The sequence below is a fragment of the Crinia signifera genome, chromosome 6 (genome assembly GCF_055691185.1).
Source record: "Crinia signifera chromosome 6, ASM5569118v1, whole genome shotgun sequence".
Classification (NCBI taxonomy): Eukaryota; Metazoa; Chordata; class Amphibia; order Anura; family Myobatrachidae; genus Crinia; species Crinia signifera.
In genome coordinates, this window is record NC_139222.1 from 250877067 (window position 1) to 251165424 (window position 288358).

The following is a 288358-nucleotide window of genomic DNA, read 5'->3' on the forward strand; positions in this document are numbered from 1 at the left end:
TCATGGTACTTGGTTGCAATTACCTCGCCTGATGAAAGCGGCTCTATCTGTACATAAGTACCTTTCACCCAACAATTTTTTGGATATCCAAGAACCTTTACACACTCTAGTGGAGTCGGCACAGCATGTGCAGGCCTGCTCCGTATTTACAGCAAGAATGTGGTCATATCCCCTTACACACTTGCAGTGACCTCCTTGACATTTTCTTCTGGATTCTCCCCTTGCTGTAGGGCTATGCCAAGGACTCACATATTGTCCAAGATTTGTCATTGGCTGAAATAAGCTAATTAACATATTACTGGTAGTTCTAAGTGAAGAAACCAAACATAATCAGTTTTTCCCTCCCTGATGGCTGTAAAATAAATGATTCAAATGTGTTAGCAATAGAAACCTTTATATAATATATCTATAGTCTACATTCCAGGGAAAGCTGCGGGAGATTTTTCAGGTAGTCCCTCGTACACCCGGTTGAGTAGACTAATCTATCGCATCCTACCCACTTCCTAGTGGAGCGGGCAGGATGTGGAGATTATAATAGGAATAACAGAAAATGAATAGGTCCCAAATAAAAAAAACTACACTGTTTGTAGTGATAAAAAACTGGTTCTGTCCTGAAAGTGTTACATGACTTAACCCACAATTCATTATATGGATAATTACATGTTGCTAAGATGCAGCAGACATTCTAATCTTTCCAGATGGATTTTAGTATCACAAATATCATAGACAGCAGTTATAACCAAAGATGGGTCAAAAGCTCAAACTGTAAGCCAGGCATGTCCAACGTTGGCCCTCCAGATGTTGTGAAACTACACATCCCAGCATGCTTTGCCACAGTTTTGCTATTAGAGAATGCTAAAGCTATTGCACAGCATCCTGGGGGATGTGTAGTTTCACAACATCTGGAGGGCCAACGTTGGACATGCCTGCTGTAAAGCATAACATGCTCAAGTATGCAGTACAACCACACTGGTCATGCTCATGTGTGTTATAAATGTATGTGTAGCATTTCTTCCAAGGAGACTGCGGAGTATAGCACAACAAAGGGAGAATTCTTAATTTCAGTCAGCCCAAAGATCTGTCAGAGCACTGTACTTGAGGGCACAAGATTGTTCCAGTTGCCCATATTGGGGCTCTCTTTATATGATACAGGGGACAAGGTCATTAGGGCGGAATGAAAAAGTTGGAATTAAGATATTCAAAATCAGCTAGTGTGGAAAAGTTGTGACTTGACCTGAATAAGAAACGTGCAAAAGCGTTTTGCTCTAAGTCCATGTCTTCTGTTCCGGCAAGACACCTAAAGTTTTACGTTTTAGATGAATATAAAAAAATGAATGTAGAAGCTCCAATCTAGTTAAAATAATGTCAGGAGTGTTTCATTAATATACTTTAGCATAGTGAAAAAGAGTACAAGTTAAAATAATAAAAAAGAAAGAATAAAACTGTTTTTCAGACCAATTCATGTTTAAAGTAAACTGCCACAATTAAAGACAATAAACAGAAGTGTTTAAAATACTGCACCTATATAACAGAGCATAATGCATTTAGGTGTCTTGCTGGAACAGAAGATATTGACTTATTCAGGTCAAGTCAACTTTTCAAAACTAGACGATTTTGAATATCTCAATATCAACTTTTTCACTCCACCCTAATGGTCATGCTATCTTGGCATCATGGCTATCAACAGTATAGGCATGGCTACACCCACTGAAGGCCCAGTGTACATGACCAATGAAGAGCCCACTAGTCAGTCCATGTTCCGTACACTACAACCTCCTATACTCCCCTAATGACAGCCTTACTTCGTTTTATCTGATTGGAGATGGGAATTCTTTAGAAGATGGGATGTTCCCATAGCAGCCAATAAGATTATATCTATTATCTTCTATAAGGTGCAAAATAAATAAAAAGTCAACTCTGATTGGTTGCTATGGGCAACACCCTACTTTCAATAGAATTTCCAATTGAGTAAATTTACCCCTGAGTCTTTTAAGATAAGTTCTGTATAGAATAATGGACCTAACATAAATAAAAATCATATCAAGTACAAAGCTTGCTTGGCATAAAATAAGAGCTAAATAGATTGATATTAATAATTCTGTTGGCGGAACTCCTTACAATATATGAACCGATTCTACCATTCATATTAATGTACAAAGTGCTTCACAGTTTATTACTATATCAGAATACCTGTACTAACAACATTTAATAAAATTGTAACTAAAAGCAGATATTTTTTAAAGATCGCAATATAATATTGATCGGTAAATATACAAAATTAGTTGCTTTAACATTTATAGACATTTTCATATGAAACCTTTCCGTTTTATTGTTAACATAGCAAAGATGAGTTATTTATCAAAGTTTCAAACAATTTCTACTGCACAAGGCCTAGGTAAGTCTCTATACACGCTATTATAAAAAACACCAACAAAAGGTAGACTTATTAGAATAATGCATGTATACAGAAGATCAATATTTACACTATGAAGGGAAAGAACGGTTGCGTTTTGGGTTCCGTGTTTGCTTACAAGGTTTATCAAATGTATCTTTGCGATTGATCTTATGGCCTTGTTCACTACAAAGAAGCCCATTGTGTTTTTCTTCAAAATCGTTCTTCATCGGCTCCGTATAAGGTTGTAAATGCTTCTTGTTTTTAATTCACAGCTTAGCATTTTGTAAAGTTTCATTGGTCTAACACAGTAAAATGTGGTTAGTGCCAGTCAAAGGACTGGTTAACCATTCTGTAGAACCTGTCATTGTGTTCTCTGAAGTAAGAGTACAATTGCTGGAGGACTGTTTCGTTCACGACAGGGTGGGGGCGCCCTTTGGACTCATGTAAGCACCTCTCTCTCCCATCACTTCGAATGCAGTAAAATCCCTTGGTTTGATTAAAGTAAAAGTTTGAAGACACAATTCGAGGTGGGAGGTCCAAGAACCTCTCCACCTTTTGCAGTTCCGTCAAGGGTGTTCTTATTAAAGTGTTACCATCCACTATGTGAATTTGATCTAAACTAAAATATCTCAGCCATCTTTCCATGTGGACATCATACAAGCTCCGTTGGATGGCCTTATATTTGGTATTAAGGGCACCATTTTTTATTACTATACCCTCAAAGGTTTGAACTGGCTTGTGATTTTCAAGCCTATTGTAGTATACTTGAGTGTAATCGGATATGACCCTCTCAGTCGGGTCTCTCAGAATAAGAAGTAATTTAATCGAGCTATTCATACCATGGATCCTTTCCGGTGCCTGCAATGATGTGAAATAGCCAGGCGTCTTCTCAATAGTAATTTGTTGTTCATAGGAGAACGGCATAAGATTCCTGTACCAGTCAATCCCTTTGATGTAATTTTCATCCCAGTCAAAAAAATGTACTTCCGTTGCAGCTACCACAATGTTTGGGTGAATGTCCAACATCTCCAGTAGCGCCCTGGTCCCACCTTTCCGAACTCCAACAATGATTGTCTGAGGGGTGCGACGAATTGTACCGGGAGGCTGGGGAGAGGAGTCTTCACTTGTGTTGATGAGTTCTCCAAATTCAAATTTAAAAGCCTCCGAAAGGGAAGAATTTTCAAGAGGTGGGTAGTCAACAGGAGCCGCCTGACACTGGGTCAGTAGGAGGAGCACGGAGACCAAATATACGGCCATGTAGAGGGAAATCGAGACGTCAGTTCCAAAAAATGCAAAATCCAGTGACTGAGCTCATGTGTGCAATGGAAATGTAGGAAGAGAAGAGCGGAGGACTGGAAATGTTGTCCAAATGCATCTATTAAGGAAACAAAAAATAAACATACATATTAAAATGTATTGTTTTAAAAATGCCAGAAGATAAGAATACGAAGAATACAGAGTCTCATTTATGTTCATGAATTGTTCAGAAGATTTATTTATCTTAGAAACAAATAAAGAACTCCTTCAAAAAGTCCAGAATTAACTACATTTTGTGAGACATACAATGTTAAAATACAAACTTGACCTATAACTGACCATTCTATCTTACAGTTACAATCAACCACAACTGACACCTGTATTCTGTGTGCAATTTTCATTCCACCACCAATTGCATATGGAGAACAGTTGAAGTTATAGTGGATCTAGGAATTGTAGTTCTAACAGCATATTTCATCTCAAAGTTTAGAGAATTTGGCAACTGGAAATTTTTAGTGCATCCACTTCACAGCTGTATGTACTGCCCGTCACAAATATAAAGTGTTTTGTTGTAGTGTTTATAAAATGCATTTCCTACTAATGCTGGGCATACATTATACAACCACACACCCTACACCCATAATTACACTTACCTCTCTGGAGTCCAGAGCAGCAGAAAATCACTGTGAAAATGGCAATGCCACCATGTTCCCAGTGATTTGGGAATGCGCAATAGGGATGTTACCAGGAATCAATGTGGCGCAGGAACCATGTTCCCGGAGACCAATTAATGTGTAGTAGACTATGGCACAAAGCGTCACATGACCCACATGATTAAAGTGGCCCTGCCTCAAGTTCTGTAGAGCAAGTTGAATAAATAAAAATTCTACTATAAATCATGGCTTCTTCTTTAAGGATAGGGGGAGGAAGAAGGAAAAAGGAAGAAGGAAGAAAAAGAAGCGGAAAAAATAAGGAGGAGGTGGAAGAGGAAGAGAAGAGTAGGAAGAAGGAGGACGAGGACTTACAATTGTATTAGTAATATTTTTATTATTAATTCATTATGAATTTTAACACTCCACTAGTGAAAAGATCTACAGATAGTATACAATTGCTTCTCCAATGAAATAATTTATTTTGGCAATTTGAATTGGAGTAAGAGACAGCGGGTAATAAATTGGACCATAGAAAAAAAAACATTGCCATGTGAAGTGTTTTTTTTTTTTTTTTAAAGTCCAATTTCTTAACATCTTTCGCTTATTCTAATTCAAACTGTTAAATTAAATTCACAAGATTGATACTGCCCCTAATAATATGCAAAGCGATTGGCACGGAGGTCAGTTTCTGACTTTGATTTGTTCTCAAATGGTTCAAGGGTTATTTTCAACATCAATTAGTCTCACTTAAACTATTTCTTCAGTAAAACAACCGTGCTGTTTGGTTTAAGTAGCTTGACATTTAGCCAGATATTGCTCTTTCACAGCATCTTCAGAGGTCTGCCGACCACTTGCTACATTTTCAAGTGGTGCCACAGCCAAAAGTTAATGAATAAAATGAAACATCGCCAATCGCTAATGAATTTTTCTTTATTTGAGAAGAGGACTGATTACCAACTGTTATATAGAAAGTCTAAAATAGGATATTTTCCTCATTCCTAATACTTTATGGATTCCTTATCTAACATACTTGTGGAAAGATCTGATATGCTAATGAAGAGTCGAACATATTTTTAGATGTTAAATTTTATTTCATTTTATTTTGATCTCCGAACAGTGAGAACTTTGGAACAGAGCACAACGTAATCGGCAGCATTGTAAGGGTAAATCTCAGCGCTGTTCTAGTAGAGAACGATTCCACCCTGACTTGTTTTATGCAGGGAGAGGAACTATTATGTGCTGTCAATCCCTTTCTCAGAGGAAACTGTCCGTTTTCTCTCACCAACCTGCCTAACCGTAGCGGTTTGTCAATCAAACTGATAAACTGTGAGAGAAAAACGATTCTAGGTGCGGAAATAAAAAATTCAGCACACACAATATTTATATTGTCCACGGTCTTCCTTACAACGGAAATATCTTGCTAAACCTTTATGTTAATGTATGTGTTCTGATTTTGTCTGAAACAAGTGACTAGGTTCTGTTGTATCTAATGGTCACTATTTCAAATATAAACCATTCAAATTATACACCATTCACCTCCATCTCTGGCCCCCAACAAGAAGAGAGACAGAAGGGGCTCCTTTTAGAGTCCTTTTAGAGTTTTGAGGTATGTAAGAGAGATTTGACCTATCTATTAACATTGCTAAGAAGTATACATTTGATTGGGCAGTAGTGGTGTATATGTGAGGATCCGAGCCAATACCTGCTACAGACAACAAATGGCAGTGCACCATCAACCCTGACTCTACACGTTTGGTTTATTTTACTGTAGTCAGTAGTAGTAGAAAGGTCAAGTCATCGACCATTAAGAGACCGCTATGTAGCTTTTCTAAAGGCCTTCACTCCTACCAATCTTTGCACAAGTAAACTTGTCCATCGAGTAGCCCAACCTCTGGACTGCAGCATCCTGCGTTCAGTATGGAGGTTGGGTGGGGTGCAGACAGCAGCGGAGCCGGGGAGGAGGTGAGTGGATGCCTGTGTGCGGCATCCATTCACCTCGTGAATGGGGGCTAGGAGTGCACTGAGGGTGGAGGTAAGACCAGCAGCTAACCTTGGTGCTGGGTTTGCCCCCAGCTAGGCAATTGGCGGTCCCAGCCCGGCAATTGGTGGTCCCAGCACTCTGAGATGATTTCATCTCCAAGCACTACCCCGGTTTACACTGCAGGTCGGCACCACAGTGTTAACAGCGCAAATCCCACATCCGACCCGGTTTGGAACCGTATTCCAAATACCGGGTCGGATCAGGGATTTTGGTGTAAAAGAGGTATAAGTTTGTTTACCGGTGTATAACCTTTGTATTTAACTGTCTCTGTTCTACATACTCCAAACCAATCAATGTCAGCTTTATCCCTCCTGACTCTTCACCTTTGCCCTCATGACACATCCGTTCAGGACTATGCATATTGGCCACTTTTGGTGCATATCTGATATCTACTCCAGCCAAGTGGTCTCCCCAGGGAGCAACCAGTACCATGACAGTATGCTGCTGTCTCTGTGATCTGTCTACCTTCTGTTCAACGTTCTGAGGGAAAAGGAAAAGAGCCAGATACTTGCAAAGAAAATGAGGAATGATGCAGAAAAGATGTGAAAAAACAGAAGATTTTTTATATCTCCCAACCCTATCAAGTTTTCTTGTAGAGTATTTATATGCCCCCTACCAAAGTCCAATCATATCAATGACTTCTATGTAAGCATTTGTCACCCTCACTTTACTTTCTTCAAAACTGAAGAAGAAAAACATAGAAAGAAACCAGTATAGAAAAGTAAAGTCCCTGTGCTTCGGCTACCCCTACCATGAGGTAAAGTCCGAAACCGAGGCACAATGCTACAATGGCAGAGGTGAGGTTCGCCTCAGCTTCTGACAACTAGCTTGGCTCTCTGCAAATTATCCCAGTGCTACTCTTCTGCATTGCAGCCGGGAGCTTAGCGGAACACCAGGAGAGTAGCAGAAACATGAGAAAGGAAGGATGTAATCTCCCTCAGGAGTGACCGGAGTATGCAGGAGGCCATAGTACAAGTTTCGCCTCGGTTGAGAAACTGTACAAGAGTGTGCATTCTAATGAGCCCAAATTGTGTTCCCTCTTGTCCTTGTAATTAATAATTGTAACTTTAAATATTTAAATTTGTAAGTAGGGAATACAAGGTTAAAGTATTATATGTAATCGGAAGAAACATTTTTTTATGCGAGTTTCCTGTAAATAATATAAGTAATTGTAGAGCACAAAAACATACAGACACTGTAATTCCTTTCATGTGCCGCATACCATTGGTGTTTCTATAATGGGTGTAATGTGTGCAGTGCGCATGGGCCCACACCACACTCCTGTTATATTACTTTTCCGGAGTCCCATGTTGGAGCTGCAGACGCGGTTTAAAAAAAAATCGCCTGCAAAATGACTGCTGCACATGCGCAGTGCATGCACAGTAGACTCTGGTCTACCCGGAGTCTGCACACTTTGTAGTGTATGATGTCACGGAATGAGACCTGTTCTAGAGATTATCCGCTACTGCATCATCTCTCACTGATGAATGAGTCTCGGAAGCGCACCCTCTGCTTGTCCTGAACAAGCCTGAAAGCCAAGAAAGGCTACAAAATTCTATGCATTCACAATTCTCCAACAATGTGGTCAGCCAAGGAGGGACATATGCACGCGCCTCATGGTAAGGAGGCATGGCCCTTGATCGTAGCACTCCTGCAAGGCCATGCCCCCATTTTCACATTTTCACCATGGGGGGGGGGGGGGGGGGGCATGGCCAGTGCTCTGTGAGCTGCTGGCCATGCCCGCAGATCCACTTTCAGAATAAGTAGACATATGCGCACAGCATCTATTCCCTGCGGCCCCCCACCCCCACAAGGGGCACTGATGACCATGGGTGGGGCGCGGGACAGTCCCAAAAATAGGGGACTGTCCCACAAACATTGGGACAGTTGGGAGGTATGCATTCATAAAGCTCTATCCATGATAAACAACATGCATTGCCTCAACATTAGCCTCTTTCTGCAGACTGCAAACCTCTGCTAGTCCGGCCCCTTCCCTCTCTGTCTCATGTCTGTAGCTTCTCCATCAATCTCGTGGGCTCTTGTTCTGTTTTCAGCAATTTTGCATGACTTGCACAGTTTTGAGACACCACACAAATGAATGATCTTATAAATATGATGATTGGCATGACACGTTCATCCTGAGAGACAATCATTTCCGATCAATCACATTTGTGTCATGGGGATTGCAATACACCAGTGGTATGCCCAAATCTGCTGATCTTAGCAATTGCTTCATTTTGTTACAAATGTTTGCATATTTCACTGGTGAAATCTGGTGTCAATGACTCCCAATCCTACCCCAGCCAGCCACACTTCACAACACAAAGGTTTGATAATCATTTTCCCAGTTATATTCACTGAATATTTTGGTCACATGTGCTGCACTCTCTGCTCTAACAAGCTCCCCCCACTGCGCCAAAGGCATGGCCACTCCTACAGTTATGACCTAGCCTAAGAGGCGTGGCCTCAAAGGGATCTTTGTTTTGTCACTTTGGGGGCTTGTCCAGTGCTCGGAAGATGCTGGCTGCCCACAGAGACTCTGGGCTGTATGGAGCCAGCTCTTCCTCTGAACAGGAGTCGAGTGCTGTAGAAGAGTACTACTGGCATTTTGGTGTCACCTCTTCCAAGGGTGACACCTGGGGAACGGATGGCAGTGGCACCCCCTGCACCCAGCTTATGATACCACTGTATTTTGCCAAAAATTCACATTTGCAAAGCTGTATTTTTCATGGCAAAATGTGGAATGTGCTTTCATATAAACTGGAAGGCTGAAAGGTTTCAGGTGTGCAGTGAGGGAGGACCCCCGATACTTAAAGGTTTGATGTAAAGTTTAGAACCTGGGACTTCATCAAGGACTGTTTTCAGCATGACATAATGGGGGACATTTGCTAAGATGGGAGATCTATTTCAGATGGGATGTTGCTACCAATCAGATACTTTCTATTATCTTCTAGAAGGTGCTAAATAAATAGGATGTACATTCTGATTGGTTGCCCTTAGCAACATCACATGTGAAATAAAATTCCCATCTTAGTAAATGTCCCCCATGTGTGTGCCATCATGGAACTTGTCTAGCAAAGAAGGGGATTCATATCTTCATTCTGCTACAGAACACTCAATTAAAAGGTGATATACCAGGATCTCTAATCACTCTCCAGGTTACTCCGTTGTGGTCTGGAAATGTTTGACACTTGGAGAGTTGAAAGCTTTGTTCTAATGCATATAATCAGGAATAAGTATAGTACATAGGGGTCAGTCTGGAATTCCTCATTGATAATATTGGGGATTGCGGTCTGCAGCGCTAATTAGAACTCTGCAGGAGATTACTTTGACATCCCCTGCACTTAACTTTTAGAACGTATGCACCAACTGTATTTCTGTATTATTTTATGGAAACGAAAAACTGATAAATAAGCCCCTAAATCTCGTAACCACAATAAATAAGTAACTTCTTCTGAGTACATTCAGAATGTACATAGTCAGCCATTTAATGCCAACTGTTAAGCATAGGAAGGGTGCAGCTGTGTACCTATATTTGGGCAAGGTGTAATGGATACCCGGGTCCAGGTAGCTCCCCCCTACCCCCCCCCCCCCCCCGACGCCCCCCTCTCCTTCAATAAAGTGTTCACCCTAGGCTGTTTTAGCATGGTGCTGCATCCTACCCATTTAACAGCGCCCTGCTAAAACAGCCGGGCCCATGGGTTCCCGTCACCATGTGAATAGATGCTATGCAGGGCCGTCTTAACAGCAGCACAGGCCCCTGGGCAAAACAATTCAGGCCCCTTCTAAAAATCTACTGGCTACATCTGTAACTGGCACTACTAGGGAAATTATATGTAACTGGCACTACTAGGGAAATTATATGTAACTGGCACTAAATACGTGCAAGGACATGATTGCTTGGCATTCAAATTCAGTGTCTGAGATAGTACCCTGTACTACACAAACTTTGTTTTATGTTTTAAAGCCTTGTTTCATGCACAACTAAAATATATCCATGTCATTTGCATGTGTTTGATGTGTTTATACAACAAAAATGCAAGATACCTCATTCAAATATAAAAATATTCCAAAGTACGGAATAATGCGTTGTCCAAAATTCTTCTGGTCCCAAGCATTTTAGATAAGGGATGCTCAACCTGTACTGTAATTAGAACCCTATAACAATAGGTGTTCTTAAATTCTCTTAAACTCTTTGAAATGTAATCTACTCCATTTATGATTACAGTTCCCCCAGTATCCCCCCCTTGATGTATTCAAAGCGATATTTTGGGGGGTCCAATTATTTTTATCATGTATGTTGTTTTTTTTACACAAAGAAATCCTCTGACAATTTATTACAAGAAATCAGAACTGCAGCACTTTTCTATTTCTTTTGTAAACAATATATATGTAGTAGGAGATCTGTGCCTTAACATCAAAAAGGTAAGTTGTTTGATCAATATTAGCTGGACGCGCTACATAAAAATGTTGTAATATAGTCATCAATCCTTCTCAAGCTGCTTCGTCTAGGATGATAAGTGATGTATTTTCGTCTTGATTTTTAACTTTATCAGTTCAAAATATTTTTTGCTGCAAAGGTTTTTAAGATATTTATTGATTTCTTTAAAAAGTTCAAAGAATTTAGCTGGCCTAAACATTAAGTCCTTTTTGTCTGAGGCTGATTTAATCCTCGGTAAACTAGCAATCTGAAAGCCTATAAATGCATCTTTCAAATCTGTTTTGTATGCTTAAATGTGGAACATGGTATGAGACTAGAATGTTAACAGTAATGGGTGTTGTATGATTAGATATAATTAGAGGCAGACACATTGAAATTGCCTCAAATTTGTATTATTTATGGCACCATTTAGAATTTTTTTTGTCTACTTGTCTCCATTTATTAATGTATAATATTGTGTTGTATGTTTATTAAATGTTAATTGCTGTACAGTAAGTAGCCTCCTAATTGTCTGATTTTGAGCTGATGATATGTATACTTCTTAATATTTGTACTATGTTGAAGTACAGTATAATCATTTTTCTATTACTAATTCATAGATGATTTTACTACTTCCCATGTGATAGGTTTCTTTTGACAAAATGACACTATTATAACATAGAATACATATGACTAATGTGAGGAAGAACTAACTATAGCTCATTCAAGATAGTGCAAAGATGATTCTTGCTATCAGATCTTCTTAAGCACCTACATGGCAAACACATCGGGCCATGCGAGAGGACGTGTACACTTATGCAATGTCCATGTCGACATATGTCAACATAGACACCAAAAAACTTATGTGGACCTCGTGAGTGTTGACCTTAAGCTTGTATCAACCTTCTGGCAATGTCAAACTATGGTCTGTCGACCATTTTTAGATCTCAATCTACTCACAAGCCTTAGTGGTCAACCTAGTGGCTGTCCACCTAGACATTGTCTAACCCCTATACCAGGGCTGGGAAATTGCGGCCCTCCAGATGTTGATGAACTACACATCCCAGCATGCCTTGCATCAGTTTCAGCATGGCCACATAGCAAAACTAATGCAAAGCATCCTGGGATGTGTAGTTCATCAACATCTGGAGGGCCGCAATTGCCCAGCCCTACCCTATACCATCACCGGCCTAGACTGGCAGAACCGGAACCTCTGCTCATGACCAGAGTGCTGTGTACTAATATTGTAGTCTTTAGCTACGCTGAAGTACTGCTAAGTACTCCTGCTGTGACATTTCAGATCACTTGGTACTCTAGATTCTAAAATAGGCGATACCTTGTGACCCAATTTCTCATCGGGCACTATATTCGGAGTGTGCTTGACAGCTTAAGAGGAAAAGGCGGACAGCTTTTATTCTGAGAAATCCTACCTGACAGCAGCTAGACGATAGACACGTGCAGCTTGCCGCCACACATCTGTGTAAGGAGACGTCTAAACAACGAAGTCAAAGTGGGTTAAGCAGCATTTATTGAAAAGTGAGCAACAGTTTGTAAGTAGCTGTATACCAAAGTCAGTGTCCAGATGATAGGTCGACAGGCCTTTGCTTGACTTGGTCAAAAGGACAGCCTACGTTTGAAGGCAGTTTTTGTAATTTTTGTTACATGTTTTAGAGTTTTGAAATGTGACAATTGATGATACACAGCACACCTGGAACACCTGACCTGTGTGAGGTCCTGAGGACCGAAGTTGAGAACCACTCAATATGAATATGAATATGATAGGTCAACTCTATTTGGTCAACATGGTGAAATGGTCAACACAAGTTTTTTGAGCGATTTTTATGCACTTTTCCCCCTTTTTTTCCTCCATGTGGACTAGGACCGGGAATGGAAATCCGCTCAAAGAATGGCAAGCCTAGTAAGTCATGTGAGGGATGCCGTTCACAACACATATTGAAATGTACATTCTTGTGAATATAACATGTCCTTGTGAATATGTTTTATAATGTTTCTCTTTTACCAATTGCTGCTGCCTTATATTCTTCAAGTGTTTTGATATTTGTATTCTATGTGGGAGATTGACTAGCGGTTGCAGCAGCAGACCCCCTGGTCAGGAGGTTCGTTGCTAGGAGACCTTTGCTAGTGTCTCCCTGGTGATTCCGTCAGCATGGTGACACATGGATGTGTACGCCGTCGCGTAGTGATGACGTCACGTTCAGACGACGCCGGCGGTGGTGCAGGACGGGAGAACACATGTGTATTATATTCGGTATGTATAAAATGTCTTTCATTGTAATGTAATATTTGTCCTGATGAAGAAGCCAGATTAAAAGCTTTGAAACGTTGACTATATAGCCGTTTCCTAAATCATTTCTTACGGTGTGCCCCCATCTTGTGGAATGCTAGGAGTATCTAGGAGGGCACCGGCACCTATAACCTGTTTTGGTGTGCTGCTCCATGTTGGACACTTGGCGGTAGGGAGTGGAAACTCTGCCTGTCTCCGCTTCAGGGAGAAGGGCAGGGATAGGGGGGGGGGGGTGCGGGGAGGTGGCGGGGACCGACGGGAGGCGGCGAAGAGCTCCGTCGGAATGAGGCACATGAGCATCTTGTGCGTGCGCGCCCCCTTCCGGCGGCTGGTGGGGTCTGCCGGAGGCTGGCGGCTCTATCGCCGGCCGGCGGCTGAATGAGCGGTGCTACTTCTGAACCTTGTGATTGCCTCTGTGTTTCTGGATATGTGATTGCCTCTGTGTGTCTGTATGTGTGAAAGAGAAGGAGATGTCGTTTCACTCGCTGCCAGCAGATAGTAGTGTTTCGGTTATCCACTACCTTTATCCATAGGGAGATTTACTTCCTCCCTACAGGGCAGCTACTAAATCCATACCCCATTGGAGCTATGCCATCCACCAGTATTTCCAGTGCCACTTGAGACACTTGTCTATTAATCTTGTGCATAGAGCCTTGTTTAAAATATCAGACCTATTTGTGTCTACAGTATGTTGACTTTCATGAACTGAGCTTTGTTCCTGAAAAGCACATATCAAACGCAGAGACACATTAACGTCACTGAACTGAACACAGCTACAAAAGACACTTCACCCACTAGCGTAATACTTCTTAAAAAGAAAAATGCTTTGGTGTTCCTCTCTTTCAAGGAATTTCTTGGCTTATACTATAAACTGGATGTGCTAAAATTGTATACATATGAAAGTGAATTAACGTTCCAAATTTGTGTGTCTTTTCCAGATCCCTTATTTGCATGTAAATAACTCGTATTTTGCATAGACTAAGTATACCGCTGAAATTAGCATTTATAATCATAACATCAACTATTTATAAAAGCATTAATAATTAAATTCCAACATGGCACATTCATCTGCTGAGCCAGGAAGCGCAAAGAGTTCTGTCTGAAATGAATACAAACAAGTATTCTGCAATTGCCGAATTCTAGGGATATAGGTCCCCCCAAGGCTCTGAAACTGAGAGCTCAAATACAGTATCTGATTATTTAATCAAAAGTATATATAATCAGCAAAATCGTATTTATATTAATTTATTCCGATTTTAAATAGCAGCATATTTTAACGACGGCCTTGTTTTGTTAGTGCTGCATACTATTTAGTAATAAATGCTAATCTTTGAAAAACAAAGTAAATCCTAGATGTAGCGATTAACAATATCCAATCTGTGCCATCTTGTTTACTATTTTTTAATTAGTTTCCAGCGTCATTGTTGTAACCTTTCATTGCACTTTGTAGAGGGCAAAAAAAGTCTGTTTCTATCATACTTGCCTACCCCCAAATTGGGTCCCCCTCCCACCCCCCCACCCCTACCGCAGACCCCGCTTCCCCCTTTCCACGCTGTATAAAATCTGGAATTTGGCGGGGCCTGAGGGGAGGGGCTAAAATGACGCGAATCATGTAATTTTGCATAATTTTAGCCCCTCCCCCAATCTGCGGCCCCGCAAATTAACACAGCTAGTTGTCCTGGGGGAGGGGCTTAGTGACATCAGCCTCACTCCGCTCCCCACACGTAGCCTCACCCCGCCCCCCCCTTTCACCTGCCTACTTTTATAAAAAGTAGGCAGGTATCATTAATGAAAATGGTAAAGATCATCAATTTGACACCTTTTAAGCACCTTCAGTACTTTCCATAGGGCCGTTAACAGCATTTTATACTGTCCTGCATGGTTTTCTCACCTTTGCTTGCCCTTTATCTAGAAGATTCATGCAATCCTGCCACAAATCCTACAAATCTCTAGGTTTGATCTCTCATCTCTCGGGTGTGTGCATTCACGTGACGTGTGCAAGTGTTATGATGAAAATGCTTTTGCAAATTAAAACCTAATAGCAGGACACCTTTTGGAAACACGGTTTTCTTTGCCTAGATGTGCTTAGTACAATGGGTTACATGCATAGTTTATATCATCCAATTATGCAACAAAAGTAAGCAAATGTAGTTTACATAAGTCTGTTTACTGGCTCCCCTCTCCTGCATCTGTAGATTGCTGGACAAGGTTGCCCATGACGTTATAAATCTCCTACCCTGTGTTCCTAGACAATACATTTAGCGCCTGTACTGTGATAGGGTTGTCAAACATGAATAAGACTGACAGGGGTTTGGGAGAAGATAAGGGGATTATGGGAGAAAGGAAAATATTGGATCTGTGACCAAGGCAAACTCTTTTACCTCTGTGTTGTTAACACGATTATAAAAACTAGGATAATACCTTCAATGCTAGTGGTCTACAAGCATTTTATTTTAAACAATAGCTTACATGACACATAAGTAACAGCATGTCCACAATGTATTTTTACGAACTGAATACATAACTAAAGATAATAAACAATAAAAGACTTTTATTGAAATGAGAAACTATTATGGCTTAAAATGCCAAAAGGAGGTTTGGCGGAGAAAGGTACGGTAATTGGGAAGGTGGTGGTGGCGGTGGTGGTGGGGTATATTAGGTGTAATCATAGCCAAGAGCTGTAGTATGTATAGTGGGTTCAAGATGTGCGGTTCACATGAGCCCGGGCATACTTGCCTACTTTTGAAAACTAGTTTCAGGGAGATTATAGTTAGTAATATAATTTTGCACAGCGCCCCACTGAGGGGGCGTGTCATGTTACACCCAAAGGGCGTGTGTAGTTCTATATATGGAGAGATTGTGAAAAGAGATTGTGAACGTGGCACCTAGAAGCGTGGGTGTGTACTGCTACATCTGAGAGGAATCTTTTATAATGACTTATATCCAAATGTAGGGAAGCCCCAAAGCAGTTAGTAAGAGCTTCTATACTTGGTAAAATGCTGGGAAATGGTGCAGATGATTCAATGTAAATGTATCTATCTCTCATTCCTTTTTTCCCCAAAAATGTAACAGTGTAATGTTGGCTAGGTGACATGAGGGAGATTGGTAGACTAATGAGGGAGAGAGGGAGATTGCTTCTATTTCAAGGAGTCTCCTGCAGAATGCAGGAGGGGAGGCAACTATTCCCCAGGGGTATGCAGGGGACTCGTGTTGCACACAGAATAAACCTAGATATTTACTTATATATGTTCCCCATGTATACATGCTGTCGGTGGCCATCTTTGGTGTGATATATTCGAGAACATGGCAACGCTACTGGAGATAGTAAAGACACTAGCACTGCACCAGAGCAGATGCCATTATCCGCACGTGCATAATTTCTCTGAAAAGATCTCCTGAGAGAAGGCCATTGGCAGAGAGCATGGGGGGAGGGGTTAATTCACCTCCGGATAAGTGGCGCTATTGTATGTATTTCAAAAATACCTGTAATGAAGCGTTTATTTACTAAAGGGGGTTTTACAAACTGCTGATTTTTGGCAGGATTTAAAGTGGCATATTTTTTTTTAAATGCAATACCAAGCATTTGGGCTGATTCTGATATGGAAGAAAATAAAAAAAGCAAGTAAGTTAGTGAGAGATGTATGAATGTGTGCATAACTTTGCTTGTGTGAACCTGCTTTGCCCATTTAGTGTGACGAACCACATCGAGACATTGCTGGCATGTATTATTGCTTGTTTTTACAAAGACGGACAGTGTTAATTCACCTGTCCGGCAATTTTCATTCTGTCTGATTCGGCAAGTAAACTGTTGCTCAGAAAAACTCCTCCCAGCAGAACCTGTGGTATTATTGGAAAAAATATGTAAATATACTCTTTCTGGCTGTGGGAAACAACAGTGCTGTACATGTCACAATGACAGTTCTAGATGTCCGTCAGTGTCACTAGCCATTCATACATTGGCAATCACATAGGTGCCACTGAATTATCTATAGCTGGGGCAGTGGGTGAGGTCCGGGGGGACCCACACGGCATACCTGGCTGCACCTATTTATTTTAGATTCTTTGTGGATTATTTAATAAAGTAATCCAAAGAGCAATAAGAAGCAGCATCACATGGAACCTTGTTGGCCAAAAAACAAATTGGTGAAGGCCTTGTGGGCTCCGAGATGTTGCTCAGCCAAGGATCCCAAATTTGATTACATTTATATCCTGTACTAAGTAGATATTGGGTGATTTTCAAACTCCCATTTTCAATAGAATGTTCATCATAGTAAAGTTACCCCTAAGAACCCAATGAGAATTCAGTGCGTTGACCAGGGCTGGATTTCCTATGGGTGGCACCTGAAAGGGGAAGCAAGGCATCCCCTGGCTCCTCACTGGTGAAGATTTGCTGGAAGAGGGAGGGGGTCACGAATCACAGAAGGGAGGGAAGGGCAGGGTCTGGCTCCTTCGCTGGCCCTCAGCCTTCTTCTCACCCATCCTGGACCTCTCCTGCTCAGTGGCTGTGGTGGCTCACGGTGCAGTGACCTGCCAGAAGCAGGTGGAACACACTGGAAGGTACACTCTGTGCTGCAGAGCTGCTGGCACGCACAGGACAGCCAAGTGCACAGCTTCCCATCCACATTGCATGGGGGGAGGGGGGGGGGAGGTGGTTTACTGGCAGGCAATGAACGGCAGTAATGCTGGTGGCTGTGGCAGCTTCTCTCTATCCCCCACTCCACAGGGGGAGGGGCAGCAAAAAAAAGTGGTGCTTAGGGGCAGACAGACACTTAATCCACCCCTGGTGCTGATCACTGCAATACACATTGATGGAGAAGATCAAACCCTAATGATACGCTCTTAAATGTGGCCGGAGGTTGGCCAGCCATTAGCAAGGATGCAGGAAGTCCATGCGGTATTGTGTCTATAGTCTGTTATTATATCAATGAATGACATTATACTGAAAATAGGCAAATCAAATGATGTTGTTCTATCATATGCGAGGCGTATCCTAGCTTGTCATAGAAAATATCCTATTGTTAAGCTTTTGATCTTGATGCGTTAATTAGAACACTACAGTGCACTTGTTTTTATCTGCGTCCCATAATCCCCTTATCTCCTCCCAAAACTTAATGAAAATCTTATTTAGGTGAGATTAGATGCTTAAATCACAATAGCTTGGGGTCGTGTCCTACAGATCCGGTGTAGCACGTGACATTAGGGGTGAGGCTCAATATCATTACTAGTTCTGGATGGGGCCAACTTTTCATAAAGCAAATAAAAAAGATGACAGAGGCAATCATACATATTTTTGAAGTTAGGGCTGATTCAGATCTGTTCGCCGACCATCGAATTAGTTCTTTCACCTTTGGTGAAAATCAGGTCCCCCTCCTGGCCCCCCGGAAAGGTGGGCAACCTTCCCAGATAATGGGGCCCCCCGCATCTCCCCTGTGGCAGCGTTAATTTCCCGCGATTCATGACTTTATGGGGGGAGGGACAGGGCAAAATATGCAAATCACATCAAGCCCCCCTCTCTAGGCAACCTGCTTTTATTCCCGCTGCAGATCGCTGAAAAGGGGGCGCATCATAATCGCCATGCTGTGTTCCCAGGGGAACGCCCATAAAACGCTAGGAGTCCCCTTGCTCCTCTGCCCTTCCCCTCCCCTCTTCGAGCGAACAGCTTGGCGAGTGTGTAACTTGCCAAAGCTGTTCGCTTCCGGGGTATTCGCAAATGCACATGAGCAGAACATGAACATCGGCGAAGGGGCCTAATTCGGACCCAACCGAACAAATCTCCACAGAATCCTTAGTGGCCAGACATAGAACCAGTTGACATGCACTTGATACTATGAAGTGATTAAAAGGTTTGAGGTTAGAATATGCTTTAGTGTCGCACATAACAGCACATGACTGGTTTTCGCTGCATTGTAAACTACATTTCCTGCCCCATTAACAAGCTCTGTGCTAATTAGGAAGCCAGCTTTTTATAGTGCAAACAACGTGAGATTGCAGCTCTGCGTGAGTACAGCAGGTGCAGAACCAGTGGCTGGCGAGATGTAGAGAGATTTGTATAGAAAATGTCAGTGCATAGAATCCCTCATCTGTTATTTAGGGAAGGTTACATTTTCCATTTCTGCAGGTCATGTAAAGGTTCCAATATAAGTGAACAGCGAAGGTGGACGACATGATGGAGGGTTTGCTGTCATGAGGTCGCACTATCAGGACACCAACTGTCCTCTACTAAAGAGCTACAAGAACACAAGTTTATATGTGCAGAACATATCTGCAGCTTGTACTATCAGAACCCATATAGCCGGAAACATTGCAAAGCGCTTATATCGGCCATGTTTGTGGTGATTTTATGATGCTCCCTTATCGTTTTGGTTTGTACAGAGAACATCTGCGACGGTGGCACCGATTCCAATTATTATAAAGGGAACAATGAAAGTAAGGAGTATATTTTGACTAGTAAAGCAAAATCAAATTATATGTCTTCTAAATCTTACATAATTAAAGGCGAATGCTGCTCCCAACCTCTATGGGGGGGATTCAAAGTAGTGTGTGTGTCGGCATTTTGCTCCATTCGACATGTGCTGACATAACAGTTAAGTTGTTCTAATATTTTTACCCGCTGATAACGAGTATAAATATATATGCTTAGCATTTCAGCTGTGTATCTGCTATTACTAATAGTGAGGAAAGGATATTTCGATCAACAATGTTCTAAATATTAAATCCCTTTCCCATTTAGCCTTACGACCAGGATTTTTTGCTCATCCCGGGTCTCAGCTACAGTATGTGTGAACAGATCACCTGCAATGGGAGCGGTATTACCTGGGTCATGCGTAAAAGGAGCTGATTGGTGGGCACAGTAGCTCTTGGTGATGAAAGCATGATCTTGAAGCGAGTCACTAGAAGATCCTATGTGAATGGTAATGTGTCACTGGGGATGAGTACTGAAACCTGGCTTTAACCAATGCTCACTGCCTGGGCCCAAGCTGGATAAAGCCGGGGTTTATGTGTGAAAAGAGCATTAGACAAATTACTATATACAGAAAAATGAATTAATATAGGTCTGCATAGTAGAATGGGCACTATGATAGGTAAGTCCTGGTTAACTGTAATAAGTATATTAGAGACCCATCTAATGAGGTTCCCCTGGACATGGTAGGTGGGCTCACCTCGTTAGCCAAATGTGCTAAGAACCATATTTATACTCCATGTTAATTGTGCAGGCTATCATAATTGTTCTGCTTCTCAGTATTCTTAGTGCTAAAAGTATGCACTTGCATTTTATTTTGTTTTAGAGCACTACAAGTCTCAGCATGGTAGCATTAAATTAGGGTGTGCAGTCCAGTCCAACCCACCCCCCTCCACCCACCTCACCCCCCCACACTCACCAGGCACGGTGGCAGGACAGTGGTGTGCGGCGGGTGGGTACAGGAGGCGACAGGAGGGTTCAAGAGGTACTGGGAGGGTACAGAAGGTGACGGACAGGAGGATGACTGCTACTGCTCACCCGGTGCGGTCCTCCCTGCCTCAATCCGACATCTTTTCAAGTCAGATTGAGGTTGGTGGAAACATGGCCAAAAACTTTTGGTTTTGGCTGTGTTTCCGTCAAAAGCAGGTGGATAAATCGGCTATTCCGTCAATCCGCCTGGTTTTCGGCAGGATGAAACATTTCAACCTGCCAAAAAAAAAAAGCACTGAACAGATTGGAATACCTTCCGATCTATTCCTGCCGAATACTGCCATCTTTTCGGCAAGAAGGCAGTTTCGACATCATTTGAATATACCCCGTAGTCTACTTCAAGGTTAAGGATGGGCATTAGTGGTGGATTCCTTAGCTCATTCTAATGATCATGTAGGAATTTAAAAAAATGAATTTAGGGGCAGATTTATTAAGCTCGGTGAAGTGATAAAGTGTCTGGTTTTTATCACCGGCCAATTGCCTCCTAACTGTGAAGTTACCGGCTTGGTTTGAAAAATGACAGGTAGGCGCTGATTGGCCGGTGATAAAAACCAGACACTTTATCACTTCACAGAGCTTAATAAATCTGCCCCACAGTTTCTTATGGGATTTGAAATTCTGTTTGTAAAGGAATGTAGATGAAATATTGGAATTTATATGTTTTATAGATAATCACCTTTAATTATGTTTAGAGTGTGCATATGGAATGTGGCACATTTAAAAAAAAAATGATAATATACAATAGGAAATTAGCTTCCTCTTATTTATAAATAATTGAGCAATATTGATTTGAATAGTGTGTGCGTGGTTATGAAGTTTAAAAATGTATACAGAATTTTACGCAATCAGAAAGCTTCCTTATAAATCAATGATTAACCACAATCTTTGCCATTAATCAACACTGGGCCAGTTTCTCCTGGGGGGGGGCTTTATATTGGGAACAGATTCTTTAGGTTGACGATATTAAGGTCGACATGCATTGGGTCAACTACTGAAGTTCGACATGCCTTAGGATGAAACCTCAATTAGGTCAAGATGGGTAAGGTTGAAAGAGCCGGAAGGTCGACACAAGCACTAGCTCAACAATGGGAAGGTCGGCATGAGTTGTTCACAATTTTTTCAGCCGACGTGCCGACAGGCGGTATTTCATGCCCTACCATCCACTACGGCGTGGTGGGAGAATAAAATAGCTTGCCCGGGCGCGTCATGCGAGGGGACATGGTACATTGTGACGGTGTCCATGTCAACTGTGTCGACATTTGGGACAAAATATTATGAAAAACTCATGTTGACCTTTTGATTGTCGACCTAATGCTTGAGTCAACCTTCCAACCCTGTCAACCTTACCCATGTCGACCTATTCCAGGTGTCGTTCTAATGCCTGATGACCTTCACTGGTCGACCCAATGCAATGCATGTCGACCTTATTTGGGTCAACCTAATGGCCCATACCCTTGTGCATCCCTGGGCTCCTCAGCCTAAGACTGGTTAGCATTGGGGCAAGGGAACCCAATTGGCTCAGAAATAGTGGCAGAAAGTGAATACCCCCCTGTATACCTAATTTCATTACAATGTTGGTACCAATGCCTTACCCGTTTGACCTAGAACATACGAGGAAACAATAGGCAGCTTTCTCACGTGCTAACTAGAATTTAATTATTTGCATATTACTCTATAAGCAGAAATAGTGATCAGTAGATTGTATCTGTGTGTTGGATAAATTGTATCTCGTGCAGAGTGAATTCGATGCACTCCATATGTAGCAAATTGAGAGAGATCTTGCCAGACTCAGACAGCTATATTACAATAAAGGAAATAGAGTGAACAAATTGCTAGCCCACAAGATTACAGGTTTGCAAAGCAGATCTGGAATATCACATATATTTACCTCTATGGGAACTAAAAAGAAAAACATATCCAACTTTGATAGCAGACTGTATTTCATAGTATTATTCATCTATTTTAAATCTAAACGAAGACCCCATCCAGTGGCATAATTATCGTGCAGCAGACCACACGGTGGCTTGGAGAAGCCGGTGCAGATGGGGTCTGCAGGGTGCGCTCCCTGACTTGCCTTCTCTGCTGCTTTGTGTGCACTGCCAGGTGCCGGGGTGCAGGATAACAGAGGATGCTGGAGTCACAGAGCTGCCCTGATTTCTTCTTTCTTCTGTCTCCCATGTCCTCCTCTCAGGTCTGCTAGAGTTCACACTGGATTAAGGGACATTCTGTAAATATTTGCCACTTTACAAGTGTATTCAAACACTCTTGATTACACTTGTAAAGTAGCAAGTTTGCAGACTGTCACTTACTCCCAGAGTGACCCGTGAGACTTGGCTTACAGAGAGAATGTACATAGTGAAGTGGACTCTGGAGCCTGCCGCAGCATGGAGCATGCTAACGGGCGTTTCAGAGGGGGTGAGTGTCACTGTCACACAGCGGCGTAGCTTTGTTTGGGGCACCCCCCCGCCGTTAATAGGGGGGCGCCCCCCCTCCCCGTCCGCCCGTCCGGCGTGCCCCCCGTGCCCCCTCCCCCCATTGCCGCATGCTTACCTGTCCGCGCGTCCCGGCTCCCCTCCTGGCTTCAATAAATTCTATGCAGACGGACCACAATAAAATGGCCGCCCCCATATCGCAGACAGTTTCAGAGAACAGTCTGCTTTATGGGGCGGCCATTTTATCGTGGTCCGTCTCCATAGCATTGATTGAAGCCAGGAGGGGAGCCGGGACATGCGGACAGGTAAGCATGTGGGGGATGGGGGGCGGGGGGATTACTATAGCACCGCAGCCCCCCCGGCGCCCCCATATGCACAGCACCCCCCCCCCCCCCCGCGACCGCGGTGGCTGCGGTGCTATAGTTACGCCACTGCTGTCACAGGTATCTGTGTGTGTATCCCTTGTTAACTATGCAAATACATAATATTCATATATATAGATATCTATATACAGTTTGTGCTCATAAATTTACATACCCTAGCATAATTTGGGATTTTCTGGCCATTTGTCAGAGAATATGAATGATAACTCACAAACTTTTCTTTCACTCATGGTTAGTGGTTGGGTGAAGCCATTTATTGTCATACAACTGTGGTTACTCTTTTTAAATCGTAATGACAACAGAAACTACCCAAATGTCCCTGATCAAAAGTTTACATACCCCAGTTCTTAATACCGTGTATTGCCCCCTTTAACATCAATGACAGCTTGAAGTCTTTTGTGGCAGTTGTGGATGAGGCTCTTTATTTTCTCAGACGGTAAAGCTGCCTATATATATTATATATATATTGTACATGCGGACTGGGTGACAGTGAGCGATGAGCGTTTTTCAGCCCATCGGTTTTCCCTATAATCGTTATCCTTACACGTTGGGCAAAATCGCCCAGTGTGTATGGACCTTAACCTTTCCCTGTTAATGCCTAAACTGAATCCCGGAATCGGTATGCTGGCTGCCCCCATCTATATCTATCTATCTATCTATCTAATTTTTTATTTATTTTTTTATTTCATTTTTTTTTTATTTCCCTGTTTCGAGATAAGGGGGGGGGGGGGGGTGCTACAATGCTACAAACTTTCTTGGCAGGGAGGGGAAAATTTTATAGTTGCGCCACTGACCCCAACACCTCTTATTCTGCAGAAAATATAACAATAAATTCCTCTATATTAACTAAAATAAATAAATGCCAAATTCATAAATATAAATTTAATTAATGATATAAGCCAGTCTTGGCTTATATAATTAATTTGATTACATTTATATTTATGAATTTGGCATTTATTTATTTTAGCTTTTCGGTTCCCAGCGCTACTGTTAGTGTCTCCTTTTTTTATTGTCTTTAGGGATTGGTTATACCGCATAGTTAGCATCTGGAACCGACTGATCTTAGCGCTCATTATCTGTCGTTGTCTTTCTCTATATTAATTGTTTACACTTATCCGATACCTTCAGTAACAAAACCCAGTGCTCCATGCCTAACATAATGTAACTGCTTCTATAATTCCACTTTTTAAACTGGCCATACACTTGTGTGACTTCACACCCCTGAGCCACCCACGTGCAATGTATAGTATGTAGCATAGCCAGATTAAGGGGGAGGTGCAGAGCATACTGTACCCCAGGTCCCCCTTTTTCAAGGCCCCCCAGCCAGAGTATGACTAGATCAATAGCTGTCCCTCTTATGCAGCAGCAGAACCAGGCAGTTAGAATATGAGCAGGACAGAGGACCTTATTCTGGTGCACACGCAAAGCTGGGAATTTTGCATTTTGTGTGGATGAAACACCACCCACCATCTGCACGGCTGACCACCCCTCCCTCGCTCGCCGAATTACCCTGCATGGCTGCAAATGGATGTTTAGCGTAAACATCCATTTGCATCCTTGGGTGCAGATGCTAATTCATATGATGGTCGCCATTGAATGATTTGGAAGATGCGCGCAAATCTAAGACACTCTCTGGTGTCTTAGATATGCGTGCTCCCTGGACGGGAAGTGGGCAGGCAGCTGGCATCCGCTGACGTTAGCTGCCTGCCCCCCGCATCCACATCACGGCTGTATTAGCATGGGAACGTCCAGCGTTTTCATGGTAACACACATGAAACGCTAGGCGTTCCCATGGACGCAGCACGTCGCCGCCACCCCATGCCCCCCGCCCGCACTGCGCGGTGCGAATGGGATTGCAAACTAGAAGTTCGCCTTCGCCATGCCCGCTTGCACTCAACATCTGCCCATGCGCTTAAATGTGACTACCCCCTCCTAGCAGGACAATAGATGTCACACTCTTTATTTTAAACATAACATATATAACATACCTGCATACACACATGCATACATAGATTTATATAAAGTGCTGTGTGTGTGATGTGTGTGTGTGTGGTGTGGGGGGGCACCAATATTTATCTTGCCTCCGGGCAACTGGGATGAACTACGCCACTGCCGCCAACTGCTCTGATAGTCTCACACTTTAAATTTATGTGAGAGCGTTGCTAATAGATTACAAACAATTATCCCACAACTGATCCTTAAGGTTAAGTTGGTCTTATTTATGGCACACAAGGTCTTGGCAATACCAGTGGAATAATCAATTTAATCCGCATCCGCCTTTATCTACTAATGTATCTGGTTGCTGAAAAGACAGTTAATCTTCTTAATTGGTCCTACATTATCTTACATAGTCTAGAAATTAATGTTTGAGGGGTATCCTATGGTTCTACAACTGCAACATTACCATCTAAAGATAACTGGTAGTGGTGGTGGTGGTGAAGGGGGGGGGGGGGGGGCCTTCACGTTCACAATTGCACAATCTTTATCACTTAGGGCAGGGATGGGGAACCTTTGGCCCTCCAGCCGTGTTTGTACACATGTGCGGCTGCGGAATTGCTAGCTATCGTGATTGAAGCTGCCTCCCCCCAAAAAAAGAGCCAACACAAGTCCTCAGCAATTGCATACACGTAGGCAGCACTGACTCAGCAATGAGTCTCATCAGCTCCCCAAGTCCATGGTCACGCAGTGGTATTTCTATAATGGGTGCACTATTTGAGGTGCACATGGGCACCTGACTTACAAAATGGCTGTGAGTGCGCAGTAAAGATTTTTCTCTAAACATGAGGGCGCCATTTTTCCAGAGTCCTGCAAAGACGCAGTAGACTCTGGCATGATACCAGTGTCTACTGCATTGTGAAGAATGGGGGCTTCACCCAGAGTCTGCACACAGGCCCCTGTCATGTTTCTTTGCGTACATGATTGCAGCTGAAGGTAGATACACACCCTGAAAATGACCGTAACATAGATGCCAACTGTAACTTCCCATATAACCACGTTCTCATTATTAACAGTATGACATAGTGGTGCCCCTTGTCTACTACAATATTTATCTTATTGATGGTTCAGAAGCATTTAGATCAATCTAGGCTATTAAAGATCACGTGATCCATGGCAATGATCATAAAATATTTTTATTTGCTTGTCCCTAATTGATCCCAGAGCCTATCTGGCAGCGATACCTCTGCCACAGATAATTCTCCTACTGACACAAACAAAAGAGAGGTTTTCCCTATTCAGATTTCCGCAACAATATCACAGACACGAGCATGCGAAAAGTGGATCTTTTAAATAATAGAGAAAAACACCTGCCCCAAACATTCTGACACTGGTCTGATTGCTTCTAGAGCATTTAAAAAAAATGTGGGTCTGCAGAACAGTTCAAAATTCAAATAGGGGAGCCACACCCACGGCCAGTGATTCCGTTTCGAATATCAGTTGGTGGCAGTTGCTGGGGCTCCCCTATTTGAATTTTGAACTAGGCTGCAGCCCCTCCTATAGAGCCTCCCCTGTATTTAACCATATATTTTAACTTTCAAATATTATCAGAAACATATTTGTATCTCACCGCTATATTACACAGAGAACATCTGTCATTCACAACAGTCCCAGCCTCATTGGAGCTTACAGTCTAAGACAGGGGTTCTCAACCACAGTTCTCAAGGCGCACTAACAGTCCTGGTTTTAAGGATAGCCAAACTTTAGCACAGGTGACTTACAGTATTAGTAGCTCATTCAATTTGATTTAACAAACTGTGTTTGAGCATGGATATTGCTTAATCCTGGATGGTTACTGTGCCTAGTGTAGTTGGAAAAGACTCTCTGACATACAACAAGTGTATACACACACTAGGATTTCTTTTATTATTTTATTTTAATCCAGCGAACCAACAAGTATGTTTTTAAAAAGTGTGGGAAGAAACTGTAGAACCTGGAGGAATCCTAAGTACCCATGAGAATGATTTACAATCTCAGCCTAGCTAGGGCTTTGGTAGTGACTCTGTGAGGCAGCAATGCTAAGTACTGTGCCATCCTACTAATTTCTGTAGCTAAGACTACAACAATCACTGGCTTTTCCTCGATCATTGGTAGACACTATCACTCACCTTCTTTTCCAATGTTATTTTCTGACTGTTATGACTCAAAGGCAGGGCTTTTCTGGCCAAACACAAACAAACTTTGCCATTTACGCACTTGCATCAGTGCACGAACAGTAGCCATCAAATGGTTTACAGACAATGGCAACATGTCATTACAACAATGGCTGCAAAATATATGAATATGTTTCCACAATTAGGATGACTAGCACTACTCAGAGTGGAGGTGTCAGAATGATCTTCAGATTCACACCAACCCAACAACTGCCTTAACCCCAGCTCTCCTCCATAGGCTGCCAACATTTTGATGCAGTACTTTATACTGATTAGGCAATCATGTAATGTTCACCAAATTTCAAATAGGGGAGCCATGCCAACTGCCAGTGAGTTAATGTCAGAGGTTTGAATGGCAGTTGGTGTGGTTCCCCTATTTGAGATTTGGACTGTCTGGAGCTGCCACTGTTCACCACTATTGCCTCAATAGCTTAGAAACAGAAAGGCTCCTTTCGCCTCCTTCCTTCCTTTATGTGCCTCTATTATAAACAAAAAATTGAGTACATTGTAAATATCAATCACACCAATAAGCAACAAATGTCTGATGCATCTTTAATGCAACGGGGAGAATTAAATGTACCTCTTAAGCCCTATACACACTAGACTATGAGTTTGCCCAGGCACATCCTTAACGATATTGAGCATACACACTAAGCGATTTTTAAAGTATCTTTAAAAAAAAATTATCTAGTGTGTATGGGGCTGAAGTATCAAACGTAGGAACATGGGGTGGTCTATTCTTTATCCTTCCCATCTCCCCTTTTCTATTATTCAGTATCCCTTTTATAAGCATTCATTAACCATATAAAGGATCACTTATTTTTGAGATAACATAACAGAGAAGGTTTAACATGAGAATGTATTCTCTCTCTCTCTCTCTTTCTCTCTCTCTCTCTCTCTCTCTCTCTCTCTCTCTCTCTCTCTCAGCAGTTTAGAGTCCTTGAACTCATTCTATCATTCTCTCAAAGATTAAATTAAAAACTTGTATAAACCATTTGCTGCATTGTACAAATAAATTTACTTCCAGACAAGCATATCAGAATGAGGCGCGTTGAATTATTTATCACCCAAATAAATATGTATATGTGCTTTTATTAGGATGGGTTCAAGATCACGGCAAGGATCTTGCAGAATGCAGCTTATAAATAGTTAAAATCACTTCTGTCCTCTCCTAATGCAGCGGTTGACTATAGACAGGACTAAATCATTCATCATCTTATTCCGCCTACAGTGTACCAACACTGTATTATTCGGATGCAGGGCGCCCCCGAGGCACGGTATCATTTAGCAGTATTCCTACATATAGGTCAACATGGAATTCAAAAAACATCTACTTTGTCAGTAGCTATTATTGACCACTGCGGCAGAAAGGCTTCCGGCACCCAACTATTCTAGCACTTCCCAAATAACGCTCCAACACTTTCTAGTAAGTCTAATGGCTGTAGGGGCTCGTCATAACAGCACAGAACCGCATTCCCAATAAGCAGGGGATTTATAATTGAAACGGAAAAGTTGCCCAAATGTGGGTTTGTACATTACGGCTTCCTTGTCCCTGAGCTACTGTACACACAACTTAAAATAGGTACCCCATCAAAGGTACGGTACAGAGTCATACGGAATCATACGGAGCATGATATGCAGTTGCCATGGTGATCAGCCCGAATGCTTCTGCGGTTACATCCTGAAATGTCTGTTAGGGAATGTTAGTCAGTCAGATTTGGCACGAGATGCAAATTTACGCAGCGCAAACGTAATTGCATTCAGTTTTAAATTACCGCCTTGTGTATACACCTTATACACAAGAGGTGTGCGATAAACATCAAAACAAAAGCAGGGAGAAACTTAATATATCACTATGAGGTGAACTAAATTGTGAAATGTTTCAAAGGAGCAAGTTATTTAACAAAGGTGCAGCGAATAGGCAATTCTGTGCTGTATTTGTATTATTATTCTATGGGTTGAGCCTACGGTACTGTAATTCATACTGGCCTACTCTGCCGGGTCCTGCCGAGATCCTGAGAACATTCAGAGAGAATTTTTCTCAACTCTAATAAATTATACAGGTCTACCATTACACAGTCCTCAGTACTCTATGGTATGTTTTTTTATTTGCCGCTATAAAACATAGGGCATAATTCAGACCAGTGCCCATGTGCAGTCCCCCTGTGTGAATGCCTTCAGCAAGTATCACACTTGCTGAGGCATTCGTACGGGCAGGGGAGGGAAAGGGGTGTAGAGTGGGCTGATGCAGAGGAACGGCCAGTGTTTTATGGGCGTTACCATGAAAACCCTGGGCATTCCCCTGGAAACGCAGGTGGGTCATACATAGTAACCAAAAAATCCTGAAAAAGTCCCGACCACCATGTGTTTCTCCACCATGGCTCCACCGATCAGCAGCCGGTGTCTAACTAGCGTTACTGCCGCACTAGCGACTATCTTTACGTGTCTAACTAAGCGTGGTGGACTATAACACGGTCGTTCTAAACCCCCTGCCGACTCGATGTCCGGGTGCATGTAATTGCAATACTTAAGTAGACACATCTTTATACTGTATATACCAGTGGTTCCCAAGCTTCCATGACCAGGGCGCCCTAGAATATCAGCATTTGTTCAAGGCTCCCCTAGAAAAATAAAGTTAACTGTGCATAACGGTCACCCTTAGGTTCAGTTATGTGGTGGGGAGCATCGCTGTGGTTCTCATTGTCCATACGATTGGCAGCCTCCAGTATTGGTTTGGCCTATCACTTTGAGCTTAAATATTTTTTTTTCGGTCATGGACCCCTGAAACCCGAGGCACCCTTGCAAACTTCCAAAGGCACCCCAGGGTGCCTAGGCACATAGGGGCAGATGTATTAAGCCTTAATAAGAGTGATAAGGAGAGATAAACGTCCAGCCAATCAGCTCCTTACTGACTTTTTTCAAACACAGGCTGTAACATGGCAGTTAGCAGGTAATTGGCTGGACGTTTAACTCTCCTTATCACCCTTGGATTTATCTCTTGTTAAAGCTTAATACATCTGCCCCATAGTTTGGGAACCAATGGTATATGCAATATATGTGCGGTGTGCTGATGAAGCTATAAGAGCAGGGCCTATATTGTGGGACACTAGGGCAATTAACGCGGTGGTCCACGCCAGCTGTATAATATGCTAAAATACTAGAAACGTCAGCAGCTGTTAAGGAGCATATATGAAAAGTCAGTTCCATCTCTTGCCCTGATTTCAACGCATTTATTAGAACACCATCTTCAAAGCAGATTTTCATTATTTCATTTTGTTGCTATAAGTTACGACAAAAATGAGCCTGTCGGCAGTTGACGTTCTCCTTTAAGTCACCATATAGCTAGCTATTAAAATGACGATGAAAACATTTCCTCTGTAATAGACTGATTCCGAGGACTAACACATTAGTGTATAACACAGGCAATCAGCAGGCATGGATAACATCCCAGCATGTTGCCTTCAGGAGATGTCAGAGAGATCAAAGAAATCTGTATCACATGCTGTCCTGCAGGTTCAATGCTACCCCTTTAAAATATTATCTGCATATTGAAGCGACTTGGCCAGGACTAGACTGGGCAGCGTTTGCCGTCCCTGTCGTATGTTGTGTTGCACATTTTCCCTTCTCCCTGAACTCGCAGCACCGGAGGCGTACATCTGCTGACCCGCATCTGCAATCTGTACTTTTATCTGTGATCTACTAGACACGAGGCGCTGTGCACATAATGAGAAACAGTCAGCAGTCTGCAGCCAGGGCTCATGTAAAGTTATATGCTCACTATATACCGTGGAGACTGCAGACAGACCCATAAGGACAGTACTACTACTGCATAAGATAAGTGTGGCACCCCACTGCCGTGGTGCCCCTTGTGTCGTGCCCCCAAGTGGAATTTACCCGACAGAAACTGTTTTCCTGCCTAGCAGGCACGGAGGGGGTTAATGAGCCCAGTAAGCGCCCAGCTCCTGTTCACGTGCAAGGAGCCTGCCTGGTGCTGGATTGGCTGTAAGAATCGGCGCGAAGGACTGGGGGTCAGAGGTGAGCCCCGTGGTGCAGGGGAACGGCAAGCCAGCGTGAGGAAGAAGAGGGGCGTGGAAGAGAGACCTGAGAGCAGAGTGGAGGAGCGGCAGCGGAAGCGTGACTGTCGGGTAGAGCGGCGTGAGGAGAACTGAAGACCGCGCGGCACCCAGCCTGAAGTCTCCGGCGGTGATTGACAGCGGGCGCCCGGCGGCTTTGTAGAAGAGGGAGACGCGTCGCAGCAGCAGAGACAGCAGGGGGAGGTGGCGGAGCCCCGGCAAGGAGGACGAACAGCGAAGACCTGGGGTCACCCTGCACGGACAGAGCAGCAGCAGCCAGGACAGAGGGAGCCAGTCGACGGCGCTGAGAGAGGAAGCCAGAATCGTGACCAGCAGGAGCTGGCAGCGGCAGCTGACCCAGGTACCCTATGCCATCCTGCCTGCACCCCTGACACTCCATCCTGCCTGCACCCCTGACACTCCATCCTGCCTGCACCCCTGACAACCCAGACCCTAGGGCACCCTTCATTAAGCTGCAGCCGGCTGCCTTAGGCCGTCCAGAACTCGCCCCCCCTGCCACTGGTACCTACCCCAGGGCCCATTACCCCACGGCAAGGACTGCCTGTTGTGATTTGGGGTCTAAGAACTCCCCATGCTCCCTGGCTTCTCAGTAGGCTCAGGGCCCAGCTGAAAGGGGCACGTGCTTGTGCCATTGACCCCATCGCAGTAGCTACTGCAGTGATAAGCCCACTTGGAGTAACCAGTTGCTATAGTGCTAGCAGGGGGTTGCCCCTGACAACGGGAGCCCGCCTGTACCCTTTTCAAGGGATTGTTAACCTGTTCTATACCCTGAGGATTTAACACCGTGGGACCTGTATTTCAGTTCAAATGCCCTGTCTTACATCAGAGACTGTAATGTAAGGTATATGGCGCCCTCTGGTGAACGTTCTTTATTGAAGCAGTTCAGCATCCTTTTGTAATATCCATCTTTATTATAGCTCTTTTATTTCTAGTTTAATTGTCGCATTCTTCTAACTGTCATTATCGTTGTTGTGATTTGATGTGTTATCCCTTAGCCTTACGGTACCGTAATTAGAATTGCTCATGACCAAAGCAGTCTGACCTTTGATACGGATTGAGGTGGTCATTGGTTCCTAGAGTGTTTTGCAGGGATATTTATTCATTCATCTGTGTAGTCTGTACTGTAAGTGTGATGTTATTATATTTCATTGAGAAAGCCGCAGCAACCGTGCAGTATTTTTCCATTTAATAAATATCAGTTGCTGCTAGCTGTGGTTGTTCTGTGCTTTTGGTGGGTTCTCCCCCGGGTGTTCCATCCCCTGCCACAGGTGCGTCTTCATCAGCGGAAAGGGCCGTGAAGACTCCCAAGTGTATAGCCGTCGTCGGATCCAGGTACGCTGATATCCAATAGTTCCAGGGGCACCTGTCACAACTTGGCGTCTACGAACAGGATTGTCAAAGACCCCTGTGAACGGTGAAGATGTTGCAGCCACAGAACGCAGCGGACGCAGGAGACCAACAGCAGGTTGACCAACAGCAGGGCGACCAACAACAGCTCGACCAGCAACAACCTAATCAGCAACAGCCGGCAGAACAAGTACAAGGCAGGAGAAGGCTGCCAGATACACCGATGGCTCCAGCGGCTCAAATCACCATGCCCTACTTCTTTGGGGCACCGTGGATGCCAACATATTCCGGAGACTCCCGCACGCCTGGAACCAGCTCCTTCAGAGAGTTCAAGGAGGGGTTAATGAACACATTCCTGATGTACAGCCCCAGCGAAGAACAGAAGGCGGGAATGGTAATTGGACAGCTGAAAGGGGCGGCGCGACGAGAGGTCCGGTCATGGTCGGCGGAGGAAAGGAAGTCAGCTGACGGCATACTGAAGAAGCTGGCCGGCATCTTCAACGCACAATCCGCTGCAGAATTGAAACGGCGACTGTATGCTCGGAAACAGCAGCCTCAAGAGACCCTGCGGGACTTCGCCATAGGACTGCAGGAAGCGATGCGGGCCATTCAAGCGAGAACCCCACAAGACGTTACTCCAGTGGATGAGACGCTGATCGACATTTTCATTGAAGGAGCCCGAGGAGAGGCAATTAGGTCACAGCTGAGAATGTGGAGGCGACAGAAACCCGACTGCACCTTCCCGGAGTTTAAAGAAACCACCTTGACCATCCTGGGGTTAAATCAGAATGTCGATGAAGAAGGTGGAGCTGCGTCAGCGGGAATGGAGGATGATGAGGTGGAACAAGCCCAGTTCTTCCCAAGATTTAAACCCAGAAAGACCAAGCCCACAGTAACACAACAAGCCCAGGCGACTTCGAATCAAATGGAAACCCTCACCACGGCAGTCACAGAAATGATGAGAGAGCTACGGGACATGCGAAAGGAACAGAATGAAACCCGTCAAGGAGGATGGCAACGTGACTCAGGCGGAAGAGGCAGACGACAGTGGGACATCCCACGAAGGTCGGGCAGGCGCTCCACAGATCAGTTTGATGCCCAAGGAAGGCCTATCTGCCGCCGATGTAAACTCAGCGGGCATGTCGAACGAGAGTGTGACAAACAGCCTTTAAACGACTCAACCCCGAGGCCAGGGACCGACCCTCGGGAGGAACCTCGCCAGTAGGTCCGCCAACCCAAGAGTGGTGGCCACAGTTCGTTGGCAAGTGCCCCCACTTGAAGATCAAGGTGAACGGAGTGGAAATGGCAGCTCTCTTGGACACCGGGTCCCAGGTGACAACGATACAACTGGATGCGTTTCAACGCTATTGGAGAGAGGAAGAGATAGTGTCACCCCCGACCCCGTGGCTTAGTCTGCTGGCCAGTAACGGACAGCCAATTGAGTTCAGCGGCTATTGGGAAGCAGATCTCAACATTGGAGATGCCCGACTAGAACGTCAGGGCTGCTTGGTCACGTCCACCTGCAACGAACATCTACCCCCGGTCATCCTGGGAATGAACGTCCTGAAAAATTGCCCAGACGAGCTGGTGGAAGCTCTCCGGATCGAGATGCGGGCTGCCGCCCCGAAGGAGCGAAGAGCCATGCAGCAGACAGTGCGCCTGATCGAAGGGCACAAGCGCTTCACCAACTCACAAGGGGAAGTGGGCAAGGCGAGGATCACCGACCGACAACCCATCCTTCTGCGGCCCAATGCCGAACACGTGATCTGGTGCAAGGCCAGGATTGGCCCAGGTGGGCGAGACTATGATGCCGTCATTGAACCATGTGACCTCGAGGGACAGCAGCCTTTTGCCGTGGCCAGGACGTTAGCCAGAGTGGAGCGTGGGAGAGTCCCCGTCCGCGTGCTGAACCCGCACAGCTATCCGGTGCGGCTGTTCCGACACTGCACAGTGGCGAACGTGGTCCTGGTTGATTTCCAGGATATCCTTGGAGAGTCTTTGCCGAAAGCCCAACCAGAAGCCGTGGTGGGTCAGTCGAGCCTGATCACAACTGAAACCGCGTGGTGGAAGGAGATACAGGTTGGCGACTCCAATACCCCAACAGAACAGCGTGAGGGCGTCCTTCAGGTTGTCTGCCGGAATGCCAGCGCGTTCAGCCAACACCCGGCCGACTTCGGACGTGCAGAAGGGGTGCAGCATCATATTCCCACCGGATCCAGCCCACCCATTAAGGAAAGACACCGGCCGCTTCCACCGGCCATGTACCAGCCAGTGAGGACCATGCTCGGGGAAATGCAGGAGGCCGGTGTGATCAAGGAGTCACAGCCCATGGGCCGCCCCGCTGGTCATAGTCAAGAAGAAGGACGGCAGCCTTCGCTTCTGTGTCGACTACAGGAAGCTAAACGCAGTCACCCACAAGGACGCGTACCCTCTGCCCAGGATCGAAGAGTCGCTGACGGCCCTGAAGACCGCCGTCTACTTCTCCACCTTGGATCTGACCAGCGGGTACTGGCAAATCCCGATGGCCCCCGAAGACCGGGAAAAGACAGCATTCACCACCCCCATGGGCCTCTTTGAATTCGACCGGATGCCCTTTGGGCTTTGCAACGCCCCTGCTACATTTCAAAGGGTCATGGAGCACTGTTTGGGCCACAGGAATTTTGAGATGGTCCTCCTGTATCTGGATGACGTCATCATCTTTTCCAAGACGTATGAGGACCATCTGAAGAATCTTGAAGAAGTCTTTGTGCAGCTGACGCGATGTGGCCTAAAGTTGAAACCGTCCAAGTGTCACCTCCTGAAGCCTCAAGTGCAGTACCTTGGACACATAGTCGGTGCTGAAGGAGTGAAGCCGGATCCCGAGAAGATCTGCGCGGTTCAAGACTGGCCATCACCCAGGACTGTCAAGGACGTGCGGAGCTTCTTGGGATTCGTTGGCTATTACAGACGCTTCATCGAACACTTCGCCAAGGTGGCCGCGCCCCTCCATGAACTACTCCGGGGCAAGTCGGGTCAAGAGAGAAGGAGCACGTCCGTGGTCTCCTGGACAAGTGAACACCAGGCGTCCTTTGCCCAGCTCAAGCAGGCCCTGCTTGAAGCGCCCCTCCTGGCCTATCCTGACTACGAGAAGCCCTTCCGGGTCTACACTGATGCCAGCCACCGAGGCCTGGGAGCTGTGCTCTCGCAAGTCCAGGACGGTAGGGAGAGGGTGATTGCCTACGCCAGCAGGGGCCTCAGGAAGACGGAGCGGAACAGCGAGAACTACTCCACCTTCAAGCTCGAGCTACTCGCCCTGATCTGGGCAGTGACAGAGAAGTTCAAAAACTATCTGGTCGCCACCCCCTTCGAGATAGTCACCGACAATAACCCCCTGGCCCACCTGTCGACAGCTCGCCTGGGAGCACTGGAGCAGCGATGGATGGCCCGGCTAGCCAACTTCCGTTATACTGTGGTGTACCGAAGCGGAAAATCCAATGGCAACGCAGATGCCCTGTCCCGCCTGCCCACCGAAGACCTTGAAGAAGAGGGGTACGATCGGTCTGAAGACATCGAGACCCCGGTGTTCAGAACACGAAAAGGGGACAGAGTTGTGGTCACCTCCGAACCCGTAGTGGTCACTGGGGATGCTTCCCCCAAGCCGCGTCCAGATGATCAGTTGGGATTTGATTGGAAGCGGATACAAGAAGAAAGCTTGGTGCTCAAAGACCTGAGAGACCTCCTCCGCCAGCAGAAGCAGCTCACCAAAACACAGAGGGCCATGGCTGACCCCGAACTGGTCAAACTTCTGCGACATCGTGACCGCCTGAATCTCCAACAGGGACTTGTTGTGCGCACCAGCTTGGATCCTGGGACCCACCAGCCTATCCACCAAATTGTGGTGCCAAGAGAGCGAGCCACCTTTCTACTCACCGCCTATCATAACCAGTCTGGCCACTTTGGCACCCAGAAGACGGAAGCCACCTTGCGGAAGCGGTACTTCTGGATTGGGATGCGCACGGATATTGAGAAATGGTGTCGGGGCTGTCCGAGTTGCAGCCTGAAGCGTCCTGCCGAACCTTCTCAGAGGGACCCGTTACATCCGATCCTCAGCAGCCGGCCCTGTGAACTCGTGGTACTGGACCATGTCAAGTTAGAGCCCAGTCCCAGTGGGTTCCAATATGCCCTCACCATTATGGACCACTACAGCCGTTTCCTCGTGGTGGTCCCAGCCCGTGACCTGACTGCTAAGACCACAGCCGACCTGTTTATGAAGCACTTTGCCCATCAGTATGGATATCCTGACCGGATCCTGACAGATCAGGGTCCGGCATTCGAATCCCAGCTTTTCCATGAATTGTGCCACCTGTATGGATGTCGGAAGCTGAGGACTACGGCCTACCATCCCCAGGGGAACGGCCTCTGTGAGAGGGCCAACCAGACCGTGATTGGAATGCTACGAAGCCTCTCTGCCGAGAATCGGGCCCAGTGGCCCCGTCTTCTTCCAGACCTGGCCTATTTGTACAACAACATAGAGCACTGTTCGACTGGGTTCACACCCTTCTTTCTGATGTTCGGTCGGCAAGGCAAGTTACCAAAAGATCTAGAACTGGGCACTGAACTTGACGGGCCCAACACCCCGTCCGTCGAATGGGTGCAAGAACATCGGCACCGCATCGAGATGGCTCGGCAAGTTGTTGAAAAACGCCTGGAAGTAGTTCATGCTCGTCAAGAACGGAATTACAATGCAGATGCCCGGCCCGTACCATTACAAGTGGGTGACAAGGTTTGGAAGAAGAAAAGTCGTCGGACCAGCAAGCTGGATGCGATGTGGGAAGATACGCCATACACTCTCATGACAGTTCCATCCGGCGAGTCCTATACCTATCAAATTCAAGCGAAAGACGGCCGAATCATCACCGTACCTCGTGACCAGCTGAAACCTTGTACCTCCGCGGAAGAAGAATCCACCCAGCAGGAGACAAGGAACCCTGTGGCGGGGGAGTGGGATCCCTGGGGTGGTATACCACATAGTGACCCATTCAATCTGCTGATGTTCTTGGGAAACGTTGTTCCTAACCTCAGGGTCAGGAGCGTCACTCCAGAGTTGTCAGCTGACGAACCTATTGTTGCGGAACCAAATCCTGTGCCAAATGTTGAAATGGTTGCTCACGCAGAAATTGCACCCGATGTAATCGGTGTCAGGAGGTCAGAGCGCCGCACCAGAGGCGTTCTGCCCTCGCGCTACCGAGAATAATTCGATACTGTTCGTTGAATGTACGTATTTCTTCGTGTTCTCTTATTTATCATTAAGTATTTATAATGGACATTGAAAGGACTTTGTTTTGGACTCAACGTTCCTGTCTTGGTGCGTGCGGACACGCATTGTTCCAGCAAGGGGATGTGTGGCACCCCACTGCCGTGGTGCCCCTTGTGTCGTGCCCCCAAGTGGAATTTACCCGACAGAAACTGTTTTCCTGCCTAGCAGGCACGGAGGGGGTTAATGAGCCCAGTAAGCGCCCAGCTCCTGTTCACGTGCAAGGAGCCTGCCTGGTGCTGGATTGGCTGTAAGAATCGGCGCGAAGGACTGGGGGTCAGAGGTGAGCCCCGTGGTGCAGGGGAACGGCAAGCCAGCGTGAGGAAGAAGAGGGGCGTGGAAGAGAGACCTGAGAGCAGAGTGGAGGAGCGGCAGCGGAAGCGTGACTGTCGGGTAGAGCGGCGTGAGGAGAACTGAAGACCGCGCGGCACCCAGCCTGAAGTCTCCGGCGGTGATTGACAGCGGGCGCCCGGCGGCTTTGTAGAAGAGGGAGACGCGTCGCAGCAGCAGAGACAGCAGGGGGAGGTGGCGGAGCCCCGGCAAGGAGGACGAACAGCGAAGACCTGGGGTCACCCTGCACGGACAGAGCAGCAGCAGCCAGGACAGAGGGAGCCAGTCGACGGCGCTGAGAGAGGAAGCCAGAATCGTGACCAGCAGGAGCTGGCAGCGGCAGCTGACCCAGGTACCCTATGCCATCCTGCCTGCACCCCTGACACTCCATCCTGCCTGCACCCCTGACACTCCATCCTGCCTGCACCCCTGACAACCCAGACCCTAGGGCACCCTTCATTAAGCTGCAGCCGGCTGCCTTAGGCCGTCCAGAACTCGCCCCCCCTGCCACTGGTACCTACCCCAGGGCCCATTACCCCACGGCAAGGACTGCCTGTTGTGATTTGGGGTCTAAGAACTCCCCATGCTCCCTGGCTTCTCAGTAGGCTCAGGGCCCAGCTGAAAGGGGCACGTGCTTGTGCCATTGACCCCATCGCAGTAGCTACTGCAGTGATAAGCCCACTTGGAGTAACCAGTTGCTATAGTGCTAGCAGGGGGTTGCCCCTGACAACGGGAGCCCGCCTGTACCCTTTTCAAGGGATTGTTAACCTGTTCTATACCCTGAGGATTTAACACCGTGGGACCTGTATTTCAGTTCAAATGCCCTGTCTTACATCAGAGACTGTAATGTAAGGTATATGGCGCCCTCTGGTGAACGTTCTTTATTGAAGCAGTTCAGCATCCTTTTGTAATATCCATCTTTATTATAGCTCTTTTATTTCTAGTTTAATTGTCGCATTCTTCTAACTGTCATTATCGTTGTTGTGATTTGATGTGTTATCCCTTAGCCTTACGGTACCGTAATTAGAATTGCTCATGACCAAAGCAGTCTGACCTTTGATACGGATTGAGGTGGTCATTGGTTCCTAGAGTGTTTTGCAGGGATATTTATTCATTCATCTGTGTAGTCTGTACTGTAAGTGTGATGTTATTATATTTCATTGAGAAAGCCGCAGCAACCGTGCAGTATTTTTCCATTTAATAAATATCAGTTGCTGCTAGCTGTGGTTGTTCTGTGCTTTTGGTGGGTTCTCCCCCGGGTGTTCCATCCCCTGCCACAGGTGCGTCTTCATCAGCGGAAAGGGCCGTGAAGACTCCCAAGTGTATAGCCGTCGTCGGATCCAGGTACGCTGATATCCAATAGTTCCAGGGGCACCTGTCACATAAGGACTTTAAGTTTTGATGAAATTAAAAGGGAAAAGAGAAGATGTAAAACACAGACTTAATTGAATCTGTACAGAGATGTAATTGCTATGCATATCTGCAGCTATTACCAGAAGTCACTATGCTTGTTAAGAGGAGATAAAATTAAAAGCATAATCAGATGATGAAAATACTCATTTTTGTTTTAGTTTTTTTTTATTGCCTATAGATCATTGCACTTTGTTGTTGTTGTTTTTTTTATTTTTATAATCGCAGTGGGTGAAGATAGTGCCGTTCCGCGCCCTATTGTCACTAATGCCACTTTCAGATACAAATCCTGGCCAGTTGCTGTTGGGCTGCAGCAACTGGCCAGCAGTTGGTGGCAGTTGAAACCGCTTCAAGTGCCACCAACTGCCAATCCAAAATGACTCACTGGCAGTTGCTGTGGATCACCTATTTGAATTTTGAACTGTGCTGCTGCCCCTCCTCTGGAACCGCCACTGGGCCTGACCCGAGACGTACCTGTGTTAAGCCCCATATCACACTAGAGCAGTGGTTCTCAAACCCGGTCCCACACTGTTCATGTTTTCCAGGTCACTCAGCAGGTGCACAGGTGCACGCATTACTCACTGACAAATTTGAAAAGATCCACAGGTGAAGCTAATTATTTCACTTTTGTTTCTGTGAGGAGACCTGCAAAACATGCACTGTGTGGGCTCCCGAGGGCCGATTTTGAGAACCTGTGCACTAGAGGATATAGTGAAAGATATCGCTCAGAAAGGTCTTTCTGGGCAATATTGTTCACTATATTGTCTAGTGCAGGGCTGGGCAACACCGGCCCTCCAGATGTTGATGAACTACACATCCCAGCATGCCTTGCATCAGTTTCAGCATGGCCACATAGCAAAACTAATGCAAAGCATCCTGGGATGTGTAGTTCATCAACATCTGGAGGGCCAGTGTTGCCCAGCCCTGGTCTAGTGTATACACTCAATATCATTAACGATCCGCCTTTATAGTCAGTGCTGCTATAACCCTTGTTTATTTCCTCATCCTGCCCATTTCAATATGAAGCATGGGGGATATGCCGTGCTGGCGGCGTCTGGGGGACTTGCAAGTCAACCAGAATAACCCCCAATGTGTAAGGGGCACTGCTACTGTGGGCATTGTTTAAATGCAACACTACTATGTCGCAGACATGTATAAGGAGTATTACTGTGTAGCATAACATGAATAAGGACACTACTAAATGACGTTCTGTAATGTGAATAAGGGGCACTATTTTGTGGTTTTAATATGAATAAGGGCCACTACATGCGTGATCAATGTCCCTTTACCAAAAATCCTGGAACTGGGACAGACTGGCATAGTTGAGGGCGGTGGGGAAAAGACAGACAGCGGCAGGTGCAATTTGTTCCACCACCTCTCCAGTACCACTTTAAGCCCCGGGGATGTGGAAGAGATGGCCACTCTTCTATGGGTGTGGGGGACTGCCTGAAAAATCAGGAGTTAGCAAGTATCTTGTCCATGTAACTGGGAATTATAGACTGTAAGCCCAACTGGGGCAGGAGCTCATGTGAATGGCCAGATGTTCTCTGTAAAGCGCTGTGGGCTATGTGTGCCCTATATAAATAACTGGCAATAAATAAATAACAATACATAGCAAGCTCCTAGGGTCACCCAGGAATATTAGATGTAGTCAGGCGTGTTGTGATGATGATACATTTGCCGTGTATATGCCATAAGGGTCATTTAGTATTCTCAATAAAACTTTTATCATTTCCACTGCTTAGGGGAATGAAGCCACTTTGCTCTGCAATTTCTATAGTTCTAATGAATCAAAAAGATATTCCATAAAGTGCGTATTGTGAGCAAAAATTTGGTATCATCATTCTACTAATATGCAAGCCTGCATCTGCCATCTGCTTGTAATGCGCTCAGCTATTGTGGATATCCCAGTTGGTATCAAATGTTGCCTGTTGTGAAAACAAATTAACCTACTTCAGAGGCCTGTTTGTCGGCAGCGCATCTATATTTTATACTATATGGACTGTATCTGTCTGTCCTGGCCTCCATACATCGTACCGTGTATCACACATTCATTATATTTTGCACAATTAATAGATGGGGCATGTATGATATAACCGGTCACTTCGCTGCTTATTACCTGCGCAGTGCGCTAAATTATGCTGTCCGCTTGGTGGTAAACCCTATTTATTAAAAGATCTGCATTATATTTAAATAGCAACACATTATATATGGAGCCGATGTGCTTTAATGTACAATATTAAAAGTTTTTATATAGCACCAGCAAAGACCATTGTTATTATTATTATTTATGTAATTATTTATGTGGCGCCACAAGGGTTCTGCAGCGTACTTGCAGACTTTGTCTGCCCCCTCCAGGCACCAGGCCGTCACGGGGCCAGATGTATTAAGCTTCGAACATGATAAAATGGAGAGTGATAAACCACCAGCCAATCAGCTCCTACCTGCCATGTCACAGGTTGTGTTTTAAAAATGTCAGGCAGGAGCTGATTGGCTGGTGCAGGGGCGTAACTAGATATTCACAGGCCCCATAGCAAAAGTTTGTAAGGGCCCCTATATACCAAATATTGATGATAAATATATATAGAAAATATAACTTATACAGTAAAGATGGGCCCCCTTCAGCTCTGGGCCCCATAGCAGCTGCACCCCTTGTACCTATGGTAGTTACGCCTTTGGGCTGGTGGTTTATCACTCTCCATTTTATCTCTTTTAAAGCTTAGTCCATCTGGCCCCCTGGATGCAACTCAGAGAAGCGGCGACAGTGCTCCTTCCAAGGGATAATGCGACCTGTGGGTGGGACAGCTGGACAGTCCCTAAAAATAAGGTAGGTATAAGTGTATGCGGGCCACATTGTAACGTTACTTCATACTTACCTACTTTTAGTTTCACCTTCCGGGAGAAGCCCAGAGAGGCAACACGTCAGGGGGGCGGGAGCAAGTCTGACATCACTTGGCCCCGTTCCCCATGGCGTAAAACTCTGTGATTCGCCGGCCGCGGAGAGGGGACGGGGCTTAAATGACGCAAAATGCAGAAAACACATCATTTTAGCCCCGCCCCCTCTCCACGGACCTGCAATTTCAGGTAATTACACCTGCGGGCAAGGGGGGGGGGGGGGGCAGGGGCTATCTCCAGAAAGCAGGAGACTTGCCCACCTTCCCGGGGGACCGGGAGAAGGACCCAATTTCCAGGAGGCTCCCAGCCATTCCGGGAGGGTAGGCAAGCCTGCGTTATTTGCATTGCCAGCTCCTGCAAAAAGACTGATCCTGGGGACAGCCGCATCTCCAAGACCCTGGAGTGATGAAAACGTGGGTCAAGACCATTCCCACTGAGAGGACGCGTGTCATACTTGCGAGGTCACACACCCGTTTCACACCTCCATCAGGTGTCACCTAAGGTACTGATGCTATTGGGTAGGAGTGTTGTACCAAAACTTGCAGAAAGCTACATTGGAGACACATAAAGTATCAACTAGTTAGCTTTTAACTGTCATTTTACAGGTTGTGTTTGAGAAATGCCAGTTAGATGCTAAGTGGTTGTTGTTTTATCTTAATACACTTTCGCCAAGGTTTAAACCATCTCCCCTTAGGGGGAGTATGGATCACAAGGTCACCAAGTTTTAGGTCCACAGCCATTAAGTCGACCACTATTGGTCAGCAGGTCGACACAGGAAAAAGGTTGACATGCATTAAGTTGACAGGTTCAAAAGTTTTTTTGGAAACAAAAATGTGAATCGTGTTGACCTTTTTCACATCGACCCTTTTCATGTCGACCCTACACATGTCAACATTTTGCTTGGATCGACCTTGACCATGTCAATCGTCTCTCTCTCTTTGACCATGTTTATTGTCTCTCTCTGTCTTTTATCGGACAGTGGGCCTTATTCAGATCTGTTCGCTAGGCTTGCAGCAAACAGGTCAGCACATGTGCAGACCCCAACCATCGGAAATGGGGACAAATACGGCCCGTCGGATGCTGTCTGAATTAGGCCCAGTAGGTGGGCACTGACTATATAGCCCGTATGTGAAGAATGTTAAGTTCACTACTAAAACGCTGAAATTTCCAAAAATAAGATTACCCCCCAGGGAGCACGTCACTGGGGAAAAGAGCAGAGGAAATAGTATTAGCAGAATTCCCCTGTATCAGCCATCACATTTTTCAAAAAATATTAGACTTTCTATGGTCAAAGTTTAAATCAAAGTCAACATTTATATCACATTATTTTACAGACAAATGCAAAAAGAGCTTCACACCAGATACTCGCTCTCCTGTCAATCTGATATCAGTGCTCTGCTCCAGCTCCGCAGAGCCATGCAGTGTGCCTCGGGCATGGGAAATTAAAAGCAAATCTATGTCACCTTACAAACTAGTAACATAAGTTACCATGACAGCCTGGAAGCACTTATTGTAGCACGATAGCATTTCCAGAAGCCAGAACTCTATATTTCACATCAGCATCTGTCCTGATAATAATATATATGGACAAGAATGACCACTGCAGCTTAATGAAGGCCAAAGCATGCAAAGCATTGGCCGTTCCCCTGCTCCAGACCGCTACCCGCCCCCCCTTCCCTCCCTTCACAAAGCGAACACCGCCCATCTCCACCGGTTACCACATTCTTACTGATAGCATATGCGATTAGTAACACAAGGGACAGCTCTTGCAATAAGAGCTGTCCCTTCCGATGCAGCGCTGTCCCTGGGCTTCCGGGTCCCGCCCGTGGGGCATGCTGGGAGTGATCCATGACTAATCTGTGGAGAGAAGCCCATCAGAATCTCTCTACTAGCCAACCCTTTTGTGTGATGTGTATAGTATTATAAGTAGCCTAGCGAATTATGTTGCTTGTAAATCTAACCTTATCAGTCACTGGCCTAGAAATAACTTCACACAGACACAACGGGGGAAATTTACTATAGGAAATTTGTAAAAAATAGGTGTATTTGTATCCAGAAATACACTTATTTTTGACATTTACTATCCCGAAAATACGGCAATTCGTATTCGTATTGATAGCACATCAATACGACTACGAATTGCCGTATTTTCGGGATAGTAAATGTCAAAAATAGGTGTATTTCTGGATACAAATACACCTATTTTTTTACAAATTTCCTTTAGTAAATTTCCCCCAACTTATCTAAAAATAAAGACGCAACACCAATAGCTCAGTTTAAACGGTCATAGTTATTTATTTAAGACCAAGAAAAACTGGTATGACCCCTTTAAAGGGGATGGCAAGGGCCAGGCACCTGAGACCGAAGACCGTTCAGGGGTGTTGCCCAGGGCAACGACCAGGTCGCTCCCAACCTCCTAAACACCCCTTACCAAAGGCACAGCCCGCCCTACGCGGACATCCCCCCGCCTCTAAGGCCTGACGTGAACATATCCGCCTAAATGTTCATCGCCCACCGCGTTGAGTCGAGGCTCGTCCGCCCTCCTGGCAAGGAGAGGGGTAATACCGCGCAGGGACCACCTGACGCCCTTCTAGAATCCTGGTCGAGGGTGCCGACCCGCCAATTCTGTTATTGCCAATTAGATCAAATTTTTTAAGGCTAACGCCTTAATGTGTAAGGGAAGGGAGGGTGGGGATCAAAACTCAAAGAGGGATAGTATACCCTACAACCCTGGTTATATACCCTTGCTCAAGGGTGCCACCCCCCAGGACTCCCATTGGTGGGGCTTCCCGCCCTGAATAACCCCTCCTTCTATGCCTAGTCATTTTTAAACAACTTTATTTAAAACAAGCTCAAATTCGCAGTCTCTTAACTACACTTGGGCTTATACAGCCCTCGTTCCACCTAAGTAGCCTAGCGAATTATGTTGCTTGTAAATCTAACCTTATCAGTCACTGGCCTAGAAATAACTTCACACAGACACAACTTATCTAAAAATAAAGACGCAACACCAATAGCTCAGTTTAAACGGTCATAGTTATTTATTTAAGACCAAGAAAAACTGGTATGACCCCTTTAAAGGGGATGGCAAGGACCAGGCACCTGAGACCGAAGACCGTTCAGGGGTGTTGCCCAGGGCAACAACCAGGTCGCTCCCAACCTCCTAAACACCCCTTACCAAAGGCACAGCCCGCCCTGCGCGGACATCCCCCCGCCTCTAAGGCCTGACGAGAACATATCCGCCTAAATGTTCATCGCCCACCGCGTTGAGTCGAGGCTCGTCCGCCCTCCTGGCAAGGAGAGGGGTAATACCGCGCAGGGACCACCTGACGCCCTTCTAGAATCCTGGTCGAGGGTGCCGACCCGCCACAGCAAATGGCACCCTAAACCTACTCAACGCTCTGTGCCAATTGCCCCGCCATCCCCTAACAATTCTATTAACAAGAACAACTGCTAGGCTAATCTTTTAAGGATTCCCCTCAAGAAGATAGCCATTCCTTCCTCTGATAGGTGCACCCCGTCAGGCCTGTATAGGCCCGGATTTTCCATTGTAATCTCGGGGTGCCTAACAGCAACTCCCCCTTGCCTCACAACGAACCTGCTTAAAGCGTGGTTTAGCTTTCTCCTAGCCCTCTCTATTGCTTCAACGTTCTGGGCTCCTCTCCAGCAGAACCGAGGAACAATATCTGACCATACAAGCCGAAGACCCTGCCAACTCTTCAACAAAGCTGATAGGTCTTTTTCCATCCTAATTCTCAATGCTATGCCGGTAGTCTTTGCTAGGTCATTACCTCCCAAGTGTATTACCAAAACATCGGGCCTATCCCCATTGCTGGCTTCCTTCTCTAAAAGGCCTGCCAAGTTCTTCCATGGAAGGCCCCTTATTCCAATCCATCTAACTGCTTTTGCAGTAGCCAGCACGGGCGAACTTCTAGCTACCAAATGCTTCTCAGCCCAGAATATGTAGGAATGCCCTACTATCCAAACTACACCCAAGGGACCGAAGGGAGGGGATGGGGCTGCAAAGGAAGCAAAAACCTAATGGTTAGTATTCAAACTTATACTCTATCAACTAAAAGCTTTAAAGTAACATATGGCTAGGGCCCAAGTGGAGGTGAAAAACTTAAAAAAAACCCAGAAAGGCTTGTAATTGTGGGGCCAGATTGAATTAAGCACCTTCTGGAGGAAAAATCAAAAAATTCACTCCACACCTCCGATTACGGAACGCTAATCATTTCCTAACCGTTTGTAAACTCAACGTTTTTGGACCCGCGCAACAGGCGCATACTACACTCAAACTAATACTTAAAATCTAAATACTCTACATTAAAGCATGTCAATTCTCACATATTTCTTAAAGCTGTCTGACTTCCACCTGCCAACGGCCTTGACAGCCTCTGGCGGCAAACCTGCCACCGCTGCTGAAGTGGCTGCGCCGATCCGGAAGGAATGGGTTCCAAAATCTTCTGGACGCAGCCCTAAAGCCGCTAAGCCCTTCTTCATAACCGCAGCAAATTGAAATTTTGTGAGCGGTGACCCGTTAGCGTGCGCCAAAAATTGAGATGCCTCGCTAGGCCTCACAGCGGCATATTCCTGTGTTAACGCAACTGGGCAAATGGTTTTGTTAGCGTGTGGCTTTAGCGTAATCCAGGTGCCCCTGCCTTGCTGGTCAGTTTTTGACCTCCTCAGCCTGCATAGCACCTGCTCCTTGCTTACCACCACATCATCCTTAAGAATCCCGAGTTAACCCTTTTATTACGCGCTGTTAACTCGCTAACTCTGAAGGCCCCGTGAAAAGCCCAAGCGAAAGCCACCCTAAACAGCGCTACCTCCGCTCCAGTCTCCGCAACTTTAGCTAACACAGATAATAGGTCTTCTAACTTGGCTTCATCCAATGGCCGCCTATTATCCGGTTGGACCGGCTGCACTCGCGACCAACCCTTCATTGCTTTACTGATGAGAAATGCTTTAGTAGGGTCTGGCACTCTGCGCAATTTGCTGTGAAATGCTATCCCAGCCAAAGCCGCCGCCATAGCCGACTTGGACCGTCCGTTATTAAAATGTTCCCATACAAAAGCTAGGAGGCAGTCATCCACTGACTTACCCCTGGATTCCGGCTGCTGCTGATATCTACACCAATCCTCCCATGCCTTTCCATAAGATCTGCGAGTAGCAGGCGCTAATGACCGACACGCTAGCTCTGTCATGCCGGCTCTACTACCTGCCAGACAGATTTGGGACAGCTTAGGCCTATCTCTGCTGCTGCTGGCGCCAATTCGCGGAACCTATTAAACTGAAATCGCGACAAAGCGTCCGCGATATTGTTTTCGACGCCTGGTACATGTCTGGCCCTGAAATTGATGTTGTTCTTCAAGCAAACCAGAATAAGGTGCCGCAACAATCTTAGTGCCTCTGGAGAAGAAGCCCTTTGATTGTTAACTGAATGCACAACCCCTAGGTTGTCGCACCAAAAAACTATGCTCCTGTTCGCTAGCTGTCCTGACCATAGCACCACAGCCACGATGATGGGGAAAAGTTCCAACAATAACATGTTTCCAGTGAATCCCCTGTCTATCCAAGATTGAGGCCATCTCTTACAGCACCATTCTCCCTCAAAGTAAGCTTCAAAACCTAATGACCCTGCTGCGTCTGTGAACAGCTGCAGCTCCCTATTCGAGGCAGCCTCAGCTTGCCAAATCAGGTTCTGATTGAACTGACTCAAAAAATCATGCCATACCCTCAAATCGTCCTTAATTTCTCTACCCAGGCGAATTGAGTGGTGAGGGTTCCTTACCCCGGCTGTGGCCCTTTCCAGTTTCCTACAGAAAACCCTACCCATAGGAATAACCCTACAAGCAAAGTTAAAGGAACCTAGCAAGGACTGGACGGTCCGCAGCTGTACCCTGCTCCGGGCCATACAGTCCTGAATGAACCCCTGCAGTCTCTGCACCTTATCTGCTGGGAGCCTGCAGCACCCAGCCCCAGTATCAATTTCGATACCCAGGTAAGATAAGACTGTTACAGGCCCTTCTGTCTTCTCGTGGGCTATGGGTACGCCCAATGACTCAAAAACCCTTAGTGCTATGCCTAGCATCTCCCCACAGGCAGCCTCGCCCCCTGGTCCCACAATGAGAAAATCATCAAGATAGTGAGCAACCCCTTTGGATTTTGCCTCACTTTGAATGCACCATTGCAAGAATGTGCTGAATTTCTCAAAGTACGAACAGGAAATCGAGCAACCCATGGGCAGACACCTGCCAATATAAAAAGCCCCTTCCAGCTTGAAACCCATAAACTTGAAAGAATCGGGATGTAATGGTAGGAGTCTAAAGGCTGACTCTATGTCTAGCTTGGCCATCAGAGCCCTAGGGCCAAAACTCTTGACTAAACTCAAAACTTCATCAAACAACTGATAACGCACGCTCGCCAATTCTTCTGGAATGGCGTCGTTCACGGAATTGCCGGGGGGGTAAGACAGGTGCTGTATTAGGCGAAATTTTCCCGGGTCTTTCTTTGGCACAACCCCTAGTGGGGATATGCATAAATCCGGTATAGGCGTGACCTCAAAAGGCCCTGCCATCCTGCCTAGCCTAACTTCCAATTGCACCTTTTCCTTAACCACTCCCGGCAATTCCCTGGCCGATTTAAGGTTCCTATTTGTGGACGTAAAGAACTTGTCGGGAATGGGAAGGCGGAAACCAAAAGAGAAACCCTCTAACAAAAACTTAACATCTAACTTATTGGGGTATTCTCTTAAATAAGACTCCAGCTGCCTTACATTAATAGGGGAATCAGCCTTACTTAGCGCCAGATGTGCCTTCTCCCGCGTCGGCTGTTTTGCCGCTCCTGCAGGATTTGGCCGGGTGACCCGCTCCGCATATTTTGCATTCGTGCTTGAATCGGCACTTTGCACCCCTGTCACATTTCCCATCGTTAAAGGCGAAACATCGCCCCTTCCCCCCAGATTTACCCGACGTTTTACCACCTTGAAAGGACTTCTTCCCAGCTGACTCTGTCATGGGCTGACTCTTTCCTATCACCTCCCACCAAATCTCAACGTGTTTGGAACCCATGGGTATGATGGGTGTACCCTCATGACACAGCCGGAATTTTTCATCATATTCCCTCCATGCCGGACCTTTATAATTCATGAACGTCTCGTTAATAAGATGAAGGTACCTAATGACGTTCAGGTATTCTGTCGGCCTGATAGTGAGGTAACATGATGTAAATGTCAGAAACCCCTTCAACCAATTGTGAAATCCCTTGAAAGAAGCTTCGCCACTGGGCGAAGCTTTTTTAACTTTGTCAAAATCTTTCTTCATCTCTGTGGTAATTGTGAAAAGGTCCACAAACTTGCCTTTTCTAATCTTCTCCTTGACCCCTTTTCTAAGCCCCCTAGCTACTGCTGTGTTGGAACAATGTGATGTATCGCCCGTTGTTCCCCCTGACGCCACAGGGCTACTCTTTCGCCTGCGCTTCTTGCCTCTAACCTCCTTTGCCACTTGCTTAGCTACTAGTTTGGCAAGCTTGCGCGGCCTTTTCTCAGCGCCAGACTCATCACTATCGCCTGATGAAGCAGAAGACACTGACTCACCCGAAGAAGATTCCTCCTCGTCGCCAACAACTTCCAGGGATGCAGCACCCCCTTCATCGACAGCTGCCTCCCTCTCGGGGACCTTCTCCCTTTCAAGCGCTCCGCTCTCCTTCCCAGTCGTCTGGGAAACTGGCGTGACTTCCTCTGGCGTAGATTGTGTTATATGAGCCGATGCAGATGTTTCGGCCGACGTCCCTTCCCTCCGCAGCCGCGGTGATGTGGGACGTGTCTCAAAAACTGGAATGACAGAACCTTCATTAATGGACTGACTGGTTACTGACGCTGCTTGCGCTTGCCTTTCCTGTGCGTCTGACGCTACGTGTGAAACCACGGAAGGAGCCCTTGATCTCTGAGGCTCCCCCACCCTTTCATTCTGTCTAAATGGAAGGCTGTGACCTATTGCGGGACCCTCACGTGGCGTCGGAGCCCAGCCCCCATACGGCTGTATCGAATAATGTGGAGGATTGTAGGGCCCTTGTGGTGTGGAATGACTATAATGATTCATCCCCTGGTTAACGGAATGGCCGGGCCCCGAGCCCCAATAAGGGTATTGGGGCCCGCCGTAATTCCCAAAAGCTGGTGCCTGATTGGGCCACTGACCCTGCCCCTGTTGACCCCACGGGAAATGCTGTGGGAATGGATTAACCATGCCTCCTGATGTAGTGTTGAAGTACGGGCCTGGTGGTAATAGAGGTTGTGCCTGTCCCCCGTATCCCTGAGCCCAGGGTGGGAAAACACCGCTCTGTACCTGCCCTCGCTGACCCATCATGGGGTGATCATAGAAGCGCTCACCTGTCTGATGGTGGGTTGCCCCTTGCCTATAGGCCCCAGCTACTTCGTGTGCCATCTGCCTGTCCCATGGCCTGTACCCACCATCACTGCTACCACCATACTGGGGACCGCCTGTGATTTGAATGAGCGGGCTCGTCCCCCTGCCCTGACGCGCATGCCCCACATCCCCGTGTGTCTGTCTGGACGACTCACCCGATGTATTAACATTGGGCACACTTGTCCCCCTGTCTGACTCTACAATTCGCTGAAACCCAGCCACTGAGGGGTTACTGCCAGCGGGTGGGGGTGCTCCGCTCTCATCCTGGATGCTATATGATGCGCTGGGACCTCCACCGCTCTGCAGAACGGGTGTCCCAGCGCGTGCAGCGTGCCCAGCTCCCTGTGGTGGCTCCATCGTTACTTCGATGGGCGCCGCCTGTAACGCGCTGACGACATCGCCGCCCGCCACTGCCCCCGCTGCCGTATACTCAGCAGCGTCTCTAAGCGCAGGCACGGAGAGGGGAGGGAGCGCCTCTACAGCCTCCCCGCCCCCCGCGTCACGACCCGACGCGCTCTCCCCGGTGCCTGGCGATCCATGCGATATGGAGCCAGGCGCCTCCTCAAGACCTGCTGCAGTAGCGTGAGGGGGGGCAAGCCTGCCCGCCTCCTCGCTGACCTGAGTGCTCGCCCCGGATCCACCGCTCCCGGCTGGCGAGCCAGGCCGCGATCACGCCGACATGACGCCAGAGGACACGGGCCTGTAAGCTCCGCCGCCCCCGCGACCAGGGACATGGCTGAGCGGGCACGCTGCATCTGCCAGCCAGCGGGGCGGTGGAGCGGACCTCTTAGGGCGACCAGACATTATTGCAGGTAATCAATTAACAAGCGCGCTGACACTTATCCTCTGAGAACACAGATCCCACGCAGATCAAAACTCAAAGAGGGATAGTATACCCTACAACCCTGGTTATATACCCTTGCTCAAGGGTGCCACCCCCCAGGACTCCCATTGGTGGGGCTTCCCGCCCTGAATAACCCCTCCTTCTATGCCTAGTCATTTTTAAACAACTTTATTTAAAACAAGCTCAAATTCGCAGTCTCTTAACTACACTTGGGCTTATACAGCCCTCGTTCCACCTTATACAGAAGTTCAAACAATAACTATAATACTTTTTCTGCTTGGTTACAGTAATAAAGCAAAAAATGCCTCCCTACTGGCTGATATACTTAATGTTAATAAAAATGTTGGAAAGCAAACTGGGAAATGTTTGTGGAGCAAATGTTCAATACAGGAATTATCTTTTAATTAAGAACACTGCCTGGGGCCTGATACAATTAATGAGGGTCGTTTAATGCTGTACAAACTGCAGGCACCATATAATGGTTTTAAAATGTGTTTCTTGGTGAGTGAGAGACGGCAGGTTGTGCTCAAATGTAGGTATAATGTAGAAATCGGGGATCCTTAACTTGTGGGTCATCATCTAAAAGGAATTGGCATCCACAACTTCCAATCGACTCCATGGTGTTTTTTTGAGGATGGGATGTTGCAGATAGCAACCAATCAGATTTTACTTCTTTTTTGTTTAGCACCTTCTAGAAGATAATAAATAGAATTGGATTGGTTGCTATGGGCAACATTCAATCTTCAATAGAACTCCCTTCTTAGTAAAATTACCCCCATGTGTCCTTTTATATGTACTAAATTAATATGATAATGAACCTAACCTAAAGCATGCTTCTTGCGCCTCTTGGATCATCACGTTTTGGGGAGTCATTGAAGACCCCTGAGATAGCCGTGCACCTACCTGTAACCCACTCACTTCCCTATTAAAGTGGATGGGACAAGGACTTCTGTGATGGAACACAATTTGCCACACTGCACAGTGATACTGGGGCCATGAATATATTAATGCATCACCCTACCCTCTCTAGCCAATATCTAGTGTCCAATCAATCATGCTTACAGACCCATCCTTGGTATCTCCCGCCCATATGGGTGCCGGACGGCTCCCCGACAGTCGGGATTCTGACAGTCATGTAAAGGCTCATGAGCAGGACCCTTTCTACTCAGAAGTTCCTGCTTATACTATGCTTTACACCTCCCACACATTACCATTACCTTATGTCTGCTTCTAAGGTGGCCATACACTACTGCCATGTATCGTAGCAGTGTATGGCCATCCGCCCCTCCCTGAACCGCTAAGGACTGCATGTGATACATCGCATGAGGTCCTTCCACATGAGATGTATCCCATGTGACCCCTGTTCCCCACTGCCGGACCCGAGGCAACATCAATGGCATCTGTCGGGAACAAGTGAAATAGGCCCAAATTGCTGTAGTGTATGGGGGCCTTAAATCTCCCCCCCCCCCCAATCTCTTGACCATTATATTGTGCCCATTGTTCTGGGTACACACTTGCATGCTCTTTTTAATTCTTCCCCTCCTGTATTATGTAACTTCTTACTGTCTGGTCATTGTGTGTGTTCTATAAGCGGATTCGGTATGAAATCCCGACGGTCAAATACCGACAGCTATTGATCAACAGTCAAAATCCCGACATGGTCAAAATACAGACAGCTATTGACCAACGGTCAAAACCCCGACATGGTCAAAATACCGACATTTAAAATCCCGACAAGGTCAAAATACCGACATTTAAAATCCTGACAAGGTCAAAATACCGACATATAGAATGTAGACAGGTGAAAAAGTCAACATGACTTTCGGTGGACAGGTTGCGAGGTCGACATTGGCTTTTTCACAGTTTTTTGACCCGAATGTCGACACAGTCGACATGGACACAGTTGGAAGTCAACTGCAGCCCCTTGCATCACTCGCAATGCTTCGAGCACGGTGCCTCGCTGCATTCGGCACACTATTGGATGGTAGGGCATGAAATACCGCCTGTCAGCACATGTCGGGTCGGTATTTTGACCTTGTCAGTATTTTGACCTTGTCGGGATTTTAAATGTCGGTATTTTGACCTTGTCTGGATTTTGTCCGTCGGTCAATGGTTGTCGGTATTTGGACCGTCGGGATTTTGACCATCGGGATTTTGACTGCATCCCCTATAAGCGTTATCTGATGAAAACCATCCAGTTATACAGTGTTGCAGAATCTCTGCAGTGCCTTATAAATAAATTAGGGCACTCAAAATAATTCTGCTTGGTACAAAATATCCATATAGTTTATCATCAGTGGGGAAAACGATTGGAGCAATCATTACGATGCCATCACCCCACCAGAAACTATTCTGACCTGCCCACTGCTGCTTGCCGTTATATAGGAGCGCAGTAGTACATAAGGCAGGGAGAGAGCAGATACTGGGCTGGGAGTATCTTGGGAGGCTTCGGCCAATCAGACCATGAGAACACCACTTCTGATGTAGACAGGAAGGTGTTGAATGGATACTATTCTGCTCAGTGATACATAACCTTGGTTTATAGTATTTACAAATGGTGGTTTGACTTGCTGTTAAAATATTCCCATAACTCAACTGTATATGAAGTAAGTGGTTGGAGTCTTGGAATTTATGTATGTAGTTTGAGAAATTTCAGCGTATTTTTTCAGCATAATTGTAAAATCCGATATCTTGTGAGTTATGGGAAGACGTTATTCATGCAACCTCAGCCATATCTTGCAGCGGAGAGATTGATGGGAAATATATGCACATGTAAATGCCTGTTTTGAAATCTGTGCCATCGATCATACCCAACAAACCCAGTTTCTCCTTTTTGCCACAATATTTTGTCATTTTAATGTAAGCTGTTAGGTACAAAAATACCATGCATTAACATTGCAGATAAGGGCCGTGAGCAATCTGTTTACTCGGTTACAGAGTGATGTCATCTACAGTTTTACTGCACAAAGTACTTTTGAAATATTGGTCGATTGATGGATCATTAATCCTATGCATTTGCAAATGTTCTCTTATGGCAGCAATAAAAAAAAAAAAGACTTTTCAAATAAACTTGGTTTTCTTTTTAAGTTCATTCGGCTTTCCATTACCAACATAAAAGTCTAACAAGTGAAGGTAAATATTTAGAAAGCGCAATTCAGAATCAGAGCTGGTTCCAACATGTACTTCACGGTAAACATTCAGAAAGAGGGCGTGGCCACGAGTAAAGGGGCATCATCACGCCCCCTTTCCTATACTTGCAGTGGGCAGTTGGAGACCCCAAAAAGGTACAGGGCATTAAAAAAGGTACTGTACTTGCCAAAAAGGTACAGTTGGAGGTATGCAGGTGTTTGCATGTGGCAAGAGAAGGAGAGTGTGTGTGTTTGTGTGTGTGTGTGTTGGATGTGTTGGATGTGTGTTGCATAATACAGTTGAAGCATGACAAATTGGGCCTACTTTTTGCTGGAAGGTAAAGACCATGGAAAATGGCATCATCGAAGATCTGTCCCCGATCCACCATGCAAAGATTACAGACATCATGGGACAGGGGTAAGAGCCACAATGACGCGATTTACCACAAATAGCTTCATCACTCCTACCCAGTTGCGGAGGATTGTATGTTGCTGCTGCCCAGGGGGAGGGGGAGGAGGGGCAGGGCCGGGAGACCTGCCAACTCCTCATTCCTGGATAGTAGGCAAGCATGAGTTCTGATTTCTCGTACAACAGTAAAGTTTGACTTTAAGAGAGCAGCGGTGGAAGGCGGACTGTGATGTGACATTTCCACTCGTGCACTGTGCACGTCTACAGAGTTTTCCCCCACTGCACACATGTACTCTGTGAAGCAGATGCTCTCTGGAAGCTCACACAGTGGATATGCTGATTATTGTCCAATGCTGAAAAACTATGACTTAGATTTCTCCGCATTTTACTCTCAGAACAGAGTTACTCACTTTAATATATATCTGCTAGAAACAATAATGCTTTGTTGATTGTTGGATTTCTGAACTCCCTGAAGATTGTTTTATGTCCAGAAAAACTACTGTTGACTAAAGGGCATTTCTATTTGTACCTCTTTCCTAAAGGCACTGCCCAGCTGCCTAGGTCAGCAGAAGAAACTTGCCTGGGTGCCCGTTCCAGGGGTTGACAACCCCAATGTAGATAGCACCAGAAGGAATACGTCACTCCGGGTCTTGTGATGAACAAACCAACTTTACTGTTTTATGTCAACGGCGTTTCGAGCCTCAGCTCGTCATCAGGACATGTCATAACAGAGTGCAACCAACACATCAAATTTATAACAGTGTACATACCAGAGAAGTCAGCACCCCCGACGGAGTGCTGGACGCCGGCGGGGGTGCTGACTTCTCTGGTATGTACACTGTTATAAATATGATGTGTTTGTTGCATGCTGTTATGTGTCCTGATGACGAGCTGAGGCTCGAAACGCCGTTGACATAAAACAGTAAAGTTGGTTTGTTCATCACAAGACCCGGAGTGACGTATTCCTCCTGCTGCTATATATATATATATATATATATATATATATATATATATATATATATATATATATATAAAATGGGGTTCCTCCCCTGTGCCCTTGCCTCCGGAGCCTGACCTTCATGACACAGATAACAATGTACAGAGCAGTCCGTCAGGCTGTCCTCACTGTGTCAGTGCGACTTCATTCTGTTCCTGCACTGAGACCATTAATGCAGTAAAATGCACGTAGCTCAGACAATGGAGGTGGACATATGTCATGTATTAAAATGTACAAATTGTTAGTTACAACAGAACAACATATTCTACATCACCTAAAGTGTAATTAGTTACATATAACAGATTACACCAGGAAGGGAAAGAACAACCAGCCATCAGCCTCCTTTATCTGTAAGGCACCACAAGCTATGCTTTATAACTCTGTCTGGCTCTACATGTCACATACTGTATAAATGACATATTGGCCCTTATTCTGATTGATGCGTACTTTTCCGCATACTTTCGGATAGCGTCTTTACGGCGTCTGCGCATGCGTGGAGAACGCAACGCGCATGTGCCACGCATTGACTCCGTACCTGTTCGTGCAAATCCCGTCCAAAACTGTGCACCGCAATCAGTCTGGAAATATGGGCGTATTATGGGCGTCATGCGGAATGACACATGGGCGTAGTTTCAAAGTGGGCAAAACTGGGAGGAAACATGGGCGGACACGGGGGAGTACACTTATGTTGGGGGGCGTGCATTCGGATAGCACTCCGAATGCACGCGACCAAAACCGATAGAAATGTGCGGTGTCCATAAGCAAGTATTGCTTTGCGGAAACCACTCGGTCCTGCAGTAGGCGAACGGAACGCCTAATGACTACAAGCATTAACACCTGAACCCAATACAATCGACTCCTTTACTCATTACTCACTAATAGGACGCTTGTCAGTGCTTTAATTGAAACCATTGCTGCTTCAAGGAACCTTTACTAAACACACACTTATGCTGTACTTGTCACACACTTTTAAACTGCTAAGAATGGACATCACTGAATATTAATACTATCAATACAGATGTGTATTCTACATGTACTAATTAAACCACACAATTTTGGTTAACTAAAGTAATTTATTTAAATACATTTCACAGACAATGACACTGTGAAGCACTAAAAAAAAAAAAAAAAAAAAAAAAAATACCAAAAACCATGCCAGGAATGTACCGAAATAAATTATAATACAAAATAAATATTATTGCACACATTCATAGCCACAGCAGAATCATTTGGAACACAAAGGGACTTAGCAACATCACTTCAAGTACAGCTGACAGTAATGGCAGGCAAAAGAGGGCAACAGGGGAACCAAAAATGACATATGAAGCAAGGGCTCATCTGGTTACCCTCAGCACGTGATTGGACACAAGAAGCTGACACACACAGCACAATGAAAGAGTTGGGATCACATAACGGTGGAGATTAATGCAGCCACAAGTTCATTTGCGAGCACGTTTGCCCTTGGTAGGCTCCTTGGCCTGTGCAGCAGCTCTTCGGCCACGGCCAGATGCTGGGGCAGGTGGAGCAGATGCTGGTGAGGGGGTGGATGGTCTACCCCTCCTGCCAGCAGGGAGTGTTGCTGGTGGTAATGCACCAGAAACGGATGACATTAGGACCCTATTGCTGTTAACTAGCTCCACCATAAGCTCATTATGGTGGAGGAGGAGATCATTTTGACGCGTGGCTTGCTCGGCCAGCACCTGAACACTTGCAGCCATGGCCTGATGCGCCTCAGCCATGGCCTGCATGCTCCCAGCGATGGACTGCTGGGTGCTGACCAAGCTCGCCATGACCTCCTCGGTCCTACGCATCCGTTCTGATGCCAACTCTCCCTGCTGGTTAATGTCCCCAAGCATCTGGGCCAAGCTGGCATAATCGGCTTGGACCGATGCCTGCTGCTGCACACGCCTACCACTGTGGCCAGGTGGCACGGACTCCTCCACCTCCTGAGAAGAGTCTTCACCAAGCAGTGGGGTGTCTGTTGAAAATGATAAACACAATTAGGACACATTCTAAGATAATTACTTGCACAAGCTTATGGCATGACAAATATTTACCTTCCAGAAAAGACGCAAACACTTCAGCTGGGGCCTCGCTATCCATCGTGCTCACCCCCCTGACCTCCTCAACTGCTACACAGCACTCGGCCATCAACTCCAGGGGGGTGAACTCTAGCCCTGATGGCATGGGCCCGGCCCCAGATCTCTGGCTGTGTTCCCACCGCTTGGTCATCTTCCTCTTCAGGTTGGTTTTGAAGTCGTGCCACCTGCAATGTAAGTTGACATATTAATACAAGTCACTCCAGATGTTTGCTGTTGCAGCCATTGCTCTGTGCTACATATTACGACATGTGCTTAATGTCAAAAAGATAACATTACATTCAACTATGATATCAACCGTTACAATACACATTCACACTCACCCTACTCTAACTCTCAACGAAATAACATGGCAATAATGTCTGTGTATCGTACCAACCTCACAGGCCATTTGCCAAATCCATCTAAGCATGAATTCAAACATTACTTGTCTATTACTGGGCACATGTATCACAAAAAAACTTGCCTCTTCTTGACGTGCTCCGTCTCACGAACTTGTGGCGCCACTTCATTAATCTCTGCCGTTATGTCTTCCCAAATCTTCCATCTGCGTGTGTGTGTCAGCCTCTCCGGTGGACACTCAATCCAATCACGTGCTCGCGGAACCAGGATGGCAAGCTCCTGTGCTTCATATGCCTTATTTCTGGAACTTGGTTCCTCTGTTGGCCTCTTTTTCCCCTTGCCACGTCCATGCCCACGCCCACTGGCACGTGTCGCTGTACTTGAAGTGCTGGCCATGGTAGTATCTTGTGAAGTCCCCGGTTGTGTTCCAAATGATTCTGCTGAGGCTGCATATGAGCCAGCTGCAGGTTGCCCTGCTGTAGAAGGGCCAGCAGCCTCATCATTTCCCACTGGCTGCCTGTGCAGTGGCACATAGGAGGTGCTGGAGTCCATCCTGTCAAACAGTAGCTGCAACTCCTGGTCCACCTCTGATTGCGATCCAGACATGTTAGCAGCAACTTTGTCACATTCTAATACACCTTTATATACTGTTTGTGTATCCTGTTTGGCGTACATCAGCGGCAGCTGCGTTCCGTGCGCGAGCGTAACGGCCGACCTGCGTACGGCGCGGTTTTTTCGCACAGCACACGCCACGGCCATAGTTGCGGAAATTCCATTGTGTAAAACCTGGCGAAACTTCTACATGAAATATTGCTCACCATTTCTAACATTGCATAGAATCTTCTGATACACCTGTGACTATCGCACAATATACATGCTATTTGGTAGCATGACATGACATTTGGTTCATGACTACTGTGGTATTGTTGAGTTTGATTGCAATCTAAAAGTAGCCCAATCCCTTAGAAAATCCAGGCCACAAGTCATGCAATACTCATCACTACTGTTATAGACAACACATGTGAGAGGCCTATAAATAGTGAATTGCTGCTAGAATCATTTGTCTCCAGATCTGTAGTTGTCAGGGTCTAAGGTAAGCTCTTCCATGGTCCTTGTAGATATGATATACTTTAACAATGTAAGTGTATGAATGTATGCACCATTGCCTCACTGACTACAGATTGTTGGGCCAGCAAAGGCTTTGTAGCATTATTGCAACATGTCACATGTTCACTATTTCACTCACAGGTCTTAAACCTGTGTGTGTCCATCTATTGCAGGACAACATGTCCCAGCAATAGGTGAAATGTCTCATAGTACATGATGTCGGCAACAAATGCAGACACCTTTGATACTCAAGTAGTGTTTAGTAGTTAGATGTTGTAAGCATCTGTGTGTTTAGGACGGTGTGTATTGAGTTCATATTATTGTTACATCATTATAGAGTCAAATGGATATTCGTGATTTCACGGGGCGGCCATCTATTGTACGTATTGAAGCCTACAAATCTATTTGTTGTCGGATATGGCCATTATGTGCATAGGTGCATCATTATTTATGTTCATTTATTTATAGGTTGCTGAAGCAATGATGGCATTCATGGCAAGGAGGCTAAGGGCACTTGCGGCTCTCCCCACTCGTCGCCCAAGGAGGCCAGGACGTGCTAGAATCTATCGCACACGGGTGACTCTGTTTGGTATGCCCGATGATGAGGTACTTACTAGGTACCGGTTACCGCCACATGTCATTCTGGATCTGCTCTCGTTAATTGAGAGTGATCTGGAACCTCTGCACGGGATCACGACAGCAATTCCGCCTCACACACAGCTGCTGGCGGTGTTGCATTTCTGCGCCTCAGGATCATTCCAACAAGTAGTGGCAGTACTTGCTGGAATATCTCAGCCGGCCTTCTGCCGAATCCTGAGGCGTGTGACGTCGGCCATGTTTAGGCGCAAGGGGCACTTCATGGCCATGACATTTGCCACCGAGACCCTGCGCAGAAGCCAGCAGGCCTTCCATCAAATTGCTGGCTTCCCTAATGTGATAGGGGCTGTGGATGGCACCCATGTACCATTTGTGCCTCCATCTCGAAGTGAGAAGATATATAGGAACCGCAAATTGTTCCACTCACTGAACGTGATGGTGGTATGTGGCCCATCCATGGAAATTCTCTCCTTCAACTCGAAGTTTCCCGGAAGTGCCCATGACTCTCATGTTATCCGACAAACCGGGATTTGGCAAAGACTACAAGAGCTGGAAGGCCGTGATGCGTGGGTTCTGGGTGACTCCGGTTACCCATGTACGCCCTGGCTACTTACGCCGTACAGCTCCCCAGCACCGGGCCCACAGGAGGCATTCAATCGGGCGCATGTTGCCACCAGGCAAGTGGTGGAGCGCTCAATTGGCCTTTTAAAGGGTCGATTTAGAGTGCTCCACCGCACTGGTGGTGACTTACAGTATGCGCCTGAAATGGTGTCGAGGATCGTGGGCCTGTGTGTATTTTTCCATAACATTGCTGTGCGGCGTGAGATACCCTTTGATGAGTGGGAGGTTCCATCTGAGCCGCAAGATCCGCCCATGCGCCCATCCCGCGCCCCTGAATGCCGGAGGGGATACCAGCTGCGGGACTCTGTGGTGCAAAGATTCTTCAGGTACATTTTATATAGTTGACCAGAACACACCAATTGTTGTAAAAATCACCCCTTCAAATAAGTACAGTGTGTTAGTTGTCAGTCTTACAAAACGACAATTAGCCAGCCTGCCCTCCTAATGGCAAAGAAATAGGAGATATTTATCATATGTGCTTAGTTTTGGTGGAAGTACAATATAGGTGGGCATTATTATACCTTGTGCAAGGGATCTTATGTGTTTGTTATATCTTCATTATTGTAGTTGATACTATCACTGATGTCTGGTGAGTACATTGATTTATTCTCTAATGTGGTGGTGACTTTTTTCTGTGTTGATGTATGATTTGTTTGCAGATATATATATATATATATATATATATATATATATATATATATATGATATTTGAATTTATTAACATGTTTAGCAATTTCAAGGAGCAGCCAGGCAGGCAGGCAGGCAGGCAGGCAGCGCTGGTGTATAATGGTGGACTCAGGATACCTGCAAGTATGTGTATGTGTCTTTTAAACATAAATGTACGCATACACATAGATGCATAGAGTAAGTAATGCGAAGTACAGCTATGCGTTGCCAAGCTATAGCACGCGTTGCTTGGCGGTGCGATGCGTTATTCGATTTGCAAAGTGCATACACACTGTGTTTTATATATATCAGATTTGTTCATTGCCATACATCAGCACTACCGTTTTTAAGGCATGCGAATTTTTCGCCATTTGTGTTGGCGCAGAGACGCTGTTCATGTAAAGATGAACAATAAAGTTATTAACACAAATAACTGTGATAAACCAATGACAGCACATGATTGGTTGATTGATGCCAGTGCTAACATGGCGGAGACACGCAGAGCAGAGGCATTTTCACCTGCGGAACTTAGGGCTCTGGTCTCCGTCATGGAGACAAGGCTGGGCCGTGCAGGGCCCTTTATTACAAATGGCCAGAAGCGGCGGGCCTATGCTGCGGCAGGGCGCCGTATTTACGCCCGCACCCGGGTGCGGAGGAGCATCGGCCAGTTAGAGAGGCGCTGGTCAGACTTCCGCAGGCGCCAGCCCCAGCTACTCCAAGAGATTAGGAGGGAGATAGCTGTTTGTGAGTATTTTCGCTATGAAATTTCGCACTTACATCATAGCATATATAAACAATAAAAATTGTCTAATGATAACTGGGTGTCCATGGGTTTAAAAGTCCATAGACTGTTATGTGTGCTTCTTCCTGGTTAACATGCAGTCATGTGGCTTTTATATGTAATTACATAGCATTCTTGATTCTGATGCATACAATGTGCCAGATCTAATATGTGTTAAACATTGATAAATGCAAGGGTTGTCATGATTGAACAAATTACTAACAATCACATAATAACTTATATGTCACATTTTGGAGTCCATTAACAGTAAGGAGCAACTTTCAAGCATCGTTTTCGATCATTATCACCCTTCCATGTATCTCTTGTTATGGATTAATACATGTGCCCCAATGACCCTACATTGACAATGATGTTTGTTTTCTACCACACAGCACGAGCCCGAGCACGACAGGCACGGGAACAGGCCGAGGCAGCCCAGGCCGAGGAGGAGGTGCCTGAGGAGAGGGAACAGCCTGATGAGGAGGTGCCGGCGGTGGTCGAGGAGGAGGATGTGCTTGTGGAGGAGGAGGAGGAGCAAGTGGAGGAGGAGGAGCAAGTGGTGGAGGAGGTGGAGGAGGAGGAGCAAGTGGTGGAGGAGGTGGAGGAGGAGGAGCAAGTGGTGGAGGAGATGGTGGAGGAAGAGGAGCAAGTGGTGGAGGAGATGGTGGAGGAGGAGTATGTGGTGGAGGAGGTGGTGGAGGAGGAGGAGGTGCCTGAGGAGGTGGTGGTGGAGGATGTGGAGGAGGTGTTGGTGGCGGAGGAGGATGTGGAGGAGGTGTTGGTGGCGGAGGAGGATGAGGAGATGTTGGTGGCGGAGGAGGTGGCTGAGGAGCCCAGGATTGTCCCGGAGTCGGCCGAATCAGAGGGGGAGGAGGCGTGTGAGGCGGTGGAGGCCGAACAGATCGGTATGTATACATAATGCATCATTCATGAATTAGTTGTACTGGTATTTGTTATGTAGCACTGGTGCGGATAAATTTTGTTACAATACTATTAATACATAACCCAAAGTGGGTAGCTACAGATACAGGTACGGGTTAGATGGGGTGTCCAAGGCATCCCTTTCATCCAGGACACCTCTTAATTACACAGGTTTGTGGGATGGCTTGGAGCTCCATTTTGACTGCCACATAACCGTTGTAGTTAAACAGGATCCTGGACGAAAAGGGATGAGTGTATCATTTGTGGATTAAATTCACCTGCTGCAAGCGTAGATTCTGTCCCATCATATAGCGGAATATATGTTTTAGGTGAATGTTATTTATAAACTATATGATGTATGCTATAAATGGAGTATGGGCCGGCCTACCTTGGAATGGAGTCACAAGTTGACAGTGTCCCTGGAGCCTCCTCTACCTAAACACCCCCTGTAGTTCAGATTGTTTTTTTCCCCTCACAGAATTGTAGGTTGGTTTAGACTGAATTATGATTTTGAGGATGTGTACTGTGCATTCCTGACATTTGCATAACTCCCATGCCACGAACCATCACTGAACTTATACTGAGGAGATTGTGACAAGTTGTTATTGACGGAGGACATGACATGCTTGTCATTGGTTAGTCATGGGTGGGTTGTGAATCAGAAGAAACACTATGACTGTTATGTCTTGTGCAGAGTAAAGGGTAGAGGGACAAAAACACAGTATTTATTAAATAACTTTGCATGTATGTATATATGTATGTGTCATATCTATTTATCTATGTGTGTCTCTATCTCTCTACACATATATATATATATATATATATATATATATATATATATATATACATATACATGTCACCTAGCATTTCTGCGATTTATGTAGCAGTATGTGAAATGTATGCATGAATATCATGACTAATTTTTGCCCCTTTGACATGCCCACAGATGCCACAACACCAGCAGATGAGGGTGTCCGTGGGGCCCTCATGCGGATGGGCCACCATTTGCGGCTCCTAATTGCTGACCTGCAGGACCTCCGGGACTTGCTCCTTTAATTTTATTTTTTTCGTCCTTTATATTTAAATGTTTAATTGTTCAAAAAATAAATATTTTATGCAAGTTCGAAGTTGTTGGTTTTCTTTGCACATTAAACAGTATATGTGTAGATTGTTTATAATATTTTACACAGGGACAAATACAAACCATTGCACTTCAATTGCTGTAAGGGTTAATGTGTGCAATGCATGTGTTAGGCATGGTTGTAAGGATATATTGGCATGTAATTGATTCCAATTCCAAATAAACATTTTTTTAGGAGGATAGGTAATTGAATAAGTGGGTCATGTGATGTATTGCAGAATAGACATAATAGTGGGTAGGTTTGCGTAAATACACCGCTTCCGTGCGGACGCCCCGCTTGCCATCCATTCGGATGCGGTATCACCGTGCATACTCTGTAATACCGTGCAGAATCTGAGTGTTTCCCCCGCACACGCATGGTTTGTATGTCGTCCGTAAACACGCCCTGTTCTTAAAGAGTGAGTCCGTCCGAATGCGGAGGACACGCGGGCGTTTCTACGGACGATGGCCGCACGCGGCCGCACTGACTGGCGTGCGGACCGCACCGTAAGAATTCGGGAATATCCGCACCGATCAGAATAAGGGCCATTGTGACAAAGATCACAAACACAGGTTCCCAGATGATGACTTTGTTGTTTATTCTCAACAGCAGTTTACAGAATAGCAGAATAAATCCAATGCAGTTGGTATCACAGGCAGTAGCATACAGGCTCCCTGAGCAAAGCAGACCCTTAACAGCCCCCCCCCCCACCCCCCCAAGCTTATCACTCAGGTAGATATTCCACCAACGAGAGCAAGGTTACTCTGCCCTGGAAACCCTTATATCAGGAAATCCCAGGTGCTGCTGATTACCCCTGGGATTCTGCCACAATACATACACTACTAGTAGAACAGTGTGAATAGCTACTATTAACTCTAAGGGTGAGGATTTAGAATTAGAAGCACTAATTACCCCCCCCCCTCCCCACGCTCAATCCAATCCTACATATCCCTCCACCCATTATTCCCACCCTTTCCCAATCCTACTAACCCCTCCATCATCTCCTTCCCCATTCCATTCCTAGGTGCAGTGCAGTGCAAACCTTCATTGAATACTATATGTACACTACTGTTCAAAAAATTGGGGTCACATAGACATTTCCTTATTTTTCAAAGAAAAGTACTATTTTTCAATGAAGATAACAATAAATTAATCAGAACTACACTCTATACATTGTTAATGTGGTAAATGATTATACTAGCTGCAAACATCTGGTTTTGAAGGAATATCTACATTGAATATCTACATGGGTGTCTAGAGACCAATTTCCAGCAACCATCACTCCAGTGTTCTAATAGGACATTGTGGGGCAGATTTATTAAGCTTGGAGAAGAGATAAATTGGAGATAAGGCAAAAGGAGATAAAGCACCAGCCAATCACCTCCCAACTGTCATTTTCAAACACAGTTCATTGGCTGGTGCGTTATCTCCTTTTGCCTTATCTCCAGTTTATCTCCAATTTATCTCTTCTCCAAGCTTAATAAATCTGCCCCTGAGTTTGCTAATCACGTTAGAAGACTAATGGATGATTAGAAAAAACACTGAAATATTGAGCAATTATGTTAGCACAGCTGAAAATGTGTTTTCTCCTTAGAGAAGCTATAAAAATGGCCTTCCTTTAAACTAGTTGAGTATTTGGAGCATCACATTTGTGGGTTCGATTATACTCTCAAAATGGCCATAAAAAGTTAACTTTCATTTGAAACTCTACAGTCTATTCTTGTTCTTAGAAATGAAGGCTATTCCATGCGAGAAATTACCAAGAAACGGAACATTTCCTACAACGGTGTGTACTACTCCCTTCAGAGATCAACACAAACAGGTTCTAACCAGAGTAGGAGTGGGAGGCCCCAATGCACAACTGAGCAAGAAGGCAAGTACATTAGAGTCTCTAGTTTGTGAAATAGATGCCTCACAGGTCCGCAACTGGCAGCATAATTAAATGGTACCCGCTAGAACTCAGCAGCAGATTTATTAAGCCCAGAGAAGTGATAACGTCGCTAGTACTTTATCACAGGTGAATCAGCTCCTAACTGCCACTCTCTCTGCCCATGTTACATCTGCCCCACCTGCAATGCAGCAAAGTGTTGCCCTGTGACCAGGTCTGATTAGCAACATTGGCCATACATTCTCTTCTCAACAAGGTTTAGAGCACAGGAACACTCAAAACCAGCAGTATAGTAACTGGAAATACATTAAAAAAATTGTGATTTTTGACTACAGATATGAATGGAAAAATACAAAAACAATCAGTGGAAAATAAAATATATATTTTTTATATATACACAATATATACTATATCCGCACTCTCAATGTATTTTCCAATTAAAAAATAATTGGTTTTAAATAACAATACTAATAATTAAAAACAACCCTGAATCCTAACTGACAGTTTCCCTTAGACTAATCTCGGCCAGTGAAACTAACGCGCTATAAAGCCCGAAGTCCTTCTTCTGGGGGAGAACAAATATCACATTTTTACGTTTTGGAAAGGCTTAAGAAACTGACATGCAAATTCTTTATACGGGAAACATCTTCCATAATTAGCAACTTAACAAGTCATAAAAGTCTACATGAATATTTCCATAGTAATTAACAATACAGTATAGAGGAGGACAATTTAGCTCCAAGGATCTCCAAGGAATACGCCAAGAAGCTTTAGCACCTCAAGCTTTCTGCGCAACTCTGTAAGAAATGTCATCAGCAGTAACTATCATACCCGACGGTGTTTAGCTTACAATGAAACACACTACAAAATATGACAACTTGAAACCTCCAGCAAAATATGACAAATGAAAGTGTAAAGTATGAATTAAGGATTTTCCATGAAGCATAGATTAAAAGAAGTAACATGAAAGCTTTAAACACAAGTCATAGTACTACAGATGGAGAGCAGTGGCAAACGAAGGACTTTTAGATGGTGGTTATCCAAAATCTCCTACTCTGCAGGGCATTGGAGTAAATACAGGAGTCTGTGGGAGTGGCAACAGCCCTTAAAATTGGTCTTTTTATACACTGGATATAATAGAACCAGCACTGCACTTTTTTAAGCTCACAATCTCCCACTTCATGCTAAGGCTCCTGTATCTTCCTCTTGATAGCTACTCTCTGGTCCAGTGCACTGATTGAGGGCTCAGATCCACACATATTGTAAATGTGGTAGAAGACGCTGCTACCACTGGCAGTGGCGTAACTATAAATTTTGCTCCCCCCTGCCAAAATAGTTTCTGGCGCCCCCCCCTCCTCTTGATAATGCCCCTTTGCACATTACGCCACACACTGTAATACATAATTATAACCCTCCCCATATCCCATAGCAAATGCCACAATGACCCTTCCCAGTGCTTTACTAATAGAGAATAGTGCTTACCCGCATGCTTCACATTGTCTGTCATTGCGCACGGTCTTGTTTCTGTTGGTCTGTGCATCCTCTGACAGCAGCGGACAGGAGGCAGGGAGGCATGGATACACATGAGGAGATAGCAGAGGTACAGATGTGGAAGGCAATAGAGGAACACATGAGAAGGATGCAGAGGAACACATGGAGGGGAAGGGGTCAGAGGTAGAGATATCATAGGGAGCAGAGCCACGGAAAGGGGGGGGGGGGTAACAGATAGAGGTGATGTACAGTATATATAGGAAAATGAACAGAGGCACAGATAGCAAAGGGGACAAAGGCATAGAATGGGCAGGGGCACACATGGGGTGGGCAGGGTCACACATGGGGTGGGCAGGAGCACATATAAGATAGGCAGGAGCAGGGGCACACAGGGGGTGGGCAGGGTAACACATGGTGTAGGTAGGAGCAGGGACACACATGGGGTGGGCAGTAGCAGGGTAACACATGGGGTGGGCAGTAGCAGGGTATCACATGGGGTAGGTAGGAGCAGGGACACACATGGGGTAGGTAGGAGCAGGGACACACATGGGGTGGGCAGGGTAACACATGGGGTGGGCTAGAGCAGGGACACACATGGGGTGGGCAGGGTAACACATGGGGTGGGCAGGAGCAGGGACACACATGGGGTGGGCAGGGTAACACATGGGGCGGGCAGGAGCACATATAAGATAGGCAGGAGCAGGGGCACACAGGGGGTGGGCAGGGTAACACATGGGGTAGGTAGGAGCAGGGACACACATGGGGTGGGCAGTAGCAGGGTAACACATGGGGTAGGTAGGAGCAGGGACACACATGGGGTGGGCAGGGTAACACATGGGGTGGGCAGGAGCAGGGACACACATGGGGTGGGCAGGGTAGCACATGGGGTGGGCAGGAGCAGGGACACACATGGGGTGGGCAGGGTAACACATGGGGTGGGCAGGAGCAGGGACACACATGGGGTGGGCAGGGTAACACATGGGGTGGGCAGGAGCACATATAAGATAGGCAGGAGCAGGGGCACACAGGGGGTGGGCAGGGTAACACATGGAGTAGGTAGGAGCAGGGACACACATGGGGTGGGCAGTAGCAGGGTAACACATGGGGTAGGTAGGAGCAGGGACACACATGGGGTAGGTAGGAGCAGGGACACACATGGGGTAGGTAGGAGCAGGGACACACATGGGGTGGGCAGGGTAACACATGGGGTGGGCAGGAGCAGGGACACACATGGGGTGGGCAGGGTAACACATGGGGTAGGTAGGAGCAGGGACACACATGGGGTAGGTAGGAGCAGGGACACACATGGGGTAGGTAGGAGCAGGGACACACATGGGGTGGGCAGGGTAACACATGGGGTAGGCAGGAGCAGGGACACACATGGGGTGGGCAGGTTAACGTATGGGGTGGGTAGGAGCAGGGACACGCATGGGGTAGGTAGGAGCAGGGACACACATGGGGTGGGCAGGAGCAGGGGCACACATGGGGTGGGCAGGGTAACACATGGGGTGGGCTAGAGCAGGGACACACATGGGGTGGGCAGTAGCAGGGACACACATGGGGTGGGCAGGAGCAGGGGCATAGCTGTGGGACCTTGTTATAAGTTCATACTCACAGGCACTAGTGGAAGGAAAAAGCTGAAGTAGAAGAACGGAGGAGCTGTAGCAGCCAGGGGGCGGAGCAACATGTACAGGAGGAATGCAGAGAGAAAGCTGCAGTGCTGCTGAGCTGCTAGGGGTCTTTAGTAACTCTCCTGCGAGGCTGCGACTCCTGAGTGGGGGAGGGGAGGGGGGGTGCAGACACTGATAATAAAACAGCCCCCTGAGTTGCTTCCTGTGAGAAGCAAGTTTCATGCTGCCACGAGCAGCAGCAGCAGCGGGGCCCCTGTGTCAGTCACTGTACTCAGTATAATGTAACCCCCAGCTGTGAGACTACACCACCGAGCAGTCTGCTTCCAGCCACTCTGACTACTACACGCAGCCTGCCTGTGAGGAGAGAGAAGGCTGGATCATAGAGATTGTGCTGGCTGCAGTGCTCTGCTCCCTCCTGCACTGCTTTACCTCTACCTAAGAGACTTTCTATTCCCAGTGCATTACACCTGGGCAGCATAGATAGAGACACTCCCATAGTCCCCATTCATTATACAAGAACCAAGGACTCAGAAAAGTGCCTAATGGAACCTACATGGACCCAGAGTGATGGGAAGGGGGTGCCTTGCCTATTATTGAGGGACATTGGCGTAAACTGCCCATTCTGACTAGCCAGCCATTAAACGTCCATGCCACCCTGTGGAAAAACTTGACACCTAAGTTTACTAACTGGCTGTATATAAAATACGGCTGGTAATTGACCCAAATATACAGCTGGAAAATACTCCTGTTTTTGCTGTATATGGGAAAAGCCTGCACGAATCAGTCAGATACTTCGAAGTGCAACAAATGAAAATGAAAAAACCTGACATGTGGTCCCCCGGCCCGGCAATTACCTGCCAAGGGTCCAAAGAGCCTGGTCCTGGTTTTAGAGATTCATGGGTTAAAAGATGGCTAGAGGGCCAATCATGCATTTCGGGGGAGTACTTTGTGACTGAAGAAGACTGATCTTCAACAGAGAAGATAGGTACCTACTGGAGAATTGGAGAGCTACAAGTCCCCGCATGCAGGGCATTAAAGGGCTTGCTGGTATTGTAGTTCTGTACCCATGGAAGGAAATTATACCGATCAAGGCCTCCAGCATAATTTGCATCCTCTTGGGTCCGTAGTAGGCGTTCCATGGGTAAAAATAAGAAAACTGACATTGCAAACCATTTTAGAGGAGAAGCCAAAACGTTTACATTAACAGCTCCTCCCTTGAACTGAGGGATTGGCCGTCCCCCAGCCAATCAGGAGAGGAGCTCCCCCCGGAGGCCGCTCCTGATGAGATTGGCTTTCCCTCAGACAATTAAAAAAATAGTACCTGGCCTGAGGTCCGTTTTACTTGCAAATAGAAAAAGTGAATGTTTTGTTAAAGTGCGTGCCATTTACTGCACTAAAGACTGCTCTATCAGTACCATATCCAAGCTAGAAAAAAACATCAAGCTAGAATTTATCCAAGCTAGAATTTAAACAGGGTGCACTCCAACTTGTCACAACCCCAAAAGGTTACAATTAAGGTGGTGTAACCTACTAGAGATGAGATCACGCCCCTATTCCGTCCCAGCTCGGAACATCAAAAAGTTAGGAGGTATGTAATAGGGTGATTAAAGAAGCAAGTACCTGACCCCGTAGTGATGTTACAATTCAGGAAGATGTTTAGGGGATGAGGGCTAGGAGGCGTCTACAGCATCTGAAGCACTAGGCTGCCTCTATAACCATAAATGAGTACTGACCATATGGCAGGGGTGTTTTAAGAGAGGAGGAGGCCCGTGTGCAGCCACCTCTAGCACGGCCCCTTCCTTTCTGCCAGGAGTAGCAAGGTCTGAGTACTAGAGCACTCAAACCCTACTTCACATGAGTGGATCTCAGGAAAAATGGCACTGCACCCATTCAATGGTGTCGAGAGGGGAGGAGTGGCAATTTTACTCATGACCCGGGTCTTCTGTGGGTCCTGGGTCCCGCTCCCCCCCCCCCGCTGCAGGCAACCAGGCAGTGGAAAGAGAGAGATGACAGGCTGCTGCCGCAGCAAGGCCTCTCTCCCCAGCTCAGCACACGCTGCTCAGTGCCATGTGCTGAGATGGGAAGAGAGACAGCTGCAGCGGCAGCCTGTACTCTCTCCATCTCGTTTATTTAGTTTTTGACGTGGTCGTGACCCACCCCCATCAAGAGACCCACCCCTTCAGTAACCACGTCCCCTCCAATTTGCCTAGGCCCAGCCGACCTTTGTGCGCCCCTGCACCCATTATAAAAACGCCACTGCCATGTGGACATAAAGGAAGTACCAGTTCCCAAAGGAAAAGGAAACAGACAGGTATTACGGTCCTCAGATTCTGAAAACTGTAAAAGTTAGTTTAAAAATAACATTTTTACATAATTAAAAAAATATAGTTGTATCTCTACTCATATTACATACAGTCAAGAGTAAAGTCTTAAAGTAAATAGCTGTAGTAAGTTCATCAATAAATTAAGGGCCTCTATTAGTCACGTAAGCAATTAATAGCACAGCTAGAATCATTACATTCTCTAACAACCTTAATAAAAAGCAACTAAACTTCCCCAAAGTGTCGCTAATTGGACTTTTCAACAGTTTTCTTCAGACCTTTGTCATTTTTAAAAATAGACCTACATAATGAAAACGATGGAAGATTATAGTAATTTTGGAGGAACAGCAAATAACAGGGATGTCAATTCCAGCTGCACAGAGATCATTCAAGTTTTCAAACAAATTCTTTGTAATTTTGGTAAATGCAGAGTGGAGACTATTATGCAGTATTGCAAAGTGCAGTGACTATGTGCAATGGAAAGACAAAGCAGCACAACAACCTACAATGGGCACAGGAGCTAAACATATTTACAGAAAGATTGAGAATGTCATGACTAAAATAGAGTTTGAATCTCTGATAATGCAAAAATACTATATATGTGTATGTTATATATATATATATATATATATATATATATATATAAATGGACAAACACACATTATATACATACAATGATAATAGATAATGACAGGGATTAAAGTGGTCCTGGAGAGGTGGTAGAACTCATTTCATCTGACAACCCCCCTCCCCCATTAGGCAGAGCCCAGGCCAGTGCCATTGATATTGGCACCCCATGCAAACTATGTATTTGTGCCCTACCTCCAATAAAGGGATAGTGGTCCCACAAGGAAGGGGTGTAGTCGCCCAATAATATTAAAATTATGCCACACAGTAGCACAATCCTATTCACATTGCACCGCATGTAGCACCCCTGATTCATATTACATCACATAGTGGTGCCACTTATTCACACAGTAGTGACCCTTATTTAAATTACGCTACACAAAAGTGCCCCCTATACACATAATGCTCACAGTAGTGCGGTTTCTCTACCCCCCTCACACACTGCTTCAGCATGCACAGAGCCTGCTCCTCTTAGTGGTTTATCTTCACTTCACACAAGAAACTGCTGGGACAAGGTGTTCTGTTGGAATTACTTCCAGGGATGTGGTAGAACTCAGGTCCCCCAACCATCCACCCGGTTCCTCCTCACTTTAATCATAATAATGGACTCATAAGGACTTTGGCTGCACTGCACAGCCCCCTTTTCCTTCAGGCATTTTTGGGGGTAAGTGAGGGGTAGCAGGGTGTGTGGGGGTGTGTTTGGGGTTGGTGGAAGCAAGTTGCGGGAGACTTGCCCACATTTTCCTGGTGACCGGGATTGACAGTGGATTTTCAGGAGCCTCATGGCCTTTCCGGGAAAGCAGGCAAATATGATGAACTCAACTCTAAGTAAAATTTGTTCACTGAAGTCTAAAGTTATCATAATAAAACATTTAACAACCCCATAAAGAATGTGAAAGTCCTTTTTCAATTCGCAAATGGTCTTCAATTAAAAATTCAGCCCAACTTCAAAATGCACGGTATGCCACAGGATTGTGGAATGAATTTTCAAGCGCTGTTATAATAAGGGCACCCATGACCGGAAAGAAGGAAGCAATCCATGTAGATATAAATGATGCAGATGGTGTAATGCGCCTATAATTCTTGGGAAGTAGAAAAGACCAGAACAGACTGCATTATGAGAAGCTGTACTCAACACAGCCATTTTTAACTCGCTGTTACATTTAATGCTACTCAGATGCTCGTTAAACCTTCTAGAGTAACGGTGATGCACTTCAATAATTTATGGCAACTGTTACTGCTACTGTACATCTCCACGATCATTCTGAAATCTACCTGCTGTAATATAGATGGTGTCAGTTTACAAAAAAAAAAAAACAATTTGTGTTGCATCTTAAATATTACCTTTAAGTTAGCAGAGTTGCTGATTATCAATGTGTCTCCTGTAGAGTTTTAGGAACAGTCCCCCAACCCATTTTCATTCAAAGAAAAAAAAAATGATCCCATTAATTGTGCATGCAGATCTTCTGGATAAAATATCAATAAAAAAAAATCCCTTCTCTTTCTGGATTGGCCAGTTTAGAATAAACATTTGTCAGTTACCTGAAGTGGTTGCAGGAGTATAGCAAAAGCTAAAGGCTGAGTATTACACAGGAAGCTACACTGAAGAAACAGATGCATACCTCTCAATTTACTTGATGTTGGGAGTCAGGTCGTTGAAAGAGGGGCATGGCCTTATCATAAGAGGGGGCGTGGCTTTGTTAGCATGGCGGTCCCTATGCCTTCTGTTTTCATCGCTATGGGGAAACGGGAAGCACTTTGTGAGCTACTGGACATGCCCAGAGAATAGATGCTGCACGCCTAAGCACAGCATTAATTCACCACTGCTCAGAGCAGCAAGTGACTGACAGATGAGCTACTAACTGCCCCTCCCCCTCACAGCGGGATACTGCTGCCTGTGGGTGGGACAGCAGGACAGTCCCATATTAAAGCGGAGCTGTCTCACAAAAATTGGGACAGTTGGAAGGTATATAAGGGGCATAACTTTATAAAATGTGCCACTGTACACTACTGTTGGAACTTGTTGGTTAATCCTTTATACAGTATTATGATATAAAGTGTTCCCTTTTCTATCTACAGCAGTTTATGAAAATTGGGACTAAATGGACAGGTCTTAATTGGGCCCAAAGTACCTACCAATCAGCTCCTGTCCTTTTTCAAACACAACCTGTAACATGACAGTTAGGAGCTGATTTGTCTGGTGCTTTATCCCTCTCCACTTCATCGCTCTCCAATGCTCAGTACATCTCACCCCCAGTATCTTGAATCTTATGTCTGCATATTTTATGGGGGGAAAAAAAGATGAATATTATGTAGGTAATAACAGGGGAACATTTGCACATACATTACACCATGAGTCCTCAAACTGCGGCCCTCCAGATGTTGTGAAACTACAAATCCCAGCATGCCTTGCCACAGTTTTGCTATAAGGGAGTGTTAAAACTGTGGCAAGGCATGCTGGGATTTGTAGTTTCACAACATCTGGAGGGCCGCAGTTTGAGGACCCATGCATTACACAAACGAATGTAAAGATATATTCAAATATTGACTTTAGAAACTAATTAAAGTAAAAATTATTAAAACTTGATAAACTGCAATGCCATAAAAATCTGATTAGTAATGAGAGAAAACCTCCTGGGAGACCAATTATTTCATCTGCCCAGATACATAACAAGTGAGCAGGTTGTAAGGTTTCGGAGATGAAAGGAATATTTTATTATTATTATTCTGTTCTATCACTTTATGTGTCAAGTGACACAAGGTCTCAGATCTGCATTTTCATGGCACCGCTATTGTAAGAAAAATGAAGGTTTATGTGTGCATTATACAGTACATTACTCTGTATACATTATACAGTACAGAAACAAAGCTAAATCAATGTGTGGGTGCCATCTTCCTGAAGATATCACTGGGAAGATGGTGCCAGTCTCTTAAGTATAGGTACACTCGGAGCGCGGGGGGGGGGGCTCAGCGGACCTCGGGGGCAGGTACAGCAGTAATATGGGTAGTACTTACTGTGCACCGCTAAATGTGCAGTTGGCCTGTGGGAGCAACTTGGCACCCACCCCCCTTGCAATCGCCGATCTATGTTCACCACTGCACAGACATCTACATCATGCTGCATCATACTACATCTCCCATCATGCTGCATCATACTACATCTCCCATCATGCTGCAGCGCCGACTACATACACTGTAGCAAACCCTCCAGTTGTTCCCATTGGTTGCTGCTGATCAGCTTTGCACTGTATGCTGGGAGATATAGTTCTGCTTGCACCAGCTGTCTATAGGAGACACTGTACTGGAGGACACGCCTTCCCCAGTATGTCATTCCATGGTCCCAGTTGGCTATACCACCATATGTAGCGCTGCCTCAGGTGTGGGGCTTCTCTGCGTGTAACCTGAAATAGGTCACTCCTCAGAGCCCAAGTGGAGGCTATAATCAGATGTGTAAATGATTGCCAGCTGTTGGTCTTAGAGTTTTAGATATGTATATGTTCAGCAGCGTAACTAGAATTTGGTGGGCCCCATAGCACATTGAAGGGGCCCCCATTCAACAGAGAGGAGGTACTCAGATACAGTGCGGGTATAGGGTTACACACACAGATTGAATGGGGGTACAAGGCATCACAAACACACATACAGGTATAGGAGGGTACAGGGTGTCACACACACACAGGTATGGGGGGGGATACAATGGGGGAGATTCTCTAAGAATCTCTGCCCCCCTTCGCCGCCCATCGCATTTATAATTATCGCATATGTTCTAACATATGCGATAATGATATTGTGTTAAGAGCTGTCCTTTGCGGTGAGAGTCGCCGGGTCCCAGCAGGTCCCGGCGGCTCCCCCCTCCCTCACACACCCGGCGCTGCTGCTTCTGCGCCGGGCTCTCCTCCTCCCTGCACCCGGAAGAGGATCAGTGCAGGGAGGAGGTCACAGGTCTGGGCAGCACTGCGCTGTGCTGCCCGGACACAGGTGCGGGGGGAGGGGGCGATGCGGGGCGGCGGGGGTCCGTGCGGGGCGGCGGGGGGTCATTGCGGGGCGGCGGAGGGATGTGGTAGAAGCCCATTGGCTTCTATGGGGCATTGCCAGATTTTTCTGGCGATGCCCCCCGTCGCGTTAACCCGGTGTGGGATGCTTAGAGCATCCCAAAATGTGGTAAAAACCCAGATAACGGGGTTTTTACCGCATTTCTTATTTAGAGAATCTCCCCCAATGTCAAACACAATGGGACGGGAGGGAAGTACTGGGTGGCACACGCACACAGCTGAGAGGGGGTTATTGGGTATCTCACATACACACAATGGGGTAGCAGTTGTGCACCTGCAGTATTTGGGCAGCCGACTCTGCTTACAGCCAGTGAAGGGGAGAGAGAGAGATGGGGGGGTGGGTGTGTGTGTGTGTGACAGATAGAGTGACTCGGGTACGCAGCCATTTGGGCATTTGTGTGTTCAGAACACATGAATAACCGTACACTCCTGAGTGGTGTCGAACTTCCCCAAGCAGCGGCTGGGGGGAGGATTGACAGCGTGGACCAGCGGGTGGGGGAGGGAGCTCTGGTGCAGGCATACCACAACCAAAGTGGATAAGCATGCCCCCAAAATGATGAATCACGGATGGTAGCCGGCTACGCTGGGGAAAATTTGCTGGGGGGGGGGGGGGGGGGGAACGCGATGCTACATCATATGCGGCTGCAGGTACCCGGGCTGGGAGGAGCGGACTATGCCAGTAACTTCTCTTTCCAGCGGGGAGGGAGAAGCTATGAGTATTATGGGCAGACTTTAATGGGTGTAGGGGGAGCTGCGGGCCATAGAATTAGCTCAGGGCCCATAGCAGCTGCACCTCCTGCACCCTCGGTATTAATTGAATACCTCTCCCCAAGAAAATATCAGTGGAGCATATAAATGTTTTAACATGAATAAACGGTACTTCTATGTGGTTTAACATGAATATGGGGTACTCCTGTCTGGTATAACATGAATAAGGGATACTTATGTCTGGTGTAATTTGAAGAGGGTGGGTGGGGGGGGTAGGGCCCCTTTCTGGTCCCCCGGCTTGCCTGGTGAGACAAGTGTCTGTAGCACTGGCCACACTACTCAACATCTACATTGCTTCAAGGGAAATGTGATCTTTGTTTTTGACAAATTATATTTAATAGACTTCAGTCCTGGGGCCCCTTTTTGTCTGGGCCCCGGACTGGAGTCCCCGCAGACCCCCCCTGATGGCTGCCCTGATTCATAATCCCTTTAACCTTTCTTCCATTCCAAGTTTTTTTACCTGATTTACCAACAAACTATTTTAATCCAATCCAGCAGGATAAACGCACATAGCGTAACTAGTTGAATCATAATAAGTACAAGCAGTATATGAAAAAGTTTCAAAGCAAAAACTAATCTATAGCTTTATATTCATTTGGTGTGGCTTTGTCTACCATGCCATACATTCTGTCTGACACAGAAGGCTATTCACTCAGACGCACAATGTGAGCTACATCACTAATCGCTTCCATCGCATTCCATTTGTCAGCAGCTTCTCTCCTGCGCATTCATTTCCAACTTTACTATCTGTGTAAGTGCCAGCACAGCCGGCATTCTGTCCCCATCCACTTTCCCACCAACTAGACCAGGGGTTCTCAAACTTGGTCCTCAGGACCCCACAGCTCAGCTCACCTGGCAGGTATTCATTACTGACTGACACATTTTAAAAGATCCACAGGTGGAGCTAATTATTTCACCTGCGATTCTGTGAGGAGAAATGCAAAACATGCACTGTGTGGGGTCCTGAGGACTGACTTTGAGAACCTGTGACCTAGAAAATGGGCCGTAATAACATCTGGCATATTAAGGGCATATTAAGGGACAGATGTATTAACCAGTGTTAAGTGCATACAGTATGCTGCTAGTTAAGTGGGGGGGATTAAGTTTATTGATATGTATTATCAGTGCCCCTATGGTGCACTAGTGACATCCCGCCAAGTAACGCTTGGCGGGGCTGTGCCCCCTGCAATTAGCGACCATGTATTAACAGCCTTCAAGGTGCTAAATCACCCCAGCCGCTTATCCAGCTCAGAGAGTTATGGTGTATCCGGACTGTGCGATTTGCACTATTGATTTTGACTATATAGTTCAAAATTGCATAGCACATAGTGCAAATCGCACCGTGCACCCGAGCCCGATTCGATCCCCATGCGCAGCCCAGACGCATCGGAATCGAATGTAGAAATACACTGCGCAGGACAGTCTATTTCTACTATCTCAAAACAAGGGCCATGCTGCTCAATGCTCTTCCCTCCAGCTGATGCCCCCCCCCCCCCCCCAGCCAGTATTCACCCTGCACAGAAACAAAATAACTTGCCCAAATCTAAAGGCCTAAACACAATTAGCGATTTTGAACTGAAATTAGCTAAATGTTGGTGTTTTGAGATACTTTCAGCTAACAATATCCCAGTGTGTATGGCCCGGCGGTGAGCGATGAGCGCTGATGCGCACTACCGCTTCATCACCACCTGACCGTTTTACCAGCTGAGTGAACCTCTTTCCATAATCTCCTACTACGGACAGTTCTTCACCCTCTTTGAAAATTGCTGGGATGGGGGAGCAATTTTCTGCCCAGGGATGTTCACATCATCGTTCCTCATGCACACTAGGCATGTGTGTATAAGGTTTAACTCTCTCTGCACATGTTACATCTCCCTCATCTGCAGGGCAGCATGGTTTTGCCCATTTTGAGAAGAAATTTGGCCCTAAGTGCAGGAGATATGACATAAAACAGCATCCACATGCCTCATAAAAGGATGCCACTGTGGCTACATGGTTCCACATGTATGCCCAGTTGATGCCAGGCTTGTACTGGTCTGCCGGGGTACCAGGGGATTCACCGGTCGGTCCTGTTTGTTTATAACCATGCCCATTTCTGCAAGGGGGGCCTACAGCAGGTTATCAGGCTAGCCAGCGTGGTAGTTATCACCACCAGGTAATCATCAGCTATTGACTAATCCGGTGGCTGCAGGATAGGAGGCTGCAGAATTTTCAGGCTCTGTTTCCAGAGGAGCCATGCAAAGGGAATGTACTCACGCTGGGAATTGACATCCGCCGCACCATGACACCATGAGACGGACCAGCCTGGCGGAGCACTCGAGAATCTGCATGAGCCGAGGATCTGGGAGTGCCACTACCTGCCTGGGCCAAGAAACCACCACCAGCCTCAGCAGTGAGCACAGCCCCAGCACAGCCAGAGAACCAGCCCCAGCACAGCCAGAGAACCAGCCCAGCACAGCCAGAGAACCAGCCCCAGCATGCCCCAGTCACTGGTTGATGCCCAATAGTTTAGACCTGTTTAAAAGCTTATTTCATGGTTGTAAAGAGCCACCATAGATCTGTAGACCTAAAAATTGCCGGGAGACCTACCAAGAAGCTAATGATCACTGCGGGACACACACAGTTTGCTCAAACGTGCAGAGTTCAAACACACCCACAAAGATTTATACCTTTGTACTTTTTAAACTACGATGCTTAAGCGGAAAGAGCATGTTTGTTCTAAACCTTTTAATTGCGTACATTTCCCGAGACTATATTGGCCATACGTGTTTTGTGTCCAATTGCGCCATAATGTCATTGACAATGAAGCCACGTATTACTAGGCTGGCTGCACATAGTCTCCCATAGAGTTCCGCAGCGTCATTCCAGTCCTCTAGCATCTCTTACTTCAGAATTAAATTTGTTCTAATTAGTTTCAGGGGAATATCTAAAATTGCGTTTCTTAGTGAGACCTTTGTTATCCACCACAAGAAGATTTCCACCTAGGGAGGAATAACACTAAAAAAGTAATTAAAGTTCAGTTACAGTTCGTTATGTGAAATGCTTTGCCTTAATTGCAAAGCTGTGATTTTTATTGCATTACAATCTATATTGCAGGCAGATCTGCCAGCACGTTACTGACCACCCCAGTACTAAGCAGCCTGGAGAGCTGACACATTGCATTCTTTGTCTCACACACACACAGAGATATACACATGCTCTCACAAGAGATAGAGATCATTAACAATTAGCAAGAGATGGACAATCCAGAACAGAGAAAAGATGGAATCCCACTGCAGAATTCAACATAAACCGGCATTTGGACTGATTATACAGGTATGTACTACTAAGACCAGTGATGTACAATCAGGACAGGAAGAACCTCATTTGTCACTCCAATATACTCCAAAGATTGATTATAAAATGATTAGAATAAAACAAAGAAGATATTGATAATTTATCATCATTGTATTCTTCAAATCACCAAATTTGTAGCATTCCACTAGAAATGTAGTGGCTACTCAGGGAGAGCAGAGAGATGAGGCAGTTGGGAGCTCAGCCTCCCCTCTGTGATAGTCAGAACAAAACAAGGGAGAGAACAGAGGTGAGGCAGCTGGGAGCTCAGCCTCCCCTCTAATATAGACAGAACAAAACAAGGGAGAGAACAGAGGTGAGGCAACTGGGAGCTCAGCCTCCCCTTTGTGATAGTCAGAACAAAATGGAGGAGCTATAGATCTCCTTCCATGAGGGGGCGTGACATGGTGCAGTGTCAGGTGAACTCTGAAGGAAGTTTCTCACCACCCAGCCAGGAGCAACAAACATGAAGGAGAATCTAGGGAACATGGGTAGATGCACCTTTTTTGGCCAATCTAATTATTTGCCTACAACTTTCTTCAATATCCTCTGCGAGTCTCCTGGAAGGTGCTGCACATGGGGGCCTATCGGGATGCGCTGGTGTTATGCATGTCGCTGCTGACACACCACAGCCAGGGTACCCTAATCAGCTGAACACCCAGTGTATGCATAAAAACCAGCCCTGCATAAGGCAGACAGGACAGAGAGATAGATAGATCAAAAGTGCTTGCTGCCCCAAATTCTGACCAATATCAGCGGGCGAGGGGTTCATGTTTGGGTGCCATTGCCGGCATTGAAACGCCTCAGCAGTGGCACACCACACCTGTCGCACCTAATTGCATTGAGACCTAGAACTGGAAGATTGCCCAGTGGGCAGTATATTAAGGGAAATATATGACTAGCCTCATCTAAATACAGTGACTGAGTTCATCAGTAAAACATATGCATAGATTTACTTGTGTATACATTGTGCATCACATTTATAGTCTAATACTCTGGAAATCTCTGCTGGAGTCCCTGCTGGAAGCCAACAAAAGCAAATCATGAAACAAGCCGAAGTATGGAATGAATGAAAGTGTTACAGCCGCACAGAGGGTGTCTATCAGGCCAGTCAGCACTTTCCTGTCTAGTAACGAAAGTCATCTGTAACACATCGTATCAACAACAAAAGCACAAATATGTTTATTTACTCATGTGCACTGTACAGTAGTGTGGATTACAGCCCACTGCCTCCCCCCCTCCAAACAGAAACCTCTACTGAACGATGTTCAGTAGAGGTACGGATTCTCCGGAATCTGAACTGCTCCGATCATCCACGGCCCGCAAGCCCTGGCGTCTGATTCTCTGATATGAGTCTATAAAAGCTGGGCGTCCAGAGAATTCGGCGCCATTTCACACTCATGCTCTGCTCGTGACCAGCGGGTCTAGTTGAACTTGTGCGGCGTGCAGGAGCCTGGGGTGTTGTATCATCAATCACTTGTCAGTCACATCAATCATCATTAGTGTGCAGAGGGGTGCAGAGCAGAGTGCAGACAGAAGGGTGTTGTGCAGTGCAGACTGCAGAGGGGTTTTTGCTGTGCAGACTCAGAGGGGTGTTGTGCAGTGCAGACTAAAGGGGTGTTGTGCAGTGCAGAGGGGTTTGTGCTGTGCAGAGGGGTTTGTGGCAGTGCAGACTCAGCAGAAGGGTTTGTGTAGTGCAGAGGGGTTTGTGCTGTGCAGACTGCAGACGGGTTTGTGTGCTGGATTATATATAATATACTTATATTGTAGTAATTGTACTGGTCGTGTGTTAGGCAGGCTGTCAGCCAGTGTAGTGGGGTACACAGGCAGGCTGTCAGTCAGCTTTTCATTGTTAATTTTTTTTTCCATTGTGGTGTGTAGTCACTGTGGTGTGCTGCACTGCAATCCAATACACCATACATATATACTACTGTCAGAAGCAGAACAAGTTCCGTGTGTGATTGTTCTGCCTCCATGGTCCATGCAGTGTTATCCAAGGCCCATCCATTAAAAAAATACAGTATACAAATGAATGTTGCTGTTCTTTATTTTCTTGCTGTGTACTGTACCCCAATAGTATACACCATAAGTTCTGTGTGTGATTGTTCTGTGTCCACGCAACATTATACAAGCTGCACATTAAAAATAATTAAAGTAAAAAAATCCAAATCAATTTTTCTCTTCTTTATTCATTCTTTGTGTGTACTGCACCCATAGTATACTGTCAGAAGGTGGGTTTGTGATTGTTCGGCCTCCACGCAGCATTATACAAGCTGCGCATTAAAAACAAATTCAATTAAAGCAAAAAAATCCAAATCAGTTTTTCTCTTCTTTATTCATTCTTTGTGTGTACTGCACCCCAATACACCATACTGATACTGTCAGAAGTTCTGTGTGTTAATAACCAGCCAGCTTGTGGCAGAATTTGTCATAAATTGAATGAAAACAACATTGTTAGCAATAAAAAGTCATAAAAATTGACTGGAAGGGGCTGGAAATTAATGTTACTGAGGTCAATATTACTCTAGGGACAAAAAAAATTGCAAAAATTTACACGATTTGGGCGTTTTTGACTATTTTTGAAAAAAAAAAAATACAAAGCCTTTCACCGCTGTTTGACAAATCCAAATCCCGGCGACGAATCCAAATCTTCAGCCCCGGCGCTCATCTCTAGTTTAGAGTGGTCGCCTCTAGCCATTGCAAATGTTCCAAGTTCCATCGTTTGTGAGGCATGGGGCAGAGGTTGGTGGCATCAGCCTCATCCCCGCCCGTTCGACGAGTTACCTCTCCAGGCTTCTCCTGGAGAGGCAACTATAAAAGTAGGCAAGTATGCTTTGTTGTATTCTGTGACAAGGAAGTCAATGCTACAGTGTTCATGACATGCTGACCTACACACAATAATACACTACCTCAAAAATTTTTAAAAATTGTACACATGAATAAAAATCATCAACCTTGAAAACAGATCAAATATACAACAAAGTGTGATTAGGGTACCAATGGCAGTAGACTAGGGTGCCAATAACTGAGGCCACCTAAAATCATGAATAGCAGCATATTTATCAATTATCAGAACAATATAAATATAATTTATTATCATTATTATAAGATTTACATCGCATAAGAGCCTGACCCCGTGATGTGTGAAAGTGAGGTGATCTGCCTTTGCGCACGTCCGGCCTTATGACTGGAGTTGTTAAACTTTCAAAGGCCCGAAAGGCTGTGATGACACAAATCATTGTGGGAGGTAACCCAAAAAGAGGCCTACTAGGAGGAATACAGCAGATGGAAAAAATATGCCACATGGAAAAAGATATGCCTCCAAAAAGGCCTCTTTTTGGATGAGATGCGTAAAAATCTGCATACGGGATGATTACTATTTTTTACTATTACATAATAACATTTACATGGAATCCTGCTATTTTCATTTGGAGAACCACTTTGTTTTATAGGCTTCCTTCTTCTTTTGATGACAGAGGATACCACCGGCAATGGCACAGTGGTAACCCTTGATAGGGAGTAACCATGGGCCAGATGTATCAAGCTTCACAAAGTGATAAAGCGGAGAGTGATAAACAGCCAGCCAATCAGCTCCCAACTGCAATGTGACAGGCTAGGGCTGAAAAATGACAAGTAGGAGCTGATTGGCTGGTTATCACTCTCCACTTTTTGACGCTTGATACATCTGGCCCAATATTTCTAGCACACATTTCTGACCATTCATTACAGTCTATAAAATTTCCACTTCTGAATAAATAGAGATCCTTTTTAAGTTGAAAAAAATTAGAAATAGACGGAAAAGTTCAGGAAGTTTTTTTTTTTTTTTTAAGAAATAAAAAAAAAAACCTTCAAGTGCACAATGAAGCATAGCAGTTGGTGCCGGTGAAGTAAGCAGTTGTGATGCCGCCACTGTCGCTCCTGCTAATCAGTATGAGCTTAATATTGCATTGAAAGTCCTATCTGTAACTGCTGAATGATAGAGGAAGAAAAAAAATCACCCTTTTAAATTCAATTTATTTTTTATTACCAGGTAACCTTCAAACCACTGTCTATGTATTTCATCTTATTAATACTTTATTTCAGAATAGACGTCTTCTGCATTTCTCAGTGAAGCAATCTCTGTACAATGGCTCTAACATTTAATATATTATGAATTGCTGATATTGGATACGATTTAGAAAGCCGCTTTGGCAAAACGAGGCCAATGAACACACAGGAAAAACAGTGGGCAGTTACATATATTACATGAAAGACAGACAGACAGACAGACAGATAGATAGATAGATAGATAGATAGATAGATAGATAGATAGAGATTGTGCCTGCATCACTGGCTCTGGTCATCTGGTTGTGTTCTCCTGTTCTCTGTGACCTCAGTCGTCTGATCTCTGTAGTAAGTGTCGATGTTGGCTGGGACTACACAGTATCTTAAGGCCTATACACACTGGGCGACTGAGCTGAAAGCCGCTCAAAACAGCAAGTTTGAGTGGCTTTCAGCGCATATCCGCCCAGTGTGTATTGCCCGGCGAAGACTGGTGAGTTCTGCTGCATACTCCCACACCATCATCCACCATCATCACCGGGAAAGCCACTCATCTGCTGGTATTACCAGCGCTGGGCAGAGGGAAAGTCGCTCAGTGTGTATGCACTGAGCGGCTTTCCCCCCAGCAATGACAGCGGACATTGCTGTCCATACACGCTGGGCATGATCGCCCAGTGTGTATGGACCTTAAGTTCACTTCGAGGCCAGATGACTGAGGTTACAAAGCATAGTGATCAAATGACTGGCTTGCTCACCAAACACAAGTACCTGGGTGAATGTAAGTGTTTTTTTTTTTAATTCAAACTTTCTTTTTCCTTCTAACCTGTGATCAGCTTGTGATTTACTGGACTCAGGAAAGGCTGAGTGGGAATAATGAGATGGTGTTAAGCCTGCATAATGCCATCTGAAGATGACATTGTTATTGCAGGGCTTCTTCCATTATTATTTTTAGGTTTTACTAAATTTGAGCAGATCACATTTCACATATGAGAAATTCAATCATCTTACTAAAAATGTGGATTTAAGGGCATTAACCCCTTCCCGACATTTGACGTACATTTACGTCATGGTCGGGAAGCACTTCCCGACACATGGCGTAAATGTACGTCATGGATTTAAACTGTCACCGCGTCTATAGACGCGGTGACAGTTTCAACATGTCTGCTGTCCCTGACAGCAGACATGTCCGTGCATGCCCAGGGGGGGCTGCGATGCCGCCCCCCCGTCGGCGATCGCTGTGATTGGCTGTTCAGTGTGAACAGCCATTCACAGCGTTTTCCTGTGTCACCGGCGAATAACGTTCGCCGGTGACACGGGATCGGAGGTGATTGGTGCTGTAAAGTACAGCACCAATCACCGCGGGGTGTAAGGGTGACACTGGTGTCACCCCACCTCACCCCGCCCGCCCCCAAAGGCCGTGATTGGTCCGTCGGACCGACGGACCAATCACAGCCATGGAGGGGGGTTTAAACTAACGGTGACTGCACTGCAGACGCCATTCCGGTCTGGAATAGCGTGCAGTGCGGTCACCGTGCCCACCTGCCACCATATACTGACCAGAACCTTGCTCCATACTTACCTGATCACTGCTTCATCACTGCTTGATCACTGCTTGATCTGTGCTTGTAGTGTGCTGGATGCTTCCTGGATCCTGTTGCTACTTGTGCCTTCCTGTGCTGTGAAATTGTGCTGCTGCAGTGTAATAGCTAGATAGAGAGATAGATAGAGAGAGATAGAGAGAGATAGAGAGAGATAGAGAGAGATAGAGAGAGAGATAGTGTCAGAGAGTGCTATATTTTGTGCTGCTGCAGTGTGATATAGTTATAGATAGAGAGAGAGAGATAGAGAGAGATAGAGAGAGAGAGATAGATAGAGAGGCCTAGTGACAGAGTGCTATATTTTGTGCTGCTGCAGTGTGATAGTTATAGAGAGATAGAGAGAGATAGAGAGAGAGAGATAGAGAGAGATAGTGACAGATTGTGCTATATATTTTTTATATAACTGACTGCTGCCCCCTCCTTTTGTGCTGATCAGTATAAATTAACTGATCAGCAACTTTTTGGGGGCGCAGGTTTTTTTTTATATATAGATATACCTGTCAGTGCTGCTGCTGCAGTGTCATAGAGTGATAGATAGTGAGAGATAGAGAGATAGAGAGAGATAGTGACAGAGAGTGATAGAGAGTGCTAAATTTTGTGTCTGCTGCCCCCGCCTTTTGTGCTGATCACTATATCTGAGGTGATCAGCAACTTTTTTGGGGGTACAGAGGTTTTTTTTTTTTATATATACCTGTCAGTTGCACCAAAGGTTGTGCACCTGCTGCCCCTCACTGGTAATCAGTGTCGCATCACTGATCACCTTTTTTTTTTTTTGTGGGTGCTGTGTGGTCTTTTTTTAATTTTTTTTTTACACACACTGTGATTTTGTGGGTGTCCTGTGGCCACTGTGCGCTGATCAGTGACGTACATCACTGATCAGCTTTTTCGGCACAGGGTTGATCTATTTTTTTTTTTGGATCAAATTCCTGTTGCCTTTGAGCGCTGTTCAGTGACAGACGTTACTGACCAACATCTGTGCTCAATTTTTGGCGCAGGACCTTTTTTTTTTTTAACCCCTTCAATTTTTTTTTTTTAACCCCTTCAATTTTTTTTTTTTTTAACCCCTTCAATTTTCTTTTTTGGTATAAAGTATTTTTTTTTCTGCACTACATACACATTACACACTACATTCCCCCCAGGTTGAAATAAAGTTTGTACCCCCCCCTACACTATACACGTGTTGAAACATTTCACTACCAGTAACACAAAAATAAAAATGTCCTCCCAAATGTCCTCCCAAATGTCCTCCCAAATGTCCTCCCAGTCATCCAGGAGAATGTATTCAGTGGAGGAGGCATATGCCATGCTTGCTTCTGACTCTGACACAGCCAGTGATGCAAGCGGGGAATTTGAAGGATTCGTCTTAAGCTCCTCTTCCTCCTCTGGTGATGAGGGACCCCCTCAAAGACGCCCCCGTAGAGCAGCTGAGACCCCCCCCCCAACAATTGATCTCGTATGGACCCCACCACCAGACAATTTTGAGCCCCAGGTTCCTGAGTTTTTGGCCATGCCAGGAATCCAATTTGATTCCAAAGGTCTCAGAGAAATTGACTTTTTCAAATTATTTTTCTCTGATGATTTTATAAATTTAATGGTGGACCAAACTAATTTATATGCCCAGCAGTTTATTGCTCAAAACCCCACGTCATCATTTGCTAGGTGGACCCCTGTAGATGCAGTAGAGATGATGACGTTTTGGGGTCTGGTGTTTCATATGGGCATAGTAAAAAAGCCAGAAATTAGGCAATATTGGAGTACAGATGTTCTGTACAGTACTCCATTTTACCGTATGGCCATGACCCGGACTCGATTTGAGACAATTCTTAAATTTATACATTACACCGATAATGCACAGTGCCCACCCAGAGATGATCCCACCTTTGACCGGCTATTCAAAGTCAGGCCGGTCATTGATCATTTCAGTGCCAAATTTGAAGAGGTGTACATCCCTGAAAAATGTATTTGTATCGACGAGTCCCTTATACATTTTAAAGGAAGGGTTAAATTCCGCCAGTACCTTCCCAGTAAGAGGGCAAGGTATGGCATAAAAAATGTATAAACTGTGTGAAAGCACCTCAGGGTACACCCACAGGTTTAGGGTTTATGAAGGGAAGGATTCAAGAATTGAACCGCCAGAATGCCCCCCCTCCCTCGTAGGTGTTAGTGGGAAAATTGTCTGGGATTTAGTGCACCCCTTCCTGGATAAAGGTTATCACCTCTATGTGGATAACTTTTACACTAGCATCCCCCTGTTTAAGGCCCTTGGTTCAAGAGGTACAGCAGCTTGCGGTACTGTGCGCAAGAACCAAAGAGGCCTCCCAAAAACGCACATTGCCCAAGTAATGAGAAGGGGTGAAAGCAGGGGAATATGCAACGAAAATATGTTGTTGGTCAAATATAAGGACAAGAGGGATGTCCTTATACTGACAACAATTCACGGAGACAGTACCACCTCCGTCCCTGTACGAGGTACCAGTACCCACACCTCAAAACCTAATTGTATCCTGGATTACAATAGGTACATGGGCGGAGTGGATCTTTCAGATCAGGTACTGAAGCCGTACAGTGCCCTGCGGAAAAAAAAAATCTGGTACAAGAAGGTGGCCGTGTATATCATCCAGATGGCACTGTATAACGCTTACGTGCTATTCCGTTCTACCGGCCAGAGGGGGACATTTATGCACTTTCAAGAGGAAGTCATAAAGGGCCTAATATTTGGGAACCAGCAGGCAGAGGGCCCCAGTACTTCTAGTACTGGCCCCCGTATTGTACCAGGGCAGCATTTTCCTGATGAAATCCCCTCCACTGGAAAAAAGGGCAGGACACAAAAAAGGTGCAAAGTTTGCTATAAAAAGGGAATAAGAAAGCAAACTATTTTCCAGTGTGACACTTGCCCCGACAAACCCGGCCTATGTATAAAGGAGTGTTTTAAAATATACCACACATCTATGGAATATTAGGTTCATAATTTCACCGTGCTTCGGGGGTCTTGCTAATGCCACATAGCACCCACCATTCATTCCACCAGAATCTGAGCCGCAAAATCCAAAAATCACTCCTTCCCTTCTGAGTCCTGCCATGCACCCAACTGGTATTTTTTGGTCACATGTGAGGCATTGCCGTACTTGGGAGATATTGGGGCACAGATTTTGGGGTGCTTTTTCTCCTTCATTCCTTGTGAAAATGAAAAATTTTGAGCCAGAACTGCATTTTTGTGTAAAAAAATGTAATTTTTCATGTTCACTGCCCAGTTTTATCAAAATTGGTGAAACCCCTGGGGGTTTGAAATGTACACTATACCCCTAGATGAATTCCCTGAGGGGTGTAGTTTGCAAAATGGGGTCACTTGTGGGGGGGTTCCACTGTATTGGTGCTTTGGGGGTCTTGCTAATGCGACATAGCACCCACCATCATTCCACCAGAATTTGTGCTGCAAACTCCAAATATCACTCCTTCCCTTCTGAGTCCTGCCACTTTTTGGTCACACATGAGGCATTGCCGTACTCGGGAGAAATTGGGGCACAGATTTTGGGGTGCTTTGTCTCCTTCATTCCTTCTGAAAATGAAAAATGTTGAGCCAGAACTGCATTTTTGTGTAAAAAAATGTAATTTTTCATTTTCACTGCCCACTTGTATCAAAATTGGTGAAACCCCTGGGGGTTTGAAATGTACACTATACCCCTAGATAAATTCCCTGAGGGGTGTACTTCGCAAAATGGGGTGACTTGTGGGGGGGTTCCACTGTATTGGTGCAACATAGCACCCACCATTCATTCCACCAAAATCTGTGCTGCAAAATCCAAAAATCACTCCTTCCCTTCTGAGTCCTGCCATGCACCCAACTGGTATTTTGTGTTCACATGTGAGGCATTGCCGTACTCTGGAGAAATTGGGGCACAGATTTTGGGGTGCTTTTTCTCCTTCATACCTTCTGAAAATGAAAAATTTTGAGCCAGAACTGCATTTTTTTGTAAAAAAATGTAATTTTTCATGTTCACTGCCCACTTGTATCAAAATTGGTGAAACCCCTGGGGGTTTGAAATGTACACTATACCCCTAGATGAATTCCCTGAGGGGTGTAGTTTGCAAAATGGGGTCACTTGTGGGGGGGTTCCACTGTATTGGTGCTTTGGGGGTCTTGCTAATGCGACATAGCACCCACCAAAATTCCACCAGAATCTGAGCTGCAAAATCCAAAAATCACTCCTTCCCTTCTGAGTCCTGCCATGCACCCAACTGGTATTTTTTGGTCACATGTGAGGCATTGCCGTACTCGGGAGAAATTGGGGCACAGATTTTGGGGTGCTTTTTCTCCTTCATACCTTCTGAAAATGAAAAATTTTGAGCCAGAACTGCATTTTTGTGTAAAAAAATGTAATTTTTCATGTTCACTGCCCACTTGTATCAAAATTGGTGAAACCCCTGGGGGTTTGAAATGTACACTATACCCCTAGATGAATTCCCTGAGGGGTGTAGTTTGCAAAATGGGGTCACTTGTGGGGGGGTTCCACTGTATTGGTGCTTTGGGGGTCTTGCTAATGCGACATAGCACCCACCAAAATTCCACCAGAATCTGAGCTGCAAAATCCAAAAATCACTCCTTTCCTTCTGAGTCCTGCCATGCACCCAACTGGTATTTTTTGTTCACATGTGAGGCATTGCCGTACTCGGGAGAAATTGGGGCACAGATTTTGGGGTGCTTTTTCTCCTTCATACCTTCTGAAAATGAAAAATTTTGAGCCAGAACTGCATTTTTGTGTAAAAAAATGTAATTTTTCATGTTCACTGCCCACTTGTATCAAAATTGGTGAAACCCCTGGGGGTTTGAAATGTACACTATACCCCTAGATGAATTCCCTGAGGGGTGTAGTTTGCAAAATGGGGTCACTTGTGGGGGGGTTCCACTGTATTGGTGCTTTGGGGGTCTTGCTAATGCGACATAGCACCCACCAAAATTCCACCAGAATCTGAGCTGCAAAATCCAAAAATCACTCCTTCCCTTCTGAGTCCTGCCATGCACCCAACTGGTATTTTTTGTTCACATGTGAGGCATTGCCGTACTCGGGAGAAATTGGGGCACAGATTTTGGGGTGCTTTTTCTCCTTCATACCTTCTGAAAATGAAAAATTTTGAGCCAGAACTGCATTTTTGTGTAAAAAAATGTAATTTTTCATGTTCACTGCCCACTTGTATCAAAATTGGTGAAACCCCTGGGGGTTTGAAATGTACACTATACCCCTAGATGAATTCCCTGAGGGGTGTAGTTTGCAAAATGGGGTCACTTGTGGGGGGGGTTCCACTGTCTTGGTGCTTGGGGGGTCTTGCTAATGCGACATAGCACCCACCAAAATTCCACCAGAATCTGAGCTGCAAAATCCAAAAATCACTCCTTCCCTTCTGAGTCCTGCCATGCACCCAACTGGTATTTTTTGTTCACATGTGAGGCATTGCCGTACTCGGGAGAAATTGGGGCACAGATTTTGGGGTGCTTTTTCTCCTTCATACCTTCTGAAAATGAAAAATTTTGAGCCAGAACTGCATTTTTGTGTAAAAAATGTAATTTTTCATGTTCACTGCCCACTTGTATCAAAATTGGTGAAACCCCTGGGGGTTTGAAATGTACACTATACCCCTAGATGAATTCCCTGAGGGGTGTAGTTTGCAAAATGGGGTCACTTGTGTGGGGGTTCCACTGTCTTAGTGCTTGGGGGGTCTTGCTAATGCGATATAGCACCCACCAAAATTCCACCAGAATCTGAGCTGCAAAATCCAAAAATCACTCCTTCCCTTCTGAGTCCTGCCACTTTTTGGTCACACATGAGGCATTGCCGTACTCGGGAGAAATTGGGGCACAGATTTTGGGGTGCTTTGTCTCCTTCATTCCTTCTGAAAATGAAAAATTTTGAGCCAGAACTGCATTTTTGTGTAAAAAAATGTAATTTTTCATTTTCACTGCCCACTTGTATCAAAATTGGTGAAACCCCTGGGGGTTTGAAATGTACACTATACCCCTAGATGAATTCCCTGAGGGGTGTACTTCGCAAAATGGGGTGACTTGTGGGGGGTTCCACTGTATTGGTGCAACATAGCACCCACCATTCATTCCACCAAAATCTGTGCTGCAAAATCCAAAAATCACTCCTTCCCTTCTGAGTCCTGCCATGCACCCAACTGGTATTTTTTGTTCACATGTGAGGCATTGCCGTACTCTGGAGAAATTGGGGCACAGATTTTGGGGTGCTTTTTCTCCTTCATACCTTCTGAAAATGAAAAATTTTGAGCCAGAACTGCATTTTTTTGTAAAAAAATGTAATTTTTCATGTTCACTGCCCACTTGTATCAAAATTGGTGAAACCCCTGGGGGTTTGAAATGTACACTATACCCCTAGATGAATTCCCTGAGGGGTGTAGTTTGCAAAATGGGGTCACTTGTGGGGGGGTTCCACTGTATTGGTGCTTTGGGGGTCTTGCTAATGCGACATAGCACCCACCAAAATTCCACCAGAATCTGAGCTGCAAAATCCAAAAATCACTCCTTCCCTTCTGAGTCCTGCCATGCACCCAACTGGTATTTTTTGGTCACATGTGAGGCATTGCCGTACTCGGGAGAAATTGGGGCACAGATTTTGGGGTGCTTTTTCTCCTTCATACCTTCTGAAAATGAAAAATTTTGAGCCAGAACTGCATTTTTGTGTAAAAAAATGTAATTTTTCATGTTCACTGCCCACTTGTATCAAAATTGGTGAAACCCCTGGGGGTTTGAAATGTACACTATACCCCTAGATGAATTCCCTGAGGGGTGTAGTTTGCAAAATGGGGTCACTTGTGGGGGGGTTCCACTGTATTGGTGCTTTGGGGGTCTTGCTAATGCGACATAGCACCCACCAAAATTCCACCAGAATCTGAGCTGCAAAATCCAAAAATCACTCCTTCCCTTCTGAGTCCTGCCATGCACCCAACTGGTATTTTTTGTTCACATGTGAGGCATTGCCGTACTCGGGAGAAATTGGGGCACAGATTTTGGGGTGCTTTTTCTCCTTCATACCTTCTGAAAATGAAAAATTTTGAGCCAGAACTGCATTTTTGTGTAAAAAATGTAATTTTTCATGTTCACTGCCCACTTGTATCAAAATTGGTGAAACCCCTGGGGGTTTGAAATGTACACTATACCCCTAGATGAATTCCCTGAGGGGTGTAGTTTGCAAAATGGGGTCACTTGTGTGGGGGTTCCACTGTCTTGGTGCTTGGGGGGTCTTGCTAATGCGATATAGCACCCACCAAAATTCCACCAGAATCTGAGCTGCAAAATCCAAAAATCACTCCTTCCCTTCTGAGTCCTGCCACTTTTTGGTCACACATGAGGCATTGCCGTACTCGGGAGAAATTGGGGCACAGATTTTGGGGTGCTTTGTCTCCTTCATTCCTTCTGAAAATGAAAAATTTTGAGCCAGAACTGCATTTTTGTGTAAAAAAATGTAATTTTTCATTTTCACTGCCCACTTGTATCAAAATTGGTGAAACCCCTGGGGGTTTGAAATGTACACTATACCCCTAGATGAATTCCCTGAGGGGTGTACTTCGCAAAATGGGGTGACTTGTGGGGGGTTCCACTGTATTGGTGCAACATAGCACCCACCATTCATTCCACCAAAATCTGTGCTGCAAAATCCAAAAATCACTCCTTCCCTTCTGAGTCCTGCCATGCACCCAACTGGTATTTTTTGTTCACATGTGAGGCATTGCCGTACTCTGGAGAAATTGGGGCACAGATTTTGGGGTGCTTTTTCTCCTTCATACCTTCTGAAAATGAAAAATTTTGAGCCAGAACTGCATTTTTGTGTAAAAAAATGTAATTTTTCATGTTCACTGCCCACTTGTATCAAAATTGGTGAAACCCCTGGGGGTTTGAAATGTACACTATACCCCTAGATGAATTCCCTGAGGGGTGTAGTTTGCAAAATGGGGTCACTTGTGGGGGGGTTCCACTGTATTGGTGCTTTGGGGGTCTTGCTAATGCGACATAGCACCCACCAAAATTCCACCAGAATCTGAGCTGCAAAATCCAAAAATCACTCCTTCCCTTCTGAGTCCTGCCATGCACCCAACTGGTATTTTTTGTTCACATGTGAGGCATTGCCGTACTCGGGAGAAATTGGGGCACAGATTTTGGGGTGCTTTTTCTCCTTCATACCTTCTGAAAATGAAAAATTTTGAGCCAGAACTGCATTTTTGTGTAAAAAAATGTAATTTTTCATGTTCACTGCCCACTTGTATCAAAATTGGTGAAACCCCTGGGGGTTTGAAATGTACACTATACCCCTAGATGAATTCCCTGAGGGGTGTAGTTTGCAAAATGGGGTCACTTGTGGGGGGGTTCCACTGTCTTGGTGCTTGGGGGGTCTTGCTAATGCGACATAGCACCCACCAAAATTCCACCAGAATCTGAGCTGCAAAATCCAAAAATCACTCCTTCCCTTCTGAGTCCTGCCATGCACCCAACTGGTATTTTTTGTTCACATGTGAGGCATTGCCGTACTCGGGAGAAATTGGGGCACAGATTTTGGGGTGCTTTTTCTCCTTCATACCTTCTGAAAATGAAAAATTTTGAGCCAGAACTGCATTTTTGTGTAAAAAATGTAATTTTTCATGTTCACTGCCCACTTGTATCAAAATTGGTGAAACCCCTGGGGGTTTGAAATGTACACTATACCCCTAGATGAATTCCCTGAGGGGTGTAGTTTGCAAAATGGGGTCACTTGTGTGGGGGTTCCACTGTCTTGGTGCTTGGGGGGTCTTGCTAATGCGATATAGCACCCACCAAAATTCCACCAGAATCTGAGCTGCAAAATCCAAAAATCACTCCTTCCCTTCTGAGTCCTGCCACTTTTTGGTCACACATGAGGCATTGCCGTACTCGGGAGAAATTGGGGCACAGATTTTGGGGTGCTTTGTCTCCTTCATTCCTTCTGAAAATGAAAAATTTTGAGCCAGAACTGCATTTTTGTGTAAAAAAATGTAATTTTTCATTTTCACTGCCCACTTGTATCAAAATTGGTGAAACCCCTGGGGGTTTGAAATGTACACTATACCCCTAGATGAATTCCCTGAGGGGTGTACTTCGCAAAATGGGGTGACTTGTGGGGGGTTCCACTGTATTGGTGCAACATAGCACCCACCATTCATTCCACCAAAATCTGTGCTGCAAAATCCAAAAATCACTCCTTCCCTTCTGAGTCCTGCCATGCACCCAACTGGTATTTTTTGTTCACATGTGAGGCATTGCCGTACTCTGGAGAAATTGGGGCACAGATTTTGGGGTGCTTTTTCTCCTTCATACCTTCTGAAAATGAAAAATTTTGAGCCAGAACTGCATTTTTGTGTAAAAAAATGTAATTTTTCATGTTCACTGCCCACTTGTATCAAAATTGGTGAAACCCCTGGGGGTTTGAAATGTACACTATACCCCTAGATGAATTCCCTGAGGGGTGTAGTTTGCAAAATGGGGTCACTTGTGGGGGGGTTCCACTGTATTGGTGCTTTGGGGGTCTTGCTAATGCGACATAGCACCCACCAAAATTCCACCAGAATCTGAGCTGCAAAATCCAAAAATCACTCCTTCCCTTCTGAGTCCTGCCATGCACCCAACTGGTATTTTTTGTTCACATGTGAGGCATTGCCGTACTCGGGAGAAATTGGGGCACAGATTTTGGGGTGCTTTTTCTCCTTCATACCTTCTGAAAATGAAAAATTTTGAGCCAGAACTGCATTTTTGTGTAAAAAAATGTAATTTTTCATGTTCACTGCCCACTTGTATCAAAATTGGTGAAACCCCTGGGGGTTTGAAATGTACACTATACCCCTAGATGAATTCCCTGAGGGGTGTAGTTTGCAAAATGGGGTCACTTGTGGGGGGGTTCCACTGTCTTGGTGCTTGGAAGGTCTTGCTAATGTGACATAGCACCCACCAAAATTCCACCAGAATCTGAGCTGCAAAATCCAAAAATCACTCCTTCCCTTCTGAGTCCTGCCATGCACCCAACTGGTATTTTTTGTTCACATGTGAGGCATTGCCGTACTCGGGAGAAATTGGGGCACAGATTTTGGGGTGCTTTTTCTCCTTCATACCTTCTGAAAATGAAAAATTTTGAGCCAGAACTGCATTTTTGTGTAAAAAAATGTAATTTTTCATGTTCCCTGCCCACTTGTATCAAAATTGGTGAAACCCCTGGGGGTTTGAAATGTACACTATACCCCTAGATGAATTCCCTGAGGGGTGTAGTTTGCAAAATGGGGTCACTTGTGGGGGGGTTCCACTGTCTTGGTGCTTGGGGGGTCTTGCTAATGCGACATAGCACCCACCAAAATTCCACCAGAATCTGAGCTGCAAAATCCAAAAATCACTCCTTCCCTTCTGAGTCCTGCCATGCACCCAACTGGTATTTTTTGTTCACATGTGAGGCATTGCCGTACTCGGGAGAAATTGGGGCACAGATTTTGGGGTGCTTTTTCTCCTTCATACCTTCTGAAAATGAAAAATTTTGAGCCAGAACTGCATTTTTGTGTAAAAAAATGTAATTTTTCATGTTCACTGCCCACTTGTATCAAAATTGGTGAAACCCCTGGGGGTTTGAAATGTACACTATACCCCTAGATGAATTCCCTGAGGGGTGTAGTTTGCAAAATGGGGTCACTTGTGGGGGGGTTCCACTGTATTGGTGCTTTGGGGGTCTTGCTAATGCGACATAGCACCCACCAAAATTCCACCAGAATCTGAGCTGCAAAATCCAAAAATCACTCCTTCCCTTCTGAGTCCTGCCATGCACCCAACTGGTATTTTTTGTTCACATGTGAGGCATTGCCGTACTCGGGAGAAATTGGGGCACAGATTTTGGGGTGCTTTTTCTCCTTCATACCTTCTGAAAATGAAAAATTTTGAGCCAGAACTGCATTTTTGTGTAAAAAAATGTAATTTTTCATGTTCACTGCCCACTTGTATCAAAATTGGTGAAACCCCTGGGGGTTTGAAATGTACACTATACCCCTAGATGAATTCCCTGAGGGGTGTACTTTGCAAAATGGGGTGACTTGTGGGGGGGTTCCACTGTATTGGTGCAACATAGCACCCACCATTCATTCCACCAAAATCTGTGCTGCAAAATCCAAAAATCACTCCTTCCCTTCTGAGTCCTGCCATGCACCCAACTGGTATTTTTTGTTCACATGTGAGGCATTGCCGTACTCGGGAGAAATTGGGGCACAGATTTTGGGGTGCTTTTTCTCCTTCATACCTTCTGAAAATGAAAAATTTTGAGCCAGAACTGCATTTTTGTGTAAAAAAATGTAATTTTTCATTTTCACTGCCCACTTGTATCAAAATTGGTGAAACCCCTGGGGGTTTGAAATGTACACTATACCCCTAGATGAATTCCCTGAGGGGTGTAGTTTGCAAAATGGGGTCACTTGTGGGGGGGTTCCACTGTATTGGTGCTTGGGGGGTCTTGCTAATGCGACATAGCACCCACCAAAATTCCACCAGAATCTGAGCTGCAAAATCCAAAAATCACTCCTTCCCTTCTGAGTCCTGCCATGCACCCAACTGGTATTTTTTGGTCACATGTGAGGCATTGCGGTACTCGGGAGAAATTGGGGCACAGATTTTGGGGTGCTTTGTCTCCTTCATTCCTTGTGAAAATGAAAAATTTTGAGCCAGAACTGCATTTTTGTGTAAAAAATGTAATTTTTCATTTTCACTGCCCAGTTGTACCACAATTGGTGAAACCCCTGGGGGTTTGAAATGTACACTATACCCCTAGATGAATTCCCTGAGGGGTGTAGTTTGCAAAATGGGGTAACTTGTGGGGGGGTTCCTAAATTTTAGCATCTTATGGTGCCTAGAAACCTACATGGTGCCTAAAAAATAATCTCATAAAAAGGAGGCTCCAAAATCAAGTAGGTGCTCCTTCTATTATGAAGCCTGTGGTTTGGTCAACGTGCACACTAGGGCCACATATAGGATATTTTTGAAAACAAAAGAATTGGGGGAATCAATTTTTAGTCACATTTCTCTAGTAAAATGTACTGTGTTCCTTAGAAAAATGTATTAAAATTGCAAATCTGCAAAAAAAATGAAATTTTGAAATTTCACCTACACTTTGTTTTAATTCCTGTGAAACACCTAAAGGGTTAACAAACTTCCAAAATGCTGTTTTGAATACTGTGAGGGGTGCAGTTTTTGAAATGGCATCATTTATGGGGGTGTCTCACATACAAGTCCCTCAAAGTCATATCAGAACTGAACTGGTCCCTAAAAAAATCAGTGTTTGAAATTTTCTTGAAAATTTGAGAATTTGCTATTCATATTGTAAGCCTCCTAGTGTCCAAAAAAATTAAAAGGAAGTTGAAATAATGATGGAAACATAAAGTAGACATATGGTCTATGTTAGTTATTAACTATTTTGAGTGGTATGATTATTTGTCTCACAAGCAGAAAATTTAACATTTTGCAAATCGCTAAATTTTCCATTTTTTCACGACATTTTGGTATTTTTCACAAAAAAACACAGACTGTATCGACCCAAATTTACCACTAATTTGAAGTACAATGTGTCACGAAAAAACAATCTCAAAATCACTGGGATAAGTAAAAGCAAAAAAAAGTTATCCCCACTTAAGTGAGACATGTCAGATTTGAAAATAATGGCTCTGTCAGGAACGCAAAAACTAGCTCTGTCAGGAAGGGGTTAAGGTGAATTATGCAAATTCTCCTCTAGTTGTCCTTTAATATATTCCTGGGATATTGAAATAATGTGAAACGGGTGCGAAAACAGTAAATATAATATTGATATATGTGCCTGATGACATCTTATGAAACAATTTAAAAGAAAGCACTCTTTCTTCTAACTTCTCCTGTATTACTTCTGGAAATTCATGAAAGACTTCTCTCTGTTTAGCAACCAGTCCGATAAAAATCAACAAAAAAAATTAAATACAACAAATAAAAGGCATAAAGAATGGAAAAGAGAAAGTTTCACCATCTATTCAGAACACACCTGCCACAAAAGAACTGACACGTGCATCATCCCTGTCACCACCCGCTGCTCTCAGTTGCTGTATGTTTGGGTGCGTTGTGATGTGCTATCTAATTAAGCGCGGCGTCAGCAGTTCAGTCAAAATATTTCAATGCATATTTCACACAAACAAAAGAGACAAAAAGATCAAATGTTCTGTCAGAGGAGCTTCGGATTAGTAGGTTAGCTCAGGGTTTTTCTTGAAAACAGAGACACAGATATAATAATCTTAAAAAAAAGTAGAACACTGTAGAGATGCACAATGAAAACTCAAGAACAAAATGGCAATACTTTGTTTAAACCTTTGTGAGAAACATGAAGTTCCCCTGCACGCAAGCAGTGGAGGGCTGACATTTTGTGGACTGAGCGAATACTGATGATGATACATGAACCAATACATGAAGCACAAATATGACTGAAATCATATTGAGAGTGAAACTAATGAATAGACCAATTACATTACTGCAAAACTATCTCCATTTTGCCTGGACAGTTCATATTCAAGGACCTCTAGTGGTGGTGCTTAGACTGAGTTGTATGGAGAGCCCCCAACAGTGAGTGTTTTTGTATGGATTGAAAACAAAATGGGGGGGGCATTTGTTAGTGCCGCTATCTGCACCAATAATGTTTCACCCAAATGTATTAAAATACACATGCAGGAATAGAGCTTCCAAAAGAAGACCATCCCTGATGTGTAGGAAGTAAATGGTATGCAGCATTCCTGTAGATGTACGGATCACACATGTGTAGGGCAGGGTTGCCTACCCTCCAAGAAAGGCCGGTAGGCTCCTAAAAATTGGGACGTCCTCCCAGGCACCTGGAAAGGTGGGCAAGCCTTTCGGGTTCTGCTGGACTTCCTTCCAGACCCCGTCATGACAGCCAGCGTGGCATTTAAATTTTGAGATTTGTGGCTTTTTTGGGGGAGGGGACGTGGCTAATTATGCAGATCGTCATGTTAGCCCTACAACCTCCTTGAATCACATGATTTGCAGTCCTGGGGCGGGGCTTGATGACTTGTAGATCAGGACCCACCCCCCAAAGTCCTCCACATAGTATCCTTTTCGGGTTCTCCTAGAGAGGAGACTTTTACAGTAGGCAACCCTGGTAGCGGCCATTTCAAGGGGATGTTCTCCTGGTAATATCTGTGACCCATAGGCTACAGCAGATAACATCATCTGAAGAGCCTATGAGGGCTGCTTCTGATGTAAAAAAAAATGGAGAGACTGCGTCAGTTAGCTGAAAATAGCCCACAAGTAATATTTGGGAAATATGCCCTTAAATGCTTGGGAGGGGTTAGGTACTGATGAATCTTCTGCCCATATTATTATTCATACACCATCCAGAATTACATATTTCACACAAGGCCATTTTAACCACATTGCAGGTTCTGCGCAAAGCAATGCACTGGGGCCCAAAACCACCCATTCACATGAATAAATAAAATTAAAAAAAACCTTACCCCTGCTGTCAGCACTCTCATTGGTGGATAATTCCATCCACCAATCAGCATGCTGGCAGCCATTTATTGTCTGGCAGATGCCCCCCTCTGACCAAGCCTGCCCCTACTTGAAGGTCCCTAGAATCGTGAGGCCCTGGGCAGCTGCCCAGTGTACTCCTATATTAGGATGACTATGTCTTTACATATCTAGGACGGTTCTGATATCATGCAGTTGTTTTCGTTAATAGCTGGTGATCAGAGTCCGACAATTGTTGGACTGGATAAGCATCAGGGAATAATTTAACAGTAGTAGTAGTAGTAGTAGTAGTAGTAGAAGGTTTATTTATAAGGCGTCACAAAGTGTCCGGAGCGCCGTACATAGAAAACAAAAAACAAATGACAAGGTAACGTGATCCAAGTGCCGTCCTCACTGCTTCGTGTGTGTGTGTGTGTGTATATATATATATATATATATATATATGCAGTTCTGTGAGGAGGCACTCCTATACGTTCCAAATAAATAGAGAGGAAACAAGATATAATGTCCGGTGCCCTCCTGAGTATGTCAGCTGGAGCCGATAGTATAAGAGGGGGGGTTGGCGGCACTCGGAAAAATGGAGACCACACAACCCCTTGTGTGGTCTCCATTATTCTGAGTGCCGCCAACCCCCTATATATATATATATATATATATATATATATATATATGTATGACTGTATGTATGTATGTATGTATGCATGCATACCCACCAAAACGCCTGATTTTGTCACGACCATACTGCTTTATGGGACCTGTCCTATCAACCAACCAACAGGCCTTAGGGTCGCGTCTATCTCTGACTGGGGAAAAAGCGGCGGGCGCCTATTCAATGCTGTCCTGCCCAACATCACTGAAGAGGAAGATCGACAGAACGGGCCCGATTTTAAAAGCTGTCGGGCCCGTTATGTCAATAGCGGCCGTGTATTGACGAGATCACGGCCGAATAACGACAATCCATGGCTGTTTATGCGGACATGCCCCCTTTTCGACAATCGCCAACATTGGGACATTATATCCCACCTGGTGATGTGCTGTCGAGCAAAACAAAAACGGGCCAAGGTCACGGCTGTCGAGACGGATTAAGAGTTGTGACTCGGGATTGAATACCCCCCTTAGTATACCATGCAGGAGTGAAGTGTTTGGCCAGCCAAATAGCCCATGAAGAGTTGTGCTTGCACCTATGGATCTGAGCCACAGAAGAGGTGTGTGCTGTAAGCTTTGGAACAGTAAAATAAAACTGTAATCAGAAGTTTTTCACTAGACAAAGGGTCATATAAATCAGTGCTTTCATAAGTCATAACATACAGTAGTGATGACCTTTTTTTTGACTTTCAACATTGATATGCTATAGTAATGTGTGGCCATTTTATTATACATTAATACTGAAGTGTTTTTTTTACATTAGGATAATAATTTTACAACAACAATGCCCTTTCTTTTCCTTTGAAAGTTAATACACCAAGAGGAACATGGGCAGGCTGGTTCCCCACCGTGCAGCAAGAGCTGCCTTATCTATCCATTAAGTAGTGGATTTTGGCAGCGACAATGCTGTGGAAAAGTATTTCTGTAAATAAATCTGTTGCATTATGTGTTCCAGGCATTTAATGTTTGCTTGAGTTTAAAAAAAAAAACCTGGAGGAACGGAACTGACTTGCCAAAGTTTCAGGTGCACAATTAGGAAAATAAATCTGTTCTCCAGTAGAGGATTTGAAATAGATGCTAATATTTACATAGGAGACTTGAAAATGGCAGTTAATTAAAAATTCAAATATTTGCAGAATATTTTTGTTTCTCTGTCACTGCACGTGAATAAGTGAGCAAGAAATGCAGAACAGCGCGCAGCAAGCCGAGATGGACAGCAGATTCAATAAGGGGGAGAGGGGAAGGGGCACCTACTTGCAAACTATGGGGGGGGCACAATTTTATTGTTGCCACCCATGATTACCACCTATTGGCAGACACTTCACACGAGCCATCTCAGCACTCCTAATGGCAACACAGACAAAAGAATGAGTTTATTTATCTGCTCTATTTAGAAAATCTACATTGTCAAAATCACTTAGAATGTTTCCCTGAATCACCCCCGTGTGTACAGAGCATGCGATAGCAATGCATAGCCCTGCGGCGTGGTTGCAGGCAAGAATATTTTGTCTAGACCTGCAGTGTCTATTTGGCTGTATACACAGGCTGCTGCTAGGGATGGCCGCTGGTTTATCTCCGCCAGCGACTCGGCGATTTTGATTAAGCAAATCATTTAGTCAAAATCGCCCATCCTGCAGCCCATGTGTACAACCCTTTTCTCTTTTCAAATAGAGGGTAATTAGGATAAGCCACATGGTTACCGACTTTCTGGCTGCTCTCTCCGGGAGAGAGCAGCCAGCTCAGTATGGCAGGGGGGCGGGCCCAAAGCCGGGAGGAAAAAGGGGCGGAGCCACGACTGTGATGAGCCATTTAGGGGCGTGGCTAGAGTGATCGCGTCATTTTAGCCACGCTCCCCGCCGTGCAATGCCGGTAGTTTATGCATTGCACTGCGGGGAGCGGGGCTTAAGTGACGCGATCGCGTAATTTGACCCCCTCTCCGCCGGTGAGGCAGGACAATGCGGGAGGGTTGCCGTCCTTTCCGGGGAACCGGGAGGGGGACCCGATTTCCGGGACCCTCCCGGACATTCCGGGAGGGTAGGCAACACTGATATACCACTTGTTTTCAGCATCCCCATGCACTGACTGTACCGGAGACCCACACTGTAAGTATGTTGTATTCTTCCCTCTGTGAAAGTTTCAATCATCTGATAATTATCAGAACAAATAATTGCAATAAAATAATAAAGACCAGTTTTTAATTGGCAGTATAGTTTCCTGACATGTCTGCGCGAGTCTTTTAAATATATCTTGTGTTAATGAACATGAAGAAACAGAGGTGATTACTTTTAAACTGTGATAAGGGAGTGTGTGCCATAGGGACCGGGAATGAGCTAATATTGTATAAACAAATCTGCATACAAATAAGTAATTAAAAATAAATTACTCGACTTACTTATTCAAATAAACTAGACTACATGAAAAAAATATTAATAGCAAAACTAGTGGGTTTTTATTTTTGATATACATTGTATTATGCTTAGGGGTAAATGTACTAATATGGGAGTTCTATTGATGGATGGGCTGTTGCTCATAACAACCAATCACAATCTACAATCCTTTATTTAGCACCTTTTAGAAGATAATAGATACAATCTGATTGGTGGCCCATATCAACATACCGGGGAAAATGTACTAAGCAAAATACGGTAGGAATTGGCGTATTCATGATCAGTGGTCCCCGTATTCGGGCATGTATTCGTATTGTTGTAATTTACTAAAGTGAAATAACGTTAGTATTTTGTATTTTATGACCGTAGCATCCAGACGTATTCGTATTTTTTACAAAAACTACAAATGAATACGTCATTGAAAGAATACACCTTGAATTATACATTACCCCAATGTCATTTTGAAATTTACTAGTGTTTCAAAATATGAGCGTATACTAGGCGTATTCTAATACAAGTTGTAAAAAAAAAACACTCCAAAAAAATACACCTTCATTTGCAGGTGTATTTCACAAAATCCGATTTTTAACATGTGTATACGAGGCGTATTTTAGAACAAGTTGGTAAAAAAATACTCCCAAAAAAATACAACTCCATACGATATCGAAAATACAACATCTTTGTAAATTATGCTCCGGAAAACGAATGTGTAAATGAAATACTCCACCAATATCAGTCGTATAGAAAATACGAATACGACTGACACCTAGTCGTATTCCTAGTAAATTTGTACTTATGTAGAACCGTTTGCTAAGGAGCACGGCGCTGTCCACTCCTTGTAATTTAGACAGAGGCAGCCGCTCACAAGGTACTGTAAAGCTGTGACAGCAGGGCAAAGAGCTGCATGCTGCCCGGCTGTATACACAAAGCAGGTCCACGGCTATTTTGAATGCTACTGCTGGACCGCGAGCCAATAGGAGCTTGCAGTCCGGTAGCCAATAAGGAGTGGCAGTGGTGGCTCCTTATTGGCTGCTGGGCCACAAGCTCTTACTGGCTCGGGGTAAAGCGGGATAGTTCAAAATAGCCACGGACCTGCTTTCAGTATACAGCCGGGCAGCACGCAGCTCTCTGCCCAGTTGTCACAGCTTTATATTGTGTTACTTACACTGTGGCAGCATTTCACTGACCCTTGACAACGAGCAATTTACTCCTCCTTGGCAATGAGCATGAAGCCCCCTTGGCATTCAGCATGAAGCCCCTGGCATCGAGCAAAACCCCCCTAGAAATGAGAAGGAATGTAAGTGGCACTTATGTTTCAAATCTGTAATGTGTGTGCGGCATAATGTATAACGGGCATCACGGTGTGTAGCACAATGTGTAATGGGCATTGTGATGTGTGGCCTTATGTGTAATTGACATTATGGCGTGCGGCTTTATGTGCAATGGCCATTAGGACATAGAACCTGTTGTTAATTTATATGAATCAATTCATTTGAATTGAAAAACAAATAAGGAGACTTGGCTGTCAAAACCTGGCTCATTGTATTTGTATTTTATGACAGTTTGTTTTGGAATTAATTTATGAAAGAAGTTATCGATCCCCTAGACCAGTGGTTCCCAATCGCGGGTCTCAAAGGCACCTGAACAGTACAGGGTTTAAGGATAGGCTGTCTTGAGTACAGAGTGTGGGAACCTCAGCCCTAGGGGTACATTTACTGATGTGGGTTCTATTGAAGATGGGATGTTGTCCATAGCAACCAATCAGATGCTATCTATTATCTTCTAAAGCGTGCTATATAAATAAGAAGTAGAATCTGATTGGTTGCTATAGGCAACATCCCATTTTCAATAGACCTCCCATCTTAGTAAATCTACCCCCTAGACTTTAGCCTTTGTTTTTTGTCATCCATTCATTCTTTTAATTGTTTTTTTATTCGTTATTGTACTATTTGCAAAATGAGGTTCTTTGAAAGAGATGTTCTCATAGTTTTTTTTTTAATGATGGCAGTTATACACTTATGCTGTATTCACACTGCGAGTGTGAACAACATGGCTTTTACCCAGCATTTTAATGCTGGGGACTGCGGCGCCAGACCCCGTTCTCACTGCTAAGGTAAATTCCCGGGTGAAGCAGTTCTACCCAGTAATTTGCCTTTTAACACAGTTTTTTTTGCAGTGTGAACGGGTCAACCCGTGTTTGCATACCCGGATCTCAAACACGGGTAAAAAGAAGGGTTGGAGACCGGAGAATTTTGACCCGTTCACACTGAAAAAAAAACCACGTTAAAAAGCAAATTACTGGGTCGACATGCTAGACCCGGGAATTTGCCTTGCAGTGAGTACTGGCCAATCGTAAGAGATCTTCTGCATGTTCAATTGTGGCAACCTTATTATACCTTCTGCTAAATTTTCATTTGGTTAATAACCTTGTAAACATATTTACTGTATTTATTTGCAGTTTATCCTAGAAAAGCAGAATAATTTACTATTAAATCTACATAAAATGCTTTACATAGCACTAAGCACTATAGTTACCTAAAAGGAAAGTCACTTAAAATAGAGCTGTAGTGGACCATTTATTCAGCCAGAAAACGTACGAAGAAACACTTCAGATGTCCATTAATAGAACCTTTTTAATAATCCATTTATTTTCATGCAGAAATCCATTGCTTTCCATTAGATACTGTACTTTCATGGAGAGGCTGCATTTTATGATTTATTCAGTTGTTACTGTTAAATCAATTTTGGATTTAACAGAGTAATGGAGCAGAAAAGTAATGTAAATACTTTTTTGTGTTAAACATTATTTTTTACAGCATCTTTAGTGCTCATCAATATTTATGGAGCTGGTATTAAATTAGAGCTGGAGAGACGTACTCTATAGATTGTTTGTAACAAGAGATCCTGCTGCGGAATGGTCCAATATTCATGTTTATTTCATTGAGTTACACTCAGACCCCCTCGTATCAAAAGCAAACATGTAACTGTTAAATCTTCAAATCATATCTCATAGTCTTCACGCAGAAAGATAATGGGGCAGATGTATTAAGCCTGGTGAAGAGATAAAGTGGAGATAGAGTGGAAGGAGATAACGCACCAGCCAATCAGCTGTGTTTGAAATATGACCGTTGGGAGTTGATTGGCTGGTGTGTTGTGTCCTCCCACTTTTTCTCCAGTTTATCTCTTCGCCAGGCTTAATACATCTGCCCCAATGTGAGCTTCACTTAATATTTCTGTCAATTCAATAATGCATCAACCCTAGTATTATAATGTCAAGGAATTAATTATAGTGTCGTGAAATTATGTTTTTGGTTCTTTTAAGAAACCAGATCAGTTCATAGAAAATCATTCAAACTTTAAACTATGTATGGATTAAATGCTATTGGATACTACATGAAAAAATGAAGGAAAGAACCACTGGATTACTTCAAGCAAAGTTCTCACGTTTCATCATCGTCATCATCATCATTATCATCATCATAGTTTTATTTATAAGGGGCTACAAGTGTTTTGCAGCGCCGTACAAAGGAACAGTACAGGGAGACAAAACTTAACAATACAGTAAATACATTTTAAAAAATAGAGTAGATTGGAGAGGAGCCAGTTGGGAGCGAATGAGGCCAGTGAGGAGAACATTGCAGTAGTTGTGTCATGAGATGACCAGTGAGCGGATGATAAGTTTAACTGCACTGGGAGAGAAAAGGATGTGGGGTGCAAAGGAGTGGGAGGAGTCAAGAGTGACACCCAGGCAGTGGAGCTGGGCAACGGTGGAGATGGCGGTGTTGTTAACATTTGTAGTAGTGTGTGTAATTCTAGTTTGGGGAAAGATAATAAGTGCAGTTTTGTCCATGTTGAGCTTCAGAGAGCACTCAGACATCAGGAGGAGATGACAGAGAGGCAGTTGGAAATCTGAGAGAGAACAGTGGGGGACAGGTCAGGAGAGGAGAGGTAGAGTTGTGTGTTATCAGCATTGAGGTGGTATTTGATGCCAAAGAAGTTAATGAGGTGTACAGGGAGTGCAGAAGGACATCATGGACTTTAGAAAGAGTGCCCCTGATGAAGTCCTTGACACCTAAACGTATCAGATAGGATTGGACATTATCCTCAGGCAGAGAACTAGGAGATTGGTGCCAGGGTAAAAGTATGGATGGTTATATGATGACAGCATACACCAAATAAAAATAGCAATTACAGAGGAAAAGCGGTAAAAAATTTAAACAAAATCTACTTGAAGAAAAGCATTTTAAGGCATGATAGTTTTAGAACATATTTCAAAAACATTTTGCATAGTTTATTTTGTTTAAAGTGTAACCAAGAGCTCAAATGAGCATTTTCAGTTTTCATGCACATTCACAAATGGTCTCACACAAATGCACCATTACAGACTGGCCCCACTAATACCTCTTCTCTGTGGTGTGAAAGGTTAAACCCGTGTCTGAAATTCCAAGTTGCCAACCCTGCTCTTGACCAGGGCTGGCAACTCGGAATCTAAGACCCGGTTTGACCCTTTCACACCACAGAAAAACCCTGGATTTTTCACACCACAGAGAAACCCAGGTTTTTCAGCAGATTCTCGGGTTGAAAAGCTTTAACCCGGTAATTTGCTGATGGTGTCAATTGGGGTCAGACTGCACTCGACAAAATGACCCGGCACTCAAAAAAGGGGTATTAATATTAAATTAAGGTTTATTGGTCCTGGACTGTAAAATCCTGGTAAAGGAGAGTGAACAGGCTATCATACTGGCACACGGCACTCACAGCATGATTAGAAGACTATTAAAAGAAGTGTAAATCACTCTTGCAGAAATGCACATTGTGGGAGCGATTATTTGCACATCCATGCAACATATTCACGGGAGTGTGTACACCATGTGATCATGAGTGTGGACAAAGTGCACCCACATGCAGCTGGCACACTAATCGTGGCGCACATGCCGCCAATGTCCACTGCCGCTGGTAAGATGAGAAGTAGAGCCTCTGTACATGCAGAGATATCGAGATAAAGATATCAAATCATTATAACTACCATACAAGCTATTTCCTGACACATGCTGCTATGAAAATCGCATCTTCACTTTCACCCCCCCCCCCCCCCAAAAAAAAAAAAATCAAAACTGAATGGCAGGTGTTGAGTTATTTTAGTCGCTTAAAATTAAAACTGTTTTGCATAGCAAATGCTAAAAAGACTTTAAAAACGTGTTTTACAATTCAATTTAAAATACTTTGTGACACATGTACACTGAAATGATGTCACCTGACACAGAAGAGAACACATTTAAATCAAAAGGCTCATTACGTTCTCCGGAGATAATCAAATATTAAAAACACAAGTAAAATGGTGGTAATCGTGTGCAATAATTTGATTGCTATTTCTTGTTATTAATACATTATTCATAAATGTATCCCAGAGATACAGAGGAAGCTATCTATGGTTGATTATTGCTGTCTTATGACATCAATATGGCTGATAATATAGAGAAACTGCAGGGCAGGAGGACAGGGAACATAAAATAGAACAGCCACTGCAAGTCAAATGTAGAACAACAGATATAAACTTTTATTCCAGGCATACACGGCCAGATAAAATGCCTGTCAGACCGACAGCCATTTTATTTCACAACCTGTAACCAAGTAATCAGGGGCAGAACTAGAACCTTGTGGGCCCTATAGCAGAGACTTGAATGCCTCCCTCCCACCATATTCACTACAATTAACCGGGGGGGGGGGGGGGGGGGGGGGAGTGCAGAAGAAAGTGTGTGGGGGGGTAAGAGACAAGGAGAGTGTCCGTAAAAAAGCAGAAAATAGTGGTCACTCACCCCCGGCACCCACGTCGCCCGGCGATTACCATGGGAACCACCACCGCCCGCAATGTATTCTGGCATATACCCGGCATATACACATGCGCAGACAAACACAAAATATCGAACTGGCATGCGAGTTCGCAGTTGTGCGAATGGACCTGAATAATTACCAGCAGCTGCAAACACGGGTGGCTGCACACCTTAGTAAGAAATGTTATCCACTGAAGGCTGATGAAACAAGATGTGGATGATACTTCACTTTGAATGCGCGGAGGACCGATTAAATTAGTATAACCCCCTTAATGTAGCTGGAGATGACCTAAGTGGGGAATGTTTTTCCCATGGCCGCCATTATGTGGCCTTTTCCTTTGCTACTTCAAAAAAAAAAATCTTTTTGTACAAAAATAACAAATGTGGACTATAAAGAAATGTAGATGACGGCATCATTGAAAACAGGAGGATCAAATGAAAGGTAATAAGATAGTTTGGCGCGACGCCAGGGGTTACAGGTTTTGTAAGTAGATAGTAACATTTTGGGCCTGATTCACATTGGCTTGTAAATACGCATGTGCAGACCCGCGGTGCAAACGACTTTGGCGAGTATCACGTGCAGACATTTGCATACAGCGGCGCGGACAGGGGGGCGTGCAGGGGGCTGGAGCATGTTGGATGCCCAGCATTTCAGGGGGGGCAGATGGGCAGGGTGGGTGCGTCAAGAACAACACACATGTGAACATGTGCAGGCGGTTGGCTGACGTCACACAAATGATTTTTCAGCCATACACAGGCGTGCAGATGGATGTGCGAGTGTACACATCAATGCACATGCAAATGCGGCAGTACATTTGGCGAAGGGAGGTGGCTGTTCCCACTTTACCCACACTGCTTATCGATTCTACGCGAATCAGACCCGTAGTATGATAAGCAAATGATTAACAGAAAGTAACAAACCATAGACCATACACACAATTATTTCTATGGTGTATAGTTCTAGAAGTGAATCCATCACTGGCATGTTCAGCAAGTCCCAAGACACACTTCCCATGCAATAATACATAGGCACAGGGCTGTAGTTTGCTCGGGGCTGGATTTAGTGCGTACTGTATGCTTATTTTCTTGTCACTTCCAGGATCTCTCTGCTCTCACCTTCTATACAATCATTCCCACCTCAGAGATTCCCAGAATAAACTCACATGCATAACTGACGTAACACTTCCCCCACTGTCAAAATCCCTGGTAACTTTATCGTTCATTAAATACAAAATTTTTTTTACTGATAAAAATCAAGCAAAAAAACCAGCACGATCGTGGTCATTCACAATTTTTCAATGCAAGTACGCTAATAGGCCCTGATACATATCTCCCAACTTTATCAATCTGAGAATAGAGACGTGCCCGAAAAGGGTGTGTGGCGCATGTAAATGAGGGTACGGCTTACGTAAATTAGGCCGTGCCCCCATTTTCGGCCGTGAATAGACGCTGTGTGCATGCGCACAACGTCTATTCTGTCAGATTGGTGGGGGGACTCTCAACTGCCCCCCCCCCCGCAGCGGGACACTGCCGGCGGGAACATCCCCAAAAACCGGGACGTTCCCGCGTTTAGTGGGACAGTTGGGAGGTATGCCTGATATAGGGCCAGATTCTCTAAGCTTCAAAAGTGATAAAATGGAGAGTGAAAAACAGCCAGCCAATCAGCTCCTACCTGCCATGTCACAGATTGTGTTTGTAAAATGTCAGACAGGAGCTGATTGGCTGGCTGTTTATCACTCTCCATTTTATCACTTTTGAAGCTTAGAGAATCTGGCCCATAGTCTTTTGACATGGGAGAATACATTTCAAGAGAGCCGCAGAAAGGGTTTGGTATACCTCTTAGACAATGGGCCTAATTCAGACCTGATCGCAGGACAATTTTATTTCTCAAAATGGGCAAAACTATGCTGCGCTGCAGGTGGGGCAGATGTTACATGTGCAGAGTTAGATTTGGGGGATTTTTTTTTTTTCTGTGCCGTGTAAATACTGGTTGCTTTATTCTTACACTGCAATTTAGATTTCTATAGAACACACCCCAGCCAAATATAACTCTCTTTGCACGTGTTAAATCTGCCCCACCTGCAGTGCAGTGTGGTTTTGCCCTTTTTTAGAACATATCTGCCCTGCAATCAAGTCAAGTGAATTAGGCCCAATGTCTTGGTCGGCAGTCATTAGGTTGACAGCAGTTTTGTCAATGTCGTCGTGCTCAAGGTTGACCTTATCAAAAAGTCGACACAAGCAAAAGATCTACATGGAAATTTAACACATGAAAGCGTCGACAAGTTTTTCACATCTGTTTGACACCTGAGCATGTGGATCCACAAGTAGCGCACCGCGCAATCTTACTCCGCCACTGCTGCACTCAGCACACTTTACCATTCCCAATTGGAGAACAGGTGGAAGATAAAGGGCGGTATTCAATGAGGCTGATTCGCCAGGTTTTTATGGCGATTTTGTGCTGTAAGGCGAATTTCTGACTAAAACGGTGAATCACCCTATTCAATGACCAGATGGCGAATACATTTCAAGGTTTTTTTCGCCATGATTCACCGAGTAGCAATCGCTATCTTTTTATGGTGAAGTGGAATGTGAACTTTTATAATAAAGTGTTTTGTTTTTTACAATTGTGTCAAAAAATCAGGAATTTTATTCTGAGGAGGGGCATGCTATTATTATTCATGTGCTGTAAGCACATGAATATATATTTAATTTAAAAAAAAATATATATATATTTTTTTACACAGACCAGCCAGCAGGGGGCCGGAGCCGAGCCGCTCATTAGATATTCATATATTCACTTCACCCGATCATTACATATTCATGATCGGGTGTAGTGAATATACCCGGTCCCCTGCTGGCACCCCCGGGGGGCAGCCTGTGCTGCCTGGCACCCGGGGAGCCCACCTCCCCCCCACAAACGTTCTGGGGCAGGCAGGGAGACTTCCATCTCCCTGCCTGCCACCGTCCTCAGGCTCCCTGCGGCGTTCGCCGCAGGAGCTCATATTCGCAGGTCAGGGGCAGCGAGCCCCTGACTCGTTGAATACCGGAGCCGGCGAGGCTTTGGAACGCGGCGACCAGTGGCGAATGTGCAGCGAATCCTAAACAGGATTCGCTGCACATCGCCGGTATTCACATTGAATACCGCCCAAAGTATTAAAAAGTTTAAATGTCTGCCAGCCATCCAGATACCTTTGGAGATACATAACAGAGTTCCACCAGATTTCCTGTACCAAATGACTGAATTTTCCTTGATAATGTGTTAAGCATAGAGTTTAAGGGGGTGCTTATAGAATGGACGCAGGTCACAATGTTGACAAGAAAATATGCTACCGACGCAGGAGGCGTTTGAAGACAAACGCGTGTCAGCATTGGCAAGCATGTAAATACCTGATCCTTTGGGTTTTCTGGAAGTACCATTGTTACTGATCTGACATACAGTATGCTGGGTCTATATTACAAGTTGTATATATAACAAAATCTGTTATTCATTAACTGTGATCCTCACAGTGACAGTAAGAGAGGTGCTAGCTGATAATTGCTGCTATTTATCTGTCACACTTACCCGCATCAATTACTTTCCATCTTTCAGTGTTTAAAACGTGCTTTCAAATGTTAATTTGATAAAAAAACGTTTGTACAGTGTTCTTGAATTGAATAATATTTCCTGTTAAAGAAATGTTGGAGCTGAAGTTGACATTTAAAATGTGATTTAAAGTTTTCTGTACTTTTCTCTGGATTAGACCCTTTTCATTCACCAGCTTGTTGAACAGAGGTTTTTACACAGTCTCCAAAGTGCATTAAGAGGGGACTGTAGAGAAGACCTGCTGGGATAGCCCATTAGTAAATGGCACAAAAATGCAGCATCCCACATTACCAGCTGTCGGAAGACTGACCACATCAGCATTAGATTTCTGCGACCCAAAACTACTTGAACAGTCAGGAAACTTTATTTTTCTTAAGGCATTATATTGATAAATCTATCTTTAGGATTGTCAATATGACAGATCAGGTGTGGCTCTAGGGACATGCTGGCAATCAGGGAAGTGCGGGCTGTGGACACTGCTGCAGTCACTGCACCGGGTCTGTATAGTCTAGCTGCTAAGGTCAAACCCACCAGCCACCACCTGAATACAAGACCAGTCTGGACTTCTCCCCTCTCCTCCCAGAATGCAATGCCACGCAACATTGTCACATCTGTTATGATGGGAAAAAATGTGTTGATAGAGTTTGAGCTTAGCTACGCTATGTATACGCCTCGTTCACTGCATTCTTCAGCCACTGTGAGTAACGGTTTCAATTATATTACCTGAAAACTCTTAGCTGTATAGAGACTCGTTGGGGGAAATTTACTAACATGGAAGTTCTATTTCACATGGGATGCTCTGGGCAACCATTCAGATACTATCTTTTATCTTCTAGAAGGTGCTAAAAAAATCCATTGTCTCCGGTCCACTCCTCTGGTCATTCTCCAGTACAAGTCACCGATACTCCTCTACCTGCTTAATTTCAGTCTGCTGTATTTTCCAAGTCTGGTTGTAATGTATTCTCCCAAATCTGGTTCCAGTGTTGTTCTCCAAGTCCGGCTCCAGTGTTGTTCTCCAAGTCTGGTTCCAGTATAGTTCTCTAAGTCTGTCTCTAGTGTTGTTCTCCAAGTCCGGTTCCAGTGTTGTTCTCCATGTCCGGTTCCAGTGTTGTTCTCCAAGTCTGGTTCCAGTGTTGTTCTCCAAGTCAGTCTCCAGTGTTGTTCTCCAAGTCAGTCTCCAGTGTTGTTCTCCAAGTCCGGTTCCAGTGTTGTTCTCCAAGTCCGTCTCCAGTGTTGTTGTCCAAGTCCGGTCCAGTATCCTGATCAAGTCTAAGGCTCCTTTAAAGTATTCCCTTTGCCTTAAGTATAACTTTGACCCAGAGCCGGCCTTAGGCATAGGCAAACCAGGCAATTGCCTAGGGCATTTGGAAATCCTAGGTGCACCAGCAGCTTCTGCTGATTAAAATGATATGCAGCATGCCTATATTCTGTGTGTGAGTGAGGCTGTATCTGCATATGAAATAGTATATTCATGGAAATCACTGTAACATAGCATTCCGTATGCAGGTCAGCCACAGTCGCACACAGAATATATTCATGCCACATATCATTTTAATCATCAGAAGCTCCTTGTGTGTGCTGATCATAACAATGCAAATAAGACGAATTTTCAGCAAAAAATGCACCCAACGTTAGCAGAACTGGCCAGGAGCTGCATGGCCTATTGAGGCAAGATATATGAGGAAACATCTGTATCCAAGCAGAGGCAGAGGTCACAGTGTTAGCGGCTGTGCGAGTGCTGTCTGTGGGTGGGTTGGTTGTGCAATAGTGTTCGGCATATGTGTAAGGGGCATTATGTCTGTCATGTATAAATGCATTAATAATGTGCGACATTTGTGGAACAGGCATTATGTGTGTCATGTGTATAAGGGCATTAATAATGTGCAACATATGTGTAATGGGCATTATATGTGTCATGTGTATAAGGGCATTAATAGTGTGCAACATATGTGTAATGGGCATTATGTGTGTCATTATGTGTATGAAGGGCATTAATAAAGGTTGGCATAATGTGTAAGGGGCATTATGTTTATAAGGACATTAATAATGTGTGTCATGTGTAAGGGGCATTACTATGTGGTATTATCAGGGGTGCAGAGAGAAAGGGGTAGGGGGTACAAATTACCCAGGCCAAAGTCTGATGGAAGGGCCCAGTGGGGGCCCCGGCCCCCTCCCCTTAAGTGACAGCAGCAGCTGCAGCTCTTCTCCTCTGCCCAGCACACACTGCTTTGTGCTGGGTTGCAGTGTGGCCATGGAGGTGCTTAAAATACAATATTTTCTCATGATTTTTTTCTAAGGGTATAATGTGAATAATGTGAGGAGTAATGTACATAAGGTAAAGTGGTACTACTGTGTGATGTAACGTGAATAAGGGACACCATTGCATGATATAATGTGAATAAAGTGGCACTACTGTGTGGCATAATTTGAATTGGGGGTACTATTGTGTGGCCATGCCCCTTCACAGCAAGAACACAGCCCTGTTTGGCCTGCGCACCGAATGTGTGCACTGTTTCTATTTAAAATATTGCGGGTAGGAGCACCAAAATGATGACTGCTATGATGAGGGTTCATGGTGCTGGGAAAGGGGAGCAGGGTCAGAGGCGGAACTAGTGGCAGTGCTAGGGGGCACCAGCCAAAATCTTGCCTAGGGCATCATTTAGGCTAGGGCCGGCTCTGCTTTGACCTTAAAGTATACATCCCTTCTCAAGTATTCACCTGTACCGTCATTTACCACTGTGTGCATAAACTTCCTTCATTGTACCCATTTGCTTCTGTGAACTATTTCCTTTGGTATTCAGCCAACCACCTAGGTCCACGTCTGGGTCCACCAATCCCCAGCTGTGACACACTGTGTTTGTTTATAATAAATACAACAGAAAAGAGTTTGAATCTGATTAAGGGGTGGCTCAGACTGGAGAAGATGTTTCTTACCCTAAGAAGAAAAGGTTTTTTTACGGTCAGAGCGGTAAAAGTATGGAGCTCTCTGTCAGTAGAAGTGGTTTTGGCAGATACAATAAATAAATGTAAAATAAGGTTGAATAAGCATCTATTGGAAAAAATATAATCCAGGCTAACTACAACCATTAAACATAAATTACCCCATAGATGGACCAAAGTAACTAATTTCAGATAGGGGATATAAAATCTAGTCCACACCCTCTAACAGGTTCAGGATTAACTTGATGGATGCACATCTTTTTTCAACCTAAAATACTATGGGGGTGACTCAGGTTGGTTTGAAAAGAACAATGGTCTGATAATGGAAAATCCATGTGCACTGCAGGTAGGGCAAATGTAACAAACAGAAAGAGTTAGATTTGGGTAAGGTATTTTGTTTCTGTGTGGGGTAAATAGTGTCTGTTTTATTTTTACATTGCAATTTAGATATCAGTTTGAAGTACACGCCCTACCGAAATCTAAGTCAGTATGGCACTGCATGATTGGGCAACTTTGTGGGACTCCTGAAGGGAGAAGTCCAAGAGATGTGGTACTGCCCCACCCACCAGGGCCTGATTAACCAATAAGCTGATTAGGCTGCAGCCTGGAGTGCTGGGTCCTGGGGGGAGCAGCACTGGCACAGTAGATTGCATTGGGATGGGAGAACTTCCTGGTGCTGCTGGCATTGGGGCCGAGCAAGTTCTCGTGAGATCTCCCGTGGGTACTGTGGGACCAGCTGTGCCTTTTGGTATTGCCGAAGTCACTGAAGTAGGGACGCCAGGAAGAGCACAAGCAAGAAATAGAGATGTGCAGGCTCTGATTTACTCTGATTACAAAGCAGGATCTTATTGGCTATCAACTGTCAACAACTGTCATGTGATTTGGGAGAGCCAATAAGAGGAGAGTAAATCAGAACCTGCACATCTCTAGCAAGAATGAGTGATTTGGTCTAGATAAAAAGCAGACTACAGTGTATATATAATAAAACATCTAATACTTCTAAAACTTTTATATTAAACTTATTTCGATCATTTTTTCCCCCAGTTTTTTTATTCTGAATGAAAGGATTTGCAACCGCCACTTTTTGACTCCGGCTTTTGTCCCTGAGTTGTACTACATCATTTCACTAGCTTGCCGTCAGCACAAAAGCCATCCATGGGAATGCAATGGAAATATCTTCTCTGATAAATCACAAAGCACCACTTTTATATGGGCTTTTGCTATACTGTATTTTCACTTGACTTTTATCTCATTTTCCGTAGGTCAATATTATATCATCTTCAGTATTTCCAGTGGCTAGCTGCTAAGTGCCATGTAAGCTGGAAAGCCCAAGATCTTAGTTGTCCGTCACTGATGCAGAGCGGATTAATTGTGATTGATACAAGACGGTTAATTACAAAAGGTATTTAGATTGGAAGGAAAGATTCTATTGAAGGTCAAACTTTCATCTGGATGAAACATTTCTTTTTGACTACATAATGGTAATTCACTTTTACCAGCTTAACAAAATATGGGGACTAATTCTGCATCGGCCGCTAGAATTTGCAGTGGACTGCGACAGTGCCAGATTAAGCCTTCGGGGGCCCAGGGCACTTTAGACAGGGGGGCCCCCTTGCACTTGTCATTACTGGCTGCAAACTGCATGGGAGAATATTACACTGTCAAAACACAGCGTAAAGGCAGTATAAACTTGGTCAATGGGTAACTACAGGGGATATATATATATATATATATATATATATATATACATACACACACACACACACACACATACACATAAATGCATACCACATGAAAAGCCTGTGTTTGTCCCTCTGCATTTACTCTGTAGGAGACCTCACAGTCCCAGTGCGGCCTCTGATTAAAAACCCTCCCATGACTAGGCTGCTGCTGCTGTTCTCCATGGGCCTGAGAAGCATGTAATAAGCTCTACTAATCAGAGCTCAGCCTCTTTCCTATGGTGCAAAGTGTCATGGGACTTAGTCAACTCCCAGTAATGCACTGCACACTTGTGCAATCAGTGTGCCTTGGCTCCGATGCTCAGCGCCATTAATCATTGTCACATTGGCAGATAGGTGAAGCTGCAGCACTACCCCACTTCCATGCACAAAACCTTTAGCACAAAACCTTTAGCAAAAAAAAAAAAAAGTGGTACTTGTTTCCTAGCACGGCTAGATTGTGGGAGGAAACTGGAGTCCGCATCGGAGCCAAGGCACACTGATTGCACAAGTGTGCAAGGGGGCCCCCCTGTCTAACCCATGTAGAGTATACAAACTCTGAACAGTTAGGGCCATAGTGGGAATCGAGACCATGACCTACCCTCCTCCCCTATTGTTCTTACATGATATTAGTCATTATACTGTGTTCATCCAGACAGCATGCTTTTAGAATTGCTATTAAAAAAGGACTCTATGGGTCATTCTGATCTGATCGCAAAGCTGCTTTTTTTCCCCGCAAATGGACAAAACCATGTTGCACTGCAGGTGGGGTAGATGTAACATGTGCAGAGAGATTTAGATTTGGGTGTATTCCAACTGAATTTTAAATTGCAGTGTAAAAATAAAGCAGCCAGTATTTATCCTGTACAGAAACAAAATAACTCACCCAAATCTAACTCTCTGCCCCACCTTCAGTGCAACATGGTTTTGTCCATTTGAGAAAAAAGTAGCTTTGCGATCAGGTCTGAATAACCCCCCCTATGATTTCTGCTAAATAAAAGATCTACTGTGAAAAAGAAAAAAATATTTTAATATACATTTTTCTAATAGTTATTTGGCAAATAAAATATGGGTGTAGTTTTACTTGAAACAGAACCTGATATCTGAAGGTAAACAAGGATTTCCTATTACCATAAATTAACTTAATCTATGAAACATCGGCATAACTATATATTTCTACTGATACATAATAACTTTCTATATACTTCATTTTAACATTAATGCTTGCTTTAAGTGCCTTACCCTTTCTTTTTGCAATTTTGTCTGTCTTTTACTGTATGCAACTGTAATTTTATGCAGAGAACTACAGGAGATTCAACAATCTTTCATGTTTATTGAGAAAGATTGTCCACTATGGTAGCTTCAGGGGAGTAGAACGATTAAGTAATTGCAAATTGCTTGGTCTGCTAAGGACACAAATCAATAAAAAATTGTGTTTTAAGTGAATTTGACAGCCGCACCTTATATAGTCATTTAAAAATATAATATAACAAATATAATTAGTAAATATGATCATCTATAACAAAACCAGCATCACAGGATGTGCTAAAAACAGGAATAAAAGGCACAATAACATGGGGGTACAGGTAAGCATTTGCCGTTCCCTGGAGTTGTAATGGGCACCAGTCACGTACATATAAATGCTGGCTAACTTAAATACAATGAAATTAAATGGCACTTTGAACAGCAATGTTCTTGTACCCAATGTGATTGCATAACATTTATAAAAAATACTCTAAAAAAGAATTTGTCACATAGTAGGACAGTTAATAATTTTTTATCCCAAGGTTAAAATGTTGTTGACTATATCAGGTTCCGAGTTCACTAGTGTACATGGCAAGAGTTTAAGGTTTAAAATAAATCAAGATAAAAAAGTAAATAATTGTGATGTTGCAAGACTATAAAAGATATTACTAATACCCCTTTCACATCGCACTTTTAAAACAGTATATTGCTGTTTTTTTTCCATTTTAAAACGTTTAAGGCTGCAATGTGAAAGTGCCAGAGTTGATTTACCGGTTAAAGTTAACCAGTATTTCAACACGCTTAAAAAGCAGAGTCCTACACGTTTTAAAGCCGTTTTTTTTGGCAGTTTGAACAGCTCTATTTCAATGGCTTGAAACGTGTCCCTTGGGGGTTAAACGGGTTGAATGTTTGAATGGTATTAAATGATTTTTAAAACGGTTTTCACCTGCAATGTGAAAGGTCTCAAGGCTCAGACCCGTTTTAAAGTCCCATTTAAGAATACCGTGTCATTACCCATTTCTGCAATGTGAAAGCAGTATAAATCTAGTAGGCTTACCATGCTATCCCTTCAAACCAGGACACTCTTGGATTATACAGGTTCCGCGGCTGATTTAAAGCAGGTGAAATGCAGGATCAGGCTTGCCAGCCGCAGAACCTGTGTAACTCATGACTGCCACCGGTTTAAAGAGATGGTATGGTAAGGGTAAACTCTAGGATAGCTAATTTAGTGAATGCCAATTTATTTGTATCAGTCCATAAGACATTGACCCATGGCTGGGATCCTACTTTAGGGTATTTTGGGCCCCATCCAGTGCATTCATTTTTCACCCCACTACAGCTGGTGTTTGAGAAGCAGAGCTTATGCCAACCTTTACACTGATACCCAGTTAAATAAAGTCTGCTGGCCTCATTTCTTACAGTGCAGACTTTTGTTCTTTCTTTTTTTGCTCTTTTGAAATAGCGCTAGCTCACCACTATTCTGCTGTCTCCCCCAGAGGTGCAGGGAGTGTAGCTGCTATGGGTCCCAGAGCAGCACGGACAACTTCACTGTCATAGTTACATGTGTTATATACAGAGTGTAGCTACCATAGATGCAGGGAGTGCAGCTTTTATGGGGCCCAGGGTTGAGAGAGGGCACCTTGTTACAGAGCAGCATGGCCAACTTCACTGTCATAGTTACATGCAGGGCCGCCAATTGGGGGGTGCTGTGGGTACAGCTGTCCAGTGCCCCGACCGCCCCCCCCCGACTGCCTCCTCTGTGCTGCGCTCAGTGCACTGAACAAAGCACGTCTCGGAGTGCAGGCATATTCAACATAGGATGCCGGTGGGCAATTAAAATGCTGCACCGACTTTTGAGTCAATCAGAGCTCGCGTATTGGCAGCCAATCAGAGAGGCTGCTGGTAAGTGAGCTCTGATTGGCTCACCAGCCGGTGCTTCATTTTAATTGGCCGCCTGCATCCTGAGTTGAAGAATCCTGCACTCCGGGACCTCCTGGCTGCAGCTTAGCTGAAGAGGAGATGGGGGAGCAGGAGCCGGGTTACGGTAAGTCAAGAGAGAAGAAAGGACCTGGGGCCCTGACTGGAAATAAGTCCCAGCCCCCAAAATTCCTGAAAACAGCCGTGGTTACATGTGTTATATACAGGGTGTAGCCAGGGCCGGTGCAAGGCACCGGAGCGCCCCAGGCGAGTCGGGGTGGGGGTGCCCCGGTGCCGGGGGGAGGGGGCGGTGGTACCTGTGTAAAAAACTTGCGCCTCGGCGTCCCTGCAGTGCTGCTGGAGCGGTCAGGGGTGTCCGTGCCGCAGGGGTACCTGCGGCGCCGTCATGTGTATAAAGCTGGCTGCGGCCGGCGGGGTCCCTGCAGTGAATAGAAAATAACTAGCGCTTCCCGCGCCGCCGCGCGCATAGCGCTAGTTATTTTCTATTCACTACAGGGACCCCGCCGGCCGCAGCCAGCTTTATACACATGACGGCGCCGCAGGTACCCCTGCGGCACGGACACCCCTGACCGCTCCAGCAGCACTGCAGGGACACCGGGGCGCAAGTTTTTTTACACAGTTCGCTGAGGGTGAGGGGCAAACTGCCGCGCTCCAGGTGCCGGCGCCCTAGGCAAATGCCTAGAGCTGCCTAGTGGTGGCGCCGGCCCTGGGTGTAGCTACCATAGGTGCAGGGAGTGCAGCTGCTCTGAGGCACAGAGCTGAGAGGGTCCACCTTCCCCGTCGCAGTTACATCTGTTATATACAGGGTGTAGCTACCATAGGAGCAGAGAGTGCAGCTGCTATGTACTGTATATCCACATGCAAATTGTCACCGCAGTTATGTAATTAATATTTGCACTGACTCAAGTAATGTGCTGCTTAATTTGCTGACTATGAGCTACCTCAGTAATCTGTTCTAAAGCATACCTGTCACGCAGATTTGAAAAATTAAACAGTTACATTGCAGTCTGATTAAAAGCCGAACTGCAGTGTCAAGTTATTAAGACACACAGGGCGGAACTCAGGAAAGGGGTGTTTTAATTTTTCTTTGCTATTAACAATATTTTTCTATGTTACAGAAGGATAAATACGGAACAGGTCTCAACACTTATCTACACCAAGAACATCAGTTTTGAGAAATACAGAAAAGAAAAATTACAGAATTACACCGAAATACATCGACAGGAAAGCAAATTAAAACACTGGGAAACGCCTTACATTATTGAATCAACAAATATGCCAAACTAGCGCTAGAGGTCTCATGTGCTGGCCCCACCCCCTTGGTAAGTGACATCACACACAGGGGGCCCAGTCGCTGTCACCCGGAAACCACAGCATTCGGTACTTCTTTACTTTCACGGCGCCAGCATGGCGCCGCGCGTACTTCCGGGTTACGCTCGCCACGAATTAAGTTAAAAAAACGGAGTTAACGCCATGCCAACATGGATAGTTCATACCTCCACTATCCATGTTGGAATGGAGTTGATTTTAATTAGCGTGGCGAGCGTAGCGAGCCACCGAGCCCGCAGCGTGGGCGAGCGAAGCGAGCCCCGCAAGGGGACTCTGACGCGCGGCGCCATGCTGGCGCCGTGAAAGTCCAGAAGTACCCAGCATTCTCCGGAGTCCAGGCCGATGTGGTGGGTGATACTACCGTGTTACTTATTTGCAAAGTGTTGTTTTATGCGTCAGAAGCATGGGCAGTATGGTGGGCAACGGTGCATCCACAGAGCCTCTGTACTTGGTGCGGCGCACCTCTTGCCCAAATGTTGTCACAGCCCTGAAATCTTCTGCACATATCCTTTAAAGAAGACAAAGAGACTTAATTTAACACAAGAAATTACCACCAAATCTGGCCAGCTAGTTTGACACTTGCCTCACATCGGTACTCTGTGTGGTTAGGTAATGGCTTCTGTCTGAACATTTAGCTACTTCTTTAGCTTGCAAATAATAAGTGCTGACTAGTTCAGACTAAGTAGGATTCAGTTGTCAAACCCTAGAGTGTAAAAGAACAGTTGTATAAGTAGTAAATGAGTTTTATAGATCCATGCTTACATCTGAGATAAATTAGAACATCTCCAACATAAGCAGTGTCTAGGCTGGCTGCCTGGCTTTCCCATCAGAGTCAATGTGGGGTTCTCCTTAGCTGAACTCAGATAGCCATGGGCTTATATTACATTAACCCATACTTATATCCATACTTGCCAACCCTCCTGGAAGAGCCAGGAAGCTCCCCAAAATTATTACTCTTCCTGGCCCCCTGGAAAGGTGGGCCATCCCCCTGCATCACCCCACTCGCCATTCAGTTACCGCAATTTGCAACTCTGCAGGAAGGTGTTGGGGCTAAAATCAAATCATTTTAGTCCTGCCCCATCATCGTAGATGATCGTGCTATTTGCTCTCCTGGGGTGGAGCTGGATGATGTCAATATTAGCCCCCCCCCCCCTTCACCCCCGGAACTGCAGCTGAAAGTACCCTCTCTGCGATTCTCCTGGAGAAGGGACTGAAAAAGCAGACGAGTATGCTTACATCAACATTTATAAGCTTAGTGTAATTGGGTTAATGAGCCCAAAGCAGTTTGTAGATCTACTAATGAAACAGACAATAACACTTTTCTGAGCTTGTACCATACATGTCTACTCTCTTAGTTCCTGCAAGAGGCACATTATTTTTGGGTAGAATGGAGACATAAATACGGCGAACCCGCTGTCCTGTGTTGAAAACGGAGCCTAATGATGCAATGTTATGCTAATAGTATCATTTTAGCCTCACCCCTATGCAAATATGATCTAATCAAGGCATTTTCCCAGGTAGGGTTCGGGATCTAATGAATCGTTAGCCTATCATCGCCCACCTGTTTCTCCTCTCTGGGCATCTTCTGGAGAAGAGATGTAGGCAGGTACGGCTTGCACATGTGTTGTGTTTCACAAGTGGTTCCATGTGGGTGCCACGAGAAGCCCTGTTTGAAAATGTATGTAGCAAATAAATGCAGGAAGATGGCACTGGTGATTCCATTTGAATGTATAGATCTCGGATTTCCTTTTTTCTCGACAAGAATAGTACAGCTACATAATGGGAGTAATGGTGTGTACACACGGTACAATTCAGCATGAGATCTGACTATATAGTCAAAATCGCATCGGTATCACATGCAGATCGCACAGGTTTTTTACCTTGCGATCCCGATGTGCGCTACCGGGACAGCACAAATCGAAACCCAGATAGACGGGGCAGCAATGACTATATAGTGCAAATTAGTGTGGCCAATCCCGGGATCGGGATCGGCGGGATCCTGGGATTTGGCCTAAAAAAGTCCGGGATTTCAAACCCGGGATTGGAGAATCCAATCCCGGGATTTCGGGATTAGACTGCGCATGCGCAGTCTAATGCCGGGCAGCGTCTGAGCACTCGCTTAGACGCTTCCCGGCTGTTCCCGTAGCCTGACCCGGCGTGCGGCCTGCGTAGCGTGACAGTAGAGGTCACGCTGCGCAGGCCACACATCACCAGTGATCGCCTGCCCGCCTACCCGCCTTTTCTCCGCCGCCCGCCAGCACGCCGGCCTGACTCCGCCCGCCTGCCCGCCTCTTCTCCGCCGCCCGCCTGCCTCCGCCCGCCTGCTGTCTTCTATGGAGGTGCACTTGCCGGGAGGCAGCGTGCACCTCCAAACCCACTCCCGGCCGCCCGCCCGCACCCTAATGTAAGTAGATGTGCGGGTCGGCCGTTGTGGGTCCTATGCTAAAAATGTTTTTTTTTGGTGGGGATGCCAATCCCGGGATCCCGCGTAGCGAGCCACCGAGCCCGAAGCGTGGCGAGCGAATGGTATTCTATCCAACTCCATGCCCACTTGGATAGTAGGGGTAAGAAAAGGACCCCTTTTTTCCATTGAATTCCATGTTAAAATGGACTCAGTCCATTTTAACATTGAATCCTATGGAAAAATCGGGTCCATCGCATCGTATCGCATCGTATCGCATCGAATGCGATATGGTCGGATGCGATGCGATGGACCCGATTTCAAAATCGGCAGCCCAGTTAGTACATAAGTACCGGATATTATTGTTGTTATTTATTGTTGTCTTTATTTTCTTTTCACCATAACTAGATACTGAATAACTAGTATATAGTGATCAATTATTAAATCTGTGGTTATCTCATTACCCTTTAGATTCTTATTATTAATATTATAATTATCATGATAAAGATTGTAGGCTTGCAAGCAGGGCGTTCCTACTGTTTTGATCACCTGTAACTACCCAATTTGTTTAATCACTGTTTTCATTTGTAAACCGAAATGGCCTTTGCTGCGCTATAAAAGAACCTGTTAAAAAATAATAAATTATTATTATTAATTATTAATGTCATTATTATTATTAATGATGACAATTGGTGTTTATTGCCTAGACCTGGGGTAGCCAACCCTAGTCCTCGAGAGCTACCAACAGTGCATGTTTTGCAGGTCTCCTCACAGAATCACAAGTGAGCTAATTAGCTCCATCTGTGTATCTTTTAAAATGTGTCAGTGATTAATGAGTGCAGCTGTGCAGCAGCTAGGTTGTCTGGAAAATGTGAACTGTTGGTAGCTCTCGAGGGCTAGGGTTGGCTACCACTGGCCTAGACCCTTTGCACGTTCCTAACATGAACACTCTGTGCTGCTTGTAACATGTAAACGGGCTTATAAGGCACAGGTTGTGCCCACCCCTCCTCCAGTTTTCTGATGACACAAATAGTTTAAAAGATGGGGAATAAATACAAAACACTTGTGTTAAACATAAAGGAAGGTGTAATACAATAGGCTGGCTGACAACTACAGTATGAATCGCTTTCCACATGACATGAAGAAAAAAAAAATCCTTCTTCAGCATTTACTATTTATGGCTGCCAGCATTAATCTGAATGTCTCCCTAAAGGCAAAATAAGCCATTTCTGCTGTTCTTGTATCCCCATTGGTCTGCACTTGATTAAAGGAATCTGCTTCATTATGGAAGCAAAATCAGCTATTCCTCTGAGGATCACACTCCATTCTCCGTGTACAATAATGGAAAACTCTGCAAGGTCTTCTCTTTCATAAAACAAAAAACATTCTGATGTTTTTTCATCTCCTCTAAAAATGAAACAGAATAATCGCCTGCACACGTCGTTCGGTATTGCGGTTAGTGGCGATCGCCATTCGATAACGAGGAAAACACGTAACAACATATTCACCAGCTCTCGAAAGAAAAAAAAAGAAGCACTCAGTTTACATTAAGATCTAGAAAACGTTAGGTGGTGCTTTGCTGTGTGTTCTACTACTAGGTTTCACTGGCCGTCCAGAATGCTAGAGATAGCGTGAGAATTCAGCAGAGTATGAAAATAATAAGGCTCTTCTCTTGCTTCATTGTCGAGTGCACATGTCAGATGCTGAACTTCTAAATGACCTAGAAGTGCACAGAAGCTGTGCATGGCACGCAGGCTGCCTTACAGCGGTCTATCAGGATATTAAAACATACAATATAAAAAAATATAAAAAAAAATTAAATAAAAAAAAAAAACAGAAAAAGTGAGAATACAACGTAGCACAGCTTGACTGAGCTACAAGAGGTTATACAAACGATGATAACATTTAACAGGTTCCACTTTGCTTGAACAGATGTACTGACAGGTAGTCAATAGGCAGAATGGCATAAAACACAATTGTTACGGTTATGTAATTGCTCTGGAGTTTAGGGACGATTTAGTGTTGATTTTACTTTATACATTTTTATGCTTTTTTATTATGATTTTCTTTGTTTTGGAAAGTGGGGACAAAACCATCAAAGCTTTGCTGCGTTACTTTTTGTAGTACAGTGATCTTGAGTCAGGGGGCGCTGCACCCACTAAACTGTAGAAAGACAAAATAATACTCCATTCAGACAGAAAGGTGGGTGATGTGAGGGGTTGACAGGGGGAGTGGTGAAAGGGTGGCAAGAGCGATTGAGGTGGGTGGGGGGGGGTGGAGAGGAGAGGAGGCTACTCTCATTCTTAACTAGCCTGGTCCAGCTTTCTGTTCACCGGCGCCAGGCTACCTTTCAGCCCTGCACAACCTGTCCATCTCCAGCTGCCGCTCCCCATCACCTGCTCCCGGCTGCAGCTGCTGCTTCCCCCCATCTCCTTCTCCCGACCACATCTACACAGTGCCTTTCTTTGTATTAATCCCATAATCCTGGGTCACACCCTTTCAGACAGCCGTCGACCTGGGTTTTTGGAATTAAAACCCAGGAAAAACCCTGGTAAATTCCAGGGTCAAAGCATTTTTCAACCCGGGTTGACCCTTTAGTGTAGAAAGACACAGCAGCGCTCAGCACTCTCCATGACAGACAGCTATAGCAGCTTCTATCCTTCCCATCTCCTGCACTCCTACCTACAACTGCCTTTTTTAAATGCCTTTCTACTTATGTAAACCTATATTAGGGTTACATACGCTATTATTAACCTCAATACCATTAATTTCCAATCATTTTCAGTCTATCCTGTAAACCTCACACCTCACAATGTTGTTTTTTAGGCCAAAAGGTTGTACCGAGGTAGCTGGATGACTATGCTGAGTGACGTGGTCGGCGCAAACACGTGGCCCATGTGCAGCACATAATGCTAAGAAAATAGATGCAAGATGAAATTGTCCTACATAAACAGGACATGCAGTTCAACAAACCATTTCAGCGACAGGATCTACCATAACTGGCTGAAATAATTGGTTTGTTTGGGCCCCCACAAAAAATAAGAGTTGCTCTGTCTGCTGTATAAGCCCAGAGGTGCTGCTAAGGTCCTGCTAAGTCTGTCCAGGGGTGCTTTGTATTGAAGCAAATGGAGGACAATCAATAAAACATCAGGAGAGTGACACAAGTGGGCCGCACAAACACCTGGCACATCTAGCAGGATGTATATGTGTGCTGCTGCTGCTTCTGAGGGGGGTATATATAATATGATATATTAGTAACATATTAGGTTATCCAGGAAACAAAGAGGACATCAAGCAGACTACATGTTTAATGAGATAACATTGGGTGTAAAATACATGATGCTAGGAATGGGGGTCGTGCCTGTGTGTGTGTGTTATTTCTGTGCTTTATAATATTTCTAAAAGCAGAAAATGGAAACAAAAATAGCCACATCTGACATAAATGTGTTTTTTTGCTAAGCTTTTGTGTAAGTTTTACAGCAGGGGTGGCCAAACCGGTCCTCGAGATCTACCAACGGTCCACGTTTTCCAGGTTAACTAGCTGGTGCACAACTGCAGTCATTACTAACTGTCACATTCCCCAGAACACCTAGCTGGTGCACAGCTGTAGTCATTACTAACTGTAACTGTCACGTTTTAAAACATGCTGCATTCATTCCTACTATAGATCCACAGGTTGCCTGGAAAACTTGAACCGTTGGTAGATCTTGAGGACAGGTTTGGCCACCCCTGTTTTACAGAAAGAAAGGCCGTTCTTACACTCAAACTAAACATTTTGATGGACTCCCCACAGCCATAGATTTACATAATGAATTATTAATTATATTTAGGTAATAACGCAGTGTTTGACACTGCTCTGCAATCAATAGACACTTTATATTCTGAAGGTGTTAAACCTTCTTGCAAACACGAGTGAAGCTTTTCCATCTGTTCTCAGCAAAATGTAAAAGCAGAACACACTTTTCCTAAAACCAGACATATGTAGCGAATAGGTCATCTGTAGAAGAATAACATAGACCAAAAGATTCATTACGCGGAATAAACTAACAATCAGAACGCAAGAGCAGTGCTGAAATGGGCTCTGATTTGTGCATTACGCAGACACCAAGCGTTCAAACAGAACATTATTATAACCAGTTGAATCACTTACGATCATACATGCGGACGAGAATTTGAAACATGACCAAAAGTGAAGACTCCGATTGCCTGCCCTGAGTGCATGGTAGGGCAGTGATGTGGAGAGATTAACAGATTTCAGGGGATAATTGCTATTTAACCACCCTTAAGACTTGGCAGGGAGAAAGTCAGCAATTTCGCAGCTAAAATTAGTCAGAACAGGAATAGCCAATCCTCACTGTCTGAGAGATGACAGAGCAGCAGCTGAACATCACATGCCTTACACCAGGGGCAGGCAAGTAATTTTTTAATGGAGTCCGGATATCTCAAATTATTTTGATCGAAGGTCCACAAAATCAAATATCTATAATGTAATTTATAACAAGTTTTTATTTTGATGCTGAGACTTATACTACATTCCTTAAAATTGAAGTATAAGTTTCAGCACCAAAATAAAAACTTGAGGCTTAAAACTTTCAAACGAGCCTGCACCGATGGGTAACTTGATTTCAGTCCATCTCATGTGCCTTGATATTTGTTTGCTGGGTCCTTGGGGCTCCTCCACATTGCGGTGCACAGAGGACTGGGATGCACTCAGAGACTCAGCCTTCACATCAGTCACTTCCTGGAATGCCGTGTCAGCCTGCTCACGTGACTCATGCAACCAATCGCTATAGTACTGGCACCATTGTGGGGGAAGGAAGATGGATGCTGTGGCCTCTCTGCATCATTACAGCATGACTGCTATGCTACTGTAGCACTGTGGCACTAATCTATAGTCTAGAGAGGGTCCAGTTTCCTGTATTTCGTGGTCCAGAGTCGGACCTCGGTCTGCCAGTTGCCTACCGTTGCCTTACACTTATGCTTTATGCTTATAGCTTTATATACCTTGGTGGTGGTGGTTGATTTTCTTCATCATTAGTGCGTAGTTCAGTGGTGTGACTAGAAATTTTGCGCCCCAATGCCAAAATACAAATTCTGGAGCCCCCCTCCCATGCACACACACACACCCATACATGTATTATTATTTGTGTTACCTAAATGTTCGTTACCAGAGACTTCATGCTCATTGACAGGATTTACGTGCTCATTGCCAGGGAGTTGCATGCCCATTGCCAGTTGTGACATGCTCGTAGTTAAGGGTTTCATGCTCATTTCCAGGAGTTTCTTAATCATTGCCAATTTTTTTTTGCTTGGTACCAGTGGGTGACATGCTCACTGCCAGGGAGTTACATGTCATTGCCAAGGAGTTAAATTGTAAATGTAGGCTCTCCAGCATTTGTCTCCTCAAAGGCAGCAGCTATTTTTGGAGGGACATTTTCAGCAGATTTTATATGGGTGGCCAGGCTCATTGGAATCTGCAGAGACCATGCGCCCCCACAGCCCCACCACTGTGGAGAAAGATTTTGATTTTTAGTTATTTAGTTTCTATGCAGGGAAAATACTGACTGTTTCATCTTTAAACTTCAATTTAGATCTCACTTCAAAGTAAAACCCCACCCAAATCTAATTCTCTCTGCACAAGTAACATCTGCCCCACCTGCAGTGCACATGGTTTTGTCCATCTGAGAAGGAATTTGCCTTTGCGAGTGAACCAGAATAGAGATCTTACTGTATACAGCTTAATATAATGCATGCTTGCCAGCTAGGGCTGCCACCTCTCCAGGATTTCCTGGATTCTCCCTGAATTGGTGGCAACCCTCCAGGACGTTTTTGCAGTCTCCCGGATTCTGGGATTCTCCCGGAATCCAGGTGACTTTGAAAACCTCCACAGCCTCCCAACTGAATGTGCACATAGTCAGTGGCATAGGGAGGGTGGTTCCAGCAGAGCGCAAGCTCTGGGTGCCAGAAAAGCCACAGGGCATGCACAGTGCATCTCTAACACTTGCAAGTTGCTGCCCGCCCCACAGCTCCCTCTACCTCCAGAAATATTTAAACTGGGCCACGGGAGAGGAGAGGACGGAGGAACACTGTGCAGCTAACAGCTTAGGATGCTGCAGCAGCGCTTTCTCCCAAACTGAGGGGCAGATTTATTAAGCTCGGTGAAGTGATAAACTGTCTGGTTTTTATCACCGTCCAATCAGCTCCTACCTGTCATATTTCAAATCAAGCCTGTAACTTCACAGGTAGGAGCTGTTTGGCCGGTGATAAAGTACCAGCCACATTTTCACTTCACAGAGTTTAGTATATCTACCCCTTAGCCTCAGAGGAGAGATAAGCCTGCTGCTACTGTGTATCAATCCCAGGGGACCTCTGCCGTCTGTGCTGTCAGCTGAGGAAATGGTGAGGCCAGTGTTAAGGGGGGGATTTGTGTGTGTGGACGGTCAGTGTTTGGGGCAGATATGCATGTTAGGGGGCGAGGGAGGTTGCTGTGAAGTTGTTTCACTGGTGTCAGCTTGAGGAGAGCATGTATGAGGTATCTCTGTGTAGGAGTTGTCAGTAGGGGAAATGTGTTATTAAATGTAACCCTATGGTCTTCTATACATGTCTGTATTAGAGGCCACGCCCACTTTTCTGAAGAGGTCATGCTCATTTTACATAACCACGCCCACTTTCCTGGGAGCGTACGTGTGTGGGGGGGGAATCTCCAGGAATCGAAGATGCCTGAGGTGGCAACCCTACTGCCAACCCCATCCCACCAGATTCTCTAAATGTAATGAGTTGCAAACAGTAGCTGCGACACAATCCGCATGTGTGCAACAGCGTCTGCATACATGGCAGCTGCATACTACAGGGTACTTACAAGGTAAAGAGACGTAGATCCCAGAGGTGCACTGTATACAAACAGCTGCCCAAATTCAACGACAGAAGCACAGACCCTTCATAATCGAACAGACTGCCCTTCTGCCTTTCATCTTCAATGACAAAATGTTATTCAGACTTTTCATTTACTTTACAGCTGCTTTCCCTCCCCCCCCCCCCCCCCCCCCCCCCCCGCTACAGTAAAAATCTATAACACTATCCCAAAGCTTTCAAACTTAGGTTACAGAGACACTGGCATTAAAATTCAGTGTTTAAGCTGCCTATCTTGAAGCCAGTTAAGCCCATGCAGAAGGATGAGAAGGAAAGAAAAAGCCATGGATTTTGAACGCTTGCTCTTGTTCCGTCTCAGTGTATCTGACACAAGTCAATGCTGTTGAAAACTTACATTTATCTCAAGGTGAGCGCATGGTAAACGCAATGAGATGTAGTTAAGAAGCTTTAGTACACGTTTCAGCACGCACTGGGCTTGGACATGATAAACATCCATTCACAGATACAGGCTTACAAGCAGAAATGCAGATTGCACACTTATGTGAATGCGTATTAAACACATACATAAAGGCAATGCAGTTAGCAGGATAAGAACGTTCCATTTACATCAGGTGTGCACATAATCTATGCTTATTGACCAGCTTGGAGTTTAATTGATGCTTCTGTCTGGTTCCATTTGCCCACTCCTACCTGGCTTATAGCACCTGGAGGTGACCAGATAATACATGGCTAGGAGGCTCCTCCCGATCCCCCAGAAGGACAGGCAAGCCTCACGCATTTACCTGGACCCCAGCATCAGCCACTGCAGCCCATCCTCCATCAGTCAAATACCGGCATTCTTGGCTCTTCGGGGAGGGGTGGGGCTACAATGATGCAAATTGCGTCACTTTAGCCCTGCCCCCTCCTGAAGATCCGCAGTTCCAGGCATTTTCTGTAATAGGGGTGGGGATTGATGACGTCAGGCTCTTCCCCGCCTCCCGGAAATGCTGCATAGAGTCTCCTCTTCGGGCTTTTCCCAGAGAGGAGAGACAAAATGTAAGATGCAGGGATTGCATCAGATTGTCAGTGATTGACAGACTGATGCCATTTGGGGGTGTGGAGGCAGTGACGGCTTCCGTATGTGAAAACATAGACATGTAGCTGGCGTTTAGGGAGAAGGAAGGAGCCAGGGATCTCCATTGTGCAGCTTGCGAATCCCCATTGGTTATACAAGTTCCCTGGTGGCATCACAGTAATCTGATGCCTGCATCCTATTGTAGTTCGGATCACTACTGCAGCAGTAATAGAGGCCTCCATGCACAGCTGAACGTCCCTCAGTGAGCACACAGGTGCTGGGTTATAGGGAGTAGGTCCTGGATAGGGGGCAGCTGAGCCAGTAAGTATGGTACGTACATGCAATCTTTGTGCATGTGTTACATCTGCCCCACCTGCATGGAATTGTCCTGTGGCTTCCTTTTTTGTTTTATTTACAAACATGAATCATGCCCAAAGTCGGTCAGTTTATGACCCCATTGGGTCTTCTAACACTGATGGAATTTCTCATTTGACGAAACAATCGAACAACCAGATCTGTGCAATCTGAGCTTACATGCTCTGATTTGCCAGGCTATAATAATGAACATAACGACGAGTTTTAGCGCCGGCTTCTTACAGATCAACATATGAGTATAATACTATTAAAACAATTATAATTCACTTACAAGTGTTGATGTAATTGCAAGGAGATATATTTGGACTTTTACCTTGTTCTATGTTAATTCCGTACTGGGTGATCATTACAGAAATCTACGATGCAATTAAAAACTTAAACTAGCGAAAAAATGTGTGAAATGTAAGCGTGTCTGGAGTTGTATGACAACCTGTGAAAGGAATAGAGTACTTGGAGAATTTATAACAATAATTATGGTACTTATATAATAACCTGCCAGGGAAAACTATGAAAAAGTTGCGTCGTTGTCCGTAACAATCACATCTGACCTTTAGTTTTTTCCGGTGTATAAAAAAGCTAAATGTCTAAGTTGCTATTATTGGTAATGCCACGAGTTCTATGTTCCTGGGGACAAGGTTTCATAATGGTTTCTGAATACAGGTAAAAGGATTTGAAAATCCGGTTTAGTGGTCGTAGAGATTACCTACAATGAAGACCACAATGCAGAAGTGTCAGGTGAAATCAATGATGTTACAGGCTTTATTGGTTGTGTTTGGGGGCCAGATGTACAGATAGAGTTCCTCTTATACATCCCCAGCCCTTGTCATATCCCCTCCACTGGCGAAAGCTGGTGGAGAGGCGCGCCATCTGATGGGAACGCGCAAGCGTCTCACACGTACATGTGTCTCCGTCGCTCGGCGGTGGGCAGCAGAATCCCTGCCCATCTCTGTTTCAGGGAGAAGGGCAGGGTTAGGGGAGGGGGGGTGCAGAGAGGCATCGGGGACCAGCAGGGAGTCGGCAGAGAGCTCCACCGGAATGGGGCATGCGAGCGCCTCGTGTGCACGTGTCCCCTTCTGGTAGATGGCGGGGGCTAGCGAAGGCTGTCGGATGGCAATTCTATCGCCAGCCCCCAGCTGAATGAGGCAGGCTCTATCTGTATTCAGCTTCACAAGGTGATAAAGTGGAGAGTGATAAACAACCAGCCAATCCACTCCTAACTGCTATGTTACAGGCTGGTTTTAAAAAAAATGGCAGTTTAGGTCTGATTGGCTGGTAGTTTATACATCATCACTTTATCACTTTTTGAAGCTTGATACCTCTGGCCCTTAGTAATAACGAACACTTAAAAAAACACTATTCTCATTGATGCTTAGATAGCGAAGCACTATTGTGTGTCCCATTAACTTTCAAAGCACTTAGTGGGCTGTTTGATCATATCACACAGTAATGCTGGTCTTGGATAAGAGAGTTGGTTGAGTTTAGAAAAGAAACACAAGTGAATTTTGTGTGAACTGCGCACAGATAAGGAAACCTATAGAATGACATAAGGAGGTAACATGAGTGGTTCAAGAATAGGCTTGCATGAACAGGTGGGTTTCAATTGAAAGCTTAAAGCAGATACAGTATGTCCAAACTATGGCCCTCCAGCTGTTCTGAAACTACACATCCCAGCATGCCTTGCCATAGTTTTAGCATTCCCTAATAGCAAAACGGTGGCAAGGCATGATGGGACTTGTAGTTTCACAACAGCTGGAGGGCCATAGTTTGGACATCCTGGCTTAAAGCTTTGGAGACTAAAAGATAAATGTACTAAAGCTCTTACAACGACTTCTGTTGCAAATAGGCACCAACTGGATGCTATCCAAATAATTAGGCACTGTAGGGAGGGTTATGGTTACCGACCTTCCGGCTGCACCATGTGGGAGGGCAGCCAGGTCAGTGAAACAGGGGGTGTGGCCAGTGGCGTAACTATAGCTCCGCAGCCCCCACGGTGGTGGGGAGGCGCAGAGAAAGTGTGGGCACCGGGGGGTCTGTGGGGCTATAGTTACCCGCTGCTGTCTGCTGATACCTGGTCTGCCGCATCTGTCTGCGGTTACGGTCCCGTCTCTCCCGACGCCGGCTCCTGCTGCTATAATGAAAAGTGACACTTAGAAAATGGCTGCCCCCATAATGCAGACAGTTTTTGAGGATGCTAGAGGAGGCGGCGGTCTAAGTGTCACGGGGGCGTACACGGGGGCGTGCATTCAGTAGTTACGCCACTGGGTGTGGCCTTACAACAGGTGGCTGGTGCAGGATCATATATGCATCTTTGTGCCATCACAGGGAGTGGCCAATATGGGGGGCGTGGACATGTGTTAACATCATCATGATCCCACCCCCTGCTATTCAATGCCAGGTGATCGGCAGTGTAAATTGGGCGGGCAGAGCTGTGATGTCACTCGCACCATGTCTCAATGACAAATAGTGTACTGTGTACCCAGATAAGGCCTAATTTATATACAAGGTTATTCCACGAACACAATAGGATTATTATTTTAAATGAATCCACTCTTTTCCACACGCAATTTCATTCTTGCCCAGCATTTCTTATTATGAACTTTGAAAAATAATACTGCATGATTATGTTTAAAACAAGATATAATAATCATTGAAACTTCATGTTGAGCACACAGCCTATATAATGAAAGCATAAAAGCTGGTTTTCAGATAGCGAAGTTCTGGTAATCTTTATGTGACATGTGACTCCTCTGCTCTCGTCTTACCAGCACTGATGTTAACATAGTTTACCGTAAGTTGCAATATTTCCAGCAGACTGCATTCATTATACCGGAGCCACATACAATGTATTAATTTTTGTTTAAAAAAAAAATAGGTCAAGAAAGAATGCATATGGCTCACAAAGGAGGGCAGGATAATAAGTCTATTAGAGTAAAATTGCCGGGTCTGCCATTTATTACCTTAACATACAATAGATGCCCCTGATGTACTGACACGCATTTATTCCACAATGCAACTCACAGGCATTGTCATTTCCTACTGTGGAGGAGAAATATCTCCGCTCCAATGTATGCACATAATGAGGAGCGCCGCGAGGTTACAGCAAGGTACTGCTTTTACAACATTACCCTGGGCAGCCTGCCTTAGATGCAGGTAGGGGAACCCTATGGAGACATATATACCTCCTATATGTATACATTGCATATAATAAGGACACGCTGTGAATTAATGGACCCTATTCTGCATGTTATGAATGTGTTGGTCTATTTCACACACACACACATACACATTACAGTTTACTGTATATTGCAAAAAGCAATGAAAGTTAAAGCCAACGTAGTGGTAAATTTTCTAAGATGGGAGTTCTATTGAATATGGGGTGTTGCCCATAGCAACCAATCAGAATCTACTTTTTGGGAGTTCTATTGAATATGGGGTGTTGCCCAAAATCAGAATCTATTCAATGGGAGTTCTATTGAATATGGGGTGTTGCCCATAGCAACCAATCAGAATCTACTTCTTATGTATTTAACACTTTCTAGAAGATTATAGATAGAATCTGCTTGGTTGCTAGGGGCAACATCTCATCTTCAATAGAACGCCCATCTTGCTAAATTTACCCCTGCATGTATAATGTCATATATACCACAATAATGTACAGGTAGTGCTGAACACTTCAGTGGCAAGGTTATATGAGACACCTTGTACATATGAGTGAAGTCTGTTTGTGCAGATACTGTATGCACCCAGACACTTGCGTTTCTCCATCTGAATACTGACTTGCATGTACAGCAGGGGTGTCAAACTCATGGTCCGCCAGCTGTTGTGGAACTACACATACCAGCATGCCCTGCCACAGATTTTATATAACGTGTTGCTAAAAAAAAGTGGCAGGGCATGGTGGGACATGTAGTTCCACAACAGTCTGGAGGGCCATGAGTCAGACACCACTGATGTACAGTATAGCCTTGAAAACTTACACCTACGATACAGACGTACTTGGAGCAAACATGCATCAACCCTTGTCATCCCAAAATACTGCATCCATCTCACTGGCACAGTATTTGCAAGGCTTAAGGATTTTATTTCATAGATATGTGTATCCAGGCTAATAAGACGCTCCAAGGGGGCATGCGTACTACATCCCCACTATCGCTGCACTTCTGTGTGGAACCGACTGACCTGCTTTACAAAGCCAAAGTGGCCACGTGTGAGGGGTGCACAGCTGCAGTCACTGGAGGAAGTGGTTCGGATTCTCTGGCTTAAGCTGGGAACTCACCTAAAGATTTGTCTGTCTGCTGGGAACAACAATCTGGCCATGTACAATATGGGAGGCAATGACAATTAACCGTTTGCTTCCAAATACTGGAAAACAGACAGTGGTTGTTTAAACAAATTGGTTAAATCCATTGGACAATCATTTGTGTCCATTTTCCAGCAGTTGGGAGCAAACGGTTAATTGTTATTGCTCCCATATATTACCAGATTATTGTTCCCACCAGACAGAATGTTCAGATAAATCTTAAGGTGTGGTTTTTATGTTACACCCAAAGTTGCCTATAGAAGACACACACACATATATGTTTTGGGGGAGATATTTAGCAATGGAAAGGTATAAAGTGGAGAGAGGTAAAGTACCAGTCCAAACAGCACCAAACTGTTACAGACATTGGGGCAGTTAGTTTAAGCCTTAAAAAGAGATAAACACAAGGGTGATAAAGCATGATAAAGGTCTAGCAAATTAGCTCACAACTGCCATTTCAAACCCAGTCGATTACATGGCAGTTAGAGGCTGATTGGCTGAACTCTTTATCACCCTCACGTTTATATCTTTTTATGGCTTAATACATCTGCCCCTGAGTTGTGTTTGACAAATGACAGGAGCAGATTGATTGGTACTCTAAGTGAGAGATTTGGGAAGAAATCTCCAGTTTATTTAAAGCGGCAATCATTTCCGCTGCAAAACCAGTCTGATTTTGTAGTGTAAACGATTGCCGCTTTAAAAAAAAACCTGGAGATTTCTTCCCAAATCTCTCACTTTCTGAGTCTCTCATCCTATTAAATTTCACCCTCTATCTCCCTAACCACTTTATCACTTTCCAAAGCTATGCCCCTCACATACTGTACATATAATTCTAAGTGCATATGTCTATTAACACTAACAAACTGAGCACTGCACTTGAGAAAAATTGTAAATTTAGAAAATACACAACGCTCCAGTTCTAATATTAGTACCCTGAGCACCTAGAGATAAGAAGCGGTGTAATTGATATAATTTGCATCACTAATCTTGAGTGTTGTAAGTGATCTTAATGGTGTGCCATTATCCCTGTCACTGATGGTGCTATTATCTCCATCACTGTCAGTGCTCCAAATGAGGGGCTCGCTTAGCCTCCAGCAATTATAACCATCCTCCACAAGTGCACCGGATTGAGATGAACTTTATCAACGGAGCACAGTTCTTACAAACCCAGGGTCCACCTAAATCACTCACACTGCCCATCTAACTCTTGGCATTACAAAGGCTGGAGTGAGTGATGGCAAAATGAAGAGGTGTCAGTCACTCAGCCAAAGATTACCAGGTGGCAGAAGGAATGACAGCATCCCTCAGAAATCTGACCATCAAGTCATCTCGGTGGTTCTCAAACTTGGTCTTCCAGGCATTCCTGGTTTTCAGGATAACCATTTATCAGAAATGATTGTTAAACCAAAATGAACTGCAAATGAAGTCACCTCTGCTTACACATGGATATCCTTAAAACCTGGACTGTTAGGGCACCTTAAGGATAGGAACCACTGCCCTAGAGAGATTTAAACAACCAGGGCCCTAGGGGAAAATAGAAACCCGGTCTACACTTCTCCCAGCCAAAACTTCCCAGTCTTCCTACTTAACATAACGAAATAGGTCGCCAGTACTGTATACAGATAAATACTATGATGTTCTAGATATGTACAAACACTAAATCCTTCCTCAAAAACAGTTTTTATAAACAATACCTCAAATAAGACCACAAGGAGTGATACAATGTATCACGCTCAGGAGTGAAATCATATAAAAGGTACAGTACCTCGGACAGCGCCATAAAGTGTGCAAGTGCAGGGTTCCCCCAGCTTTCCCAGGCACAGGAGGAATCTCACAGCAGTTCAGGAGCCAGAAAACACCAGCAGTCCAGGATCTTCAGTCCCAGTCCTCACCCACTGTGTTACTTCTGCAGCCTGTGGCACAGTCTGCTCCAAATACATGTATTATCAGCAGCAGCCTTCTCATGGTTTATCAGCCCAAGTGACCAGTGTGGGTGTAGATTGTAGCTCAGGCAGAGAAGGAGAAAAGAGAAGATCTGGGTAGGATAATAAAACAAGCAAACGCTTCCAGTGCACTCGCAGACCCCTCTCCCATAATCTCCCCTGCTCTGTGCAGGCTAATAGACACTAGTACTACTGTCTGCAGCGCTGCCAACACTCCTATGCTGGAGCTTACCAGAGCAATTGCAGCTGTTAATCAGTTCAGCTGGAGTTGTTATGTATTGCAATGCCTGATTGGAGAATCCTGGATCTCCCTATTGGACAATCCCCATTGCTTTCTTATTGGCCATATAACATTTAGCCGGCTTGCTTGCTTTTTTCTACAGTATATTTGCATGCTCTAGATACAAAAAGCCTGTGCTCCTGCCCTCCAGGTGTGGGAGAGTTTTCATTGCAGATGCTCAGTGATTTAGGGAAGGGATAGCATCATGTTGTACAGGCTGGATGCATAGAGAATGGGTCTCAGGGCACTGATGAGGGGGAAAGGACACTGGTGTACTTTAGTGCCTTACCTGTGATATAAGCTGGAAATAAAATAGTTACATTGTGAGAGTCATAGATATAATATATGGCACAAATCAGACCTGTATTAATATACAACGGGAGACCTGTAATGCCAAGGCAGACTTGTCATTTACTGGAAGAAAAGATTCTGAGACCCCTGTAATGCAAAATGGATCTGTAGCAGTGTGATAGGGACACTTGTCATGTGAAATAGAGCAGTTTTCTATGTCAGGCTGATCTCTTGTTTGATTACATTTCTTTGTTCAGAAACAGACTGAAATAAAAAAAACTGAAAAAAGAAAAATTGCTCAGATTTTTTTTCCATCCCCCAGGAAACCTCAAACTGCAAGAAAAAGAACAATAATTGTTACAGAAAAGCATATGACAGATTTTAACCCCACCGTATAATCAGGAACCAGCAGGTATCACTTTTATAAATATGAAAACCAGTTAAGGTCATTTACAAATGTGCAAATTGGTGTTAGAGCATTATATGGGGGTGGCGGTGGTGGGGGGTTATTCGCAGTGTTAGTTACTTATGCACCCACGTATAAGGTTGGGATTCAGTTTTGAGGAATAAGATTATTGATGATTTGCCTTAAATCATGTTTAAATGTTTTTACATATAGACCCTTATTCAGATCTGATCGCAGTAAAAATTTGTTCTCAAAATGGGCAAAACCATGTGCACTGCAGGTGGGGCAGATGTAACATGTGCAGGGAGTTAAATTTGGGTGGGGTGTGTTGAAACTGAAATCTAAATTGCAGTGTAAAAATAATGCGGCCAATATTTACTCTGCACAGAAACAAAATAATTCACACAAATCTAACTCTCTCTATACATGTTACATCTGCCCCACCAGCAAGTGCACATGATTTTGCCCATTTTAAGAACAAATTTGTTCAGATCTGAATAAGGGCCATAATTAAGGCAATATATAATGCCTATTTAACAATTGATTAAGTCCAAATCTGAATATGTCCAATTTTAACCAAATGCTGTATACCTCATCCCCATTATCTGTTATGTAGATAGCAAAATCTGTAAATTTACTTTTTGGTTTAGCATTTTGGAGCTTCATTTTGAGATTGCAGCCTATAGGCTACAATTGCATTGGACAGGGATCTTTGGATCCTTCTCCAGCATACTATACTGTGCGCAAGCATTACCTGATGGATGTGCATGAATAGCATGGTTGCTATGGACAACAGTTACATCCCATCTGCAATAGCACTCCCATCTTAGTACATTTACCCCTGCTTCTCTCTGCAATATGTGCCAGATAGTAATGACACCTCACAGAGTAAAACTATAAAAGTATTTACATGCAGACCCCTAAATGAGAGCGAAGGGGGGAAATTGGTAATTTAGAGCCATATGGTGTTTTTATGGTAAGACACACACCCACACACACATGCTGTCTTAAGAGCATTGTAGGTCCCTGTGCAAAACAATACATCGGGATCCCATCACACCCATTCACAGGAACTGCTGTGAATTGCTTCAGCCATCTACCAATCAGCATGCTGACAGCCAGTCACGGTCTGGCTGCAGACTGGATGTCAGTTAGAGAATTCTGCCTCACTTCTCTGATTGTGTGATCACCACCCACCCATGCTTGAAGGCCCCTAGAAATATGAGTCCCTGAGCAGATGCCCAGTGTGCCTATAACTTAAGATGTCCCTGACTTCACAGCTTTATCCCACTATAGATGGGAATCAAACCCAAAAATAACAAAATATGATGTCAACCATTGTCATATCAACCTTACCCACTGTCTACCTTTTAGTTGTCGATATTTAGACCCTGACCACCTAATGCGTTTTGACCTAATGGCCGTATTGTATGCTAGACAGTATTGATATTCTATACCGCACCAGGGAGGTGATTCAGCTTTGGTCCAGTGGGTTTGGTCCAGGGTCTGATGTTTTGGGTCTGCGCATGTGTGTCAGCGATTATGCACATGCGCAGTCCCGATGTGCAAATGCCTTCACAGTTGCCGAGGCATTCGCAAAGAGGGGGGGCGGGCAGGGGGCTGGAGCATGGGGACACACAGCATTTCCTGGCCACGCCCACAAAAACGAAGGCATGCAGACGCGTCGAAAACTGCTCGGGGTGGGCGGCTGACATCACATGATCAAATGATGATCCTTTTCGGCCATATTCGGCACAGATAAAAGTCAAATCAGACTGAATTTTATCTGTTACGCCTGCATGCGATTTTTATCTGTTACGCCTGTATGCGAATGAATGTGTCAGCATACACATCCATTTGCAGGCTGGCGCAGGCGTTTCGTCAGCGAAGGGGGCTGACGTTCCCTCCGTGGGCAGCCGACGCTTACCCACAAAGAACGATGATTAGCAAGCAGGTCTGAATCAGACCCCAAGTACATCCATGCCATGATAGAAGAAAAATGGAATATATGAAGCGAATGTAAAGCGCAGATCATAATGTAGATGAGCCGCTGTGAGCTCTCAGGACACAGAATGATCCGTGTTTACACTTTTCCTTTGACCTTTTTTGTTATTCTATAATATATCTGTGGCTGAGACACTGTGTGATGTGCCTTACAGAGCAGAAAATAGGCATTGCTGCTTATATGACCACTTGTACCGGTGTGACTGACATTGCTCATTCCCTACTTGTTAATAATTGATAAATCAGAATGAAAAAAGCTCTCTCATTTTGGTTTGTGGCACAATTCTCACCATGAGGTCGATATATTCCCAAATCTTTAAAAGTCATTTTTTAAAAGACAGTTTTATGCTTCAATTCCTCTTGATTTGTAAAACATTTCCCATTTACTCGATCTGAGCTAATGACATTTCTAGAAGGTTGACGAACTTCCACAACAATTCATCAACAATTGGAACTCCTAGAACAAATGATTTACATTTTTTAAGACGAGACACATTTTAACTTAGGACTTGCTTCAGAACTGTTCACTAGCATTTACTTACAGCCTAGTGAACAGGTCAGTGCCGCCGCACCGATCGCACGCCCCCACCTCCCCGCAGGCAGTGCCGAATGCATGTTAGGGGATGTGTACAAGAACTGGTTCCGAAGGGGAAAGAAATCATTATCGCCGCCCATCGAATGATTTTTCTCCCTTTCGGTAATACAAGTCAGTCTAAACTGACTTTTATTTCCGCCACTGATCACTGAAAAGGGGGCGGGCACTGACATCATGTGATAGCAGCCGCCTGGCCCGAGCAGGCAAGTCCACACCTGCGTTCCTAGGGGAATGACCAGCATTTTCATGGGGACGTCCATAAAACGCTGCCCGTTCTCCAGCTCCGACCCCCTGTCCACCCCCTCGGCAGCGAATGGCTTGGCGACTGTAATATGCACATGCGCAAACCCCCTACCATCGGACCCGAATGAATGGGTCTGAATTGGCCCCTTAGTTGTCTCCTGTTGGGTTAGATCAGTATTTCCCAACCTCGGTCTTCCAGGCACGGCGATATCCATACTTGAGCACAGGTTGTTAAAATCAAAATAACTAATGTACTAATTAAATAACCAGTTCTCAAGTATGACTGTCCTCAGGGCTTAAAGTGATTGTGGAGAGGTGGTGGAATACTCCCCCCCCCTCCCCCCATAAGGCAGAGCCAGGGTTGGTACTAGCGTGTTGGTACTTGCGAGCTGTGTGGCCGGGCAGCAAAGGCTGTGGGGCAGTAGAGTGGCTGGGGGGCTGAGCAAGGTGGGGGGGGGGGGGGGAGCTGCCAGGGATGGGAGATGCTCTGCTTGTAACTTTCCCCTGGCTGCAGGGAGGGATGGAGGGAGGGAGGGGATGAGGCCCCCCCATCCTGCAGCCTGCAGGGAGGGGGGTGCGGGTAGCAGAGGTCTGGTCTTTCCAGCTGCAGTGTCTGGGGGACCGAGAGTTAAGGGAGATGGGGAAAGAGTACTGCCGCTGCGGCTGATTGGACGGCGGCGCACAGCCTTCTCCTTAACCGCGGCTGCACTGCTGTTGGAGTGTTGTGACCGGGGAGAGGCGTAACCGTTCCACCTCCAATTTCAACTGACAGAATGCAGTTCCGCCCTGTTCTAGCCCACCTCAACCCCTGGCTATCCTTAAAACCTTGACTGTTATTGTGCCTTAAGGACCATGGTTGAGAACCCCTGAGAATTCATCTGTTAAAGACACTGAGAGCATGATGCAGAGTTGCCGACAGCAATGCAAATGAGCAATTTTGCTCATGCTTTTTTGCTCATACCTATATAGCGTTAGGTTTAAAACCCAGCACAATTTAAAAGGGCAATCATTTTACAAGCCTTGTTTCGCTAGTAAAAATTATTGTCCTTTTAATTTCAAGGTGTAAACATGATGGGATGAACCAGGTTTTAGAAAATGGCGCTTAATAAATAAACTACAAGTCAAAGATTGTATTTAGATGTGTGGTAAGAAAAAAGTAAGGAGTATAACTGGACAGCGACTGAGCGATAACGTGGGGGGGGGGGGCGCCCACATCATCGGCTATCAGCATGAGAATGCCCAGCATTCTCATGGGAACAGGAAAAAAGAACCAGTGGGCGCCTTCTGTACGCTAAAACAATTTATTACACAAATAACACAAAAACACAATATATACACACAAAATTATACTAAAAGACAATGGTTTGCATGCATGCAATACTTCAATAAAAAGATTATAAAAAAGCCATTTCACTGTATTTGCATGAGAAGTAACCAATAGTTACCAGTTCCTGATTGGATGGATAAATTGCCAGGTGTGGACAGATGTTTCAGTCTCGCACAAATTTGCTGTGGGCAAGATATTATAAGTCTTTCCAAGTGGGATCAGGGCTTCCAGGACGGATACACACTGTATATATAGCAAAACTCCTTATTGGTGCTTGGTGCTGTCTCCTCCGATCATGAGGGCATCTGTGAAATGGCCTGATGGATGTACCGAGCCAAGTGCCTGGTGTTAACTGAACCCTCTCCGGGTGCTGCGCCAGCCGTCGGCCCGACTTTGGGCTAGGATGGACGGTGCTCCACTGGGTTAGGAACAGCCCAGCACTTCCATGTGCTGTCGTGTGCAGCGCAGACCTCTGGTGCACACAGCGGCTGCTGGACTCACTTCCCAGCCGGCTGTCTGTATGCGCAGTGGGGACCTGGTTGCCGCAGATAAATGTCAGTCAGGCGGCGGGCTAGTATTGTTAGTAAAGTGCCCTGCAGGTCCTCAACTGCTGATCCTCCTCTATGGACTCCTCAAGACGCGTTTCACAGCGCTCAGGCTGCTTTGTCTATTTTAGGAATAGGGAGTATGGTTTGGGGGATGGTTTTATGCAGACCAATTGATTGAGTGCAGGTGTATTTCTCATTTGCAGGTGGCAATTTGATGGCTGAAGTTCCTGCCTTCCTTAGCATTTGGAAGGCGGCTACATTTTAATCTCATATATTGTGTCTAAATTATACATAACAATTACACAACTTTAAAAATACATATTTTGCGTTATTTATTATTTGCACTGACAGACTGTTGCTTAATTTATATACATCGAGTTAGTTCTATTTCACCACATGATTCTATCCTTGGCTCATAGGGCCGTATGCGCACACATTCAGACTTAAAGGGGAAGGCATCTCTTTCACTATTTTTGTGTCAATATTTCCACTAATGTCGACTTTTGTTTTCACTCCAGTGGTGATCCCTACTACTCAGATAAATCTGTATATATATTCGGGGCTTACAAACTTCTAGTATAATGGAGACTAGTACAATCAATTTTCCCTATTGATCGAAAATAGAGAATATAATACGATGCAGTATGATGATGAATAATTGTAGATGGTGATAAAAAATAATAAAAATAAATATAAAATTAAAATAATAAAAATAAATATAAATATAAATATAAAAATAAGGATAAAGATAATAAAAAATACAAAATGAATAAAAAATAAGAAAATGAGAAATTTAAATAAAAAAATAAATAAATAAATAAATAAAAAGAATAAATAAAAATAAGAATAAAATTAAATGTAAAAAATATATATATCCTAGTATCTAAAGACATATACTGCAAAATATCAATATATCAGAGTTATAGGCATAATGTCAATCCCTACTGTCAAGTATTCATATATACATTCAGGGGTGTTTTTAAATGATGGTATCTTGGATACCTCAGAACTAACAGAGAGGTTGGAGAGACAAATTACAAAGATCAATAATATTGTGGCAATCATACCACCAGGTTTATACATATATTTCAAAATACACAGTGGGTACATAATGAGGGTTTTAATGTCGAGGGAGCGTTTTTGATATATCTTGTGCATATCCCTCCATGTGCTAGACTTTTTGGTACTTGTGAGTTATCCGGGCGCCCGATGTGGTCATCGCATGCCATTACAATAAGCATACGATGCGACGCGATGCGACGCGATTTGACATCGCGTCGTATCGCGTCGCATCGTATGCTTATTGTATGGTATACAATGGGATGCGATGCGACGCGACGCGATTTGAACACTTCCCGCCCATTTTTAAACCCGCCCTCTGCCACATCTGGCAGAAAATCAGTGTGAGGTAGTTTCCAGAGGAGAGAACAAGTGATTTACAGTGTTGGTGTATTTGTGAGGTGAAATTTCGGACATTTGCCCCAATATTGCCCCATTTGGCCCCTTACACCTGCCCCATTTTGCCCCTTACACCCTATTTCCCAATATGGCTTTGGTGGATGGTATCTTCAGCCTCCCTAAAACTGAAGAAGAAACAGTACAATTCCTGCAGGACAAAGGGCTGCTTCCATCTACAGCCACATGTCCAAATGGCCACCCTATGCGCCTGTCTATAAAAGAGCGCAAATGGCGCTGCTACATAAAAAGTTGCGGGAAAAAGCAGAGTCTGCGGGCCTCGCTATTCTACCCCGGATGCAGGCTGCCGTTCATGACAATACTGCGCTTCATATACTGTTGGTGTGATGAACTCACTTCTATAGAGTTCTGTACTAAGAACTTGAAAATCTGCAATAAAAGTACCATATTTTATAATGCATTGATGCGGGAGGCATGTCAGTGCGACCTGATGTCACAGCCTCAACGCCAGATTGGTGGACCAGGGCAAATAGTGGAGGTGGATGAGACACTCTTTGTGAAAAGACAAGCCAATGTTGGCAGAGTTCTCCCACAGCAGTGGGTGTTCGGAGGAGTGTGCCGGGAAACTGGGGACTGTTTTATGCTAGCAGTTGCCAAGCGAGATGCGACAACTCTGATCAATGCAATTGTGGAGCACGTTGCGCCTGGAAGCACAATTGTCAGCGATTGCTGGCGCGCATACAAAACTCCAGAACTGGAGCGGGCTGGTTACAGTCACTTGAGAGTCAACCATCGCTACAATTTCGTAGACCCAGAGACTGGTGCACACACCCAAAACATCGAGAGACTGTGGGGTTGTGCAAAATGGCGCAACAAACGCCAGCGGGGCACAGCCCGCCATCACCTTGACTCCTATATGCAGGAGTTTGTGTGGCGAAAGTGCCTGGCGGGAGACAGCGCTTTTAACCGCATTCTACATGCGCTCACTTTGCTAGATAAATAATTACGGTGATTAATTATTGTGTGCTATGTGTTGATTGTTATTATAATTTATTTCTGAGAGATGTTAATTACACAGTTATTCCCTTAAATTCAGTTGTCCTTAATGTGTCAGATATGAATGATATTGATGAATGATATTGGATGTTCACAACCACTCCACTATAAACGTGAACCCGAAGCGTGGCGAGCGCAGCGAGCCCGCGAGGGGCGGCGGTACGCGTCCTCCGACCTTTTCATGCCCAGTTATCCACTAGGGCGTGGAGTGAGAATAGAATAGTGTGGCGAGCGCAGCGAGCCACCGAGCCCGAAGCGTGGCGAGCGCAGCGAGCCCCGCGAGGGGACACGGATACCTTCACAGGTAAGCGCGTCCCTTCGCGGGCTTCCCAGGTGTCCGCATGCCATGGACACCTGGGAAGCCCGCGAAGGGACGCGTTTACCTGTGAAGGTATCCGTGTCCCCTCGCGGGGCTCGCTGCGCTCGCCACGCTTCGGGCTCGGTGGCTCGCTGCGCTCGCCACACTATTCTATTCTCACTCCACGCCCTAGTGGATAGTAGGGCATGAAAAGGTCGGAGGACGCGTACCGCCGCCCCTCGCGGGCTCGCTGCGCTCGCCACGCTTCGGGTTCACGTTGATAGTGGAGTGGCGTTAACAATGGGGATGGGACTGACATTGTGTCACTTTTTGTGTCACTTTCTGGGGGTTTTGCCCTGCTAAAATCGGGTGCTGTCGCATCGCATCGCATCGCATGCCATGTGGTTAACATGCGATGCGACGTGATCACATTACATGGTACCCGATGTAAAATCGGGTTCGGGTGGTGATCTCGCCGCGTCGCATCGCATGCCATTTGGTTAACACACGATGCGACGCGATGCGAAATCGGGTTCGGGTGGTGATCTCGTCGCGTCGCATCGCATGCCATTTGGTTAACATACGATGCCACGCGATGTGATGCGATGCGTATACGACCAAACATCGGGCGCCCGGATAACTCACAAGTACCGACTTTTTTATAGTCAATTCCTTGATGATTTCAACTATCGCATTGGGGAGCTAATGATGGGGCACAGGCAAGTTTATTAACCGTATATACCAGAGAGCACATCAAATCAAATAAATTCGAGGTCGATGGTTTCATTTAGGCCGTGAGGTTTCAATGTTTGTAGTTTCAGTATCCATGCCGCCTCCTGTCGGCACAGATTCCTGAATCTATCTCCTCCACGGCTTGTGATGTCTATATGTTCAAGACCTATCACTCTCAAACTTGCAGGGTCACTATCGTGAACCTCTGCAAAGTGGCGGGGGACACTGTGGTTAGTGCATTTTTTTGTGATATATCTCCTGTGCTCGAACAGTCTAACTTTGAGGGAAACGGGTAGTGCGACCCACATAATAGATGTTGCAGGAGCATATCAGTAGATATATCACGTAATTAGTTGTACAATTGATGAAGGATTCAATATTAAACATTTTTTCTGAGTTAGTGGATGTGATTTTTTGTGTTTTATTTACCACATGCTTGCATGTCATGCATTGCGTGTGGTTACATCTATTGACTCCTACTACTTTAGGGCCCACAATTGTGCTCTGAGCACCTGCCTTTTTCTTATCTGATTTGAAAAAGCTGGGTGCTAGTATGTTTTTTAGATTATGCGCTCTCTTAAAGATGATAGAGGGCTCTTCTTCCAGGTTACTCATGAGAACAGGGTCAGTACTGAGCAATTTGTAATTCTTTTTAATGATCTTTGTGATCTTATTCGCAGCCACATTATATTTAGAAATAAAGTGTAATTTCCCAATCTTTTTCTCTTTATTTTCTTTTTTGTCTTTTTTGTCATCGATTGCTCTCTGTCTGTTTTTGTTGTCAAGTATTTCCCTCCTATTTAAGTTACCAGCATATTTCAGAGCCTCATCTAGGACAGACTGGGGATATTCTCGGCCTTTAAATTTGTCTATCAGATGGTTTGTCTGCTCTTGAAACTTAGCATCTGACGTGCAGTTTCGTCTGATCCTGTGCAGTTTGCTCTTTGGTACGTTATTGAGCCAACTTTTCTTGTGATTGCTGGAATAGGGGATGAAGCTACATACGTCAACTGGCTTCTCGAAGCCGGCTACCGCCAGCGCTCCCTCTACCACCTCCACTGTTACGTCAAGGAAACTTAATTGTGAAGGATGGTGAGTGCACGTGAAGGATAAACCAAAAGTGTTATTGTTAAGGTATAGAACAAAATCATTAATAGAATCAGTGCTCCCATGCCAGATGAAGAACAGGTCGTTGATATAGCGACCATAGAGGACCAGGTTCGCCGCCCAGTCTCCATTCCAAATAAATTGGTCCTCAAATTTACCCATGTAGATGTTAGGGAAGCTGGGCGCGAACCTGATCCCCATCACTGTACCGAGGACCTGTTGGTAGTGACAGTGATCAAAAAAAAAGTGATTATGTGATAAAATAAATTTAATAGATGACAAGATGAAATCTCGACACCCCTCTGAGATTCCCATATCTCTCCTCAGTGTTTCATCAACTGCCAAGATCCCATTTTGGTGGGGGATATTGGTGTACAGTGCCTGGACATCACATGTCACCAGTTGGTTATCTTGGTGCCACCTTATACCCTCCACCATTTGGATGAAGTGGGTGGTGTCCTTGATGTGGGATCTCAGAGAGGAGGCGTGTGGCTGTAAATAACTATCAATAAATTGTGAAAGATTTGAAGTAAGTCCCCCAATCCCAGAAATAATAGGTCGTCCCGGTGGATTGTGAAGTGTCTTGTGAATTTTAGGCAAGTGATAGAAAATAGGGGTGACTGGGTGGAGGGGGTAGAGGAACCCAAATTCATCTTTTGTAATCACACTGTCGGTTACTGCCTTCTCTAGGAGTATTTTTAATTCCTCCTGATACCCAGACATTGGATTGTTTTTAAGGTTCTTATAGAATTTAGTATCTGCCAGTTGACGTTTGGCCTCCTTCACATATTCGCTGGTATCTTGAATAACCAGACCCCATCCCTTGTCTGCTGCCTTTATGACAAGGGAGGGGTCATCAGACAAATTCTTTAAAACTTTCCTTTCCTCATTGGACTCACAGAGGGTCTGGAATTCTTCCAGGGTAGTTCTATAGAAAGTATCTATTGCGCTAGTTTTGTGCTGTAGTGGGAAGAATTGGGACTTCTTTTTAAATATTCTACGATTCACATCAAAAATTTGGGTCTCCTCGTTCCTTCTTCCATCAACCATGCTCTCCAGAAGTAATTCATCCAGTATCTCTACTCCTGCAACATCAGTGTAATCCAGACGGACGTCTGTGACTACTCCAGTGTTCTCTATTGGTAGTGTACCAAAGTACCTTTGTCGGCATAATGCCCTAGCGAATCTATTGAGCTCTATGAAGAGCTCAAAAAAGTTTGGAGCAGTCGTAGGGGCAAATTTCATGCCTCTGGAGAGTATGGCTTCCTCAGTTGTGGTCAGTTTTTTTTTACGATAAATTAAAAATACCTACAGGTTCTAATGGAATCTTTGATTTTTGTTTCCCTTTTCCTCCCCTCCTGCCTCTAGGTCTGAATCCCTTGCTCTTTTTGGGGTTCTTGTTAATGCCTGGAAGCGGTTTAAGTGCTGGTAATAATTCTCTGGAGTTTCGGGGGTGGTGGGGTCCCCCCTCCTTCTCCCTAAAAAAGGCCTCTGGTGGTTGTGCTCCTCTCGACTATTATTGTGATAGTTAGTCCTATACTTTTTAAATGGTACCTGTCTCCACCGAGGTGAAGGAGCAGGAGCCTGATCATAATATCGGCCTCTTCTCTGTTCTCTTATAGGCTCAGAGTTGTTCCTATTGGTCTCATATACCTCATTTGTCTGTTGTCTCTCTCGTGTCCCATTCTGTGAATGATCACCAGATTTGTAATACCTCGTATTGGTCTGTCTATAATTTTTGGGCCCCTCTTTTATGTGGTTTTTATTGTAACTCCTCACTTGATTTGAGCTATAATCGTTAAGGTATCTTTTAAATTTCTTTTCTTTCCTCTCCACAATCTCTCTTTCATAAGTCTCTAATTTTTTGTTCACACTCTGTTCTTTTTCTTTATAGTATGGTTCATCTTTAAATTTAAATAGGACCTCCTGTGTGTCCTTAATTTCCTTCTCTATCCCTTTAACCCCTTCCCGACATTTGACGTACATTTACGTCATGGTCGGGATGTACTTCCCGACACATGGCATAAATGTACGTCATGAGTTCAAACTGTCACCGCGTCTATAGACGCGGTGACAGAGGGACGATGTCTGCTGTCCCTGACAGCAGACATCTTCCCTCATTGCCCAGGGGGGGCAGCGATGCCCCCCGCCATCGGCGATCGCTGTGATTGGCTGTTCAATGTGAACAGCCAATTACAGCGTTTTCTGTGTACCGGCGAATAACGTTCGCCGGTGACACAGGGATCGGTGGTGATTGGTGCTGTTAAGTACAGCACCAATCACCACCGGGTGTAAGGGTGACGCTGGTGGTCACCCCACCTCACCCCACCTGCCCCCAAAGGCTGTGATTGGTCCGTCGGACCGACGGACCAATCGCAGCCATTACACCTCAAATGAGGTAACGGAGACAGCCCTGCAGCCGCCATTCCGGTCAGGAACAGCGTGCAGAGCGGTCTCCGTGCCCATCTGTGCCTATACTGACCTGATCAGCGTTGGTGGCATCCGTGCTGCCAGCTCCTGTGACTTCCTGGTGCTTGTGTTGCTGCTGCTGCTGCTGCAGCAGCGTCATTGTGTCAGAAATTGTGTGATATAATTTTGTATCTGCTGCCCCCTGCTGCCCCCCTTTTGTGCTGATCAGTATAAACTAACTAATCAGCACCTTTTTTAGGGTGCAGGTTTTTTTTTTTTTTTATAAATATACCCTGTCAGGTTGCACCCACAGTTGTGTGCCTGCTGCCCCTCACTGCTAATCAGTTGCATCACTGATCAGCAGTTTTTTTTTTTTTTGGGGGGTGTTGTGGGGTTTTTTTTAAATTTTTTTACACCCACTGTGATTTTGTGGGTGTCCTGTGGCCGCAGAGCTCTGATCAGTGACGTACATCACTGATCAGCATTTTTGGCACAGGGTTGATCTATTTTTTTTTTTTTTATCAAATTACTGTTGCCTTTGACTCATCAGCATTTTTTTTTTATTTTTTTTTTTGGACGGTGCTGTGGAGTCTTTTTTTTAATTTTTTTTACACCCACGGTGCTTTTGTGGGTGTCCTGTGCCCGCTGAGCGCTGATCAGTGACGTACATCACTGATCAGCATTTTCGATCTAATTTTTTTTTTTTGGGTCAAATTCCTGTTGTCTTTGACTCATCAGAATTTTTTTAAAATTTTTTTTTTTGGAGGGTGCTGTGGAGTCTTTTTTTAAAAAATGTTTTACACCCACGGTGCTTTTGTGGGTGTCCTGTGCCCGCTGAGCGCTGATCAGTGACGGACGTTACTGACCAACATCTGTGCTCAATTTTTGGCGCAGGAGTTTTTTTTTTTTCTTTTAACTTACACGTGTTAAAGCACTACATACACACTACATACCCCCCGTGTTGAAATAAAGTTTGTACCCCCCCCTACACTATACACGTGTTGAAACACTACACTTAAAAATAATAAAAATGTCCCAATCATCGCAAAGACTGTTTTCAGCGGAGGAGGCATATGCCCTTCTTGCCTCTAACACTGACACAGCCAGTGAAGTAAGCGATGAATTGGCATTTGTCTTAAGCTCCTCTTCCTCCTCTAGTGATGAGGGACCCCCTCAAAGATGCCCCCGTAGAGCAGCTGAGACCCCCCCCCAATGATTGATCTCGTATGGACCCCACCACCAGACAATTTTGAGCCCCAGGTTCCTGAGTTTTTGGCCAACCCAGGAATCCAATTTGATAATACAGGCCTCAAAGAAATTGACTTTTTCAAAGTCTTTTTCTCTGATGATTTTATAAATTTAATGGTGGACCAAAGTAATTTATATGCCCAGCAGTTTATTGCCCAAAACCCCACGTCATCATTTGCTAGGTGGACCCCTGTAGATGCAGTAGAGATGATGACGTTTTGGGGTCTGGTGTTACATATGAGCATAGTTAAAAAGCCAGAAATTAGGCAATATTGGAGTACAGATGTTCTGTACAGCACCCCACTTCATCGTATGGCCATGACCCGGACTCGTTTTGAGACTATCCTTAAATTTTTGCATTACAACGATAATGCACAGTGCCCACCCAGAGATGATCCCACCTTTGACCGGCTATTCAAAGTCAGGCCGGTCATTGATCATTTCAGCGCCAAATTTGCTGAGATGTACATCCCCCAAAAATTCATTTGTGTAGACGAGTCACTTATACATTTTAAAGGAAGGGTTAAATTCCGCCAGTACCTTCCCAATAAGAGGGCAAGGTATGGCATAAAAATGTATAAGCTGTGCAAAAGTACCTCAGGGTACACCCACAGGTTTAGGGTATATGAAGGAAAGGACACAAGAATTGAACCGCCAGAATGCCCCCCCTCCCTCGTAGGTGTTAGTGGAAAGATTGTCTGGGATTTAGTGCACCCCTTCCTGGATAAAGGTTATCACCTCTATGTGGATAACTTTTACACCAGCATCCCCCTGTTTAAGGCCCTTGGTTCAAGAGGTACAGCAGCTTGCGGTACTGTGCGCAAGAACCAAAGAGGCCTCCCAAAAACGCACGTTGCCCAATTACTGAGAAAGGGTGAAAGCAGGGGAATATGCACCGAAAATATGTTGTTGGTCAAATATAAAGACAAGAGGGATGTCCTTATACTGACAACAATTCACGGAGACAGTACCACCTCCGTCCCTGTAGGAGGTACCAGTACCCACACCTCAAAACCTATTTGTATCCTAGATTACAATAAGTACATGGACGGAGTGGATCTTTCAGATCAGGTACTGAAGCCGTACAGTGCCCTGCGGAAAACAAAAATATGGTATAAGAAGCTGGCCGTGTATATCATCCAGATGGCACTGTATAACGCTTACGTACTATTCCGTTCTACCAGCCAGACGGGGACATTTATGCACTTTCAAGAGGAAGTCATAAAGGGCCTAATATTTGGGAACCAGCAGGCAGAGGGCCCCAGTACTTCTAGTACTGGCCCCAGTACTTCTAGTACTGGCCCCCGTATTGTATCAGGGCAGCATTTTCCTAACGAAATCCCCTCCACTGGAAAAAAGGGCAGGACACAAAAAAGGTGCAAAGTTTGCTATAAAAAGGGAATACGAAAGCAAACTATTTTCCACTGTGAAACTTGCCCCGACAAACCCGGCCTATGTATGAAGGAGTGCTTTAAAATATACCACACATCTATGGATTATTAGGTTCATCATTTCACCGTGCTTCGGGGGTCTTGCTAATGCGACATAGCACCCACCATTCATTCCACCAGAATGTGTGCTGCAAAATCCAAATATTACTCCTTCCCTTCTGAGTCCTGCCATGCACCCAAATGGTATTTTTTGGTCACATATGAGGCATTGCCGTACTCGGGAGAAATTGGGGCACAGATTTTGGGGTGCTTTGTCTCCTTCATTCCTTGTGAAAATGAAAAATTTTGAGCCAGAACTGCATTTTTGTGTAAAAAATGTAATTTTTCATTTTCACAGCCCAGTTGTACCAAAATTGGTGAAACCCCTGGGGGTTTGAAATGTACACTATACCCCTAGATGAATTCCCTGAGGGGTGTAGTTTGCAAAATGGGGTCACTTGTGGGGGGGTTCCACTGTATTGGTGCTTTGGGGGTCTTGCTAATGCGACATAGCACCCACCATTCATTCCACCAGAATCTGTGCTGCAAAATCCAAATATCACTCCTTCCCTTATGAGTCCTGCCATTTTTTGGTCACATATGAGGCATTGCCGTACTCGGGAGAAATTGGGGCACAGATTTTGGGGTGCTTTGTCTCCTTCATTCCTTGTGACAATGAAAAATTTTGAGCCAGAACTGCATTTTTGTGTTAAAAAATGTAATTTTTCATTTTCACAGCCCAGTTGTACCAAAATTGGTGAAACCCCTGGGGGTTTGAAATGTACACTATACCCCTAGATGAATTCCCTGAGGGGTGTAGTTTGCAAAATGGGGTCACTTGTGGGGGGGTTCCACTGTATTGGTGCTTCGGGGGTCTTGCTAATGCGACATAGCACCCACTATTCATTCCACCAGAATCTGTGCGGCAGAATCCAAATATCACTCCTTCCCTTCTGAGTCCTGCCATGCACCCAAATGGTATTTTTTGGTCACATATGAGGCATTGCCGTACTCGGGAGAAATTGGGGCACAGATTTTGGGGTGCTTTGTCTCCTTCATTCCTTGTGAAAATGAAAAATTTTGAGCCAGAACTGCATTTTTGTGTAAAAAAATGAAATTTTAAATTTTCACAGCCCAGTTGTACCACAATTGGTGAAACCCCTGGGGGTTTGAAATGTACACTATACCCCTAGATGAATTCCCTGAGGGGTGTAGTTTGCAAAATTGGGTCACTTGTGGGGGGGTTCCACTGTATTGGTGCTTCGGGGGTCTTGCTAATGCGACATAGCACCCACCATTCATTCCACCAGAATCTGTGCTGCAAAATCCAAATATCACTCCTTCCCTTCTGAGTCCTGCCATGCACCCAAATGGTATTTTTTGGTCACATATGAGGCATTGCTGTACTCGGGAGAAATTGGGGCACAGATTTTGGGGTGCTTTGTCTCCTTCATTCCTTGTGAAAATGAAAAATTTTGAGCCAGAACTGCATTTTTGTGTAAAAAATGTAATTTTTCATTTTCACAGCCCAGTTGTACCAAAATTGGTGAAACCCCTGGGGGTTTGAAATGTACACTATACCCCTAGATGAATTCCCTGAGGGGTGTAGTTTTCAAAATGGGGTCACTTGTGGGGGGGTTCCTAACTTTTAGCATCTTATGGTGCCTAGAAACCTACATGGTGCCTAAAAAATAATCTCATAAAAAGGAGGCTCCAAAATCAAGTAGGTGCTCCTTCTATTATGAAGCCTGTGGTTTGGTCAACGTGCACACTAGGGCCACATATAGGATATTTATGAAAACAAAAGAATTGGGGGAATCAATTTTTAGTCACATTTCTCTAGTAAAATCTACTGTGTTCCTTAGAAAAATGTATTAAAATTGAAAATCTGCAAAAAAAATTTAATTTTACCTACACATTGTTTTAATTCCTGTGAAACACCTAAAGGGTTAACAAACTTCCAAAATGCTGTTTTGAATACTGTGAGGGGTGCAGTTTTTGAAATGGCATCATTTAAGGGGGTGTCTCACATACAAGTACCTCAAAGTCACATCAGAACTGAACTGGTCCCTAAAAAAATCAGTGTTTGAAATTTTCTTGAAAATTTGAGAATTTGCTATTCATATTTTAAGCCTCCTAGTGTCCAAAAAAATTAAAAGGAGGTTGAAATAATGATGGAAACATAAAGTATACATATGGTCTATGTTAGTTATTAACTATTTTGAGTGGTATGATTATTTGTCTCACAAGCAGAAAATTTAACATTTTGCAAATTGCTAAATTTTCAATTTTTTTACGACATTTTGGTATTTTTCACAAAAAAACACAGACTGTATCGACCAAAATTTACCACTAACTTGAAGTACAATGTGTCACGAGAAAACAATCTCAAAATCACTGGGATAAGTAAAAGCAAAAAAAAGTTATCCCCACTTAAGTGATACATGTCAGATTTGAAAAAAAGGGCTCTGTCAGGAAGGCAAAAACAGGCTGCGGCGGTAAGGGGTTAAGATTGCTTTCCCCAAGTAATTGCATCAGTGCGAAAGAACATTTATCTAAAATGCTCTCCCATTTTACTAGTAAATCTGCATCATCATAGAAGGATAGTGTTTTTGAAATCCTCAGGCCACGTGGAATTTTGTTATTTTCAATATATTTTTCAGGGAGGTCTTATCCCACCAATGTCTACATTCTGATTTTAACAGCTCCTCCAGGTGGCATGAGTTTTCCAAAAATTCATCATGTGGTGATTCTAATGGTTGGTCTTTTCTGCTCTTATAGCTCCGCAGAATGTCCAACCTCCTCTGCAGTCTGTCAGTGTAACTAGTTAAATTCATATTGATAAGCACAGATCACTATGTCCCAGCAGCTCAAATATGGCAGAGCAACAACAAAAGAATCCTATGGGAAAATTTGAGCGCTAGGGACAGGTGTACTGTGCCGCGTACAGATGGCTGCCTTCTGGTAGAGGGATGCCGCCCTCACTTTGGGGGTAAACAGGAAAAAAGAACCAGTGGGCGCCTTCTGTACGCTAAAACAATTTATTACACAAATAACACAAAAACACAATATATACACACAAAATTATACTAAAAGACAATGGTTTGCATGCATGCAATACTTCAATAAAAAGATTATAAAAAAGCCATTTCACTGTATTTGCATGAGAAGTAACCAATAGTTACCAGTTCCTGATTGGATGGATAAACTGCAGGTGTGGACAGATGTTTCAGTCTCGCACAAATTTGCTGTGGGCAAGATACTATAAGTCTTTCCAAGTGGGATCAGGGCTTCCAGGACGGATACACACCGTATATATAGCTGCTGGACTCACTTCCCAGCCGGCTGTCTGTATGCGCAGTGGGGACCTGGTTGCCGCAGATAAATGTCAGTCAGGCGGCGGGCTAGTATTGTTAGTGAAGTGCCCTGCAGGTCCTCAACTGCTGATCCTCCTCTATGGACTCCTCAAGACGCGTTTCACAGCGCTCAGGCTGCTTTGTCAATTTTAGGAATGGGGAGTATGGTTTGGGGGATGGTTTTATGCAGACCAATTGATTAAGTGCAGGTGTATTTCTCATTTGCAGGTGGCAATTTGATGGCTGAAGTTCCTGCCTTCCTTAGCATTTGGAAGGCGGCTACATTTTAATCTCAAATATTGTTTCTAAAATATACATAACAATTACACAACTTTAAAAATACATATTTTACGTTATTTATTATTTGCACTGACAGACTGTTGCTTAATTTATATACATCGAGTTAGTTCTATTTCACCACATGATTCTATCCTTGGCTCATAGGGCCGTATGCGCACACATTCAGACTTAAAGGGGAAGGCATCTCTTTCACTATTTTTGTGTCAATATTTCCACTCATGTCGACTTTTGTTTTCACTCCAGTGGTGATGTGGTAACGTACCAAAGAGCCAACTGCACAGGATCAGACGAAACTGCACATCAGATGCTAAGTTTCAAGAGCAGACAAACCTGATAGACGCATTTAAAGGCAGAGAATATCCCCAGTCTGTCCTAGATGAGGCTCTGAAATATGTTGGTAACTTAAATAGGAGGGAAATACTTGACAACAAAAACAGACAGAGAGCAATAGATGACAATAAAGACAAAAAAGAAAATAAAGAGAAAAAGATTGGGAAAGTACACTTTATTTCTAAATATAATGTGGCTGCGAATAAGATCACAAAGATCATTAAAAAGAATTACAAATTGCTCAGTACTGACCCTGTTCTCATGAGTAACTTGGAAGAAGAGCCCTCTATCATCTTTAAGAGAGCGCGTAATCTAAAAAACATACTAGCACCCAGCTTTTTCAAATCAGTTAAGAAAAGGCAGGCGCTCAGAGCACAATTGTGGGTCCTAAAGTAGTAGGATTCTATAGATGTAACCACACGCAATGCATGACATGCAAGCATGTGGTAAATAAAACACAAAAAATCACATCCACTAACTCAGAAAAATGTTTAATATTGAATCCTTTATCAATTGTACAACTAATTACGTGATATATCTACTGACATGCTCCTGCAACATCTATTATGTGGGTCGCACTACCCGCTCCCTCAAAGTTAGACTGCTCGAGCACAGGAGAAATATCACAAAAAAATGCACTAACCACAGTGTCCCCCGCCACTTTGCAGAGGTTCACGATAGTGACCCTGCAAGTTTGAGAGTGATAAGTCTTGAACATATAGACATCACAAGCCGTGGAGGAGATAGATTCAGGAATCTGTGCCGACAGGAGGCGTCATGGATACTGAAACTACAAACATTGAAACCTCACGGCCTAAATGAAACCATCGACCTCAAATTTATTTGATTTGATGTGCTCTCTGTGATATACGGTTAATAAACTTACCTGTGCCCCATCATTAGCTCCCCAATGCGATAGTTGAAATCATCAAGGAATTGACTATAAAAAAGTCTAGCACATGGAGGGATATGCACAAGATATATCAAAAACGCTCCCTCGACATTAGAACCCTCATTATGTACCCACTGTGTATTTTGAAATATATGTATAAACCTGGTGGTATGATTGCCACAATGTTATTGATCTTTGTAATTTGTCTCTCCAACCTCTCTGTTAGTTCTGAGGTATCCAAGATACCATCATTTAAAAACACCCCTGAATGTATATATGAATACTTGACAGTAAGGATTGACATTATGGCTATAACTCTGATATATTGATATTATGCAGTATATGTCTTTAGATACTAGGATATATATATATTTTTTACATTTAATTTTATTCTTATTTTTATTTATTTTTTAATTTATTTTTTAATATTCATCTCTCATTTTTTATTTAATTTTCTCATTTTCTTATTTATTTATTCATTTTGTATTTTTTATTATCTTTATCCTTATTTTTATATTTATATTTATTATTTTTATTTTATTTTTATATTCATTTTTATTTTTATTATTTTTATCACCATCTACAATTATTCATCATCATACTGCATCGTATTATATTCTCTATTTTCGATCAATCGGGAAAATTGATTGTACTAGTCTCCATTATACTAGAAGTTTGTAAGCCCCGAATATATATACAGATTTATCTGAGTAGTAGGGATCACCACTGGAGTGAAAACAAAAGTCGACATGAGTGGAAATATTGACACAAAAATAGTGAAAGAGATGCCTTCCCCTTTAAGTCTGAATGTGTGCTCATACGGCCCTATGAGCCAAGGATAGAATCATGTGGTGAAATAGAACTAACTCGATGTATATAAATTAAGCAACAGTCTGTCAGTGCAAATAATAAATAACGCAAAATATGTATTTTTAAAGTTGTGTAATTGTTATATATATTTTAGACACAATATATGAGATTAAAATGTAGCCGCCTTCCAAATGCTAAGGAAGGCAGGAACTTCAGCCATCAAATTGAACCCTATGCAAAATCGCATCGAATCGCATCGCATCGCATGCGATATCGGATGCGATTCGATGCGATTTTGTCGAAAATCGCGTCGAATCGCATCTGATTGTATGCCTTAAGGTAAGGCATACAATCAGAAAATCGGGCGCCCATATACTACATAAGTACCCAAATTTGTTTGGAAAATGGGCAAAACCATGTGCACTGCAGGTGGGGCAGATGTAACATGTGCAGAGAGAGTTAGATTTGTGTGAGTTATTTTGTTTCTGTGCAGGGTAAATACTGGCTGCATTATTTTGTACACTGCAATTTAGATTTCAGTTTCAACACACCCCACCCAAATTTAACTATCTCTGCACATGTTACATCTGCCCCACCTGCAGTGCACATGGTTTTGTCCATTTTCCAAACAAATTTGTACTGCAATCAGATCTGAATAATGCTGCTTTCCCACTGCAGACCCATTTAAAGTACTGGTAATCTGAAATGGTATTTAAAATGATATAAGCATTCCCACTGCATCAGATTACAGTTTTAAATACCATTTAAGTACCATTCCCATTGCAGGTAAAACGTTTAAGCTGTTCAAAAAGTTTTTACAGCAGAAATGAGTGCCTGTCATTTTAAATGGGCTTTTCAGGGTTAAATGGCACATACCTATGATGTTTTCACAGTATAAAAGGAGGGGGAGGGGCCAGGACGGATTAGTGCAGCAATCACCTAGGGATGGCCATCATTGCCATTGTTATCGATGGTTGCCATCGATGGCAATTCTGCAACTGGCCATCGATAGTGCTAAACTATGCTATGGTTGACAATCGATATTTTTACATATCGATGGTCATCCATTATGTTTGTTTGATTGGCCTGTGGGCCAATCAATACACGGGGGCAGGCTTCGCGGGTGTCGGGGGCGGAGCTATGCTCCGTGTCCCGGCACTTAAAAAAAAAAGAGCAAAACATTGTTTTGCTGTTCCATCGATGGAGGGAAACCATCTAGTTCTCCCCTATCGATGGCTAAAGTATTCGACATCGGCCATGAACCATCGATGATTTCGAATCATCGATGGTCGATGGCCATCCCTACAATCACCATGGCTGGCAGAGCACATGTCTCTGTGGATTTTGTCATTGTTTCTTCTGTAATGCTGATCTATTCAGCATGTGAGAGGGTCTTGCAGCTCCTTACATTCTGCTGTTTGATTAATTAAATATCACCAGCAATGCTCCAAAAACGTGTGCACTCTTCTACAATCTTCTCCCCACAAACTTCCTGGTTGTGGGGAGGGTCAGAACACAGGCAACAGCCTATCACTGAATTGTAGCCTGTTGTTATCACTAAATAACGTTTAAGAGGCATTCCCACTGCCTCAAAAACGTTATTTTAGCGTGTAGGACTCTGCTTTTAAAACGGGTTGAAATACCATTTAACTTTAAATTGTATTTCAACTCTGGCACTTTCCCACTGCAGCCTTAAACGGTATTTTGCACTGAAAAATCGGCAATTTACCGTTTTTGAGCTGCAGTGGGAAAGGGGCATAAGGGCACTTGTTTATAGCATTTTAACTTCTCTTACATATACAGGTTGAGTATCCACAAGCATTTTGGATAAAGGATTTTTTCGGATTTTGGAATATTTTTTTTTTCTATGCTAACCTGGTGCCCTGATGGTGCCCCGATGTCCACGGTGTCCCCCAGCGTCCACGGCGGGCTTCAGGATCCTCTTCAGCGGCATCTCTGGTCCCAGGGGTGCATTGCGCGAGTGCGCACCCCTCCCAACCCCGGAAGTAAAAAGGGGTTGGGAGGAGGTGGAGCCACATGTGTGACTACTTGCTTGGGGCAAGATCGATCGGAACATTTTTGCCACGCCTCCCGCCGTGCAATGCCGTTTGTAAGGCATTGAACTGAGTTGGGCGGGGATAAAACGGCGCTATTCACATCTTTTACGACACTGAGAGGGGGGGTTGTTGGAGCTGGGCAATTTTGCGGGAGGGTTGCCCCTCTTTAAAGGGGGGAGGCGGGAGGGGGACCCGATTTCCGGGACCCTCCCGGCCATTCCGGGAGGGTAGGCAACCCTGGTACACACACACACAGAGAAATTCTAGGGTTAAATTTGTTGAGAGACAATTAGCCTACTAGTATATTTTTGAGTTGTGGGAGGAAACCGGAGCACCCAGAGGAAACCCACACAAGCACTGGGAGATAATACAAACTCTGCACAGGCCATGGTGGGAATCGGACCCATGACCTCAGTGCTTTGAGGCAGTAAGGTTAAAAATGACATGCCCGTGCTGCTACGACTCGGGGTAGCTGCATCATACAGCATTTGTAGCGTACACCTTCGGTGATATTTTAAACAAAAGGGCCAAAATTCCCGAAATCATTTTTTTTTTAAATCACCCAGTGTGTACGCACCATGACTCTCCAAACATGTCATAAAGCACTATACAATACAGAGAATTTTCCAAAGTACTAGCGCAGTAGTGAAAATTTTTTTTTTTCTTATCACTTGGGATCTTCTATTTTCTGTATCAGATCCTTTCTGGTGTCTAATGGAAACTGACTTACAGTGAAATTCTAGCAGGTGTACCCGTAGCAGTTTCTTTAAGGACACTTCAATTTCTCAGGAGAATATACAGCATGAAACAAACTTACATGAGCTTCCAATCACGCGTGCACATCAAGGTTTCTTTGTCTTAGGATGATGACGGACCCAAATTGCAGGTAAAGTATTTATTTGCACAACAATCCAGGTATTCCAACATGGAAAAAAAGGTTAAAAAATAGTCTCAAGCAGGTGGGTGGATCACTGGTGGCTGTTATCCTCTGTCCTGGGTATGCTGCAGACAATGCCGGACAGGAGAGGAGAAGCTTGTGTACGCCACTGCAGGTCTGTCCTCACGCTGCTTGTAGGATGCGGCCAATCAACGCGTTTCAGATAGTAGTCTATCCTTTTTCAAGATGTGCCGCTTGAGCTGCTGGAAGTGCTTTTAACAGCAGTCTATTAAGTCATGTGACCGCAAGCCGGCCAATGGAAATTTTACCTATGTCCGGCTTCAAACATTTAGGGTACACACTAGGCAATTTCTTAAAATTTAAACATTTAGGGTACACACTGGGCAATTTCTTAAAATTTAAAATTGGGTACACACTAGGCAATTTCTTAAAATTGGGTGACAATAAAAAAGTGAGTGACTTTTAAAATCAATTAAAATATCATATAAAATAGTAAAGAAGTGCGTTATACATAGCAGCATATTTGTTTTATATTTAGCAGCATAGTTAAACATATTGCACATAAAATAGATACAATATTGCACACAACCTGATTAAGCCTCCAGCAGATTAACAACTAGAGTGGAATGTATCCGCACCCTTTTTGATAGAGAAGAGAATGATGCTGATTCAGGCGATGAAAACCTGGACAGTATTATGTCAAAAATAGAAAAACTTCTCATAACGGAAGGGAAAATATGGTGGGAGATAGCGACACTCGAGAGATATTTAAAAGAAAAACTAATTCCTAGAGGATTAAAGATTGATAAAATTCCCTCTTTTTTAATAGAATCAGAAGCTTTTAAGATAGAATGGCAGAAAATCTTAGACACCTGCTCGATGTCCCTAATGGAACACATCGTTCAAGAAAAACAAAGAACACTTAAAGTCACAGAGCAGGAAATTGAAGTCCTATATAGTCTAGCAAAGCCGTTTAATAATTCTGAAGAATATAAGGAATTAGAAAAACGTATCACATACAAAGTAGAGAAAAATGAGAAGGATTTAAAGAATAAAAAACAGAAGAAATATAATAGAGATAAAAGAGAAAAGCTTAATGACAAAGAAAATCTGCAGGATCCCATACAGAATAAAGAAAAACTGCAAATTATCCCAAACAGAAAGAAAATTACTATAAAGAAAAATACACCCAATACTCCCCAAAATAAAAGGGATAATAGAAGATTTGAAGGTAGAAGGGAAACTTTCAAAGAAAAAGTACACCCTGATACCCCCAGACATCACCAATTTAGATCTAATTATAAGGTCAGAGAATATAAAGAAGGTCCCCATACTGCATGGAGAGAGAGGGAACATAACCATAAAGAATCCACACATCTGAACCAACAAACAGATGAGGTGGAAGAGGATCAGTGGTATGATTCTCCTGAAATTAGAACTAATAGAAGACAGTGGAGAAATAAAGAAACAAATAGGGATTATTTTTTAGAAAAACGCCCCCAAAGAAACCATTACACGTGAAGCATTACCCTAATAAAAGGGGAAAAAGAGCAGGATGTAAATTGGGTTTGTCCAAAACCAAAAGAAATAAATTAAAGAAACAAAACCCTAATTACACCCACTCCGATCAGCCAGAATGCGATAGCATCTGCCCTAACCAATCTGAGACTGATAAATCTAGTGAAAAAGAAGCCAGAAGTATTTCTAAGATTTATAATCTTAGTGACTACACCCTCAGTAAAGATGAAAAGGACCTCCTTGAAAAAGGATTAAAATTCTCACCTTCTAATAGGACAGATAAGTTTGAAGTTTTCACAGACTTGCAAAAATTTGTGAGAAAATTAGCACTCAAAAGGTTTTTTATTGAAAATAATAAAGAATTAAATCCAACCCAAATAGGTGAAATAAATGTATTTAAACGTAAATCTAAGTTTTTTCCACGGCATAAACGAGGCAGCTATGTAGACGTGTTTGAGAACCTGGTAAAAGAGGATCTCAATAAAATGTCCTTTAAAAGCAAAGAGAAAAATAATCTCACATTGAACCAAAGAAAGGCAATAAAAACTCTAAAAAATAATGAGACCATAGTGATAAAGCCTGCAGATAAGGGCGGTGGGGTCGTAATCCTCAATAAAATAGACTATCATAGGGAAATTGCCAACCAACTGGCAGATAAACAGACCTATAAAAAACTTAGAGGTGACCCCACTGCCCAGATCCAAAAAAAGATGGATGTTTTCATCAATTTATACTTATCTCAAGGCAATATAACAGAAGAGGAAGCTAAATATATTAAAATAGAAAATGCCTCGGTTCCGGTAATATACATATTGCCGAAGGTTCATAAAAGCCTAGTGAACCCCCCCGGCCGCCCTATTGTGGCAGGGGTGGGATCAATTACCGCCAACCTGTCACACTTTTTAGATCATAAAATTCAACCATTGGTAAAAATGACCAAATCTTATACTAAAGATACTGCCACTGTGATAGAGAAGCTCTCGGAATTGGCATGGCAGGAGGGTGACCTCCTAGTCACTGCCGACGTGAGAGCTTTATATACCATAATCCAGCACCATCATGGTATTGAAGCAACTAAACATCATCTCACTAAGGCTGATTATGATGAAAAAGAAAAAGAATTTATCCTGGAAGGAATTGCCATGATACTAAATAACAATTTCTTCTGGTATGAGGGAGACTTCTACCTCCAGACGGCAGGGACGGCGATGGGCACCAGGCTGGCACCCAGCTATGCTAATTTATTCATGGCAAGGTGGGAGGACCTACAAGTTTGGTCCAACCACCCCTGGAGTGCCAGCCTGGTGCTATGGGTCAGGTACATCGATGACCTCCTGTTCGTCTGGAGGGGGGGTCAGGACTCCCTCAAAGATTTTTGCTCATATCTAAACAATAATGATCAAAATATTGAACTAACTTACACCATCAGTCCTTCCTCTGTCAATTTTCTTGACCTCACAATCTTTGTAGATAATTTAAGGGTTTGTACAAAAAATTATTCAAAACCTACAGATTGTTGCTCTTACATAAGCAGTGAGAGCAACCATCATGCAAACTGGATAAAAAGCATCCCATCCAGTCAGTTCTACAGGTTAAGAAGAAATTGTACGAATATAGAAGACTATGAAATTCAGGCTGATGAGATGAAGAGCAACTTTAACCAAAAGGGATATGATCAAATTTGGATACAGGAAGCATATAACAAAAACCGTGATGCCACTATTCCCAAAGTAAAGGAAAAAGATAAACAAGAAAACAAGGAAATAAGGTTTATCACCAAATATACCTCCCAGCACACACAATTGGAAAAACTCATAAGTAAACATTGGGGCGTCCTTACTAAAGACCCTCTATTAAAAGAGTGTGTGGGACCTCACCCCAAATTTACATACCGCAGGGCGGATAACCTCAGCAATATCCTGGTTAGAAGTGCCCAGAGTGTACCCAAAAGAATTACCAGGGTATTGTCAAAGGGTTTCTACCGCTGCGGTATATGTCCAATGTGCAAGGTGTGTAAGACTACACCCAAAGTCACGGATTACAAATCTAACGTCAATAATGAAAATTTTACCATTGATGATTTCGTGACATGTAATTCTAAAAATGTGGTATACCTATTGGAATGTCACTGTGGTAAACAGTACGTTGGACGTACAAGTAGGCTCCTCAAGGACCGTTTGGCAGAACATGCCCGTAACATAAAAAAAGGGCATGAACTGCATAACGTGTCTTTACATTTCAAGGAGAAGCACAGTTGTGATATTAGAGGTTTAAAATCTTTTTGTGGCATCAAAATTGTTAAAGCAAATTGGAGACAAAATGATGTAGAAGAACGATTAGCCAGAATGGAAATGAAATGTATATTCACTATGAATACTATGGTCCCTAACGGACTAAATGTAGACTATGAATACAAATGGCTGATATAATGTAACTATAAAACATACTAATCCACCGTTTTTCTCTCATTTTCTTCCCCCTTCTGAAATGTCCGGCTTCATATATGAGTTAATGTATCTATGTGTTAATCTGCTGGAGGCTTAATCAGGTTGTGTGCAATATTGTATCTATTTTATGTGCAATATGTTTAACTATGCTGCTAAATATAAAACAAATATGCTGCTATGTATAACGCACTTCTTTACTATTTTATATGATATTTTAATTGATTTTAAAAGTCACTCACTTTTTTATTGTCACCCAATTTTAAGAAATTGCCTAGTGTGTACCCAATTTTAAATTTTAAGAAATTGCCCAGTGTGTACCCTAAATGTTTAAATTTTAAGAAATTGCCTAGTGTGTACCCTAAATGTTTGAAGCCGGACATAGGTAAAATTTCCATTGGCCGGCTTGCGGTCACATGACTTAATAGACTGCTGTTAAAAGCACTTCCAGCAGCTCAAGCGGCACATCTTGAAAAAGGATAGACTACTATCTGAAACGCGTTGATTGGCCGCATCCTACAAGCAGCGTGAGGACAGACCTGCAGTGGCGTACACAAGCTTCTCCTCTCCTGTCCGGCATTGTCTGCAGCATACCCAGGACAGAGGATAACAGCCACCAGTGATCCACCCACCTGCTTGAGACTATTTTTTAACCTTTTTTTCCATGTTGGAATACCTGGATTGTTGTGCAAATAAATACTTTACCTGCAATTTGGGTCCGTCATCATCCTAAGACAAAGAAACCTTGATGTGCACGCGTGATTGGAAGCTCATGTAAGTTTGTTTCATGCTGTATATTCTCCTGAGAAATTGAAGTGTCCTTAAAGAAACTGCTACGGGTACACCTGCTAGAATTTCACTGTAAGTCAGTTTCCATTAGACACCAGAAAGGATCTGATACAGAAAATAGAAGATCCCAAGTGATAAGAAAAAAAAAAAATTTTCACTACTGCGCTAGTACTTTGGAAAATTCTCTGTATTGTATATGTCTCAAATTGGGTTAGGGCGTTAACCCTCTCCATAGTACACAGCTGCACCTCATCCAGCGCTGGGTTCTCACAAAACCTTTCTCTCTATGTCATAAAGCACTAACCACAAGCAAAAATATATTTCTTCAATTGAAGCTATTGCCAAACTTATATAATTAATATTCCTGCTTAAACATACATTTATTACGCAAATACTTTTGCAAACTCCACATAGAACATGTAATGCTGTATTTACATCTGTTGTTTTTGAGATTTTTTCTTTTGGCCTTAATGACTTTCCATATTTCACTCCTGTGTTACACAGCAGTAGGTAGCTGTATTATCACTAATTAGCTGCTCCTGATCTCTATAGCTCAGCGAGATAGATGCTGATCCCTTGCGCTGGGTTGCTGTACCCTTGCCTCGAGTATTATTCAGGTCAGTGGACACTCACCATACCAGTTAATCTCAATATCTACAATTACAGGCTATAAACTATAGAAGTAATTCGTGATGTTGCAGTGTCCTTTTGTCCAGTTATCCTTTATGTCCAGTTCTCAGCAGTGGGCATGCCTGGAACAACATAGCTACATTTGTCTGGTGGATCCGATAAAAACTAGTTACATGTATTGTACCATAATCCCTAGGGGCAGGATCAGACTATGAACTCACAAGGAACTAATGACATTGCAGTAGTTTTATACTTCATGGCAGTTCCTTCAATTTAATGACCATTGGTTCAGAACAAAACCGGTTGTCCATTGCATGCAGAATAAGTCACCCATTTGTTTTTATCAATCAGAACCTTATGCTAAATAAATAATGACACGGACAACTGTATAGGTTGGAATAAATTAGGTCACAGCCAGAATTTATTATAATCAGATTGCTGAAATGTAAAAGATTGGTCAAGGTGGCCAGGGCAGCCGAGAAGGGGGGGGGGGGGCAGGGCCGGCTCTACCATTAGGCAGCTTTAGGCAACTGCCTAGGGCGCCGGGATCTGGGGGGGCGTCACCAAGTCTGCAAATTAAAACTGTCTATGAGAATCCTTGTTGTACTCAATGCAGGTGGCGACTGTGGAACTTCCAATACCTCACCTTTATACTTTCCCTTGAGACACACTTTCCTACATTACTGCCCCCTCCTCCTTGTACTCTGTTTGGGTGGCAAAGGGGAGGGTGCAGAGGGCCTCCGGCGGGCTGGGAGGACCACATGATTATTTTTTTTGGTGGGGAGGGAGTAGGTTGAAGTTTTGCCTAGGGTGCTGAGAAGCCTTACACCGGCCCTGGGGGGGGGGGGGGGGGTTGCTTATTACCCGGGCCCAGGCTTACTGGAGGTCTGATCTGACTCCTTCCTTCCCCCTCCGTCTCTCCCGGGCAACAACAGCAGCACACACTTCTACAGCATGTGCCGTGCTGACAGCAGGCTCAGCATGAGCGTTTCACTGACAGCTGAGTCTGCTGTCAGCAAGGCACATGCTGTGGGTGTGTGCTGCTGTTGATTTTAGACTTTTCTTTCATCCCCCTCTAAACATTTTGGAGGTGGCCGCACCTCCCACACTTAGGCCACACCCCCAAATTTTACCGGGGCCAGACATTCCTCTCGGCTGCCTTGAAGGTGGCCAAGAAGCATGGCTCCTCGGCAAAAGCATGTTATTCATCTCATTGATAATTAGTCCTCAGACTTCTTGAATGTGTTGCCCCTGGGCATACACCTCTACAAGTGTTATTGACGAGAGATGGATTCAGAAGTCAGGTACCAATTGTAAAACAGGCAAAAAAAATATGGCAATGGGCCAGCAAGGTCTTGGGAGTGGAGGGTATAGATCCAGAGACATATATATTCTCAGGGAATCACTGTGAAAATATAAAAAAATATCAAGGGGTAAGACTCTGGAATCAATATGGGGTGAACTCAATTGGACAACTCTATGTAAATAATCATCTTAAAACATACGCACAGCTGCAGGGAGAATATAATCTTCAGAAAAATATGTTTTTTAGATTCCTGCAACTAAGGAGTATACTTTCATCCTATGAAAAAGAGCAGGGGTTTCACATAACGGACTCACTGGTTAAGACCTATTTGAGAGAATTAAAAAATTAAAAAGTGGCCTCAAGATGCTATAAGCACCTCCTAGAGGTCATCCACGAGGAGGGGTTGGAGGTCCTTAGGAACAAATGGGAAAAAGAGATACCAGGAATAGATGCAGAAATATGGAGAATTGCGCTGAAGTCCCCGGTAGTAGCAACAAATTCAGCTAGAATACAACAAATTCAGTACAACATATTGCATAGAACATATATGACCCCTGAAAGAATTAGCAAGTTTTCACCGAAAGACACAAATAAATGCCCAAAATGTAATAGTGTAGTAGGAGGATTTTTTCATCTAATTTGGGAATGTGAACATATCCGCAAATATTGGCAAGAAATTGAACAAATAATGGAGGCAAGTGGGATTCCGGTCCAAAATGCATCTCCACACGCATATCTATTGGGGGTATGGAATAAGGATCAGATGACATATGGGCAAAGACAATTGGCAATCTATTTGAGTTCGATTGCAAAGGTAATCATAGCACGCACATGGATGGCCAAGACAGGCCCAGAAGTTAGAAATTGGATTAATCTGGTAAATGTCACTTATGAGCATGAAAGATTTGTTAGTATTACACGTAAAACCACAAAAAAGTTTTTTGAGATATGGGACGGGTGGCATAAGACAAAGTACTATAAAAAAGAAAAACATAACACGTATTTAAATATATATTAATTGTTTAATTGGTAAATAAAAAGTTATATGAAAAATGGAGCACGAATAAGAAGATTAACAATAAAAAAGGAAGGAGGGAAAAAAAAGGAAAAAAAAAAAAAGGGGAAAAATATATAAAAAATGTGTCACTTATGAGCATGAAAGATTTGTTAGTATTACACGTAAAACCACAAAAAAAAGGTTTTTGAGATATGGGACGGGTGGCATAAGACAAAGTACTATAAAAAAGAAAAACACAACACGTATTTAAATATATATTAATTGTTTAATTGGTAAATAAAAAGTTATATGAAAAATGGAGCACGAATAAAAAGAATTAATAATAGAAAAAAATAAAAAAAATAAAAGAAAACAACAAGAAGACATTGGTGGTAGTCGATAGATGTGTATAATCACGAGCAACAAGTAATCACAAGAAGCAAAAAAGTAATCACAGTATTAAAGGGGGAAACTGTCCTGATTCTAAATATGGTGCAATGACTGAAATAAGGACATTGATAAGTATGAATAGTAGCTAATGTGGAAAGCCAGTGCAAAAAATTTTTTTTTTTTTTTTTTCTCTAGCCCAGGTGATATGAAATAAGAAGATATGTGGGTATGTTATAGTGGCAGCATCACATCTTGGGTAGGTCAGAAACTGTATTGACATATAAATTTGGTATGTTATGGATAAATAGGGTGGCGGTGATCGCGGATCTTAGAGGTACTAGATTTGATATGGAGTAACAAGTTGAGGGGCCAAGTAATTTAGGCACAAAAGGAAAAAGTAGTTGTAGTATTAATTGATGAAAGTGTCCTGACCCTAACTCTGGTGCAATTACTGAAATTAGAAAGTAATAATGACTTTGCCTAGTATGAACAGTAGCCACTGTGGAATACCCGTATCTCTGCCCCCAATCCATGCCCATGATGTAATGAAACAAGAATTTATGCAGGCTCTGTATGGCTGTAGTGCCGTATTTAGGGAGATCAGACAATGTATTGACATCCCTTGATTCTAGAATGCTGTTGTTAAATAGTGTGGTAGCGATTGAGGCTCCTAGCGGTATAAGATTTGATAGGCTGTAACAAAGTAGTATGGCTGAGTATTGCAGATGTTAATGTATGTCTTTATTGTAAATTAATATTATGTAAGGTAATGTAAATAAGAAAGTTGTTTATGATGTGTTTTTTTTATTATGTGGAAAAAATGGAATAAAGATTATTAAAAAAAAAAAAAAAAATTAAATAAATTGGCATGGAGTCTCCACGGGGAAATGCTAGTCAATCTCTGTCACGCTCTGCCTGCTACTCCTCCATCTCCCATTCAAACCAAAACTTCATACTTCGGGCGGGTGGGTGAGATCCAAAATTTGGCAAGAGGAAGTTTGGCACCCCACTGCAGTGGTGTCCCCCCTTCCTAATTTACCCCAGCGTTATTTAAACAAACCCTTTTGCCCATGGACTGGGGCATGAAGAGTTAACTGAGGACCCAGTGAGTACCTCAGTCCATGTGCACGTGAAGGGAGCCTGCCTTTGCTCCTGATTGGCTGGCTGGAGAGAGCGCCAAGAAAGGTCAGGGGGCGACCAGTGCCGGCACGTGAGGAGTAAGCAGTCGGGCGTGCAGCTGGAATTGCGTGCAGGTGACGAATTGAGCAGCGGGGAGACGGAAAGCCACACACCGGCGCACCACACAGCGGGACTGGAGAAATCCCCGGCGGTGATTGACAGGAGAGAAGAAGGAGCCGCGTGCAGGGAGAGAGTGCCGGGCCGCGTCATTACACAGCGCCGCCATCCACTGCGGAGAGAGAGAGCAGTGTGCAGCGTGAAGAGGAGTGGAGTCAAGTGCCGGAGCCCAGCAGTAAGGGGGCAGAGAGAGTCAGCTGCCGCTCAAGTGTGCCCGCGAGCCAGCACACAGAGGCCACGGACAGAAACAGTATCCGGCGGTGATTGACAGCTGGCATCCCCGGCCAGGGGAGGGGAGAGTGGGCACATCCTGAGACGGTGCCAGAGAAGATTGCCAGCACCTGAGAGGGCCCAGCCTGGAGCCGACAGCAGGAGTCGTGACCGGCCGGAGCTGGCAACAGCAGCTGAGCTTCAGGTAACAGGGTACCCCACACCTCACTAGTTGGCTCATATACCAGCTATTCCCCAGCAGAAACTAACCCTAGCCCCACCTGTACCTCCAGCACCCATGCCAGCCAAGGGATGGAAAGCACTCCTGTGAACCCCTCTCCCCGGTGCAGGGAGTTTCCCAGCAAGTGACTGCCCCACCAGGTAGTAAGACCTACTTACTCCCCAACGGAAGGGGACACCTATAACCCCACTGCCAAGGCTCTGCATTCAGGAGCACTGCCTTCCCTAGGCCGTCCTGCAAGCTGCCGCCCTGTCATACAGTACCCCGCAGGGTTTTGTGGTGCAAGGACCCCTCATACCCCCTGGCTACTCAGTAGCCCTATTGCCCCAGCCTAATGAAACTCGTTAGGCCATGGACCCCATTGCAGCGGCTATTGTTGTATTGCAGTTAGCCCTACAGCTTGTTTGCATTTGCCACAGGGAGTTGCCCTAGGTAACGGGAGCTCGCCTGTCCCTCTCCGGAGGTTATTGCTCTGTTTAGACTTCACTTACAGTCTGCTGCATTTCCAGCAGGGAGTTACCCTAGGTAATGGAAACTTGCCTGTCCCTCTTTAGAGGACTGTTAACGTTATTGATCTATTTAAATAGTAGTGTGCACACTAAAAATAGGGCCCTCATTCGCTAGTAAGGACTTGTTCTTCGTGGGACCATTATTCACCTTCAGAGACTGTGTTGTATCTGGGACTACAGTGTAGTGTGTATATGTATAAGGTGTAGCACCCCCTGACGGACATTTGCTGGTAAAGCTATCTAGTTACAATAGAGTGTTTAATTGCCAGTCTTATCTTTATTGATATCATTCTTTCTCAGATCATCTTTATCTTTGTTCTATTGTAATATCTTTCTGAAGTCATTATTTTATGTCATTTCATATGCAACAGGTGTATGTGATTGTCTCTCAGTAAGGGATGGTAAATGATCACTGCAGATTGGCCATGGACTTTTCTCTGATGTGATCATTGGCTACAAAATTCTACAGGAATACTTAAATGTCTTTTTCTTCTTGTTGGATGTTTGCACAAAATACTTGAAAGGTATTGCAGCAATTACACCTTGTCTTTCATTAATAAATATCTATTGTTGCTAGCCGTGTTTGCCCTCTGTTCTTTGTGGGTCCTCCCTGGGGCGTCTCCTCCCCTGCCTTCATTGCCTGTCGTCAGCTAACAAGAGCCGTGAAGAAAACCAGAATCTACTACCGTCACCCAATCCAGGTACGTCCTCGTTCAGTCCACAGTTGCAGGGGCTGCTGTCACAGAAGTATTCATCTCAGCCAAGGATATATATATATATATATATCAACGATGTGCTCTGCACTCAGTGCCAATAGGCAGCAGCGTGTCCGGTGCTAGCGATCCAGGAAGCAGGAGAAATATGAGGCAATATTAGCCAGCACTCAGACTAGTAGCAGCAAGTCAAAATAGAAAAAATGACAAAACCCACGGGTAATGCTGTCAACGTTTCGGATAGTGAAATCCTTTATCAAGACATAGATGCAGACATGTACAAAGTTACTTACATTTATAGCTGTGCTCATACACCACAGTGCCAAACCATCACCTGCACGCTGCCGGGGGCCTGATGACGTCATTGGAGCGCCAGTGCTCCTACGAAACCGGGGCGCCCGGAGGCATGCCAATCAAAGTGTCCGTTACCATAGTGATCTAACAAAGAAAAACGTGAAAATACTGAATGGAAAACAGGGTAAGGAATACAATTAAAAATACAAGAAAAACACGAATCTACACGGTACTTGTTGTATCTATGCACAATCAACCTGCAGATACACGTAACATAATGATAAAGCACTGTGGCTATGAGCGGCTGTGCGCGCTGGAACATAGTGGAGGGTGCTGAAGTCTAGCACTCCCGGGACCATGAGGTAGAACTACTGTGTATGTGATTCAAACAAGAGGCTGTTAGTAGGCAGTAAGAGGCTGTTTATAAGAAGCAGGAAAAAGACAGTTGTTCATTTAGACCTAGTGGGCTAACAGTCTGCAGGCGGTGTATCCATTTGGCTTCAAGCTGCAGAAGCGCACGGCCTCTGTCACCACCTCGCCTGTTGGGGGGGACACAATCAATGATTTTGTACCGTAATGTCGGTAATAGATGATTTAAAGCTTTAAAGTTCCGGGCCACAGGCTGGTCAGAGCCTTTACCCTCTAGCGCTGCACGAATGCTGCAGCGGTGCATCGCATTCCGTTCTTTAAACTGGCGGATCGTTTTTCCGATATAAAGGAGGCCGCACGGGCATTTGATATAATAGATTATGTACTTACTGGTACACGTAAAGGGATAATTGATCTTAATTTTATCCCCTGTGCGGGGATGGGAAAAGGAGTCTCCTATCTCCAGGCTAGCACAAGTGATGCAGCCTAGGCATCTGAAATTGCCGTTTTTGCGTGTCAGAAAATGGGCTGGTGTGGCAGAGGTAAAGTCAGAGATGTCATTATGGACTACCAAGTCTTTAATATTTCTACCACGTCTGTAAGACGGAAGAATGGTGCAGTTTTTTAAAGATGGTAAATTATTGTCTTTATTAATGATTGGCCACATCTGTCTTGCTGTTTGCATATTGCGCTCGCTGGCGGTGGTGAATTTTTGGGTCCAGATCACTTTATTGCCAATTTGTTTGGTATTTGGTGAGCGTAATACAGTCATCCTATCAAGGGAAAGGACTTTGGTCATGGTATTAATGAGAAGTTTATATGGGTACCCCCTGGTCAGGAAATCCCCCAGCATCCGCTGCATCTCTCTTTTGGCTTCATCCAAACTACTACAGATTCTGAAAGCCCTCAGAAACTGCGAATAAGGCATCTTTAAAAAACTGCACCATTCTTCCGTCTTATAGACGTGGTAGAAATATTAAAGACTTGGTAGTCCATAATGACATCTCTGACTTTACCTCTGCCACACCAGCCCATTTTCTGACACGCAAAAACAGCAATTTCAGATGCCTAGGCTGCATCACTTGTGCTAGCCTGGAGATAGGAGACTCCTTTTCCCATCCCCGCACAGGGGATAAAATTAAGATCAATTATCCCTTTACGTGTACCAGTAAGTACATAATTTATTATATCAAATGCCCGTGCGGCCTCCTTTATATCGGAAAAACGATCCGCCAGTTTAAAGAACGGATTGCGATGCACCGCTGCAGCATTCGTGCAGCGCTAGAGGGTAAAGGCTCTGACCAGCCTGTGGCCCGGCACTTTAAAGCTTTAAATCATCCATTACCGACATTACGGTACAAAATCATTGATTGTGTCCCCCCCAACAGGCGAGGTGGTGACAGAGGCCGTGCGCTTCTGCAGCTTGAAGCCAAATGGATACACCGCCTGGAGACTGTTAGCCCACTAGGTCTAAATGCACAACTGTCTTTTTCCTGCTTCTTATAAACAGCCTCTTACTGCCTACTAACAGCCTCTGGTTTGAATCACATACACAGTAGTTCTACCTCACGGTCCCGGGAGTGCTAGACTTCAGCACCCTCCACTATGTTCCAGCGCGCACAGCCGCTCATAGCCACAGTGCTTTATCATTATGTTACGTGTATCTGCAGGTTGATTGTGCATAGATACAACAAGTACCGTGTAGATTCGTGTTTTTCTTGTATTTTTAATTGTATTCCTTACCCTGTTTTCCATTCAGTATTTTCACGTTTTTCTTTGTTAGATCACTATGGTAACGGACACTTTGATTGGCATGCCTCCGGGCGCCCCGGTTTCGTAGGAGCACTGGCGCTCCAATGACGTCATCAGGCCCCCGGCAGCGTGCAGGTGACGGTTTGGCACTGTGGTGTATGAGCACAGCTATAAATGTAAGTAACTTTGTACATGTCTGCATTTATGTCTTGATAAAGGATTTCACTATCCGAAACGTTGACAGCATTACCCGTGGGTTTTGTCATTTTTTCTATTTTGACTTGCTGCTACTAGTCTGAGTGCTGGCTAATATTGCCATATATATATATATATATATATATATATATATATATATATATATATATATATATATATATATATATATAGACATTGGATGGGCTCTGCACACACTAAATTAACTGATAATAAATAGTGGAGATTTGGTTCATGAATTGATCAATGCATTTAAGCCTGCAGCCCCCGTCAAGGGACCCCATTGTTCTGCAGGTCCTACCACTATCGCTGAAAATGGCTGCAATACACATAGCTATCACATCAATGTTTGATACCAGGCATGCTATCAGGTCTGAAGCTCACAGCAGACTTTGCTTTTATAGGTGAGCAGCTACCAACACACCTGTCACTAATCATCTAGGGAAATGGCTAACACAAGCTATGGAATCTTAGTTAAAAACAGGGTGCATGAGAGAATGTGACCACAATAAGACTAATTAAAAAAATTAATCTAATAAACAATATATACACTTAACATCGGCACTCACCTTTCCTAGTTTTGGGGTGCCCTATGGCTTGTGACCACATTGTTTAAACAGACATTGGGTGGGCTCTGCACACACTAAATTAACTGATAATAAATAGTGGAGATTTGGTTCATGAATTGATCAATGCATTTAAGCCTGCAGCCCCCGTCAAGGGACCCCACTGTTCTGCAGGTCCTACCACTATCGCTGCAGGCTTAAATGCATTGATCAATTCATGAACCAAATCTCCACTATTTATTATCAGTTAATTTAGTGTGTGCAGAGCCCATCTAATGTCTGTTTAAACAATGTGGTCACAAGCCATAGGGCACCCCAAAACTAGGAAAGGTGAGTGCCGATGTTAAGTGTATATATTGTTTATTAGATTATTTTTTTTAATTAGTCTTATTGTGGTCACATTCTCTCATGCACCCTGTTTTTAACTAAGATTCCATAGCTTGTGTTAGCCATTTCCCTAGATGATTAGTGACAGGTGTGTTGGTAGCTGCTCACCTATAAAAGCAAAGTCTGCTGTGAGCTTCAGACCTGATAGCATGCCTGGTATCAAACATTGATGTGATAGCTATGTGTATTGCAGCCATTTTCAGCGATAGTGGTAGGACCTGCAGAACAGTGGGGTCCCTTGACGGGGGCTGCAGGCTTAAATGCATTGATCAATTCATGAACCAAATCTCCACTATTTATTATCAGTTAATTTAGTGTGTGCAGAGCCCATCCAATGTCTGTTTAAACAATGTGGTCACAAGCCATAGGGCACCCCAAAACTAGGAAAGGTGAGTGCCGATGTTAAGTGTGTGTATATATATATATATATATATATATATATTATACAGTGCTCGAAGTGGGCCGGTATACAGCGGTATGGCATACCGTCACTTTCTTCGAGCACTGTTTTGTGTTTTTTTCCAGCGGCTCCATTATACTATGCCTCCGTCCCCCACCTCACGCCGGTACAGCTCCCCCGTCACATCTGGTGACCGGAAGCAGCGTTATACCTCTGCCCCGGCCGGAGTCACTCTCCACCTGCTCCCTGCAGCAGTGACACGGGCCGCCGCTACACAGCCAGCAGCACACACTGATTTCAGCCACCACACTCTGTGTGCTGCTGGTGTTGAGCCGGATGACAGAGCGGCCGGGGCGCGGCTGTAGCACCAGAGCGGGGCTGCTAGGATCCCCTATGACTGGGACTACCGCGCAGGAGGAGACCCAGCGCCGGGTTGAATTTTCAGCAGACCTGGCGCTGGGAAGCAGGAGACCCGACAGCAGGACCCAGCGCTAGGAAGCAGGAGACCCGGCAGCAGGACCCGGCGCTAGGAAGCAGGAGACCCGGCAGCAGGACCCAGCGCTAGGAAGACCCAGCACTGTCATGAAGGAGGCATCAGCAGAGCCGGTGCCAGGGAGTGCGTCTGGTAAAGGAGATGTGACTCAGCGCCGGTTACAGTGTGCAGCAGACACCAGGTAGCAGAAGACCCAGCGCTGTCATTGCTGGTGAGTGTGTTTCAACCCCTGCTCTCCCTTCTTTCTCCTCTCTGCCTTCACTCTTCCTACCCTCCGCCCGCTCTGCTCACCCTCTGCTCTACTAGTACTACCCCTTTGTTCCCCCTCTCCTCCTGTGCTCTTTCTCCTCCTATTCCCCACTCATCTAAGTGGTGGGCTGGGCCTGAGGGGGCAGGTTGGCATATACCCCCCAGCTTGGTTCCCCGGACCCTGAAGGCAGTGGGGTGGCAACTCGAGCCAGATTCAGCAGCATGTGCGTCCTCCCGGTGTCTGCCAGCAGTGCGTTTGGCCCCAACAGTCCTGGCTCTGTGCATCTTCCTCCTGCCAGCAGCTCCCCTCCACTGGCTCTAAAAACAGACACCCTGCCTCCATCTTCTGAACCTGCCTACACTTTACTAAGCTCCCAGCTCTGGATCCCTTCAACATCCCACAGCCTCCTTCTAGACTCATGTGCCTACTTTACCTGTCCCTGGCACATGGTTCCAGCCTCCTACCACCCCAGGCTCACCTCTAATACCTAGCACCTCTCCTCCTTGCCCTAAAAAGTGCATTTAAAATTCCAGAAGTTACGGGTGCATGGTCAATGTTTAAAGGTTTCGCAAGACTCACTTCTTCATCAAACCCAGCCATCTCTCATTCTAACCTTCTGTTTATGTCTATACCCCTTGTATGTCACATCTGTCTGTCTGTCTGCCCCTCCCCTTTGGAATGTAAGCGCTCACAAGCAGCGCCCTCTCTCCTCATGTGATTTCCATAGAATACAGATGAAGCGTTTGTCACAGCCAGCCTGCAGGATCGCCAGATGTTCTGAGCTGATGCAGGCTTCGGACAGGAGCTCCATCTGACAGGGACATGTGAGCATCTCACACACTGGAGGGTCCCACACGCTTAAGCGTCCCCGTCAGAAAGGTGGCAGGGAGTGGCTTCCTTGCCTGTCTCCCTGAAGCTTCATGGAATGCCACAATGACTGGCTGAAACTGACGTATCTGGAGTTCTAAGTTCTTGTGCATCCCTGTGACCACTGAAGCCAGGAGAGGCTTCAGAAGTTATCTGGAGTGTGTTCTGAGCTTTACTTCAGGAACCAATCGCGATCTACCTGCGGAAGGTCCGCGATCTACTGGTAGATCGCGATCGAATGTTTGGCCATCCCTGTTCTATAGTGTGCGGGCCGATTTCAGGACAGTTCCTGCGATTGCAATGTAAAACAGCGAACACCTCTGCTTGATTGCAGGAAGCTGCAGGGGTGGGTGATGTTCCCGAAAAGAGAATGCACATTGCCCCCAGTTCCCCAGCAGTGGCCTGGCCAAAGAATGCACCTCCAGGCGCAATTTCCTTGGCCTCACAAGCCGGCCTATAACTGCAAGCCTGGGATAGGTTAATCTTACTTAGGCCGCAGTTGCAGAAGGATATAGTGACCGATGCCAGCAGCATATTATTTGCAATCCAAGTTGAATCAGTCTCTTTTTTGGTTTTCAGCACAATAAATCTGCATGCTGTAATCCTGGCAGTAAACCGCAGCAATTCTGCAACCTCTCACTTTTACAACCCTTTTTACACTCCCTGGGATAACATCATGTAAAATAATATCAGTTTACAGAATATCCTGCATTCTAGTATAGAGGTGCACAGTTTGCAGTGTTTGGACATTTTCAAAATCTATTGCCCACTTTTACTTGGGGTCATTTTGCAAAAATATTGTCTAAAAAAATTTAGTTAGAGAAATGATTTGAGAGCGGGAAAGAAACGAGGGAATACTGTTGACAAACACGGAACACATCGTTAGTTGCTTTCAGCAGACTGGCATATCATCAATGTTACTTTCATACTTGCTGCAGTCACTGATCTTAATACACGGACAAAAAAGGGATGGCAGATTACAGCCAGCGGAGGAGCTGGGGAAAGTTTTATATCTGTGTGGATATATTTCTTGCAATTAAGGCTTAATTCACTATAACTTTCTTAACATGTTTATTAAGTTACCTAATATGTTTAGCAAGATGCATTTTTCCATCCAGAAAATTATGTTATTTAACATTGTAATTTGTACACATTCATTAATTGTAAAAGGAGCTTGCATGGTAAAAAATATAAATATAAACAGAACTGTATTATACAATTGGTAAATGAGTGAAAATAAATGACACCTTAATAATTGGACATTCAGCAATCATCTCATAAATCATCGTCTGAGGGAAGATCATATGGAAAGTTACAATATTGTCAGCACTGCTGCATTACTGACTCCTCCGAAATCATGAAGAACTGCAGACAACAGGAAACGTTCAAATGGTGTTGGAAGGGGATTAGTATGAAATCCCGGCGGTTGAAATACCGACCCCGGAATCCCGACCACCGCAAAACCGACAAGGGGGTAAGTGGATGCCCCCCCTCCCCCTGCGGGCTCACCGCCCTCCCGACGCAGCGGGCCCAGTGCCTCGCTGCGTTCGGCACACTATTTTATTCTCCCTCTATGGGTGTCGTGGACACCCATAGAGGGGGAAAGTGCCGGCATTGCGGCGGTCGGGATTCCGGCTTCTGTATTTCGACCGTCGGGATTCCGACCGCCGGGATTTGGACCGGATCCCGTTCGAAGTGGTGGATGTTAATCAGCCATCCCCTGGTTGCAAAGCTGCCACAGCCAATACAAGCAGCTGCCACACAGGTTTGCCTTGCAGCAGGTATTGCATGTGTCCATCATACAGCTCTCTAGACTTTTAAAGATGCAACCAATCAGATTCTGGGCAAGATGTATCAAGCTTCAAAAAGTGATAAAGTGGAGAGTGATAAACAACCAGCCAATCAGTTCCTACCTGTCATTTTTCAAACCCATCCTGTAACATGACAGTTAGGAGCTGATTGGCTGGCTGTTTATCACTCTCCACTTTATCACTTTTTGAAGCTTGATACACCTGGCCCTCTGTCTATCATTTCTTAATTGCATCCCAGAAAATGATAGACAGAATCTGGTTGGTTGCTATGGAGAACATCGCCTCTTTTAAATTAAGTAGCTTTAGTAAATTCAATCTGGGATTCTGACTGTCGGAACGTCCCCACAGTCAGAATCCCAGGCCATTTTAGTTTCTCACGACTGCAACTCAACAGTTGGAATTGAGGGGTAGATTTATTAAGCTCGGTGAAGTGATAAAGTGTCTGGTATATATCACCGTCCAATCAGTTCCTACCTGTCCTACAAGACAGTTTATCACTTCACCGAGCTTAATAAATATGCCCCTCAGTGTTCCAGCTGTCGAGTGTCTGAAAGTCAGAGGAATGGTGAAAAGAGCAACGGATTGTCGAAAAATGGCAGTGAATTCGACAATCCGCGACCATTTCCGACAAACACAGATCCGACTTGTTTTAAAGTCGGATCTGTTTTGTCGGAAACTGCCTTCAATGCTGTCGGAAACGGAAGCATTCCATAGGCGAGGGCAGCTATTTCCGCCGGCGGAAATAGCATCCGGGATTGAATACCCCCCTATATCTATTTGTATAATAGTATAAGATTTCAGTTTCACAGAAAATAATGGCTCTTTGGAACATGTGTTGTTACCATTTACTTTTGAAGTAACATGAGTTATTACAATTGACCTTTTATTTTCTGGGAATTCTTCTCTTAGGGGGTTATTCTGGTTCACTCCTTCTGGCAAATTCCTTCTCAAATGGACAAAACCATGTGCACTGCAGGTGGGGTAGATGTTACTTGTGCAGAGAGAGTTAGATTTGGGTGGGGTTTTACTTCAAAGTGTGATCTGTATTGCAGTGTCAAAATAAAGCAGTCAGTATTTTCCCTGCACAGAAACAAAATAACTCACCCAAATGTAATATCTGCACATGTTACATCTGCCCCACCTGCAGTGCTCATGGTTTTGTCCATTTAAGAAGGAATTTGCTAGAAGGAGTGAACCAGAATAACCCCCAAGTTTGTTTTGGTTTGGAGGATGATTTGTACTACTGTCCTACCTACATTCTCAGTGAATTTGGGATGGTGGAATATTCTTCCCGGGAGTATGGATGAACTCCCCAAAATTTCAGAAGTCTCCTGGACAATCCAAGCACTTGATAAATATGGTGGTGATCCGTTAAACAAGATATGTCTCTGTTGAAAGTATGAAGTGTTCTTGAAAGCTTCAGTAACTGTATTGTCCGTATTTCTATTTCCTGCTGTACGTTACGTGAATATACTGCATTGTGCCATTTTGGTATGAAATGTCCTCATGTGAATAAAATATATTTCTGTAATGTTACCTACAATACATTAGCCTCTTCATAGCGCTTTGGTAAAGAAAGATACTTCATCCCAATAGGAAAAGTGGATAATTTGCGAGTGGACAGTCATGACAGTTAAAATGTCGGATGATGATGGACGAATGCCGACATTATTGTAATGTTATTTACACAAATGTAACCGTGCCAGTGTTATAACATGAATTAATTTTGACCATCATGTGAACATTTACAGTGCGGACATGATTAAAATGTTATAAGTAAAATTACAGTACAAAGGCATCATCATTCTCCTGCCAACATTTTGGCTGCGGACAAATCATATATATCCAGGGCCGGATTAAAGCAGGAGCAAAAGGGGTCAGTACCCCTGGGCCCCCCTCTAGCAAGAGGCCCCCTGTGGTTGGCATGTATTTTAAAAATGATTGTTATTTTTTTTTTTAGGTAAAGGTTTTGTGCATGGGAGTGGGGTAGTGCTGCAGCTTCACCTATCTGCTGATGTGGCAATGATTAATGGTGCTGAGCATGTGGTGCCAAGCAAGTGTGCAGTGCATTACTGGGAGTTGACTTAAGGTGCATACACACGGGCTATAATTGCTGGCAATATGGTCGCTGAGCGACCATATTGCCAGCAATTGGAATGTGCAATCCCGTTTTTAGCCCCCTTATGATCGCTGGTCCTTCTGTGGAACCTGGCAGAGGTTCCCTTTCATCAGCGACCATCTCTGGTCGCTGATGAAAAGAAGACACTGAGCAATATATTGCCCCGTGTGTACACCGCTTAAGTCCCATGAAACTTTGCAAAAGACTGCAGAAGCTGAGAGGTTTGTGCTGAGCTCTGATTGGTGGAGCTCATTACATGCTTCTCAGGCCCATGGAGGACAGCAGCAGCCTAGTCATGGGAGGGTTTTTAATCAGAGGCAGCACTGGGACTGTGAGGTCTCCCACAGTCCTACAGAGTAAGGTGCAGAGGGACAAACACAGGCTTTTCATGTGGTATGTATGTATTTCCCCCCCTGCAGTTACCCATTGACCAAGTTTATTCTGCCTTTACTCAGTGTTTTGACAGTGTAATATTCTCCCATGCATTTCCTGGCCAGTAATGACAAGTGCAAGAGGGCCCCCCTGTCTAAAGTGCCCCGGGCCCCCCGAAGGCTTAATCTGGCACTGTATATACCCCGTACACAAGAATTAAAAAATACAGTTTTTTTTCTGTGAGACATAGTATCTCAAATAAACTTCTGGAAAATTCCTCATGCCTAGGCTAGCCTTGTTCTATGCTTACCAAAAACTTTCAGTAATGTGCCAGATTTTTATACCATCCTTTATATCAGGGATGGGGAACCTTTAGCCCTCCAGATTTTGTACATACCAGCATGCCCTGCTACAGTTTTACTATTTGGCCATGCCAAAACTGTTGCAGTGCATGCTGGGATGCATAGTTCAACAACAGCTGGAGGGCCAAAGGTTCCCTATCCACGCTTTATATGGTGATAATGGGGCTGTTAGCACTCATCTCTGTTAAATGTTATTGCTGCCTATCCATATACATTTTATAGTCAAAACTCATTCATTTGTGCACATAGATCGATATTTATTTAAAAATCAATATCTAAAATTGTAGATTTAAAAACAAACAGACCTGAAGCCCCATTACTGTTGTAAAGGTCCTTAAATAATTATTATGGGTTCAGTATCACTATTTAAGGGACGACAATTCCGAGGGGCATTTTTCCGGCATGCAATTAACATCCCTGCAGACAGGATTCCGGCAGTCAGAATATCAACTCCGACTGCTGGCATACCGTACGTAAGTATGCAGGGAGGGTTATGTCCGTGAGGTGTGGGGGGGGGGGGGCGCTGTGTGAGCATTATTAGGGGAAGTGACTTAGAAGGGGGTTTAGGGTTCGACTGTTAGAAGGAAGCATTTGGTTTAGGGTTTGGGATTATACTTACCAGACCCCTGTTGGGATTTCCTTTATCGATCCATATCTATTCAATATTTCTTAAGCACAGATAGTTTTCAATAACCATGCTGTGAAATATTTAAAAGAGTATTAATAATGAATGCAAATCAGTATTGTTTTAATTAAATATTATTGATAAACTGAAAATGTTAAAAATTCTCAGCTTAACAAATATACCCCCTAAATGTGACAATATGATTGAAGATGTTTTTATGTTTGGCAGAAAATCTTGGCAATGTCATACAAAATATCGATTCAAATGAACATAACAAATAGAATAGGGGCACTCTTCAAAATATGAACATAATAGACAAATATCTATTGTTGTGCAATTAAAAATTTTTTTTTACACATCTGCATGTTTCTAGAAAACAACGCTAAGTAAAGGCCCCCATACACCAGAACGAGATTGGACCCAAACGTCCATTCTCGACTGGTCGTGTGACGGATTGTGTGCACATCATTTGCACATGATCGCATGATGGACACTCCCGCAGGTTGTGAGGTTGGCCCTCAGATGAGACGCTCTGCATGCCTCATACATCAGTTCTCATTGGCCCTTATTCTGGTTGGTGCGGTAATGTCCGAGTGCGGTCGGTCCGCCAATGTTTTGTGTCTGCGCATGTGCAGAGGCGTCTCTGCGTATGTGCGAGCAGGGCGTACGGCCAAATCCCGCATGAAATGTGAACACTCCGAACAGGGGGTGGAGAGGGGCGTGAAGGGCTATTTGGGCTCATTACCATATGCATACGCCCCGCGTTTCATGTGCGTTTTCATGCAAACGCTGGGCGTACGTATGGTAATGCAGTCGTGACGCACGTGTAGGGGGCGGACATATGACATCGCCGGATGTCAGCTGCCCGCCCAGATCCCTGCTTTTGCACGGAAAAATGTCCGTGTGGTCTGAGGTTGCGGTAGCTGGTGGACCACCCGGTCCTGCATTCGATGGTCTGCGACCATCGAATGATGGGGGAGGTTCCCTTAGATGGAGGGGGCGTATTCCATGAAAAATACACGTGCGGTCCGTTCGGCCACCTTCTTACCGCGTACGGACGGAGTTGGCGATCCGTATGGAAGGCGGGGTTTCGCACGCACGGTCCTGGCCGCATATTCGGATCCGGCCGCACCGATCAGAATAAGGGCCATTATGGTCATAAGCAGAATGTATGTGCTTTTTTTTGGAATGCAAAATTTAACTAAACTTAAGTTTATTGACTTGGCAGTATTCATATTTATTTCTAAAAGAACAGTCGCTTTGAGCGACGCTGGCGTTTTTAGCGGCCATTTTGAGGATTTATCACAGCAACGCTGGCACTCAAAGGGTTAACTGCGATAGAAGAATTGATTCGACCGTGAAAGTCTAATTAAAACTAAATAAAAAAGGTTTAACGTAAACATTTTTCCTGCTTGTTATTCCTTTAATGACTACTTCCCGACTAAGGTTTTTTGTCCTTGAAAGAGTCTGCGAATGGATGAAAGAGGAGATTTACATGATGGACTTTCTTAAATATTTAGAACTATAGAAAATAAATAATCTGACATTCTTGTCACAGTCATTGCTGGTATGATAACGAATGGTGCCTTTGTTTTTCATAGCTCCACTTCATTTTATTGTTCCGGAACGCTTGAGAAATAACATTCCAGAAACCCATACATCAATTCTATGGATATTTAGCACTGCAACAAAATATTCCATACCAACATATTAAAAACAACAAACAAACAACCTGCTGCTACATTTCAGATTATTAGAAGACATTTTTCCATTTCAAGCTCCTTCAATATATCTCGAAGGTGACAACTGCTCTTAATTGAGTTTGTAGGACATGCGATTCTAAATGATGATATATATCTAGATGAGAATGCAAATGAGGAAACATTTAAATTGTAGCTATCAAAATTAATAAAATGTGTCACTTTTATTGTCTTCCCTTTAAATGTAGATACTTTCTCAATTAAAAACAAAACAACACATTGTTAAGGAACAAATATCTTTGTTATACCGCTACAACAGCCCGGATTATTTTCCCTTGCTTAGATCTCTAGAGTATAAATACATAGGACATATTTTTCTAATGAGTCATTTTAAATAATATAACTCATGTACTACTGACACAAATGTTGTACTTTTCCATCCCCAGAGAAGTTATTTGTAGCCGGGATCAATTGCTCTGTTAATGGGGCGATATATCTTTTATTATTTCTAATTTTTTTTTCTCCAGAAAACAAAATATATAGAGTTCCTTTGCTTATATCTAACCCTTTTAGTTGTATTTTCCATGTCAATGATTCATATCTTTGTGACATGTTTGAAATGTGTCAGGTCCACCAAGAATAAATTAAATAAAAATACAGAATATATTCTCCCTATTGCCGGCCATACATCAATGGCCTCGATTCCCAGTTCTGCCAATACAATCTGTTGATCGGTGGCCAAAGTTGATAGGCAATCCATTGGTGAAAACAACAACTCAATGGACCCAACCTTCTGTTGGTCTAGATAGGCAAATTAATTATTTCCAACATGATGGATTTCCCCGTTCCCCTGATTCAGCCGTTAGCAGAAAGAGGAATTGACCAATTTTTTTTCTAAAAAAGGAGTTTTTGTCTCCATTTCTCTAACAGTACAATAAAAAGAAAATAGCATACCATGCACAAAATCATTCCGACTGTACACAGGCCAAGACATTTTGGGTGACATTTAGTGAGATGCGAAAATGTGATTTTTGTGAATTCTAGGCAAAAACCGTCCGAAATCGCACTTTTTCCCAAATTCGCATATTTAAAGAGATGCGAAAATTGTCAAAAACCGTGTTTTTTGCAGTGAAATCTCACATTATGAAAGTGAGATTTTTAGTCGCGCTGGAACTCGCATCCAGATGTTTTCCCATTGAAAAGTATACAATTCGCATACAATTCGGGAAATTGTGTCTAAAAATCGCCACACATGCAGACCACGTTCTAACAGGTGAGTTGGCCAGAACCCTGCACAGATCATTGAGATCTGTGCATGGTCCTGTCTTAAAAAATGTGTAAAAGTATAGATATATATTTTTTAAATGCCTTGGGGTCCCCCCCTCCTGAGCAAAACCAGCCCCAGGCTCATTGAGCCGGACCTGGTTCCAAAAATACGGGGGACAAATAGCATAGGGGTCCCCCGTATTTCTGAAACCAGCCCCGGACTCTTAGACCGGTCCTGTTCCAAAAATACAGGGGGCAAAAATTCTGGGGGTCCCCCGTATCTTGAAACCAGCCCGAGATGTCATGCCACAGCCGGGGGACACTTTTTACATAAGGTCCCCCAGCCAAAACATGAGCACCACGGCTGGTCAGCCTATGACGGGGTACCTGGAGGAGTGGGGACCCCCCCACTCCACCCATCCTGGGCTGAAGCCCGGGACTGTCACCGGCATCAGTAGGCTGTGGACGCCGGCCTGATAGTGTAAAAACAGTCATTCCTAACATTGCTTTATGCAAGTGAACTACAAGTGCTAGCAGACTTCCCCCGCATGCTGGGACTAAAAATCGCATTCCATTAAATGTCACCCTCTGTGTCCAGTAGATGTAATACCTTATACCTTTTGTGGAATTTGTCCAGACCACAGAAACTGGATATAACAGATAAATTCGCTATTATGGGGGAAATTAACTAAGCTAAATTTGTGGGGAAAAAATCGTATTTGCATGCGAAAATAAGATTTTTTTGGTGAATTTTCGTATTCGTATTGATGGGACATTCGTATTTGTATTTACAAATACGAATGATTACACCATCGTTAGAATACGACAGAAATCACCATTCAAAAGAATGGTGGTTCCTGATTTACTTTATTTTTAACACGGCCTCTAATTGGCGTGAAACGGCTGTGAATGGCCGGCCAAATACGGCAGGAAAATACACTTTATTTTCCAGTCGTATTTGGCTTTAGCCGTGCAGGCTTCAGTGTTAAAAAAATAGAAAAATTAATTAATTAATAAAAAAAAATGGTGTGCCCCCCCCCCCCAAGGCCGTAACCAGCATCAGGCTGAAAGAGCCGGGGCTGGTAATAAAAAAATCAGGGAACCCGGCAAATAGGGGTTCCCCGACTTTTTTAAACCAGCCCCAGGCTCCAGGTCCGGGGCTGTTTCCCAAAATACGGGGGACAAAATGAATAGGGGTCCCCTGTATTTTAAGAACCAGCCCCAGGCCAAACCAGCCAGCAGGGTAATGTCACAGCCGGGGGACACTTATTAGATAAGGTCCCGCGGCCAAAACATCACCCTACCGACCAGTCACCCTGGCCAGGGGCCCTGGGGGAGTGGGGACCCCCCCAATAAAGGGGTCCCCCCCTCCAGGACTTACCTGACCAAGCTGAAGCCTGGTGCTGTCCCCGGTGACCCTGTGCTGTGGTCACCGGGCTGATCTTTGTGTAAAAGAAAGAATAAACAATTGTTTAATACTGTGGAACTATAACTCCCAGCAAGCCTCCCCCGCAAGTTGGGACTTGGAGAACCACAAGTCCCAGCATGTGGGGCATTAAAGGACTCGCTGGCACTTGAAACACAGTATGAAAAAGAGTAAAATAAACACACACACACTGACACATGAAAAATAAAACTTTAATACATCCAAAGCCCACACATACTGATACTTACCTTCTTGAGCCCGTTGGTAGGTCCCTGGGTCCGGTGCTTTTGGGTCTGGGCCTCCATGGTCCAGGTCCGGGTCCGGTGCTCCAGGGTCTGGGGTCCGGGGCTCCAGGGTCCGGGGCTCCAGGGTCCGGTGCCTTGCTTCCTGGGTCTGGGGCCTTGGTTCCGGGGCTGGTCCGGGGCTCCAAGGCTGAAGAGTCCAGGGTCCAGGATCCGAAGAAATCCATATAGGGACATGTGGAAGGAAATTCAACTCACCAAGGTCCTCCGGCGAAGATCACGTCCTCTTCTGTCCGAAATAGTCCTGGTCTTCTGAAAATAACAAACACCGGCGATTCCGGGACTGACTGAGGAGAGACAAAGAGATGTTTCATCTTCAGCGCCTCTCCTCCGAATGATTCTATTGGCCGCCTAGCAGCCAATCAGGAGGTCTTGGGTACCGCCGGAATCGCTGGTGTTTGTTATTTTCAGAAGACCAGGACTACTTCGGACAGAAGAGGACGTGATCTTCGCCGGAGGACCTTGGGGAGTTGGATTTCCTTCCACAGGTCCCCATATGGATTTCTTTGCATCCGATATGTCGGCCGATTTCGCATCCGATATTTTGGGTGCCGTGAAACTACACAAGTACCCATTTCCCTCCCATTTAGATATCTGAACGTATCTTATTTTACACTCCTGTCCATTCTCTGCCCTCCTCAAATGTATACCATATCTCATTGACTGCAGTATGCAATGGAATATATGTGGTTATTGTATTACTTTCTTAACATACAGACAGCAGAAAGAGAAAGGCAATTAAGAAAACATGGTGCCACGTGGCATACGGTAAACAAATTAGGGGCCAAATGTAATAAGGTGTAAGAATTAGAGATGAGCTGGTCCAGATCCCCGAGATCCGACAGATCCAAATCTCGGGATCCGGGTCAGGATCCGGGGCGGCTCGGGAGTTCCTGCCACAATTCCGGACCGAAAACGAGGCAAAACGTCATCATCGCGCTGACGGGAGCGGGATCTTATAAAAGACACACGCGCGCCCCGCCATCTTCACTCCAATCTTGAAGAGGGAAGAGGGTGGTTGGGAAGCTCCATGTGCCCTGTGCTGTGCTCTGTGCCATGCTGTGCTCCGTGACCTGCCCTGTGCCCTCACTGCCCTGTGCTCCGTGCACTGTGTTGTAGACTTGTTTTGAGTCAGTGACTGTTTATAGGCCTGAGCCCTGTAGTGTGATTTAACTAACTAGGTGCTGCAGTGCTCACACGTCCCCTGCGTGTGAGCACTGCAGCACCTAGTTAGTTAAATCACACTACAGGGGTTGTCCACTGTCCAGGGGCTGTCCTGTGGCCTGTGCCCTGTTGTGATTTATTTAGCCCTAAGCCCTGTGTTGTGATTTATTTAGCACTGAGCCCTGTGTTGTGTGATTTAGGTAACTCAGTGCTGCAGGGCTCACACACAGGGGCTGCAGTGCTGCTGAGTAGTACACTGTGTACAGGGGCTGCAGTAATACAAGGGGCTGTGTCCAGTGTGACGGCCTATATCCATTGTCCAGTGTCACGAGTCAAGACATACAGGGGAAATTGGGCCAACTACAGTAAATGAAAACAATTTTGTGAGCTGTGAAGTGATCAAAATTGACTAGAAATGAGTAGAAACTAATGTTATTGAGCTTAATAACACTTTAGGGGCAAAAACAGGCCCAAATTCTGTTATTTTAGCAATTTTTAGCATTTTTCCCAAAAAATCCAGATCCAAAACCAAAACCCGCAAGTATGGTTTTGCCAAAACCAATCCAGATCCAAAACACGAAGGGAGATCCAGATCCAAAACCAAAACCCGAAAAAGTGCCCGCCGCTCATCTCTAGTAAGAATCAGAAAGTGGGAGATTTTCGGGAGAGTTTTCCCATTTTTTTTTTTAGCGGCAATCAATTACATGGCAAGATCAACCTGGTTTTCCAGTGTAAATGATTGCCACTTTAAAAAAAATCTGATTTCTGATTCTCACACCCTATTACATTTGGCCCTAGGTTGCTTTTAAGCTTATGTGAGTGTGGTATGACTTCAGGAGTGCGGCATGATCATTGCATGTGTGCCAGATGTTGTATAGTATTGTTTCAAAAGAACTTGCTTCATGTGTAATGAATTTTTAATGTTAAGAAATGTAGGTACTTGTTTCCTAGCAGGGTGCCCACTAAGCTATTTGCTTATTGGGCTATTCTGCATAGTGAAATCGCATCGCACATCACATGCGATGTGCGATGCGATCTCAGTAGTTAATTTAGTTAATTTATTCACTGCACCCTGAGTGAAATCGCATCGCACATCGCATGGCCCTTTTTTGAGATGCGAGATGCGATCTCAGTAGTTCATATGGTAAAATACCTAAAACACCACCACTCTCCACGTCACCCCGAAGCGTGGCGAGCGCAGTGATCCCCGTGCAGGGCGGCGGTACGCGCCCTCTGACCTTTTCATTCCCCCACTATCTACGTCGGTGTGGGGTTGATTTTATGTAGTGTGGTGAGCGCAGCGAGCCACCGAGCCCGAAGCGTGGCGAGCATAGCAAGCCCCACGAGGGTACGTAGATTACTTTGCATGTATTCCGCGTGCGATCGCCACGCTCCGGGCTCAGTGGCTCAGTGGCTCGCTGCGCTCGCCACACTATATAGAATCAACTCCATGCCGATGTGGATAGTGGGGGTATGAAAAGGTCGGAGGACGCGTTCCGTACACCCGCGCGGGGCTGGCTGCACTCGCAACGCTTCGGGGTGATGTGGAGAGTGGTGCTGTTTTAGGTGTTTTAACATATTAACTACTGAGATCGCATATCTCACATCTCACATCTCACGCCACAAAAAAGGGCCATGCGATGCGATTTCACTCAGGGTGCAGTGAATCAATTAACTAAATTAACTACTGAGCATACGTAGGAAATCTGGGCGCCCTGCTAGGAAACAAGTACCGAAATGTACTGAAGCACAAGCTGAAACGGCTTCTATGAAGTGTCTTGTGTACCTTTTTAATAACAAATAAAGATTAGCAGAAAGTGAACAGTTTGTTGCACAAGAGCTTCTTAAATATTGAAGAGCTTCTATTTCTGCTGAAATATAAATACTGTGGTACATCCGTTCCTCAGCAGCTGTGTAATCGTTTGTGTGACAGGTGCAAGAGCAATAACAGACTTCTGTGAAGCACTTTTTTGCATGAGCTATTCTGCCCTAAGCAATGCCTGCAGCTTATAGAATAAAAAATCTGCCTTATGTGACACCCTTTAACAAAAACCATAATCTTCTATAGGACAGCATCTTTAATAAAATTAATAAATAATGAAATAAATGATATACGATAGATAGATAGATAGATAGATAGATAGATAGATAGATAGATAGATAGATAGATAGATAGATAGATAGATAGATAGATAGATAAAATAGTGTATGCAAGTGCTACACTTATTAGTGACTTCAAATAATTTTCAAACAATTAATAGAAAATTTACGGACATCGCCCCTTTGTACAAACGGTTATGAATGGGGTCGGCCGTATACGACCCAAAAATAGGAATGAGAAACATGACAAATTTGCTAAGCTGTCGTATTTTTCTCATTCCTATTTTCCGATGTCGTATGCATTCGTACCCAGTGGTATTCGTACTGGGACCTCCAAATGGGTGCAAAGTTGCATCATTGTGCGGATCAGTAATTAGTGCAATGCTGCCCAGTGTAAAAAAAATAGAATAAATAAATGATCATTATAAAAAAAAGTGTGCCCCCCATGGCTATAACCAGTGCCGGGCTCAAAGAACCTGTCCTGGTTTTAGAAATTTAGGGGCAAAAAATGTTGGGCTTCCCCAGATATATAAAACTAGCACCACGCTCAAGGGTTGGTCCTGGTTCCCAAAATAGGGGGACAAAATGAATAGGGGTCCCCTGTATTTTGGCACCAGCACTGGGCCCAAACAGCCAGCAGGGTACTGCCACAGCTGGGTGAAACTTTTTATATAAGTTCTTCCAACATTGTTCCTTACTATCAAAGCCTGGGGACATGACAAATCTGGACTAAGAAGGAGGAGCTATAAAGATAGCCAATTTGCACTTGAATTCTGGTACGCATATATGAATTGTTTATTTGAACACTGAAGGCACAGACTTCCTCTTGGCACTTACGCCTCACACATATAGGCAAGTATATTATATTATACCCTCCAACATATAAAGGTTAGAAATCAGTACACATTTGCAAAGGGGTGTGTCCAGTGGTGAACAGGGCATGTCCATGGGCCACACTTTTCTAACGTGTACTCGACTGGGCATATATATATTTATATATACATACACGGATGGCCAGCTCTCCATCAAAACAATATGAACATTGGTACCTGGGTGCCCCCTGGGAATATACTGCAGCTGCTGTAGTCCAGAACACAATAGAGAGGATAGGTGGCACTCCCCGGTTTTCAAAAAACAGACAACAACGCCTCAGGACACGTTTCCTGAGGCGTTGTTGTCCATTTTTTTAAAACTGGGGAGTTCCACCTATCCTCTCTATTCTATATATATAGATATATATATATATATATTTCAATTTAAATTAACACTCCCCTTACATATACACAAATGAATGCTCCCCTCACCCTTCCGCCATGTATGCTGCACAGTGCATCACGAAAATTCAGCTCTGTCTGCATCTGCCTTCAGTCTTCAGTATCTCCAGCCCCTGAGTGCGGGACGTTCCGCGTGACATCATGACGCACGCTGCTGGGACCCGCCGCATTGCACTACTAGGAACGGAGATTGCCGGAGAGGGGCCAAGATCGTCAGAATTAATTCTTCTTTCCTTCCACGCCAGGCCCGATCAAGGAGAGAAGGAAGAACCGCCTGAACACTTCAGAAAACCGGTACAATCGGTACACTCTGATTTAGCCGGTACAGACCGTTAAAAAAAACTTTACTGTACCGGCTAAATCGGTACAGTTGGAGGGTATGTTATATACATTGTTAAAACTTTGATGGGTCGTCTGGCTTCCTGACCAGAGTTGGGCATTATGAACCATTCTGCTGCCCTGCTATGGACAGTGATAAAGGACATGTTTCTTGTCTATTCTTTGAATTAGCAGTTTCACTGTCCAAGTCAGATCGGCATACAGTACATGGCATTCAATTGCTCCCATGGTAACTGGCTGAAGGGTAAAGGCTCTTCCTGTGTCACACAGGAGCAATTACTCTAAGAAAGCATTACCTGTAGCATCTTCAGAATTTAGTTGCTCTTGTACGTTCCCCCATTTATGTCAACCTGTCAACACAGGAGCCACTTACTGCTCTAAACGTTAGCAATTTCCGAGCTGGGGAAGCTCTAGTGATCAAGGCAACAATGTGAGACTATCACACAGATCTACAATAAGTCACTATTCTGTAACTAATGAAGTTATAGCATAGTTACAGAATGTTCCTTCCTTTACGTTCTAGGTAGAATCTGAGGACCTCTCACACATCTGCAGCTGTACTACTTTGCTAGTGTTTTGTATCCTTGTACAAGATATTAGGCAATGGATCTGTGCAGTGGGGGAACTTGTGGGTGGTGAGGCCCAGGTGCAAAAATAACATTGTGCACATTTCAAGTTCAAAATATGCAACACGGCAGTGGTTGACAGGGAGAGGCAGTGGGTGACAGAGAGAGGCAGAGGGTGACAGGGAGAGGCAGTGGGTGACAGGGAGAGGCAGAGGGTGACACGGAGAGGCAGTTGGTGACAGAGAGAGGCAGAGGGTGACAGGGAGAGGCAGTTGGTGACAGAGAAAGGCAGAGGGTGACAGGTAGAGGCAGTAGGTGACAGAGAGAGGCAGTGGGTGACAGAGAGAGGCAGTGGGTGACCGGGAGAGGCAGTGGGTGACAGGGAGAGGCAGAGGGTGACATGGAGAGGCAGAAGGTGACAGGGAGAGGCAGATGGTGACAGAGAGTGGCAGTGGGTGACAGGGAGAGGCAGAGGGAGGGAGGCAAAGTGTTACAGGGAAAAAACAATGGTAGTTCCGCCTCTGTGATGGCATAAGGTTTATTTCACCAAGTTGTTCCCACTTCACGCTGCTTAGTCACCTAGGGATGCCTATGTGCCCTGGGGTACATATTCATTAGGTTGACACATATAAGGTTGGCATGCATTGTGTCAGCCACTAACGGTCAACATAGCTTAGGTTGACTCTTGAAATGGGTTGACATGTCTAAGGTCGACGTGGTTGGAAGGTTAACATAAGCATTAGGTTGACAGTCAAAAGGTCTACATGGGTTTTTCACTTTTTTTTTGAGCCGACATGTGCCGACAGGCGGTATTTCATGCCCTACCATCCACTAGAGCATGAAAGGAGAATAGAATAGTGTGCCAGAGGCATGTGAGGGGGCGCTGCACACTTTGGCGGAGTCCATGTCAACCATTTTGACATTCGGGGGGGGGGAGTGAAAAACCCATTTCGACCTTTTGACTGTCGACCTAGTCATTGTCAACATAATGCTTGTGACAAGCTTAGGCATGTTGATGTATTTTAATGTGTCAACCTAAGCCATGTCGACCTTCAGTTGTCGACCCAATGCATGCCGACCTAATATTGGTTGACCCAATGACCCATTACCTGTGCCCTGGTAACCAGCACCCTTTACAGTCAATATAATAAAAATACAGTAATCAAGTAAAACTGAACATTTGTTATCGACCCTTTGAGCATGTGGATCGATTGCATGTGGATATTGGCTGCCTAACTAGACAATGATTATCCAGTGCCTGGAACCCTGATGCAACCACCATGACAATGTAACCTAACTAAATGCCTGCTGGTCCTATCCCTTACCCCTATAAACTAGATTACTGCAGTTTCCTTTTGTTCATAGGGGTTTATTCTGGTTGGTTAACATAAACTTCCATCGCAGGCTGCAGGTAAACATGTGAAACATGTGGTGCGTGCATGCATATATAAAGTGTCTCTCAGGTCACTTATATGTGGGTGCACTTTCAGACTGAAATGGGCGGGCAGCTGACATCCGGTGATGTCAGCTGTCCAACCCTGATGCCCACATCACCCAGCGATTACCATGGGAACATCGGAACTGCATGTATTTTTCCGAAATTTACAATTTTTTTTTTTTAGCTAAAGGTTTTGTGCATGGGAGTGGGGTAGTGCTGCAGCCAGTGGTGCAAGTAGAATTTTTTTCTTGGTGGTACTGATGGCCTCCACCAAAAATGGGCGTGGTAATGTGTCATGAGGGGGCGTGGTCACACAAAGCTAGAGGAGTGACTAAAGGACAATAGTGGTGTGGCATCAGGAGACAGGGAATGAGAAACAGGGGTACTTATGTATTATCTGGGCTCCCATGTTAAATGCACCCCATTTTTTCATAACCCTACTATCCAACTACGCATGGAGTTGATTTTATATAGTGTGGCGAGCGCAGCGAGCCACCGTGCCCGAAGCGTGGTGAGCGCAGCGAGCCCCGCGAGGGGACGCGGTCTCATAAGAAAAACGGGAGCCCAGATATTACATAAGTACCGAAACAGGGAATGACTGGGGGTGGGTTGGCTCTTGCTTGGGGGAGAGCCGGGCAGCTTGTGCTTACAATTGTGGAGCCTGCTCTTCATGCTGTCGGCGCCGCTGATGCCTGTCAGTGTGACAGGCTAAATCAGCAGTAGCTGCATACAGCACCAATCATAACGCTGGGTGGGCGGGCTGTGGATGCATTATATTTAGACAAAATAAAAATAGAATTGACAGTGGGTCAGGGAGTAAGTGGTACTGCGTACCTGCAACATATTTCTTACAGGTACTCCGTACCACGCCGTACCCCCTTACTTGCAACACTGGCTGCAGCGTCACCTATCTGCCAATGTGACAATTATTAATGGTGCTGAGCATCGGGAGCCAAGGCACACTGACTGCACAAGTGTGCAGTGCATTACTGGGAGTTGACTAAGTCCCATGAGAATGGTCGCTGATGAAAACGTGAAACTTAGCAATTTGGTCCTACACACGGGGTGACCCGGCTTTTTTAGCGGAGCGACGTGCTTCAGCCCAAACACTCAGCACATTGCGGGACACCAGCTCAGCACACTGCGATGTTTTGTGCTGAACGTTCGTGATGAGCGGGGCTTTGCCTATTTTTAGAATGGGCAAAGCCCCGCAACCGAGGGAAAGCCAGTGCAAGCAATACCAACGTGCGGTACCGCGCATCCCGCAGGGCATACACACGGAGCGTTCAGTTCTCCTTATCTAAGTGATTTAGTCAGATCGCCTAGAATAGGGGCTAAAATCTCCCAGTGTGTATGGGTAGTGTAGAGAAAAGAGTGGGGACTTGGGGTGAGGGTGCATGGTCTCAGGTCTCAGCCATCTGGGGGCATACTCATCAGAGCCGCATACAAATCCAAGACTGGCAGTCACAGTATTTGTTTACAGATGCAGGCATGCTTTCTCCAATACATAATACATGAACTGGTATCAGATTACTAGCCGTTATACCCACTGTTTGTGAGCACTTATTTCCCTCTTTTATAGAGTAACTAGGTGATTCATCGCGCCCTACGGGCGCTCTTCACACCGTCGTAAGGGGCTGCGCCCCCTTAATTTGTGAACGTTTGTATATGAGAAATATGGTTAGAATTGTATGAAAGATGCCCTGTATTGCAACTTAGGTGTCCGCGAATCGCGGGAGGGGGGGTCGCGGAGGGTGCCGCGAATTGCAGGAGGGGGGGTCGCGGGGGGTGCCGCGAATTGCAGGAGGGGGGGTTGTGGGGGGGTGGATGCTGCGAATCGCGGGAGGGGAGGGATTGCAGAGAATCGCGGGAGGGGGGTCGCGGGGTGGGTTGCCGCAAATCGCGGGAGGGGGGTTACGGGGCGGGGGTTGCGGCGAATCATGGGAGGGGGGTCGCGGGGGTGTGCCGTGAATCACGGGAGTGGGGGTTACGGGGTGGGGTGCCGAGAATCGCGGGGGAGGTGTGTGTGTGTGTGCCGTGAATCGCGGGAGTGGGGGTTGTGGGGGGGGGGTGGGGGTGTGTGACGCAAATCGCCACAAGAAAAAATCAACACAGAAAGGTCAACACATGTAAATGTTGACATAAGTGTGCCACTTCATTGGTGTCCATGTTGACACATGACAATGAATATGAAAACATTCAAAAAATGAAATAAATCTTCAAAAACTCATGTCAACCTTTTTCATTGTCGACCATAGCCGTGCCAGTGTTTTGCATGTGCCATTTAATCCTGGGGCTGCCGCGAATCGCGGGGGGTGCCGCGATTTGTGGGAGGGGGGGGGGTTGCGAGGGGAGGGTGCTGCGAATCGCGGGAGAGCGGTGTTCATGGGGGTTCCGGTGGGGGGTTGCCGCGAATTGCGGGAGTGGGGGGGGGTCGCGGGGGGGGGTGCCGCGAATCGCCGGAGGGGGGGTTGCGGGGGGTGTTACGCGAATCGCCACAAGAAAAAAATCAACACAGAAAGGTCAACACATGTAAATGTTGACATAAGTGTGGCACTTCATTGGTGTCCATGTCGACACATGAGAATGAATATGAAAATATTCAAAAAATGACAAAAAAACTTCAAAAACTCATGTCAACCTTTTTTATTGTCGACCATAGCCATGTCAGTGTTTTCCATGTGCAATTTAATTCTGGAGCTGCCGCGAATCACGGGGGGGTGCCGCGAATTGCGGGAGGGGGGGTCGCGGGGGTGGGTGCCGCGAATCGCGGGAGGGCGGGGTTCACAGGGGTTCCGGTGGGGGGTTGCCGCGAATTGCGGGAGGTGGGGGGTCACGGGGGGTGCCGCGAATCGCGGGAGGGGGGGTTGCGGGGGGGTGTGACGCGAATCGCCACAAGAAAAAATCAACACAGAAAGGTCAACACATGTAAATGTTGACATAAGTGTGCCACTTCATTGGTGTCCATGTCGACACATGACAATGAATATGAAAAAATTTAAAAAATTAAAAATAAATCTTCAAAAACTCATGTCAACCTTTTTCATTGTCGACCATAGCCATGTCAGTGTTTTGCATGTGCCATTTAATCCTGGGGCTGCTGCGAATTGCGGGGGGGGGGGTGCCGCGAATCGCGGGAGGGGGGTCGCAGGGGGGGTGCCGCCAATCGTGCAAGGGGGGGTCGCGGGGGGGGTTCTTTTTGCCGCGAATCGCGGGAGGGAGGTCGCGGGGGGGGTGTTTTTTCCGCGAATCGGGGGGGGGGGTCACGGGGGAGGGTTTGCCGCGATTCGCGGGAGGGGGGGTCGCAGGGTGGTGGTTATGCCGCGAATTGCGGGAGGGGTCGTGGGGGGGTTCTTTTTGCAGCGAATCGTGGGGGGGGGGTCGCGGGGGTGTTTTTGCTGCGAATCGCGGTAGGGGGGTCGCGGGGGAGCGGGTGTTTTTGCCGCGAATCGCGGGAGGGGGGGGCACGCGGGGGGGAAGGTTTTGCCGCAAATCGCGGGAGGGGGGCGCTCACCTGGTGGCTGTAGAGTAGCAGTGCTGGGCAACATGGGAAGGCAGTGGGTGTCTGGCACTGTCTGTGGGCTCACTGGGCTGGTTCTCTGTCACATACCTCCCAACATGACCCTCTCCAGGAGGGACACAATGCTCTGTTTCTAGACTTCCCCTTAATGTATGATTGCCATCACCTGTTTTAAACAGGTTAATTTCTCAGAAAGGTGTTCAGCACAGATGAAGGCAATCACACATTGGCCCTTATTCTAGTTCGTGCGGTACGGCCCGCGTGCGGCCGTACCGCCGATGTTTTTACACTGCACATGCGCAGAGGTCAATCTGCGCATGTGCAGCCCCCTTCGCCGCAGACGTATTTCGTCCGCCGCAAAGGGGGCGTATAGGGGCGTGAGAGGCATCATGCCCTCATTTCCCTATGTGTACGCCCCGCGTTTCATGGGCGTTCCCATGCAAACGCGGGGCGTATGCATGGTAATGAGGCCATGACGCAACTCATGGGGGCGGAAAGCTGACGTCGCCGGATGTCAGCTTTCAGCCCCCATACAAGCTACCACACGGACGATTGTCCGTGTGGTCTCAGCTTGCGGGAGCTGCCGCGGCGTGCGGACCTGCCTTCGATGGTCGACGACCATCGAATGCAGGGGGCAGCTCCCACCATGGTGGAGGCGTTGCCTCCACCATTTTTATGCGGATCGCCAGCCGTCCGTGTACGGACGGCCGTGGCGATCCGTAGGGTGGGCGGGGATTGGTTTGTGCGGCCGGAGCCCCGTGTGCGGCTCTGGCCGCACCAACCAGAATAAGGGCCATTAAGAGGAAAGTCCAGGAACAGAGCGTTATAGACACAGACACCCACTTTGAGTGACAGATGTAGCCAAATATATAGGAGATTCATGTATAAGTCAAATAGAGTAATTCATGTATAAGTCAAATCAGATTGATATTTGTTTCTTTATGATGTTGTGGAAAATGGATTATCACAGACCCTGATGTCACCATCTGTTGGTGCATCTGGAAGAAGTAGTTCTTCCAATAGTTCTTCTAAGCAGCTCTCTTTCATTTCCCCCTTTTAACCATAGCAGAGAATCAGGAATTTCTTTCAAGAGGCATCAGACCAGATGATGTTGAAGGCATGCAATAATCCACAGTTTTTTGTTTAACCTTACTGTGAGGCATGAGGGGGTAGTAGATCATTTGTGGCATAAGGGCACTTCTAACATGTGGCATAGTGTGTAAGCCCACTACTAATGTGTGGCACAATATTTAATGGCACTACTAATGTATGGCATAATGTGTACGGGACATTACTGTGTGGTATTATGCATATAATATACAATAATACTGTGTGGCATTTTGTATATAAATGGTACTACTACTGTGTGACATCATAAGGTGCATAATTACTGTTTGGGGTACTATTGTAATATCTGGGCGCTCGGTTTTTTCATCGCATCGCATGCAATATAGTGGCATACAATTCATGCGATGCGATTTTTCATTGTAAAGACCAGATTTTTAATTGTATAGTAAGCCATGGGTGATTTCATACCCCCACTATCCAACTACGCATGGAGTTGATTTTATATAGTGTGGCGAGCGTAGAGAGCCACCGAGCCCGAAGCGTGGTGAGCGCAGCGTGCCCCGCGAGGGGACGCAGAATACATGTAAAGTAATCCGCGTCCCCTCGCCACGCTTCAGGCTCGGTGGCTCGCTGCGCTCGCCACACTGTATAAAATCAACTCCAGCCATAGTTGGATAGTGGGGGGTATGAAATCACCCATGGTTGACTTTACAATGAAAAATCGCATTGCATCGCATGCCTTAAGTAGTGGCATGCAATGAAAAAATCGGGCGCCCAGATAATACATAAGTACCATGTTTGGCAAAACATGTATAGGGGTATCACTGTGTGGCATAATGTGCATAAGCAGTTCTACTGTGTTGTATAACATGAATAATGTACACTACTGTGAGATTTAACATGAAAAAGGTGCACTACTGTTTACTGTGACATAAATAAGGGGCACTGCTGTGTGGTGTGACATTAATAAGGGGAACTACTCATACCGTGAGTGTAATAAGACTAAAGTTGCATTGCTGTGTGGCATAATTTGAATACAGATGGGGGATGATTACCTTGCCCTGATGTGGTATAACACCCCGACAGTCATTAGCCCGACATCAGAATTTCGACTGTGGGGACTCAGCTGGGCGAGCGCAATGAAGCCCCTTGCGGGCTTGCTGCGCTTGGCACACTGCAGGTACAGGGGCTTGCTACGTTCGCCACCTATTTTATTGTCCCTCGATGGTGGTCGTGGACCCCCAAGAGGGAGAATAGCCATTGCCCATGTGGCGGGCTTTTAGCAGTCGGGATTCTGACGTCGGGGTAATGACTGTCGGAATCCCGACTGCCGGTGAGTCCTGCCTTGCCCTGGGCAACAAAACTCCCAGTTTCAGTCCTGTTTAAGGACACCACTATTAAAGCTAAGGTTTAGCATTTGACTTAAAAGGTTACTTAGGAAACAGCATTATGGTTTTGGAAGGAGGGGTAGAAGTAAGATGTAATGTGTATTATCAAGTTGCATAGTATTACAAGACAGTTTGGTCTCACTTTGATTAAGGTTCTGTATATACCGTATACAGGCCCTTATTCTGGTCTGTGCGGTACGGCCCGCGTGCGGCCGTACCGCCGATGTTTTCGCTCTGCACATGCGCAGAGGTCATTCTGCGCATGTGCAGGGGAATTCGCCGCACTAAAATTTTATACGCCGCAAAGGGGGCGTATAGGGGCGTGAGGGGCTTAATACCCTCATTTCCCTATGCATACGCCCCGCGTTTCATGGGCGTTCCCATGCAAACGCGGGGCGTATGCATGGTAATGAGGCTATGACGCCAGTGATGGGGGCGGAAAGCTGACATCGCCGGATGTCAGCTCTCCGCCCCCATACAAGCTTTCACACGGACGATTGTCCGTGTGGTCTAAGCTTGCGTGAGCTGGTGGAGCGTGCGGCCCTGCCTTCGATGGTCGTCGACCATCGAATGCAGGGGGCAGCTCCCACCATGGTGGAGGCGTACGCCCCACCATTTTCATGCGGATCGCCAGCCGTCCGCGTACGGACGGCCGTGGCGATCCGTCTTGTAGGCGGGGATTGGTTTGTGCGGCCGGAGCAACGTATGCGGCTCCGGCCGCACAGATCAGAATAAGGGCCACAGTATGTAATGGATATTCCTGCGCTTTATATACTAGACTGTATAATTAAACATGGATTAGTAATAATCCACATTTAACTATACACACCAGTATACTTAACATTGAACCGTAGAGACAACTTTAAACATAAACTGGATGTTTTATCTTTTTGTTAGTGAGTGCATCATTCTACTAAATGATATTTAGCAGCTCACTAATGAGAATACATGAACCAAGCCTCTTATATGCAGCACATTGGTAACAGTTATAATAATAATAATAATAATAATAATAATAATAATAATAATAATAATATATACAGTGTGTATATATATATATATACTAGGTGATTCATCGCGCCCTACGGGCGCTCTTCACACCGTCGTAAGGGGCTGCGCCCCCTTAATTTGTGAACGTTTGTATATGAGAAATATGGTTAGAATTGTATGAAAGATGCCCTGTATTGCAACTTAGGTGTCCGCGAATCGCGGGAGGGGGGGTCGCGGAGGGTGCCGCGAATTGCAGGAGTGGGGGTCGCGGGGGGTGCCGCGAATTGCAGGAGGGGGGGTTGTGGGGGGTGGATGCTGCGAATCGCGGGAGGGGGGTTACGGGGGTGGGGGTTGCGGCGAATCATGGTAGGGGGGGGTCGCGGGGGGTGTGCCGTGAATCACGGGAGGGGGGGTCACGGGGTGGGGTGCCGAGAATCGCGGGGGGGTGTGTGTGTGCCGTGAATCGCGGGAGTGGGGGTTCCGGGGGGGTGTGGCGCGAATCGCCACAAGAAAAAATCAACACAGAAAGGTCAACACATGTAAATGTTGACAAAGTGTGGCACTTCATTGGTGTCCATGTCGACACATGAGAATGAAAATGAAAACATTCAAAAAATGGAAAAAAAAAAACCTTCAAAAACTCATGTCAACCTTTTTCATTGTCGACCATAGCCATGTCAGTGTTTTCCATGTGCAATTTAATTCTGGAGCTGCCGCGAATCGCGGGGGGGGGGTGCCGCGAATTGCGGGAGGGGGGGTCGCGGGGATGGGTGCCGCGAATCGCGGGAGGGGGGGTTACGGGGCGGGGGTTGCGGCGAATCATGCGGGAGGGGGGTCGCGGGGGTGTGCCGTGAATCACGGGAGGGGGGGTCACGGGGTGGGGTGCCGAGAATCGCGGGGGAGGTGTGTGTGTGCCGTGAATCGCGGGAGTGGGGGTTGTGGGGGGGGGGGGGGTGGGGGGGTGTGACGCAAATCGCCACAAGAAAATATCAACACAGAAAGGTCAACACATGTAAATGTTGACATAAGTGTGGCACTTCATTGGTATCCATGTCGACACATGAGAATGAATATGAAAATATTCAAAAAATGAAAAAAAAACCTTCAAAAACTCATGTCAACCTTTTTCATTGTCGACCATAGCCATGTCAGTGTTTTCCATGTGCAATTTAATTCTGGAGCTGCCGCGAATCACGGGGGGGGGGGGTGTGCCGCGAATTGCAGGAGGGGGGGTCGCGGGGGTGGGTGCCGCGAATCACGGGAGGGCGGGGTTCACAGGGGTTCCGGTGGGGGGTTGCCGCGAATTGCGGGAGGTGTGGGGTCACGGGGGTTGCCGCGAATCGCGGGAGGGGGGGTTGCGGGGGGGTGTGACGCGAATCGCCACAAGAAAAAATCAACACAGAAAGGTCAACACATGTAAATGTTGACATAAGTGTGCCACTTCATTGGTGTCCATGTCGACACATGACAATGAATATGAAAAAATTTAAAAAATTTAAAATAAATCTTCAAAAACTCATGTCAACCTTTTTCATTGTCGACCATAGCCATGTCAGTGTTTTGCATGTGCCATTTAATCCTGGGGCTGCTGCGAATTACGGGGGGGGGGGTGCCGCGAATCGCGGGAGGGGGGGTCGCAGGGGGGGTGCCGCCCCGATTTGCGGGAGGGGTCGTGGGGGGGTTCTTTTTGCAGCGAATCGCGGGAGGGGGGGTCGCGGGGGGTGTTTTTGCTGCGAATCGCGGTAGGGGGGTCACGGGGGAGCGGGTGTTTTTACCGCGAATCGCGGGAGGGGGGGGGGGGCGCGGGGGGGAGGTTTTGCCGCAAATCGCGGGAGGGGGGCGCTCACCTGGTGGCTGTGGAGTAGCAGTGCTGGGCAACATGGGAAGGCAGTGGGTGTCTGGCACTGTCTGTGGGCTCACTGGGCTGGTTCTCTGTCACATACCTCCCAACATGACCCTCTCCAGGAGGGACACAATGCTCTGTTTCTAGACTTCCCTTAATGTATGATTGCCATCACCTGTTTTAAACAGGTTAATTTCTCAGAAAGGTGTTTAGCACAGATGAAGGCAATCACACATTAAGAGGAAAGTCCAGGAACAGAGCGTTATAGACACAGACACCCACTTTGAGTGACAGATGTAGCCAAATATATAGGAGATATATATATATATATATATATATATATATATTTGATATAATTTTCAGTGCTAGATATAGATACCTTATGGGGTTTTCAGGCAGCAAACAGTTGATGAGATTATCACTTTAATTTGGTTTCCTGTTTAATACAATTCTCTCCATGTCAGCCAGTTCCCAGAGCAGAGGCAACCTTGTTTTGAATTGAAGATGCCGCTGTGACACTACTTTATCCAGAGTGATAACAGTGCATTTCTGAATGTCACAATTATGGCCTGAGCCAGGGGACTATTAATAGAGGAGTTGTCTAGTGAACATGCATGTGTCTCTGGGAAAATGGTCACCATACCAGTTTCCAGGTCTGACAAGCTCCAGAGGAAGACGTTTTTCAGAAATGGGTGCAAGGTGTGCAGTGTGGGCCCCCTAGATCCAAGGGCCCTTTTGCACTGCATTTCCTGCACTCATTGGCCCTTATGCTGGTCGCCTTGCTTCCCGCGCATTTGTACGTGGAAGTGATGTTGAGCAACTGCACATGCGCATAAGCATTTATTCGCATGTGCAGCCGCTTGGTTGAGGAGGGAGCGGTGAACTGATTGGTTGCCATCCCGTTCGTTCTTCTATAGTAAGATGACAGCGGGGATCCCACTGTCATTAGTGAAGAGGAAGCCGGCTCACCCTGCAGTCAGTGGGAGGGGAGCCGGTTCACCCCGCAGTCAGTGCGGGGGGAGGTGGCTCACCCCCACTATCAGTGCGGGGTGAGGCTGCAGAAGAGAGTCACCGTTGGAGCCTGGAATGGTATGTAGGCTGATGTAAAATTAGTGTATGTATTAAAGTTATACTTTCCTGTGTGTGTGTGTTTTTGTTGGAATATTCTTTTTACAGGTGAACTACAAGTCCAAGGGGGCCCATTAATGCCCCGCATGCTGGGACTTACAGTTTTCCAAGTCCCAGCATGCAGGAGAGGCCTGCTGGGACTTATTATTTAATTTTACACGTATCAGCCTGGCATCCGGCGCACCATATTCATTCACTCTATTTCCCACATTTTTCCTGTTTCTGGAAGATCCGGGTGAAGTATTAGAAATCCACTTCCGGAATCTTTATAGGGTATGTGGCTATATTATATTAAATTAAATTTTGTCTGTAATTAACATCTACATACTACATTGTATACAAGCTTTATCCTTGGAGGCCTCATAAGTATATACCCGTCAGCATTTTAAATTAATTGAGGGCATTAACAGATCAGACAGCATGATTAAATTCACGTATAATTGTTGCTATAATGAAGTTCACAATCTAGATTTGGTCATTAAGTTGATTGATAACCAATTACAAACTTGTGTTGATCATAAAATGAAAGGACATAAATACATTATTACAAGCTAATAGCCATCATCTTAGGGTAGTAGAGAGGAGACTTCCATTTTTACAAATATTGAGCAACAAATCATTGTTAGACAAAACTGGATAAGATACTTTGGTTAAACGAGTGAGGACAAGTTAGACCATTCATAAAGGCCGGTGGGTTATTATTTTTTTCAAATTCTAGTAAAAATATATTGTATACATTGAGTTAACAAAATATTTGGACAGTTTTGAATGCTGTTCAATAACTTCCTGTATTGAATTCTTGCATAGTCAAACAAGTGGAGTCTACACCCTAATAAAAATACTAATCCTCACTTTAAATGCTTCAAGGAGCAAGGCCGCACTGTCTTGGAAGATCTGGGCTAGAGACACCTGTAGCAGCACTCCTTCCACCTGTCCCTGATTGTTTTTAAGTAGGATCCTTACATTTGCTGACTGCATATTGAACAAGGCACAATTTTAGGTAGGACCTATCAATTTATTTAGTTTGCCAGTTGTGGGGAAAGTTTTGGGGTGTGTGGCCCCCTAAGATGCTTTGACTGGGTCGCTTCAATGTAACACTTATTTTAGCAATTTATAGCACATTGATTAATTTTCTCTTCAATCCCATTTTGATCAGGATTGAATCACATTCAGTGTACACATTCATATTTAAATATATAGTACAGATCTGCACTCTATAGTCTTGCCTGTGCAGTCTGTTTTCTGAAAACCGTTTGATGTCTATTTGATTTCAATTCGATTTTGAGTTTGTAGTCAGAATCGCACCGTGTGTATGGAGCATTTTACCCCTTTAACACCCCTGACACAAAGTAGCTGCTTTTACTTATCTAACACTATTTAACCCTTTACTTGATATTCTTAATAAGTGTTCTTCATTGGGGTGGTTCTTTCTAAAGGCAAAATAGCTGCAAAAAAACAAACAAATCATTTCAATGTAAAAAACCTGCCGGGCATCACAGATTGAGAATGGAAATTCTGAGGAAGCCGCCGAAGATTGAGGCGGAGAAACGCTTGCCCGCCACCCACAACCTGTCCCGTGAAAGAACTCTGAAGGGCTTCTTACTCTGGAAAAGCACCAGCAGCCAGGTCACAATGGATGTTCTATAAATTATATAAAAACAGCTTCAAAATTAGAAAAAAATAAATTAATGTGAAAAAAAACTTTGTGTAGTGTGAGATGATCACTAAACTAAATGTTCCTTTATTAAGTGACTATATATATAAAAAATGAACATCTCATCCTTGCAGGGAAGATACACAAGCTAATAATCCTAAAATATCTTTAAATATTATTCTATTTAAGTAAAAAATTATTGAATATTATTCTATTTTAGTAAACAAATTATTTTAAAGAATATTCCATGATGATTTTATCCTGTTATATATCCCTAGTTATAGACTTCGTTGCTACAGGGATATATATTTCTGAACAACTTGAGACATCATGATCTTACAAAAAATGTACCAGACCTAATGACTCGTTTAGTTAGGCCTGGGGTAGCCAACCCTAGTCCTCGAGAGCTACCAACATCAGTGATTAATGAGTGCAGCTGTGCAACAGCTAGGTTGTCTGGAAAATGTAAACTGTTGGTAGCTCTCGAGGACTAGGGTTGGCTACCCAGAGGCGTAACTAGTGTAAGGCAGCCCCCGCTGCCGCTTGGGGGAGCGAGCAGCAGCGGGGACTGCATGGGCGCCCACAATCATTATCCGACATGCTGCTGCCATGTGCCGCCCACCGGGAGCATGGATGCGAGTAGCCCGCATACAGGAGGCAGATAGCAGCACGATAATTGTGCTGGCCGCTCGCTGCCGCCCACCCCCCGCCCCAGGCGCACGCAGCGGGGCAGAGACAGAGGCGTCCTTTCACCTGCATGTCGCGCGGCTCCGCAGGACCAGAGAGCTGAAGATCTCTCTGACACTGGGAGCGGCAGACACTGGGCGCGCACCTGGAAGTAGAAGCAGTGGGACATTGGCTGCAACGGAACTTCTCCCCTGAAGTTGCCTGTCACTCACTTGGCAGCGGCCTGGGAGGGGAGCAGTCAGATTGCTGCATGACAGACTTCACGACTTCGGCAGCAGCAGGTTAGAGTGCAAAGTGTCACTCATCTTCGTGTCACCCTTCCCTTTGTGTGTATACAGTATCTATGTGTGTGTGTATATATATATATATATATATATATATATATATATATTACGTCTTTATTTATATTTTTTTCCATATCAAAAACACAAACACATACACATACATTAGCGTACATAATATAATAAACAAAAGAAAAACCTGCCTGTCATGATTGCCTTGAACTATATACCTAGACAAAACCCACAAACGAGGACAAAGACACATACACATTCACAGCGACCCAACCCAGACTTCACCTAACGGGGCCTCTCATGATACTCTGACGTATTCTGCCCTGACCTATTGCACACAGCCCGTTGAAATGTACCCCTAAAAACTTTTCCCCCCTCTATGCTATGCATCCTAAAGATTGTTTTCCCAACCGCTGCATCCCCGTGATATCCTCTAACTTTAGTGTAGTTTATAATATAATAATAATCATTCCCAAACCCGGAAACTGCGTGCTATCCCTCGGTTACATTCTACCCCTTAACTAACCACAAACACCCCCTGTGGGTCTGGAAGGCCTAACCCTTCAGTGCAAAAAAAAAAAAAGCATTGATACTTATACCAATTCTACTCGTGCCCAGCTTTATTATACATTGTGTACCGGGCCTGCCACGCCCCTATCAGTGTACGAGAGGTAGTCACACCTCATATAGTTTTCAACCTTCATTTCTTTATATAAAAAAAAAAAAAAAAACACGTGATTATGCATTCACCCACTCGTTATTGCTGACCCTATGGTTTGCTGACCTATTCCAATACCCCCAAATATCCTGATATTTAATCCACGTACCCCTAGATGCATGCACATATTTTTCATGTTCACTGGTCCGGTTGACCAGGTTGACCCATTCTTCATGGAGGGGGCCCATCGGGGACATCCATCTACGAGCTATTATTACCTTTGCTAAGGCCGTTAAATTCCTAGATAGTAATTTCATTTCCCTATTAATTGTCCCTTCCAGCCAGCACCCCAAGACCAAATTCAGCTTACTAAGGGTGACTCGTGGGACACCTATCTGTACTAGGGTTGTTTTTATTGCGTCCCAGAAACTACTAACCACTCTACAGCTCCACAGCAGGTGATCAAATGTGGCCTCACTTTCTCCACATTTTGGACACTTGTCAGATTCTGCTCCAGCATATTTTTTCATCTTGACTGGCGTTATATACGTCCTGTGGAGGATATTGAATTGGACCTGTTGAGTCCTCATTGAGTTGGTCGCCTGCCGTGGACCTGCCAGAGCCACCATCCATCTACTTTCATCAACCAGAGGAATATCCTCTGCCCACTTTAGCCGTAGATCCCCCAGTTCCTCAGATTGTACGATGGAGTGCAGGTATTGGTACATTTTAGACAGCCGTTTATCCTTAGCAATCTTTAATCTTTAATAAAGATTTTACAAGGAGCCTCTTCCACATTCCATTGCACAACCTTACCACCCTGTGTCATCGCACTCCTGACTTGCAAGTATCTAAAAAAGACTTCCTTCGGAAGTCCAAACTCGGCCTGTAGCTGGGAGAATGATTTCAGCACCCTTCCTTGGCACCATTGGCCCAGTGTTCTGATTCCATAGGTGTTCCATATTCTCCCCCCTTGTTGATCTTTAAGTTCCCTCATACCTGGCAGGGAGAAGATAGGGGTGTCTGGATCCAAACCCCCCACTTTTTCTAATTTACATACCCATTTCCATACTTTTATGGCTTGGCTAATGATGGGGGGAAAATCCCGCCGAAGCCCCTTCACAAACAGTCTCTGAAGAGGAGAATAGTCTGGATCCACACACTCCACCAAGCTCCTTAGCTCTTCTGAGTCCTCGCCTGGCCTAACCCATGCACATATTTTTACCATCTGGGCAGCCATATAGTATACTTTAAAGTCCGGAAGGGCCAGACCCCCTTTTTCTCTATCCCGGCACATGGTATCCATCCTGACTCTGGGCATTTTATCCCTCCATATGAACGAGGAAACAATGCTCTTTATCTTCCTAAAATACCCATCACCAATGAAAACCGGGGAGTGTTGTACTATATACAGGAATTTGGGCAAGATAGCCATCTTCACCAAATTGACCCTTCCAATCTGTGATATCTGAAGTCTAGACCAGCTACGACATTTGGACTTTAATAGATTTATAAACGGAGTTATATTCTCGGCAATAAAATCCGCTGAGTTCCTGGTGAAACTGATACCAAGATACCGAAATCTCTCTACCCTCTTTAACTGAACTATTGGTAACTGGCCGGTCGCTTCTTCGCTCCCCAACTGAATATAATTAGATTTGTCCCAGTTCATTATGAGACCAGAAACAAACCCAAATTCCTGTATAAGTCGCATAACAACCGGTAAGGCCCCGGGAGACGCCAATCCCACCAAGAGGTCATCCGCATACAAGGAGACCAGATTCCGACCAGAACCTCCTCCATCGCCCCCTCCCCCCAGGGCTGTTCTCAATACACACGCCAGGGGCTCCACCACCACCGCAAACAGCAGGGGGGAAAAGGGGACACCCCTGACGCGTTCCTCTGGAGAGAGGGAACGATGGAGATGTAAACCCATTAATGGTCACTCTAGCTCTGGGATTTTGATATAACAGTGCAACCCTTTTTATAAACCTCTCCCCAAACCCAAAGGCCTGCAATACCCTCCAAAGAAAAGGCCACTCAACTGAGTCGAATGCCTTGCTCGCATCAAATGATGCGAGCACTGCATCCGACCCCCTCATTTCTGCATTCTGAAGATAAGTATACGCCCTTCTGAGGTTTATCGCAGTGGACTTCCCCGCCCTAAAGCCTGTTTGTTCCGAGTGAACCACTTGGTCAATTACCTTCTGTAATCTAGTAGCAAGGATTTTTGCATAGATTTTTGCATCTACCGTGATTAACAAAATGGGCCTATATGAATCAATTCTAGACGGATCTTTTTCTCCCTTGGGGATCATAATTATTGCGGCCTCTGACATAGACTGGGGAATACACCCTTCTACTTCCATACATTGAAAAACCCTCAGCAACTGCGGGCCTAGTTTCCCAATATACTTCTGATAAACTTCCCCAGGGAGACCATCGAGGCCAGGGGCTTTACCCCCTGGAAATGAGTTAATGGCCGCTATCACTTCCTCTACTGATATAGGTGCCTCCAGCATGTCTTTTGAGGTAGGATCCAAATATGGAAGTTCCACCCCTTCCAGATACCCACATAAGTCTTCACTACTACAAACCAATTTGGATCTATAAACTTCCTCGAAATACTTGGAGAACATCTCTGTTATCTCGGGAGTGTTTATCACCTCTTCCCCTGATTCCAACTTGATCATAGAAATGTTATTGGACGGGTTTTTCTGTTTCATAATATGTGATAGGAATTTCCCATTTCTATCAGAGTCAGCATACCATCTATTTGACCCCCTGGCCAACGTCCGGCAGGTTACCTCTTTCATATGCTCCACCCACTCTTTCTGGGCAGCCTGCCACACTGCCCTTGCTGCATCAGATTTAGCGGCCAGAAATGCATTTTCAAGATTTATCATTTTGGCTTCAAGTTCGCTCGCCCTCTTGCGATTAGAGAGTTTCAAAAAGGCTATCTTTTTGATAAACACCCCCCTCAGATAGGCCTTAAAGGCATCCCATACAAAGATATTAGGGGAAGACCCCTCATTCTCTACAAAAAATTCATCTATCCTTCCCTCCATTGTCTCCTGCTCCCCAACTTGCGACAACCAATAGGCCTGCAATTTCCAGTATCTAAACCCTGTCTGGATTTCTAAATCAATCTCCATGGTGACCGGAGAGTGATCCGAGATCCCTCGTGCCCTATAATCGATCTGAATAATTTTATTAAGGGCCGTATCCGATACTAGGATCAAGTCAATCCTTGAAAACACTTTATGAGAAGAAGAGTAGCAGGAGAACTGCTGGAGTTCAGGATTCCTTAAACGCCAGGGATCCTTCCACCCTATCTCACTTATAAACTCAGAAAACTTATTTCCTTCTCTAAGGATTTCACTCTCCGACCTATTCCATCTATCCAGGCGAGGCTGGAGTACCTTATTAAAGTCTCCCAGACAAATTACTATATTATTGGGAAATTCCGCTGCAAATTCCACCGCCCTTCTCACCACGTCATAGGAGAAGGGGGGCGGGATATACACTGTAAGTATGCAGAATCGCACATGCTCAATTGCACATTCCAAAAAGATATATCTTCCCCCTGTATCAATCTTTACAGAGCCCACCTCTAGAACCACCGATTTCTTAACCTGAAGTGTGACCCCCCGGGAGGAGGTAGAGAAAGGGGCATGGAAACTATGGCCTATCCATGGACGTTTTAAGGAACCCTGACGTTCTTTGCTCAAGTGGGTCTCTTGCAGACATATGATATCTGAGTCCATACTCCTACACTGTTTCAGAACTAAGGCTCTCTTTACCTTGCAGTTCAGACCTCTGACATTCCAAGTCAAAAATTTAACCATCTACACTACATGCCAATTTGTAACCTTGAGCCCGCAAACTAAAAGGACATACGACCAGTACCCAAGTCCCTTCCGGCACCGTCTCGGGGGTGATCCACACCAGATCCTGCTGTGAACATACAACAACACATACAAAAACACATAACCACAAAGACACCCCCCCCCCAGCCTCCCCCACCCTGTATAACCATACCTAAATCCCTTCCTTCCCACAACAACCCACCCTACCCTTACACTGTATCCCCCGAGGACAATTAACTAATGACCACCAAAAGAGGCCTACCCCCGACCCCCCCCCCCCCCGCACCTCATGCTGCCTCACAACGGAAGAAATAAAGAAAATTAATCAGCTCGTTTCCCACCACTAGTTATGCCTATAAACATTTCTCCAATCCCACCTCAATTAATATACATGTACCGAGCACTTCCCCACTCAGCCTGAGCACAGCACATTATAAATTCATAGGCCCAGAAAAAGTAAGTAGACCTTCATATCTGACACAGCGGAGCCATGTCTGTTACGATACCCCTTTCTATGCCAACACCTGCTTCCTTCCAGGGTACGTGGCATCAAGCCAGCTTGCCGCCTCCCCGGGAGTGAAAAAAAAACTTCGTAGCCCCATCCGCCACCACTCTCAGTTTGGACGGGTAGAGCATGGAATATTTTAATTCCAACTCCCTAAGGCGGACTTTAATTTCCTTAAATTTCGCACGGTCCTTCTGGACATCCAAAGGAAAGTCCGGAAAGGCAGAGATCTTTCTTCCATTATAGGCAAAGTCCACCTTGTCCCTAGCCAGTCTTAGCACACTGTCCCGATCTTTGAAATTTAGGAACTTGGCTATTAACGTACGGGAGGGACCACCCGGAGGGGGAGCCCGGCCTGGAATACGATGGGCTCTCTCAATAGCAAATTGTACAGAGAAGGCTTTGCTGCCAAACATCTGGGTCAGCCATTCTTCCAGGAATTTTTCCGGGGCATTACCCTCTGCACGTTCCTCAAAACCAATAAAGCGAATATTGTTCCGCCTTAGTCTGCCCTCCATATCGGACATTTTTTGGCGTATTTCCATCATATGTCCACCCAAGGATTTAACCTGGGACTGCAATGGGCCAATCATATCCTCCACTGCACCTATTCGGGTCTCAGCCTCCGTAACCCTCTCACGAATTATTTGAGCATCATTCCTCAACAAAGTAATATCAGACTGTACTTTGTTAATTTGCTCTAGAAGGCGAGTCTCACATGTATTGATTGCTTCTAGGACTTGCTGTAACGTTACCTCAGGGGTTGAGGGGTTTTTATTTTCCTTGGTAGGAGTAGACAGCGGTGTATTTACCTGGGAGCTGCTGCCAGCCTGTGACCTAGCATATTTTTCCAGTCTGGCTGCTGCCGTGGTTTGGCCTGTTTTGCCCATGATTGGGGTTACACAAACCCGCTCTGCCAAAGGAAGAAATATGTCACCCCTCTGTTCTGGCTTAGCTCAGACACACGCTCTGACTACCTGTGTCAGAACACGCTTTGCGTAGTCCCAGCCACTCACAGATGCCCCAAATGAATATTGTTTCAGGCTCCTCTCAGTGTAAAGTATCCAACCTGTATCCCGTCTCCCACCCGGGCACCGGCTGTAAGTTATACAGTCACTTCCTCCTTTATTGTTTGCCTGTACTACGGGCCAGTACTGCTGCTGGGGAAACACACGAAGCACCACTTTATATACCCCACTGCCCTGTGCCTGCTGCTCTTGGTATGCAGCCCACAGAGTTACAGAGGCAATTTAATCAGCCAACAACTAAAAAAAATATCCACTGCGCCAGGGGGGTCTGAGAGTACTTCAATACTGCTTGTGCCCAGCACGTCTCACCCACCAGACCAGGGCTCACTGTGTTCGTTATGCTTCTCAGCTCCCGTTGGGCACCCGCTGGGCCACCACCACTTCACCAGCAGACGACTACTGCCCTGTCAGCTGTGGCAGATAGTGCTTAATTTTCACCCCGCCGCGGCGTCTCACACCCACCGCATGCAGGGACTCCAAACCGGCTTCTCACAGGCTACGCACAGTGTTGCCACCTCTCCGGGCAGGCACTTACAGGGACAGACCCTGGGGAGATCCCTGCCGCAGCGTCCCGAATCCGACTGCTGGAGTTGCCTTGTTTGCGGCGTCTCTCACCCGCCGCTTGCAGGAGTTCAGTGCTGGCGTGTGCGGGCGTCTCGCCGGCGTCTCTGCCTCTCTCCAGACAGGCACCAGCCGAGGCAGGCTCAGAAAGGACCCCTCGCTGCAGGCGTCTGACGTACGGGAGCCGGCTCTCACTCGACCCCACCAGGACACAGCTCAGGCTCTCAGCGGGTACGTTTTTTTGATGTTTATCGGTGGGGGCAACTGCCAGACCTTGTACGCCGGCATAGGCTCACCAACGCTGGGATAGGGGCATGGGAATAAGCTTCATAGCAGCGGTATGCAGGGGGGAGATCGGACGCACTCCCTCACTCACGTCCTGCCGTGGCCACGCCCTCTCATATATATATATATATATACACACATACATATATGTGTGTGTGTGTGTGTGTGTGTGTGTATGTATGTATGTATGTATATATATATATATATATATATATATATATATATATAATATATACATACACACACACACACAGCACATATCTGAAAGGGATAAATACAAAATCCTGATATGGAGAATCGAGGCAGGGCTCCCCGCAGCCTATCCCTAACCCCACCTTGTAAGCACAGTCTAACCCTAAGTTGTCATCCCCCCCACTAGTGCCCAAACCTATCCCCCCTTCCCTGGCCTGACGCACCTATGCATACAGTACTTACAGTATGCTTGGGATGAGGGCTATCGATATCCTGGCTTCAGCATCCTAAACTCTTCCAGTGCCGGTGTTTTTATGGCAGCTGGGATGCTGGAGTCGGTAAAGTTCTGACCACATCCCATCTGGAACCCCCCCTTTAGAAATCCTGTGTTTGCCCCTGCCCTGCTCCTTGCTCCGCACACAGGCTGCCATATAGCAACAACGAGTCCTGCCTTAACCCCCCCCCCCCCCTCATGCACAAAGAAGACATCTTATAAACCTGGTCCCCTCAGCTCCGCTACCTGATTAGAAAATAAATTGGTGAGAATTCTGGTACCTCTGTGTGTGTGTGTACATTGTGTGTGTGTGTGTGTATATATATATATATATATATATATATATATATATATATATATACTGTATATATATTGATTAAGTGACATTACGGCATGTGGCATAGTGGCATATAGTGTAAAGTGCAGTATGGAGTGCAGCGTATATTCCAAGGGGGATTGTGGTGGTGTATAGTGTAAGGGGTATTACAATATGTGGGGCATAGTGTAATGGCCATTACGATGTGTATTGTATAGTGTAAGGGGCATTACGATGTGTAAGGTATAGTGTAAGTGGCAATATGGTGTGTGGCGTATAGTGTAAGGGACATTACGGTGTGTGGTGTATAGTGTAAGAGGTATTGCGGTGTATAGTCTAATGTGCATTACGATATGTGGAGTATAGTGTAAGGGGCATTATGGGTGTGTGTGTGTGGGGGGGGGGGGGGAGTAACTTTTTTGGCAGGGGGGAGCAAAATTTATAGTTACGCCACTGTGGCTACCACTGAGTTAGGCCTTTAGATTTCAATGTTTCAAACCTAACGATCCATCTGGACTCTAACTGCAGTAAGGCTTTGCCTCGGTTACATCCTCATAAATTCAAGGGGGCACATGAGCAAGTTACCCCTCGGGGGTATCTGAGTGGCGGCATATTGGATTATATATATATTTTTTTTTTTTTATTATTATTTATATGTATTTTTTTAATATTATTTATAATTATATGTATTTGTTTTTCTTATTTAAATTTTATTATTATTTATTATTTATATTAATTTAAATTCATTTTTATTTACTTTTCACCCCATTATAAATATTAACACAGTGCCACTCCCCTTTGTTCACATTCTGCACTTTCCACATGGAGTTTAAACATACTTTTAATCTCTCATTTCACAATGAGATTGATTTCACTAACAGGAAGTGATATAATGCCCACAGCACTATATTTAGCCCACAGCCTCTTGTGCACTCACTCCAGTTTTTGGAATCCAGCAGTGCACACAATCTCCTCTGAGTGTATGTAAATACTTTTTTTTTTAACTAATTTTTTTCTACCAGTCTGACTGGGCTTTAATATCACAGTTGTATAAACTACTTGAAACTAGTTTACTTTTATTTTTTTTATTTTTTTATATACATTTATATGTACTTGTATACAGAAGTTGACTTACAGTACATTTGATTGATAGACAAAATCTATTGTGGCATAAAGTACAGTGTCCGACGTTTCGGGGACAGCGGCCCCCTTTATCAAGGTGTGTGCCGCTTTATTCTGCTCGTGTATATATATATGTATATATACATATATATATATAGGCTTCCCCAACCCGCGCTCAAAGGTATAGGAGCAGCACCTCTAAAGGATTCTCTGTTAGACAGAATCTGATAATTGGTATGGAAAAAAAAAAAGGTTTTAGAGGGCGCTGAGAAATTATTCAATGGTTGTTTTTCAACAGTATTTAATGCACTAAAACACTTTCATATGAAATATCAATAAAAATGACATAAATGTTTTTTGCCCCATTCAGGCAATTAACATAACATAAGCACACGTTAAAATTACTTGATAACAATCATGACCAATTATTTAGCCGATGTTAGTAGGAAAGTCATTAGACTACTTGTTAGTAGGAGTTAGTCGGTTAAGGTGTAGAACAAAACGCATTTTGTCAGTGATCTGACTTCCTCAGAGGCAAGAGTAAACCGATGAACTGTAAATCATGATATGAATATAGTGTTCACAGCAAAAAATTATTTTTAAAAAATAGAAAAAAAGATTTTTTTTATAAAGAATTTTTATTGATATTTCATATGAAAGTGTTTTAGTGTATTAAATACTGTTGAAAAAGAACCATTGAATAATTTCTCAGCACCCTCTAAAACCTTACTTTTCCATATATATATATATATATATATATATATATATATATATATATATATATATATATATATATATAGACAGTGGGATGGCGGCACTCTACTTGAAATAATGAGACACAGGAGACCTTGTAGTTCCCGACGTTTCAAGCCTGTAGCAGGCTTTTTATCAAGGTGCAAGAGACACCTTGATAAAAAGCCTGCTACAGGCTTGAAACATCGGGAACTACAAGGTCTCCTGTGTCTCATTATTTCAAGTAGAGTGCCGCCATCCCACTGTCTATGTCCACAGCCCGTCTGGTACCGGCTGGGTCTCACAGAGGGCACCTTATTTTACAGCTTGGGTTGCTAACTTGGAGTGCTGCCCGTATGCAATTCTCTCTCTCTCTCTCTCTCTCTCTCTCTCTCTCTCTCTCTCTCTCTCTCTCTCTCTCTCTCTCTCTCTCTCTCTCTCTCTCTCTATATATATATATATATATATATATATATATATATATATATATATATACCCACAATAGTGTCCAGAGCACCCTAAATGCAATATGTAATGGCCATAAAAAGATTCAATAAAATATGAAAAGAGTAAAGAATAAAAGAAGAGTATGCTTGTAGCTTCTTATTTTGTGGAATCATTTTTATTTTCAAGGATTATGATCAATATCCAATGCGTTTCGTTCCGGTTAGGAACTTCATCAGGTTTTTTTTTTAAATCTATACAATATGATATAAATTCATATAAACAACATAAAATAACATTACATACATTGACATTACATATGATACATATTCATATGAACTACATGTATTTGCATTACATACATTAATTAAAATATTTGTAAAATTCGAATCCTATTATATGAACAGATGAAGTTATTGGAGGGAACAAAAGCTATTCATGGAGGGAACTAAGGAATGAATGTACATGAGTCCATGGATCTATACTTTAGATCTTTTAAAGTTTTCTGTTTATTAATAATTACGTACCTCAGAGGTATTGCTGCCTATCATAGGCTAGGAAAAATTCATAGATCCTTCTAATTTATAACAGTGGTGTATGGGGAATCATCCTCTTGGAATGGTTCAATAGAGTCTTAACCTAGTAATGCCATATAGGGAGGTTAATTATGTCCGTGACTTATATACATCTATATATTCATATAATTTAATTAGCTTTTAGATAACATACCTTAGAAGATGAAGCCTCTACTTTAAAAATGAACCTCGAATCAAGGCTATAGACCTCCTAATGTGTAGGAAGATACTCAATCTTAATTCTACTACAATCTACTTTTTATGGCAGTATAAGAGATCATGATTTCCTTTATAGTGACATACCTCTAATATAAATGAGAGCTGCCAATCTTGCATCAAATTGTACTTCCAGAATAACAATCCAGTATACAGATAAAAACACAGGAATTTGTTCCTAATACAAAAAAAGTACTACATTACAACCATTGCAATAATTGAAGTCCTCTTTTGCAAACCTTACAAGTAGATTCTTACCCCTTCTATGTATGTAGGTGTGTGCTCCTCGCAGTCCAGCCAGCAAGTGATGAACTACTGAGCCAGATCACCATATATAAGAGTGTAGTGCTGACATCACTTCCTGTAGCTGAAATAAAATTTATATTCCTTTCTTAGCTTTTATTTATACAGTAGATTTAACATACGTAAAGATATACCATATTAATAGTATCTTGCTTTATACTGTATTTGTATTCTTTTAAATGCTCTAACTATATAGAACCAGGTTTCTTTTAATTTATTTCCTAGGTAACGACCCATAATGCATTGCGTTCCAGTTTAGTGAAGAAAAGACTTAAAAAACAGATGTATACTTAAGTTATGGAGCCCTTTCTTATCAGTCCTAAGGTTCGACGGGCTAATAAATAGTAGGAGATGTTTAAAACTGGCTTTATACCGCAGCAAATAGATAAATTGCGGCTTGCGTTCCACTGAATCTGCATTATCCCGGAAGTCAGTGGCATAAGTTTGTCCCAGTTGTCTGGAGGCAAGATGTTTATTGGTGCCCCCCCCCCCCATGTTATGAAATATATATATATATATAGAGAGAGAGAGAGAGAGAGAGAGATAACACATTTATATTTCAGAACTCAGCCACAGAAGAAATTTTGGCCTTCAATTAATGGATTTAAATTAGCAGGGGATTAGAGGTGCCCCCTTCAGAGCAGGAGCCCAGCGTCAGATGACTCCATTGCCTCCCAGAGTTCTGTCTCTGCCAGAAGTGAGCCAGGTCTGAGAGCCGGGTCTGTTGTTGTATGTATAACTTTATATATAGTTTTAACAATTAACAATACACTTTATTTAGAAAGTTCGCTAGATTACATTCAAGTAGTATATGCTGATAAATATTATTATTATCTTTGCTGTATTGGCCTCGCCATCATTTTCCAATCCATTTGACTCAAACTGTGTAAAATTAATAATTAATCCCACGGCTTGCATTTTGGTCCATGCTGCTTTTAGTGGATAATTGACCAATTATCTTGTCATTGTCAAAACCATATCATCTAAATATGTGAGACTTCTCTAAACACACCTAAATCCAACACATGATAATTAATACTTTATAGACTTGCTGTGACTTTTCTTGCATTTATAGTCAACACATAAATGTGCATGACAGACATAAATTAAAATTGCAAATTACAATTCTGACCTCCGCTCTTGCCCCATTTGTAAGATTTGTTTTTATATAAAGTGAGAATGTGACCTTAAGATAAAAGCATCCAGACATTTTTTTTTTTTTAAAGCAAATTGCCAAATGCAGCTACCACAAGTTAATGCTTTATGATTCATGGGCCAAATGTACTAAGCCTTGAAAAGTGATAACATGGAAAGTTATAAACCCCCGACCAATCAGCTCCTACCTTTAATTGTTCAAACGCAGCCTGTGACATGGCAGATAGGAGCTGAATGGCTGGTGGTTTATCATTCTGTACAGTATGATCCAATGTACAGTATAATATCGATAAGCCCCGTTATTTAACTGATGGTCATTTGTCATGGCCATAAAGAGTAATGGGCCTACATGGCCAAACCATATTGACGTGGCCACACCTTCCATGAATTGACATGGAATTGATCATTGACATGATCAGATAACATTGATAGCAGAACAATGATTGATAGCAGTCACATTCTGCCTAATTCCGATAACCTTTGTTGTAATCAAAGCTCCAGAAGATGAGCATTTTACTGAGCACATTAAAAGGGCCTGATACAGATTTGCAGCTTAGCAAACAGGTAAACGCTTCCCGGCTGAAACCCCCCCCCCCCCTAGATGACCGAATCGCCTTGTTAGCATGTGAGGGGATGTGTACGCAAACAGGTGAGAAATCATTCGATGGTCGCTGGCCATTGGTTGATTTCTGCAGCCTTCGCTCTGAAGAGTAAGTCCATATTTACTTTTCAGATGCCCGCTATCCACCTAATCAGAGGCGGGTGCTCATGTTGTGCGATGTCAGCCACCTGCTCCAAGTAGGCATCATTACGCATGCATTCTCAGGGGAATGCCCAGCTTTTGTAAGAGGACTCCCATAAAATGCTGGGTGTTCCCTTGCTACAGCGTCACCCCCTCCCCCACCCCGCACACCCCCGGCACGCCCTTCCCGGAGTGAACAGCTTGGCTAGTGTACGTGTGCAAACCTTTGAACTTTGGGGACGGGCCCAAATTTGGCCCATAACGAATGGTTTTGAATCATCCCCAAAGTGTGCCTGAACAGAACAGGAAATTGGGGTGTAGATGTATGGGCCCCATAGCACCAACAGCAGACCTATCCAACTGTTGGCCTCTGGGCCAAATAAAGCCCATGACATGATTTAAACTGTCCTACGAGTGCTTTCACCACAAACAGTGAAAAAAAATCTAATTGATGATATTGAGTAACTATAGTTTGCCTTGTTGTGCGATATGGATTTGTTGGCCATTTGTTTTGCACAGTGGTGTCATGATGCCATAATGACTCTTCCAGAAGTTAAGAGAGAAGTAACCATACAAGTATGTACTAAGAAGGTTATTGCCCTGGAGGGGGGCATACAATCAATCAAGCTGTATAAAGGGAGGTGGACAGAAATGGGGGAGCACAACATTAAAAAAAGTACAGGGTCAAACGATCAATCTAACTATAATGGAGGGTACGGGACACAAAATCAGCCAAGTCTAATGACTGTTGAACCTCCCGGTAGGCCAATTATTTCAGGCTGCAATAGTATTACATCAAATCTATCATCACTAATTGATTATTACTTACAACCCCTGGTTCATAAAACAAAGGCCTACTTAAAAGATACAGGAGATGTCCTCAGGAGACTTGCAAATACCAAATGGGAAGAAAATATGTTTTTAGTGAGTGCTGACGTATCTACTTTTTATACGATTATAGATATGGAAAAAGGGATTTTAGCCGTCTCCTATTTTTTAGACCAAACTGATTTTTTACCTGCTCTTAAAATTTTTATTCTTAATGGTATAAAGTTCATTTTAGAAAACAATTATTTTATATTTAATGGTTGTTTTTATCTTCAATTGGTTGGCACAGCTATGGGTACCAGGTTCGCCCCCAGTTATGCGAATTTATTCATGGCATACTGGGAAGAGAAGCACATCTGGCCAGAAGGCCATCTGGAGGCGAACCTGGTATCCTGGCAACGTTTTATAGATGATGTACTTTTTATTTGGACGGGTAATCACTCTGACCTTGAATCATTTTGTGCCAACCTGAATACTAATAATTTCTCCATAAAATTAGTTTTTAATATCAGCCAAGAGGGTCTCTCCTTTTTAGATTTATGGATTTATATTGCTAACAATGAAATTTGCACAAATTTTTTTAGAAAATCCACTGATTCCAACAGTTTCATTGACAGAACTAGCAAACACCACGCTAACTGGCTGGAAGGAATACCTTTCAGCCAGTTTACCAGAGTCAAGCGTAACTGCACTGATCCCACGATTTGTGAAAACCAAATAGAGGAACTATCAGATAGGTTCCTCTCGAAAGGCTACCAACAAAAAACCATTGTAAAAGCCAAACATCGTATAGCTGGAATCAGTAGAGAAGACCTCCTCGTGGAAAAAACTAAGAGAAATAATGACGATAAATTTAAATGGTCCTTTATTTCCCAGTACAACTCTTGTTTTAAAAAAATTGAGAATATTTTTAAAAACAACTGGAAAATCCTTCAGCAGGACCCGATTTTAATGGAACATATTCCTGATCACCCCAATTTTATTTATAGGAGGGCACCATCATTAAAAGACCAATTGGTGCACAGTAGCATAGAGGTTGAACCGCGCCAAAGCATCCGAACCAAAGGGTTCCATAGGTGCGGTATGTGCCTTATGTGCAGAACGGTGAAAAGCCAAAAAGCCAAGTTTTTAAGTTTTGATACTAATGGTAAAAGTTTTAAAATAAATTATTTTATTACCTGTAATTCCAGGAATGTTGTATATATGTTGGAATGTTCCTGCAAATTATGTTATGTCGGGAAAACAACAAGGAACCTAAAAACTCGTCTTTCCGAGCATATATACAACATTAGAAAGGGATTAGAAACACATTCGGTCCCAGCACATTTCAAATTAATCCATAACAAAAAAGAGTGCCACATTTTAAATTTTTATGGCATCCAACAAATCCTTCCCAAATGTAGAACAAATGATGTTGAAAAACGTTTATCCAAAGCTGAGATGGAATGGATTTTTAAATTGAAAACATTGATGCCATTGGGACTGAATGCTGATTTCGAACTAAAATGCTTTTTAACTTGAATTGGCTTTTTATGGCTCTTTGCCCTTCTTATCCTCTGTTTTAATCTTTTTTATTCTTATATTGTATTTTTATAAAGCGGCAACATTTCTATATAATTGATATCCCCCTTCTTTTAAAGTTCCAGACTATTTATTCTAAGTTATTCGGACATTTGGGCAATTTTGCCCTTTTCAAAGATGGACGCCTAAGCATCAGGATTGAGCGTCCTATACGAATGGAACACTGATTGTCAGGACGGAACCCTCTGATGGGGAATCATCCCAGAGGGGAAGGAAACAACGTCCGAGACACTGTTGAAGTCCGGAAGAAGACGTGAGGCTAGAGGCAATACCGGAAGCCGCGACATGTGCGGCCCCTCCGGGAACCTCCGCCTCACTCAGGAACTAAATGTATATAGAATTATGTACACCCGGCCTATTTGCGGAATGTGCAATATGCGCCGGAGGATGATTTTGTTTGATGGACTTGTTTCACCGCATCTATATCCGGTTTTGGGGGATAAAAGATCGTTGCTGCTTATTTGACACCACACTTCTGAAGAAGGACCTATTCAGGTCCGAAATGCATTAAGTGCTTGGTGTTTATTGATGTGGATCCCTGTGCAAGCTGACCGGCACCCTCTACTCCCAGGACCCTGTGGGACCCGATTTCCGGTGTTGGACCCTGCATTTCCTGGAACAAAGAAACCTGAGGACCTGGTTAGCAGCACTTGCCTAGGATTCCATGCTTATATGCTTTTTAACCATCTACTTTTGTGAGTTTATCTACACATTAAAAATTCAATTGTTTGTACTATATTACACTATGATGTGTCTTTATGTGCCCTCAATGTGAGTCCCAATTATTGGGGGACAAAAGGGTACTTTCTTGCTTTATTTCAAAGCGAATCTCTGGCTGACAATTTGGATTCATTATCTACCTACAATTAAGTTATGTATTAAGATTTACCACATATTGGTGAAATTTATGGGAATATCTCAGGGTAGCGCTGTTTGGTGAACAAACCACTTTTCTTAAGTCTAATGAAGGGGCAAGCACAAAATCTATAAATCTTTATAAAAGAAAATAGAACTTTAAAATATATATTTATACTTTTTGTTGTATGGCGATACATTATTATACTATTATTGCATGTGGTTAATATTATTGTGGAGCAGTGTTGAGCTGGGGGATGAATGGCCCATTGGGGTTATACACTGGTATTTTCATATGCTTAAAGTGTGCGATCTGTTACAAGGCTGTGAGACCAGTCCCCATATAGGCTTGGACAGCTATTAGAAACCCTGTACTGTATGTGACCCTCTAACAGAGTGACAATGAGTTCACTGTCTGGAATCTGATATTAGAAAAAAGGGGGGTCGCTCTCAGGTGTAGGGATCTACTGAGCATTACCACTGTTCCAGTGGCATAACTAGAAATGTTGCTCCCCCCTGCCCAAAAAAATTCTGCACTTGGCTCTGCTCTGCAACACCAGCGCTAGTGATGTGCAAAGTGCAAACCTTTAACACTTTACCAAGAGCAAAGGGGGCTGAGCCAGTTAACCTACGCTGTCAGTGGCAGCCTGCCGTGCAGCTGAGCTGCATGCTGTGAGTTACAGTATACTTGCCTGCGTGGTCACAGCTAAGGTGCAGGCTCCTCTCCCCTCTCACTAGCAGCAGTTCCCAGATCTGGTTGTGGGCAGCCAAGGGGCACTTTTACGCTACTTCCCTGACCCAGCCTGCCCATTGTTAGAGGCACCACACTTCTCATCCGGCCCAGCAGGAACTGACCCGCTTGCTAAAGCGGTGGCCGGGCCAGCACCATCGTAACATCAGATGCTATGATGTCACATGCCCGGAGGAGTCACTATGCCCATGCTCCATTAGTCCCATTGTTAACCCCTCCCCTTCCTCACACAAACCCAGTCCGCTGTAGCCGGGGTGACAGACAGCAGTACCCGGAATCACATGGCCACAGGGAGCAGTGAGAAGAGACTCACTGAACTGCTGTATGTGTGCTTGGGCGGGTCACTGAGAGTCCTCACAGACAGCCCGGGGTTGTGAACTCACAGCTGAGGCAGAGAGACGCAGGTGGCACACTGCGGCAGCAGTGATTATTGTCAGTGTCCTGGGTGGGTGCCGGCGCCCACGCAGCCCCCACACCCTCAAGCAGCGGGGGCTGCCTTAAGGAGCCCATACACGCTCCGTTTTCGCCGGCTCCGTTTTGTACTATGCGATGCGCGCTCCCGCGCATCACATAGTACGGTACAAAAAGTATCTGCTGCACATACTTTTTGTACTAGGTACACATCGTATCGGATCGCAGTGCATGCACAATGCATGCACAATGCATGCACAAGGCATGCGATCCGATACGATGTGTACTTTAAAAGTACAAAACGGACTGGCAAAACGGACCGTGTATGGGGGGCTTAACACAAGCTACGCCACTGCACTGTTCCCCTTCCGGCCTGTCCAGACCTGTACTTTAGAAAGGATAAATCAGTCCAAAGACCTCAATATATGATCTGAATGATTATGTTCCTCATTTCACTATTTCTAAGTTATGGTGAACATTTACACTTTCACTTTTATTATTCCATTACCCGAATAATTACTTTCAGTAGAGCCTTGAACAGAAAGGGGTCTAGGGCACTAGAGGTAGTTGTTGTGTGCAGTACACACAAGCAGCCACTACAGTGGAGGGATGCCGCGCTCCAACTGACAAAAGAAGAAGGGGTGGTACCGTCAGGCGCTTGTGTATACACAATGGAAACAATTGATAAAAAAAATTAATTTATTTAAAACAATTTACTAAATGATGAACAAAGATGTTATTGAATTAATAATTACATGCATGCAATAGAATACACAAAATAAAAAGATAAAAATAAAATAAAAATAAAATTAGCAATAAATAAATGAGAGAGCCTAGAATTAATAGTGCTATTATACCGCCGGGGGTAATTGCAGGCCAGGGGAACTAAAGCTCAATGGTTTCCAAACTAAACTAAATGGTTTCCAAAGGGAAATAATTGTTGATATTAGTCCTCCATGTGGAGTTGAGCGTGGTGATACTTTGGGTAAATTGTTACTCACATACACAGAGTCTTGGTAATTTCCTGGTAATGTATCATGGAGCAGCGGGAGCACACAGGGGCTTTATCCTGGTTCACTCTCAGAGGCAAATTCCTTCTCAAATTGACAAAACCATGTGCACTGCAGGTGGGGCAGATGTAACATTTGTAGAGAGAGTTATATTTGGGTGAGTTATTTTGTTTCTGTGCAGGGAAAATACTGACTGCTTTATTTTTACACTGCAACATAGATATCACTTTGAAGTAAAACCTCACCCAAATCTAATTCTCTCTGCACATGTTATATCTGCCCCACCTGCAGTGCACATGGTTTTGTCCATTTGAGAAGGAATTTGCCTCTGAGAGTGAACCAGAATAAGGCCCAAGGTGCGGGTTCTGATTTCTGAAAATCTTCCGCTCCTAGCTGTAAGCCGGTGATAGGGGCAGTTGATCACCTCAACGCTGGTTTGTGCCACAGAAGGCACGGCTCCACTGTCCACCGTATGGTTTGTGGCGGGAATCCATCAGTATATATACGAGCCAGGTTTTAGCCAGAGACAGACCAATTTATGTGAAGCAGCTGTGGTCGTAATCGCCGTTGCACAAGGACCCGCCGCTGAGTGATTGCGGGTGAGGGAATAAGCGGAGCCATGCTGTACGAGTAATGCTGTGTACACACGGTCCGATTTCCTTTCCGATGTTGACGATATAGTCAACATCGGATCGGCATCGGATGCAGATCGCAAGGGTTTTAACCCTTGTGATCCCGATCCGATCCCGATGCGCGTTCACGTATCGGAAGCCAGAAAGTCTTGGCTGCCTTGTCTATATAGTGCAGATCTGATGCAAATTGGATGTGCCTTAAGATCCTATCCACGATCCTATCTGATCAGATCGTGGATAGGATCTTAAGGCACATCTACCGTGTGTGCACACCATAACACTGCAATGGACGGAGAAGATACAAAAATGACAAGATAACTGCAAGAGAAGCAAAGATGTCTGCTTGTCTGTCCAGATCCTACAAACCCATCATCAACAGATTGTAACCCTGTTACCGGCCTAGGTGGACACACCCTTCTGCCACTACAATGTACCGCGGGTAAAGCCATTTCTTTCCTATAGTAACTATTTTCTACTAGAATTCCTCTCCTCACCTTCCAACAATAGTATTTCATTATATTAGGCCCTAGACAATATGATTCTTCTACTTGCGTTTCTCTACAGTACGGAATAGATAACCTTATCTGTATTCTGTTGAGTTCCACACAGCATGTTGTTGTGTTGGGATTCTGTATAGATTTAATGTATTTTATATTCAGTGACTCGTTGTCTTGACAATAAATTGCTGTGTGTACTTTATTCATAGATTAAACTATAAAATATTGCATATCTCCTCAGAAATAAAATTACATGTATTCATTTTCAAAAAGGGGAATAACATTTAAATTGCAGATTGGCTTAGCTGCATGATTTGCTGCATGTACATATGCCTTGTCCCCTACTCTTCTCTAACATCCTGGGTGACACATTACATACTGTAGTCCCCATTGTCACGCTTTATGTGCAACTACCCTTCTTTCTCCTATATTCATTCATACCGCCCATCACATATGCACCCCATCCTCCAACAATGTGAGGCATATTCTGCTCATTCTCTGTTGTTGTTGTTGTTGTTGTTATTATTATTATTATTGTTTATTTATATGGCCCACAAAGGTTCTGCAGCACCTTACAAAACACAATGAGCAAAAACAGATAATGAATTACTGTATAGTAGAAGACAATTTAGGACAAGTACATGGTAAATATGGATAGTAGCATTAGAGGACAGGACACTGACCAAATCATCAGCGTGGCAGGGGTTTATATATTCTAAGAAAGGCACATGAGGAGAGAGGGCCCTGGTCGTGAGAGCTTACATTCTAAAGGGGGGGGGGGGGAGTTAGACAGACAGGGGTGACACGGAAGGGGAAGAAGTGAGCATAAACAGATAGTTAGGATGAGAGATGGTCGGGTTTTAGGAGGGTGGGAAGAGGTCAGCTTAGTCTTTGATATTTTAAGTCTAAAAAAGTGCTGGGTCATCCAAGTGTAGACAGCAGAGAGGCAGTTGGAGATATGAGTGAGGATAGAGGGAGATAGATCAGGAGAGGAGAGGTAGATTTTAGTATTACCAGCATAGATGTGATAGTCTAAGTCGAGTGAGTAAATGAGCTCACCCAGAGAGGACATGTACAGATAGAGAAGAAGAGGACCAAGAATAAAATCTTGGGGACACCTACTATCAATGGAAGAGCAGGAGAGGTGAAGTAATTTGAGGTACATCTGGGCATTTTCAAACTGGGCATTGCAACTACAAGCATTAACAGTGATATTCAAAGTTTTAGCAGATGTAAAAATGGTGATATTACGGCTGAATACTCAGATTAAGCAGCCAGGAGTAGTATGTTGTGAGTATGTTGCCTTAACACAGATGCTCCCAACCTCAGTTTATTTTATACATATGTCCCCCTACTTGGAATAGGGATTGGAGATACCGCAAAAGTCAGGACCAACATGGTACGCTCGAGAATAAAAGGTCACAGATATCCAGGATGTGTTATTTGTACCAAATGTGGATATCAACCTCATCACCATAAGTGTTCTAGAAGACAATAAATCAAGATCAAGTTTTCAGAGGGCAAACATGTTGCACAAAATAAAAAAAGGGCCTGTGTTGAAGACAGCAGCATGGTGCGAACAACTTTACATCCTAGACGTGGAGTAGTGTTGTGCAATGACCGCATGTGATTCAAGCCAATCTATGGGACAATCATACAGGAGACTAGGCCATTGGGTTATGACAGTGTCTACAAACACCTTCATGGAATGGTGATGGGAATATCCAAGAGTGATGCTTAGAACCCAGTATGCAAAAGCTGTATGATGGGTGAAGAACTTGAGGCAAATGCTATATGGGGTCCTGTCTCAAACCTGCACCAGGCTCGTTGACCAAGAGGTTTGACACTACCGCAGACTATTCAATTTATTTCATAAAATTATTTCCATCTCAGCTCAGTTACAAAGCGCTAAATGAGGAATAGATCTCGAACAAAGAAGAAATCAGACTATTTCATTAAAATATAGCATTTCTAATTTCAACAGTATTTTTGTTCTAAAAATAAGCCTCGTGTTTCTTTTTGTTATGCGTAGAACACTAAATTGTTCCATCTTCTTTAATGTAGCTAAAATATGCAGTGCAAAGCTCCCATAGCTGAAAAGCGATCATTAGCACAGTGTAACATGCATTCCAATTTAAAAACTAACAATGATACACAGAGGAAATAATGATAAGAGATGCCGAATGTGGCAGGGTGAGGGTGTTTAAACCTGCTTGAACAAATATTTATAGACAACCTGCTTATTTAGACACTGCATAGCTACAGCTACCTTGATCTGTTGCTTTTGACCTGTTGTGAATTCTGAAACGTACCTGACAAGTAGTGACGGTGAATAGACTTTTTATTTTAAGGTTAAGAAACAGGTTGTAATTATGTCCTCCCGTTATAAGCACTGTCAATTTGTTTTCTATTTACAGCGGGAGCTCTTTGTCATAACCACCCTCGGGATGGCGGGCAGAAGCCGGTCTACTATCCCGATTATAGGGATAGTAGACTGGCTTCCTGATCGCAGCAATGCCATGATTACCACTGTATACATCGTCATCCCCACTCGTCATGATAACTCCACCCTCCTCTATTCAATGCTGCATTGTGCAGGACCGATATGGAATGACTGCATACCGTCCCACCTTCTTCTTCTCCTCTGGGAGATTTGGGGTGTTAATAATGCTGGTTATATGGTTATTGTATAGATAGAGGGTCAACAGTGTCTAGGTTGACAGTCAATATGTTCACATCAAGTGATTGACATGCACAATGTTGACATAGATAACATGTTGACATGGAAATGGTTGACACATGGAAAGGTCGACATGAGTTACGTTCCCAATTGGAAGATAGTAAAGTATGAAAAATTCCAAAAACCTCATGTTGACCTTTTCGTGTCACAACCATTGCCAATGCTTATGTAGAAAAATTTTTTTCTATGCCGACCTTGTGCATGTAGACCATATGGTATTGACGTTGATGCTCATGACCTATCGACTGTATACCCAATGTGCTAATACATAGAGTCACACTACTCGGTTTTGAAGTTGAACAACGTCATATATGTAATATTTATTTATTACCAGTGGCGGCTCCAGAAGGGCGGCTGCAGCACAGTTCAAAATTCAAATAGGTAGGCCACACCCACTGCCGGTGATTCAGGTTGAAAGGGCAGTTGGTGGCAGTAGGTGTGGCTCCCGTATTTGAATTGTGAACTTTAAAGCAACAGTTTCTCTGGAGCCTCCCCTGCTTATTACAGAGAAACCCACCTCTGCTGTGAAACTGGGCAGGCTGCCTTTATATACAACACATGTTCAACTTTTGTGCATTTACAGAATTTTTGGAACATGCCTAGACATGTGCTTTTAAATCTGATGGATCCCAATACAATTATTGGAAGAGACCCAAATCCCACCAGTTGGTAATTAGGGCATAATTAATGTATTTTCATAGAGTGCAAAATATTCCTAAAAATATATGCTCAACTACATGTAGCTGTGCAAAACAAGGGGGGAAAGGAGGAGTGTCTCGGTGTGGTGCACCTACAAAGTTTTAATAAAATATAACCTTTAATTGTTATTTTCTAAAAGCTGCGAAATATACAACACAAATACGAATACAAATATGACACGGACAGTGAGATTAAAAGGAATAATCCTCACACTGTGGGGCCCCCAGGATCTGTATCCCTTCTTTTTATCTGGGTTTGTCTGTAGTGGTGCTTGTGAACATTGGTACCATTAAGGCTTGGTTTTATCTGCACTGTGACAGTTGAAACAGGGATGGTAATAATCACAACAGTATCCAAATGCCAATTAATAAAGGGAGAGGTCTCCTGTCAATTAGTGAGGGCAATGAATCTTGCTAGCAATATTAGTTACTGTTGGAGCAATCTAACAGATCTAGGTCTGTTGTCCCGGTGCCAGGCAGCCCCTGTATATAATAAACAGTGAGGTACCTGTCTATCATAAGCACAGCAGCGGCAGTTATCTGCCCCGTCCTCCCTGTGGCTACAAAGACAGCCAGTTGGGTAGTGACGGTAGTAGGCAGCAGCTGCGGCTAGTTGGCTTGGAGTGACAGCGGTAAAGTACACCCGCTTCACTCCCGATAAGCCGTCTGCCTGCTTGTCAGCACTGAGCGGTGTTCAGTGTTACACACCGTGTCTCAGGCTGGAGGCAGGTGGGAGAGCCGGCAGCGGGACCGCACCATTTAAACTAAACAGATCAAAATTACATTTCAGAGGGAGGGGAAGACTGGGAGCACACACTAAGTGTGTCAGGTCTGCGTACGCTTCGCAGAGAGCTTCAAAGGACCAACCTGGCTGACATCCGGAGGCTCCTTAAGTACCCATGATTCATGGTATGTTAATTGTAGGGGAGGTGGCTATAGTAATCCACCTGTGTGTACCTGGATTTCCTGCATGATACTATCAATTATTTGTAACAGCTGTGTCGAATTAAAGGTTTATATCCAAAACTGCCAGATGGGATGGTGTGGATTCGAAATAGATTAATAAAGTTTATAAATCCTGGTATTAGTGATTCATTTGCAGTGCGGTGACTGGACATTTGTCTGTGTCGATTGTTCGTGTCGACTGTCCCAATAGGGGAGGGGGGGAAAGCATATTATTCCCATATTGTGATGCCCCATTATTATAGTTCTCTTAATGATTTAGGGTCGCAGTGCGGTGACTGGATAATTGTGTATATCTACCCGTGTCCATTACTGGTGTCGACTTATTCTAGAAATCGGAACTTATTAGTCCCATACTGTAATATTTTATTATCATGGGTTCCTAAATGAAGTGTAGTGATGAAGTATGAATGAATTCCTGAGTAGACCTACTTGTGTAGATCACTTGTGTTGACACTAATTGAGATAGTCCTTAAAAATTGATGGGGCTTCTAATCTATAGGATTGTGTGTGCGAATTTTCCTGTTTTCATATATGGAGTACGAAGCCTTCAATCAGTTCGATAATAAACACGATCATTGATTGTTGTATGATTTATGTTGTGTCGGTGGATTGTAAAATAGATGGCTACTGTAGGTGTATGTTTAGATATATAAAATGAAATGGCGATTAGTCATGTATAGTGCAGGGTGAAGAGATCTCTGTGATAATAACTATACGTGTGTGGATGTGTCGAGGGATGAGGTGGTCAGTGACGACATGGGTGATAATCTGTAATTGGGTGTTGAGGAGGTGTTAAAACGTGCTCACAACAAAACAGTGATGGGTGTAAACCACACATAACTGGGAAGGGAAAGGGGGAATGGTCAGAGGGCCAGTCCTGGCATGTCAACAGTAGGGCTGGTTGGTTGTGACAGTGTAATGTGTGCCCAGGTGACAAAAATAATTTTTTGATAACTTATTTTAGACCATATCTGATGGATAACTAAAATGGGGTATATATTCATATGATGAACCAGTGGTCAAGGAACAAGAGAATTTCTACAGAAATACGGTGTAATTATTCTCTTCATTTAGACCTTTTGGGGACATGGTTCCCATCAGGAATATCAAACGAGTTTCTTGTTTAACCCCTTCCCGACAATTGACGTACATTTACGTCATGGTCGGGAAGTACTTCCCGACACATGGCGTAAATGTACGTCATGGCATTTAACTGTCACCGCGTCTATAGACGCGGTGACAGTTTCAACATGTCTGCTGTCCCTGACAGCAGACATGTCCCTGCATGCCCAGGGGGGGCTGCGATGCCGCCCCCCCGTCGGCGATCGCTGTGATTGGCTGTTCAGTGTGAACAGCCAATTACAGCGTTTTCTGTGTCACCGGCGAATAACGTTCGCCGGTGACACGCGATCGGAGGTGATTGGTGCTGTAAAGTACAGCACCAATCACCGCGGGGTGTAAGGGTGACACTGGTGTCACCCCACCTCACCCCGCCCGCCCCCAAAGGCCGTGATTGGTCCGTCGGACCGACGGACCAATCACAGCCATGGAGGGGGGTTTAAACTAACGGTGACTGCACTGCAGACGCCATTCCGGTCTGGAATTGCGTGCAGTGCGGTCACCGTGCCTAGCTGCCGCGATATACTGACCAGAACCTTGCAAAATACTTACCTGATCCTTGCAAATATCTTGCCTGCTTCATCACTGCTTGTAGTGTGCTGGATGCTTCCTGGATCCTGTTACTTGTGACTTCCTGTGTTGTGAACTTGTGCTGCTGCAGTGTAATAGCGTTAGTTAGATAGAGAGAGATAGAGAGAGAGATAGAGAGAGATAGTGTCAGAGAGTGCTATATTTTGTGCTGCTGCAGTGTGATATAGTTATAGAGAGAGAGATAGAGAGAGATAGAGAGAGATAGAGAGAGATAGAGAGAGATAGAGAGAGAGATAGAGAGGCCTAGTGACAGAGAGTGCTATATTTTGTGCTGCTGCAGTGTGATAGTTATAGATAGAGAGATAGAGAGAGATAGAGAGAGAGAGATAGAGATAGTGACAGATTGTGCTATATATTTTTTATATAACTGACTGCTGCCCCCCCTTTTGTGCTGATCAGTATAAATTAACTGATCAGCAACTTTTTGGGGGCGCAGGTTTTTTTTTATATATATATATATACCTGTCACTGCTGCTGCTGCAGTGTCATAGAGTGTTAGATAGTGAGAGATAGAGAGATAGAGAGAGATAGTGACAGAGAGTGATAGAGAGTGCTAAATTTTGTGTCTGCTGCCCCCGCCTTTTGTGCTGATCACTATATCTGAGGTGATCAGCAACTTTTTGGGGGTGCAGAGGTTTTTTTTTTTATATATACCTGCCAGTTGCACTGTCAGTTGCACCAAAGGTTGTGCACCTGCTGCCCCTCACTGGTAATCAGTGTCGCATCACTGATCACCTTTTTTTTTTTTGTGTGTGCTGTGGGGTCTTTTTTTAATTTTTTTTTTACACACACTGTGATTTTGTGGGTGTCCTGTGGCCGCTGTGCGCTGATCAGTGACGTACATCACTGATCATCTTTTTCGGCACAGGGTTGATTTTGAGCGCTGTTCAGTGACGGACGTTACTGACCAACATCTGTGCTCAATTTTTGGCGCAGGACCTTTTTTTTTTTTTTTTTTTAACCCCTTCAATTTTTTTTTTTAACCCCTTCAATTTTTTTTTTTTTTTATAAAGTATTTTTTTTTTTTCTGCACTACATACACACTACACACTACATACCCCCCGGGTTGAAATAAAGTTTGTACCCCCCCCCTACACTATACACGTGTTGAAACATTTCACTACCAGTAACACAAAAATAAAAATGGCATCCCAAATGTCATCCCAAATGTCATCCCAGTCATCCAGAAGAATGTATTCAGCGGAGGAGGCATATGCCATGCTTGCTTCTGACTCTGACACAGCCAGTGATGCAAGCGGGGAATTTGAAGGATTCGCCTTAAGCTCCTCTTCCTCCTCTGGTGATGAGGGACCCCCTCAAAGACGCCCCCCGTAGAGCAGCTGAGACCCCCCCCCAATAATTGATCTCGTATGGACCCCACCACCAGACAATTTTGAGCCCCAGGTTCCTGAGTTTTTGGCCATGCCAGGAATCCAATTTGATTCCACAGGTCTCAGAGAAATTGACTTTTTCAAATTATTTTTCTCTGATGATTTTATAAATTTAATGGTGGACCAAACTAATTTATATGCCCAGCAGTTTATTGCTCAAAACCCCACGTCATCATTTGCTAGGTGGACCCCTGTAGATGCAGTAGAGATGATGACGTTTTGGGGTCTGGTGTTTCATATGGGCATAGTAAAAAAGCCAGAAATTAGGCAATATTGGAGTACAGATGTTCTGTACAGCACCCCATTTTACCGTATGGCCATGCCCCGGGCTCGATTTGAGACGATCCTTAAATTTTTGCATTACAACGATAATGCACAGTGCCCACCCAGAGATGATCCCACCTTTGACCGGCTATTCAAAGTCAGGCCGGTCATTGATCATTTCAGTGCCAAATTTGAAGACATGTACATCCCAGATAAATTCATTTGCATAGACGAGTCCCTTATACATTTTTCAAAGGAAGGGTTAAATTCCGCCAGTACCTTCCCAGTAAGAGGGCAAGGTATGGCATAAAAATGTATAAGCTGTGTGAAAGCACCTCAGGGTACACTCACAGGTTTAGGGTATATGAAGGGAAGGATTCAAGAATTGAACCGCCAGAATGCCCCCCCTCCCTCGTAGGTGTTAGTGGAAAAATTGTCTGGGATTTAGTGCACCCCTTCCTGGATAAAGGTTATCACCTCTATGTGGATAACTTTTACACCAGCATCCCCCTGTTTAAGGCCCTTGGTTCAAGAGGTACAGCAGCTTGCGGTACTGTGCGCAAGAACCAAAGAGGCCTCCCAAAAACGCACATTGCCCAAGTAATGAGAAGGGGTGAAAGCAGGGGAATATGCACCGAAAATATGTTGTTGGTCAAATATAAGGACAAGAGGGATGTCCTTATACTGACAACAATTCACGGAGACAGTACCACCTCCGTCCCTGTACGAGGTACCAGTACCCACACCTCAAAACCTAATTGTATCCTGGATTACAATAGGTACATGGGCGGAGTAGATCTTTCAGATCAGGTACTGAAGCCGTACAGTGCCCTGCGGAAAACAAAAATCTGGTACAAGAAGCTGGCCGTGTATATCATCCAGATGGCACTGTATAACGCTTACGTGCTATTCCGTTCTACCGGCCAGAGGGGGACATTTATGCACTTTCAAGAGGAAGTCATAAAGGGCCTAATATTTGGGAACCAGCAGGCAGTACTGGCCCCCGTATTGTACCAGGGCAGCATTTTTCTGATGAAATCCCCTCCACTGGAAAAAAGGGCAGGACACAAAAAAGGTGCAAAGTTTGCTATAAAAAGGGAATAAGAAAGCAAACTATTTTTCTAGTGTGACACTTGCCCCGACAAACCCGGCCTATGTATAAAGGAGTGTTTTAAAATATACCACACATCTATGGATTATTAGGTTCATAATTTCACCGTGCTTCGGGGGTCTTGCTAATGCCACATAGCACCCACCATTCATTCCACCAGAATCTGAGCTGCAAAATCCAAAAATCACTCCTTCCCTTCTGAGTCCTGCCATGCACCCAACTGGTATTTTTTGGTCACATGTGAGGCATTGTCGTACTCGGGAGAAATTGGGGCACATATTTTGGGGTGCTTTTTCTCCTTCATACCTTCTGAAAATGAAAAATTTTGAGCCAGAACTGCATTTTTGTGTAAAAAAATGTAATTTTTCATTTTCACTGCCCAGTTGTATCAAAATTGGTGAAACCCCTGGGGGTTTGAAATGTACACTATACCCCTAGATGAATTCCCTGAGGGGTGTAGTTTGCAAAATGGGGTCACTTGTGGGGGGGGTTCCACTGTATTGGTGCTTTGGGGGTCTTGCTAATGCGACATAGCACCCACCATCATTCCACCAGAATTTGTGCTGCAAAATCCAAATATCACTCCTTCCCTTCTGAGTCCTGCCACTTTTTGGTCACACATGAGGCATTGCCGTACTCGGGAGAAATTGGGGCACATATTTTGGGGTGCTTTTTCTCCTTCATACCTTCTGAAAATGAAAAATTTTGAGCCAGAACTGCATTTTTGTGTAAAAAAATGTAATTTTTCATTTTCACTGCCCACTTGTATCAAAATTGGTGAAACCCCTGGGGGTTTGAAATGTACACTATACCCCTAGATGAATTCCCTGAGGGGTGTACTTTGCAAAATGGGGTGACTTGTGGGGGGGTTCCACTGTATTGGTGCAACATAGCACCCACCATTCATTCCACCAAAATCTGTGCTGCAAAATCCAAAAATCACTCCTTCCCTTCTGAGTCCTGCCATGCACCCAACTGGTATTTTTTGGTCACATGTGAGGCATTGCCGTACTCGGGAGAAATTGGGGCACAGATTTTAGGGTGCTTTTTCTCCTTCATACCTTCTGAAAATGAAAAATTTTGAGCCAGAACTGCATTTTTGTGTAAAAAAATGTAATTTTTCATTTTCACTGCCCACTTGTATCAAAATTGGTGAAACCCCTGGGGGTTTGAAATGTACACTATACCCCTAGATGAATTCCCTGAGGGGTGTACTTTGCAAAATGGGGTGACTTGTGGGGGGGTTCCACTGTATTGGTGCAACATAGCACCCACCATTCATTCCACCAAAATCTGTGCTGCAAAATCCAAAAATCACTCCTTCCCTTCTGAGTCCTGCCATGCACCCAACTGGTATTTTTTGGTCACATGTGAGGCATTGCCGTACTCGGGAGAAATTGGGGCACAGATTTTGGGGTGCTTTTTCTCCTTCATACCTTCTGAAAATGAAAAATTTTGAGCCAGAACTGCATTTTTGTGTAAAAAAATGTAATTTTTCATTTTCACTGCCCACTTGTATCAAAATTGGTGAAACCCCTGGGGGTTTGAAATGTACACTATACCCCTAGATGAATTCCCTGAGGGGTGTAGTTTGCAAAATGGGGTCACTTGTGGGGGGGGTTCCACTGTATTGGTGCTTGGGGGGTCTTGCTAATGCGACATAGCACCCACCAAAATTCCACCAGAATCTGAGCTGCAAAATCCAAAAATCACTCCTTCCCTTCTGAGTCCTGCCATGCACCCAAATGGTATTTTTTGGTCACATGTGAGGCATTGCCGTACTCGGGAGAAATTGGGGCACAGATTTTGGGGTGCTTTTTCTCCTTCATACCTTCTGAAAATGAAAAATTTTGAGCCAGAACTGCATTTTTGTGTAAAAAATGTAATTTTTCATTTTCACTGCCCACTTGTATCAAAATTGGTGAAACCCCTGGGGGTTTGAAATGTACAATATACCCCTAGATGAATTCCCTGAGGGGTGTAGTTTGCAAAATGGGGTCACTTGTGGGGGGGGTTCCACTGTATTGGTGCTTGGGGGGTCTTGCTAATGCGACATAGCACCCACCAAAATTCAACCAGAATCTGAGCTGCAAAATCCAAAAATCACTCCTTCCCTTCTGAGTCCTGCCATGCACCCAACTGGTATTTTTTGGTCACATGTGAGGCATTGCCGTACTCGGGAGAAATTGGGGCACATATTTTGTGGTGCTTTTTCTCCTTCATACCTTCTGAAAATGAAAAATTTTGAGCCAGAACTGCATTTTTGTGTAAAAAAATGTAATTTTTCATTTTCACTGCCCACTTGTATCAAAATTGGTGAAACCCCTGGGGGTTTGAAATGTACACTATACCCCTAGATGAATTCCCTGAGGGGTGTACTTTGCAAAATGGGGTGACTTGTGGGGGGGTTCCACTGTATTGGTGCAACATAGCACCCACCATTCATTCCACCAAAATCTGTGCTGCAAAATCCAAAAATCACTCCTTCCCTTCTGAGTCCTGCCATGCACCCAACTGGTATTTTTTGGTCACATGTGAGGCATTGCCGTACTCGGGAGAAATTGGGGCACAGATTTTGGGGTGCTTTTTCTCCTTCATACCTTCTGAAAATGAAAAATTTTGAGCCAGAACTGCATTTTTGTGTAAAAAAATGTAATTTTTCATTTTCACTGCCCAGTTGTATCAAAATTGGTGAAACCCCTGGGGGTTTGAAATGTACACTATACCCCTAGATGAATTCCCTGAGGGGTTTAGTTTGCAAAATGGGGTCACTTGTGGGGGGGTTCCACTGTATTGGTGCTTGGGGGGTCTTGCTAATGCGACATAGCACCCACCAAAATTCCACCAGAATCTGAGCTGCAAAATCCAAAAATCACTCCTTCCCTTCTGAGTCCTGCCATGCACCCAAATGGTATTTTTTGGTCACATGTGAGGCATTGCCGTACTCTGGAGAAATTGGGGCACAGATTTTGGGGTGCTTTGTCTCCTTCATACCTTCTGAAAATGACAAATTTGGAGCCAGAACTGCATTTTTGTGTAAAAAAAATAATTTTTCATTTTCACTGCCCAGTTGTACCACAATTGGTGAAACCCCTGGGGGTTTGAAATGTACACTATACCCCTAGATGAATTCCCTGAGGGGTGTAGTTTGCAAAATGGGGTCACTTGTGGGGGGGTTCCTAACTTTTAGCATCTTATGGTGCCTAGAAACCTACATGGTGCCTAAAAAATAATCTCATAAAAAGGAGGCTCCAAAATCAAGTAGGTGCTCCTTCTATTATGAAGCCTGTGGTTTGGTCAACGTGCACACTAGGGCCACATATAGGATATTTATGAAAACAAAAGAATTGGGGGAATCAATTTTTAGTCACATTTCTCTAGTAAAATGTACTGTGTTCCTTAGAAAAATGTATTAAAATTGCAAATCTGCCAAAAAAATGAAATTTTGAAATTTCACCTGCACTTTGTTTTAATTCCTGTGAAACACCTAAAGGGTTAACAAACTTCCAAAATGCTGTTTTGAATACTGTGAGGGGTGCAGTTTTTGAAATGGTATCATTTATGGGGGTGTCTCACATACAAGTCCCTCAAAGTCACATCAGAACTGAATTGGTCCCTAAAAAAATCAGTGTTTGAAATTTTCTTGAAAATTTGAGAATTTGCTATTCATATTGTAAGCCTCCTAGTGTCCAAAAAAATTAAAAGGAAGTTGAAATAATGATGGAAACATAAAGTAGACATATGGTCTATGTTAGTTATTAACTATTTTAAGTGGTATGATTATTTGTCTCACAAGCAGAAAATTTAACATTTTGCAAATTGCTAAATTTTCCATTTTTTTACGACATTTTGGTATTTTTCACAAAAAAACACAGACTGTATCGACCCAAATTTACCACTAATTTGAAGTACAATGTGTCACGAAAAAACAATCTCAAAATCACTGGGATAAGTAAAAGCAAAAAAAAGTTATCCCCACTTAAGTGAGACATGTCAGATTTGAAAAAAAGGGCTCTGTCAGGAACGCAAAAACTGGCTCTGTCAGGAAGGGGTTAAGAAGCTCTTTGTCCCAGTCACCCCTGCGAATACCCATCTCCACTTTTACCATCCCAAAGGCCTTCAGACCATTCGGAATACCTCCATGATGTTTCAGAAAATGTTTGGCAACAGGGGTAAGGGTTTTCATTTTCTCACGGTCTCTGGTGGAATTTTTGATACTGAGAAGGTGTTCTGACAGCCTCTTTTTGAGTGGTCTGCGTGTTTTGCCCACAAACAATATGTGGGCAAAACACGCAGACCACTCAAAAAGAGGCTGTCAGAACACCTTCTCAGTATCAAAAATTCCACCAGAGACCGTGAGAAAATGAAATTCCTATAGATTAGAAGCCCCACCAATTTTTAAGGACTATCTCAATTAGTGTCAACACAAGTGATCTACACAAGTAGGTCTACTCAGGAATTCATTCATACTTCATTACTACACTTCATTTAGGAACCCATGATAATAAAATATTACAGTATGGGACTAATAAGTTCCGATTTCTAGAATAAGTCGACACCAGTAATCGACACGGGTAGATATACACAATTATCCAGTCACCGCACTGCGGCCCTAAATCATTAAGAGAACTATAATAATGGGGCATCACAATATGGGAATAATGGGCCTTATTCTGGTTCGTGCGTCTGGGCCGTATGCGTACGTTCCGGGGTTTTTAATGATCTGCGCATGCGTACCATCTCCAATGCGCAGGCGCGAACACTCCACAACGCTTACGGACGGGTCTCTCCGTGCGAAAAAACCTGTACGCGAGAGTACGGTCATTGGGGGCGGCATAGGGGCGCGTTGAGGGGAGCGGCCGAAATAATGAGGGAAAATGGGCATAAACATGGGCGTACACGGGGGTGTGCACAAAAAATGAACAGTGCTACTACCGCTCGATCGGCTAAAGCACCGTTTATTTCGGACACAAAACAGGCGGCCGCCAACCGCCACCTCAGACCACCCCTACAGATACCGCATGACAGCGGACGCCTGGGTTTGCTAATTTACGCTGATTACTACTCAAACACATACACCTGAATGTAATAAGCAATGCTGCAGTCTATTAAGTCCAAACCATTATTTCACTACCTGCAAGCCACACACAGCACTGAAACACCTTGGAAACTTATCTTTCTATACTTCTCTACATTTAAAGGTTTGTTTAATTTAAGGTAAGAATCTTTTTAAGACCTGCTTATATACAGTATGCTAAGGTAGGTATTTGTTAAACAGTTATACACATTCACTACGTGCAGGGCCGGTGCAAGGTTTCTCAGCACCCTAGGCAAATATTCTGCAAGCTGCCCCCCCTCCTTCAAACAACACTAATATATATATATATATATATATATATATATATATATATATATATATATATATATATAGCCAACACCTCTGAGGCACTAGAAAGGTGCAGCTGCTGAAGAAAAAAACTTTTGCAGGGGCCCTCCGTGACCAAAACATATCCCACCTTCAACACATAGCTTCCCGAGACATCACCGTTGCCACCAGCAACCCTCCCATTGCTGAACACTGCCACTACAGACACTACTGATAGCACACACCATGTTCCTACTAGTGCCTCCGCAGACATCTCTACCAGCACCCCCTTCCCCCAAACACTGCTCCTGCCAATAGCACCCCCGTCTGTTGGCGGTGCTGTCTGCGGTGATGTGCACTTGTCCAGGCAGGGTTGATATTGGTAGGAGCGGTGTTTAGTACAGCGTAACTAATCATTTGGATTCCCCCAGGCAAAAAGTTTCTGTCAAACATAGTTATGCCCATTACAGAATGTTACACACCTTAATGTCCGTAACACAATATGCCACACATAGTATATTGCACCATTGCACATTATACCACACTCCACAATGCCAATTACACATTACAGTATGTCACACATGGTAATGCCCAGTATATAGGGCCTGGTGTTCATTATGCCGACGCTGGCATTCTGACTGCTGTCAGAACACTGTTAATAATACAAGAAGGGGAGGTTGGATCTGTGGATGGAGAAATAACAGGAGAGGGTAACCAGGTAACCCATGTGGGGGGTCATGGGTTCCGCAGATGTGCTGTTAGGGGGACTATGTAAAAAACGGACCGGACTAAACCCCGGACTGCCGGACAGGACATCACAATCTGCAGTCCGGAGCTTGTAGGGTCCGGTCCGGGGGGTGTCCTGTCCGTGGGGTGTCTTGTCCAGGGGGGTCCCTGGGATAGCTATCACCAGGGACATGGGGAAGGGGTGATTACAGCCTCCCTGTGTGGTCCGGACCGTCCGGTTTTTGCTACATGCCCGGACCATGCAGGGAGGCTTTATTCTCCCCCTGCTCCTCTCCCTGGTGACAGGTGTGACAGGCAGCCCCCCCGAACAGGGACACCCCCCGGACCGGAGGCTACAAACTCCTAAATGCATAGTTTGATGTCTGGTCCGGCGGTCCGGGGTTTTTGTCCTGTCCGGTTTTCACCCATACCCACTGTTAGGTGAGAAAGAGCATTAGAGGGCAACGCAGTGTGTGTGTAGGGGAGTATGGAGCTGTTAGGAGACAAAACATATCATGGTAGCCAGTGGGGGAGATTGGAGTTGTGAGGGGGGAGAGAGAGAGAATGAGGGGGGGTAGCCTGTGGTAAGGGGGGTTGGAGCTGTGAAGGGGAGGCAGGAGAGGGTAGCCTGTGTAGGGGATGGGGGGGGGGGGAGGGGGGAGAGTTGCTGGTTCCACAAATGGGGGGGAGGAGGTGGTTTGGAGATTTGAGGGGAGAGAGAGCATGAGGGGGTAACCTGTGGGGGGCTGTGTGGGGGAGGGGGGGCGTGGGTGCCATGAATGGGGAGGTTTAGAGCTGTAAGGGGAGAGAGAACATGAGGGGGGTAGACTGTGTGGGGGAGGGGGGGTCGCGGGTGCCGCGAATGGGTGAGGGGGTGTTGAGGTTGTGAGGAGAGAGAGAGCATGAGGGGGTAGCTTGTGTGGGGGAGGGGGGGTCGCGGGTGCCGCGAATGGGGGGAGGGGGGCCCCATCATAGGAATAGGCAGGATCAAGGATGTATGTTAGATCAGGTGTGGGGGGGGTTGCTGCCAGGGCCTGGTGGCTGAATACCAGCCAGGGATGGGTGCAGCAAGTTTAAAACGGGCAGGCTAGAGCAGGGGAGGAGGGCACGAATCAATCACCGAGTAGCTGACTGCTAGAAGTTGACAGCTGCAGCTTCGCTTCCTTCCTCCTGCTCTCCTCTGCGTAGCTAGCTTTCCTGCTGCTGGTCTGCTGCTCCTCCTGCAGCTCACTACCGCCTCCCCAGTGGCCGGCGCCCTAGGCAAATGCCTAAACCTGCCTAGTGGTGGCGCCGGCCCTGACTACGTGCTTTCATAGACTTTACACAGTAGCACACTCAATCTACACAAGTCGACATGTGTCAACGTTTTCACTGTAACATCAACATAAGTTGATCTAAAAGTAACAGCAATGTGGGGACACATAGATAGTGATTAAAATGCAACATTAGAACATAATAAATATACATGTAAGGAGGGTTAAAATGTATTTTTATTAGGGTGTTCATTAAGGTAGACAATTGAGGTAATATAAAACAATAATTGAATAACAATTAGAATAATTCATTTAATTGCCTTAATCATAGTTGAAAGGCTAGATTTGCAGGTCCATATATGTGAAGGGTATGCCAGCGTGCACGGACGTACGCTCACTCTCATGAGCGGTGACATACGCTGAGTTTTCCATTGAAAACAATAGAGACCCATCCGTGCACGGTGGCGTACGCTCAGATAGCTGCAAGAAGTCGGTGGGAAGACGGACGAGAGACGTCCGTAAACGGGGGCGTACGCTCTGTTGTACGCCAGTTGTCGGAGTCTAAGGGCTGATCCGTCCGTGTAAATTGGCATACGCTCAATTGTACGCCACTCCCCTTCGACGTTGTTTCTGGCCGTACGTATGCGGCAGATTTGTGGGTGGACTTAACCTCAACGGCCGCGTACGGAGAGCGTATGTTAATATGGAACGTACGCACGTTTGGCCGCACCAACCAGAATAACCCCCAATATGCTTTCCCCCCCTCCTCTATTGGGACAGTCGACACGAACAATCGACACAGACAAATGTCCAGTCACCGCACTGCAAATGAATCACTAATACCAGGATTTATAAACTTTATTAATCTATTTCGAATCCACACCATCCCATCTGGCAGTTTTGGATATAAACCTTTAATTTGACACAGCTGTTACAAATGATTGATAGTATCATGCAGGAAATCCAGGTACACACAGGTGGATTACTATAGCCACCTCCCCTACAATTAACATACCATGAATCATGGGTACTTAAGGAGCCTCCGGATGTCAGCCAGGTTGGTCCTTTGAAGCTCTCTGCGAAGCGTACGCAGACCTGACACACTTAGTGTGTGCTCCCAGTATTCCCCTCCCTCTGAAATGTAATTTTGATCTGTTTAGTTTAAATGGTGCGTCCCGCTGCCGGCTCTCCCACCTGCCTCCAGCCTGAGACACGGTGTGTCACACTGAACACCGCTCAGTGCTGACAAGCAGGCAGACGGCTTATCGGGAGTGAAGCGGGTGTACTTTACCGCTGTCACTCCAAGCCAACTAGCTGCGGCTGCTGCCTACTACCGTCACTACCCAACTGGCTGTCTTTGTAGCCACAGGGAGGACGGGGCAGATAACTGCCGCTGCTGTGCTTATGATAGACAGGTACCTCACTGTTTATTATATACAGGGGCTGCCTGGCACCGGGACAACAGACCTAGATCTGTTAGATTGCTCCAACAGTAACTAATATTGCTAGCAAGATTCATTGCCCTCACTAATTGACAGGAGACCTCTCCCTTTATTAATTGGCATTTGGATACTGTTGTGATTATTACCATCCCTGTTTCAACTGTCACAGTGCAGATAAAACCAAGCCTTAATGGTACCAATGTTCACAAGCACCACTACAGACAAACCCAGATAAAAAGAGGGGATACAGATCCTGGGGGCCCCACGGTGTGAGGATTATTCCTTTTAATCTCACTGTCCGTGTCATATTTGTATTCGTATTTGTGTTGTATATTTCGCAGCTTTTAGAAAATAACAATTAAAGGTTATATTTTATTAAAACTTTGTAGGTGCACCACACAGAGACACTCCTCCTTTCCCCCCTTATTTTGCAACTCTGCTGTGTCCAGTGGTAGCACACCCCTAATTGACATATGTCTGATTAACCGTCAATGCTTATTTAGGGGGCCGCTTTAAATACTCCTCGATAATTTCTGTGCGACCAGTCACCCCAAAAAAAACCTCTTCTACATGTAGCTGTGTACTTGCCATAAAACAACTTTCATTAAGATCCTATACTAATGCATTTTCCTTGCTCTGAAGGCCTATTCACCCTGGGTGCACTTGGGCAAATCCATACCTTTCAACTGTCCCGACTGTCCCACGTCCCACCCGGGGCTGACAACGTCTATTTATGGGATTCAGAGGGGACCGAGGGCTCTCCCGGTGCCATGCCTTCACAGCAGCATTTACTAATATTGGAGTTCTATTAAAGATGGGATGTGGCCCAGATCAACCAATCAGATTCTATTTCTTATTTATTTAGCACCTATAAACATAAAGATAAAATAATCTGATTGGTTGCCCATAGCAACATCCAATCTTCAACAGAGCTCCCGTCTTAGTAATTTACCCCAATGAATGTTAACATGAAAAATAGTATTAAGCCCAATGAATCAAACAGTTCTATAAAAGGGCAATCATTTACATTGCCCCTTTAAAAAAAGTCTGAGCTTAGCCAGCATCTAGCATGGCCGCCGTAGTTGCACTGCATTACATCCAGCACAATATGCTTGGGGTTGGATTTAGCAGCTCTGGGAAGCAGAGCACTGCCTTTTCACGTTACCGGGTGTGTGCCTGGTACATCCCTTGGACGCTTTGGGCTGTCATGCTACATATAGATGCTGTGGAACAGCGATGGTGATGCCCCCAGTGCCCTGCATACTATACGTTGGCCAGGGCCTGATTATAGGTTCCAGGTGCCCTAGTAGCTCCCCTTGTAATGCTGTTAAACACATGTGTACGGGTGCTCAGGGACTCCCAATTCATGCTGCCCATGTGCATGCAATGAAGGTTATACAACTGGCATGTAGGATCTAATGCTAGTGGTGTGCGAAGGAGACTTTGGCTTTAGGCTGCCAAGTGGTGCTGTAGCACAATGTACATAAAGTAATGATATCAGTAAGGTACATTGATACAGCCATCTGCCAGTCACCTTAAGAACTTTACCCCCCACAGTACATTGGGACAGATGATAGCTAACAAGTAGGGAATACATTAGTCCTTTATTTTTCTCCTCGGTTGTCAGCCCCCCCCCCCCACACCCACATACATTCCTGGTGCCCTAGGCTGCAGCCTAATCGGCCTATTGGACAATCAGGCATTGACGTTGGCAACACACAGCTCTAGTTCATACTTGTTGACATTTAATAGCTCCTTTCAGGGAGAAGCCTGGTGAGGAGACTTTCAGCTACCATTAAGGTGGCTGGTATGGAGCCCTACATCATCAAACCCTGCCCTCATTGCAAAAAATCATTTTAGACCCCCTGTAAGGGAATAGGGACCACCAATCTTGCCCTACCTCCGTTGCCTCGAGCTGGAGTTGGCGGACGTGTGCGGAACTAGGCTTCGCCAATAATAGCCGCGTCCGAAGGAGCTGGTTAGTCCAGCTCCAACCCCGATGCCACCTGGTCTTGAGAGTGACAACACGCCCACCAAGGCCAGAGGAGAGCAAGGGGACAACTAACTGACCTGACACTACGATAGGGGTCCCCGGATTCCCCGGAGGGTGGTGATGCTAGGTGGTAACCCTTATAGGGCGCAACCATGCGTAATGATGGATCAAGGAATAAATGGCAACAATGCCCAAGAGGTGTAATATAAAGATATAGCAACAATGCTCAGTGAAAGATATAAAAACGGCAACAATGCTTGAGAGATGTAATATAAAGAAATAGCAACAATGCTCAGAGGAAGATATCAAAAAATGGCAACAATGCTTGAGAGATGTAATATAAGAAAATAGCAACAATGCTAAATAAGATGTACTATAATGAAATGTGCCACGAATAGCAGGAGGGAAACACAGGGTGACCCCTGACTTATCTGGAAAGATGACGGTATCATAGATAAGCCCCTCCAGACTTCTGAGGACGGTAAACTCTCCCAGCAGGACACGCTTTAGGCACCAGGAAACGGCAGGACCAAACCAGACAAGGCAGACCAGGCGGGGAAAAACAGGGATTCTCCAACAGGCTCCAGGACCAGGAACACGATCTCAGCAAGAGGCTGAAAGAACGCTATAACCGGCGTCTGTGTGAGAAAGACGCCGGCTTATATTTGAATTAGCCGCCCCCTGTGGCGACATCACTTCCTGTCCACCCTGCAGAGTCTTCCCCCTGCAGAGACGGCCGGAGCGGACGTTCGGAGCGTTGCCTAGCAACGTCCCCGAAGCTTCCTGATGACGCGCGTCGGAAGATGGCCGCCGTCCTAGCAGCGCAGACGCTGCCGAGGGACCTGGGCGGCGGCGGCGACGACGCCAGGTGCGGCGCCTAACAGTACCCCCCCTTGAGGAGGGGTCAAGGGACCCCCAAACCTGGGTTTATGAGGAAATTCTTCAAAAAACCTCTTCTTAAGAGAAGAAGCGTGGAGCTCGTTGTCCGGAATCCAGGATCTCTCCTCCGGGCCATATCCTTTCCAATGAACCAGAAATCTGAGCTGATTGCGAGTCACCTTGGAATCAAGAATCCTTTCTATCACAAACTCCTTGTGACCTTGGACAAGGATAGGTGCAGGTCTCTGGTGCCTGGGCTGAGAAGCCTGCTTGAAAAGGGAGCAATGAAAGGTATTGTGAATCTTCATGGTCCGGGGCAGTTGGAGCCTGAACGCCACTGGGTTGACTTGACTGATGATTTTAAAAGGACCAATAAAGCGGGGACCAAGTCTCTGAGAGACCTGGCGAATCTTAATGTTCCGGGTTGTAAGCCAAACCCAGTCTCCTACTCTGAACGGACAGGGCCTCCTGTGTCGATCGGAGAACCGTTTGGCAGATGCTGATGAGGCAAGAAGAGCTTTATGAACTTTGCTCCAAATGGCCCTTTTTTGTGACAGCCAAGAACCGCCCCCAGAAGATCCGGGATCAAAAGAATTAGCTCTGGGGTGTTGACCAGAATTACAAAAAAATGGAGACATCTTAGAAGCTGAATGCCATGCATTATTGTATGCAAACTCTGCGAAAGGCAGATCCTCTGACCAATTATTCTGGCACTTGGAAGCGTAAAAATTGCTCGAGGGTCTGATTGACTCTCTCAGTCTGTCCATTCGACTGAGGATGATACCCAGAAGATGGACTGAGGTTGATGCCCAAAGCCGAACAGAGGGACTTCCAAAACCTGGCGACAAACTGTACCCCCCTATCCGAGACAATGTCCATAGGGAGGCCATGGAGGCGAAAAACATGCAGAAAAAATAATGCAGCCAATCTCTGGGCGGAGGGAAGACCGACAAGAGGAATAAAATGCGCCATTTTACTGAAGCGGTCCACTACTACCCAGATGGTATCATGACCGGAGGACGGGGGTAAATCCACAATAAAATCCATGGAGATATGGGTCCATGGTTTTACCGGACAAGATAAAGGAAGAAGTTGACCCGTGGGTGGGGTGCGGAGGGACTTGTTTCTGGCACAGACCTCGCAGGATTTGACAAAGGATTCCACATCCCCCCTCATTGATGGCCACCATACCGAACGAGAGATTAAATCCAACGTCTTCGCAGAACCTGGATGACCTGCAGTCCTGGCTGCATGAAACTCAACAAGAACTTTTCCTCGGAGTCCAGAGGGAATAAACAATCTCCCCGAGGGGGTGAGGTCGGGTGCCTCCGATTGTGCCCGTAAGACTTTATCTAAGAGAGTTTGAGTGATACCAACAAAAATCCGGAAGGATGAAATAATGGTCTCAAGTGCAGATTCCCTGTCCTGAAGACCCAAAAAACTCCTAGACAAGGCGTCAGCCTTTATGTTTCTGGAACCTGGCCTAAATGTAATACGAAAATTGAATCGAGCAAAGAATAACGCCCATCTCGCCTGACGGGCATTAAGCCTCTTGGCATCCTGTAGATAAGAGAGGTTCTTATGATCAGTAAAAATGGTCACCTGAAATTTGGCTCCCTCCAACCAGTTCCTCCACTCCTCCAGAGCACACTTTATGGCAAGGAGTTCCCTGTTCCCCACATCGTAATTGCACTCCGCGGAAGAGAATTTACGAGAATGGAAGGCACAGGGATGTAAAAGACCATCCTTGGGATCCACCTGTGACAGTACAGCCCCAATGCCTATCTCAGAGGCATCTACCTCCAAAATAAATGGGCGGTCAGGATCAGGATGACATAAGATACGAGCTGAAACAAATGCCTCCTTGAGATGGCGAAAAGAATTACGGGCCTCTGAAGACCAGAGAGCAGGATCTGCACCCTTCTTAGTGAGTGCAACGATGGGCGCAACAATATCTGAGAACGCAGGGATGAACCTGCGATAGTAATTCGCGAATCCCAGAAACCTCTGGACCGCTTTAAGAGTAGTGGGCTGCACCCAATCCACGATAGCCTGAACCTTGGCAGGATCCCTACAGAAGCCCTCCGGGGAAATATAGCCAAGGAAGGAGATACTATGAACCTCAAACTCGCATTTCTCGAGTTTAGCATAGAGAGAGTTCTCTCTGAGTCTCTGTAAAACCTCTTTAACATGTACTCTATGTTGTTCTAAAGAAGAAGAAAAAATCAAGATGTCGTCCAGATAAACGACCACAAAAATCTCCAAAAAATCCCAGAGGACGTCATTAATGAAGTCTTGAAAGACCGCAGGGGCATTGGCCAACCCAAAGGGCATTACAAGATATTCATAATGACCAGTGTGAGTGTTAAAAGCGGTCTTCCACTCATCCCCTGCCTTGATTCTAATCAAATTATAAGCACCTCGGAGATCAATCTTTGAAAATACAGTGGCAGAGCGCAGTTGATCAAACAACACGGAGATCAAAGGCAAAGGATAAGAGTTTTTGACAGAGATCAGGTTAAGTTGTCTGTAATCAATACATGGATGTAAGGTCCCATCTTTCTTGCCAACAAAAAAAACCCCCGCCCCTACAGGAGACTTTGAGGGATGTATAAAGCCCTTCTTTAAATTGTCGGCTATATACTCCTCCATCGCCTTAGCTTCGGGTAACGACAAGGAGTACAAACGACCCTTGGGTAACTTAGCCTGAGGGAGTAGACTGATGGCACAGTCATAAGACCGATGGGCCGGTAAGGTCTCTGCCTCCTTTTTGGAGAAAACATCAGAAAAAGAAGCAAAAGGAGCAGGAAGCAGAGGATTCGCGAAACTTAAGACCCTGACAGGGAGGTGTAGACATGAGTCAGCGCATGACCCACCCCACCGCAGCAATTCCCCAGTCTGTCAATCGAACTGGGGGTTATGTAATTTCAACCAAGACAAGCCAAGCACCACAGGAGCTAAGGGACTATGAATAACAAAAAATTCTAATTTCTCAGAATGTGTGGAACCTATGTTTAGGTCTAACGGCACGGTGCGATGGGAGATCAGTCCCTTGGGAAGAAGACTACCATCCAAGCCAAAAACAGATAACTCGGTCGGTAGTGGGACTAATGGAATGGCGAGATCCTGAACCAACCGAGAATCAATGAAATTCCCGGCTGCTCCACTATCCACAAAGGCTTGGGATTCCCACCGTTGAACCCCTAGACCTAAACATACTAATAATAATAGTGAATTATTGGGAGACAAGTGAGACTGGCCTAAGAGGATTCCTCCCCTAACCCCTAGGCCTTGGCGTTTCCCGGACGTTCTGGGCATGTGCCGACAAGGTGCCCCTTACCCCCACAATACAAACACAAGCCTAAGGAACATCGGCGTGCCTTCTCCTGGTTAGATAAGCGAGATGCTCCAATCTGCATTGGTTCTGCAGACCTGCCCACCATCTCTCCCCCTGCATCGGCAAGAGGGCAGGAAGGCAACTCTCGCTCCGAACGCCTCTCCCTGATGCGTCTGTCGATGCGTACCACCAACTGCATCAAATCATCAAGAGAAGCTGCCGCCGGATACTGAACCAGGAAATCCTTGACCTACCTCGGTTGCCTCGAGCTGGAGTTGGCGGACGTGTGCGGAACTAGGCTTCGCCAATAATAGCCGCGTCCGAAGGAGCTGGTTAGTCCAGCTCCAACCCCGATGCCACCTGGTCTTGAGAGTGACAACACGCCCACCAAGGCCAGAGGAGAGCAAGGGGACAACTAACTGACCTGACACTACGATAGGGGTCCCCGGATTCCCCGGAGGGTGGTGATGCTAGGTGGTAACCCTTATAGGGCGCAACCATGCGCCCTATAAGGAATAAATGCCATCAAGGAATAAATGGCAATAATGCCCAAGAGGTGTAATATAAAGATATAGCAACAATGCTCAGCGAAAGATATAAAAACGGCAACAATGCTTGAGAGATGTAATATAAAGAAATAGCAACAATGCTCAGAGGAAGATATCAAAAAATGGCAACAATGCTTGAGAGATGTAATATAAGAAAATAGCAACAATGCTAAATAAGATGTACTATAATGAAATGTGCCACGAATAGCAGGAGGGAAACACAGGGTGACCCCTGACTTATCTGGAAAGATGACGGTATCACAGACAAGCCCCTCCAGACTTCTGAGGACGGTAAACTCTCCCAGCAGGACACGCTTTAGGCACCAGGAAACGGCAGGACCAAACCAGACAAGGCAGACCAGGCGGGGAAAAACAGGGATTCTCCAACAGACTCCAGGACCAGGAACACGATCTCAGCAAGAGGCTGAAAGAACGCTATAACCGGCGTCTGTGTGAGAAAGACGCCGGCTTATATTTGAATTAGCTGCCCCCTGTGGCGACATCACTTCCTGTCCGCCCTGCAGAGTCTTCCCCCTGCAGAGACGGCCGGAGCGGAAGTTCGGAGCGTTGCCTAGCAATGTCCCTGAAGCTTCCTGATGACGCGCGTCGGAAGATGGCCGCCGTCCTAGCAGTGCAGACGCTGCCGAGGGACCTGGACGGCGGCGACACCAGGTGCGGCACCTAACACCCCCCCAGGTACACCCGAGAATCACGGGATTTTACCGGCAGGGTAGGAAGATGCTTATGATGCCAGTGACATGCAGTAGGATTGCCTATCCTTCCGGGGGGTATGAGGACCCGATTTTTGTGAGCATCCCGGCCATTCTGAGTATATATGCCAAGTATGCCCTAGTTCACTGATGGCTAACCTTGACACTCCAGCTGTTGTTGAACTACACATCCCAGCATGCCCTGCTACAGTTTTACTATTTGATCATGCTAAAACATGCTGGGATGTGTAGTTCAACAACAGCTGGAGTTTCAAGGTTAGCCATCTCTGCCCTAGTTACAGGCCTGTATATCAAATCATATCAAATCAAATTTTATTTGTCACATACAAAAATCATACATAGTACAATATGTAGTGAAATGCTTGTTATACAACTGTCCTACATTACATCGGCTGAGGAAGAGTGTAGAGAGAATGTGTCGGGTAGGTCCAGAAGGAAAGAAAGAAAGTCCCGGTACTAGGAAGACTGGTTGAGGGCTTTAATGGCCTACGGGAAGAAGCTCCTTCTCATTCACTCTGTGTTTGCCTTCAATGAGCGGTAGTGTTTCTCTGACCGCGACAGAGAGAATAGTCCATTGTTGGGATGGCTGAGGTGAGTGGCGGAACTCCCAGAGGCAATGGAGTCATCTGCCGCCGGGCGCCAGGCTTAAAGGGGGCACTGGCTCCATTGCCTCCGATGTGCCACAGTGCGGGCGCTGTGTGTGCCCCTCCCCGGTACCCTTGTGTGAAGAGGTGCGGGTGGCCCCCCTCCCCCGTAACCTTGTGCGGTGCGCAGGCAGACCCCCCTCCCCCATTCCCTTGTGTGCAGAGGTGCGGACGGCCCCCCTCCCCCGTAGCCTTGTGCGGAGTGCAGTGGTGAGGGCGGGCGACCCGTGCAGTGGTGAGGTGCGGGTGGCCCCCCTCCCCCGTAACCTTGTGCGGTGTGCAGGCAGACCCCCCCTCCCCCGTACCCGTGTGTGCAGAGGTGTGGGCGGCCCCACCTCCTCCATAGCCTTGTATGTACTAGCTGCGGCCGCGTCCCCGCTCCTGGCAGCGCGGCGGAAGTAGACCTGAGGCTTAGGAACCACCACTTCACACAGCCAGTGTGCGGTGACTGTCAGCGAAGCTGGCGAAATAGAGTCGGGAGCTGGGTGGGAGACGCTGCAGCGCCTGAGGGTGAGTCTATTAAAGCCTCTCTCTCCCTGACATCTTTCTTTCTCTCTGAAAATCTTACTTCTCTCTCTCTTTCTCTCTCTCCCCCCCCCCCCTCTCTCTCTAGCTATGGGGGGGGGGGGCACCAACTTTTGGCTTGCCTCCGGGCTACATAAACAAACTTACGCCACTGGCTGAGGTCATTCATTATCTTCCTGGCTTTGGTCTGGCATCACTTGCTGTATATAGTGTCCAGGTCAGGAAGCTCGATACGGATTGTATGCTCTGACGATCGCACAACCCTCTGGAGAGCTTGTCTTTCCTTCTTGGTGCCGTTTCCAAACCAGGCCGTGATATTTCCTGTCAGGATACTCTCAATGGTGCAGGAATAGAAATTCTTTAGTACACTTGAGGATAGTCTAAAGTCCTCCAGTCGTCTAAGCTGATAGAGACGCTGCCAGGCCTTCTTCGCCAGTGAGTTAACATGGCAGGACCAAGTATAATATGTTATCTCTGTGGTACAGTCTAATGTGTAATGACACAGAGCACAGAATTACACAAAGTTATTTTTAGGCAACCTAATTAACACCACAAGACAATTGTAACAATTATTCCTTTAAATACATATCTGTAATGATGAGTCAGAAATTCCAGCAGACTCACTTTGACTCCAGGTTAATAAATGAACAGAGAACAGCTTAATGTGTGAATGAAAATCAACACGTACAAAGGAGGATATCACCTCTGCAACCAGAGAAGCAGCCTCGACGCAGCATATAATTCACTTTTCTGCATAGAAATTAATTAAACATGTATCACTTATAAGGCAAAGTAGCCATGGCAACAACAGGCAATAAAAAAGCACAATGAAATATTGAAAGGGATTCATTTAAATCTATATTACATCCCACTACAACTTTAATTTTATTTTTCAAAAAATGTCTATTTAGCAGAATGGAAGACCACACAATGCGTTCTTACCTCATTTGCAACAGCACAAAAACTTTTATGGCAGCAAATGCACTATTGGAGCCATCAAGCATAGGGGTTAATTTACTAAGATTCTATGGAAGATGGCCTGTTGCTCATAGCAACAAATCAGACTCTACTTCTTATTTATTTAGCAGCTTCTAGAAGATAGAATCTGATTGGTTGCTAGGGGTAACATCTCATCTTCATTAGAAGATGTTGCACAATAATTGTTGTTTTTTTGATGAAAGTGAGCGACATTCATCTTGTGATTATATAATCTTGTATAATTTAAGAGTATTTTATTCAATTTATTGTTCTGTAGAGGGCATGGGTCAAGTCAGGACTCACCAGAGACCCGTAGACCAGTAGATCAAAGGGGGTATTATGCAGGAAACAAATAAATGTAACAAACCAGGAGTGGGGAGGGTCAGTTGTGGCAGTGAAAGGAGCCATATGCACTACAAACAGTATTTACACTGGGATAGATATCACATCCCGAAAGTGTGAACAGGGCTCCCACCAGAAATGTTGGCTCCCGGGACTGATTTCCTGTCTGGGCCCCATGCCCCTTTGTGGATGTCAGTGTGCGGACTCCCCCCCCCCCTTCACTTACCGACTCAGCGGGTCCCGAAGCACAGTCTGGCTTCTTCAATGCAGGATGCCGGCAGCCAATTTAAATGCAGCACCGGCGGGTGAGCCAATCAGAGCTTGTGTACCGGCAGCCACTCTGATTGCCTAATGGTACAAGAGCTCTGATTGGCTCAAAAGCCGGGGCAGTATTTTAATTGTCTGCCGGCTTCCTTCATTGAAGAAGCCAGGCTGTGCTATGGGACCATCTAAGGACAGAGTAGAGCGCAGGCAGCACACAGTGGAGCGTTGCTGTGGGCAAAATGAGCTGCCCGGGCCCTTCCAGAGGCCGGGGCCTGGGACAGCTGTACACACAGCCCCCCCTGTCGGTGGCTCTGAGTGTGAATGCCAGCGGTCAATAGACTGACCCTACAATACTGATATGGAGAACCATTACAGGGGCTCCTAAACTGACCCAACCCTCTCCCTTTACACCGTAACCCTCCCGTGCAGCAGACTATCCCTAACCCTCACACCCCAGCAGCCTAACCCTAACTCTCCCTGCTAGTGACAATGCCTAACACTCCTACCACGCTGCCTAACCCTAACCCCCACTCTGCAGCCTGAACTTAACCCCTCTTGTAATTGCCTAATACTAATCCCCGTCCTGGTAGCCTAACCCTAACCTTTCTCTCCCTGCAGCCTAACTCACGTCCACCCCTCTAATGCCTTCTCAAATTATTGGCACCGGTGTTCTGACAGCAGTCAGGGTGCTGACATTAGTATAATAAACATCGGCATCCTTACTGCTGGGATGCTGACCGCATCCATTTACCCCCCCCCCCCCACAACAGCAGATGCAACCAAATGCAGAAGGTTCCCTATGTAGCAGTGTCAGCTGAAAACGGCATGTACTACACCTCTAGCCATATATATTGCGATCTCCCGCCGCCGCAGAGCCAGCCAGCCAGAGCCTGTGGATTTTCAGCTTGACCGGCTATTATCCTTCCGTCTGCACCACACAGTCCCGGAGCTTTTTGTTCCCACTGACTAAAGCCAGTTGCCTGTGCCACTGGCTATTTGCTAACCATACTGACATCACTACATAGTGATTTCCAACCTTGGCCCCCTAAGGCACAGTGCAGGGTATAATGTTATCCACACTTGATCGCAGATGTGTAAATTAAAATAATAAGATGCCCATACATCTACAGATTTATTGTCTGATCTGGCTGGTTGGAACAAAATCCTGGTAATGGATGAGCACAAATGACAGGTGACCATTTGCTTTGAAATGCTGGAAAACTGCCAAAACCTGTCATTCAGATATTACCAGGTTTTTGTTCCAACCTGCCAGACCTAATCAATCTGTAGATGCATGGCCAGTTTAAGATTAACTAAGATAACTAGGAGAATAATTAAGTCTCTTGTGCTAAAGTATGCTATCTTTATACTATGACTGTAAGGCTGGGTGTTTCAGGTGGGTTATTTACGAGGAGACCCAGATGGGTGGATTCTCGGAAGAAGTACTTCAACAAATAACTTCAATATATAAATATGAATTTATTATATACTTAGCTAAGGTTATTGATTCATTCAGCAGATGTCCAATACAGCAATCACATCAGCAAACTAAGGAGCCTCGCCCTCTATGTCCTGAGTTATTTTATCTTCCCAGAACTTCTGCAGTCAGTGTTTTCGTTGAGGCAGTGAGCCTCCCTAACACTGACAGAGTCCAGCTTACATAAGCTGCAGAACTCCTGACTAAGCTATTTCATAGTTCCAGAGTTCAAATAGCAAAATAATATAAATGGTACAAACAGTAGGGGGCACTGTTCTGTCAATTTTAAATGTTCGAAATAACATCTTAATACAAAGTATAGCATGGATTATATAGATTTAAGACACTAGGTGCACCATATTGTCTGAGGCGTTAATGGTCAACAGTCATTAGGTTGACCACTATAGTTTGACAGTCACTAGGTCCACACATGAAATAAGTTGACATGAATTAGTTTGATGTGGTCAATAGGTCGACACAAGCATCAGATTGACATGGAAAATGTCAACATGAAAATGGTTGACATGAGTTTTTCATGTTTTTTTTGGTGCCTATGTTGACCTAGTGGCTGTAGACTTAATGTTGACATATGTACCACTAAAATAATTGTCTAGTTCGACCTCACATAAACAGACAATAGGGGTTATTAAGAGCTGATCTTTATTGTGCACATTTGTTGGATTCACAATCTCCTCACAAATTGATGGACATTAAGTCGGCGGTTGAAGAGATAAACTACCATTTTCTGTGTCAGAAAAACCACAGGCATGCCCAGGCTCTTTAAGGGAGAGCTGTGGGTTGACATTTAATAGAATGTGATTTTTAGTAACATTTTGAAATCGCACCTTATTGCACCGTATCGCACTTTTTCAATTTGGGAATGAAGAAGTTTAGGTATTCCGTAGATTAGGACGTACAATCTGGTCGGAGCAAGAAGAGGTTGGGTAACGTGCCACTTGAGGAGTGCCGATGGAGAAAGGGTGACTGATCACGGAACCGGAGGCTGACAACGGAGCTGCAGACATCGGAGAAGTCAGCGGTAACCGGTCTCGGTCCTCGGCAAGTAGAGTACGATTAGGCAGCCCTCAGGACGGATAATACTGACTGGGAAAGGTTGCTAGGAATCAGAACAAACTAGCCAAGAATGAAGCCAGGAAGCATACAGGCTGTCAGACACTTTGCATTGACCCAGAGCTGCCTAGGCAGATTCCTCTTTTTTTTTTAAATTAGTTTTTATTTGGTTTTTCAAGTTTCTTGTGGTTGTACAGATAATATTCCAAGCAAGTATACATAGTTAGCATAATGAACATGTTCGTACAATGATATGTCATACCCCGATCAGGGTGCACAGACCAATATGGTGGTCCTTTCTCAAATATATTCCTTTCTCAAATCTCTCCACGCAGAGGCCTGCCAACCAGTGGAGATCCCACGTGCATCAACTCGAGAACAGAAAAGCACCCGGGTTATTGGAAACCTCAGGCGTCTATATAAATAATGTCTAGTGCCCTTTGCTTCATTAAATGTAGCGTAGCTTTCGCTTAGTTGGTAACTGCTGAAAGGTATCAACTTATGTTGTGGTGTATTATGCCATGTATACCTTACAAAATAACATCTTCAAAAAATAAACCTAATAAAATTATTTGTATAAACCAGTTATTGTGTTTTCGGTTAAGTGGGTGAAGGGAGAGGGTAGGGGGGGAGGAGGGATGCGGGTGGGGGGAAGGGGGGGAGGGGTTATGGGAGGGACATAGGGTTAAATTTAATTACTCCTAATCATGTCATTCATTTTGCTGATTCACTAACCTATTTCCATTAGTACATGAAACTGTGGGATGTTGGTATCATCATATATATTTTAGACATTCGCAGATGGTGTATTCACCGGTAAGGCAAGTTGGCGATAGATTCTCCACTTTGTTGAGTCAAATATAGACATAATTTGGTTCTGTTGAGTTGGGTCTAATACCTCGATATACGGTCCCCACTTTTATAAAACCGTATGCCCCCTTCTTCTAAGTTGGGCATAGTAGATTGCCTTTCCAAATATAAGGTCTTGAGGAGATGGGCGCGTATCGTGTCAACTCTGGGTGCGGATCTTACGGTCCAATTGGTTAGTATTAATTTCTTACCTATAGTAAGGATTAAACATAGTAAGGGTGTTAAGAGTTTTTGCTTTCCTGAAAGGTGCCAGACAGAGAAGTTTAACATTAAAATTGCTAACGGATCAAGAAGTAAATGGAGTTTAAAAGTGCTGTTAATAAAGCTCAGTAGTTTGTTCCAAAAATTTTTGATCTTTGGGCAAGACCAAAAGCAGTGGATAAATAGCGCTGTTGAGGCACCACATTTTAGGCACTTTGAAGAAGCATCTGGTACCATGTGGGCTCGTTGGCCCGGTGAAATATAAGCCTTGTGCAAAAAACGTATATGTGTCTCCTGCAGTCTTGCTGAGTGCAAAGCTTTAAGGGTATTGGTAAGATCCCAATGTAAATCCTTGAGCACCACTGGTTTGCCTAAGTCTGATTCCCAGGTCGACACTCCACGCGTCCACAGCCTGTTCGGACATAAGGACAGGAAATCCCAATACAGTAAACTAATTCTGTATGGAGCTAAAGAGATCTTGGCGGTTAAGGAGGTGAGTGGGTCTAAAGATAGTGAAGAGTCGAATGGGGGGGGTAGTGACTGAACATAATGCCTAAGTTGTAAATACATGAAAAGATCTGAGTTGGGAATTTGATATTTCTCAACCAGGGAGGTAAAAGATAGGATGGTGCCCCCTGGGTCGAAGACATCCTTAATGGCGATGATACCCTTTTTTTTCCACAAAGTAAATCTTGAGTTGTGTTGTGCTGCTGGAAAGCAGGGGTTGCCACAGAATTGTAGGAATCTAGAGTGGGTCGGGTGCCTCTTTAGTAGTATGTTGCCAGACCACCATGCCAAATATGTATGCCAAAACAGTGGATGCAATTTCGCCTCTGGTGGGAGCATGGGTTTGGGCGTGTGAAGTAGAGCCGCCAGTGTGTAAGGTGAGAGTGATTGTTGTTCTAAGTCTAAGTTGGTGTAAGTTGATGTGCCCAGGAGCCAGTCCCAGACATATCTAAATGCTGTGGCCTTCGAGAAGGCTTTAATGTCAGGAATTGCCATTCCCCCATCACTTTTTTTCAACTTTAATTTGGGTAATGATATCCTAGATTTCTTTCCCCCCCCATAAAAACTTAGAGAACATTGTCTCACAGCGCTTTATATCGGTCGCTGTGGGGTACATTGGGAGCATCTGTATAACATAGGACAATTTAGGAAAGACAATACTTTTTAGGACTGCTGTTCTGCCTTGTAGAGAAATTGGCATGTTAATCCATGATTGGAGGAGTGTGTTTATTTTTGTGAATATAGGGGTGTAGTTAAGACCATACAATTTGCTTATCTCTGAGGGGAGCTGGACACCCAGGTATTTCAATTAGGGACTATTAAGTTTAAATTTAGAAACTGCAGGTGGGGGTGGTGAAGATATGAGGCGGGTTGCGGGTTTGTTTAAGGGGAGAAGTTCTGATTTATCAGCGTTAATTTTATATCCCGCGAAGGAGCCAAATTTATCTATTAGTTGCATTATGGCCGGGATGGATGTCAGAGGATTGCTAACAAAAAGGAGCATGTCGTCCGCAAATAACGCGAGTTTAAGTTCCCTCGTTGCCACTGGTATGCCAGTGAATTCAGATAGTCCCCTCAGGGCCACTGCCAGAGGCTCAATGGCGAGCGCAAAGAGGAGTGGGGACAGGGGACATCCCTGCCGTGTTCCTCTGGAGAGTTGTATGGGATTTGATAGGTATCCATTACAAATAAGTCTGGATGTGGAGCCAATATACAGGGATTTAACTATGTGGATCAGGTTTAACGGTAAGTTGAATTTTGTGAGTGTGAGGAAGATATGGTCCCATGAGACCATATCGAATGCCTTTTCGGCATCTACTGCAAGTAGGTAGGAGGCGTCCATATCCTCATGTGTGGCTAGCCAGTGCATAGTTGACAGTACTTTTCTAATATTAGATGTGGAGTGTCTGCCCACTATAAATCCTGTTTGGTCTGTGTGCACTATACTAGGGAGTAGAAATTTGATGCGGTTGGAAATTATAGAAGTAAGTAATTTGTAATCCACATTTAAAAGGGATATAGGCCTGTAGGAGCCTGGTAAATGCGGATCTCGGCCTGGTTTGGGGATAAGGCGAATAATAGCATCATTAAAATATTTCGGGACGGTTCCAGAGCTGATGATGGCATTAAATGTTTTAGTGAGTTGGGGTGCTAATTTGGGTAAGAGGATTTTAAAGAATTCCCCCGACAATCCATCCGGGCCAGGGGACTTTAGTGGTTTTAATTTTTTGATAACCTCTTCTACTTCTTGGGGTTCAATGGGGGCTCCCAGGAGTGACGTTTGGTCTTGTGCTAGTTGTGGGAGAGATATAGTGTCCCAGAATGCGCGTTCATTATCTAAGTCACGATGGGGTTGTGTGTAAATATCTGTATAGAAGGAGGATAACAGTTCAGCTATGTCTGAGCCAGATCCTGCCAGGGTACCATCCGATCTTCTGATTTTTTGAATAATGGTTGGCGGAGCGTTTGCTTTCAATAAGCTGGATAGTAGACGGCCAGTCTTATTGCCAAATTTATGAAATCGGTGGTCCCTGTAGAAGGAATGTCTGTCCCCCATAGCCGAAAGAAGGGCGTCAAAACTATTTTTTGCTGTAGTATATAGTAATTTGTTTCGGGGGGAAGGGGTCTGTTTATAGGTTTGATAGGCTGAGGATAGATCAGCTTGGAGCGTCTTGTATCTAGCAACCGACTCTTTTTTATGCTTTGAGACGTATTGAATGATTCGTCCTCTAATGACAGCTTTTGCCGACTGCCAGAACAAGGCCGGGTCGCTGTCCAAGACCTCCAAGTTGTCTATTCTAAATTCCTCCCAAAAAGTTTCCAGTTTATTCCTAAAATCAATAGAGGAGGTAAGGTGCGAGGGAAATCTCCATAGCCGATATGCGCCTATGTCTAATGAGAGGGACAGTGAAAACCATATGAGTGAGTGATCAGAGAGGCACATGGGTTCTATTTGGGCTTCAATACAGTTAGGCAGCATACCCTCAGAGACAAGTAGGTAGTCTATCCGGGATAATGTTCCATGCGCTGCCGACTGACAGGTGAAATCCCGGTCAGTGGGGTGCATTGCTCTCCAAGTGTCTATGAGGGCAAGCTGCTCTGCCAAAAAAGGGATTCCTATTTTAGGTGGCTTTCTGGATGTTGATTTAGAATTTGTGTCCAGATATGTAGATGATATGACATTAAAGTCACCTCCCAATATTACCTGGTGTGGCATGTATTGTGCTAGGATTGTAAGAATATGCTGGAAGAATTTTTTCTGGTTTGCATTGGGAGCATATACATTCATAATAAATTATGATTGATTACTAGATTGTAAGCTCCTCCGAGTAGGGCCCTCTTCCCTCCTGTTGTCAAAGCCCACTTCTCTTCACATTTCACTCACAGCTCTCCTTTAATCCAACACTCAGTGACCATCTTCATACTCATCTCCATCATTGGCCTCAAGCCTCTAGTTGTATGTTGATTGGGTCCTCACTACTTACATTTAAGCTGTAATGTGTATTGAACTGTGGTGCTCTTTATTTGTACTGTATTTTTGTTATTTATTCAATGTTATGCCAAGTTTTGTCTCCCTGTATTGTTCCTTTGTACGGCGCTGCGAAACACTTGTGGCGCCTTATAAATAAAATTATAATAATAATAATAATAATAATATATCTAATGGAGTGAATTTTTAGATCTAACAAAACATATCGCCCTTCCGGGTCTACTAATGTTTTAGAAATCTCTATTGGTAAGCGTTTTTTAGCTAAAACAGTAACCCCTCGGGCTTTTGACGTGAAAGGGGCCGATGCCAATACACGCCAGCCTAACATATTTAATTTGACACATTCAGGTTCGAGTAGGTGCATTACCACATCTATTGCATTTTTGTTTAAATACATTAATAGTTTTTTTCTTTTTACTGGTGAGTGTATGCCACCCACGTTCCATGAAGCAATTTTGATCATAGACATATTATCTGGTTATTAGTGGTAGTACCTAGAATCAGGAGCATAAAACACATGACATTATGAGGAAGCGAGGGGGGGTGGAAAATAAGGAGGGAGGGAGCGTAACAAACACAGTCATACCATAAGTTACTCTTTGATGGACTCCCATAACTTCTAAGCTCTAAATGGCTTCCCATTGTGCTGGGAACTAACATAAAAATACAAATTAAATCAATACAACCTTGGCGGTGGCTCCGCATCAGCCCCGCTGCAACTTTGATTTAAACAGTGAAACAATTCTGACCAAGAGCAATCCAAGCCTGGATTGTCCCTGTACCTTAACTCTTAACCATTATGCATCAAGAGATGCGTCTTTTAGGGTAGGAGGTGTCTCAGTCTCTCATCATTGTGGTGTAGCTGAGTTTAGTCCCAAAATACATTGAGTCCCCTTTTCAGAGTCACAATCAATAACACATTGGGGCATCTAGCTGGACCCACGAGTGAATACTTCTTCACCTGGTGTCTCATTTGGGCGCAGGCGAGATTGTTAGTTTTAAAGCAGGGTGGAGAGGATGGCATTTGCTTTGTATTATCCACTGGGTTATTTAGATGCCAGTTGGAGTTGGACCATTACTATCTTCAGGTCTTGTGGCCTTTTGCAATCCAATATCTGAGCGAGAAATCAGCAGCCAAACGTTCAGAGGGTCTGTGAGGCGCAGTATTTATCAAACCTTCAGGGCATAATAGGCCGTAGCTCACTCAGTTCTCTCAGCCTGGTGCTGCAAGTTCTGTTCCTGAATGTAAGCTTCGGCATCACAATAATTGGTGAAATCCTTAAAAGTAGAACCCTCAAAGATACGGAGTCGGGCCGGGTATAGAAGGGCAAATTTTCTCCCGGCTTGAGCCAGAGTGGTGCATGCAGGTTGAAATGCTTTCCTTGCCCGTGTGAGTTCAGGAGAGTAGTCCTGGAAGATTAAGAGTCTGGTATCGTTCCACCGCAGATCTCTCTTACGGCGGGACGCTGCCCATATTGCCTCTTTGTGTATGTAATTAAGGCATTTAAACAGGACCACTCTTGGTTTGGCGCCATTGGATTCTGACACCCGGCCTGTCCTGTGCGCCCGTTCAATAACCAAATCATTGCAGACCTCATTTATTTCTAGCAGCTCCGGAAGCGTCTGTCGCAGAAATGTGTAGAGAGCTGGGCCTTTTACTGTTTCAGGGAGTCCCACAACCCGCAGGTTGTTCCTGCGTGATCTGTTTTCTAGATCGTCTAGTTTAGCCCAGACCTGTACTTCAGACTTATGTAAAGCCGCTGTAGCCTCTTGTAATTCAGCTACTGTTTTAAAATTCTCCCCAGCTATGTGCTCTACCTGAGATACCCTTTTGTTTAGCTGTTTGTGCTGGCTCTTTATATCAGCCACAGCTTGCTGTAATGCTGCAGCGTTTGCTTGTGTCTGTTCTGTCAGCATGGGCTGCACAGTCTCCCTAATAGCCTGTACAATGTCATCATAGGTAAGGGAGTGATTAGAAGGGTTCTTGCGCTCTGAGTGTGGCGCTTTGTGTGCCCCCTGTGAGAGAGGAGGGTTGCTGTGTACCTGTGGGAGCGTGATGGTCGCATCCCAGGGGTCCGTGTAGGGCTCGGCCGCCATCTTTGGTGCCTGTGCGCGGTCTCCGTCCTTGGCGCCACGCTGCTGCCTGCTCGCCATCGCGGGTCTCAAACTGCGTGTGCAGGGTCCTCAGCGACTCGGTGAGAGATGTGCTGCGGCTGGAGTGAGGTAGGGCATTTCTGGCAAAAGAGCATATTTGCCCACAACCAAGATGGCGGCACCGGCCTCCCAGTGCCGTCCACCAGTCAGACCCTGCACACTACGCCCACCTGTCGGACAACACACTTCCGGACCTGCCGCCCGACAGCCTCCTGCACGCCGCCTTGAGCCCCACTGAGAGCTGCCGCCGGACAGTAGCAGACCTGCCATGGGCTGTGGTGGCCTTTCGTGACAGTGTGCTTCATTATAGCAGCGCTGTGCAGGGCCTTCCGGGGAACACAGAGGTGTCATGAGCCACGGGAGACACCCATATACTGAGTCCCCTTAAAAGAAATGTTGAGGTCATTACAGTATATGGGAACATATGTGCATTTGGTTTTCATGAGCAAGAGGGACAACACCAATATTCACAGAAGTCTGGTAAAGGAGAGGCACTGAATACACCTACTGTATATATTGGACATATCAGAAGAGACTACACACTAAAGTGCCACTTTAGAGTTTAGAGTTAAAACATGCACTATGGTACAGGATACACTTACTGTTGGTAGTTAGTGGTTTTACAAACAAGCATATCCATATTGTAGCCAGACTGACATCAGCTTTAACAGTGATTGTGGGTAAGATACATTTGTGGGTATAGTTTACACACTATTGGCACACTACCCAAGAGTGTAATAATTGTTTAGTATGTAAAGTAAATGAAAACATTGTAGCACTATACATAGTGGGCAAACATTTACATATATTAAAATGTACTTACCAAGTAGCCAGCCCTCCCGCATTTGTTGGTCCTAGAATCAGTCCCAGAGGTCTGAGTGACACAGAATATAGACATCATGGCAGTTCCCTGGGTAGCCTGCAACCACACTGAGTATTTTTAGGTTGGCATCAAATACCACCTGCACGTTCAGAGAGTGACGCCCACGCCGATTGACGTAGACGTGTCCCCTTACGTGCGGCGCCCGAAGCCTAATGCGCCTGCAATCTATGGCTCCCAGCACATTTGGGAATGCTGAGAGCCGACAGAAAGCCACCTTAAGGTCCTGCCACTTGATATATGTGCCCCACAACTTCTTGAAAGCAAGTAACACTTGAGTGAAATGCTTAGAGAAAGTGGCTTGTGAGACCCCCAATAACCATGAGGTCACAGACTGTTTGGAGCTTGCCAAGAAGTAGAGGGCACACATTAATTTCTGCAGCCCAGACACTGCATAGTTGGCACCTCCATAAGGGTCCAAATCATCTCTCACCTGCTCATATAAGTCCATCAGTTTAATGCGGTTCAGGCGAAACATAACCAGAAACAAGGTAAACAAAGTATAGGTTGCGCTGTATTGGTGACAGTAAGAAAGTGTTCAATAAAAGGGTGTACGTTTATTAATACATAAACACATTAGATAAAATACTTAATAATACAATTAATTATATATGCTATATGTGAAATTAAAATGGCTGCATCCGGGAAAATATTATGGGTAACGTCACCTTAATTAGAGAGAAGTAGTGCTCAGTCCTGCTTTATGGGCCCAAAAGCTGAGATATGGGTTTGATGTTATGCTTCCTCCAGTTAAGTGGTGTTGGAATATCTGAAGCAGCGTGCGTATCCACTTTCTGTGGCCGGTCTTTAAAGAGGTGGCTTTCCTCCAGAAAATGGTGCCGTGCCTTGGTGGAGCTGGAAATTGGTGAAGGGGCTGTTATGTCCCATTTGGTAATAAAGAGCACTGATTGGTGACCCAAGTGATGTCCGGAATGGCAGCAAGTGATAAAAGTAATGGCAGTATGCCTCCAACCGACGCGTTTCGCTGCATATAGCAGCTTTTTCAAGGAAACATAACCAGAACCTGTTGATCAGAGAGGGAGTCCAGGTACAGCCTAGCACGATACCAACGTGAAGCAGGCCGTACTCGGGGTACCTGGATCTGGCGCGCAGCCTCCTCCCTACTCCTGCGCAGCTCCTCCAAATGATCAAAGTCACAAACAGCCAACTCCAAACCACTCTGCACAATCTCCATCTCTAAAACTCTCACAGGTGTCCTTAATGATGTTGGGGTATATGTAGGGGAGTTTATGAGTAAAAATGAGGACACCTGTGAGAAAATTAACCATTTCTGCACTTGACCAAAGTTGCTTTTGGGTCAATTCGCCCATCAGGACCTGGTTTGCACATCCTATTAAATGTCACCCATGATGTCAGGACTGGTCTCGATCAGCCTGTCTCAGGCCCTTATTCTGGTTCACACAGAAATAGAAATAGTGCCAGTCGCACTGGGGAGTAATGCACTTGGTATTTGTTGTGACCCCTCTTATTTGATATTCACCATAGTCTGTTCATATAATTTCTGGTGACTTTATATTCTCAGGAGAGGGTGCTACCATCGGACACAGAATAGAGACAACTAAGAAGAAAGAGAAAGAGTATCACTGTGTGGTGCACATAAGAGGAACTTTCATAAAATATAACCTTTATTTAATTATGTTCATAAAAATGTTGCAAAATATTGACATAAAACCATACATATAATGACACGGACAGTGTTTTTAAAATGATACTGGATCCTCACACAGTGGGACCCCTCTGCATTGCCTTCCCCAATGTGTAATTTTCAATTCTTTATAAAGGAGCGTTACTGTTTATGCAAGATGCATGTATACTGCCACATACTGATACTATACTTTCCCATCCCTGCATATCCCATTCACTGTTAGCGTATGCTGTAACTGCGGGAAAGACACTCCCTATTATAGATATAGCTAAATGCTATGTCACACAGAATGAGGACGAGGGAATAGTTTGCTATGGTTTTGAATGATGCAAAAAGTTACAGTATAATTGACGGTGGGCGGACACAATTCTTTCAAATCTAAGCACAATGCTAGGTGGTGTGTATAGCTCCAGTGTCCGGATATATGGCAATGGACGCATACCCGCTGCGACTCCCTGCAACCCACTGAGCCGGTTCTGTGCAGTGTGCAGACTGATTTCTGACACTGGATCACTTCACCGCTCAGGAGAGCAGCCGTCAACTGCGGTTACAGCTGCATGGAAAGAGAGAACCGTGGGATTGGAGCCAGTGTCCACTTAACCACGGATATGTGGACAAACCAAGGATTACATGACTGTGACAGCCCACTGGGTGGTTGAATACCCTCCAGCAGTAGCAGCAGTAGTAGGATCTAGCAAGCATCATTAGCTCATTCATACTAGGCAGTCTACTCTATGTATCACCGGCTTTACTGAGAACCTCTTGGAAAAACTGAGAGATGTCATAGCAACATGGCTTACCCCACTTGGACTCTCCTCAGGATTTATCATTTCAGATAACGCCAGTAATATCGTGAAAGCATTACAGCTGGGTGAATTAGAACACATCCCCTGTTTTTCTCACACGATCCACTTAGTGGTTCAGGCATTTTTAAGGAACAAGGGCGTGCAAGAGATGCTGTGGGTTGCACGAAAAATGTCAGGGCATGTCAGGCATTCCACAACAGCGTGCAGGAGATTGCAGCAGCTGCAAGAGGAAATTAATCTGCCCTTCCATCAGCTGAAGCAGGAGGTCCTGACAAGGTGGAACTCCACCCTGTATATGCTTCAGCGGATGGAAGAACAGCAGAAAGCGATTCACAGCTATACAACAAGCCATGACTTTTTGGAGAGGAGGGGGGATGTACCTTAGCACAGCAAATTGGAAACTCATTTCTGTGCTGTGCAAGGTGCTGAAACCCTTTGAAGTAGCCACCTGTGAAGTGAGTGCCCAGACTGCTAGTTTGAGCCAGGTGGTTCCCTTAATTAGGATTTTGGAGAATCAACTTGCGAAATTGAAGGAGGAGATCAAACAAGGCCCATGCACAAAATATGCTAGACTTGTAGATCAAGTCCTTTTTTTGTCTTCGACAGGATACACAGGTTGCCAATATGTTGAGAGCGGAACACTACATTTTGGCAACCGTGCTTGATCCGAGATTCAAGTTCTATGCTGTGTCTTTCTTTCCAACTGACACAGATCTTGCGACATGCAAAGAGCTCCTGGTGAGCAAGTTGGCAGCTGGACGTCTCTTCCTTCAATTTCGCACGAATCTGCCTATAAAAAACCTGCTTTTTCCAAAAACATCTAGTGGGGTGAAAATCAGTCCACAAAAACACCTTTTTTGGACATCTGGTCAGGTCTAAGTGATTTGACCAGTATTAATGAAACCTCTAGCGTGACTACTCCATCAGATATGGTCAACATGCAGAGGTTAGTGGAGGATTATTTTCAGGACAGAGCCGTTGTAGGCATGTCAGAGAGTCCTTTCACATACTGGAAAGAAAAAAAGGCAATATGGAGGCTTTTGTATGGCTTTGTATTACTTAAGCTGCCCACCCTCCATTGTGTACTCCGAGATAGTGTTTAGCACTGCTGGGAACCTTGTGAGTGATCGTCGCTGGAGGCTACTTCCTCAAAATGTTGAAAAAATAATGTTCATAAAAATGAACTACAAATTTCAAAAGGAAGACCTTTCCCACCAATTCCATCGCTGGAGGATTCTAGCAGTGATGAACTGATATGGTGAATGATGACATCAGTCAGTCTGTACCTTATTGTGGGGGCCCAAACAAACCAGTTATTTCAGTCACAGGTTTGGCAGTCCCTCTGGCTGAAATGACTGGTTTGTCAAGTGCGCAATGTCCTATTATAACCTAAGGGTGGGTGGGCAGGGTGGGTGTGCCTTCCCAGGGACAATTTTAACTTGCACCTCTTTTTTTGCCATTATGTGCTTTTTGAGGCCTACTTTTTCAAACTGCCATCCTGTCTGCTAATCACAGAGCTGAGCAATGAGTATATTATATGGATTGCTTTTCGTTATGAAATTAAATTATTATATGAATAATGCACCATTTTTTTTGATCATTGCTTATTTTATTGTGGGTGGGCCCAGTGGCAAGTCCATCTTGCAACTCTTTTGCCATTATGTGCTTTTTGTGGCCTATTTTTTTTTTTAGTGGGCTTATTGAGTGTTAAACTGATAAGAACAGTTACTCATAGCACATCTCAGTGCTGCAGGAATTGCCCACTGCTCCTTGGCTGGTCGTAAACACGACCAAGCCAGATAGGGGTCTTATTGGGTATTAAACTGACAAAAACAGATACACACTCGCAGAACAAGTCAGTGCTGCACGAAATGCCCACTTCTCCTCGGCTGCACATCGTAAACACGATCAAGCCAGATAGGGGGCTTATTGGGTGTTAAACTGATGCTTTTTGGTGCCTAGTTTTTCAAACTGCCATCATGTCTGCTGCTGCAGTGCCTCTCCTAGATGAGCCACGTGTTTGTGCCGCACACTTTTGTGGGTTAGCATAGTTTTTTGACCATTTTTGAAAAAAAATCCAAATCCAAATCCAAAGCCTTTCACCGCTGTTTGACAAAGCCAAATCCAAATACCGTTGACGAATCCCAATCCAAATCTTCGGCCCCAGCGCCCAACTCTATTCGAAACAAGAATGTGGCTGTATACAATAAATAAAAGTTTTTCCTATGCACACAATTAATAACAACATTAATATTAGCTGGGTACTTAAATAAATAGACAATAAACATATAAAGAACAAGTAAACATGTGATTAAGAATATCGCTAGACAAGGGCTTAACTACCATAGGTGCAAGGGGTGCAGCTGCTATGGGGCCTAGAGCTGAAGGGGGCCCATCTTTGCTGTCATAGTAATATGTTTTACATATATTTATCACCATCAGTTGCTAAATAGGGGGCTCTTACAAACTTTTCATATGGGGTCTATGAATATCTAGTTACGCCCCTGCCGCTACATAGCACTCTATAAGGGACAACTGTTTTCCTGTATAGATCCAATTAGGGGAATTGAGTAATATTCAACACAACTAATAAATTTACCACAATTTTGGACGTGGTGCACTTTTTTAGTGCCTATGTCGACTATATTGACATTCAGGGAAAAAAGGTAAAAACCCCATGTCGACATTTTGACTGTCAACCTTTCCCATGTTGACCTAATGTTTGTGTTGGCCTAATGACCTTGTCAACCCAAGTCCATGTCGACCATCAATCATGTCGACCTAGTGATGTCTATCTAATGCTGGTTGACCTAGTTGTCTATCCGATGATCCATACCTGACCACATATCTGAACCTAAGGATGACCTATAAACACAATTTATTTAACTTAAATTTTTTTCTAAAGTACTCAATAAGAAACTTTTGGTCTAGGGGTGCCACAATTTTTTTCTGATACTCTAGGGTGTCTTGATTCAAAAACAATTGGGAACCACTGGGATAGTTACCAATTGCATAGGAATATTTCCAAGTGTCTGCTTGCATGCAGCTCCTTTATAAATATCCCCCTGCAATGATGTATTTATAGGGGACCTCCCCAGCCAGCACCTCCACCGCAGCTTATCTGAAGATTTTTTTTTTTTATAATTTTAAGAAAATTATTTTTAAAATGATATTAGACTTTTTCAGGAAAATTAAACATTGAAAAGTGGGGCGCGACAATTTTAGTGACATTTACACATATTTCATATGTATTTTTACATCATAATCATATCAGGCAGAGTAGCCTCCTTAAAATAAATGACATTATCAGGGTGAAAAGTGTATCCATAAATATTTTACCTTTGAAGAACTTGTGAACTTTTGAACCTCAGTGTTAAATATTTCATCACTGAGCGCTACTACTTTATACTAGAATTTTAACACTTTTTGGAATGAGGTTGGTTTTTGTTTTTTTATGAAACTTTCACTGTTGAGTTCTGAGTGTCTCAAAGAACCTTCTTGACTGCTCACAAGATGACAATGCATGAAGACAGGAGGCATCTGCAACCATGTAGAACACATCACGTGTGTTCCTCTTTCCTTTCTGATATTGCAAATGTTCTACTTTTGAAGTTGCTGCTCTTCAAAAGTAGAGCAAAAAAGTTTATACATACTCCCGTTAACACTGTCTAATTTTGATTCCTTTTTAAAATTAATAATAATAATTAATATTATTGTTATTACATTTATATAGTGCTTTTCTCTAGCAAAGATGCTTAACAGCGCTTAAAATAACAAAAAAAAAAAACATTTTACAAAGGTTTACTTTATACCGAAAGGTGTTAAGCATGGTGACTGGTCCTGGACACTTACCCTGCTATGTGGATGGTCTGCTGGCCATAGGATTCACGACTGTGGCCCCTGATCCAGACATTTGGACTGTAGTTGGATGACCACTTTACATCTGAGACCTGTCACCACGCTTAACGGGAAGAAAAAAAGAATGTCTTCCTCAGGAGCAAATGAGCTCTTGAGGAAGCCGGAGTATAATATCCGAGGAACTCGTTGAGCTTTTGATTCATCATTTCATACTGTATTCATTAACACCTATTGGCTGATTCATCCTGAGAAATATATCCCTCAATAATACTGGACTTTGCCTATGGGACGACCAGCTAAACAAGTGGGACCTACATTCTCTAGGAGTCTTGAGCTCTTGGAATTATAGAGCACACCAAGGGATCTTAAGGAGGCACGTATGCTAATGTGGGACACCAAAATTCCCCACTAATACTTACAGACCCTAATCAGCCACATTACTACTAAGGAATGGTAATATAAACACAAAAATATCTGCAGTTAGAAAATATGACTTTATTTTGAACTCAAGTTTTAGCCCTTGAAGTGAAATATACATTTTATCTTACATTGCAACCCATAATCATTTTATTGTGTTATATATGTCAATTCTTTTTATTATATATTAAAAAAGTTTTTTATAAACATGAACTGTCTTGTAATATTTCAGTCAGCGCTGGCACATTCCTTTTATTGTTTCTATACCACGCTTAACGCGTTTTCGGTAAAAAACCTACCCCAGAAGGTTTATACCATGTTAAGGAAATTAAGTAATTTCCCGCATATTGCCCTGTTTAATATCATTTTGATGCTTAGGGCAATATAAAAGAAATGCTTGTTCGTGACTAAAAATCTAGTAACAAGGAACTTGTATATTGCATTCGCCCAGTCATCACACAATTACTGTAAGGACTTGCTGACTTGGACCCCACCACTTGCGTGAGATGGTTACAGATGGTACCCGATAAGAACTGTCCAGAACTGTCTACGTGCATAAGTCTCTGATTGGTTCAAGGCATGAGTGGAGTGGGGTTCTGCAATGTGCATATTAACATCATTGTTAAATCATTTGAGTGCAGCGCCAGCGGCAGCATCACTGAGTGAGCTCATGACAAATTACGTGTAAGTGAATGCTGAATGTCACTTTATTGTAATGTTGTTTCTGCCATTATAAAACTTTGAATTTGTAAGCAGCTGTTCACATTGTTTGTCTTCTTCAACAACCGCCGTTAAATGGGTGACTTGTCCTGACCCTGCTGTGTGGACGCTCTGCTGGCCCTGGATTCCCAATTGTGGCTCCTAATCTGGACATTTGAACAGGAGTTGGATGCCCACTTTACATCTGCCTGCCTTTCTGTTCTTCCTGGGTTTTTGTTCTTGTGCCTTCATACCGAGTCACTTTATTGTAAGTGCAATTTTATATTAAAATTTATTTTTATTTGTTGACCTGCACGATTATTTGTCTCCATCCCTCCCTTCCTTTATAAGTGATATTCCAGGAAATACGAGTTGTTTGTGAAGTGGCGCAATGAAGAAGGACACCGGCGTGTCTCTGAAACGCGTTGCAGCTACTTATTGGACACATTGTTTGATGCTTATGCACCTTTGAAAGCTTTGCACTTTAAAGGCAGTTGGACACTTTAACTGGATGCACTTTATCTGGGCACTGCTTCTAATTAATTTGAAATTCACTGAATTTCGAACATCTGTTCAAGAGGGTTGCGCCAAACTAAAACATTCTGTTTAAAGGAATATTGTCATGCACAGACCTGTACCCATGTATATGATAGTGATTTGAGGAGACCAAAGTACTTTTATCCTATGGGAGGATCTACATATGGTGATATTCATCTGTTTTTATTTCACTAAGTTTGACACGTGGTTAACCGTCAAGCGCTTATTTCACTGTATACCCACCTCACCACTGTTTCAAAGGTGGAGTGGGGACAGAAAAATTGGAAAAGGAGATTAGACAGTGGTGGAGAAATGGAAAAGAAGGAATGGCAGCGCAGGGAAACAGTGATGGGAAGGGCCGGCGCCACCACTAGGCAAATCTAGGCATTTGCCTAGGGCGCCGGCCACTGGAGGGCGGCATTTTGCCCCCCGTGCCGCTGGGGTACCTGTCCTGCGGCGCTGTGTATTTAAAGCTGGCGGCGGAGGCAGCGGGGGGTCCCTGCAGTCAATAAGAAATAACGAGCGCTATCCGCCGGGCTATGCGGAAGCGCTTCTGTTGTGAAAACACTGTCCGCACGCTGATTGGCTGAGATTCAGCCAATCAGCGTGCGCCGTGCAGCCAGTGTTTTCACAACAGAAGCGCTTCCGCATAGCTCGGCGGATAGCGCTCGTTATTTCTTATTGACTGCAGGGACCCCCCGCTGCCTCCGCCGCCAGCTTTAAATACACAGCGCCGCAGGACAGGTACCTCCCCTCCCCCGGCACCGGGGCGCCCCCACCCCGACACGCCTGGGGCGCTCCGGTGCCTTGCACCGGCCCTGGTGATGGGAAAGGAGGCGGTAAGAAAAATGATGGGACAGAGGTACACAACAGCCAGCATATCGGTGAAGGACAGGTTCAATATACTAGTAATTAAACACACTTTATTGTTATCCACATTATTAATCACATTTGGGTTTACATTGAATGTGAAGGCATATTTAATGTAACCCAGTTCATAAGAAAAATATCCTAGCAGGGAGGCAGTCATCTATCTTTAGGAGGCTCCTGAACTATTCAACCTCTACTTGGAAATCACATTTTGTAGGATATGTTGGAAACTCAGTGCAACAATTCAGCAAAGAAGGTTGTGTTCCACATTCAGGGTTTTATCTATTGCAGATTGCAATGATTTAGAAGCCATTCAGTAAGGGTAGGCACCGAGGTTATCGCACATAATAGAAGAGAGCACAGGGTAATATATATTTATAATCTCTCTTTTCACTTGGCATAGTAAGCTTCGGACAGCTGGACATTTGTAGACATAATCATGGCTGATTTATGGCGCACTATCTTCAGTTTTAAAGAGGAAATGGTCCACATCTAAACTTAAGCTTAGATCATCAATTAGCGTAATGTGTCACATAGTCAATACAAGATCCAGTTAACCCTAACAGCTGAAAAGACAGGTAATATATAACAAAAGCAAATGTAGTTTTACATTTTAGATTCTAGAGAATAGAAACACATAACAGATCTGACAGGAACTGACGGACTGCAGAGCACACATATACACTAAGGGGGTGATTCTGATTAACCCGCTAAGTAGTGAAAATTTGCTTAGCAAGCCTTCCAACACCACCCGCCTGGCGACGAATGACCGCTCCCCACCACAGTCCGCACATCCCCGCCGCTTTGCAAATGGATGTTTTGTATAAACATCCAATCGCAGGGTAGTGTACGGGGGAAAAATCATTAGACCATGGAATGATTTCACCCCCGTACGCAAATCTAAGTCAGTCTGGACCGACCTTGATGTGCGGTGTCCAGGTCCATGAACTGGGTGGGCGGCTGATGTATTGTGACATCAGCCATCTGCTCCCAGAAAGCAGATGCCCATCTGCGTTTGCATGGGGACACCCAGCGTTTTTGAGAATGCCTCCTGAACACCTCCATCCCTCCCCCCCCCCCTGTGCAAGCCCCATGGCGACTATTCAAGTCACTGAAGGTGCACGCACAGAAGCCCTGCACATGCGCATAGGCGGTTATTCACTTGCGCAGGGAATAAACATTCGAAAGGCAAATTCTCAATGGGGAAGGTATGGATTAGATCGAGGCCCTAAATACTCACTGCGTTCTACTCAGGACAATGTAAAACGTTAATAATGTCTCTTATGTAGAAAATAAATACATGGGAGCTATATTATTTTACCTAGCTAAGCTGTATTTTTGGGAACAGATGGCCTTCAGTAATTACCTGTATGCCTCTATCATGAACATCCCTATGCTCAGTGCACCATAATTTCACCCTCGCTGGTGAAAGGGGGAGTGACCTCATGACCTGACCTGTTTTCATCACTCCATGGGTCCAGGAGGTGCTCAACTGCTGCAGGAGATTGGCTGGCTCCTTTCATTTTACAGGAGCCAATTGATACACATAATGTCACAGTGTAGCACCCCAGGAGGACGAGCCAGGAGGAGGACGAGCCAGAATTTTGGTGTCACTCATTGGAGCGGATCCCCCCCCCCCCCGGCAGAATTAAGTCAGCGGGTCACTGGGTTAGTTCACCCTGGGCCTGTCATATTCCCCCCTCTGTAGAGTCAGCTTACCCCCTGCCTACCAGCCCAGGCAGATTCATGCCCGGTCGGTAGTCACACCTCCGGGATTTGCATTCCACACTGTTCCACGCTTACAAGGGGACTTATGGGTACCTTTAACCAGGTGGGAGCTACATCTGCATCAGCCAGGCGTGCTGTGCGGAGGTCTGGCCAGGAGGATGTGCATGCTCTATCAAGAATCCCAGTGGTTTGCAGAAATATGGAAACTAGCCTGTGCCTTTAATCCCTACAAACTGTACAGCTGCTGATGCTGGTATTTACACATCACCGGAATGGGAGAACTATGCCAGGTTTTGGGACCTGGGTGGCATCTGTATCCTGACTGGGTTTTCCGCCCCTGGGTCAAGACATGTGATTACTAAGCAAGGGTGGGTAACAGGTGGCACTCCAACTACTGTGGAACTATATATCCCATTCCCAGCACACCTTGCTACAATTATGCTGCTAGAATCTGCTTTGGCAGGGCATGCTGGGTTGTTAATCTCACAGCAGCTGGAGATTAACATTGCTGCAGCAGGTGCATTGCACCGGGGCCCCTGACAACTAAGGGGCCCACTGCTGCATAAAACCATCAATGAGTTATTGTGAACCAGGGTTGGGGTGGAGGAGGGGGCCCAACTGAGGAGTATGGAAAGTTAACCCTTTGAGTGCCAACATCTCTGTGAGAGATGTGCAAAATATACACTAAAAATGCCAGCGCCGCTCACATATGTTATATAAACTCAAATAAAAAATGTTGTGCAAAAATAGATTATATTTTCTATATAAATCAGGGCTGCCTACTTTTGCACTGCCGTCTCCAGGAGAGGGCACCCAGTTATCTGAGGCAGGGGGGCGGGGCCGTTGATGGGGTGGTGGTAAGGGTGGAACGGGGTGGAGCTTCGGTGATATGATACAGTTTGGGGGTGTGGCCATGCCCCCTACCATGCAATGCTGATATTGCAGGCATTTCACAGTGGGGGGTGGAGCTACAATGACGCAAACGTGTAATTTGGTCCCACCGACCCTGCTGACGGGAGGGGTGCCGGAGACAGATAGAAACCTAGGGGGCTGGGAGGATTTCCAGGACCCTCCCGTCCATTCCGGGAGGGTAGGCAACCTTGATCTAAGTTAAATAATCCAGGTCATTATGATGAATAAAAATGTTTGCTTGCCAATTTTTTACACCTATTTTGACAAATTCTCTTGGCGCTCAAAGGTTAAACAATGAGACTAATAAATTTGATGTGATGTCACTCCAGTTTTCTCTATTAATAGGTTCACCTTCGACCCTCTCTCCCCTAGTTCTGCAACAACGCACTGGCCTCAGCTCTGGCAGGAACACCTGTGGACGCCGTCTCCAATCTTCAGCCAAACTCTGATTGGTTGAAAGTTCTCTTCCAACACGAATATTAATCATGCGGTTTAACAATGTATCTTAGAAACCAGCCTAAGTTACCCAAAAGTAATATCACTGTCTTATGCCATGATTCAAAATGCTCAATGTAATTAAGTGAAAACTAGGTCAGCAGCAACTCAACATAGATAATGATATAACTATGAGAATAAAGTCACAAGAAATAATTATCTGCCAGCTCTATTAAATAGTAATAGTACTTTCCCAGCCAAGTAACATTTAAAATGAAAAGAGGATTTGTGCTACATCCACAATCTATTTCCAAGCGTGCGATGGAATGAAAGTCTTTTCAGTTCTTCTGCAGCCTAAATCCTGCATAACAAACATGCAAGCATCCTAATTATCACACTTAAATTTAGCAACTAGTAATTAAATTGTGTTTTTTTGCACTGCTCTAATTGGCAGTTAATTTATGCACCTGAATTTTCAGGTGCTTATACGCACTCATTAAAAGTGACCTCTCGCTAAAGTGGTTCCATCAGATAGAGGCAGTGACAAGTCTGCCGGTGCTATGTTTAGCACTCCGCGCATTAGGAGACTTCTTTTAAGTACTGTAATTCACAAAAGGGAAATATTTTTTCAATGAACAATATGTATTTCCCGAGCTACGTTCCTTTACTGTAACCCATATTTTATTCATTATAATTTAACACTTACCTAAATAAAATAAAAAAAACGTGCAAGTGCCTTCCTTAATGAATAATAATCTAAATTTGACAATAATAATATTTATGATATGCGGCATCTGACAGCACATGTAAGAAGATACAAATAAATCTATTTAATTTCAGCCTTTTATATAGCAGAAAACCTGTTTATACTGAAGGAAGTGGCAAGAAGGGAGAAATATTTATCTTACGATCAGTGTTATGCAATCATTTATATTTAACAGTAAAGAGTATTTGTATCCTTGGTAAAAAATTTTTTTTTTATAATATACAGTAACCGCAAGTGGTATTTTGGATGGGGGTATATTTAACTCCTGCTATCTTAGTTTGTTCCCGTAAACTTGGAATTTTGATTGGGCAGAGTGTTTTCCATACGCACTGCCCAATCAGTCATAATTGACGTCACAACTGGGCTGGCCTTTATATGCAGTGGCATTAAGGGGTGGGGAGAGCAGGTTCTTTTTAGCCAGGTCTGTTGGAGGGTCCTGGGACAGGGAGCCAGGCAGTGTTAAGGGAGATGACAGTCTGCCCCCCCCCCGCAGCACAGCTTCTCTCCCCAGCTCAGCACATGCTGCTCAGTGCCATGTGCTGAGCTTGGGAGAAAGCTGCGTGGCAGCCTGTCCTTTCTCTCCCTCTGAATTGTTTTTCACAGAGACATGGCCACACCCCTCCCAGAGGCCCTACTCTGTGGCCACACCCCACCATTTTCCCTACCTGTCGGCGCCCCTGTTTATATGCACCTACCCAGTTTATCTACCAATCACAGCCTGCTTCTGCAGTGGGTATACCGGCGATTGGTGGATCACCTGTACGCACAGCACTATGGGGAAGATGCATTAAGCCTTAACAAGAGATAAATGCAAGGGTGATAAAGAGAGATAAACGTCCAGCCAATCACCTGCTAACTGCCATGTTACAGGCTGTGTTTGAAAAAAGTCAGTAAGGAGCTGATTGGCTGGACGTTTATCTCTCCTTATCACCCTTGCATTTATCTCTTGTTAAGGCTTAATACATCTGCCCTTATGTACCAATGTAACTTTAGATATGCAGTATCTCCCATTGGGTTGGGATCGTTTGGTCGAATGCATTATGGTCGAATGTCATTACATCGAATCCATTAGGTCGAATTGCTAAAAGGTCGACATGACTCTAGGTCGACATGGGAAAAGGTCGAAATGATTCTAGGTCGAAAGGTCATTAGTTCGACAGGTCATTAGGTCGACAAGGTCATTAGTTCGACATTGTCTAGGTCGACATTCACAAAGTCGACATGGGATTTTTCACTGTTTTTTTACCTGAATGTCAACACAGTCGACATGGACACAGTTTAAAGTGCACTGCATCCCCTCGCATCGCTCGCTGCGCTCGCAATGCGTCGGGCACGGTGCCTCAGTACGCTCGGCACACTATTTTATTCTCCCACCACGCCCTAGTGGATGGTAGGGCATGAAATACCGCCTGTCAGCACATGTCGGCTCAAAAAACAGTGAAAAACCCCATGTCGACTTTGTGAATGTCGACCTAGACAATGTCGAACTAATGACCTTGTCGACCTAATGACCTGTCGAACTAATGACCTTTCGACCTAGAATCATTTCGAACTTTACCCATGTCGACCTAGAATCATGTCGACCTTTTAGCAATTCGACCTAATGGATTCGATGTAATGACATTCGACCATAATGCATTCGACCAAATGACCGCATCCCCTCCCATTGGCTGTAAAGGACTTCATTCACATACGTATCACTAGTATAAACTGGCTGGAGGACCAGCATCTTTTCGGCCATTCAATAGAACAGCTAATATATCGGCCAGTGTGTGCACAGCATAAGTGTGCCTTCAAGACCAAGTTTGAGAATGAATGCTATAGGGTCCTGGTATAAAGAGATGCCTGTACTATGGTAATGTAAGCCAATATCACATGAAACATGGGCAGGCGATTTAAAAAAAGCCTCATGTTCTCCCAAAGAGGAATCAATAGAAGTGCGGAACACATGAGCAGGTCTTTCGTAATGTATGAGCTTACTAGGCAGCTGCCCCAAGGCCCCGAGATTCTAAGGGCCTTTGAGCAGGAGCGTGCTGGTGCCTATGGAGTTTCCTGGGAGGCAGGTAGACAATGATGTCCGGATACTCTGATGGCGAATAACACACAAGTGATCAAATTACTTAACAGGAATTTTGCACCCTAACCTGTACAAGGAGAAATGCAGAGGAAAATGCCTTTCCTTTGGTATTTTTGCACAGAATATTATATAGAGGTATGAAATATATGTGTCTTTATTTCTAAATGTATGAAAAAAAACACTAGTGGGATGTTCATGCTGGGGCTATTTACAAAACGCCAGGGGAACCCCAGCATGAAGAGATTTTTCTGAGACATCCAGTGTTTTGCGAATGACATCATATGATTTTTGCTCTGTTATTTTCACAGCAAGGTGAATAACGGGGAACAGAGGTGACTGTGAGATCATGTAAAATCCCTGATCCTACAACACACACACGTTTTCTGACTTGGAGATGGGTATTGTAGAAACTACTTCCTTTATATGGCATGGTCCATTCACCAGTGAAACGTCCATTCAAGTCCAGTCCTTGTAAATCATAGAAGCTGGTGGTTATAATTCAACAGTTCACCCTTAGGGTTGTCCAATACAGCTTGCAAAAAACTAGATCTGGACAGTGCTTATTTCGTTTATAAAAGCTCTTTAAAATATGGGTGATTTAATGACCTCGATTTTCCAAGGGGAGCACTGTGAGGCCCCCAGCCAGGGCTAATTTCGGGGAAAGGGGGGGGGGGGGACTTCAATGTGATCGCTCCCTTCCGTACAAGCAGTAGAGACAAACTACTTGAACCCATTCCAGCCCAGCACACAGACGTGTGTGCTTGACTGGGGAGAGAGGTTGCTGCTGCTGCTCATAGGAAAGAGGGGTGGTGGGGGTGGGAGTGTAATTAGTACCTGCTCCCTTCCACCTCATGACGAAAATTATTATTTCATCCCATTAATTAATAATCCTGAGCACTACAGTAACAGTTCAGATAGTGACCCAACTAAAAAACATCTGCTCTTGGGTTCTTCAGCCATGCAAAATGGTCTTCAGCCATTCCATTCCATTCCTTTTATTTTAATTTCCCACCAGGCCACTGCAGGTAGTCCACTGGTTCCCCTCATGGCCATTAGACTGCACCTCATATAAGGAAAGTCCCACTGTTCCAAAATCAGTTATAAGATGGCGGAGCTGGTAGAATCATGGTCAGAGGTGCATATTGTGACCGGATTTAGGTCTCTAAAGGGCACATCAGCAGCTGAAATTTATTGCAAACTTGTCAGGGTGTTATTTGGTAACGTCATGGCACAGAAACAGGTTTTATTTTGGTGAAGTGCAATTGATAATGGCAGGACAATTGCAACTGATAATGTTAGGGCAGATGCAAAAGAGGAGCAGCAATCTAGCCAGCCAAGTACGTCAACCACAGCTGATAATTGACATTGACCGGCTGGTAGTAATGGGTTTTCATCTCTTTGTCCCATTAAAAAAATCACCTGGGTGGAAGGTGATTCGCAGACGACAACAAGTTGTCATGTTCTGACTTCAGGCCCTTAACACTAATCTCTTCTATATAAGGATAGCTACCTTGGAACAATTATCTGTACCATTGCCATACTATTAATTACATGTACACTGAATGCATGAGATCAATAATTTCTCACCTTATTTATTGAGCCACCCTCATATTAATATTTCAATGTATTCACCCAGGGCCTACTATGCTGTAAAGGCGGCCCTGCAGATTGCTAGAGGAAAATTGACCAAATGAAAAAAAATATATAATCCAGGTTTGGTTGCCCTTGGAACTAGGATGTTCTTAGACGATATTGTAAATACAGACCAGAGTTCTAAGGAAATTGCAAAACAATTCAGCAGTGTTTAAGGTTTTCTCAATGTCAATGATCTAGAGCCAGCAAATCACTTCAGGATGATTTTGCTGATTAAAACAATTCTGAATTCAAAATTGTTTTTTCAAAATGTCAACTGCAACGGAAAATTGCAGACATTAACAATAGAACCAATTTTATATACCATTAAAGCGAAACTGTCACCAGGAGTGACATAAAAACAAACAAGCAAAAAAATAATATCCTTGTGTGCTCCCTGGGACTGATTCATGTTTGTACGTAAAGCAGAAATGCAGGCAACTGGGCGAAATCATGTGCAAAGAGAATTTACTAAGATTCGAGTTCGATTTCAGATGGGATGTTGCTGAACAGATTCTATCTATCATCTTCTAAAAGGTGCTAAATAAATAATAAGTAGATTTGATTGGCCATAGGAACATCCCATGTGACATAGGACTCTCGACTTCGCTAATAAAGGCCGCTTAGATTAGGGTGGGGTGTGTTTGAACTGAAATCTAACTTGCAGTTTCAAATAACAGATGCCTAAAGGTAATACACACGGTGAGATTTTGGCTATGTATGACTTTGACTAAACGATTACCCTTGAACGATACAATTGATTAGATTTACTTGAAATTTTGACTATGGCAGATTTTGAGTATACTAGGACACTAGACTACACAATATTGTCAAAATTGGCTTGCCTGCAAAGTCTATTCTGTGTGATTTGTGCTAACGTTTCTTTTGATTTTGACTATAGAGTCAAAATGGGAAGCTCATATCGCACAGTGTGTATGCACCTTAAATTGTGTTGGCTACATGCAAAAGCAGCCGGTATTTACCTTGCACAGAAAATAAAATGAATTTGTTCCCCATGCATGGCAACATGGTTTATTTCAGACAAAGAAGTTATTAATTTTACGCTTACAAATATGAATCCGAGAAAGACCATAAAATAGCAGATATAATAGTTACGCCACTGGGGGGACGGTACAGTGGTGGAACTCCCGGGCAGCCAATCACAGAAATATTCTGATTGGTTATTATGGGCAACGGATGCATGTGCTGTCTAATGACCATGCCTGGGCAGTTGGTCCGTAGCATTAAATAAAATTACCCTAACGTGTATACTTTGCTCGGATGTGCTTCTATCAGAGTATCTGAAACTGGACGTGACTTAATTGCTTCTGTGGTAGTTTTTTTTTTTTGTTATAGGGAGTGCTCCCCACTTGGGGAGTTTTTTTTGGGGAGCGCTCCCTAAACCCCCCCACCCTCCCCCCACCACTGTGTCTCCCGGTGCTTGGCAGTGCAACACTGAGCACTACATCAGCCGCTGCCCGGCCCTGCCCCCGGCGTCCCAGCTGTGTTCCGTGTGGGGGAGGCGGGGACATGCAGTGGCTGAAGCCGAGCTCAGCACTAAGCAGCGCAGACAGTGGCAATCCCGAGAATTTTCCGGGTCTGCCAGTCTGAACAAAATTCTCAGGAGTACCACTAAAAGGGTGTGGAATTTTTTTTGTAATTGCCCAAATAGCAGCAATAAGACAGTTTTTTTTCGAGTTTAAACCTCAATAAACAGTTAATGCCCCCCCCAATGTTGCATATTTTTTCTATTACACTATTATCTGCATTGCCCATAGTGTCCTCTATGCTGCTTTTTTACATAAGTGTGTGTGTGTGTATGTATATAGAGATAGACAGAAATATAGCTCTGTCATCAGGAAGGTGGTGTGGCATATAAGTTGCCCCTGAGGTTGTTTAGATGTCCAAACAGGAAATTTAGGCCATAGCATAAATTAAATAGTGTTATTTATGCAAATTATTTTACTGCTCTTAAAAGGTACGCGATATTCTACTGTAGTTTACCAATCTGTCATGAATACAAATCATGCCCGGCAAAAGTATAATGCCATGCTAACAAATATACTAAAATATGCTTTAAATATTAACATTCATTAAATTACGACAAATTTCAGTATTGTATCTGATTTCACCAGAATAATTATGCTATTTTTTGGATACTTATAAATAATTGAAAATTAATCAATTTGATGTCCTGGTCATAAAACAGTATTATACTATCTAAAGTCTCTCAAAATTAGATCATTTGGGCCCAACCACAGTGACTTTTGGCTGCAACCTACTATTAAATGATCTGAAGTAGTTCTTTAAATTAAAATGACCCCAGAAAATAGATTGAATAATCCATGCTGGCGTGTTTTCATGTAGTGTCTTTTAATTGGTCAGTTAGTCCCATTTTTAAAACACCTGCAGTGGTTGGTGTTCCAAATTAGTTATTATGCATTCTCCATTACAAGTGTTTATTTTTGAATTTTTCTATCCTTCACCAGTTCTTCTCATGTACTGTCAGCACCTCCGCTTCCCCCATCCCCAGCACCTCTGGGTCTGCCGCTTGCAGGGCTGGTGGGCTATTTAACAGGGGAAGAGGAAAGGGAGGATGTCACCACCATCATCCTCACTCTTGGGGAGACTATGCCCCATGCACCACCAAGTGGTTGGTACATGGGGCATACCACACTGCCCCATGTACCAACCACAGCTGCAACCACACTGCCCACCACACAATATACTGCTCCCACTGTGGATGAACTGGCCTGGTCCCTCCACCATTTTTAGGAGGAACAGGTGGTGTTTATGGAGTGCCAGACCAGCCAGTGGGACTATATAAGGGAATGTTGAATTAAAACACAAGTACAGTATGAACAAGATTTAGTGTGACAAATGTAACTCATATGGCTTATTATTTAGATATTTTTTTATTTAACAGTTTCTTATATAGCGCACACATATTCCGCAGCGCTTTACAGAGAATTTGAACACTCACATCAGTCCCTGCCCCAGTGGAGCTTACAATCTATATTCTCTACCACACAGTATCCAGTGTATAAAAAGACCAATTTTCTAGGCTGTTACTGCTCCCACAGACTCCAGTACTTATTCCAATGCGCTGCAGAGTAGGAGACTACGGATTACATTTAGAAACCCCTCTCTAAAAATCCTGCTTTTGCCACTGAATTATTATTATTATTATTATTATTACATTGCCTGACATTGTAAAAAGTCAGATTTTTCAAACAATCCTTGCTTAAACATCTTAACAATGCAGCAAGAGCAATAGTACCAGTCCATTGGAGGTCAGTAGACCCCCCAGGGATTTGGGAATGGTTTCAGAGGATAGAATTCTATAGGACCATGGAAGACATATACTACTCAGCAACGGAAAAACAGTCCGACTACCAAGCCACCTGGCTAGCCTGGATTAACTTTAAATCCTCAGATACGTATAGAAGCTATGTACCCTGTGACCCTGCAACGCCATAATAGCGTACATAACCCAACCACATAATAATAATAGGTAGCTGAATACCCCAAATATAAATGAATCACCTGCTTACCTGCGAGACTACACCCCTCCTTATGTCCCCCCCCCCCACACCCCAGTCTCACCTTTCCTCCCCCCATCATCCCCCCCCCCCCCTCTGTCTTTCATGGATCAACACTTTAAAAGATACAACACAAGGAAATTTGTTTTTCTTTTGTTTCCCAACATAATTTTTTTATTAGACAACTTTCTATTAGACAACAGAATCTGGAAAACTTGTTTTTCTTTCGCATTGCCAAATCAATCTGTCAAAAGTAATAATACACCACTATTATAATCTGATACAATATTTGAATTACTGTTGTTACTCATTGTAACCTATATATTGTACTATGTCAAAATGTCATGTACTGTTGTGTACTGTCTTTACACCCCTTGGAAAAATTTAAATAAAGAATATATAAAAGGCTAAAAAAAAAAAAAAAAAAAAGGCAGATTTTTCATAAAAATCGGACATTTCACAAAATCGGACCTTTTATTTCATCCCAGCAATAATCTTGTCTTTGTAAATGGCCGAAGGTATTCTGCATGGTACTTGCAATAAATTCAAAAAAATAATAATGAGCTACAGTATCATAAGTCGGAGAGAACATTCTTCAGCTATACGGTCAGGGATCCTGTTGGTCGCTGTCTGCTTTAGTAGATTTCTGTGAGGTAAGAATGGATCCTTTAGGTCTAATTGTACTCTATCTCTTATATATTTGGCTACATCTGTCACTCAAAGTGGGTGTCTGTGTCTATAACGCTCTGTTCCTGGACTTTCCTCTTAATGTGTGATTACCTTCATCTGTGCTGAACACCTTTCTGAGAAATTAACCTGTTTAAAACAGGTGATGGCAATCATACATTAAGGGGAAGTCTAGAAACAGAGCATTGTGTCCCTCCTGGAGAGGGTCATGTTGGGAGGTATGTGACAGAGAACCAGCCCAGTGAGCCCACAGACAGTGCCAG

General features: G+C 44.5%; 1 protein-coding gene across 1 annotated transcript; it reads right to left on the reverse strand.

The window, feature by feature from the left end:
* Window positions 1–2146: 2146 nt before the first annotated feature.
* Window positions 2147–140030, reverse strand: LOC146009190 (heparan sulfate glucosamine 3-O-sulfotransferase 1-like). The gene is made up of 2 exons (XM_083149310.1): window positions 139586–140030; window positions 2147–3770 (listed from the first exon to the last, which is right to left on the reverse strand). The coding sequence occupies exon 2, from the start codon at window positions 3650–3652 to the stop codon at window positions 2714–2716; it is 939 nt and encodes a 312-aa protein (XP_083005436.1). The 5' UTR covers window positions 3653–3770; window positions 139586–140030; the 3' UTR covers window positions 2147–2713.
* Between the last annotated feature and the right edge of the window lie 148328 nt (window positions 140031–288358).

Excerpts from the sequence above, each read along its gene's own strand:
- LOC146009190 (XM_083149310.1), bottom strand. The coding sequence starts at position 3,652 with ATGGCCGTATATTTGGTCTCCGTGCTCCTCCTACTGACCCAGTGTCAG.